The sequence below is a fragment of the Chlorocebus sabaeus genome, chromosome 14 (genome assembly GCF_047675955.1).
Source record: "Chlorocebus sabaeus isolate Y175 chromosome 14, mChlSab1.0.hap1, whole genome shotgun sequence".
In the NCBI taxonomy this organism is placed as follows: Eukaryota; Metazoa; Chordata; class Mammalia; order Primates; family Cercopithecidae; genus Chlorocebus; species Chlorocebus sabaeus.
The window spans coordinates 3,632,156-3,895,591 of NC_132917.1; the positions used below are offsets into that span (position 1 = coordinate 3,632,156).

At 44.4% G+C, this 263,436-nt stretch overlaps 2 protein-coding genes across 2 annotated transcripts; both read left to right on the forward strand.

Annotated features, from left to right (window-relative positions):
• Positions 1-2,133: 2,133 nt before the first annotated feature.
• Positions 2,134-46,373, forward strand: ALLC (allantoicase). Its single transcript, XM_007971597.3, has 12 exons — positions 2,134-2,228; positions 15,288-15,382; positions 17,937-17,987; positions 22,406-22,493; positions 23,808-23,933; positions 25,574-25,653; positions 26,580-26,712; positions 39,753-39,908; positions 40,307-40,380; positions 41,379-41,487; positions 45,219-45,343; positions 46,065-46,373. The coding sequence occupies exons 2-12, from the start codon at positions 15,293-15,295 to the stop codon at positions 46,263-46,265; spliced, it is 1,233 nt and encodes a 410-aa protein (XP_007969788.1). The 5' UTR covers positions 2,134-2,228; positions 15,288-15,292; the 3' UTR covers positions 46,266-46,373.
• A 680-nt stretch (positions 46,374-47,053) lies between these two features.
• On the forward strand, positions 47,054-135,078 carry DCDC2C (doublecortin domain containing 2C). Its single transcript, XM_007971589.3, has 10 exons — positions 47,054-47,811; positions 53,178-53,229; positions 73,380-73,456; positions 87,999-88,127; positions 101,230-101,367; positions 103,046-103,088; positions 116,146-116,272; positions 119,303-119,403; positions 128,379-128,447; positions 134,648-135,078. Exons 1-10 carry the CDS (start codon positions 47,525-47,527, stop codon positions 134,789-134,791), a joined length of 1,167 nt encoding a protein of 388 aa, XP_007969780.1. The 5' UTR covers positions 47,054-47,524; the 3' UTR covers positions 134,792-135,078.
• The last annotated feature ends 128,358 nt before the right edge of the window (positions 135,079-263,436 follow it).

Genomic DNA, 263,436 nt, shown 5'->3' on the forward strand with positions numbered 1-263,436 from the left:
TGTGTGGTTTTGTATGCCACGGGTCAGCCATCACTGCAGGCTGATCTCCTTGCCTCCTGGGAGCCCGGCGAGGCCGTGCATGGCGGCATCCCTCTGAGGGCGCTCCAGCCCTTTCCAGGAGAATCCTCATGTCTTGGCAGGACCAAGGCGGGAGTGTTGAAGCCCCTACAGAGCTCCAAGAACAGCCTCATGTCTGGCTCAGGCCCCTGCTCCGGGACCACCTCTGCCAGCTCTTGTTCTCCTCCCACCCCACAGATGGGCCCACAGGACGTCTGCTGTGCCACGATGGAAATTTCTGTAGCTGTGCAGCCCAGCCTGTCGCCAGTGCCACATGTGGCTTTTGGGTACTAGAAACTTAGCTCATGAGACAAAGTATCCAAATTTTAACTTCACTAAATTAAATTGATTTTAGTGTTAGAGTAGTATTGAATTTAGCATAGCTAGTGGCTGCCATGTCAGATGGGACAGCTAGCGGCAGAGCCCTGTGCCCAACCTCTGGCTAAGGCCCAGCAGCCCCAGCATCGCCCTGGAGCTTAGAGAAATCTCAAGCCTCAGGCCGTATCTCAGATCTTCAGCCTCAGAATCTGTGCTTTCACCAGCTCCTAGGTGATTTGGAAGCGCATTAGATTGTAGGAGCCAGCTCAGTGTGGAGGGCAGAGGTCAGGGTGTGGAGGGCAGGGGTCAGGGTGCCATGGCTTTATCTGTGCCACAGCCTAGGCTTAGTGAAACTACAAGGAAAAAAATTGGCCCTTCTGTTCTCCGCACCGTGAGCTTTGTCACTGATCCGAGGCAGCGAGCGGGGCGCTGTGCTGCTGTGGCAGGGAGGTCACGGGTGACAAGAACTGCCAGGGACGAGGCCACATGCGTTAATTCATTAAAATACAGTCAGCTACGGAAGGCAGCGTAGGATGTGGTTCTGTTCTTAACGAATTTCATCTGGATGGGGAGACAGATGTGTAAACATGGACTCGAAGGCCCGGGGAGCTGAGATCAGACAACAGGCGCCAGACGCATCCTAACTACAGCTGGGCAGCGGGTTGGGGTTGGGGGTGGGGTTCCCGGAGGTGGCCTTGAGCCAGCCTTTCAAATGGCTTTGCTTTCCTCTGGGAAAGCTGGAGCTTAGGAGGAGAAGGCCAGGTCAGGCCCTGGGGAAAGAAAAGCCAGGAAGGACAGAAGGAGCCTGTGGGTGATGGGTCTCCCTGGGACTCAGGTTGTCTTTCTGGAGCCCCTGTGCCTGCCACCTGCTGGGCTGGCATTCTGCTTCCAGCTCAGCCCCATCCTGCACAGGTGACCTCAGCCCCTCCCTGCACAGCTGACCTCAGCCCCTCCCTGCACAGCTGACCTCAGCCCCTCCCTGCACAGGTGACCTCAGCCCCTCCCTGCACAGCTGACCTCGGCCCCTCCCTGCACAGGTGACCTCGGCCCCTCCCTGCACAGCTGACCTCCGGTGGCTTTCCTGCCTCCAGGGCTCCAGCTGATTCATCTGCGGAGTGGAGAGCTTGCCCGCAGGGTGGCTGTGGCGAAGCAAGGCAACATCTGTTACTGCACCTCGAAGCCAGGCTCAGATGTTTCCTTCTGCGTGGGAAGTTCTTCCGTAGACAGTGGGACCTGGGCACGCGGGGGCGTGTGGTGTTTTGGATGCCACGGCCTGGCAAGGTGTCCTTTCTTAAGCATTTGTGGGCTTCTTTAAATCCCATGACAATTTTGTGTGTGTTTGCTGTTTTCTGGGGCGGAGGCGCCCTCGCCAAACTCTCCCAGGGGCCCCTGTCTTCTCTAGTAGGTCAGAACCCACTGCTGGGTGTGCTCGGTGTTTTCTGAATTAATAATGATGAGTGAATAGGTGACGTCTAGAGACAAAATTTTAACTCAGGTTACTGGCCGGACCAGGAAGGTGGGGGTTTCAGGCCCAGGCCAGTGGCCGGAGGCAGCTTTGTTAGGGGCAGGGAAGGGCCCTGGGACCAGCAGGGACCAAGCCTGGCTTCGGGCCATGTGCGAGTGTTTTGCAGAGGCCTGCTTAGCTTCTCCGGGTAGGGACTGCTCCCCCTCTTACTTCCATCTCCCTGCAACCCTTGTGACATCATACAGGCACAGCCAATCTCTGGAAAGTTCCGTCTCTACCTCAGGCCTCTATACATTCTCTCTGAGCTGGCACTCAAGCACTATGGGACCTTGGCTGGCTTCTGGGGAGCAAGAGATCCATTTCTGAATACTGGATTTCTGACTCCTGGGTGAGCTGGAGTGTGGTTTTAAATACCTTGCTATCTTTAAGGTTGGCTTTGCCAAAAGAATAGGGTGACAGAGATGAATTTCAGTAATGCAATGAACGTTCGACACTTGGAAGGTGACAGAGGGTAGACGGTGGCAGATACCACTTTGTGCTGTCGAACTGTGTTGGTATCGGGTGTGGCCCAAACACCCGCAGGGGCCCTAGAGGCAAGTCAGGCTTCTGGGCCCCAGTCTCTGCTCTGCTTGGTTTCAAATCATGTGACTTTGGTCTTTTTTAAAGAAAAATCTAAAGAGGCTGGGCACGGTGGCTCATGCTTGTAATCCCAGCACTTTGGGAGGCCGAGATGGGTGGATTGCTTGAGTTGAGGAGTTTGAGACCAGCCTGGGCAACAAAAATACAAAAAAATAGCCAGGCATGGTGGTGTGTGCCTGTGCTCCCAGCTACTTGGGAGGCTGACGTGGGAGAATGGCTTGAGCCCAGGATGGGGTTGGGGTGGAGGTTGCAATGAGCCAAGATCACGCCACTGTACTCCAGCCTGGACGACAGAGTGAGACCCTGTCTCAAAAAAAAAAAAAAAAAAAAGAAAAAATCTAAAGAACTAAGGCCATGGTGAAGTAAACCTATATTCAAAAGAAGAGTCACAACGTAGAACTAAATGTAAACATATACCAACAGTTGGTGGTGGCCAGGGGTCTTGTGCAGTTGACCTTGGGCTGCTCAGAGTCCCTGCTCAAGCTCACTCTAGTTTTGTCCCAAACTTGAACAAACCGCTTCTGTTATTTCACCATAAATCTCATACTTTTGGCCAAAGGCTTCTTCGGAACTATCGACAGTGATGACAAAGTCCCTGAAGGTTTCCTTCTTTACGAGGGAGTAAGTCTGCCATCAGCACAGCCTTCGCTGCTTGTCAGAGGAAGGGCTCTCTTTCCTGTGCTTCCTAGACTTGCCTGGTCATGCCTTTTCTTATTTTAAGGCTAATCCCAAAGGAAAAAATAGCGTGAGCACGACTTGACTGCATGAAATTTCATGATTCTGTTTTAGACAGTCATTGCCTCCTCGCCTTGCTGTAACTCATGATAATACTCCTCATTTGCGGTGATTAAGTTGAAATTTGCAGGCAAAGCTTTAGCATGTTCCTCAAACATCAGAGCTGACCCTGGGTCTGGTCTCAGCCACAGCAGAAAATGTATTTAAGGGCTCCCTTGAGCAGGCAATGGGAGGGGTTGTAGCAGTGGGCTCAGCAGCAGCTGCCACAGGCCATCTGAGCGCTGTGAGATGGTGAGCTGGTGGCCTCAGCTGAGGTTGCATGGCTCCCTCCTTTCTTGCCTAGACCTTGGCTATTTTATGAACAGAAAGGGCAGACATGTCATAGCCCTTTTCATAGCAGACACTGGTTGGGCCTGTGCTGTGGCCTGGAGGCCTCTATGGTTTGGATGTTTGTCCGCCCAGACCTCATGGTGAAATCTGACCGCCGCCCCCCCCCGCCGTGTTGGAGGTGGGGACCAGTGGGAGGAGTCTGGGTCATGGGGGCGGATCCCTCGTGAACGGCTTGGTGCCCTTCTGGAGGTGTTGAGAGGGTTCTTGCTCTGTTGGTCCGGTGAGAGCTGCTTGTTAGGAAGAGCCTGGCGCCCCGTCCCACGCTTCCTCTCCTGCCCTGTGGTGTCTGCAGGTGGGCTCCCCTCACCTCCCACCACGAGTGGAAGCAGCCTGAGGCCCTCGCTGGAAGCATATACTAGTGCCGTGCTGTCCGTGCAGCCTGCAGAACCGTAAGCCAAGTAACCTGTTTTCTTTGTGAATTGTCCAGCCTCAGGCATTCCTTCACAGCAACACAAATAGGCTAAGACATTGGGAGAACACAGATAAATTTTGCAATATTTGGGGAGATAAAGCTGCCTTTACTGTTGTTATAAATAAAGTTTCAGTGCCGCAAAAGAAACAGCACTTGAATATATATATATTTTTTCTTCTCAGCAAGACAATGTACTTCTATAGAAGGGTGCGCCCTCACAGATGGAGCAGTGGTGAGCGCACACCTGGACAAGGGAGGGGAAGGGGTTCTTACTCCTGATCACGTGGCCCCTGCTGCTGTGGGATTCCCCTGTTGGCTAGGGTTAGACAGCACAGGCTAAACTAATTCCTACTGGCTAATTTAAAGAGAGTGATGGGGTGAGTGGTTTGGTGGGATAAATGGTTATGGCAGAGCAGGAAATCGGAATGAGTCAGGGTGGAGAATAAGTCGGGGCCGAGCAGGTGATCAAAAAAGGTTGCTTTATGAGGAAGTTAAGTTTAAAAGTAGAAGGCAAAGAATTGAACATACTGACATATTGATTCTTTGAAGAGAAATTTAGAACTCATATCTAATACTGTTTTTTTTCCATAATACAGTGAGAGGGCCTGTGGTTTCAGACAGCACAGGCCTGGGGTCCAATTCATCTGCATTCACGGCCCGTCCCGCTCCCTGTTCATTAGCTGAATGCCATTGGGCGAGAGCCTCCGCCCCGTCTCTGAGCTTCTTAGCAATGGGTATAATCATGTGCGACTCCAAGGCTTGGAGTACGAGGGACACCAGAACAAATACGGAGCTGTAGAGTTGATGCTTAGAGACATCAGTTCTCTTCCTTCTGCTCCTGGCTCATAGTACACATGTTTTGAAAACCATGCCAGGGATCTGACCTTAACACACCCAAGCATTTAGCTGCAGGGTCGTTGGCAGAAAAGCCTCAAGTGGGGATTCAGAGAAGGCTTTAATTAAGCTTGGCTTGTGGGGGCTGCTACCTGGGCTGTATCTACTGTGAAACAAGAGCAGCTTGATGTTCTAGGAGAAATGCTTGGGGCCCAGGACCATCTGCTGGAGGGAAAAGAATGGGTGTTTCCAGAGAAACAGACCAGCACTGGGGCTCTTCCCTGGAATTCGGGTTACGTGTCCTGGGCTTGTGAACCGGGCACAAAAGATGTTGCAAGTCTTTGCTTTGGGAAGCTGTCAAGGGTCATTGCCCCCTGAGCCCAAACCTCTTAGCACCTCCCCGACCACGCCTTTCACTTTGGTAGTGTCGATAGCTCTTCTTGGTTGTTAAGAAGTTTGGATGAAAAGCTTCAGGTGTGTATGTATTACAGTTTCATGTTGCTGTTAGTACAGGTCCTTAGCGTCTTACAGAATGCAGCTTTCTGATCTCATGGTCTGTTTGGCAGACCTCCAGGTAGGCTCATTGGATCCCTCTGCTCTGGGTTTCATGAGGCTGAAATCAAAACACAGTGGGCTGAGTTCCCCCCAGAGGCTCTGGGGGCATCCTCATCAGCCTTGCTGGGGTTGTGGGCAGAATCCAGCTCCCTGAGGTTCCCTGTCCTTGCTGGCAGCGGGAGGACCCACCCCAGCCTCCCAAGGCCTCTCTTACGTCTCTGCCCATGAACCCTGAGCTTCAGAGCTCGGCCATGATGTGGCGTCTCTCTTTCGAAGCCTGATTGAGAGTCACACTTGGGCTCTTTCTGACTTCCCTTTCTGCTCCACGGTTCTCTGTTTCCAGACAGAGAAAGTCGCCTGCTTTTAAGGCGTTGTGTGATGACACTGGGCCCACCCAGATCACCCAGAATTACCCAGGCCCAGCTTAGCATCTGTGGCTTCACTGTGTCTGCAAATTCTGCTTTGCATATATGGCGAGAAATACACAGGTCTCAGGATTAGGGAGCGCGCATCCTGGAGAACATCCTGCCCACCACAGGCGGAAGTGTTCACTCTAAGGCCCTGCAGGCAGGTTATTTGCAATTAGCACATTCCTAGTCGCAAGTCGATGCTTTAGGAATTAATGGCTGATGAGATGTAGGGACTGATTTCAAGGCACCACCTGCAGCAGAACCTATGTTACAGCACGAAGAACCCCTGATATTCTTTATATATACATTTTTTTATTTTACAAATGTATTGGGCACATGTGAAAGTGTGTTATGTGTATATAATGGATGGTGATCAGCCCAGGGTATTTAGGGTGTGCCTTACCTGAGTACAATCCATTCTTGTAGCTTGCAGTCACCCTGCTCTCGAAAGAGAATAGTTCATGACACATAAAACTGATATGAAATCCAAATTTCAGTGTCCATAAATAAAGTTTCGCTGGAACACGGCCGCCCTTGTTCACTTATGTAACGTCTGAAGCTGCTTCGTGCTGCAGTGGTGAGGGGATGTAGACCTGCAAAGTGTTTATTACCAGGGGGCCTGGCAAGGCTGCAATGTCCAGTGTGGTGGAAGAGCACTAGCTTCGGAGTCAGAGGAAGACATGAGTTCACTTTCCATGGGGAGTATGGAAACATGGTGCCTGCACTGTAAGGTGGTTTTAGAGGCAGAAACACCATTGTACCCAGCAATTCCATTACTGTGTATATACCCAAAGGAATATAAATCATTCTATTATAAAGACACATGCAGGCACCTGTTCACTGCAGTACTATCCATGATAGCAAAGACATAGAAGCAACCTAAATGCTCATCAATGATAGACGGATAAAGAAAACATGGTACGTATACACCATGGAATACTATGCAGCCATCAAAAGAACGAGATCATGTCCTTTGTAGAAACATGAACGGAGCTGGAAGCCATTATCCTCGGCAAACTAACACAGGAACAGAAAACCAAACACCGCCTGTTCTCACTTATAAGTGGGAGCTGAACAAGAGCACATAGACGTGTTACGGGGAACACCACACACTGGGGCCTGTCGGAGGGTGGTTAGAGGGAGAGCATCAGGAAGAATAGCTCATGGGTGCTGGGCTTAATACCTAGGTGATGGGATGATTGTCATGTGTGTCCGTGTGAAGAGACCACCAAACAGGCTTTGGGTGAGTAATAAAGCTTTTTAATCACCTGGGTGCAGGCGGGCTGAGTCCGAAAAGAGAGTCAGCGAAGGGAGATAAGGGTGGGGCCATTTTATAGGATTTGGGTAGGTAAAGGAAAATTCCAGTCAAAGGGGGGTTGTTCTCTGGCGGGCAGGAGTGGGGGTCACAAGGTGCTCAGTGTGGGAGCTTTTTGAGCCAGGATGAGCCAGGCACAAGATAATGTCATCGCTTAAGGCAAGGACTGGCCATTTTCACTTCTTTTGTGGTGGAATGTCATTAGTTAAGGCGGGGCAGGACATTTGCACTTCTTTTGTGATTCTTCAGTTATTTCAGGCCATCTGGGCGTATATGTGCAAGTCACAGGGGCTGCGATGGCTTGACTGGGGCTCAGAGGCCTGACAATGACCTGTGCAGCAAACCACCATGGCAATGTTTACCTATGGAACAAACCTGCACACCCTGCACATGTACCCCTGAACTTAAAATAAAAGTTGGAAAAAAAGACTCTATGTCAGAAACAGTATCTGCCTGGCGCAGGTGGGTCGTCAATGGTAAGTAGCCCAATAGATGGTTTTGCAGTGTGATTGAGGGTTTCCTACATTGATGAATGGCTATTGAAAATTTCTAGGATCACTGCTAAAAATTGGTGTTACGTCTAAGGTCATTAATAAGAAAGGATATTGAAATAATGGATCCTTTTCTATAACATGCACAAGGATATGCTTTGTAAAACCACACACCTGCGCTGTCTGATAGAACTTGCTGTAATGATGGAAAATCTCTTCTGTGCCGTTCAGTACAGTGGCCATCAGCCACATGTAACTTCCTAGCACGTCAAATGTGGTGCACATGACTGAAAGAACTGGATTTTGAATGTCATTAGATTTCAATTTAAATACCACGTATGGCAAGTGGTTCCTGTGTCAGTGCGACCATGGAACACATAGACAACCACTGCTGGCACCAAACCACGTGAGGCTCGTGCCCAGCCCCGTGTGGTGGAGCATCTCTCTTAGTTAAAGGTCTGTCTTTTTTGCCTAAAGACAAAGTAGTAGAAAAGGATATGAGTGGCTGCAGAGCAAACGGTGGCTGAATTTTATACCCCTGCCACCACTTTGCCACCCTGCTGCTTCTATTAAATGGAAGCAGTTTATTCAACCGGAGGTGAATGTGCCTTTGAAACTTATCTCTATGGTGCCTCCTCAGCAGGATTTTACAAGGGTCTGTTTGTGTTGCTTTTATCTCAAGGTAACACATTTTAAGCACATTTGAGTAGCAGAGTCTCAACTGCAGATGGAGCTTGGCCAAGAGAATAATAAAAACAGTTTAAGGAAATACTTCTTGGAAGCTGCTGAAAAGGTCCCTTTGCAACTCCCGTTCTCTAGAGAAGCTTGCAGGCACAGGGGCCAGTGAGTGGACATCGACTCGTGGGAAGCCTAAGGACAAAGGCTGTGGAGAATTTTTCACCCCAATTTAAATTTATTTCTGCCAATTAAGGCAGATGTTTCTGGCCAGGTGTTGTGACTCATGCCTGTAACCCCAGCATTTTGGGGGGCTCAGGTGGGAGGATCACTTCAAAATAGGAGTTCAAGACCTGCCTGGGCAACATAGTGAGACCCTGTCACTACAAAAAATGTAAAACTGTGGTTTGGTGTGGTGGTGCCAGCTGTACTCCCAGCTACTCAGAGGCTGAGGTGGGAGGATCACTTGAGCCCAGGAGTTTGAGGCTGCAGTGAGCTATGATCGTGTCACTGCACTCCAACCTGGGCAACAAACGAACACTCTGTCTCCAAAAAAAAAAAAAAAACCAAAACCCCCCCAAACTAGATGTTTCCAAATGCTAGATTTCATTTGAAAAACCAAACTTAGTCTTGAAAACAGTTATGGCTTCTGAGGTACCACAAATGGCACTTCAAATATATATAAATATATACTTATATATGAAAATATTTGTAATGAGGTTGAGGAGTGTGTTCACCCCGTTTGAATAACAGGGTTCATGAGCCAGCCTGCCTGTTGACCCTGGTGACGCCTGTGGCAGCGGGACGGATCCTGGAAAGGTCCTGTCTGCTTGACGGCATCGGCTGTAGACGGCATCACTACACTGACTAATGTTTTCTGAAGATGAGCCGTTTATTTATTTATTTCCCAAAGAGAAACATTTCCAGAGGGAGCATTCTTTTCCCTTTTTTTTTTTTTTTTGAAGTACTGAGTTGAAGTGTTTTTTTAAAATTTTATTTTAAGTTCTGGGATACATGTGCCGATGTGCATGTTTGCTACATAGGTAAACCACGGTGGTTTGCTGTACAGATCAACCCATCACCTAGGTATTAATCCCCACATGCATTAGCTATTTGTTCTGACGCTCTTCCTCCCCGCAGCCTGCTGATAGGCCTGAGTGTGTGATGTTCCCCTCCCTGTGTCCGTGTGTTCTCACTGTTCAGCTCCCACTTATGAGTGAGAACATGTGGTGTGTGGTTTTCTGTTCCTGCATTTTGCTGAGGATAATGGCTTCCAGATGCACCCACGTTCCTGCAAAGGATATGATCTCACTCCTTTTTACGGCTGCATGGTATTCCATGGTGTATATGTACCACGTTTTCTTTATCCAGTCTATCATTGCTGGGCATTTGGGTTGATTCCGTGTCTTTGCTATTGTGAATAGTGCTGCAATGAACGTAACGCGTGCATTTATCTTTATAGTAGAACTATTTATATTCCTTTGGGTATATACCCAGTCATGGGATTCTGGGTGAAATTGAAGTGTTTTACTGTCTAAGTTGAGTGTGAGCTTCAGTGGGGTGGGGCTACACAGAATGAAGCGTGGAGGCTCCTGGTACCTTGAGAAAGGGTGTAAATGCTTTTCTCTTCTTTCGATCTCTTTCTCTGTTGAATTTACAGCCTCTGCTACATGCGTGTGAGATGGAATGCTCTGTGTAGGTTATTAGAGGCACACCAAAGGAAAAGATGAAAGACTGTACATACCAAAGGCCAGCCTGTACCTCCGGTGCCCTCTGCTTCCCAGGGAAGCTGGTCAATACAGACGGAGTGGGTCATGCCCCACATTACCAGGACCCCTGGCTTCACACATCACACGGGGGTGGCTGGGAGGGAACATTACATTATTGACTTAGGCAAAATGCTTGAGCGCTCTGTACCGGGGCATAGTGAGCTTGCTGGAGCTGATGGGGAAAAAGTTAAGCTGTTTCCAGAGAACCGTTGGTGTATCCAGTGTTCCGTAATGACTCAGCGTATCACGTCGTCGACAAGCCTCTGCTGTGTGCCCGTGACCCGCCTGGTGCTGCGTGATTTTGCATGGAACAGAGGACGATGATGAAGAGCTGTGTGCAGGGGGAGCCCGGGGCCTTGGTGAGATCCACAGGCCAAAGCCAGGCTGCTTAGTCTATAAGCTGCTCATGCTGCAGCTTCAGCGTGTACACCTTTCAACCCACAGCCTCCCCACCGTGCTCAGCCAGGCTAGTGCTGGGACACAGCAAACAGGGCACCGCACAGTAGCATCACCCAGCCGTGATGAGTGGGCCGCAATGTTGCTAAGAGCTCTGTGAAGAAGCGATTTTAATTCCAGCCAGTCTGTAGGTTGTGTGTCTGTGTGGCGGTTTAGCGCTGTTTTAAATTCTGCATTGCATGGTGTGGGCAACTGTGGTGAGTGGGCTCTGCACTGTAATCTTTTTGGAGGTTTTCCAGCACAGTCCAGTAAAATTCTCTTTGATGACAGGCCTGTTCCAGACCTGCGCTGCTCAGCAGGGAGACTGCAGGCCTAGGGAGCACATGAAATGTGGCCCGAGCAAAGGAGGAACTGCATTTGGAGTTGTATATAATTTCAAGTAACTGAAGTTTAAATTTGTTAAATACCCAGGTGCGGCCAGTGGCTTCCAGATTGGGCAACGTGGGTCCCAGCAAAGGCACCATCAGCCCCTGTGGTTCCCTAGGCCACCGGCCTCCATGGCCGCACCCATGGTCTCCCCTGCCGAGTTGTCTGTCCTTCCCTGTACCGCCCGGCCTGGCGTCCACTCCTAAAGGGAGGTTCCTGAGCCCGCAGAGCTCACTGAATGTGTGTCTTCAGTTCCCCGCTGCACCTCGAGGGCCCCTCTGTCACCGCATTCCCTGGGATGGTCACCCCTCGTCTGTCCCCTCCACTGCACCACGAGCCACTGAAGAGCATGTGCACGCTCAGCCCTGGGCATGGCGTCTGCGCATCCGGGAGCTCTGCACACGCTGCTGAATGAATGAGCACAGAAGCAGGTGGAGTTTGTTGAACCAACACTCCTGTGACACTCGTCGTGCTCCAGTGCCCTTCTAGGGGCTTTCCGCTGTCAGTCACATTTGGATATATCGCAGTTGGCCACATGATTCACTTTGCAGCTGCGGGCTTTGACAATTTACTTGATCTCTCAAAGATGCTTTCCTTTTCACTCGTAGGATGTGAATGATACCAAAATCGCAGGTTGTTCTGACGATTGAAATGAGATAAACTACGAACAGTGCACGACATTCCTGTGAACTCACGGTAAATGTTAGGGGGTTCACTAGGGACACACCAGTGAACAAAACAAAACTACTGCTGGTGTGGAGTGTGCATCTAATCCGGAAAGGCAGTATATATATGTGTGTGTGTGTGTGTGTGTGTATATATGTGTGTGTATATATAGTATATGTGTATATATGTATATGTGTGCGTATATGTATATGTGTATATATGTATGTATATATGTATATGTATGTGTGTGTGTATATGTGTGTGTGTGTGTGTGTGTATTTTTTTTTTGAGAGGGAGTTTCGCCCTTGTTGCCCAGGCTGGAGTGCGATGGCATGATCTTGGCTCACCGCAACCTCTGCCTTCCGGGTTCAAGCAATTCTCCTGCCTCAGCCTCCCAAGTAGCTGGGATTACAGGCATGCACCACCATGCCTAGCTAATCTTTGTATTTTTAGTAGAGACAGGGTTTCTCTATATCCGTCAGGCTGGTCTCAAACTCCCAACCTTGGGTGATCTGCCTGCCTAGGCCTCCCAAAGTGCTGGGATTGCAGGCGTGAGCCACCGCGTCTGGACGATAGTAAATACTGTGGAGAAGCAGTGGCATGTGTGCTCGTATTATGTGGGAACAAAGGCGGGCCGGGTAAGGCGTGTTGGGATGCCTGGGGGTGTGAGGGCTGACCTGTAAACAGGAGGTCAGGGCGTGTTGCTGAGGAGGTGATTGTCAGGCAAAAGCTTGGAGGGAGGCAAGGAGCAGACACACAGCTGTGTGGGGAAGAGCATTCCTGGCAGAGGGAACCACCTTTGCAAAGTCACAGAGGCAGGACAGAAGGGAAAGGGCCCTAGGTGAGGGAGGTGCTTGGGGCACAGGTGAGGAGAGCAGCTTTTATTCTGAGTGAATGGGGAATGACTTTTGTTTTTGAAAGCTTGTTCTGGGACTGGGCTAAGGACAGCTTGTAGACAGGCAGGGGCACATATGTTGGGGATATTTCTTTACCCAGGAGAGAGACGGTGCCAGTGTCTCTCCTCTCTCTCCCTCTCTGCCTCTGTGAATGTGTAATATGCATAATGTGCATGACTTTTTTTTTTTTTTTTTGAGATGGAGTCTTGCTTTGTCACCCATGCTGGAGTGCAGTGGTGCAATCTCAGCTCGCTGCAACCTCCGCCTCCTGGGTTCAAGTGATTCTCCTGCCTCAGCCTCGCAAGTAGCTGGGATTACAGGCACCCGCCACCACGCCTGGTTGATTTTTTAATTTTAGTAGAGACAGGGTTTTGCCATTTTGGCCAGGGTGGTCTTGAACTCTTGACCTCAGGTGATCTGCCCACCTTGGTCTCCCAAAGTGTTGGGATTATAGGCATGAGTCACCACTCCTGGCCATGTGTATGACTTTGATTGTGAAAGATTTCAAACATACCCGTGGTGGGTAAAAATACCAGATGGTCCCTGAATGTTCCCACTGTCCAGTGGTAGCAATGGTCACCAGCACACGGCCCATTTCGCTTCACCTTTGCCCTCATATACTTCCTTCCTTCTCAGACAGTTTAGAAGATAATTCCGGACAGGCACAGTGGCTTACACCTGTAATCCCAGCACTTTGGGAGGCCAAGGAGGGTGGATCACCTAAGGTCAGGAGTTTGAGACGAACTTGGCCACCTGGTGAAACCTCATCTTTACTAAAAATACAAAAATTATGGCCAGGCGCGGTGGCTCACACCTGTAATCCCAGCACTTTGGGAGGCCGAGGCGGGTGGATCACGAGGTCAGGAAATGGAGACCATCCTGGCTAACATGGTGAAACCTAGTCTCTACTAAAAATACAAAAAAATTAGCCAGGCATGGTGGTGAGCACCTGTAATCTCAGCTACTTGGGAGTCTGAGGCAGGAGAATTGCTTGAACCCAGAAGGCGGAGGTTGCAGTGAGCTGAGATCATGCTGCTGCTCTCCAGCCTGGATGACAGAGCAAGACACCATCTCAAAAAACCACCCTCAAAACAAAAATTAGCCAGGCATGGTGGTGGGCACCTGTAATCCCAGCTACGTGGGAGACTGAGGCAAGAGAATTGCTTGAACCCGAGAGGTGAAGGTTGCATTGAGCTGAGATTACACCACTGCACTCCAGCCTGGGCGACAGAGGGAGACTCCATCTCAAAAATAAAATAAATAAATAAATAAATAAATAAATAAATAAATAAATAAACAAATAAATAAAAAAGATAATTCCACGTTCTGGGTCCAACGGGCAGGTGGACAGGATGCTGCACAGACGGTGGGTGTGAGGAAGGGATCTGAAGGTGCCGCCAAGGCTTTTGCTGGAGCGACCAGGAGGTTGGAGCTGCTCCTCCCAGAGGTGGGAGAGTGCGATGGGGCAGGCTGAGGGAGAGCTAGAGCTGAGGCTTGAACCTGTTGGCTTTGAGATTTGATTCAACATCCAAGGGGAGATGTTTTTGCAATGGGAGAGGCTGAGGGAGAGCCAGAGCTGAGGCTTGAACCTGTCGGCTTTGAGATTTGATTCAACATCCAAGGGGAGATGTCTTGAGTTGGCAGATGAAAATTCATGTCGGGAAGGCGCTATGCGTTTGGGGGTAATTGAAGTGTGGATGATCTTAGGAGCTATGACTCTGGTTGACATCACCAGGGGATGAGGGCACAGGAGGAGGAGACTCCAGTGAGCCCAGGGGCTTCAGCACCAGGACTTGGGGAAGAACCAGCAAATCAGGATGTCAGGAGCACCTTCCCACCTGCAAGTGTGACCAAATCACCCTGGAGGGGCTGTTCCCATTCATGCTCCTCACCACGGACTATGGAAGTGCCTGTTTGCTTTAAAAAAGGTCCGTTTCATAGGCAAAATGGTATTTTAGAATTAATTATATTCCTGTAATTTCAAGGAAGAGCTGACTTCTCACGTCCGTGGACTGTTTGTATTCTTTCTTTTGTGAACGCATGTAATTCTTAGTGAGGTGTTTTTGTGTAGTTTTTGTCTTTCACCATGAGGGGTAGAAAAAAGGGCCAGGAACAAAGACCACCTCTTGGCTTAGGGGCGGGGAGGCCCTGGGGTCAGGCCAGACTCTCCCCGCCTCCCTCATGGTCTCTTTCCGTTTCTCCAAATCTCTGCTTTCTCAACCTCAACATGAGGGTGCTGGGGAGTTGGGCTAAGTCCCATGTTAGGATCGACCATGGCCACGTGGCCCTGAATCTCCCTTGCTGGACTCGTCTCTGTGGCTCAGTCTTTGCTGGCTCCAGAGCGTGGCCTGGCCTGCGCGTCGGTGGACGTCTGTTCCCACGTGGGGGTGCTCTTGTGGGCGGGTGGGCTTTGCTGTTTCCCACGTCTAGCCAGGGCCTGCCACCCAGGGTCTCAATACGTGTATTTTGAATGGCTTCAAAGACTATTAAAAGCAAGTTATTCTTTTCAAAATTAAATGATCTCTCCCTTTTAAACAATAAAAGAAAACTTTGCATTTTGTGGCGATAGGGTTTGTATAGTTAGTGATATTTTATGTTTAAATGCTTTAGAAGGAAGCCATGCTCTAATTCCTTCCCCGTTTCAGTGTATTTATGCAAAGTCCCTTTTTAGCTCAACCTCATCGAGCAGAGGGCACCTGTCAGGTCCAGTTGACAGTATGTCCAGTTCTGTCACTGCCTGACTTTTGAACGTCTCAAACCTTAGCGTCAGGAGCCTAGACAGGGCCTCACTCGCTCCCACAGCCCCCGAGGTTGACCGAGCTGCCCTCTCCTTTCCAGGAAGCATGGTTGATGCTCCGAAGGAGGGAAGACTGACCCGGTTTCTGGACTTCACTCAGCTGACGGACATGGCATCTGAGTCCGTAGGAGGAAAAGTAAGTGGGTCTCTCATGGCCAGAACAAGGATTTAGGGCATCTGTGCTAAGGGCACAACTGAACAGTGCAGAGAACCTCATGCAAGAATCAACAAGAATCAGTCTGAAGGGTTGGCCTGCCCAAGGAAACCCGTTAGCGAGAAAGACTTCCAAAGAATGTATCTTAAATTGGTGACAATTCTCAGCAAGGACAACACTGCCTTAGGTTTTGTGTGTTTCACTAGAGGACAGACTGTGGTCCTCTGCTCTGGATAGGCTGACAGTCCTCTAGCTCTAGTTAGATTGGAGGTCCTCTAGATTGAATTAGATCGGATGTCCTCTGGCTCGAGTTAGATTGGAGGTCCTCTGGCTCGAGTTAGATCGGAGGTCCTCTGGCTCGAGTTAGATCGGAGGTCCTCTGGTTCGAGTTAGATCGGAAGTCCTCTGGATTGAGTTAGATCGGAGGTCCTCTGGATTGAGTTAGATCGGTGGTCCTCTGGATTGAGTTAGATCGGTGGTCCTCTGGATTGAGTTAGATCGGAGGTCTTCTGGCTCGAGTTAGATCGGAGGTCCTCTGGCTCGAGTTAGATCGGAGGTCCTCTGGCTCGAGTTAGATCGGAGGTCCTCTGGATTGAGTTAGATCAGTGGTCCTCTGGATTGAGTTAGATTGGAGGTCCTCTGGCTTGAGTTAGATTGGAGGTCCTCTGGATTGAGTTAGATCGGTGGTCCTCTGGATTGAGTTAGATCGGAGGTCCTCTGGCTCGAGTTAGACTGGAGGTCCTCTGGATTGAGTTAGATCGGAGGTCCTCTGGATTGAGTTAGATCGGAGGTCCTCTGGATTGAGTTAGATCGTTGGTCCTCTGGCTCTAGTTAGATCGGTGGTCCTCTGGCTCTAGTTAGATCGGTGGTTCTCTGGCTCCAGTTAGATCGGTGGTCCTCTGGCTCCAGTTAGATCAGATGTCCCCTGGCTCTAGTTAGATTGGTGGTCCTCTAGCTCCAGTTAGATCGGTGATTCTCTGGCTCCAGTTAGATTGGTGGTCCTCTAGTTAGATTGATGGTCCTCTGGCTCCAGTTAGATCAGATGTCCCCTGGCTCTAGTTAGATCAGTGGTCCTCTGGCTCTAGTTAGATCGGTGGTCCTCTGGCTCCAGTTAGATCGGTGGTTCTCTGGCTCCAGTTAGATCAGTGGTCCTCTGGCTCTAGTTAGATTGATGGTCCTCTGGCTCCAGTTAGATCAGATGTCCCCTGGCTCTAGTTAGATCAGTGGTCCTCTGGCTCTAGTTAGATCAGAGGTGCTCTGGGTCTAGTTAAATTGGAGGTCCTCTAGCTCTAGTGTGTAATGAGGGTCACCTGGAGAACTCATTAAGCATAATGTGCAGAGGTGCTGGGGTGCAGGCTGCGCTCAGAAGCAGTGTGTCTGGTACAGAAAGGGAAGCCCCTGTGCCTTCCCCCAGGAAGCTTACACTCTAGCAGGGAGACAGATGTAAGTCCAGACCAGCCCTGTGACTGGCACAAGGCCAGGGTGCTGGGGGAGCATGTGGACTCCAGCCATGGGCAGCCTGGGGGGATTGGGGTGGGAGGGGTGGGGAAGGGCCACTTGAGTGCTACTGGAGGTGACTCGCTGGAGAGCAGCTGACGGGCAGGGATGAGGTGCAGGGTGGTTCGGGCAGAGGTGTCTGTGAGGAGAGCAAGGGAGCCCACGTGCTCCAGGTGGCTCAGTGTTTCAAGAACACGCCGGGCGTTTGTGAGGAGAGTTGGGAGCATGAGTCTGGAGAGGTAGGAGAGGCCCCATGTGCCCTGCGAAGGCTTCTGAGAGATCTGGAGCAGGGGGACCCTGATATGTCCACCTACCTGCCATTTGAACCCTGGCACAGGTCAACCCCAGCACATCAGGTCTCCCCTCCGCTCTGCCACCCAAACAGCCGGCAGCTCTGAAACAGCTCGTCCTTCCTGCCTTTTGAACTCCTGGGCTGGAGTCAGAGCCTGGGGCAGGGTGCCCTCCAGGCTGCAGCGGCCATGGAGTCCTGGGCTGGGTGGGTGACCGTCACAGCCTGTTTTGCTCAGGAAAATCTGGTTTACCTTGTTTTCTGGGTGTACAATTAGTATCACCAACCTCACTCTCAAAATGATCCTGCCTTGGTGGACAAATGACCAGGACAGCCCACCTGCAGGGTGACCTATGGTGGCCCTTGTGGGAGAACACAGAGGCACCAACTGCATATGTGACCCAGAGCTTTTTCGGTCATTGCTCTCTTTGTAAAAGTACCACAAAACCTCTGGTTCATGAAAAAAAAAAGTTAGTTTATTTGCTTCCTGAGTGTGAGAAGTTAGTGATCTTACCTCCAGGTGGTAAAGGAGAATCAGAAAAAAGGGTGGGAGGAGAAGATGAAGGAGGAGGCAGGCAATGAAATGGAAGCATTTAAAGGCATCGTGGCTTAACTGCAGATTCTGTCACTTCCCCTAGGTGATTTCATGTTTTCTTTTTACTTCATCTCATAATGTTTCACTAGGGAATGAAACAAAATGGTTTCAGATTTATGGTTACTTTATCTTTACTTCTTTCTTTCTTTGTCTAGATTTTATTTGCAACAGATGACTTTTTTGCTCCCGCAGAAAACCTCATAAAGGTATTGTAAATTGACATTCTGCAACGTAAAGGGTTGATGTAGAGAAATTCATGCAGCCGTGTTGATTAAAATCTATCTGTATATTTGGGATGGAGTCACGTGATGGGCACCGGCAAATTAGCATATTAGAACATTAGGAAGACATGCAAATCAGCATGAACTCACGCCAAAACATAGCAGAGACAGGGACTGCAAAGAATTCAGGACTGTATTGTTTCATGGGGAAAATTCTGAGGTCCTCAAATACTGCTCTTCTGGCTAAGGTGAATTTCATCATCTGTGTTGGGAAGAAAACAGATCTATGTCTTGAATTTTCTGGGAAATGTTTTACCTGCCTAATTATAAAAGTACAGGACAGCTTATTAAAAAAAAATAGAAAAAATGCTGACGAACATAGGGAAGAAATGGCAGCTGTGTTGTAGTCCTGCTCCTCTGTCATACCCAGTGTGGAGATGCGAGTTCTTCTGCGCGGAGAGACAAACACAGGTGCACATCGAGTTAGTGCCCACGTACAGCATGCATGACTGTGGCTGGGGCCTCCAGGCCTCCACCGTGGGCAGCAGCCATCTGGTTACCCTGGTGAAGTGGTTGCTCTCTGTCTGGGCAGGACCTGGCTGGGTCCAGAGCAAGCTGATGTATGGCCCTGAGAAGGCACCTTACAGTGTTAACTTACCTATTCCCCAGGAGAAAGTGAAAATAAAACAAGAAAGGAAAACGTGAATCAAACTTTTTCTAGATCACGCAGTTACTAAATGCCAAAGCTCTTACCATTTTACCAGAGGTCCGATCTTTGAAACACTGAAATGCATGCCTGCCTTGACCTAGTTGTTTCACAGATTTACATCGTTTGCACAAGTGGGCAAAAAATAGGTAGAAAACATTCATTCTGGTATTGTTTGGAGAGGAGATAACCAATCTAAATGTTCACTGATTGACAGGGAACTCAAGAAATTATAGCTTTTCCAGATATGGGCTATTATGTGGCTACTAGAATGAGTTCAGCCTGGCACCGTGGCTCATACCTGTAATCCCAGCACTTTGGGAGGCCAAGGCAGGAGGATCACTTGAGCCTAGGAGTTTAGGACCAGCCTGGGCAACAAAGCAAGACCCCATTTCTGAAAAAAAAAAAATTATCCAGGCATGGCTGTGTGTACCTGTAGTCCCCACTACTCAGAAGGCTGAGCTGGGAGGATTGCTTGAGCCCAAGAGGTCGAGGCTGCAGTGAGCTGTCATCATGCCACTGAACTCCAGCCTGGGTGACAGAGTAAGACCCTGTCTCAAAATAAATAAATAAATAAATAAATAAATAAAAAGCAGGCTCTCCATTCATTGGCAACAAGAGAGATCCATGTATATTTTATGAGCGTAAAACAGAGTTTGACGGTGCATACATCAAACAGTGAGATGTGATTATCTGTGAAAACAGAGGTGGGCTTGGAAATGGCGTGGGAGAGAGAGGGTGGGGCACTATTTCTTATATTTTATACTTGAGCATATGTATATGTGCACACATAGAAACACAACACATACATGTGTGTATATATAGTCACACCATAAAATCACATGAGAGAGATATATATATTTCTCCTTTTTGGAAAAAGTAACATTACAGATAAATGTGAAGTTCACCTTTCATATTCAACTTGAGTGCCAGTCCACCCCCTCCCTTTCCAGCATTAACACTGTTGTAGGATGGGAGAATGCGTTAGTCTGTCGGGGCTGCTAACACAAAATACCGCAGATGCTACCGTGGTAGCTTAAACACAGTGATTCCTTGAAGTTCTGGGGGCTGGAAGCCTGAGACCGAGCCTGAGACAGCGGCAGCTCCAGCATCTGGTGAGGGCCCTCTTGGGATGGCCACCTGCCGGTGATACCCTCGGGTGACAGAAAAGAGAGGGGAAGCAGGTCATCTCCCACCTCCTCCCGACGGGCAATCATCCCGTCATGGGGTCTGCACCCTTGTGACCTCATCACCTCCCAAAGTCCTCATCTCCGAATAGCATCTCTTTGGGGATTAGGCTTCAACATATGAATTTTGGTGGGGGACAAACATTCAGTCCGTTGCAGAGAATTCTTCTAATGTATTTTATACACTTAAATATACATATGTTCATAAATATATATTTTACATTTTAAAATTTATATACATACTTTCACAAAGCACTTAACATTCTGCACTTTGTTTGGGGGGGAGTGGGGCAGGATCTGGCTCTGATCAGGCTGTCAGGCTGGGGTGCAGTGGTGCAGTCATGGCTCACTGCAGCCTCGACTTCCTGGGCGCAAGTGGTCCTCCTGCCTCACTGGGACTTCAGGCATGTGCCACCATGCCCAGCTAAGTTTTAAATGTTATGTAGAGATGAGATCTCTAGCTCCCAGGCTCAAGCAATCCTCCTGCCTTGGCCTCCCAAATGACTGGGATTACAGGCGTGAGCCACCGTGCCCGGCCCTAAACTTGCTTTTCTCACTGAGTGTTTGTGAATTCCATCTGTGCTGATGCGTGTACACCTAGGCCACCCTCTTAGCTGCTGAACAATAACTGCCATGTCATCGTGGCCCAATTTATGGCCCCCTTTCCCTGTTGATACACATTTAAGTTGATGACATTTTGCAGGTATTGAAGACATCCTCATACAAGTGTGTGTGGACATGCGTGGGTTTATACCTGGGACTGGTGCTTGGTTTTTCTCTTTTGTTAATAACACATCTGTCATCACGTGGCATGAGCCACTTTTACAACAGTACGTTTTCCTGCCACTGGTTCAGTAGCCTGTGTCTCCAACTTCCCTCACACCTTCAGTGTCAGTCCAAACACAACAGCAGCAGTAGCAGCAACACACCCGAAACAATCAACCTACCACCAAAACTAAACACCAGCAAGTTTGGGGCCTTGGAGGTCTGGGGTTTAAGTGGGAGGTGTACCTTCTTTTCTCCTTCTGGGTTCAGAGCAGAATTTTGCACTTCTTGATGAGTAATGGAAAGGCTGCAGTGTGCACTATTTTATTTTATTTTTTTTCTGAGACTGAGTCTCACTCCCTTGCCCAGACTGGAGTGCCTTGATGCAGTCTCAGCTCACTGCAACCTCCGCCTCCCTGGGTTCAAGCAATTCTCCTGCCTCAGCCTCCCGAGTAGCTGAGATTACAGGCGTGTGCCACCACGCCCACCTAATTTTTTTTTTTTTCTTTTATTTAGTAGAGATGGAGTTTCACCATGTTGGCCGGGCTGATCTCGAACTCCCGACCTCGTGATCCACCTGCCTCGGCCTCCCAAAGTGCTGGGATTACAGGCATGAGTCACCGTGCCCGGCCAGTGTGTGCTATCTTTAAGATGTGATTTGATTGGCCGGGTGAAACATGATGAAACTCCATCTCTACTAAAATACAAATATTAGCCGGGCACTTGTTGTCCCGCTACTTGGGAGGCTGAGGCAGGGGAATTGCTTGAACCCAGGAAGTGGACGTACCATGTGCCAGGCACACTTAAGGCTGACAACAGCCGGAGGAGGTAGATAGCACGATGGCTATTTGCCTTTGACAGAGGAGGAGCACTGAGGCACAGGAGGGTGGGTACCGTTGGCCATGGGTCCCCTGCCTGGGAGGCTGGGCGAGTTGGCACACCAGGGAGTCTGGCAGGATCCCTGGTTAGTGTCTTATGCAGCAGCTCCCATCAGAGCATTCCTCCACCCTGGGCCCTGCTACCTCTACTCCCTTCCTCTGCTCCTGCCTGGGGAGCTTCCCTAAACAGTAACGTAAGATCCTCTTTGCACAACTTGACGGAAACAGGGAAAGTATCCCCACGCTGGGCCGCCCACCAAGCACAACAATTTCTGAGCATCCACACTATTCCAGGGTCTTTCATGTCGGCTGTGTCAACTTCAGGACACTCCTGCAAAGATGCGTTTGTTCTCCTCGTTCTGGAAGATGAAGAAGTGCGCTCAGCTGTCTAAGGAGACTTTGTGGGGCGTCAGAGACCATGCATTCCTCAGGGGTTGCAGAGTGTGCTGTGTGGGTTCAGCTGGACCCTGAGTGTCCAGCCTGCTCTTCCTATGACTTTGGATGGATTCCTTATTGAAGAGTCTACCTGGCCTGCGTGGAAATCTGACCAGCCTCTCTCACTTTAATACCCATGTCGGTTGCTGTTGGCCCACAGAGTGCCTGGCGATGTGGTGGTTCCTGCTGCTATCAGTGGTCAATTCTGTGTGCTGAGGCCCACAAAGAAGTAACATTTCTTTTTCTGAAGATGATAGAAGTGGAGGCATCCCTCAATCTGGAAGGGGCTAACTGGGCATGAAGGTGGTGGCAGAGGCCCCCCTAGACCTGTTTGCACCATTCCTCTGGCCCTGTGGGACAGAAGTGGACTTGTTGGAAGCCAGGAGATCACAGGAATGCTAATGATTACCTTGTTGTGTGTTTTTGCCCTAGAGTGACAGCCCGTGCTTTAAAGAGCGTGAATATACTGAGTTTGGGAAATGGATGGATGGCTGGGAGACCAGGAGGAAAAGGATTCCAGGTAAGAACAATGGCTAGCTCATCGCACTGCATCTGACACTGCAAAATTAAAAATGGGGGCTGTTGCAAAGCCAGGGTCCGCTTTGGGTCAGCTTTAACATGGGGCCCTGGAATGCTCTGTAATCTTGGATGTCCTTATCTGAACATCAGGCTCTAAGTCAGGAAGGGGCGGCCTGAGCCCGGATCACTGATGTCCCACCAGGCACAAAGGGTGAGAAGCACTTTGTTGGGAAAATGAAAACCCTGGTGAGGTCTGCGGATGGAAAAAAGAGTGGTTCTCACTGAGCACTGTGGCAGACGTCAGGTAGCGTGCATCTTCTGGGTCCTTACTACAGTCTTCTGGAGTAGGTCTCCTTATCTCCGTTTTACCGCCATGGAAACAGATTCCTGGACTCAGCCCAGGGCACACTGCTAGCAAGATAAGCTGCGGACCGGGCCAGGGTCTGTTCTCAACACTGTACCCGCTGTCTTTTACGATTTTATGCAATTTTTGTTCATTGTTACTACTCAGTCTCAATCAAAATATACCTCTTGAAGTTGAAGAAAAGCAAACAAATCCAGGCATTAGGTTGATAATTGGATTTTTACTTGCTACTCTCTCAAGTATTACAGAAATATTTGCTATTTCTAGTTTTCTGTCTTTCTACAGTACTTGAGGCAGTATTACTTTCTAACAAATCTGGACATTTTAAGGTGGGTTTATATCTGGCAGCAAATAACCAAGAACTCCCTAGTGGCAGACTTGACGTCAAGACTCTGAAGGCTTTGGTAGACGCAGGCAGGTGTCTGACCCGTGGGGGGATTGGAGGCTGAAGGGTGCTATGGCAATTCCTGAACTTGAGATGACAATGAACACAGTGTCTGCAGGAGAACCAGCTCTGCTTACCACCTGCTGAGCTTGGCGAGGTGCTTTCTACATCACACTACCCAGTCTAAGCTTTATGGAAGCTTATGGCATCCCTAATTTACAGTTGAGAAAATGAGATTCTCTACTGTAAGAGGTAAGTAATTTGCCAAGGACAGTCATAGGAAGTGATCCATTTGGAACCAGAGTCAGGTCTTCCTGGATCCCAGCCTATGGATGTTCTGGTCTGGCTAGAACTGAGGATTTCTGTTGGGAAATGGTGGACACATGCAGCCAGGTTATGAGAGATCCTGCAGTCATATTAGCCAAGAACCGCCCCAAACAGGTTTTCCTGTGATGGGCGGAAGTGGCCCCCACTGTGTGTCAGGTGCGTGTGGGCTGCGCTGCCTTGCATGCAGCATTTGCTGCGTCGGCTCTAACGAGCTTGCTCTTGTCCTCTGTGTTGCTCAGGTCACGACTGGTGTGTCCTCAGGTTGGGGATCCAAGGAGTCATCCGGGCCTTCGACGTGGACGTTTCTTATTTCACGGGAGATTATGCTCCTCGAATGTCAATTCAAGCAGCAAACTTGGAAGAAGGTGCCTTAGGAACCACTGTCCCCAAAATGAGAATTATGAGGTCACATGGCTCCTCTGGCCAGCCACACCCCCACAATTGCTCACTTTCCGTACGACCCAGACAGCTTCAGGAACTTGACTATGGCTACTTTACTGTAACGGAGCTGCAGGATTAGGACTCCTAATAGAGCGCTCTGTGGTTTTTGATTTGTGGCTTAACAGTGTTAACAGCCGGATATAGATTTTATCATTCCCACGATCCTTCAGCTTCACGCAGAGGCAGGCCATCATCCCTGGAACGTGGGTCAGCAGGTTGCCGGGTGGATGGGAGGGAGTGGGTTGTGCCTCAGATGACCCGGGGGATGTGGAGCCAGGCTGGGACAGCTGTGGGGTGAGCAGCACCAGCCGTGCTTTGGGCTGTCCCGGTGTGTGTGATGGGGCAGCTGCTATGGCATTTTTGGCAAGGGTTTCTATCTGCATCTGGGAACGCTGGGCCTATGAATCCCACAGGCTCTATAAATGAGACATATTCTGTGAAAGGGCCATGTACGTAGAGCAGACCCCAGGTGCCGAAGAAACCAAGAAACCAAAGAAAGAGGCCGACAAGTCCAATTTGTTGGTAACGAGTGTTTTATTGGGGGAACTTACAAACGGAAGCGTGGCCTCGGGCGGCAGCAAGATGGTAAATCTCTGCACTGTTACTCCCGAGACCCAGGGCTCACAGGCTGTAGGGAAAGGGCCTGTGTGCTCCAGTGGGACAACTGAAGGCAGCCTCCGGAACAGGGAAGAGGGCTGTGTGTGTCACAGCCTCTAATTTGTGCGATAACATCAAGGTTGACATGTTCTGGACTAAGGACAGTAAATCAAGTTGGAATCAGGACGTGTTCACAGGATTGAGGCTAATCAGACATCAACATGGCAGATTCGCATCCAAGATGGAGCCACTTTGTCTCCACAGACCTGTATTTTTATTCCTTTGATATCATCTGATGTTGACTTTAGCATTAATTTTTAAAAAATATGTACAATTATGTGTATGTTTATACATGTACTTAGGGAAGATAAGTCAGTGTGGGTTGGCAAGTTTACAGTGAACGTGCTATGTGCACAGTACTGCATGAGGCTCTGTGGACATGAACGGGCCCTGCACCCCGAAGATGGCTGGGGCACCTGAATAGGAAATGATGCTATGAGAGATGCTACTCTAAAAGCGGAAATGACTAATGACAAATGAGTAAAATTGTTTCGGCAAGCCCCTCAATTGCCTGTGAGTGCTTCTATTTCTGAATTGCCACATAATTAATCCTAAGGATGTCACTGGGAGAGGTGGTGTTCCTGGAATTGACCTTGTCACAGTCCAACTTTGAAAACTCTAATGATGTGATAAACTTGTTGAAGTTTGAGCTAACTTGGAGATGACACTTACTATTTGACAAGCAAATGCAGTATCAAACATCTTGTACTATTTTTTGAAATGACTGTTAATATATTAAGTATTGAGGAACTTCAACAAGCATGTCCATTACTTTGATCATTTGATAACTTGGAAATACCTTTAGTGTTATTTGCAAAGTGAGAATTACCATACAAACCACTGAGAGAGTAGATTCCCTTTGATTTTGAACCCTCATCTTAATCCCAAATGGTCATTCCGACTACAGAAAAACTACCGGAAATCCCAGAAAGAGGAATCAGGACAGGAGCCGCAGCCACTCCCGAGGAGTTTGAAGCCATTGCTGAGGTACATCTCCCCCAGATGAATTGGGTCTTGTCACCAATTATTAGGACAGTAGGGGAACTGCTCTGCACACCTGGCTGTGCAAGGCGATTCTTTGGGACACCCAACCCTGGTGCTCCCAACATCATTTGCTGACCCACTGTGGCCTTACAAACGTCTCAGTGGTTCATTCAGCCTGGGAGGAGTGAGTATCATGGCCCATGAGGGACATGGAGCCCTGCTTCTCAAAGGGTTCCACCAGCACCCACCTGCAAATGGCTGCTGGCCCCGATGAGCACACGTGTGGAAACTGATAGTAAGCCTTTAAACACTTTTTATACCAACTTGATGAAGTAACTTTTGTGTGTGGAGAATTTATTAAAAGAAACAGTTGGGGGAAAAAAAAACAGGGCTTGTGTTTTGGTACATTCTTGTTTTTTTTTACATTTATTTAGTAATTAGTTTGTATTGTTTTTTACAGAAATGTTGATCCATAACAGACAGGAAAGTAAATAGCAGCAACAGTAAATAGGGCCGTTAGTTTGAGAAGTGCTAACCTAGAGAAAATGGTTGCAAGGTTCAGGCCAACAGATTTCCCCAGATGTCATGGTGCACGGCAATAACCTTGGTTTTTATTTGAATGTTCACGTCACCACTCCTCTGCGTGAAGACATTTGGAGGGGTCTGAGATCTTGTCCTTCATTTGCAAGCCTCTGCCACCATCACCCACTGGCTATTTTGATCAGTGTGAAAACAAAACAGGCCTTTATTCTGTTTTTTATTAAACATGGGGCTTGATATGTACTGTTTATATTAAAGTGTTTCATTAGGTATCCATCATTAATTTTTATTCCAAAGTATCTCCACACCTTAAGTCCCACAGAGGCAATAGGATGACAGAATGTATTGTTTTCAAGAGCAATTGCTGACATTTCTATATTTATTGCTAGCTAAAATCTGATGACTGGAGTTACTTGGTTCCTATGACAGAGCTTAAGCCAGGAAACCCTGCTTCCGGCCACAACTATTTTCTTGTCAATTCCCAGCAGAGATGGACTCATATCAGACTCAACATTTTCCCAGGTAATCATGACATGAACTTATCTCCAGTTCCATGGCTTCTTTACTTTATGTTGATATGTTTATAAAATATGAAATTACTTGGTAATTGATCTCTCCAGCATTTCAGGATTATAATTTCCCCTTTTTAATGCTCCAGAAAATTCTTGTTTTAATCCACAAATCAATAGGTAGTTATTGAAAAATTATCAAGTAAATTAGGATGTGGTAGAACTAAGTTATATTAGATTAGATAGATCCTAACTAGATTTCACAAGTATGTTATATTAGCAGCTGAAGTGGTATGTACAAATGACTCATTTTATTTTTTAATAGCTTTACTGTGATATAATTAACATGCAATTCACCCATTTGAAGTGTACAATCAGTGCTGTATAGCATATGCACAGACACGTGCAATCATCACCATACCTTTAGAACATTTTTATCTCCTCAAAAAGAAACCCCATATCCTTTAGCTATCATCCCTCATCTTCCCTATCCCGAAGCAACCACTAATTTACTTTCTGTCTTGATAGTTTTGACTATTTTGGACATTTCATATAAATAGGAATTATATAATACTGGTCTTTTGTGTCTGACTTCTTCCACTTAGTATAATGTTTTCAAGATTCATCCATGTTGTAAAATGTATTAACACTTCATTTCTTTTTGTGTAAGCCTAATATTCCATTGTATGGATAGACAGGTTGAGCATCTCAAATCTGAAGGCCCAAAATTTGAAATGTTCCAAAATCCAAAACTTTTTGAGTGCTGGCATGATGCTCAAAGGAAATGCTCACTGGAGTATTTCAAATTTTGGATTTGGAACACTCTACCAGTAAGTATAATGCAAATATTTTAAAAAACTGAAATCCAAACACTTCTGGTCTCAAGCATTTCAGATAAGGGATATTCAACCACTACCGCATTTTGTTTACCCATTCATTAGTTGACAGACAGTTTTTTCCATCTCTTGGCTATTTTGAAAAATGTTGCTGTAAACATTTGTGTACAAGATTTTGTGTGGACATATGCTTTCTTTTGTTGAGTGTATGCCTAAGATTGGACTTTCTGGGTCATATGATAACTCTGTGTTTAACTGAAGAATTACTAGGCTTTTCCAAAAGTGCTGAATATTTTACATTCTTTTTTTTTTTTTTTTTGAGACGGAGTCTCGCTCTGTAGCCCAGGCTGGAGGGCAGTGGTGCCATCTCGGTTCACTGCAAGCTCCGCCTCCCAGGTTCATGCTTCCCGGGTTCACGCCATTCTCCTGCCTCAGCCTCCCGAGTAGGTGGGACTACAGGCGCCGCCACCGCACCCGGCTAATTTTTTGCATTTTTAGTAGAGATGGGGATTCACCGTGTTAGCCAGGATGGTCTCGATCTCCTGACCTCGTGATCGCCCACCTTGGCCTCCCAAAGTGCTGGGATTACAGGCGTGAGCCACCGCGCCCGGCCGTATTTTACATTCTTACCAGCCACGTAAAGGAGTGCTGATTTCTCCCTATCTTTCCCAACACTCTCTTACTTTTTGTTTTATAGTCGTCCTAGCGGATGTGAAGTGGTGTCTCACTGTGGTTTTGATTTGCATTTCCCTGATGACTAATGAGGATGAGCATCTTTTCATATGCTTCCTGGCCATTCATGTATTTTATTTGGAAACATTTCTCTTCAGATCTCTATTCACTTGTCTTAAACAAATTTCAACAGGTTTTTGGGGGAACAGTTGGTGTTTGGTTACATGGGTAAGTTCTTTAGTGGTGATTTCTGAGATTTTGGTGCACCCATCACCAGAGCAGTGTACACTGTAACCAATGTGTAGTATTTTATCCCTCACCCCCACCCTTCCCCACATTGTATCATGCTTATGTCTTTGCATCCTAATAGCTTAGCTCCCACTTGTAACTGAGAATATATGATGTTTGGTTTTCCGTTCCTGAACTATTTCATTTAGAATAATGGTCTCCAACTCCATCCAGGTTGCTGTGAATGCCATTATTTCATTCCTTTTTATGGCTGCGTAGTATTCCATGGTGTATGTATATATACCACATTTTCTTTTTAAAAATATTTTCAATTATGGGTACATAGTAGGTATATATATATTTATGGGGTACATAATACATAAAACATAAACGTTTTAATACAGGCATGCAATGCATAATATTCACATCATGGAGAATGGAGTATCCATCCCCAATCCATTGTGTATATATACCACTTTTAAAATCTATTCCTCCATTAATGGGCACTTAGTTTGATTTCATATTTTGGCTGTGACATTGTAAACAGTGTCACAGTAAACTTGGAAGTACAGATATCTCTTCAATATATTGGTTTACTTTCTTTTGGATATATACACAGTAGTGAGATTGCTGGATGAATCTATTGTTGTTCTATTTTTAGTTTTCTTCAGGAGTTTTCATAGTTTTCCATAGTGAGTGTACTAATTTACATTCTTGCCAATAATGTACATGGGCTTTACTTTCTCCACATCTTCACTAGCATCCACTATTCCCCCTGTCTTTTAAAATAAAAGCTGTATTATTCTGCTTTCACGTTGCTATAAAGACACTACCTGAGACTGGGTAACTTACAAACAAAAGAGGTTTAACTGACTCACAGTTCTATATGACTGGGGAGGCCTCAGGAAACTTACAATCATGGCAGAAAGAGAAGGGGAAGCAAGGCATGTCTTACATGGCAGCAGGATTGAGAGAGAGAGAGAGAGAGAGAGAAAGAGAGAGAGAAAGGGGAAGTGCCACTTTTAAACATCAGATCTCATGAGAACTCCCTATCACAAGAACAGCATGGGGAAAACACCCATCATCCAATCACCTCTCACCAGGTCCTTCCCTTGACATGTGGGGATTACAATTAGAGATGAGGTTTGAGTGGGGATACAGAGCCAGACCATATCAAAAGCCATTTCAACTGAGGTGGGATGACATTTCATTGTGGTTTTGAGTTGCATTTTTCTGATGATTAGAGATGTTGAACATTTAAAAAATATACCTGTTGTCCATTTGTATATCTTCTTTTGAGAAATATCTATTCAGATCTTTTGCCTATTTATAAATTATATATTTTTTTGCTACTGAGTTGTTAGCTATTGAGTTGTCCTTATACTTTCTATTAAACCCTTCTTATGTGGATGGTTTGCAAATATATATTTTTCCCATTCTATGGGTTGTCACTTCACTTTGTTATTTCCTTTGCTGTACAGCAGTCTTTTAGCTTGGCATAATCCCATTTGTCTGTTTTTCCTGTTGTTGCCTTTGAGGTCTTACATACAGATATTTGCCAAGACCAGTGTCCTAGAGCATTTTTCAAATGTTTTCTTCTAGAATTTCCTTTTACTTTCTTTCTTTTTTTTTTTTTTTTTTTGAGACAGAGTCTCACTCTGTCACCCAGGCTGGAGTGCAGTGGTGTGATCTCAGCTCACTAGCAAGCTCCACCTCCTGGGTTCACCCGCCATTCTCCTGCCTCAGCCTGCCGAGTAGCTGGAACTACAGGTGCCCACCATTATGCCTGGCTAATTTTTTATATTTTTAGTAGAGACGGGGTTTCACCATGTTAGCCAGGATGGTCTCGATCTCCTGACCTCGTGATCTGCCCGCCTCGTCCTCCCAAAGTGCTGGGATTACAGGTGTGAACCACTGCGCCCAGCCTCTTCTAGAATTTTCATAGTCTCAGGTCTTAGATTTAAGTTTTTAATTCATTTTGACTTTATTTTGCATATGGTGAGAGATAGGGGACTAGTTTCATTCTTCTGCATGCAGTTATCTAGTTTCCCCAGCACCATTTACTGAAGAGACTGTTTCCTACTGCATGTTCTTGGTGCCTTTGTTGAAAATGAGTTGGCTGTAAATGTGTGGATTTATATCTGGGTTCTCTATTGTATGTCTGTTTTTATGCCATTACTATGCTGATTTGGTTATATAGCTTCATAGTACATTTTGAAGTCAGTCAGTGTGATGCCTTCAGCTTTGTTCTTTTTGCTTTGGTTATTCAGGGTCTTTCATTTAAATTTTACTTTTTAAAAAAATATTTCTGAGAAGAATGTCATTGGTATTTTAATAGGGATTGAATTGAATCTGTAAATTTCTTTGGATAGTATTGTCATTTTAACAATATTAATTCTTTCAATCTAGGAGCATGGAACATCTTTCCATTTCTTCTGTGTCCTCTTCAATTTATTTCATCATTTTTTTATAGTTTTCCTTGTATAGCTCTTTCACTTCTTAGGATAAATTGATTCCTCTGTACTTTATAGTTTTTGTAGCTATTGTATATGCAATTGCCTTCTTGTTTTATTTTATAGATTGTTCACTGTTGGTGTGTATAAATGCTACTGATTTTTGTATGTTGAACTTGTATCCTGAAAATCTACTGAATTAGTTTATCAGCTGTAACAGTTTTTGGGTGGAGTCTTTAAGGTTTTTCTAAGATCATGTTTTCTGTGAAGAAGGCTAACTTGATTTATTTCTTTTCAATTTGGATGCCATTTATTTCTCTTGCATAATTGCTCCAGCCAGGACTTCCAATATTATGTTATTAAAAGTGGTGAAAGTGGGCCTCCTTGTCTTGTTCCAGATCTCAGAGGAAAGGCTTTTATTTTTTATCCATTCAGTATGATGTTACCTGTGGGTTTGTCATATGTGGCTTTTGTTATTTTGAGGTACTTTTTTTTCTATACCCAATTTATTGAGTTTTTAATTTTTTATCATGAAGTGATGTTGAATTTTATCAAATGCTTTCCAGCATTTATTGAAATGATCATGTGGTTTTTGTTTTTGGTTCAGTTAGTGATGTATCATGTTTATTGATTAATGTATGTTGAGCCATCCTTGCCTTCCTCGAATGAATTCCACTTGCTCATGGTGAATGATCTGTTTACTGTGTTGTTAAATTCAGTTTGCTGGTATTTTGTTGAGTACTTTTGCATCTATGTCCATCAGTTATATTAACCTGTAGTTTTCTTTTTTTGTTGTTGTCTTTGTCTGGCTTTGGTATCAGGGTAATACTGGTTCAATTTTCTTGAAGAGTTTGAGTAAAATTGGTATTAGTTATTCCTTTTATGTTTGGTAGAATTCAGCAGTGAAGCCATCAGGTCCTGGAATTTTCTTTGATGGGAGACTTTTAAAATTTCAGCTTTGATCTCATCATTCATTATTGGTTTATTAAGGTTTTCTATTTCTTCATGGTTCAATCTTGGTAGATTGTATGTGTCCAGAAATGTATTCATTTCTTCTAGGTTTTCCAATTTGTTGGTATATAGTTGTTCATAATAGTCTCTATTTAATCTTTGTAATTCTGTGGTCACATTTCCTTTTGGCTGAGTACAGTGGACTTTATTGATGGTACGTGACAGGGTGTGGTTCCCTAGGCCCCTCTCTCTTCAGGAGGTCTGGCATGGAAACTGTGTCAGGGGGAGATTCTTAGTATGGTAGGACAGTGAGTGTGGCAGGGACTCCCTAGCAGCTGAAAACCTCTCTAATCCTCTTGTGATCTTGCTGGGGCTGGTGGTCCAGGGGCTCTTACTCTTTGGAGGTCATGTGGACCATGTTGCCAAATTCATTGTCATACCAGGAAATAAGCCTGACAAAGTGGTCATTGAGGGCAATGCCAGCCCCAGCATCAAAGGTGGAAGAGTGAATGTTAAAGTCAGAGGAGACAGCCTGGCACTCACGATAGCCCAGGATGCCCTTGAGGGGGCACTCCAATGCCTGCTTCACCACCTTTTTGATGGTATCATATTTGTCAGGTTTCTCCAGATGGTAAGTCAGGTCCAAAACGACAGAGAGGTGGGGATATGGAACACCATGCTAGTGAGCTTTCCATTCAGCTTGGGGATGACCTTTCCAACAGCTTTGGCAGTGCCAGTAGATGCAGAGATGCTGTTCTATAGAGCCCTGTGGCCATCCTGCCAACGTTTCCAAGAAAGGGCACCCATGGTCTTCTGGGTGGTAGTGATGGCATAGGCTGTGGTCATGAGTCCCTCCATGGTGCCAAAGTTGTCATGGATGACCTTGGCCAGAAGAGCTGAGCAGTACGTGGCATATGAGGCACTACTAAGGATCTTGAGGTTGTTTTCATACTTCTCATGATTCACACCCCACATAAACATAAGGGACATCAGCAGAGGGTACAGAGATGATCGCTCTTTTGGCTTACCCCTCTAAGTGAGCCCCAGCCTTCTCCATGGTAATGGAGATTCTAGTGGACCCAACAACATAATCAGCACCGGTGTCATTTCACTTGATTTTGCGGGGGATCTTGCTCCTGGAAGTTAATGATGGGATTTCCATTGATGACAGGCTTCCATTCTGAGCCTTGATGATGTTATGGAACTTGCTATGGGTAGAAGCATACTGGAACATGTAGACCAGGTAGTTGAGGTCATCATTGATGATGACAATATCCACTTTGCCAGAGCTAAAAGCAGTCTTGGTGATCAGGTGCTCAGTATGGCCAAATTTGTTTATTCTGGCCTTCATTTTCATCTTGTTACCTCAGGGACACAGCTGGCACTGCATAAGAAAATGCAGGTGTCTGTCAAATGGAAAAGAGAAGAGAGTCAGTCTCATTTTTTATGTACCCTTTTCTATTTCTGATATTTTGGGGTCTTTTCTCTTTGTAATTAGTCTAGCTAAAGTTTCATCACTTTTGTTTCTTTTTAAAAAACCAGTTTTTTTGTTTTGTTGATCCTCTGTATTATTTTAATCACCATTTATTTATCCTCTGATCTTTATTTTTTTTTCTTCTACTAATTTTGGATTTGGTTTGTACTTGCTTTTCTAGTTTATTGAGATGCATTGTTAGATTAATTTGAAGTCTTTCTACTTCTTTGGTATAGGTATTTATTGCTATAAACTTCCTTCTACTGCTTTTTTTGTATCCCATATATTTTTGTATGTTGTATTTCCATTTTCATTTGTTTCAAGCATTTTAAAAATTTCCTTCTTAATTACTGACCCATTTGTTGTTCAGGAGCATGTTGTTTAATTTACATGTGTTTGTGTATTTTCCAATGTTTCTCTTACTATTGATTTCTAGTTTCATTCCATTGTGGTCAGAAAATATACTTGATATGTTTTTGTTTTTGTTTAGACTTTGTTTAGACTTGTTTTGTGGCCCAAGATATGACCTGTTCTAGAGAATGTTCCATGTGCTGATGAAAAGAATGTATATTCTGCAGCAGTTGGGTAAAATGTTCTGTAATGTCAGGTCCATTAGATCTGGTGTGTAGTTCAACTTCACTATTTCTTTGTTGATTTCCTGTCTGGACGATTTGTCCATTACTGAAAGTGAGGTGTTGAAGTCACCTACTATTATTGTATTGCAGTCTATTTATCCCTGTAGATCTATTAATGTTTGCTTTATATAAGACTTGAAAGCTCTGGTGTTGGACACATAGATATTAATAATTGACCCATTTATCATTATATGGTGTCTTGTCTTTTTTTTTTTTTTTTTTTTTTTAACAGTCTTTGATTTGTAGTCTATTTTATCTGATATAAGTGTAGCTACTCCTGCTCTTTTTTGGTCTCTGGTTGCATGAGACATCTTTTGCCATCCTTCCACTGTCAGCCTATTTGTGTCTTTATAGGTCAAGCGGGTTTCTTGTAGGCAGCATATAGTTGGGTCTTGTTTCTTAGTCCGTTAAGCAACAGTATGCCTTTGATTTGGAGCATTGAGTCCATTTAAACTCAGTATTGTCATCAGTAAGTATGAGCTTACTGTCATTTTGTTGCTTGTTTTCTGATCCCTTCCCCTCCCCTCCCCTTCCTTTCCTTTCTTTTCTTTCTGCCTTAGTGGTTAACTAATTTTCTCTGATAGTACATTTTAACTGACTCTTATTTTTAGCAAATCTATTATAGGTTTTTGCATTGTGGTTACCATGAGGCTTATAAAAATATCTATAGATATAACAAGTTATTTTAAAGAGATGCCAACTCATCTTAGATCACAAAGAAAAAAATAGAAATAAACAAAGAAAAACTAAAAATCTCTACATTTTTAACTTTATCCCTCCTCCCACATTTTGACTTTATGTTGTCTCAATTTGCATGTTTTTATATTGCCTATCTTTTAACATCTGTTAATGATATCAACAAAAATATTATTTTTGATAGATTTGTCTTTTGGACTTCATACTAGAGTTATGAGTGAATTACACACTATAATTACAGTGTTGGGGTATTCCGAGTTCATTAATGCACTTAATTTTACTAGTGGGTTTTATAAATTTAAATATTTTCTTTTTGCACATTAGTGTTTTTTTCCAAACTGAAGAACTTTAGCATTTCATTTAATACTGGTGGTGGTGAATTCTCTCAGCTCTTGTTTATCCAGGAAAGATTTTCTCTCTCTTTCATATTTGAAAGATAGCTTTTCTGGATACAATATTCTTGGATGGCAGTCTTTTCTTCTTTCAGCACTTTAAAATGTCATCCCACTTCTTCTTGGCCTGTATGGCTACCATTGAGAAGTCCTTTGACAGATGAATTGAAGCTTCTTTATGTTGTTTGCTTCTTTTCTCTTGCTGCTTTTAGGATTTTTTGTATCCTTGACCTTTTTTTTTTTTTCTTGAGACAGGGTCTCACTTTGTCACCCAGGCTGGAGTCTGATGGTATAATCGCAGGTCACTGCAGTTTCAACCTCTTTTGGCTCAGATGATCCTGCCACATCAGCATCCCAAGTAGCTGGGACCACTGGTGTACACCACCATGCCTGGCTAATTTTCGTATTTTTTTTTTTTTTTTGTAGAAACAGGATTTTACCATGTTGCCCAGGCTGGTCGCAAAATCCTGGGCTCGAGCAATCCACCCATCTTGATCTCCCAAAGTGCTTGTTATAGGCATGAGTCGTCATACCCAGCCTGTCCTTGACCTTTAGGATTTTTGAAATGCCTTGGAATAGTCTTATTTGGATACAATCTGTTTGGTATTCTCTGACCTTTCTGTACCAGGATATTTATGTCTTCATCAAGTTTTGAAAAGTTTTCTATTATTTCTTTGAATAAGCTTTCTACCCCTTTCTCTTGCTCAACTCCCTCCTGAACACCAATAATTCTTAGATTTGGTCTTTTGGGGTAATTTTTTATATATTGTAAGCAATCTTAATTCTTTTTCACTTTTTTCTCCTCTGTGTATTTTTAAATAGCCCATTTTTGAGCTCACTGATTCTTTCCTCTGCTTGCTTCATTGTACTCTTAAGAGCCTCTAATGAATTTTTCCGTTCAGCAAATGTATTTTTCCATTCAAAGGTTTCTGTTTGATTTTAAAAATTCTTTAAATCTCTTCGTTAAATTTCTCTGATAAACTTCTAAGCTGCTTTTATGTGTTATCTTTGAGGTCACTGAGTTTCCTTAAAACTGCTATTTTGAATTATTGATTACAGCATTCATATATCACTGTCTTATTATGATCAGTCACTGGTTCCTTGCTTTGTCCATTTGGGGATGTCACAGTTCTTTGCTGTTGTTTCTTATGGATGTACATCAATGCCTGTGCATTGAAGCATTAGTTATTTATTCCAGGCTTTTCTGTCTGGTTTGTTTCAGTTTTTGTTGAATATGTTTGCTTAAATATAGGGAGTATGCAATATGTTAGCTTCCCTGGGCCACATTGGAAGAAGAATTGTCTTGGGCCACACATAAAATATACTAACACTAATGATAGCTGATGAGCCAAAACAAACAAACAAACAAACAAAAAAATCTCATACTGTTTTTAAGAAAGTTTATGAATTTGTGTTGGGCCACATTCAAAGCCACCATGGGCCTCATAAGACCCACTGGCCATGTGTTGGACAAGCTTAGCTTAGAGAATCTTTATAAATTTCCTGTTAATTTTATTTCCTGCTAGGTAGCTGCCTACTTTTCAGCACTAGATGGCACCTTAAGCCCAGGATTGCCTCATTTGTAGTACATAATCAAATTACTGCCCATCAGAATAGGGGAAGTCCCAGGGAGCATATTCTAGTGGTGTGAGAAGGTTAGCTAGGTGTTTGTCCCCAGGGGACCCGTGGAACAAACCGCTTACAACATGGTGTTGCTGAACAGCAACTCTGATTTGGTGTTCCCTCTGAGTTACAGGGTTTGCAGGGCTGGGGATGTCTCACCCTCAGTGTGACGCCTCCACCTTATGGACCACGAGATGGGTCACTGTGGCCCCAATATCCCAGTGGCCACGCCGAAGGTAGGACCCTGTCCCATGAGTCAGGGCTGGGTCAAATAAAGGAGCCCCTGCCTCTCAACCACACTCACCCAGGACTTAGCCTCAGCAACAGGCATATAGGGGCAGAATGAGAAGCCCTGATGTCCTGCCTGTCCTGGGAAGACAGCCCTGCAACCATGGGCTGCAGTTGTTTGCAGTCTCCACTTTGCTGATCTGGGAGAGGGTGTGACGGTGAGGTTGGTTCAGATACTGCAGACTCTCACTGCTCTTACTGAATTTTAGCAGATATTCTTGAATAGATGTTGCTGAATTTTCCGTATGCCCTTAGGACCATTTCCAGAGACCTGAAGTATTTTCCCATCCCCGACTCCCCCTAAATTTCACCAACTCCACTGAGGAACAGGACAGCAAAGCTCCTCCTGCTGTCATGGCAGAAGTGGTTCTCTGGAACCTTATTTTAGGTGCAATGTTTCTCTGTTTATGATGCTTTAAAGTGAGACATGAAAATGGAAAGATCTAAACACATGTTTACTAATATTAATTACTCACTGAAATCATGTGTTCTAAAAACAGTGCAAGACAATGAATGAGCAAGCTTACAAGAGATTCAGGCCTTTTTCCTACTTGTTAATTTAACATACACTATGGAATAACTACTTTGAGCTACAGACTGAGCATTGGCCATATAATCATTTTCCTGACAATGTGTAGGTCAGAGCCAACAGAGTGTACGCTTCATGAAGAAAGGGCTGTGGGTCCAGATTGTCATTTTTGTACACCTGACACTTAGTACAGCATGAGGAACAGAGGAGAAGCTCAATAACTATTTGTTGCTAGATTTAATTGACAGAGTCCTTGTCCTTATGAAGTGAATAACCCAGCGGGAGACAGATAAGAAAAATAACTTTGGGAGGCCGAGGTGGGTGGATCACCTGAGGTCAGGAGTTCGAGACCAGCCTGGCCAACATGGCGAAACCCCGTCTCTACTAAAAGTACAAAAATTAGCCAGGCGTGGTGGCGCATGCCTGTAATCCCAGCTACTGGGGAGACTGAGGCAGCAGAATCACTTGAACCCGGGAGGCGGAGGTTGCAGTGAGCTGAGATCGTGCCACTGCACTCCAGCCTGGGTGACAAGAGTGAGACTCTGTCTCAAAAAGAAAAGAAAAGAAAACAAAACAAAAACTGCAAAATAGTGATACATATAACAAAAGTATTTTGGTAGAGCCATAAACATTTCTATTTGACTATTTCTGATCCACCAAAATAGCAACTTTATATGTCCAACCCAGTTTGTATAGGATTCATGAGTTGAAAGAGGGTCTAAAATAGCTTCTGACTGGGAGCCCTGCTTTTCCGGGTTGAATATGAAGGACCCCTAAGCACATAAAAGCTCTTTCCTAATTGATCAGCATTGACGACCTGAAGAGGAAAGATGGGCAATGCCTGCATTCAGATTTCATGTCCCAAACTCTTAGTGGCATCTTTAATTGCCCCATGACGATTCCACCTGGGATCCAGGTGTAAAGGGAAAGGAAGCTGCGGAAAACCAGGCTGATGTCACGGGGACACATTGGGTGGGAATGGGTTGGTTTAAATGAGATGTACTCAGAGGATGAAGAGTCATTTCTGGGATTCCTTGACAGTTGTGATTAAAAGCAACTTTGGATATTAACTCTGTAAAGAAGAATCTTATTTTTAAAAATGTGAAGTAGACTTTACTTTCAACAGATGAATATCTTCTATACCATTAAAACCAATTATAACATTTAATGAACTAGAATGGCAGTGATACTCCTCTCACAGCCTAGCTCCTGCTGAATGACTCCCTCTAGGATGTTTTCTAGGGTTTTATGGCAATGAAGTTTTTGGTTTTATTTGTTGTAAATAGCAAGACTTCCATTGTTTTATCAAAAAATTTTCAGATCACTCATTTTCACCAAATTTGTAAAATAAAAACATATAGGGCTTGTTTTAGTACAATATTTTGATTAAATTAATTTTCTATATTAAAAATGCTTGGTTGCCACCTTCTAGGAATTAATATTCGAAGACACAAAACATTCATTCTACTAGAATTAGATGCTGTGAGTTGATTTTGGTAGCTATTTGCTGCTCTGCAGACCTACTTCCAAGCTGCTGTGGTTCTCGGTAGCAATTTCATTTTGTCAATATTATCTTTTGTATTCTCAATAACATTGCTAAGCAGTGTGGTGTTGTAAAAATAAAAACACAAGGTTCTCTTGTCTGAGTCTGTGAGAGTCAGCAATGCTCATTTCTAGCACGAAATATTATTTGGATGGTGAATTTCCCAAATGCTGTTTGACCTTGGAGTTGTTTATTTAATTAAAAAAACTTCGATGCCTACTGTGTGCCCAGACCTCTTCTAGGTAGAGACGATACAAGAGCGGTACAGAAGTGAACAACACAGATAACTGGTCTGGCCTCCAAGGATTTCGCCTTCTGGGTTTGAGAGACTGATTTTAACAGGAACTTAGAAAGATAATTTCAGGCTGTAATTAGAGCTTTGGAGTAAATAAGCAAGGGGATATGATAAAATGTAACCTGGGGAGCAGGCAGTGGCTGGATGGAGCAGGGAGGAGATAACTTCAGAGGATGGAGGGAAAGCTTTTCTGAGACCATGCCTTTAAGGTGAGGAACAAAAGTAGTCGTTTGGAGAGCTGGGAAAGTTGTTCTGGTACAGGATAATATCAAATGCAAAGGCCCTGGGGCAGTGGGCTTGTTGTATCTGAGAAACAGCAGGTGGATGTGGCCAAAACCTACCAAGAGATGACACTGGAGAAGACAGGAGGGTCCTGTAGTTGATGATACACAAGCAGCCATTTTTACAAACAATAACTAAGGCACCTTTCCTTTTCAGATGGTGGAATTGCACGACTTAGAGTATTAGGTACTGGACAAAAAGACTGGACTGCAACTGACCCCAAAGAACATGCAGACCTAGTGGCCATCGCTTTTGGGGGTGTCTGTGTAGGATTTAGTAGTGCTAAGTTTGGGCACCCAAACAATATAATAGGTAAGATGATATTCTCGGAGCTGGCTTATTTAGGAAGTCTGGGTACCAGCATTAAATACCCCACTATGGTCAGAATGATTTAAAAGGAAAGGCACATCTCAAAGCATGGGAGTGGATGAGATTAATCTTCCATGTGTAGGATTTGATGCCTTTATGACATGAAATAAGTCAACATTACCAATTTCTCTACCTAATTTTGGCCTAAGTATCTGCTTTAAAAGGAAAAGTAAAATTTAACTAACGCTATGATTGTGAATTTACTGAAACATTAACTTTAATGAAAATAATTTATATAGCAATGCTCAGATGCATGAGATCTGTAATTTAATTACAGCATTGTATTTGTTCTCATAGTTAAAATCATGCAGTTTACCATTTAACAATGTTATTTTCTGTAGGAGTCGGTGGGGCAAAGTCTATGGCGGATGGTTGGGAAACGGCAAGAAGGCTGGACCGGCCACCGATATTAGAAGTAAGAAGTTAAAAATAACTATAGTGTAAAGTTTTTCTAAAAAGTATTTTTTGGAACTTTTTTCATTTAAATAAACTTTTGCATATTTTAGAAACCTCATACGCATTGTTCTAAATGCTAATTACTATGATTTACTTTTTCCAAATTTCCCACTGTTTTCATGATAATATCAGGGCAGAGACTCAGAAGGCCAAACATACCGGTCATTGCCAGCTACGCCAATGCATTTTTGGAACGTTCCTCTGTTTCTTCAATAAAGAAACAAAAGGAGCTGCGATTTAATAATACAAAAGTTATGAATAAATATGTTGGGAGATCTGGGGAAGAACCACTAGTTTAGTAATGCTAAATATCTGTGTATCTCAGGATTACACCACTTATGTGAACTTGTGATGGACAGGGCACCCTAGAGTCTATGCAGCTGTTTAATTTGGCCAGTAACTAATTTGAGATAGAGAAACCAAGATGAAGCGAAACAAAAAATACAATGCCTTTCAATTTGCAAATCCCACTGAAAACTTGGTCAGAAAAGTGCTCTCCCCTTCCTAAACTGGATTTCATGTCACCTGATGCTCTGAGATATCAGTGAACAAACTCTCCATTCTCAAAACTAAGGTTTGAACGTACATCATGTATCGGTATAGGTTTGACCAACAAAATATGTACCTTGAAAGGTCAAAACAAACTAATCAGAGAACCTATGGACTGGATTAAAGATTGCTGCACGTATAACATTTTGCAGGGATCTGTAATTGACATAGAAATTTAGAAAAACTTATCCGGGCCCCATGAACTCACAAATTGGCATGAGATATTTAAGAAATGATAGCAAAGAGGCAATTTAAGTGACAGTGATCTACACATCAGGCCCCAGGAAACACTTTTCTATAGTAAGAAATAAAAGAAGCACGTCAACCTTTTTCACCTGTTGGTTTTCGGGACTGGTTTCTTGAATGACTCTAAGTTCGTTTACCATTTTCTTCTCTTCTGAATTCCAGAATGATGATAATGGCATTCTCTTGGTTCCGGGTTGTGAATGGGCAGTTTTCCGATTGGCACATCCTGGAGTAATAACTCTAATCGAAATTGACACAAAATATTTTAAAGGTAAATGCAAAGCCAGAAAGAAGTACCTTATAATTGGTATGTTTATTCTAAAGATTGAGTTCTATGGAAGTCGGACTGAGGACACTGGGCTCTTGGTGTGGATTCCCCACTTAACCTGGGTAATTTTGAGCATGCTACTTTAACCCTTAGAACTCTATCTATCTATCTATTATTTATTAATTTGAGATGGCGTCTTGCTGTGTCGCCCAGACTGGAGTGCAGTGGTGCAATCTCGGCTCACTGCAACCTCCACCTCCAGGGTCTGAGCGATTCTCCTGCCTCAGTCTCCCGAGTAGCTGGGATTACAGGCACTCTACACAATACCCAGCTAATTTTTGTATTTTTAGTAGAGATGGGTTTTTGCCATGTTGGCTAGGCTGGTCTTGACCTCCTGACCTCAGGTGATTCACCCACTGTGGCCTCCCAAAGTGCTGGGATTACAGGCCTGAGCCACTGTGCCTGACCCTTATTTATTTTTGAGAAGGAGTCTTGCTTTGTCACCCAGGTTGGAGTGCAGTGGCACGATCTTGGCTCATTGCAACCTCTGCCTCCTGGGTTCAAGCAATTCTTCCTGCCTTAGCTTCCTGAGTAGCTGGGATTACAGGTGCCCGCCACCAGGCCTGGCTAATTTTTGTATTTTTAGTAGAGATGGGTTTCACTATGTTGACCAGGCTAGTCTTGAACTCCTGACCTCAGGTGATACGCCCATCTCAGCCTCCCAAAGTGGTGGGATTACAGGCGTGAGACACCATGCCCAGCCAACCCTTTGAACTTTAGTAATCCCTCTATAAAATTCACATTTGGGCTGGATGACCCCCAAAGTCATACAAGATTCCATGACACTGTCCAGCTCTTTACTATAGAGGCTCTGCATCCCTCTTGGAAAGAGCCTGTGAGAAGCACAGGGATAGGAGGCACCTTTTTACGGAGAAAGGTCCTCAGCAGATTGACTGGGGAAGAGGAGTGACCATTTCTTCCCCAGGCTTCACTTTTAAGACAGTGATTTACACATTTTTAAAACTCTGCACCTCTATTTGTTAAAAAAAATATTTGGACAAACAACGCTGATATTCTGTATTTACTTCCTTATGAAATACATATGTGTATTATTAAGAAAATTCAAAAGAAATTGATACAATTTTATAATTGTTATATGACATTTTATAAGTACTGGATTGAGCATTCCATGTTAGCCATTTTTGAATAAATAGTGGCAGTTTATATTCATGTTTTGGGTGAGTGGTTTTTAAATGTCTTGGGAATTATTGTGACTTTACTCAATTATTAACCTATATATCAAGTTCAAGGCCAGGCTCATCAACAGTAGTGCCTATAATTATTTCAGGAAGTCTTGGTAATTTTAACTTATTTTGGAAAGACGGCATTTTATCTATTTTTTCTTTTAACTGTTATTTTAGGTTGCAGGTTTGTTATGTAGGTAAACCTGTGTTATGGGGTTTTGGTGTACAGATTATTTTGTCACCTAGGTATCAAGTATAGTACCCAATAAGTGTTTTTTTCTGATCTCCCTCCTCCCACCCTCCACCTTCAATTAGGCCCCAGTGTCCACGTACCCATGTGTTCCCATTATTTAGCTGCCACTTATGAAAACATGTAGTATTTGGTTTTCTGTTCCTGTGTTAGTTTGCTAAGAATAATGGTCTCCAGCTGCACACATCCATGTTGCTGCAAAGGACATTATCTCATTCTTTTTTATGGCTGCATAATATTCCATGTTGTATATGTATCGTATTTTCTTTAGCCAGTCTACAATTGATGGACATTTAGGTTGATTCCATGTCTGCTATTGTGAACAGTGCTGCAGTGAACATACATGTACATGTCTTTATGGCAGAACAATTTATATTCCTTTGGTTATATGCCAATAATGGGATTGCTAAGTCAAATGGTAATTCTGTTTTTAGTTCTCTGAGGAATTGCCACAACACCTTCCATAATGGCTGAACTAATTTACACTCCCATCAGCTGTGTATACATGTTCCCTCTTCTCCACCACCTTCTCAGCAACTGTTATTTTTTTATTTTTTCATAACAGCCATTCTGACTGGTGTGAGATTGTATCTCCCAGTGGTTTTGATGTGCATTTCTCTAATGATTAGTGATGTCGGCCATTTTTTCATATGCTTGTTGGCTGCATGTATGTCTTCTTTTGAGAAGCATCTGTTTATGTCCTTGGCAGAAGCTCTTTAATCAAATCCCATTTGTCTTTTTTTTTTTTTTTTTTTTGCTTTTGTTACAATTGCTTTTGGCATCTTCATCGTGAAATCTTTGCCAGTTCCTATGTCCAGAATGGTATTTCCTAAGTTATCTTCCAGGGTGTTTATAGTTTTGGGTTTTACATTTAAGTCTTTAATCCATCTTGAGTTGATTTTTATATATGGGGTAAGGAAGGGGTCCTGTTTCAATCTTCTGCATATGGCTAGTCAGTTATCCCAGCAGCATTTATTGAATTTTGGAGTCATTTCCCCATTGCTTGTTTTTTTTAAGACTGCATTTTACATCCAGTTATGTGGCCATGGTTTTTACTTTTCAATGTGGCTGACTGAGGGTCAGGTGAAATGGCAGTTCTGGATTTTCTTGTTCATACTTACTTGCATTTTTTGTGGTATATTTAATCCACAGTTCTCTGCATGAATAGTTTAAAATAACTTACTTATTTTTGTGAGGGATGGTTTAGATAAAACTAGATAACAAACAGTATATCCACTTAAGCAGGCACCCAAAACTGCAACAGGTCATGAATCTACCACTGTCGATCACTCAGGATACCTCTGGTACATACAATGTGATGACTGTAATGGAAATGAGGGAGCATGGCGGTATCCACTTATAGCAATAATATAGTAAGTTATATCAAATACACAAAGCTTAATATACATTCACATATGTATGTATATCAAATAGAAATAGCAGCTCTAATGTTCTCTTCCTGTGTCCTTTGTGTCCGTATGTACCCCAGGGGCATGTTCGCCCACCCTGGAGACCACCGTTTTGAGAGATGGGCCACAAAGGGGGCATGTGAGCCACAGCCTCCTCTTTTCCAGGGTTCTTAATTAGCAGCTCCTACTCTGTCGATCCTAAAGAGCCCCAACAGAAGTTCTCTCTTCTCAAAGAGAGTGGGACCTTCCCCCCAAGGTCCTCTAACCCCACTGAGCACACGATTCCTATGATATTCCAAAGAGAGAAGAATCTCAGGACCATATACTCTCACCTGAAGATGACTCAGAAATTCCCAAATCCATGTGTGTGGCTGGTGCCCAGCGCTAGCTAACAGAAAATTCAGTATTTCCTTTTGATTGTCATGTTAAGAAATATGTCATAGGAAAATATTTTCCAGCTTCATAATAATTTCAGATGAGCCACATAGCAGTCTGCAAGTAATTAAATCTGCAATTGAGGAAGCTTATCAAATACATTCAGATTTCAAAGTGAGAACGCTATACATTCAAACTGAAATGCGCCAGCTCCTTCACATATGGTGGACTGCTTCTGAGTCTTCTGAAAAAGAAATGTCTATTTCATGAGGCAATCTGAGCATCACAAACCAGTTTGTTCCTTCTCTCACGTACTTCATACCTTTGCTTTTGCTCCGGAAGAGCAGGGACTTATTCTTTGCTGGGTTTTTGATCTTATTAAAAAAGCATGATGTCCTATATGCCAAACTGAGTGTAAATGAGGGCAGAAAATCACACTGTGTTTTGCTCCAACAGGCAATGCTCCTGACAGCTGTAAAGTGGATGGGTGCGTCCTGACCACTCAGGAAGAAGACGACATGATCAAGCAAAAGTGGATTCTCCCGGCCCACAAGTGGAAACCACTGCTTCCAGTAACCAAGGTTCGTGTGGCATGTTATTAGGAGCCAGCACTCAGACTATGCTATTTCCCTAAGATTCTCTTTTGAAGGATTAGGATACACTCCAAGGTTTCTGCTCAGTTTAATGGTAAAATGAATGAGGCTTAAAACCCCTATCTGAAAACTTAAATAAGAAGAAAGGCTCTATTTCTCTCCACTTTTGTATTTCCAAATTTTGTTAGAACAAAATTGTTATGTGCTCAGCATACATACATGGAAACATGTCTCTGTATTATGTTTAACTTTGTAGAAGGGGCTACTAGCACATTTAAAGCTATAATGGACCTGCAGGTGGACGCTCTGAGATATTCCACAAGTGTCTTCTTTGATTTAGAAAGAGGGTCAGGCTGGAGGTGAGAGCTGCTCCCATGTAAAGATAGGGAATCATCTCTGGGAGAGACCAAGATGATCTCTTCTTTCATTTTCTTATCAATTTGCTTATGTATAATCAACTATGAGAAACAATTGGTGGGCATTTAGGTTGCCCATCAATTGTTTATTGGGGCCTGATTATTCATGTATTATTTGGGCATCCTATCCCTACTAGCAGATTTTCATGGAAAGCCAAATTATCATCAATTAATAACTTATTTTAAAGCCCCTTTGCTTAAGTCCAAGCCAAAGGTTTGCCTGGGGCGTGGGCTCATCCGGCCACACATGCCCTGTTAACAGACTAGGACCTCTGCATCTGCTTGCTTTTCAGCTGTCTCCCAACCAAAGTCACCTGTTCGATAGCCTGACCCTGGAGCTCCAAGATGTCATCACTCACGCCAGGCTCACCATCGTCCCCGACGGGGGAGTGAGCCGCCTTCGGCTCCGGGGCTTCCCCAGCTCCATCTGCCTCCTGAGGCCCCGGGAGAAGCCCATGATGAAGTTCTCAGTGGGCTTCAAAGCAAACCCTTAACACACACAAAGTCCGGGTGTCAGACACACAGCAGGAATTTCCCAGTCATAGTCTTCTTTTCAAGTGTTTTGAACACCTGGTGATTTAATAAAGTGGTCATCTCACAAACGGATCTTCGTATTTAATGTTGCTATGAGGCATTTCGTAGCTTACATACTGGCTACGGCTGTGAATGGTGGTCTCTACGGAGCTACTTTTTTTTTTTTTTTAAACATTATAAGATATTGATATTGATAATATCAATATTCTGTACCTTCGGTGTGGACTTCCAGCCATAACATGTAGCCTGCTGTCTTTGAAACTTTGTCCAGCTCATCAAAACCTTTGGGAAAATATATTTCTAGAATCACTCAAGAGGACTGGCCTATCTTTACCCAGAGTAGGAACGATTCTTCCAAAGACCCCCTCTCCCTTTGAATCATTCTTAACCCCAATGAGGGTGCGTTCTGAATGGCACACGCCTGACACCGCACACCAGCGGCTATAGCGCTGCCCCTCACAGGCTCCGAGTGGCTCTGCCCAGCTCCTCCTCTGGTGGAAAAGCTCAAATTCTCCACTCTGGGCCAGGAGTCCTAGAAGATTTTGGATCTGAACCGGTCAAATTCAACCCAAGATCAAAGAAACAGAGGTTCAAAAATGTGAAGCAGCTCCCAGCACCCATCCAGTGTTGATTGTCAGTATGGTCCTGGTCCCTCCATAACGCCCCTCTCTACCGTTTCTACAGAGGAGGGCGGCGAGTGTAGGGGGAGGGGGCACGGTGGGCGTCCCAGGGAGCGCAGCACAATCATTCTGGCCTCCTCCTCCTCCTCCTCTTTTCCTGGGCTCTGCCTTCACGCCAGTCACCTCCCCGGGCTCCGCATTGCCCCCTCACCTGTCTCCGCCCTGTGCCGCGCCTCACCTGCTTGGTCTCCCCATTACCCAATCACCTGTCCCTGCCCGGTGCCGCCTTCATCTGCCCGGGCTCCCCGCTGCACCCCTCACCTGTCCCTGCCCGGTGCCGCCCTCACCTGCCTGGGTTCCCCGCTGCCCCCCTCCTGCCCCGGCCTTGCGCCCCTCGCCCTGGCGGCCAGGCGGTCACAATCGCCCAGGGGCGCGTCAACACGCAGCCTCCGCCCGCCTAGCAGCCCCGTCCAGTCCCCGTCCCGTCCCCGTCCCGCCCCCGCGGCTGGAGAGGACCTTCCCTCGGCGGTGCCTGGGCCTGGGCCTGGGCGCGGCTCTGCAGCCTCCCGGCCCCGGCGAGCGAGGAGCGGGGCGCGGCCATGGGCACCCGCGGGCCCTCCGCGCTGGTGGACACCACGCCCGCCAAGACCATCGTGGTGTACCGCAACGGGGACCCGTTCTACGTGGGCAAGAAGTTCGTACTCTCGCGGCGCCGCGCGGCCACCTTCGAGGCGCTGCTGGAGCAGCTCACGGAGCAGGTGGACGTCCCGTTCGGCGTGCGCCGCCTCTTCACGCCCACGCGTGGGCACCGGGTGCTGGAGCTGGACGCGCTGCAGGCGGGCGGCAAGTACGTGGCGGCGGGCCGCGAGCGCTTCAAGGAGCTCGAGTAAGTGCGCCCGCGCCCCCCGCGCCCCCCGCGCCCCTCCCCGCCGTCTTGGGTCTGAGCGTGGTCAGGGCTGTGCTCCCCAGGTGTCCTCCCCAGGCTTCACTCCCGGCTCAGGCGCCCGTCTTTGGAGTGGATCAAGCGCCGGAGTCCAGCCGCCCCAGGCCACGTGGTTTTCTGGGGGCGAAGCCGAGGCAGCCCCACCCCCAGGGCCCCTTCCTATGGGGCAGGGCGGGCCCTCGCCGGCAGCGAATCAGGACAGCTCCAGAGGCTGCCCGGAGGGTGTGGGGGAGGGGCACGGGGCAGAACGGAGGGGTGTGGAGGAGGGCGTGGGGGAGGGGCATGGGGCAGAACGGGGGGGTGTGGAGGAGGGCGTGGGGTAGGGGTGTGGAGGAGGGCGTGGGGGAGGGGTGTGGAGGAGGGCGTGGGGGAGGGGAATGGGGCAGAACGGAGGGGTGTGGAGGAGGGTGTGGGGGAGGGGTGTGGAGGAGGGCGTGGGGGAGGGGCATGGGGCAGAACGGGGGGGTGGAGGAGGGCGTGGGGTAGGGGCGTGGAGAGGGGCATAAGGGCGTGGGGAGGGACCTGGGGGACGTGGGGGCAGGGCCTGGGAATGCGGCGGGTTGGGCAGTTCCCTTTTGAAATCGCTCAGGGTGGCCCCTCTAACTCTGTGTTCATCACCTGGGCCTGCGTGCATTTTCAAGCTTGCCTTTAATTAATGAAACTATTGCCCTCCCACGGTTTGTGTCTGTAATCCCGTTCTTGCAGCCTGTGTCTGCTTTCTGTGATCTCAGCTGCTTTTCTCTCCTGGTCCTTTATTTCCTTGTAGGTGTCCTTATTTTTTGACTGTGAACTACTCCTTTTGTATAGCTTTGTGTGGGGACGTTCTTCGAGGGCTGAGATAAAAGTGAGATTCCCCAGAGAGGATTTCCATTTTCTTTCAAATGCTCCCAGTTCAAAAATGCTCTGAATTAAATCAGCATCTTGAGTTTTGTTTGTTGTTTTTTGAAAAAGTAGTAGGATTTAGTGTGAGGGCTGGTGTATGGTTCCAAATTCTTAGTGGTATTTGCAAAGATGTGAATTTACTATTCAGTTGTTTCTGAAGAAAAATTGTAAGTCACAGGCATCACAGTTGCTAAGAGGTAGAATCTGGATTAGCATATTTCAGAGTGAAATTTATTACTATGATAATCCTGTTATGTATGAGAATTCGTGGACAAAATTATATTCCTTTAGAGCCGTGTAATTTGTGAGTATTTTTTCTGGGCGAGGCAGATGATGTCAATGTCTAGAACAGACACCCCACCCAGGATCCAGTGTTGAGTGTTGTTTTACAATTAAAGAATATATTTCTGCAAAAACCGACTTTAAAGTCCTTTTTGATACACATGTAATGAAAAGTATTTAACTTTATCCTAAGACATTTCCTTGTAAAACTGGCCTATGTTTTGCATGCTAGCAAACGGGGAAGGAGACATATCAAGCCCCTGCCATGAAGCCTGGAGCATGCCTGGGAGATGTTTCTCTTTCCTCTTGCTGTGGGGCTAGGCGTTTTCCAGCAGACCCTGTTATACCTCCAGTTTTGTAGAGAGAGTCTCGAGTCTCCTGGTTTATTTAAAATGTTTTGGACTTGTAGCAAAAGTATTGAGAAAAAATTGAGATGTTTTTCTTCCCAGTGCTTTTACTGTTTATGATTACTTTTTGGGAGGAAAGACATGTCACCCACTGCAGAGGGAGGGGAGTTGGGGTCTGTGTGGCAGACAGCCTGGGTTATTTTGCATTGTCTATTATCCATGCATCTTCGTTGCTGTAAAATAGATGAGCCGTGTCTGCATGTGAAGGTCAACGCAGAGAGCACGTGGGGTCCCTTTTCTTTAGTTTTTTTCTAGGTCAATGAGTATGAAATTGGAATTCAGACTTTGGTGAGCAAAAGTGTGGCTGGATTTTCACTGGTATTAGTAAAGTAAACTAGCTCTTGGAAATTTATATTCTGTAATTGCTAAACCATTGAGCAGTACAATTAATTTTCACTGGAAAATAATATTCTAATTGTGTCACCAGCAAATGAACTTTGAAGTGAAGCCTGTTGATATGTTAGTGATCCGGGAGCTCCCCTCGTAATAGTGGTTTCGAGACGGTGCATTAAAAAGACAAACACCGACAAATCTATCCAATATCCAATCATTGCTCAGACATTTCCTGGAATAAAATAATTTGAGACGCAAAGAACATAATTTTTTTCTTTATAAAACAAAATATTATAAGATAATATTTACTTTTCAAAACAATTTAAAGTGTCTAGGCTTTATAGCCTAGAATTAATATTTCTTTTGTGGAGAAAGTCATATTTACAACAAAATCTAAATCAGGGTGTTGCGTATGTGTGCATGCGTGTGTGTGTGTGTGTATGTGTCTGTGTGTGTTTAGGGGCGGGACCCCAAAGAATTTGAATGCTTAGGAATATTACCCTGTTTACCTTAGAGCTGGTTGCTGAGACATGAATGTGAATGTGCTATTTGAATCAAACTATCCTCATTCTTCCTCAACCCAGCTTTTCCCTCTCATCTCCCTGGCCACCCATTTGTACCTGGGAACTAGCAGATGACAGGAGAAAGAGGAAAAGTGGGTGGAGAGGAAGTTGTGATAGATGACAGGAATGTTGGCCTCAGAGCCAGAGACTGGTGGAATTTAATCCTGGCTTTCTCTACCTGAGTAACGTTTAACAAGTTAAATAACCTCTCCAAGACTTGGTGTCCTCATCAATAAAGCAGGCTTAACATCCAGTCTGCGGTGCGTTTGGGAGAATGGAATGAATGCCGTACGGTAAAGTGCCTGGCACTGATTCTCATGGATGGTTTCTTCCCTTCCTTTGTTCTCTGGAAGTAGCCAGGAGGGAGCTTGCACCTGCTGGTCCCATCTCGGCTTCACAGACCCACTCCCTGCCCACCTCAAGGCAAGCCAAGCCCACCCAGCAGGCTTCTCTAAGTGCCTGGTCATGGGCTCTCTGAGGAACTATTTGTCCTCAGGTCATGGGCTCTCTGAGGAACTATTTGTCCTTTCTTTCTGTTTTTATATGTTCTTGGGAGCGCAACATTGAAATAATAAATAGTATTTTGTGTTTTTGTAGGATCTTTTTATGTGTTTTTCTGTGTTAAATTTTATTTTTTGGTTCCATGTAATGAAAGTCAGATGTCTCATTTGGGAGATTAGTGTTCATAAACAAATATGGAATTTGGGAATTTAGAACAAATTTAAAATATTTATTTGGAAAAGATGAAGACTAGACTAAGCTAGTGAAGAGTGGATACGAGGGCCTCCAGGCAAGTGGAGAGGCTCAGGCTGAACTCAGTCAGCAGCCATGTTTTGTTTGGTTGACACAATTTTCGAAGATTTGAGTTGGCTGTAGCATTTTATAATTGGGAGAATTCATGTAATAATATGAACTTTTGGTCTCCCTTGGAAAAAATAGAGGATTTGATTGTTCAGAGGACTTGGTTGTAGTTGCGCGCATCTCCACTATCTGGACCTGTGAGGCCCTGTCCACCCCAGAAGGGAAGGGACGCTCCCGCTGGCCACAGCCCCCACCAGTCCCTGAGACCCCCCTTGGTGAGTGTCATCATTTACTTGACCAGTTTCTGTGGGGATCTGCGTCTGTGACTCTTTATTGAACACTTAGTTATTTCTTCCCCTTCTATTTACCAGTCTAAGTTGACCCTTCTCTGAATATTGCTAAAACTATCAAAAACAATAACTGGGGAAAAGAGAGAGATCAGACTGTTACTGTGTCTATATAAAAAGAAGTAGACATAAGAGACTCCATTTTGTTCTGTATTTGAGATGATGTTAATCTATGACTCTACACCCAACCTTATCCTTGCAAGAAACATGTGCTGTGGTGACTCAAGGTTTAACGGATTTTGGGCTGTGCAGGGTGTGCTTTGTTACACAAGTGCCTGAAGGCAGTATGCTTGTGAAAAGTCATCACCATTCTTTTAATCTCAAGTACCCAGGGACACGTACACTGCCAAAGGTCGCAGGGGCCTCTGCTTAGGAAAGCTAGGTATTGTCCAAGGTTTCTCCCCATGCGATAGTCTGAAATATGGCCTCGTGGGAAGGAAAGACCTGATCGTCCCCCAGCCTGACACCCGTGAAGGGTCTGTGCTGAGGAGGACTAGTACAAGAGGAAAGAAGGCCTCTTGGCAGTTGAGATAGGGAAAAGCATCTGTCTCCTGCCCCTCCCTGGGCAATGGAACATCTTGATGTAAAACCCGATTGTATATTTTGTTTACTGAGAAAGGAGAAAACCGCCTTAGGGCGAAAGGTGGGACTTGCTAGCGCAATGCTGCTCTTTATGCACTATAAAGGTTTATGGAGATGTTTACATATGCATATCAAGGCACAGCACTTTTCCTTAAACTTATGTCACAGAGATCTTTATTCATATGTCTTACTGCTGACTTTCTCCCTAGGATGATCCTATTATCCTGCCACTTCCCTTTTTCTAAGATGGTAAAGATAATGATCAATAAATACTGAGGGAACTCAGAGACTGGTGCTGGCGTGGGTCCTCTGTATGCTGAGCGCCGGTCCCCTGGGCCCACTTTTTCTTTCTCTATACTTTGTCTCTGTGTCTCATTTCTTTTCTCAAGTCTCTCGTTCCACCTAACGAGAAACGCCCACAGGTGTGGAGGGGCGGCCACCCCTTCAAATAACAATCTCGAACATATTTTTTTAATCAGGAAGAAACCTTAGTATCACATATAAATTTGAAGGTATTATTTATTACCCATGAAAACATTTTATTTTTGAGGAACATGGAAGTCCCAAAAGTCCCCAACAGTAAAAAAACATTGCGTTAGTAGGGCTCAGACACATTTTATGCTGGTGACTCTTTTCCAGTTTGCAGTTTTGGCAAAAGGGGAGCAGTGTTGAATTTCTGTGAGCCAGGAGGGAGCGGTGGGGGTGCAGAGGAGCTGGAGGAGAGTCTGGGTTTCTGGTCCGACCTTAGCCTGTCATGGGAACATTGATGAGCTTGCAGTTCTGGGCCTTCAGCAACCTGGTTAAAAAATGCTGTTGAATTAGATGATTTCTCAGGTTTCTTTTTAATAAAATTACATGAGGGAAAGCAATGTCACTTAAGAGACACTTTCAAGGGGCAGTGCCAGTGGTACCCAGTGTGAAAACTGTTCTACAACAGCATTGCTATTGTATTCTGATGTGGATTCTAACACCGAGACAATTTTAGATTCTAGTTCCAAATTGCTGTGGGGTTGTATCTATTAAGCCAGAAAAGGACTCATTTCTAAAGAATCTGGAACTTTCTGTGTAAATATCTTCCTTCTAATGATGTTTTCTTCTTTCTTCTTTTGCAGTTATATTCATATAGTTCCCCGAAAACCTGCAAAGATAAGGAAGTTGAAGGAAGTAAGTGTTCGCTTCTAACAACTAATAATGGAATAAATTGGCCAACTTGGTAAAAATGTAAATGTCGGCATAGAATAATGGAAGTTTTACAGAAGCAGTGTTTAGAAGGGAGTGCCTGCAGAGATGTGTTGCTCTTGAAGTCAGAACACGCTGTGCAAGCTTGTCATACTTGTCAAAGCACTTAAGTAACCAAGTGGCGGAAGGCAGTGAAGAGAGGCTAAGATGTGCGGAGGGAGATAGTCATCTTTGAGGCACACTGTGCAGTTAATTGAAGTTTTCATTTTCCTTTTGTTTTGGGGGGGTTTGAAAAGACAGGTCTCAGGAAAAGTTATTTAGAGTTATGCAATGTTGAAGCTAATTATAATGCTAAATTTAAAGTTTTGTCCCAAGTTCTCAACATTTTTGTACTTGATAGACATTTATTAGGTCTACAGGACAGAACATTCCATCACATCGTTCTTATCGCTTGATTCTTAGTAAAAATAACCATTTAATTTGTTTAAAGAGACATTCCTTTTTTATAAGCAAAAAAAAAAAAAAAAAAAAACCAGTTTTAAGTCAGATAGTCTGTTGATATTTAGAATTTAACATTTTTACTTAAAATGGACTTATTTTGTGGATTATTACACAAGTGAGTTATTTTGAGGACATCTACTTCTCTGAGTTGCAATATTGCTGTTCTTAAATTTCCTCACCTGTAAAATGGAGATGATAATAGATACCTCAGAAGCTTGTTGTAAGGACTAAATGATAAAATACATACAATGTGCCAGCACTAGTTAAGTGCTTCTCCTCTACATCTGACAGAAGCTGCTCTTCTCTGTGTCTTTGGAGCGCCACCCAGAGCTCCATGCAGGACACGCCAGTAGCCCCAGCATTGTTCACAAGCACCAGCTTGCAGAAGCGTTCTGCTGCTTTCTTGGAGTCTGCCCTTGAGGGCAGTTAAAATAAGTCAAATGTATTACTTTACTCACCTTAAATTGTAACTTGCCAAAGACGAGAGGGCAAGTTTCCAACTAGAAAGCAATTCTGGCAGTCACCGAATTTCAGGGCTACCTTAATAAAGAGCGTGGAAATGATTTGTGATTATCCTGACACCTCTGTACCTGTTTCCCCTCTCCATGTGGGGCTGGGAGTTGGATTAAGCAATAATTCTGGAAATCACTCTTGAGAACACTTGTTAGAGTTTGAGTCTCAGTTCATCCTTTGCATATTACAGTGATTTAAATAAGATATGACTTAAAAGGCAATATTTTAGGACAGGGAGGAAATTTCAGACTATCTTGTCAAAACTTCTTTTTTTCTAGTAGAGGAAGCCTTGGTCTATAGACATGAAATGCTGAGCAGGCACACCAGGATTTCCACACCTACGCTGGCCTTGTCCACCTAGGGCAGGGATTAGGTTGCTGGACACTCACTCTATGAGGCTATAGTTATCAAAAATAGTTTAAAAATTTTTTATTTTTGAATTTCCACTTTGTTCATTTCAAAAATGTGATTATAAACATAGTTCTCATTGAGATACGTGTCAAAAATACTGTGCAGAAAATCAAAACTACGGTGAGATACCATCTCACACCAGTCAGAATGACTATTTAAGAATTATTTTATATTTTTTTCTTCAACTTTTATTTTAAGTTCAGGAGTACATGTGCAGGATGTACAGGTTTGTTCCATAGGTAAACATGTGCCATGGTGGTTTGCTGCACAGATCATCCCATCACCTAGGTATGAATCCCAGCTACTTAGAGTAGCTACTCTTCCTGATGCTCTCCCTCCCCTCATTCCTCCTCTCTGACAGGCGCCAGTGTGTTTGTTCCCCTCCCTGTGTCCACGTATTCTTATCATTCAGCTCCCACTTACAAGTGAGAACATGTGGTGACTGGTTTTCTGTTCCTGCATTAGTTTGCTGAGGATAATGGCTTCCAACTCCATCCATGTCCCTGCATGAGTACATTGCGTGATGCTGAGGCTTGGGGTATAATTTATTCTGTCACCCAGGCCGGGAGCATAGTATCCAATAGTTGGTTTTTCAACCCTTGCCCCATTCCCTCCCTCCCCCATCTATTAATATTAGTCCCCAGTGTCTACTGTCATCATCTTTAAACCCATGAGTACCTACTGTTTAGCTCCCACTTATAGGTGGGAACATGGAGTATTTGGTTCTCTGTTCCTGTGTTAATTCACTTAGGACAATGGCTCCAGCTGCATCCATGTTCTTTTTTTATGGCTGCGTAGTATTCCATGGTGTATATGTACCACATTTTCTTTATCCAGGCCACTGCTAATGGGCACAAGGTTGATTCAGTGACTTTGCTACAGTGAATAGTGCTGCAATGAATGTATGAGTGCATGTGTCTTTTTGGTAGAATGATTATTTTCTTTTTTGAATGGTAGTTCTGTTTTAAGTTCTTTTTTTTTTTTTTTTTTTTTTTTTTTGATACGGAGTCTCACTCTGTCGCCCAGGCTGGAGTGCAGTGGCCGGATTTCAGCTCACTGCAAGCTCCACCTCCCGGGTTTAGGCCATTCTCCTGCCTCAGCCTCCCGAGTAGCTGGGACTACAGGCGCCCGCCACCTCGCCCGGCTAGTTTTTTGTATTTTTTTAGTAGAGACGGGGTTTCACCATGTTAGCCAGGATGGTCTTGATCTCCTGACCTCGTGATCCGCCCGTCTTGGCCTCCCAAAGTGCTGGGATTACAGGCTTGAGCCACCGCGCCCGGCCTTAAGTTCTTTGAGAAACCTCCAACGGCCCTGCACAGTAGCTGAACTAATTACATTCCCAGCAACAGTGTTTAAGCATTCCCTTTTCTCCACAGTCTCACCAGCACCTTCTGTTTTTTAACTTTTTAAAAATAGCCATTCTGCTATTATTAAAAAGTCAAAAAACAACAGATGCTGGCAAGGTTGTGGAGAAAGAGAATGCTTTTATACTGTTGGTGGTGGGGAGTGTAAATTAGTTCAACCATTGTGGAAGACAGCATGGTGACTGCTCAAAGACCTAGAGGCAGCAATAGCATGTGGCCCAGCAATCCCATTACTGGGTATATACCCAAGGGAATATAAATCATCCTGTCATAAAGATACATGCACATGTATGTTCGCTGCAGCACTATTCACAATAGAAAAGACATGGAACCAACCTAAATGCCCATCAATGACAGACTGGATAAAGAATATGTGGTACATATACACCATGGAATACTATGCAGCCATAAAAAATAATAGGACCATTTTTTTTTTTTTTTATTATACTTTAAGTTCTAGGGTACATATGCACAACGTGCAGGTTTGTTACATATGTATACTTGTGCCATGTTGGTGTGCTGCACCCATCAACTCGTCAGCACCCATCAACTTGTCATTTACATCAGGTATAACTCCCAATGCAATCCTTCCCCCCTCCCCCCTCCCCATAATAGGCCCCGGTGTGTGATGTTCCCCTTCCCGAGTCCAAGTGATCTCATTGTTCAGTTCCCACCTATGAGTGAGAACATGAGGTGTTTGGTTTTCTATTCTTGCAATAGTTTGCTGAGAATGATGGTTTCCAGCTGCATCCACTTCCCTACAAAGGACATGAACTTATCCTTTTTTATGGCTGCATAGTATTCCATGGTGTATATGTGCCACATTACTACTACTTACTAAACCACAGTTTGCCTGCCTTGTAGCTTATGGGGATGCACCTATGATCCCAGAGACAGTATAATACTTAATGAACTAAAAGATTTGTTGGCCAGGTGCTGTGGCTCACACCTGTAATCCCAGCACTTTGGGAGGCCAAGGTGGGAGAATTACTTGAGCTCAGGAATTCTCGACCAGCAAGACCCTATCTCTACAAAAAGTAAAACAAACAAACAAACAAACAGTTATCCAGGCATGGTGGCATGTGGGAAGCTGAGGTGGGGGGATTGCTTGAGCCCAGGCGTTTGAGGATGCAGTGAGCTATGATTGCACAACTGCACTCCAGCCTGAGCAACAGAGTGAAATCCTGTCTCAAAAAAAGAGATTTGTCTTTGCTTGTTTTCCTTGTATATTACGTTCCAGAAATAGAAATGCTTTGGTCAGATGCCAAGTGCTAGGACTTCATGGATTTCTTTGTGAGTCCCCCATGCTGCTGATTTTGTATGTGGCCATATTCACGTAGCCAGGTCTGAGATGCCTGCACATCACACTGTGCATTGGAGTCATGTCAGTCCTTGAATGCTTTGTCATTGTGTTCAATGTCCAGAAGTTTCCTTTCTTTTAACATGGAATGTTGTGTGGCTTATGTTCTCAGCATGTTTTCACACCTATAGTCTCATCTGCAAAAATAGAAAAATAGCAACCGTGTGAGTGAGGCAGAGCAGGCCTTCATACCTGCCATTTAAAAGATGAATAAATAGTTCAAGAAAGGTTAAGCACCATCTGCAGTTGGGTGGCTCGTTTGCAGTAGAGCTTGGACTAAAACCAAGCATTCTAGGAATGACTCCAGGATTTCTCCCACTCTTTTCCCAGGAAAAGACTCATGACTGTTTTTTGTACAACTTGCTAGTATTAAATGAATTTCTTCTATTTAATTCAAAGAATTAAGGCATCGTAGGAATTTTTTTTCTGATAGATGTTCAAGCACTTACATCACAGAAAGAGAGCCCCGGTGTGCAGTGGCAGTGGAAGGCACCCCCCAGTGTCTTGAGTGAAGGTGCAAAGCAGCTCCCCCAGGGAAAATGCAGGACGGGGCACAGGGTTCTCCATGATCCATGCGAGGGGCTGGGGGAGCTTCCGTAGGAAGAGCAGCAGAATGAGGGCCTTCCCCCTCTGCTGCTCCACCTCTTTCTAGGGTGAGCTGAGAACGGCTGCATCCCAGGTGCCCAGGGTCAGGGGAGCTGCGTGCCACAGCCCTAAAAGCTCCTGGAGACCTTGTTGGAAGTTAAGGCCGTGTGCAGCCCCTTCCTGCACCAGTTCCAGCTTGATAGGCCTTGGTCTATTCACACGCTGGGGTTTAAGGATGTTTACAGAAGCATTTTGTTTTTAAATTACAAAATGCTAGGGACAACCTAAATGTCCACCAATAGAGAAATGGCTAAATGATTCGTGTTATGTCATCCTGGGATTAGATCTGTAGGGATTGATCTAAAATGGTATTTGTCACAATGTGGGCAGGATTCAGTGAGATGATCTTTGTAAATCACTTCGCCTGGTGCTTCTGACATACAGCAAGAGCTCAATAAGTAGTTGGTGCTATTATTATTCATAATGCCTTTAAATTGTAGTTCATCTTATCCAAATTTGAGATCCATGATTGCCTACAATTTGAATACCAGTGTAAACTGTTTTACAAATTAAATGTGGCATAAGCTTTTGCCAAGTCCAAAAATTCAATGTTTAAATGTTTTACTAAGTCATTTAGCCTTATTTTGTGATACAGTAATAATGAGCAGAAAGACCTAGCTTCTGTAAATTATTCTTTCCCAGAATTTCTGTTTTGGTCAAAATATATTAGTGGGAAAATTGAAGAAGCTTCCCAAGAGATTTTGATTTATGTAGAAATTTACTTAAAATTAATGAGAATACCATAATATACTTTTAATATTGTAATAAAAATGATTTTAAAAATACTTCAATATAATGAATTTGAAATTGCATTTCATTAAATGGAGGGATAAGGACAATTAGATTAGAAACAAATGCTCTTGGGGTCTTGGCTTTCAATGACTGTGCCATGTTGGTTTAATGAGAAAAGTATCCTTGGTCTTACTTCAATGGAAGAACTTTTATTATAGTACGACATTGAGATTTCTGGTTTGTAATCTCAAGTTGTAGAGATTTAGGCAGATTTACTAGGGACAGATGAATCCCAATTCAATGTTTTTTCCCCCATGAAGAATGTGTTCCAATTCTGCTCTTTCAGTGGGCCTATCCTGGACTAACAAGTGTACCATTCATTTAGACCACACTTTTGTCATGGAAGAGAAGGACATGATTTACTGAGATGAATGTTTTAGATCATTGCAGCTACCAATGAATCTAACTCAAAGGTTGTTTTAAAATTAATTTCTTAATATATATTTTAATAAAGTGTTTTACATGATTTCCTGCCTTACTGAAAAGCCTGGATAATAAAATTTAACTTTGTCCAGGTGACTCAAGCTTAGGCTGCAGTACTTTGGGCTGGCTGAACCAATAGTCACTTCCACCATATCTCTTAGTGATCTTGCCAATGGCAAGACCACTGTTTGCCATCTGCTGTTGACCTGTCAGGAACACACTCTTTGGAAGCTTCTGCTTCCATTTTAAAAAAAAGTACCCTATAATTCATGCTCACTGTAGAAAAATGAGAAAATATATGTAATTTAAAAGAAAAACATATTCATAATCCTATCATTCAGAGATTAACCACTGTTTTTCCATATGCTTTTGACATATACACATTATACCTATACATACATGTATATACTTCTAGCTTTATAAATATATTTATTTAAGCAAACTGGGAGCATAATCTACTTTATTTTTCAAATTTCCTTTCTATTTAACGATGTATCGTGAAATCTCTACATGTCAAGAAATATATTCCTATAATACTTTTTAGTGGATTTAGAATATTGCATTAAGAGATGTAGAACATATGTTTTTGAAACCAGCCTTCTTTTGCTTGACATTTAGAGAACCTTTTTATATGTCCTACTAAACTGTTCCCCTGAGAGATTACACCAAGTTAAATCTGTGCCCACTGTGAGACTGGGTGTTTCCCACACCTCCCAAATACTGTGTGTTATCCTTAATTTTCCCAACACATTGCCGTGCTGGTGCCATAGCTTTGTGGAAATATCATGGGCTCTGTCATTTGGACAAATTAACTTCTCAGATGCTCAGTTAATGGGTATGGCTGTATCTATGAAATAGGGGTTAAATGTAATTATCCATGTATTCTGGTCATCACAACATCCTAAAGCTTCAGTCCATCCATCCATCCATCCATCCATCCATCTATCCATCCATCCATCCATCCAATTTAATCCTAATGCTTGTGTATTTGGAAGTGTTTGCTTTCCTGTGGCTGATTATGCCAGAGCAGGAACACAAAACCAAATAATATGTGTATGTCTACTAAGCCCAATGGTTCTTTCACTAAATATTTAATGAGCACCGGTTATGTACCAGGTACTATTTGAAGCAGTTGTACAAAAAGGAAAAACATCCCTGCCCTCAAGGAGCTTGCATTTCAGGTGGTGAGACAGACAATAAACAAAATCTATACAATATAGAGTATGTGGGGGATATGAAATGTCATGCTGGGGGCTGTTCGATTTTAGATAGGATGACCAGGTAGTCTTCATTGAGAAGGTGACTTTTGAGTCCAGACTCAAAGAAGCGAGGGAGCTGCCTATTTAGATATCTTGGGCAAAAGCATCCTGAGAGGGAGAACTGATGGTGCAAAGGCCGCTGGCCTGTTGTTCAGGGAGTGACATGGACTTTGAGCGAGAGTGTTTGGGTGCCATGTTGATAGCCATGAGTTAGGAGGCTGCTGCAGTGATCCAGGCGAGGGACAGTGGGGATTTAGATCAATGTGGTGGGATTGGTGATTATGAATTCACGCTGGGAGTCAGTGTGGGCAGAACAAAGGGAGTTCCAAGGACAGGGTCCTGGAGTGCTTAGAGGGCAGGGAGGTGAGAAGGAGCAGAGAGGGCTGGAGAAAGTCCAGGTGAGTGCAGGATGCTGGGTGATGAGAGACAGGGTGGGCCATCTGTGTCAGATGCTGCTGACCAGGTAAGGGAGATGAAGACTGAGATGGGACCACTGGATTTAGTAATATGGAGGTCGTGGGCAGAAAAGAAGAGAAGAGAGATGGGAGCTACAAACTGCCCTTTAATCAAGTTTTGCTCTAAAGGAAGGAGAGAAATGTAGAGGTAACTGGAGGGGGAAACAGAGCCAAGAGAGTTTTTCTAAGAAGTGACATTATGTATGTGATGATGGGAGTAGCCATTGCAGAGGGAAAATTGGTGATGTGGGACAAAATAGGGAGAATTACTTGAGAAATGAGCTTGGGTGGGTGAGGAAGATATTATAAAGAATAATAGTTGCTGTCTCTATAGGACCTGCCTATTCTGGACATTTTATGTAAATAAACTCAGACAACGTATGGCCTTTTGGATGGGGTTTCTCTTAGCCTAATATTTTCAAGGTTCATCCACATTGTAGCGTGTATCAGGGCTTCGTTCCTTTCTAAGGCAGAATTCCATTCTGTTGTATGGATCTACAATATTTTGTTTACCCATCCATCAGGTGATGAACATTTGGACCTTGTTGGTCATAGCCCTGCTGATGGGGGTGAGGTGGTCCTCTTTCTCAGGAAAGAAGATGATTTATTTACTTCTCTTCTGAAGCTCTTCTCTCTTCCTATTTTCTATGACTGTTGTTTCTTTTACTTGTGGGACTATTGTCATTTCCTGTCTTTTGAACACTGCTGTTTTGTAGAGTGCTCTCCAATTCATTTTCTCTTCGAGTTCAGGTCACCCCCACTCCATTCTCTCCATTACTTCCATAATCATCCATGTGCCAAAGACCCCCTCTCAAAGTCAGGACCCACATCTCTAGGCCACTGTCACTTGGATGTCCCAAAGACATCTCAAACTCAGCATATCCAAGTTTGAACTCATTGACCTCTGACCCCAAACCCAGTTGTTATTTTGTGTTTCCTATTCCAGAAGATGGAACTGTCCACCCAACTCCTAAAACCAGAAACCTGGGCATTTTTCTCAACCTTTAGCTCTCCCAGCAACCCCCCAGTCCCTTCCCGCCCACCCATCCCACCTCCTGATCGTCTCTCAAGTCCGCTCAACTGCTGTCATCTTGGCTGCTCCTAGCCTTGTTGAGGCCGCCGAGTTTGGTCACCTGGAAGGAGTCCCGTGCCTTCCCCTGGTCTCCTTGCTTCCAACCTTGTCCCTTTGCCATGTGATCACGTTGCTCCCCTTGTTCACATACATTAAGGCACTCCTCTTGGCTCCAGAGGGGTGAAGTCTGCACTACTTACCGTGATGTTTAAGCCCCTTCTTGATCTGGCCCCTGTGTTCTTCTCCAGCCTCGCCTCTCACCGCTCCTCCCTCTGTGTCTGGGATCCAGTCCTTGATGGATTTTCAGTTTCCCAAAGGCCTCTCTCCATGCACCTATCCTCAAGCCAGAGTTTTGTGCAGGCTGTTCCTCCTGCCCTGTTTAACTCAACTAACTGGTTTCTGCTTATAATTCAGGTCTCAACCTAAAGGCCTCTTCCTCCAGGAAGCCTCCTTTCTCCCCAGGGAGGGTCAGATGTTTCTCCCCAGTGAGGGTCAGATGTTCCTCTCCTGTGCTTCTGTGGCACCCATGCTGGCCTCAGCAGAGCCCCTGGCACCTGGCGCTGTAATTGCTTGTGAACTTGTCTGTGTCCTCTCTGTGCTCCCAGCCCTCTGAGGCCAGGAGTAGTGTTGGTCTTTTCCACCACTGCATTCTAACTCTTAGCACAGTTCCTACCATCAGAGGTGGGTCCTCTGTGAATAGGTCTTGAATAAATGCATGAAACAGTGATTGAGTACTTACAGGAAGGCTGGTGACCAGCAGGATCTTAGGGGCAGGTATTCTCTCCTTGGTTGTTCTGTGGATTGGCCTAGATGAGGCCTTGCTTCTGAGTGGGGCTGACCAGGCCAACCGCAGGCTCCACAAACTGTCTGGCTGTCTGATTCTATGGGACGGCTTCTCTGGCTCTTAGAGTCAGCAATTTTGGAGGCCTGGAGAGCGTCAGTTCTCATTATATTTTTTAGCCGGGAGTGCCTCTGTGGGTGCATGATACATAAATAAGGTGTGTGGCTGTTTCTATCAATGAGATTCACATGGCCAGACCCCAGGTTGGTTCCAAGGAGTGAACCTCACCTGTGTTCAGCTCTGGGACTTGGCTGTTGCTCTCTGGGAAAGTCCAGGGCCTTGTGGACTAGGGGGCAGCATAGGAAAGACGTGGGTCAGTTTTCATCACCATGCAGTTAACACTGGGAACGAGCAGACCGTCATTGAGCACCCACTCTCAAACAAGCGCTGTGCTGGGTGGAGGCTTTTCCTATTGTGTCCAGAGTTGGTTCCCGCCAGTGGGTTCGTGGTCTCGCTGACTTCAAAAATGAAGTCGTGGACCTTTTGTGGTGAGTGTTACTTAAAGGTGGCATGGACTCAAAGAGTTTTACAATCCTCTTGCTAGCTACAGAGTGCTGATTGATGCATTTTACAATCCTCTTGCTAGCTACAGAGCACTGATTGGTGCATTTTTACAATCCTCTTGCTAGCTACAGAGCACTGATTGGTGCATTTTATAATCCTCTTGCTAGCCGCAGAGCACTGATTAGTGCATTTTACAATCCTCTTGTAAGACAGAAAAGTTCTCCAAGTCCCCACTCGACCCAGGAAGTCCAGCTGGCTTCACCTCTCACTATCTCAGTGCCTTACAAAATCCTGCAGGCTTGGTGCAGCAGTTTTCATTTTCCAGGGGCTCTTTCCCACTGCCTCCCAAGCCTCTGGCTGTCCACACTGGGTCTAATTCTGCCTCCTCATTCTGAGCTGGAGCTGCTGTATTTCTTTTTCGTGCATTTTCTGGTATGCTAAAGGGTCACAGTGAAGATTAGAGTTGACGTAGGTTGGAGGTCATGATAATGGGGATGGGGCAGCCGTGTCGGGCATCCCTCTGCCTCTAGAGCCCATCCCACAGGGGGTTGGACAGGGCTTTGACTGATGTCTTGGAATGTTGGTGGACACTCCCCGTGTTCTAAGGCATCAGGTGTAAAAACATGAGAGATGCTTCAGGTACCAAACCGGCCCCCACATCACCCTTAAACCTTATGTAAGGACTGTAAGTTAGTAAGTTTACTGAATGAAGAAACTATAGAGAGTAGTGAATGTTGTGGCATTTTCTCTCTCCTCCCTGTGGGTGCCTCATGCTCCTTCAAATCAGAGGTGAGGCTCCAGAGGATAGCTCAGAGTGCTGGGATGCTGTGGGAGGGACCAAGTCGGATGCTGCAGGGTAAGGCACCTCTTGAGAGGTTGAGGGTATGCTTGGGATGACCCAGCCCATGTGCCAGGGGTTTGGGTTTGCAGGTGAGTGTGGAGGTGGCAGCTGCTTTCATCATCCTCAAAGCACCTGAAGGATGGTGGGTTCTGTGCTGCCTCTGAAGACAGCATGGGGAGGTGGCAGCTGTGGAAACTGCACTTGTCTTCTCTGGGGAGCTGATGTGGCAAAGGTGTGTGCCTTTCCCTGGGAGGCAAGTGGATGCCTCAGAAGGTGGCCAGACTTGAGCTGTTTAAGAATCATTGCCAGCCATGGTAAAGGTCTGTGGGGATGTAGCAAAGGGTGTGGTTTGAAGCAAGAGTCAGCTGAGGAAGGTATCAGAAACATTCTACATCAGGAACAGTCCAGCATGGAGTCTCTGTGAGGTTTTCAGAGGAACTCGCTAAAGCCTGCATGCTCCCTGCCTCCCCAAAGAGCCACATTTGGACACCTGCCAAGGAAGAGGACATAGGAGGTCAGATGACAGTAGCTCCAGTTGTATTTGACACTCCCTTGTTCTGATGTCAAGATGAGGAGGAGGTTGAAGGCAGAGTAAAATACTATGAAACAATGAAATAACCATGCACACTTCCCACATGCAGCTGGGTCAGGCTTGAGCTAAGGGGAGAAACTCTCAATGGGATATAGGATTAGGATTTAAATTGGACTGGCCAGGACATTCTCTGTGTCTGTTGAGACAATCAGATGACTTCCCATTTTTAGTTTGTTAATATTATGAATTACATGAATTGATTTTCAAACATGGAGCCAACCTTGCATTCCTGGGGCAAACCCCACTTGATCATAGAGTATCCTTTTTATATTTGTTGAATTTTATTTGCTAAAATTTTGTTTAGAAATTTTGTATCTATGTTCACAGAGGGATGTTGGTTTGTAGTTTTTTTCTCCTTGTAATGTCTTTCTCTGGTTTTGGTATCATTTCTTCCTTAAATGTTTGATAGAATTTACTAGTGATGCCATCCTGACCTGCAGTTGTCTTGGTGGAAAGGTATTTGGAAGAGCTTGTCTAGAATTGGCATTGTTTCTTCCTTAAATGTTTGATAGAATTTACCAGTGGAGCTATCTGGGCCTAGAGTTGTCTTTGTGTGGAGTTTGAACTACAAATTCAACTCTGTAGTAAATATAGGGCTCTTCAGGTTATTTCTTCTTGAGTAAACTTTGCTAGATTTTGTCTTTTAATTTGTTCATTTCGTTTAAGTTGTTGAATCTATTGGCATGAAGTTGTTTATAACATTCTCTTATTCTATTAATATCTGTAGACTCTGAAGTGATGTTGCCTCTCTCATTCCTGATATTATTTGTATTTTCTCTCTATTTTCCCTATATGTCCATCTACAGATTTATTAATTTTATTGAACTTCTCAAAGAGTCAGCTTTTGGCTTGTTGTTTTTCTCTATTTTTCCCCCCATTTTCTATTTCATTGTGTCTGTTCTAGTTTTTATTCTTCCTATTGTGTAGGGAGGCATGCATCTCTTTGGGGAATCTCTTCTCTCCCCCGAAACACTCTGTCCCCTTTCTCTTTGGGATGTCCTTTTCCTCCAGATGCCCTTCCTTCCCAGGGCTCAGGCTTTCATGAATGAGCCCTGCTGCTGTGTTGACAGACAGCTAACTTCCTTTCTCTGCATTTTTGTCAAAGGCATTTTGGAGACAGCATCTCAGTCCAAAGAGCAACCAGTGTTGGAGATTTCATTTTCAGTGTCAGGCTTAGAGGGAAGAGACTTTCAGAGGCGGATTGGCTGCTTCTACTATGTCTCGCTTCCTCCCTTCTCACCTCCCTGCTAACTCCTCCATAGACCATCTTTCTCTTCCTAGGCTGGGCACAGAAGCTGTCATCAGTATCTGTTCCCCATCCATAGGTCAACATTTGTCAGCAGCTTTGATCTTCTGTTGTAAGTATATAATCCAACTACCGGCAGAAAGGAGCAATTAACTTTGGCAAAATTTGTACTGATCAAGTGTAACTTGCATGCCCCTGCACTTGCCATACCTCTTCTATTCTTGGTGTTGTCTGCTCATCACTCTGATAGTTTTAATCTTCCCTCTTTCTTCCTTTTCTGTTATTTTCTTTGTTGTGGCTATCATTAAAGCCTGTGCAGATAATGTAGGTGATTAACATCCAGCCAGAAGGAGTGGCTGTTCTCATTTGTTACTATTTTCTTTTTTACAAAAGGAGTAATCGAAGGCTGTCTTCTGAATGTTGCTCACTCAAGAATACTTGTTGGTTGGTTAGTTGCTTTGCATGTGCACTCCTCACTGTTTGAGAGGGGGGCTTAAGGTTGCTGGGGTGGTGATGATGGTGATGAGGAGAGAAACTTAGGGATGAGGAGCCGTTGGTAATTCAAAATACTTCAGAGAAGAGAAAGCATTTTTCAATTTGAAGAAATACATTCTGAAAAAAATAAGATTTGAAATATAAAATTTCAAATTGCATTCCATGTAGGAAGAGCAGTGAGGGGGCAAACACCCTTGATCAGGAGCAGAGCTCTTGGCTTCAGCTTCCTGGCTGCCGCTGTGCTGACTTCAGAGAAGTCACTGCTCTCTAAGCCCCAGTCTTCTCATCGGAGGTATGGGGATGCTGGCGTGGATGGTGCAGAGCTCCGCTAGCTCCAGCAACTTCCATTCAGGGTCCATCATCGTTCAAGTCAGGTACCATCCTAGAGGGACATCAAAGGAACTCAGACACGGACTTCCCCAGCCAGGGCATCCCAGTTAGGGGTGCAGGGCTTGGCGAGCTGGGACACCTGCTTCCTTTCCAACTTTCCAGAGGAGGCAAAATCCCAGCCTTTAAAATGATGATGGAACTTTACAAAGCACATGAAATCAGCGAAGTCAATCATAAAACCCATTTTTTTTTTTTAAAGTAAAAGAATTGCAACATTTTCTGAAAGATGGAAAACAACACCTCATTATCACCATGACCAAGAAGGCAGAGGTACCATTCCCCCCGACCATGTTTCAGCCACACTTGCCTGTTCTCCCACTTAGGAGCCCATGGTGCCATGTGAAACCAGAGACAGGGCTGCGGAAAGCATTGTTTGCCCAGGTTGACACATTTCTCCAGGAAGTGGTGAGGGACTGGTGGGAGGAGATTTCTGACGTCTGAGCACTCCTTACATCAGTGTTCCAGAATGGCTAGCCTAGTAAGGCTCCCTGACATTTTGGGGAGATAGTAAAGCTGATTGTTTCTTTGACTCACAGCATCACAGAATGGGACTTGGAAGTGACCTTGGGGTGATCCAGTGCAAACTTTTTTCTTGACAAATGAGGCAAGAAACATAAAGACCGCAGCACTTCCCTTGAGGTTTCCATGAATGGTGGCAGTTGTGTGTCTCTTTAAACTCTCGGGCTAAGCACCTACTGCAGGGTTGTTCAGCAGAGCCTTCTCTGTGAATTCATCCTGCACAGTGCTGAATACACGAGAGCTTGATCAGAACAATTTGCTTCAGATGAGATCCTCCTGTAGTGAAGTCCTTTCCTGATGCTAGATTCTCTCAGGTTTTTAGTTGGATATTTTACATGGAAGGGGCCATGGAGATGTTCTTGGAGGGTAGTCGGAGCAGCATTGGAGAAGTGGAGAGAGCAGGGACTTCGGAGCCCAAGATAAAACAACAACAAAGTCACAATAATTGCTGTTTGATATGGTTTTGCTATGTCCCCACCCAAATCTCATCTTGTAACTCCCACAGTTCCCATGTGCTGTGGGAGGAACTCCCACTATTGAATTGTAACTCCCACAATTCCCATGTGTCGTGAAAGGAACCCAGTCGGTGGGACTGAATTATGGGGGCAGGTCTTTCCTGTGCTGTTTTCGTGATAGTGAATGAGTCTCACGAGATCTGATGGTTTAAAAAAAATGGGAGTTGCCCTGCACAAGCTCTCTTTGCCTGTTACCATCTACGTAAGATGTGACTTGCTCCTCCTTGCCTTCTGCCATGATTGTGAGGTCTCCCCAGCCATGGGGAGCTATAAGTCAATTAAACCTCTTTCTTTTGCAAATTGCCGAGTCTCTGGTATGTCTTTATCAGCAGTGTGAAAACAAACTAAAACACTGTTATCAACTGAATCCTCATTACAGTCATTTGCTAAGCACTTGACAATGCGTTATCTCATTTCAACAACTTTATGAGGTGTGCACTACTGCTGTTAGCACTGCATGCAGGAGGCAGCTGAGGCTCAGGGAGGTTATAAATTTGATCAAGGCCACATCACTAGTAAGTGGCAGAGCCAGTACTGGGATCCTGGATGATCCAAAGCACAGGCTCCTGAGTACTAGGCTACACGGGTATGGATTCTAGTACTCATTTTGCTAAAAAGTAAAATAAAATGTTTTTTGATGGCTTATCATGGCCAGGACACTTAATAGCTGTGTGTTCTTGGGAAGATGATATAACCTCTCTGATTCTTTGTTACTGAGGTATTTTGCCTGGTGATGTTGAGGGTTAGGTATGAATGCAGATAAAGAGGGTCTACTGCAATGCTTGATTCATGGTGGGTATTCAATAACCTGTAGTTGCTTCTTGGGGGAGACACACCTGTGGTCATCTCGAGTCTTCCATCTTTGATTTAGATTTGGTTGAATTGCCTTGGTTGAAGAGGTCTAAAGCTCATGGCGTCCTTCAGGCTCTCAGGACAGATGAGTGGTGTGAGTCTTTGGCTCTGACAAGTGTGAATGAGGCTGTCATCATCATTGGACACATATGCTCGACATTGCTCAGGAGATTATTTTATGATGTACAGAGAAAAAAAGTCCAGAATCACATCATTTAATTGCTGGAGTTATTTAATTAGGCAGGTGATAGCAGGGTTAATGAATCGTTAACACCTCAAAAGAGCAATTAGCTCATTGTTTCCATAATTTTATGCAATGAAGCAGAAAGCTGGTTCTTAGGGTGGCTGTATTTTAACAGAATTTTGCAGAAGATAATTTCTGTTGTTTTGTTTTCAGACTAGGTCTGTAAATTCATGCTCGTTGTTGATACTCAGCATTAGTTTCGTTACCATGAGTATGCAGGTGTGTATAATTTTATGTATAGGATGATAATAGGGTAGAATGGTGCAGGTGGGCATTTCCACCTTCTTCCATGGCCTCTCTTTTCCTGGAATCCTTTTCAGAGCATCAGAGCTGTTTGTCCCTAGTCATGGTAGCATTCACTCATCCATTATTTATTTGGCTTCATGAAATAGTTATTGAATTCCTGTTAGGGGTCACTCATCGTTCAGGCACTGGAGGTACTGGGTTGAACATGACAACCAGGGTTCCTGCTCTCAGAGGCTTCCATTCTACAAAGGAAAATGGAAACACATAAACAAACAAGAAAGCAGAGGCAGGATGAAGGGCTCGCATGAAAGTAACTGCAGGTGTGTGACTGGGCAGGGAGGGCCTCTCAGAGGAGCTGACGCCGAAGTGACTTCTTAATGTAAGAGGGGCAAACCAAGCAAAGATCTGTGAGGATGTTCCAGGCTCAGGTCCTGTGTGGGAGTGGGCTGTTGTTTCAGGAACTGCAAGAACGCAAGCGTGGCCAGAGTGCAGGGAGGCCAGGAGGGGTGCAGCGACAGGGCAGAGAGGCAGGCAGTGCCAGCTTGCGTGGCCTGAGGGTCAGTGTGAGGGGTAGGTAGGATAAGGGCGAGCCTCACTGAGGGGCGTCCGACCGCCTTCTGATTTGTGTTTACAAAGGCTGCTTTGCTTGTCATGAGGGAAGGATTGTCTCGGGGCAGGGGAGAGATGGTGGAGGCGGCGAGGAGCCAAGAGTCTGCCGTGTGGCTTTGAAGTAGAGCTGACGGATGCACGGATGGCATAAAGGATGAGAAGACTCGAGAACGTCTCCCAGATTTTGTAGTTGAACAAATGGGGCCAGGGTGGCACCATTTTCTGAGGTGGGGAAGCCTGGGTTGATCCACTGGCTACGGATAAAATCAGCAATTCTATTTGAGCTGTAACAAGATAGAGGTGCCTGAACAGCCCCCTTCCTCCCTTCTGTGTCTCTCTCTGTGTTTCGGTGTGTTTGTGTGTGTGTGGGAATCTCATATTTATTGGATTGAATATTTATTACTGTGTTATAAGTATTGTGCCTTTTATAAAATGTTACCTCATTATTATTCTCATAAGAACTCTAACGCAGGATGATCCCCATTCTAAAAACTCATCAGCTGCTGCTCAGAGAAGTGCAGTTGCTTCTCCAGACCACATGGATAGTAAGATGTAATATCTTACTATCCTGTAAGATATTACTATCCTGTAAGATATTATCCTGTAATAATATCATGGATAGTAAGGGATTTGAATTCAGATTTGACCAGTTCCAAAGCCTGGGGTCTTCCCGTCCGCCAGGCGGCGTCTGAGATCCACTGTGTTCTCACTGCCTCTCCGGCAGCTCCCTCTGGGGTCTTCCCGTCCGCCAGGCGGCGTCTGAGATCCACTGTGTTCTCACTGCCTCTCCGGCCGCTCTCTGTTCTGATGAAAGGCACCGTAGGATCCCAGGGAGGTGCCAGAGTGGCCTCTCTGCAGCAGCTGCGGCTGTCTTGGTTCCTCTCACCCTTCTCCCAAAGCCCCCACGAGACACACCTCCCTGGTCTCCTTCAGGGACAGAAGACCCAGAGTAACTTTTGTCCCTTCTCCTCTTTTAAAACAAAGTTCTCACTGTTAATGAGGTGTGCAGCTCATTCTCTCTCTCACTGTGCATCTGGGGTGCATGGCTTGGGTGCTGTTCTTGGCCAAGGCACTTTTATAGATGACATTTACTCAACTTGGGGTGATGTAGTCGAGCTCCCGTAATATTAATAGGTTAAGTGGTTTGTCTCAGGGTCTTGTGCTTGAGTTGTGAAACCCAGCCGGGGTCTGGGCCTCAAGGAGAGAGTAGCAGGGCCCCAGGAGGACCCTCCCTGCTGGGCCAGGCAGGAAGAGTTATTACCACTGTGTCTGACTCAGGGAGCAGAGCCCCCCAGTTGTCGGCCTGGCATTGGAGTGGGCAAGTGGGTAGGCAGCAGGCCGCCAGCAGAGGTGAGGGTCAAGAGCTGGGTCCCCAGGCAGAGATGGGAAGTGAGGGAGGGACACATTTCTCCAACCTGAACTCCTCATCGGCAGGGGACTCAGATGCCGAGCTGCTGGAACCTCTTCTGTGCTAAGTTGGGTCTGGGTTGGGAAGGGAGAGGGGGCTGCGGCTTGGACAGGAGGGTGTGGATTAGCAGTGTTAGGTGTGGAAGGAGGCCCTGTTGACAGGTTCAGGCCACCCGGACTTCTGGGGGATGGGGTGCAGGTAGGGCCCGCACCATGGTGTCTGTGCTGGGAGTTTCCTGGGTGGGTGTGAAGTAGGTAGTAGGAAGGATGCTGAATGAATCCGGCTTAGTGCTGGGGGGATGATCGATTCTGATGTCAGCTTAGAGGTGGCTCCCCAGCGCTGGGCCTTGGAAGGGCAGTGAACATGGGCCCTGGAGGTGGAGAGGCTGTGGGGGCTGGAGCAGAGGCCCTCACTGTGCAGCAGAGGCTGCGGGAAGCACATGGACTGGCTGGGGGCCAGGGTGGCTGAAGGAGCATAACATGGAGGGTGTAGGGTGCAGAGAGTGACAAGGCTGCCCCGTGGATCGCGGAGGGAGATGAGCAGAGAGTGAGGAGGCTGCGGATGGATCCCAGAGGGAGCCCACCAGAGAGTGATGAGGCTGCCCGGTGGATCCCGGAGGGAGACGAGCAGCGAGTAATGAGGCGGCGGGTGGATCCCGGAGGGAGACAGCAGAGAGTGAGGAGGCGGCTGGTGGATCCCAGAGGGAGACGAGCAGAGAGTGAGGAGACTGCGGTGGATCCCGGAGAGAGACGAGCAGAGAGTGAGGAGGCGGCTGGTGGATCCCGGAGGGAGACGAGCAGAGTGATGAGGCTGCCGGGTGGGTCGCGGAGGGAGACGAGCAGAGAGTGAGGCGACTGCCCGGTGGGTCGCGGAGGGAGACGAGCAGAGTGATGAGGCTGCCCCGTGGATCGCGGAGGGAGATGAGCAGAGTGATGAGGCTGCCCCGTGGATCGCGGAGGGAGACTGCACCCAGCGGTGTTGTCACGAAGACGATGGTGTGCGTGGGAGGTGACAGAGGGGGACCCTGGCCAGGATCCCTTGCGTGGATGTTGCCATCGTCCAAGTGAGAGACGTCGGGGGTGGGGGTTGTGAGCCAGGCGGTGGGACTGCAGTGGAGGTGTGGGCAGAGGCAGACGGGGTCTCAATCCAGGGGAAACCAGGGGTGGGAGGTGTGAAGGGACCCCACGCTTCTTATCCTGGTGGGCTGGGGATGTAGAGACGGAACACGGACAGGGGAGCAGCTCTTCAGAGGAAGGCCAGGCCTGAGGTGCTGGGGTGTCCTCAGGTGAGCCTTAGCCTTGTGGGAGGGACCAGGACCCTGGCACTTGGCACGGGGTTGGGGGTTAACATCCCTTCCCAATCAGAGCTCCCCCCATTTGCTTTTCTGCACATTCTTAAACAGCAGGACTGTGAGGATGACTGGATTTGCTTATCTGGGACAGGTCTCAGTAGTTCTTTTCCCCCATTGCGTCTTATCCGTAGTGGACCTGAGACTGAAGCTGTCCCCAGGCCATAGTGGTTGGCCCGGCCTCTCAGGCTGCATTCACAGGAATCAGGAGAGAAGGCGGAGGGGCTCGCGCCTCCTGGCCAGGACATTCTGGTTGGAGTCTTGTAATGAAATCAGAAGTGACATGTCCATTCTTGGGGCCCCATAACCCGACCAGCAAAGCTCCTTGGCATAGTAGGCCATCAACGCATGCTTCTTGGGGACCATGGGGAGCCTCTCTCGCACGGATGCACGGCCTTTGGTGGCACCTTTGCCCGTCAGCCCGGCCCCCGCATCCTGCACTTCCCTCCATGTGCAGTGCAGAGCCGTCAGCCCCCGACCACCTCGCACTGCACTTGCTGGGATCTTCTCCTCCCCCAGCACCCGGTCTGCCTTTCTCTGCATGCCTCGTGGACCCGCCCCTGGGTGTTCTATTGACAAAGGGATTCCCCCCTTTTCTTATGTTTTGGGGCAATGCTGTGCACACTGTTGAATTTAACGAGTGTTGGCTAATTTGAACTGAATTCTCAGGCTTATTTTTTCCTTTTTCAGATCAAACCGGTGGTGCATTGTGATATAAATGTGCCTTCCAAGTGGCAAACATATCATCGTATATGTCGACATATAAAGTGAGTACAATATTATGGGTGAAAAAAATCAAACTGTGCCATAGCTCCCTAAAAACAATACTTTCTATCCTGACAAGTGCCCCTTAGCCCTCTTTCTGTCTCCCCTCCCCTCCCTCTCCGGCCCTGGCTGGCTCTCACTCCCTGACAGGTGATTTCTTTTTCGTAGACCGCCTTCTCTCTGATTCAGCTGTTCATGTGCTACTTTTTCCTTCTCCTCTTGAGCCCTGATTTTGGAAAAGAGAATCCAATCACCATGCCATTGTTTGTAGAACAGTTCACCTGGGGATGCGAAGATAAGAGCATCATACACACAGCTCAGTTTTAGGCTCTGAAGTTTTGTTTTGATATTTTTTTAAATGTAGCAGTTGCAGCTGCGGCATGTTGAAGGGAAATTTAAAAACCGTTTCCCCCACCCCTTGACCTCTTGCTACCAAAAGGCCCTTGTGGGCTACAGCACATCCAAGTCAGGTGTTGCTACAGGAACGGAGTGCGTTAGAGCCTCACTGGCCGCTGCCCTGGGATGCTGCTGGCAGTGCCAGGCGCCGAGGTGCTCAGTGGGAAGCATTGAGGATAGCTGTGATCACTCTGTGCACCCATCTGCATTATGTTTTGGGGGTTGGAAAAAGACAACACACTTGACTCAAACTAAACGTTGGTTTACATCCTGGCTTTTGGTCTTACCGGCTTGGGACCTGCACCTGCTGCTTCGCTCTGAGGTTGGGGCTGTCTCCCACTGTGGAAAACAGGGCTGAAAATATCTGTGCCGCACACTGTGGTGAGGGTTAGCTTCAGGAATGTTTGCAGCCAGCCCCACAGTGCTTGTCACAGCGTAGCAGGTCTCTGAATGGCAGCTCTTCCCCTTATCCTTTTATTGGGATGTTTTAGTATTTTAGTGATTAAAGGCCCTGGCATGAACATCTTTCCATTTTACCATGTTCTGGTCTAAATGGAAGGAATTTCAGCGAGTTTCCAGAGAATGCTGAGCTCTTCATGTGGGGGTGCCAGCCTTGTGTGAGCCAGAGTCACCTCTACCACCTCCCCTCTCAGTCCTGAGAGGCAAGGGCTTGGAGGCTTATAACACTGGAAACCCGCTGATTCACCCGACAGATCCCCAGGCTGGGAAGGAGGAAGATGAAGGAAGTGTGACCGTGAATTCGCCAAACTTGGCCTCTTGCACTTTTCCTTAAAATCTCAACGACTGTTTCTTTAAAAGACCTTACTTTAAGCTTCCGCATGGGGGCCACCTAAATACACAGATCTTTCCACACCACTTTTCTTGTATCTAAGAGCTGTTCTGAAATAATAAGACACAGTATTTCTGAATTTTGTTAGTGATGTCTTTCCTGCAGAACGTACAGCAACCTCAGGGAACGTCGTTGGTTTGTGGGTCCTTCTTGACAAAAACACCATTCCTAAAGCCACATTTCATGTGTGTGACCCAGGCCATTAATGATCCTCACTCATTTGACAGACATGATTATTTTTTCAATGAGAAACCATGCACTCTGGCACATTTGCCCATCCTTTGTCTTGGTGTGTTGGAAGTTCCACTAGATGGACCCAAATATCCATCTGAGTGCAGAGTCCTTCCTACCACAAAAAAAAAAACCTGATCGTGTACCTTGGAGTCCTTGTCACTATAAAAACACATAAACAATAGTTATGACGGCTTTCAGAGGCTTGGATGCTCAGGAGGGAAAGGCAGGGTGTGACCCTGGTCAAGAGGAGAGTTGGCGAGGGCGTGGCTTGTTGAGCTGTGCTCTGCAGCAGCTGGATGCTGGAGAGAGAACCCGGGGCTCCCCTGACGAGGTCACTGAGGAATTGAGCTGGTGGTGACTGCATGGGTTGGAAGTCACCGATTTGGAGGTTGAGGCTCAGATCGAAGCCCTGGTTCTGGCACTGACTCAGCCATGTGGCCTGAGTCACTTCTCTTGCCTGGTGTTCTCTCTGATGTCCCTTGTCAGGGAGGGATTCACTCACTCATTCCACTTACACTGGCGTGGAAAACGCCCTGAGTCGTGAATGAGCCTTGGGAGAAAAAGGGTATAAAAGATCTTTTGTCGTTTATTTGGAAGTGAGCTGGCAAAAGTTGTCTGGGCCCTGGAGTGGTTTTACGTGGGGACTCCCTGCCCTTCACAGGGAGCCTGAGACCCGAGGGAGCAGGGGAAGAGAAGAGCTCACCCCAGGCCTCCTCTGTGGGGAGGAGGCACATTCGTGCTAGACAGAACTGGAGAAGAAGGGGCCATTGGTCCTGGCCCTCATTGCGAGACTGATGTCAGAGATAGATACAGCTGGACGTTAGTGAAAGCAGTGAAAACAGATTTTATTTAGTAACTACTGATAGTTGGGGAAAGAGCTGAGTTCCACTCTGATCTGTGTGGAAGCGATTTGGGCATTTTAAAGGGGCAGTGAGAGATGGGAGCAAGTGGGGCCTCAGGAGAATCAGAGAAGTGGAAAAGTACAAAGAGTTGGTCAGTGAAGGTGGCCAGGCAGCTGGTCTGCAAGCTGGCAGTTCTGGAAGTTAGGATTCTGTCCTCCGCCAGAGACTGGGAGACAGGCCCTGCCCTGCCTGATGCTTGCAGTTCAAGGGAAGGATCTCAGGTGCGGGAAATGCGTCTGCATTGCCAGAGATGCAGATTCGTCAATGCTGTAAGAGGTCAGGGGCCTCTCTCAGATGTTGGCTGGGATGAACAGTGAATGTTCCTGGCAGCCCTGGGTTTTCGCAGGTGGGTGTTTAGTGGTGGGGCTGGGGTCATCCTGTGGCCGTGGCTTGATGCTGCTGGGCATGTGCTAGAGTTCGGTTGTATCTCAGCACAGGAATTGGGACAGAGTTGTCATAGGCCAGAGTTCTGCGAAACTCAGTCCCTCTTCTTGTTCATGAGGAAGAGCGGATCCATTCCTTGTAGAACCACCACCACCTGTCATAAGGAGGACTTGAGAAGGGTCCAGCCGTTGCTTCCAGCTGCTATGTGTTCAGGGGGAGCTGAGAGACAGCCGAGGAGCACACCCCTCCCACAAGGGTGATGTGCATCAGGAGATGAAGGCATGACCATCGGGATGGATACAAAGAAGCCAGAGGCCAGGCACAGCGGCTCAAGCCTGTAATCCCGGCACTTTGGGAGACTGAGGCAGAGGGATCACTGGAGCCCAGGAGTTTGAGACAATCCTGGGCAACATAGTGAGACCCCATCTCTTGAAAAACAAAACAAAACAAAAAAAGAAAGAAACGGAGTCCCTTAAGGAGCTCCCTAAACCATCCAGTAAGTGGAGGAAATTATTTAAAGGGAGATCCAAGTCAGTCCTTTTCTGGAGGGTGTAAGCTGTGTTAGCTATTGTGCCCAACTGCCACTGCTGCTACTTGAGACAGTCACTACAGCAGTTACTACTGTTACTGCCTGAGACCGTCATTATGACTGAATGAAGGGACAAACGTAGAAATAATAACAAAAAACAAAAGGAACTGTTTTAAGGAAAGGACCGGGGAAGAGGAAGAGAGCTCCCTACTTCTAGTGAGCAATGGCAGCCCCCTGACCTTCCACAGCCCTTCCTATTTATTGGGTAGAATGAGCAGGGAGAAGGCGATAATGATTGGTCAGCTGCTTAATTGATCACAGGTTTATATTATTACTAACAGGCTTCAATGATGCCTAATCATAAGAAACACTTGTGCCTGGGTCGTGACTGTCCTCAGTGGTCCTTCTGGGTGGCGCACAGTTTGTCAGTTTGCCAGCATTCTGCATTTATGAGAAACAGTTTGCTGCTTACTCACATAGTCTCCAGTGGTATTCTGAGTTGATCATGACCCTCTTTCAGCCTCCAGCAAGTTATGTCTTGGGTGTGAGTCTTTGCTGTGACTGTCTCTTGACAAGTTTCCTCTCGAGTGTCGACTCCAAACAGGTGGCACTGAGGACAGACTCGTGCACGAACACCTCCCTGGCTTCCGGTCAGTAGTCTGAGGCGAGTCCGTTTTGTGGAGTCATTTTGCAAAGTTCTGACACTTCTGGGGTTAATGACACAGCCATTTGTCCTAAGTAGGAGACAGAATCTTCCAGTTCTGCGGGGGCTAGCTTTGCTGACCCCCTTTGTAACCTTATGGTGTATCCGTCACCACAGGCAAGGGTGCAGTGGGAGGAACAGACCACCCTACCAGGCTGGCTCCAGGCAGCAGGTCCTTCCAGAACCCACTTAAGGCGGCTTCCCGTCCACAAGTCTCAGGACCAGCAGCTGGGGCAGCACTCACATTTCTGAGTCTCCTTTGCGAAGTTTCTCACATTTCGCCATTTGAAGGTCGGCGTTGGCCACGTGACAGGAGCCATCCACTGGCTGGAAGCACTTTCTATGTCTTATGACCATACCCACAACAATAAACCTTATGAGCATAGTTGGGTTGGTCATTGCCTGCACTGGTTGTGACAGAGGCTTGAAGGGCTCACCGGGAGTAGATCCCAAAGGGAGAAATGTAACATTAACCATCATCTTCTCACTGATTGGGCATTTTAGTCCCTGTTTAACCAGCAATTCCCTTTGCCTGAGTTCTTTGCCAAATAATTTCCTGTGATGTTGACATCACGGGGTGTTGAAGGAAGATGATGTCTAAAGGGAGTTTGGCCCTTACACTGAGCTCCTGTTTCATGAGAACAGAATGTGTCTTGCTACAGGGACATGGAGGATTCCCTGTGTCCCACAGACAGGCTATGTCTATTATACTGATTTCCCGTGAACTGTCGTGTTCTTGAGCTCACAAGGCCATGTCATAGTCCCAGTCTTGGGAGCCTTGAAGTTACAGTTTGGTGCCACTTCAGAAGGGGACTGCTGTGGTCATGTGTATGGGATGTTTCCTGTCAGGGCCATGTCTATGAGTATGATGAGGCCGTTATGAAGGAGGTCCCAGTTTCAGGACTGAGTAGGGTGGGGGCAGCGAGTGCAAACCCAGGAATTCACCCGTTAGTCTCATTGGCTGCTTGGTGATCCGAGAGTAGGAGGTAGTGATGACCGCACCAGGAAGGCACAAGCAGTGTGAGATGGAGGGAACCAGGGAGGGCCCAGTGGAAGGCTGGATGTGGTTCGGGGGACTGAGGAGTAGTTGATGCAATTGGGAGGAAGATACAGGAATCGTGGGAAAAGATGTAATCTGTTGGGGAGTATGAAGAGGCAGGAGAATCTGTGGGCTCTTGTTCCATGATCTTGGAGAAAAGCCAGCCATGTCGTGGCATCACCCGCTTGTTCCATGGTTGTTGGGACAGTCGTCTGCCTCTGGCTGTCATCTGTGGCCCGAGGCTGTCAATAGAACTGTGGTTTGAGATCTCCGGTTGGAATGCTTTCCAGTCAGCATCATCCTTATGTATATTTTTCAGCCATGAGACATGGACAGAGGTTAAACACCTTGTAATTTGGCAGCAATGAACAAAACAGCACGAGGCCTTTCTTGTGTGGGGTTCAAGGTTAGTTTCCTGATGGTGGCATTTCCAAAATACCAGATCTCATACTTTCAAACTGTGTAAAGGCTGATCAAGGAGTTTGAGGGGAAAGATGGCCTTGATTTGTTGATCGTAGGACTGTGTACTTAATTAACTCTTGACAGTGTCTGAGGATGTCAGACTGTGTTAAATTGGAATCTCCTGTTAGCCAGGAGGTGTAGGGCATTCTCGTGGTCTTCCTGTAGTGGTTTCAAAGGGGGACCGTTTCTGAGGAGGATGGGGTGAGGATCCGGGAGTCATAAGAAGGATGGGTAACACCCATGGTCATAGACAACCCAGTTCTTCAGACTGCTTAGCCAGCTTGGACTCTGGACATGTGGGCTCTTCCTAAGATGCCTGATGACTGAGGCTGTGATGGCAATGGAGTCTTCGACCAATGTGTTGTATTTATAATTGCTTATGTAATTTTGCTAGTGAAATTTGATCTTTCACTAGAAGTTATAGAGGGGATACCCCAAGTAGGATAGATTACTTCCAGGAAAAGGTTGGCAGCTGACTTTGTGGAGACATTTGGGCAGCAGAAAAGCCTCCAACCGTTTAGAAAACATGCAGATCAGTGTGGGGACACACTGGGGATGTATTGGCTGTTGGGCCTCTGGTAATTGGATAAAGTGTATTTGACAGTGAAGGAGGGGTCCAGGGTAAGCTGTTCACCTTCCTCAGCACATGTTTAGAATTTTCCCAGGGGTATGTTTCTGGCAGAGGAAGTGAGCGGCAGCTGCTCGGTCCAGATAAAAGCTAAAGGGCTGAAGCCATTGTTTGTCCAGCATGTCCTGCATTTGTACCTTTCTGGGATGAGTCAGGTGTAAACACAAACAATGACTCTGGTGATAGATTTGAGTGGGCCATGTGGATCTCCTGTGTTATTTCCTTGGGAGGCATCTTGAAGAAGTTGTTTCCCTCAAGGGAGGTGTCTGTTTGGGTGGCTATAACAAAATATGTGAGACTGGGTAATTTATAAACAACAGAAATTTTTTGCCCACAGTTCTTGAGGCTGGGAAGTCCAAGATTGAGGTGCCAGCAGGCTTGGCGTCTGGTGAGGGGTGCTCCCTGCTGCATAGATGTGCCTTCGTGCTGTGTCCTCACATGATGGACGGGGCAGACAAGCTCCCTGAGGTCTGTTTTATGAGGGCGCTAATCCCACTCATGAACCTAAGCTCCCTCATGATCAAATCACCTTTTAAAGGCCTCACCTCTTAATGCTCTTACATTGGGGATTTGGTTCAACATGAACTGGGGGGTGAGGGGACACAGAATTCAGACCGTAGCAGAGGGTGAATCATCCCACCAGGGGTCCGGGGCCTTGGAGTGCGAGCCAGGGCTGTGGTCCCAAGGCCTGGAAACCACGTGGGTTTCTCACGCGGTGGGGGAAGAGGCTCCTAGTTTGGCATATTTATTAGCCCACTTATTTTCCCAAGTCTCATCTGATTTCTTTATGCCGTATCCCTCAGTTTTAATCAGAGCAGTTTGTTGGGGTAATAACAGTGCCTCCAGAAGTTCTGCTGTTTGACTGGGGTACCGGCCGCTGTCGTAAATCCCCCATTTCCGTGGCACACCAACATCAGGTACTGCCCCAAAGGCATGGCGGCTGTCAGCATAGATGTTTCACCATCATTCCTTCTGTCTTCATGCAAGCCCGAGGGAGAGTGATTCATTTAGCCACCTGGGCTGATTTAACACATGGCAGGGCTGGATAGCCAAGAGGTTTGTGCTGATTAGTGATGGCATATCCAGCCTGGAAGGGCCCATCCTCCCTCCAGAGATAGGAGCCATCGACATAAAGAGTGAGACCTACTTGGGGCAGAGGGGTTTCTGATGAATCTAATCTAGGATGAGACAATCATCGCATGTTAGTGACACAGGTGTCACTAATATCCACTAACTAACCATAGGTAAAGGAAGCAAGTGGCAGGGTTAAGGCTTTGATGGTGTAGTATGGTTACGTGAGGGGGAAAGCAGTAGATTTCATAAGAGAGAAGTTTAGCCACAGAGAAATGCTGTGTTCTCATTAAGTAGTAGAGTCTGTAGGGTCTGAACGGGATGAGGAATGTGTGTGTCCGATAGGCGACCCTGTTGCAAGTGAGACAGGCAGCCTGGACAGGACTGGTGGTTGCAGCCCTGGGTCACAGGCAGGGGACATGCCTCAACCCGAGCTCGGTGAAGCTCTCACAACCCAGGTTTTTATGTTTTGGGGAGAAGACTCCAAGACATGATCCTCTCCTTCATGCACAAGGAAGGACAAAGGCAGGGAGTAATTGGGAAGTTTAAGGTGGGGGTGAAAGTAGAGAGCTCTTCAGGTTCTCACAAGTGTCTTTAGATAGGGAGTTTCTTACTGCTAGGTCGAGGGATGCTCCCTCATCGTGGCCTAAAGAGAGGAGGCAACTGGAGAGAAATTAGGCATCCACATCCTACCACATCCCACAGGACCCCCACTTCCCCACGCCCAGTTGTTCTTTTGCTTCCAGGAAAGGAAAATGTTGAAGACTAGAAACTTGGTCTGTAGAGATTGTTTTTTCCTGTGACCAAGATATCATAGCTCAGATACCAGACACACGGAGAGGATAACTGAACTTTGTGTCCGGCCACTCCACGGCCCTTTTTGCTAACGCCCTAAGGAGGCATTCAGCGTGCAGAAGGGAGCTGTTGCCACTTTCAGAGCACAGGAGGAGGTCATTCACAGGTAGATTACGGTCGAGTTTCCTGGGAATTTTGCCTCCTTCAGATTTGCACTTAGGGTGTGTGAGAAGTAGGTAGGGCCCTCAGTAAATCCTTGGGCCATAACGGTCCAGGAATATGGTTCATTTTCCCAGGTGAAGGTGACAAGCCTGGGGAATTCTCATGGTAGGGAATTCTAAAAAAGGCAGTGCACACATTGATGATGACTGTGAAATACTGTGTTAGAAGTGATCACGGCCAGGACAGTGTTAGCATTAGGCACCAAAGAAAGCCTGGGTTTGACAATTTTTTTATAGATCTCAGATCTCGGACCAGCTGATATATTTTTTTCAATTTGGCTTTTTAGTGGCCAGAATGTGAGTGTTGCATGGACTGGAAATATAGGGCAGTCCCTTTCAAGTCCCTCTGGTTTTAAATGATTGTTTGCAAATCTTGTGGAGGGGCACGGAAGGATCTATTTCTATCTTACAGGGTTCTGCATCTCAAATACATCTAATATCCATGGAGTTTCTTATCCAAAAAGGAGGAATCCTGCCTAACAGCTGATTGAAGTCCTTGGTTAAATGAGTGCCAGGTGGAGGGAAGCAGAGGCACTTAGGGAAGTCGGACAGAGTGTTGGGGAATATAGATGAGCGGGAAGGAGTCCCTGGGGACACAGTGAATTCTAATACCCCGATTCAGGAGAAGATCCCTTCCTAGCAGATTTACAGGGTGGTAGGACTGAGAAGGAAGTTGTGCTGCTTGAAGAGATCCCACAGAACTGTTTTGAGGCTGAGAAAGAGGCAAGTCACGAGGCACAGGATGAAAACCCACCCCTGGTGAAGGTGGGGGACTCGGAGGAATGGAGAAGGAGAAGAGGAGATCGTAAGGGTAGGATGCATTGCCCTGGACCGATGAGAAGTGTGGTAGAGTCCCTGTCAGGTGGCAGAGTGACTTCTCCTGTTGAGTTTAGTGGCAGTTAGGGGCATTGGACGTTTGTCTCCTGCAGGGCAGGCAGTGATTTTGTGACGGGCAGAGGACTCGGAATTCTTTCCTCCGCTGGAGGGCTGACCTGTTTCTCCCCACGAACCAGCAGATGTCCAGGCCCACAAGAGCCTATGGTTTCTGAGCTTGCCGTGGGTCAAATGTTTCAGGTTTTTTCCTGATGATTTTAATTGTAGTGCATTGTGCATTGTGTATTTTCCAAATGGACAGGGTTGTTACGTGCCAAGAATTCTGCAGTTCTCAATGAGAAAGTTTAGGATTAGAGTGAACTGTTACTTAAATCACTCCAGTGTTTTTCAGGTTGTCTCAAAATCTTAGTTTAGAAAAACACAATAATAACCATTATGACAACTTAGTTTTTAAAAATAATGCCTCTTTATTACCCTTTTCAAATCAAAATGCCCATAACCTCCTTTTCCCTTCATTATAAGCCTGTGCAGCAGATAAGGCAGGCAGTCCTATTCCAGTTTCGGAAATGGAAGATAGAGGCCAAAAGACAGTAAGGCCCTTCATCTGTTCATTTGATCCCTGATGCCTCCATCTCATCCATGTACCCCTCGCCACCGCCCATCCAGAATTGATTGAGTACCCCCAGGCGCCAGGCCCTGGGGAGACTGAGAGACTCAGACGCAGGCTTGTCCTCAGACAGCCCACAGTTCAGTCGGGGGAATGAGAGGTCCAGAGATAGAGCTATTTCATTCTAGAATCAGCCCTGGAGACCATGGCTTGTGATTTCAAATGTGCAGAACTTTTCAATTCAACTCAGCTTGGAACTTGACCTGGTTCTTGGGAGCAAGCATTAGGCGACCTTCACCCCAGGTTGAGGGGAGGGTGCAGGCGACCAGTCCAGGATGTCACAATGTGCTCATGGCCCGTTTACTACCCGACTGCAGCGGGTCATGGCTATTCGAAGATAGCGTGGCAACAGAAACAAAAACGGCCCTGGCTTTCTTCCCCCTACCATCATCGATGTATTTCAGAGTGAAATAGCACGTTTCTGATGCCTTCTACGTTGCTTTTCAACAGAGAAGACAGAAAACTGGGTGGAGGGAAGTGGATGCAGGGGAAAAAACACAGCGGGCATTAGGGTCGGGTGGAGCTGGGCTGGGTCGTCGGTTCTCCGTGTGGCCTCCATGTGGCCTGGGGAAGCCCCTTAACGTCTCTGAGGCCCAGGTTCTTCATCTGTGTCATGGGGGAGCAGGACTTGCTTTACTGATTTGCTGGAAAGGTTAGAGACGACTCTATAAAGTGTGCACGGCCAGTGCTGAGCAAACGGCAGCTGTCATTGCCAACCCACCTGACCAAAACCCGTTCCTGGACCCATATGCTACTTCCCGTTTTAAACAATCTGAAATATTTTCTATTTAAAATGTTTTATTCTCCCCCCATCTACTATTAAAAATTAATTAGCAACACAGGAACAGGTGCATTGACAAAGTAATTTTATGCCTTTTGAACTTCTCTTCAGAGTTTTTATTTAAATAAACCATCTTATTTAATAGAGTGACTTGTGCCCATGGTGAATATATAGTTTTAAGAGATATACATTTAAAGTAAGTCTCCCAAAATAAAAAATTTAAAAAATAAAATTAATTTCAGCCTGCCAGTACTGCTAATTTGTTAGAAAAATAAGTCGATAAGTAGTAAAATCTACATTTGAACTGATGCTATTTGTTAAGAAATAAATAATTTGGTGCACCATCGACAGTTCACATCAATGTGTTTCACATTAATGGCAGATTGGATAAATGCCTGATTTTTGAATATTCATTTTGAGCAATGAGATTGAAGTAAAAAGAATTAATGTTTGTTTTTACTCCCTTGTCAAAGGGTTTGATTTATATTACAGATAATTGTGTGTGCAACTTCTCTATCAGATTGCAAGTTTTTGTTGGCAGAGAGTTGAGGAAAATTCAAAGTGTGAAGAAAGAGGAGAGATAATGAAATTCAATTGAGATGAACTATATGATGAGATGTATTCAGCATCCCACTCCAAGGGCAATAAATTTTTTCCACTGGTCTATCTGAAAAAAAAAAAAAAAATCTCTTGGTTTATATCACTAGTTCTCTAGTGATTCCCCCAGAGGGAACCAGTGTCGCAGTTTCTGGTCTCTTCCTAGGATGCGCTGTGCATGGTCAGGCGTTTATAGGTATATGTGTACTGCATGCACTGTTGTGTACCTTCATTTTTTTGTAACCACCCAGTTTATCTTGGATATGTTTTTTTTTTTATCAGCATATATAAATTGTGCTTTCAAAAATGAGTACCAGGTATTCAAAAATTCACATGTACCAGTGTTTATTTACCAGTGATGGGATTTGATATGTGCCCATCTACAACCTACCACAGACTTTCAGGGAAACTGTTTTCTGGGTGTTTTAGATGGAGTTGTTCATTCAGCTACCTGGAAGATGGATCATCTCTGCCTGAACAACACAGGCCCCAAACCCAGCATGGTGATAGTGGTCTAGGTTCATTCTTCAGCCCAACCAGCAAACTTTTAGAGATGTGTGAAGTCCATTTCTCCCTCTGAACTTGCCATTTCGTAGTTTATAAATCAGAGGTTATTGTTTCTTCTCTTTATCTTAAAAATTCAAAAAATTTTACAGGTTTTTCTATTTACAGGCTTATTATAAAAATGCGGAAATCTAGAAAAGCATAAAGAATAAAATGGAAATCTAGAAAAGCATAAAGAATAAAATAAAAATCTGCAGTTATCCCATCCCTCAGAGACAACTGATACAGAAGTGCTGGGAAGGGAAGAGTGTGGCCACTTTAAACGATACAGAAGGGGGAAGGGAAGTGCTGGGGAGAGGAGGGCGTGGTCCCTGACTAGGACTCCACCCAGGGGACCTGCGTGAGGACAGGCATTTTTGTTTCCCTGCCCAAATGTTGCATTTCCCAAGACCACCCTGGCCTGCCATGCCCCCATCCTGTGCCTATAAAAACTCGAGACCCTAGCAAGGCAGAGACAGAAATGGCTGGACGTCGGGAGGAGCACATCGACGGAGGGACGCACCAACAGGCACCCGCACACCGGCAGGCCACCAAAGGCAGACCAGCACGGAGTTTGGCTGGGGCAGTTGGAGGAGCCTTGGGGTGCTGAGAGGCCTGATTCCAGGGAAAAACCATCTCCCTTTTGGCTCCCCCATCTGCTGAGAGCTACTTACACTCAATGAAACCTTGCACTCATTCTCCAAGTGCACATATGGTCCCATTCTTCTGGTACACCAAGGCCAGAACCCAGGATACAAAGCCCTTTGTCTTTGCGACAAGGCAGGGGTCTAATTGAGCTGATTAACATAAGCCACCTACGGCTAAACTCAAAGAGCAGCCTGTAACACACCCCCCCTGGGGCTTCAGGAGCTGGAAACGTTTACCCCTAGACACTGCTATGGGGTCGGAGCCCCACAGCCTGCCCGTCTGTATGCCCCTCTAGAGGTTTGAGCAGTGGGGCACTGTAGAAGCGAGCCACACCCCATCGCACGCTCTGCGAGTGGGACAAGGGAACTTTTCCTGTTTCACAACCACTATTAACCCTAAGGCACCTTCACTCCTGGTGCTCTTTCTGTAGCCCACTGTTGTGGTTTTTGTCTACGACATTAATTATATTTGACCCTTTTTCCCCTGTGGATATAAATTCTGCATAAACAAATTTTAATGGTATACTTTATGGTGTGGCTGTGGCACAATTTATTCAACCAGTCTTCCATACTTAGACATTTTATATTTTTGACTTCATACATAATTCTGTGAGAAAGACCTTCACCTCTAAATCTTTGTCCACTCTCCTGTGGGGTGGATTTCATGGTGTGGGATGAGTGGGTCAGTGGTTATTGATCCCTTATCCCTTATATTACATTGATCTATTTTGCCCAAGTGTTCTTCAAGAAGACTGTGCTGATTTTCAGCTGCATCAGCAGTGGGTTGGTGTGCCTGTTTCTCAATACTCAGGATAAGACTATAAATTAAATTTCTTAAAAATCGAGACAAAATATAGCAAGACCTTGTTTAAACATTTATTATTTTATTCCTCTTAGTAATCTATATTTAGAAAAACTTGCAGCCTAAACCAGTTAGGAAAACCAATAGTTGAAAACATTGTAGCAAATCTTTATTGTAATTGTAATAGCACATGGATAAACTCTGATATAACTTGCATAGAACATTTCTTTTTATGACTTCTTGTGGGCAGCATCTTAAATATGGAATAAGTTGGACTCTGGGTTGATTGGAAGCCTCTTTTGCCACAAAACCTTAGCAGAGAAAATAGATTCTCTTTATTGTGACAAACATATTAAATTAAGATTTATATTTACTCTAAAGAGAGATATTTCTCAAATTCTAAGTTATTTGCATTTAAGGAAAAAGAAAAAATGGCAGTAACAGTAAATTATAATGTAAAAAAATTAACCAGAATTGCAAAGTTGAGCTTCCTTATTGTTAAAGGATATCAAGGATATCATTTATTCTTTTTAGACTTAAACAATACATCTTGTATTTTACATTATTTTAATGGGAATTACAAGAGATTGAAACTGTTGCATGTGTCTTTGATTACGGCATAGTCTCATGAACACTACTAACTTTGTGTTGGGTTTTGAAAATCTTCTAAGCACTTCCTCTCCCTCAACGCATTGAAATAATAAACTAACACCCCTAAGATTATACTGAAGTTGCCTTAAAACTCAGGAGTGAAATAAGCGGTTTCTATTAACTTTTCAAAGGAATGCATGTTGTTTTCTTTGGGAGATGATCTCGGCTCCCGAGAAAGGGAAAGCAGCTACATTATTTAAGGTAAAATTGTCTGCCTGTTTTCCAAATGGACAAAATTTTCTTTCATTTTACCCATTATAGTAGTGGGAGACATGTTTTATAAAAAGTGGAGTTACGTTCTATTCATCTGGGCATTTTAGATTTTATAAAATGCCCACATTTTTATCAAGCTGCCCAGAATGTCACAACTGTGGAGTTGGAGCCCCACAGCCTGCCGGTCTGTATGCGCCCCCTAGAGGTTTGAGCAGTGGGGCACTGAAAAAGCGAGCCACACCCCCATCGCATGCTCTGCGAGGGGGACAAGGGAACTTCCCGGTTTCACAACCACTGTTAACCTTAAGGCACCTTCACTTTCTGTAGCCCACTGTTGTGGTTTTCATCTACAACAAAACCGTATATATACACACACACACACACACACACACACACACACACATATCTGTCACCAGGCTCTGTGACATTCTGTACAGCTTGATAAAGTCCTCAATAGGGCATGATATGTACTATTGGAGGCTGCTTAGTGCATCCCATTGTTTTTACAGTTCTTTAATTATATATATATTGAATTTTCAGTGTTTCCCCCTGAAACTTAACGTATTAATGGATGCTTTTCTTTTTATCCTTACAGTGTTTTTACAAATGGAAGATTATTTATTCCACCTGCAAAAATCATTATACCCAAATTTAGTCTGTCCGATTGGGACATTGTGCTGGCCACGATCGGAGAAAAAGTCTTCCCTCTAGGAGGCGTTCGGAAGTAAGGAGACTCTCGCCTATAGGACAGCCAGGGGGCGGCAACTTGTGTTTGTTCTTTTCTATGAGAGTTTTCTGCCTGGACCAGCAAGGTCTAAAATGATTCACCATAAACTCTTAATTTTCATTCTTCAAGCAGATAGTATTTTCTCAGTCTTGGTTTTATACTTACTTTTAACCAGCCTCATGGATTTATTCATTCAGCAAACCATTGGGCATCTATTGTGTGCTAGGGGTGGAGAATACAGCATTGCAAAAAGGAGTCTTGCTCCCTGAAACCCCTACTGAGTGGGCCAACCTTTCAAGTTGCTAGAATGCTGCAGTTGGTGTGTGTGTGTGTGTGTATGTGTGTGTGTGTGTGTGTGTGTGTGTATATAATGAGGCCTCCCAGTTGGTCTGGAGGAGCCAGGCCTGTGGGAGCTGGTGTTTGGATTGAGTCTTGGCAGAGATGGGGGAAATGAATTTCATGGGACAGAAGAGCACGTGGGAGGGAGGTAGTGTGTGTAATGGCTTCTAGCATGGGCTTGGGGGTCCGACACGGAGCAAATCTCCTCTCCGCTGTCGGTGTCTTTGTTACCTCGGGCACATTCCTAACTCCTCGATGCATGTTTTTTCATCTGGAAAACTGGAAATAATAATACCTACTTCCAAGGGTCCTAATATGTATAAAGTGCTTAGCATAACACTCGATGCATAGTAGGCATGAAATGGGTTTGTGATTATGGTTGTGACAGTCGATGAGGCACAAACAAGCAGAGTGTGTTGAGGAAACACCACAGTGTTGTCACAGGAATTCAGCACTATTGTGAGGGAAGCGGCCAGCCCCGAGGCCAGAACTTAGGTCCCATGAATACCTTACAGACCAGGCAAGGGGCTTGCTGTCTTGCAGCCAGTGAGTCCCATTTGCGTGAACGAAAGCTCACAGTGGTGGTCGTCCATCGTGATGATGGATTGAAGGTGGGAGGTGAGAGATGGGCTATGAGCCAGGTGGCTGTGAGGATATCTGGGTCGGCCTTCAGCTTTAACCACATGCACAGGCTGAAAGTGAAGGGATGGGAAAACTGTCCCATGCAAGTGGAAACCAGAAGAGAACAGGGGCAGCTGGACTTACCTCAGACAAAATTGACATCATGCGAAAAACTGCAGCAAGAGATAAAGAAGGTCACCACATTATGTTAAAAGGGTCGGTCCATCAAGAATATACAACAGTTATAAATAGATATGCAACCATCACTGGAGCACCTAAATATATAATATGCAAGTATTACTAGAACTGAAGGGAGAAGTAGACAGCAATACAATAATAGGAGGCAACTTCAGTACCCCACTTTCAACAATGAATACATCATCCAGACAGAAAGTCAATAAGGAAACCGTGGGCTTGAATAACAATATAAACCCAATGGACTTAACAGACTGCAGAATATTCTGTCCACCAGCAGCAGAATCCACATTCTTCTCACGTGGACACAGCATTCTCCAGGATAAATCATATTAGGCCACAAATCAAGTCTTAGCAAATGTAAGATTGAAATCATATCGAGTATTTTTTCTGACCATAATGATACAAAACTAGAAATCAGTAACAGGAGGAAAATTGGAAAATTCACAAATATGTGGAAATTTAACAGTGCATTCCTAAACAACCATTGGGTCAAGGAAGAAATCAAAAGGGAAATAAAAAAATATCTTGAGAGCAACAAAAATGGAAATAAATACTAGAACTTACGGGATTCAGCAAAACCAGTTCTAAGAGTGAATTTTATAAAGAAAATGCCTATATTGGTCAGGCGCGGTAGCTCACACCTGTAATTCCAGCACTTTGGGAGGCTGAGGCGGGTGGATCACCTGAGGTTAGGAGTTCAAGACCAGCCTGGCCAACATGGTGAAACCCCGTCTCTTCTAAAAATACAAAAAATTGCCAGGCGTGGTGGTGGGCATCTGTAATCCCAGCTATTTGGGAGGCTAAGGCAGGAGAATCACTTGAATCCGGGAGGTGGAGGTTGCAGTGAGCTGAGATTGCGCCATTGCAATCCAGTCTGGGCAACAAGAGCAAAACTCTGTCTCAAAAAAAAAAAAAAAAAAAAAAAAGAAAAATGCCTATATTAAGGAAAAAGAAAGATCTCAAACAATCTAACTTTACACCTCACTTTTATTAACAGAATGAAAGAGATCACTTGATCATCTCAATAGATACAGAAAAGGCACTGGACAAAATTCAACAACCTGTCACGATCAAAGCTCTCAGCCAATGAGTATACAAAGAATATATCTCAACATAATAAAAGCCAAACACGACAAGCCCACGGTTAACATCATACTCAACGGTAAAATGTTGAAAGCTTTTCTTCTAAGAAACAAGATAAAGGTGCCCCACTTGTACCACTTACATTCAGCATAAGGCTGGAAGCCCTAACAAGAGGAACCAGATGAGAAAAAGAAACAAAAGGCATCCACATTGGAAAGGAAGAAGTCAAATAATCTGTTTGCAGATGATATGATTTTATATATAGAAAACCCAAGACTTTACCAAAAAACTGTTAGGATAAAAGAATTCAGTAAAGTTGCAGGTTACAAAACCAACATACAGAAATCACTTGTGTTTCCACATAATCTCACAAGCTATCTGGAAAAGAAATTAAGAGAAAAATCCCATTTACCAAAGCACCAAAAAGAGTAAAATACTTAGGAATAAATTTAACCAAGCAAGTGAGAGCTCTCTACACTGAAAACTATAAAACATTGATGAAAGAACTTGAAAAAGATACAATAGATGGAAAGATATTGTGTTCATGGATTGGAAGAATTATTATTCCTCCAATATTGTACTGGAGCAACCGCACCAATGAGAGTTCTTTTCTGAGGTGGGGAGTCCTGCAGAGGAGCAGGTTTGGTTGTTGATAACAAGTTAAAGAATCAACTAAGACATGCCTGTGGGACCCCCAGGCCTGGGCTGCAGACGGAGATGGAAGCTGGAGTTTTCGAGTGGGGATGTTTGAACTCAGTAGTCGGTGGAGCTCTGTGTGGATGAGACCCCCGGAAGCTGGCCTGGAGAAGGTGGGCAGCTCAGGTGCCTGTGGGGTCTTCCATCAACTGCTTGTCACTTTGTGAGAATGTGGGGCTGTTGTGGTCAGAGTTTTCACAAGAAGGCAGAAACGTCAAACCATGTAAAACAAAGACAAGAATCCTCCTCTCATGGGTTCTTTTTATGCCCCTGTTCTGTCCACAGGCAAGGTTTTGGGTATCCTATAAGGGCAGCTCTGTTTTCCTTGGCATCTCTCTGGCCTCAAGTTCGTGCCCTCGTGGTCCTGATGCTGGAATGGGTTTCCACCTCTATGTGGCCCTGCCCATTGGTGCCTCATCTGACCACGTGGCACTTGATCCTGCCTTTGCCCCGGATGCGGTTTCTTGAATTCTTTTTGCCTTGTGTTCTGTGGCTATGGACTCCTGGCTCTCTGCCTGTTCCCAGTCCTGGATCCGCCAACTAGCTGGGGGTGGAGTTCTTGGGGGTAGTTTGGAGTGGGAGATAAAGGGAAGCCACAGAGGGGTGTGCAGAAGAGCTGCAGACTCCGGAGTGGAGGCAGCGGCCCGGGAAGGCACAGCCTGGACGCCTGGGCCAGATCAGCTTCCAGCGACCACCACAGCCGAGGCCAGGGAGACGAGATCTAGAATGTGCTCTCTGCCTGCACTTAGCAGGTGGCCACCGGCACTGTGAGATGGAAGCCAGGTCCTGTGGGCGGGCTGGAGTGGTGGGTGAGAAAGCAGAGGTGGGAGTGTAGGGGGTACATGTCTGTGGAACAGGGAGAGAGGGTGATGCGGGCTTGTGGCTTGAGGGGCTAAGAGCAAAGATGTGGTCACTGCTGAACACGAGGGGCCTGAGCACACCTCTCTCCCGAGGGAGAAGGTGCAGGAAGGAGGCGCATAGGAGCCAGACCCTGAGCAGGTGGAAGAGGTGAGACCTGGAGAATGGGTGGATGCGTAAGCCGTGCAAGGTGGGGGAGCCACCCTTCCTGCAAGGCAGGGGTGGAGATGAGGATTGGTGCAGGTACAGAAAGCTTTAAGGTAGGAGGGAAGGAAGGTGGCAAACTAATGCCTAATGGACTCTAAAAAGGGAGAAGGCTGTGTCTTGCGAATGGACAGAAGGAGAATGGGGGCAGCGGGAGGGACACGGAGTGGGAGGGTTGCCAAGCAGGGTTGAGGGCCCTGCTGGACTGTGCGCTGAAGATTTGTAGCGGAACCAGCCTGCAATTACATGTACTCTCGGGCACTCAGAAGCTGGGGACGAGAGAGGAGAAGGCAGATGGGCGGTTGGTCCACGAGGTGAGGGCAGGGAGGGACAGGCAGGGACGGGGGCTCATGGCGCAGCAGTCGAAGCCATTGCTGGTGTGGACGTGAAGCCAGAGCCAGTTGGGCGGCGTCAGGCCCAGGGTCCGGCTGTTGGTGCAGATTAGAGGAAGGTGAAGTGGGAGAGTGGGAGGCCGGGAGGCCAAGAGGCAGCAGAGGCAAGGTCGAGACATCCACCTGGGGACGCTTCTGGGCGATGATGAGGTGTGAAGGACTGCCCTGGGAGGGGCTGAGAAGGCGCAGGGGAGATGAAGATCTTCCAGGCTGAGAAGTGGGAAAACGCCATGCAGCAAGGAGAGTTAGGAGGAGCCCGCCGTGGGCAGCAATGGTCCCCTGATGGTAGCCGCTGTGGAGGAGGAGCAGAAACAGTTAATCCTGCCTTATGCTTTTGTCAATTTACTCTCCCATGGGGGTAGATTAAAAACATTCAAGAGTGATTTACAGTCAACAGTTGTGATACCATCAGTGAAAACTGATGTCCACTTTTGAGTAGGATGTAAACTGTTGAGCCGTTTAGAGCAGTGGAGCGATGAACAACCTCATGGCAGTGGCGACGAGCGGGTGGTAGTTAGATGCTTGTGCACAAATCTGTACCGGGAATACCTCCATACTCCCAGAATGCAGCTATAAATATTAGTGTATTATTCTCAAAGAAATAAGGCTCTATGCAGTAGATAGACCTGTGTATACTTCTGGGAGAAGCCAGAAATGATAGTGGAAGAAATCTATTTTTTATTATTTACTTATTTTTTTTTTTAGACTTGCTCTGTTGCCCAGGCTGGAATGCAATGGCACAATCTTGGCTCACTGCAACCTCAACCTCCCAGGTTCAAGTAATTCTCCTCCTTCAGCCTCCAGAGTACCTGGGATTACAGGCGCCTGCTACTATGCCTGGCTAATTTTTGTACTTTTAGTAGAGAGGAGTTTTCGCCATGTTGGCCAGGCTGCTCTTGAACTCCTGACCTCAGGTAATCTGCCCGCCTCGACCTCCCAAAGTGCTGGGATTACTGGCATGAGCCACTGCACCCAGCCTTGGAGTAAATCTTAAGTATCACATGCAGAATGATAGTAGTGAAAGTAGCAGAGAAAATTCTTGTATGGTAGAGGTAAGGAAGGGAATAGAATATTTAAAGAGTAAAAAAGACATTAGATCAATAAGCTCATTTTTTTTTTCCTGGACTTAAATTAGTTTTTTATGGTTGGGTTTAGAAAAAGTGCAGAGCTTAGAAATAAAAGAAATGCTTAGAAAGTACAAATGTTAAGCTTGAAGGAGTGAAGCAATATGCACATTAACAGAGTTAAAAAAATCAATGTGCGTGTTACTTTTGAATGGGAACTACAGCTACTGTTTCTCATGCATTTGAGAAATTATTTATATTTCTCTGTATTTATCATCCTTTAGATAATGCCAGTATGATTCAGCTGAGATTTCCGTCACACCTTTTCCTTGTGTGGGTTAGAAACTAAGCCGGTTCTTTTTTTAGGAGACTCTGTTGCCCAGGCTCAGTGCAGTGGCGCAGTCACAGCTCACTGCAGTCTTGACCTCCTGGGCTAAGAGGATCCTCCCACCTTAGCCTCCTGAGTAGTTGGGACTACAGGTATAAGCCACCACTCATGACTATTTTTTTTTTGTAGTGATGAGGTCTTGCCATGTTGCCCAGGCTAATTATTTGTAGTGTATTAAAATTCCTTGATTTATTGGATAGTTTGAATTTTTGGCATAATGCATCCAAACAGCCCAGAGAAATACTTAAGTGAAATTCTGTAAGTCTCTATGCGAGACGATTGCTGATCTCGGTTGGGAAAAGTTGCTCGTAGAGACTGTTGGCTGAACACCAGGGATGCAGCCGTGAGCAGAACAGGCTCAGTCCTCAGCCCCAGCACAGCCCAGCAGAGAGGAAACATGTCGTGTGAGCAGTCACAGCGAGGGCGGCATGTTCATGAGAGAATGATGGGCGCCGGGGGAGCCCAGACTGAGAGACCTCCCAGAAGAGATGCGTGCTGTAAGAACTGGAGGACCTGGAGGAGTGGGGGCAGGAGGGTACCTTCTCACATCAGCACCCTGTGGGCCTCTTGTGCCTCACCTAGGCCAGGTCCTGGCCAGGGAAAGTGGGAGTGGATGGGGACCAGCACGACCCACTCTACGAAAGGAATGATGTTTAGCATGGAGTGGGGGCCATGGAGGATGAAAGAGGGCAAGTTGCCTGAGGTCAACAGTTCTGAAAATTCTTTCCATGCCACCTGCTGGAAGGAAAAGGTGACGAGCTATTCTTGTGAATTTCTCTGAGACTGAAGTGGAATGATCTCCACTCTCCGTTTTCAGTTTCCCACTGTTCGTTGAGTGTATACTCTGCACCGCACACTATTCTAGGAGCTGGGAGGTGATAAAACATCTGCAAGAACATGCTCCTTGACACTCAGGGTCGCTCAGCCTTGCTGGGAGACGGATCCCCTAAGGGAAACAGTTGCACTGCAATCAGAGGCAGTGCTGGGGCCTGGCCAGTGAGACAGAGGAGGACCTTGAGCTCCGTGAGAGCTCTCAGAGCAGAAGGCCCACGCAGCTGGGAGTTGAAGGAGGGTCTGTCCTGGGTTCTGAAGAAATGGGTAATGGAAGTAAGGGAGGTGTTCTGGGGTGGGGGGACTGTGTGGACAATGGCCTGCCATAGGAGCGAGGAGGCGTGAGGGCCCTGAGGGAAACAGGGCCTGGCCGTAGTGAAACTTTTTGGAAAATGCTGGGAGACAGGTGTGGATACCCAGGGCTGCAGCACTTACAGATGGCCCTGGTGGCTACATGCAGAGTTTTACGATGTTTTAAGAGCTAATGATGAATGCCAGGGCGGGACATACATGTACACAGCACACGCATGTGTCTTCCCATGGCCCACACCTGTGAGCTGGCCCCTGGCCCCTCTGAGGCAGGGGCTTCCCGCCTCGGTTTCTGTGCAGGGCTCAGTCATGCTGCCCTGTATCATGGGCACAGCTGTCCCTTATCCACCAGCAGGTGTTTTGAACATCAGCATCCGTGATTTAGGTGACAGTCATTCTGGAGAGACCATGGTGACCCATGAACTTGAGTTTGCTCGTCTTGACTAGCCTGATTAGGAAAGAGAGAGGCCCCCACCCCAGAGGCAGTGAAAGGTCTGAGGGAGGCGAAGCGGACTATTGTCATGGAGCAGCCTGGCCACCACTGTTAGTGGCAGCTGCTTGCCCCAGTGGATGTCACTTCTGGCTCAGCACAGTGTGTCCTGTGCATCTTCCTGGCCCAGGCAGTAGCCCCATCCCAGCGTAGGTGCAAGGTGCAGGGCACACACTGGACACGCTGGGTGTGGCCTGACCTCGCCCATCTCAAAGTAGAAGTGAAGTCTTTGGCTGCACCACATACTGAACCTTTCTTTATTTGTTGATCGATTCAACAAATATTTATTGAGCGCTTGAGGGGTTTCCATCTAAGCCCTAAGGGGATGGGGTGAGTATGGTCCTCGCAGGGCAGACGTTGTCTAGTGGAGAGATGACAGATGCACGCTCAGGAGCAGATCCCCGATAAATGCCCCACGAAGGGCAGCACACAGGAATGAAGCAGGGCCGGGCTTGGGGTGAGTGACTGGGCTGGTCAGGGCAGGCTTCTCTGAGGAGGTGACATTTGAGAACACATCTGAATGGCACAGAGAAGTAAAACGCATCATGATCTGGATGACGATCATCCTGATCAGAGGGACCCTCAGGCGCACAGGCTCCGCGGTGGGAAGCCACCGGTGGCAGGGCAGTGCCTGGTGAGGGAGGGCGGGAGCTGCTGAGTCCGGGAGTGAAGACTGGCTTGTAGACCTCACTGAGAGGCTTGGGCAGTGAGTGTGGTGGGAATCCATTGGCGGGTTCTGAGCAGGGAGTGTCGTCACCTGACTACGGGGTGGGATGGGAGACTTGTTTAGAGGCTCCTGCAGGTGATCCCGGGGAGACCACAGTGGCCGGAGCCAAGGCAGGCAGGTTCTGGCTGCGTTACTGTAGGTGATGGGGCTTGCTGATCAACCTCATGTAGGAAGAGTGAGTGAGAGGTGGGGGTGGGGAGTGTGTGGTGGGGGAGGCGACGCGGGAGGGGAGAGGAGGGAGAAAGGAGGAAGACTCCCAGCCTTCTGATCAGAGCAGCTGGGTAACTGTCGGTACCATTCCTGAGAAGGGGAAGTGGGAGGAGGAACAGGTTTTGGGGGAGTTCAGAATGAAGTTTTGGATGTGTCCAGTTGGCGAGGCATATTGGACGTCAGAGTGGGGATGTGCCAGGCTGGATATGTGAGTGTGAAGTCAGGGAAGAGGTCAGGCTGGAGAAACGGACGCACGGTCTGAGTGTTGTGGATGGTATTGGCGGTTGAGGTGCTGGGTGGGATGGAGTTAGGGTTGGAGGAGAGACCTGAAGACTGAGTCCTGGGTTCAGCTTCCTGATAAATAGCCCATCAACCTTGGACTGTGGTTATTTGTGGACTTGTCATCTCCTCTCCACTATATTTTAAGCTCCTTAAAGTTTGGGAACCTGTGTGATAAATATTTTTTTTTTTAGTCCCTTAATAGTGAGGAAACTAGCTGAACTAACAGCTGAGACCCATGGACTGGGAGTCCGGGGTTCAGGGTGCCCAGTGAGACCCTGCTTCCAGAGATTTTGAAGCCTTAGCTGAAAATCAGGTCTATCTTTTAATCACTACATGGTCTTGAAAAGGAAGCTCATTAAACATAAATATTTTAAAATTCCTGTGAGATAGACTGTACCTTTATTTTGGGAAAACAGCCAGATTGGCTGTTTATTGGTAAAGGATTTAGAGATATTTACCTTTCCTACTATATCCCCAATCTTTAAGGTTCATTAAAAATCATTTAATAGACATTTTTGTAATGTTTTCCAATTTACAAAACAATTTTGCAAATGGCTGTTTCATTTAGTCCTCAGATTTTCTGATACAAGTAATGATCGAAATACCTAGTGTTTAGCATTTTATGATGCAAAACACTTTGATTTATGTGCATGATCTCATTTGATATCCACATTCTTGCTATTCATTTCTGTGAGACTCACACTGCAGTAAAAACTGCTGTTCTCTGTATGTGACGTCCCGGCTCACATTTGTATGTCTGTGTAGGTGTAATCTGAACATCACATACAGGCTCACATTTTCACATGGATGGATGTGTCATTTTCTATCTGGAACTTCCTTCCTGTCTTATCCCTCCGAGGAATTTCTATTTATCCTTCACCCTGTGAGTAGACTTTGTACCTCTCTTAGAAGAAAATGAGGCCGAGATGAGTTTAGGGAAGAGTCCGAGGGGAACATGCCTGAACCGTTTGTTCCTCCAGTGTGTGGGCGGCCAGGTGTCCTGCTGGCCCTGTAGGGTTTAAACCACAGTTTGGTGGCCATGGCTCTGTCTTACTCAGCGGGAACCTCCCAAGTCTTGCATTGAGCCACCCAGAGTTGTCTTCTTTGGTATCTATGGTTCCATCCCTGAATGAAAAGAACACAACTTCCTAGAAGCAAACAAATGAACGTAAAAACAACCAGCTTCGGCCGGGCGCGGTGGCTCACGCCTGTAATCCCAGCACTTTGGGAGGCCGAAGCGGGCGGATCACGAGGTCAGGAGATCGAGACCATCCTGGCTAACACGGTGAAACCCCGTCTCCACTAAAAATACAAAAAAAAATTAGCTGGGCGAGGTGGCGGGCGCCTGTAGTCCCAGCTACTCGGGAGGCTGAGGCAGGAGAATGGCGTGAACCCGGGAGGCGGAGCTTGCAGTGAGCCGAGATGGCGCCACTGCACTCCAGTCTGGGTGAGAGCGAGACTCTGTCTCAAAAACAAACAAACAAACAAACAAAAACAACCAGCTTCATTTCTGCAAGGCCCCTGCTGCTGGAAGGAAAACCTGAAATGCCTTTGGTTTATGCGGAGACATTCCAGTTGAGTTTTTTCAGGTGCATTTTTTACTGTTACCCAGTTGCTGACAGCTCATTTTCTTCTCTATCTGCCTCCACCCCAAGCCATCAGCCCCACTCCTTGCCTTCCTCTGCCTGTTCCCGGCTCCATCATTCTACTGGGCACCCAGAATCCCTGGACCCACACTGCACATTGCACACATCTTCTCCCTCATCTGCCAGTTGCCAAGCCTTGGAGATTCTGAGCTGATTGATTTCTGCGTCTTCCTCGTCCCTAGCCAAGAACATAAGCACAATTTTATGTCCCTTGGCTCCCCTCAGCAGCCCCTATCTCATGGCTGTGATTGAGAATTTGAAGTTTGGGTTATGATGAATATGTTTTCTTTGATCTTAGCTTTTTAAAAAAAGACAAAGCAAATTGGTCCTTGTATTTGGTCACCTTTACTTCACACCATTCTCATAGCAACTCCTGGATTCGCTATCCCTCTTGTTTAACCACGTCCTCTGAAAGTGTTCTTGGCATGGGTCTGTGTGGCAAATCTCCCGAGGCCTTGTAAGCCTGAGGACATTTTTATCTCGTCCCTTGTGTTTACCTGAGGGTCTGGCTGGCTGTAGTGTTCTTTCCTTCTAGATTTTGAAAATATCAGCGTCTTTCCTGTCTGTGTTGCTGCCAAAAGGCCTCAGTCAGTCCTGTCCTGCCGGGCGGCGCGGCCAGGTCTTCCTCCCCAGCGCCTTGAGGATGCCGTCTGTGACCTTGGGTATCACATCCAGGTGTCTGCCGGCGAGTTTTCCTGTAGTTTCTGTTCTTTGACATCTGTGGACTCTTTTTACCTGTGGCTTGTCCTCTTTCTTCAATTCCGGGAAATTAGTTTTCATGATTTCTATACATATTTTCTCCTTCCACTCTTACTGTAACTTCCTTTTGGGATTCTTATCGCTGGTGTTGGCGCGTCTGCTCACCCTCATTTCTTAGCTCTTCTTTTGCAGATTCTGTTTCTTTCTTCCTCCCTCCTTTCCTCTAAGGGCGTTCCTCAGTTTTACCTCCAAACAGCAGCTTGCACCTCCTCCATGTCCATTCTACGATTCACCCCATTGTGATCTTTCTTTCCACGACTTGAGTTTCACGTCAGTATTTCTACTTGCTTCTGTGTTATGGTTTCATATTCTTGTTTCATGCTGGGAATATCTGCCATCTCTTTGATGTCATTTTGCGTATTTGTGTGTGAATTCTTGGTTCGTCTGTTCCCACCCTTCAGAGCCTTGCTGTTTGGCCCCCGGGAGCAGTCGCTTTGGGGACACCCTCTCCTTAGGACCACCGTCAGTCCCCCACTTCCCTGGTGAGGCTTCTGCATGTTCCTGATTTACTCCTGGGGATTCTGGCACTGACTGTTCAAGTCCACCAGAGGGGACTCACTGTCCCCAGGTCCCGGCGGGAGGAAAACAGAATTCCAAGCATTGGGTTTATCATGGAAGCCTCTGTTCCAGGTGGGCCCCCAGGTGCAGCTCCGCCATGCCTCTCCCAGGTTCCCGTCTTGATACCTCTAGGGTCAGTCTCAGGCAGTGGCTCTCGGGATGGGGTCCAGGAGCATCAGCAGCGTGTCAGCCAGGAGCTTGTTAGAAATGCCACACACAGGCCTTATCCAGGCCTCCTGAGCTGGGAGCTCTGCGGTGGGGCCCAGCACTCTGAAGCTGGCTTTCTGGGCAGCTCTGACGCCCAGCTCTGCTGAGGGATGGGTTCTGTAGATTCCTCCTTTCCATGCCCCCTGCATTTCTTCTCTTGTTCTGCTCCTGCATTTCCTGCCCTAATTCATTCCTTCATCTCAGGCTCTTGCAGAAGCTCTGAGCCTCCTCCCACAGGGGCAATTCTTCCTCAGTCATGTCCTGGCCACAGCTGCCCGCTCACTAGTGCTAAAACGTAGCCCTTATCCCTTCTTCCTTGGAAATCTTCATTCCGATGCAATTAATGATAAATGCTCCTCCCCGGAATTCAAGGCCCTTTGGAAACTGCCCCTGTCCTACACATTCACGGCTGTGCCTGCACCTCACCCTCAGTGACTGTCAGCTCCCCTCCCTGCCCTGGGTTCTGACTTTGTGCACAGCACCCTCCTGCCGAGATGGCTTCATCCCGTCTGTAGTCTGTACGTGATGAAATCCCACTCCCCCTCCCGACCCCATTGCAAATTCCTCCAGCTCTGTGAAGCCTGCAACTGGGCTCAGCCTTTCTCCTCTTGGACCCCAACCGTTTGCACTTCTCTTGTCGTATTTAGCTTTGTGGGCTTTTGCGTGCTTCTGTTTTATGGTTTAGGCAGAGACTTTCTTATGCTAATTTTTATCAACGCTTTGCTTACCTCATCGTCTTATGCATATGGAGGCTCAGCATTGAATTAATGGAATCATTTCTAAATAAACTAGTGAAGGAGTACCTGCCAAAAAGGATTACTGAGTAAAAAGGAGACTAATATTAGTCTTTTGGTGCTTATAAAAATGTATATTATTTGCTAATAAATCCTGGTTTGTTTTCCAAGTATTGTTCTAACAATACGGGCCAATTTGTATTAATTTTAGCTGTTATTAGTTAAAATAAATTGAACACTAACCAAGAGTGTAACATGTTCTCAAGAGCCTCTGAGCACTTGTATATAATTAAAAATATACTTTAATTAAAAAATCTAAGAGTGGAAAGCAAGTCTAATCCTGGAAGAGCAGTTCCCGTCGGGTTTAATTGGCCTGTTTGGATAACACTTGCTTATGATGAGCACTGTTTGTCCAGCGGTCTGTGCACTAGTCGTAGTGTAGGCACAGATACTTGCTACTGGTCCTCAAGTCTCTATCCCATTTCTTCTTTCTGTTTTTACAGATTATTTACAATGAATGGGCATCTTTTGGGCGACTCAAAGGATTTGCAAGACAATCACTTTTATGTTGCTGCCGGACTGGAGACCTTCAAATATTTTCCTTACTGGAAGTCTCCAAGGGTGCCCAGTGAGGTCCAACAGTGAGCATGCTTTGTACCTTTCTTTGTTGAGTTTTGGGAAAAAATTAGCCTTTTCCCAAGTATCTCTCCCAAGTAGGTCCAGTTCAGCTATTGCTTACTTTTCAGTAGTGAAATGTAATATTCTTATATATGATACAATTTTAGATTTTAAAAAATGAGGCGTGGGGGAACTGCTCTCGTATGATGTATTCACAAGGACAGCAAGATCTACACGGAGTCCACTGGTTTTCTCTGGGATACCAGGAGTCTTAAAGAGATCAAGAATTGAAATGTGCGATACAGCTTCAGAGCTGATGCTAGGCACAGTTAGGCCTGCCCATGATGCACCCAGCATGATACTTTGTTTTCTTAATTTGGCTTGCTTTCCCATATCTAAAATACACAATTTGTGCTGGATGTCCATCTCTCCTGGTGAAAAAAGCCATGATTTTTGTAGTAATCCTGAGCATGGCTAAGCGGGTGCCTCACTGTGTGTGTGTTTACGGACACAAAGCAGTGACCAGGAGGGAGCTGAAGGGTGCTGAGACGGGTGGTTCCGAAGCCCATCTGTGGGAGTCTTCATCCTTAATTGTTTAGCCCTGACGGGTGTGTTTGAAATGCATTTTGTGTAGGACACGACTTGGGGCTTTCTAGGAACCTTCGTGGAGCTAGCTCTTCATCAAGTTTTCAATGATCATTATCTCGAGCAAAGAAAAAAAGCTGCCATTTTTCATCTAATTGTGAAGCTGGACAGATGGTTTGAACACCATGCAGGTGGCCAGCCTTCCTCTACCCTTTAGGTTTTGTGGTATGAGCGCCTTCTGCATTTGGAGAGCTTGAACCTCCACTGAGGGTGCAGCATCTGGGATGGCCTCCTCCCATTCTGGTTCACATGCTGCCAGGGTTTGTACCTCAAGGCAGAGAAAGGCTCCTTTTGTCCTGTCTACCAAGGATGACCCCACCGCAGTTTGATATCCAGGCAGATGGTGAGGTTAGAGTCCCACCTGCATGCCTGGCACACGTGGATGTTTCTTGATTTTATTGACTTAATTCGTGCTAACAGTCCTGATAGCACAGTGAGGAGGAACACCATGGGGCTGTGGAGCTGAGTCGTTCTTTCTACCTGCCCCCCACGTGTTTCCCATCTCTTAAAGTGTTTTGCTTTTTGCCACTGTCTGTTCATTGGGAACCCCTGACTGAGTCTGACTGGCTTAAATATCTTTCCCCCTCGCCAAAGTTGTTGAGCTTAGGGTCCACAGGAGGCCACATGCAATCGCTCAGAGACTGAAGTTCGTGTGACTTACACAGATTAGACCAAGGAGGTGCTCTGAATTTGCAGAGAATACTGGGGTACGAGCATTTCCAAATTTGAGTAGCAGCTATTGGAGAAAGCCTCACTAAAGAGGAATTAGAAATGGGATGCGTGCACTTGCAAAGGCAGCCGGTGGACAGGGACTCTTTGCTGTGGTAGAAGGAGGACGGGCCATCTGATCTCCAGGAAGGAAATTGAACAGATTCCTGGGGCATTTTCTGCTCCTGAGGCTGAGAAATCATTGTTGCCGTGAGCCATGTCCTCTGTGTACAGCTTGCTCCTCCTCGTGGTTACTTCCCTCCTAAGGACAAGGCTGCAGACTGCATTTTATAGAGACAACTTAGGGCCGGGCTTTACATTTCAAGTTCAACATCTTTTGTCTTGCAGAAGATATGCGAATGTTGAAAAAAACTCACAGAGAAAGAAAAAAGTAAGTAACTTTTTAAAACAAGTAAGTAACTTGTTTCTGATTCTGGCGTCTTCTGGCATTAAGAAGGGCACAGTGCAGGGTGAGGGCCCGAGCTGTAAACAGAGCTTTCTGGGCCAGCGTCAGTGACAGGCTTATAAAGAAAAATCAGGTGCACTTCTGAGAATGGTGTGAATAGGAGAGGAAGTTTATGTTTGGAACACAGAGTCCAGAGCTGAGAAGCACACACAGGTATTTTATAATGCAACCCAGCAGGTGTGAAGACAAAAGTATATTTGAACTTTTATGGGACAGGGAGGAGAGTAACTGATTCAAGCTTGGCATGAGTGGCAGTGGGCTCTGGCGTGGGGGTGGGAGGAGGACATTCCAGGCAGATGTGACAGTAAGGCAGCAGTGGGAGAAGCAGCTCACTGCATGCGCATGTGTGTGAATACATATGTGTGTGAATACACATGTGCGTGTGTGTATGGGTGCATGTGTGTGTATAAATACATGTGTGTGGATGCATGTGTGTGTATGGATGCATGTGTGTGTGAGTGCATATGAATGCCTATGTGTGAGTGGATGCATATGTATGTGTACATGGATGCATGTGTATGTGTGGATGCATGTGTGTGCATATGAATACATGTGTGTATAGGTGCACGTGCATGTATAGATGCATATGTGTATATGCATGTGTTATGGGTGCATGTGTATGTATGGATGCACATATGTATGTGTTTAAATACGTGTTTATGGAAGCATGCATATGTATGAATGCATGTGTGTGTATGGAGGCATATGTGCATGTGTGCATTGGAGTACATGTGTGTATGAATGCACATGGATGTGCATATGTATGTGTAGGGACGTATATGTGTGTGCACATGACGTGTGTGTACATATGGATGCATATGTGTGTATGCCTGTGTTAATGGATGCATATGTGTTGGTATATAAATATGTATGTTTAGAGGTGTATGTGTATGGATGCATATGTGTGCATGTGTGCATGACTACATATGTGTATGTATAGATGCATGTGTGTGTATGACTACATGCGTGTGTACATATGGATGCATATGTGTGTGGATGTGTGTATGGATGCATATATGTTGTATGGATATGTTGCATGCATATGTTGTATGGATGTGTGTATGGATGCATATGTGTTGTATAAATATATGTTTGGAGGTGTGTGTATGGATGCATATGTGTACATATGTGTATGCATGGATGCATGTGTATGGATGCATATGTGTGCACACGTGCATATGAATACATATGTGTGTATGTATGTATTCACATGCACATGTGTGTATGGATGCATATGCACATGTACAGAGGCATATGTTTCTATGGATGCATACATGGGTATTCATATGGTTACATCTGTGTATATGGATGCATGTGTGTGTGTAGATACATTTGTGTTTGTGGATGCTTGTGTACCTATGTGTATGGATGCGTGTGTGTGTGTGTGTGTGTGTGTGTGCTGATCACACAGTTTGAAGTTGCAGCATAAAGCATGAGGAAGGATGACAAGGAGGTATCAGGATCTAGGACTAGAAAGGTTTGCAGAAGCTGGGTCCTAGAGGGACTTACCAGTCCTTGTAACTGTTTACGTGATCCTCCTCTATCCCTGATCATCCTACGAAAACTGACTTTTAGTGGTTCTTCTGACATTAATATTTATTCGACAAAGCTGTTGAACATGTACTCTTTCCAGTGCCTGTCTGCCTGGCTTATTGGCTGAAGTCCCCTCCCTACTGTGACACGCTGGCTTTGAGGGTCCGTATTGTCCTTATCTGTTCTTTCCCAGAAACTAACAGGTAGCCCTGGGCTTTGCTTTTCTGCTGTTGCAGCTCAGATTTCATGATTGCCATTTTTAATCACTCTTCTGCAAATAGATTTGACTTTCTCACCCGTCAGCCACTGTGTGCACCTGGCAAGTGTCCAGCCCTGGGTGAGCCCAACCTGCACTTCCTCTGCACTTGCACTAATGCAGTGTGGTGTTGCTGGAAATAACGACACTGCTGACCCGAGTGTTCACGCCGAGTTCACGACCACGGTCCTTATCCAACTTCATTCACTGATTAAGCCTGATGTTTTAAAAAATGTTTTTCTGAATATGTTTTGCCAAATTTTATTGGAGATTTCTGCATGTCTGCTCATGAGTGAGCTTAGCCTGTCTGACTTCTTTCTCATGTTGTCCTTCTCTGGCTTTTATTGCCAAGGCTTTTCTTCTGAATTGACTCTTGTTATTTTTTGTAGCTTCTTGAGTTGAATGATAGCCTTATTTATTTTGGATTTTCTTTCTCTAAGAAACACATTTTAATATTAGCTGTTTGTTGGATGGATGAATGAAGGATGATCATTGAGATTACAAAAACGATATGCCTTACTCTATTCATTGTCCCTTATATAAAGGTCTACAGCTGTAAAGATGTGTTATCTTAAAACTCAGTATTAAATTTTTTGGCCTCATTTTGAAGACTGGGTGTGTTTCTAAGAATGAAAGGAATTCCACACACAGGACTTCTCTGAGGCTAGAATTTATGATGATTCACAGCAACTTAGCCATTTATGATAAATGTCTTTGTTTCTTTACTTGCTTGCCCCAGGTTTTCCATTTCTAACTTGTTAAACCTCTTTTATCTATTTTCTGTGTGAAGTGCCACAACATCTTTTTGGAAAAGAAGGTACAAAATTTAAAAAAATACAGGAGTGCTGTTTCATTAAGATATTGCCTTGTGGAAAAGGGGGGCTGTTGGGACCCTTGGTGGTGTGCACATTCTAATGACATCAGCCGATCCGAGTATCAGCTTTCTTTAAAATTGGATGCTGGATTTTCTTTTAAATTTGCAAGCTGAAAAACAAGTATCTAGAATACAAAGCAGAAAGTCTTTCTTGACTCTTCAATGAACATATCACAAATGTGACCTGGAACTTGTGACCCACAGGATATCAGGCCTGAAAGGGGTACTTGTTGGTTCATCTGGTCATCCATGAGGCCGTGGTGAGGTGTTGGCAGCCTGCTAAGCGCACTCCGCTAGCACTAGAGACACAAAGATGAGTGGAGTGTAAGTTTCCACGATTGGAGAAGGCAGAGTGTCGATAAGCATGAGAGTAACCCTAGCAGACCTCATCCAGCTCTCCTGCTCAGTAAATTAAATCCTGGTAATTAAATCACCCCAGATTCCACCAGCACCAACCTCCCCACCTCCACAGTTGCAACAGATCATTGATGCTTCTCCTGTAAGCTGTTTAACTTCCACATCTGCCTATGTCTCCCCATCAACACTGCCCAATGGAGTCAGGAAGAAACACTTGATACCTATGGGGGAAAGCATTGTGAGAGTGGGCAGGTAGGGGGTCAGGGGAGCTGGGCTCCCCAGGAAGACATTTTTATTTACAGGGATCCAGATTTCAGCAAGGGAGTAAAATGGACCATATCCACTTGATACTTAATACTACTGATGGAATAAATTGTATGTACTGGAAAGGGAGCAAGGTAGACAGGGAGGGGCGAGTCCTGAGCAACTGTGACATTCCCAGTGAGGTGACAGGTAGAGCAGAGCAGTGGGACTTGAGAGATGCTGTGTATCATTGATTCTATGGAGGGCACGTTGGCACATCCCGACATCCCTGGAACAGGTGGATCTGACGTCGACAGCGTCTCAGGACTCCTCTGGGCAGCCATGTTGCAGGTGCTGGTTGCTCATGGAGAAACTTGGCTGTAGCTGCTCATTTGTGTCTTCAATTGTGTGCAGGGTTGATTCTGTACATGTTGGGTGTAAAATATCCTCAAAATGATTTTTCTATGAGAATTGAAACAAAAAGTTATATACACAGAAAGGCCTAAATGTAGAACATCAAGATGTAAATTTGCTATCGACTGAGTATATTCTTCTTCAATTCCATCTATTCTTGCAGAGTGACAATCAGCTATTGTGTAGGACCTGAGACAGGGAGGTTGACACAAAAAGTTGCAGCTGCCAGTGTCAGTGAACTACGTGGTGTAACAAGCCACCCCCAAACCCAGGGACTTCAGGCAACAAGGGTTTGTGATTTCTTTTAGTCCTGTGGGTTGGCTGCACAAGTCTTGGGCTGGTTTCACCTTGGTTGCTTATGAGGCTGGGTTCAGCGGACGTTTCGCTAGATTGGGATGTCCAAGCTGGCCTCACCAACACATCTGGCAGCTAGTGCTGGTTGTTGAGCATTTTGGTTCTCTTCCATGTGGCCTCTCATCTTCCAGCAGGATGTCACAAACTAGCCTAGATTTCAGGGGGAGAAATAGGTTCTCCCTCAACAAAGGAGCACAGAGGAGCCCGTTCACTTTGCAAACCTGTGTGCAGCCTGAGAGGGAAGGGCTGTGTGGCCAGCCAGCAACCAGCCACACTCATGTGCATTGTGTTCCTGAGAGTGGTGCAAAAGGATTGCCTCCCACTCTGTAGGGCAGAAAGCACCAGCACCAGGATGTGCAGTTCAGGTACCAGCGGCCTGGGGGCAATTCAGAGATGAGGGCGGGGCCTCCTTCCCACGCTGTGTGCAGAAGCACTGGTGCCTTTGACTCGGAGTCAAAAAGTGGCTCAGAAGAGTCAGGCTCTGGATGTAAAATCTTGGAGGGTATTCAGGTGATTTGTTTCTGTTATTTTCTCATTTTTCTTTATGTATAAGCATGCTATGTCATAAAAATGGGTGTCTAAATGGTCCTAGAAGGGCTTTTTCAGAAAGTAGAAAATCGAACTTCTAGGAAATTAAAGCACGGGGACATGCTTTAAATAGTACTTCCTTTCTTTCTCAGTGGTACATAAAATAGCTACGTGTTTTCAGTATGATTCATGGAATCTTGATTCAAAGAAGTGAGATGGAGAATAACAGACAGTAATGTGGCACCTCGAGATGACTGTGGAGGACGTGGGAGAAGTCAAGGCCGACCTCAGGATTCCAGGGATGGTGGGAGGATGGTGCATTCAGGAGCCGGGATTAGGTCCGCAGGAGGAAGAAACAGGACTTTGGGTTGCACGTTTGTGTGAGAAGTTGCTTTGCTCTTGACGAGCATATTTGTTACATGAGAGTGAAAGGAGGCATGAGAGGTGATATCGATGCGTAAAAGTGTTTTTGATGTCAAGTGGAATTCCTTGCATGTCCAGCAGAGGACACATCTGCTTCCGTGTTTGTCTGGGATTATCACTGTGGATTCTCCGTGGAACAGAAGGATGGGCCTCCTTCACATCTAACTGATGTCTGATGAAGTAGGTGACACCTCGTCTACGCGTGATGACATTTTTCCTTAGTAAACTAACTGCTGCCATCAAGGCAAAGCTGTAGTGTTTTAAGAGCAGGCGTCTGGCCTCTGACCTCTGCACTTGGAATCTCAGCTGTACCTAACATTCGAGTGGCTTGACTGGACCTCGCCTCTGTGGGTCTCGGGGAAAGCTGACTCTCTCCTCTCTTCCCTCTTATTTTACTTTTCTTGCATCTCTGTCATCAGACTTCCTTCCAAGACCATGAAGTTCTAAATTAAGCTGTTGGAGGTGCACTGTCCAGAATGTTTGAAAGATGTGAGAGCACAGCTCTTCACCTCTTGGTTCTCAGTTTCCATTTTGAATAGAAGAAAAGATGTTTATCTTAATTTAGCAAAAGAACTTGCATTTGTACTGTTAAAAATGCCCATTTCCCTATCAGTTGACCCAGCAATCCCATTACTGGCTATATACCCAGAGGATTAAAAATCATTCTACTATAAAGACACATGCACATATATGTTTATTGCAGCACTATTTACAATAGCAAAGACTTGGAACCGACACAAATGCCCATCAATGATAGACTGAATAAAGAAAATGTGGACATGTTCACCATGGAATACTATGCAGTCATAAAAAAGAATGAGTTCATGTTCTTTGCAGGGACGTGGATGAAGCTGGAAACCCTCATTCTCAGGAAACTAACACAGGAACAGAAAACCAAACACCGCGTGTTCTCACTCGTAAGTGGGAGTTGAACAATGAGAACACATGGGCATAGGGAGGGGAACATCACACACTGGGGCCTGTTGGGGGGTTGGGGGAAAGGGGAGGGAGAGCATTAGGGCAAATACCTAATGCATGTGGGGCTTAAAATCTAGATGACGTGTTGATAGGTGCAGCAAACCACCACGATACATGTAACAAACTGCATGTTCAGCACATGTGTCCCAGAACTTCAAGTAAAATTTTAAAAAGCCCATTTCCCAAGAAAATGGCAAAAAAAATCATGAAAGCAGTTTTACTCATTAGCATATCTGAAATATACTTTGAAAATAGCCTTCATTATTCTATTGGTTCAGTTCACTTATTGCTTGATTCAAATATTTGAGCATTGGAAAATATGTCATTATGAGTCTGCCGGTGTCCTGTCTGGCACAATTAACTGGAGCTTTTAGTTCAATGAAAGTAATTGAATGAAGCTACTCTTATTATATAGCATTCAGTTTTACAGGAACTGCATTTCCTGTGATTTTAATAGCTATTGCCTTCCAAAGAAGAAATGCTAATTTAATAAATGTTTAAAATTGCATTCACATATTAAAATGAATATTTTATAGCGCAGGCTTCTGTGAAAAATCAGTAAATAGTTAATAAGCATTGTATTTATATCACATCTGCAATCGGAACATTAATATTAAATCCTCACTTGGGCATAGAGCACAAGCGTTGGTAGTGAACAGTAATGAAAAGGAGATGAAGCATATAAATTAAAGAGGTGCGTGTGTGTGTGTGTGAAAACAGTTGCAGAGGCATGCGCAGTACCAGACTGAGACCCACACTTTAATAACCTGGCCTGAACAGTAAAGTTCACTGTGAAATGAGTGCTTTGGAATTGACATTTGCTGGCTAATAATGTCAAGGCTGGAGCAATATCTCACAACAGTCAAGGCTGCAATTGTTGTCATCTTTTAACAGCCTAAGGATGCAACAGCCAGGTTCAATGTTAGCAAGTCTTCCACTTTAATAAATGTTCAAAGCAGGCCTGGTTCATTGGTAGAAGACCTTGACCCACTTGGGATGGAGCTGGGACATTTGCATGGGAACTCTTTGCTGTTAGCATCTGTCATCTCCCACCTGAGGACGGACTGACTCTGAAATAGGTTGTTACTGCCCTTCAATTAGACAAACTGTCTGACTCATCCCGAGTTACCCTGGGAGTCTGCCTTTTGTGTGCCTGAGCTAGACAATGTCTTACAATAGCATTAAAATATAGCTGGATTAATTGACATAGGCTCTGGAGAAAAATAATAGTCTTTAAAGCACTATGGAGAAATAAAACCAACATGCCTCAGGTTCGTTTTCTGAAAACATTTTCAATAGGGAGAAAGATGAATGAAGTTGAGAAGCGCTACTTGTCCACTTTGTAAGTAGAGCTCACATTGATTTTGGAGGGCTTGAGACTTACGACAGAGAGAAATGTGGGTGTAAGATGTGAGGTTCGTGCTTCCTTATGAAAGCCATGGATTCCTGCTTGATCCATGTTTTCTTGCTTGATCCTTTTTTTTTTTTTTTTTTAAACCAAGTGCTGCTGTAGATCCATGTTGTTCTGACAAAAGCCATCTGGAGTGCCGTGAACTTTGTCCCGCTCGGGAAGGAAGCTGTGTGTATTCATTCATTCTTACACTGCTATAAAGAAATATCTGAGATTGGGGAATTTATGAAGAAAAGAGATTTAATTGGCTGACGGTTCTGCAGGAAGCATGGGAATAGCATCTGCTTAGCTTCTGGGGAGGTCTCAGGGAGCTTCCAGTCATGTCAGAAGGTGAAGGGAAGTAGGCGTCTCACATGGCAAACGCAGGAGCAAGACAGAGTCGGGGGCGGGGGGAAGGTACCACATGCTTAACCTAATCTTGTGAGAACTTACTCACTGCTGTGAGGACAACATCAAGCTATAAGGGGTCCACCCCCATAGCCCAAATCCCTCCCACCAGGCCCCACCTCCAAGGATGGAGATCACAATTCAATATGAGATTTGAGCGGGGACAGACATCCAAATTGTATCAGTGTGGGAACAAGACGACCTTTGAGTTGGGTCTTGGAGGATGTGTAGGAGAGATCTCCAGGTGGCTGAGAGGAGGCAGCTGTTTTGGAGAGAGTAGGGCTTTGGGGGAACTGACAAGCTGGGGAACAGCAAGCGTGTGTGAGGCTGCCTGGGACGGGGATGGGGAGGCAGGCTGGGCCTGGGTGAAGGGCTGAGTGCTGGGGGAGGGTGGCAAGAGTTTAGACTTCATCTTGAGGGGACGTGGACCTTGAGTGCTCGGGTTACGTCTGCACACTACCCACTCATTCACCTGAGACAGCCCCTCCACACCCCTCCCTGGACCACCATTGATGCCCAACCACTGCCAGTGTGTCCGGAGTCAAGTCTCACCTGCTCCACTCACTCACAGAGGTTCATTCTGGCGTTTGGATGAGCACTGGCCAACTGCCAGCCTGGCTCTGCGATCCCTCGCTCTCTGAAGTGTTGTGGTCCCCAGCACAGCCCCGGGGGGCAGGCACGGTCTCTATTCTGTCGCACCTTGGAGGGACCTGAGACCACACAGCTGATGTGGCGGTCCCGCGACCCAGCGCTGGTGAGCGCGGCTCGGGATGTCACCCAGCTCAGGAGGGCCCGCTGCCGGCCAGGCTCCTGGAATGGTCACGGATTTTTCTAAAAGGGAAATTTAATTAGCACCGTAACGGAAGGCTCCTTGCCCTCAACCCTGGCTCATACCCAGGCTTTCGTTTCCACGTCCAGCTCTGTGTCGTCAATGCAAGAGCACCTGCGAAGGTGGCTGTAGTCCCACCACTGCTGTGCGGGGTCTCTAGTCTCACAGTGCTTTACTGTTATCTGTTTTCTTCTCTCCCTGGAATATATGTCCTGCTGTTGACTGTTCCCATTGTCTGACTGTAAGCACCATTTTCTCTGTAAAGCCATTTTTGGGCTCACTCCAGCATCCTTCACAGCCCACCCTTTAGAATGGACTCTGCTCTTTGGGCTGGACAGAAAACCAAGTGAGGCACTTGTGCTTGGTGCTACCTGTGTATTTCTCTCTACTGTGCTCTTCGGGGTAGAACTGTGCCTGTGCGTTTCTCTCTCCTGCGCTCTCTGGGGTAGAACCGTGCCTGTGCGTTTCTCTCTTCTGCGCTCTCTGGGGTAGAACCATGCTCTTTAGCCATGTATTTTCCAGCTGAATACCTTGTAGACACTCAGTAGGTGATTACTGGGGTAATGAATGAATTCACCCACCAGAGCTCAGTGACTGTTGAGGATGCTGCTGCTCAGATACGAGAAAACTGGAATAAAATTTGAATCCTGCTTTATTTCAACCTTTGCAGATGTTTAGTCTATTAGCGTGGTAGTTCACATGAGCAGACTAAATTAGAATTGTAATGTTACCAGAGGAGGCATCGACTTCATCAGTTCTCGTCACTTACCTCTATCATATGCAACTAGGAAGATGTAGTCTCTGCTGTCCTCAGACCCAAGTATTGTGAACTGCTTTGAGACTCAGCGTTGAAAAACCAGTCTAAACTGAGCAAAATTAAGAAAAGTAAGTGCAATACTAGGATTGAGTGTGATTCAGTGTGTAAGGTCCTCATGTAGTGTTTGGGGTTAGATTATGTTTTCCCTTTTCCATGGAATTAAAATTTTGTTGCTTTCTTTCAGTGAGTTTTCCAACTCATATTGTAATTTATGCTGTTTAAGAAGTCAAGATCTTCCACTTAAATGAGGTTCATCAACAAGCTTTATTCTGAAGGTTGACTAGGACAGCCTCAGGTTTGGACCAAAGTTTAGGGCAGGGAAGTTTGAGAGGGAAGGGCATATTTGTATGTCCTGCAGATGGCATTAGCTGGAAAGGACAGGGCACTGCTTTGTGGAGAAGGTGTGCCATGATTGTGAGGCCTCCCCTACCTGTGGAACTGTGAGTCCATTAAACCTCTTTTTCTTCATAAATTACCCAGTCTCAGGTATTTCTTCATAGCAGTATGAAAATGGACTAACACATGGCCAACTCTAGATCTTTCTATAAAACAATGCAAGACAGGCCTGTATTCTTCAAAGATGCCAAGGTCATGAAAGACAGTCTGAGGAGCTGTTCCAGGTGAAAGGAGACTCAGGAGGTCTGACATCTAAATGTGGTGTGAATCCTGAACCGATCTTTTCTTGAGTGAAAAATGCTATAAAGCACATTTTTGGGACAATTACAAAAGTGGAATATGGATGGTAGAATAGATGAAAATACTATATCAGATGAATATCCTGAATTTGGCAATTGTCTGTGATTATGTGAGAGATGATGTTTCTGTTGTGAGGAAATACACCCTGAAGTATTAAATAGATCACATGTCTTCAGTATTAAGGACTAAAGTACCAAGAGGCAAAGGTGCATGATGTAAGACACCTTCTCCCAAATAGTTCAGAAAAAATATGTACTTAATATAGATATTGGCCTGAAGAATCTGTGTCTGTCAATGCCCTGCCTTTTCTTGTCTCAAGAAATGTCAGATTTTCAACTCTTTCAACCTCTTCTTTCCCTACTTTCTTTCCATCCTCCTGCTCAGTTCATTAAATTAGCAGAGATTTACTGAGCAACTGTTGTATGCTTGCTGAATTGAACACATGCACATATTGAGAGCTGACTCTTGGTTTAGCGCTGTGGTTAGTTATGTCAGGGTGTCATAGGAACACATCAAAGAGACCGTTGAGGTAAGGCTTGAGCTGGGGTTTGGAGGATGAGCCGTCCTAAGAAGGTGAGGAAGGGAATTCCAGGTGGAAGGGAGCTGTGGGGGCACAGGTATGGTGCAGGGAGGGATGGCTTGGACTAGGAAGGCAGGTAGGTCTTGGAGCATGAATGCCACTGTGCTAGGTTAAGGAGTTTGGATGTCTTCCCAAGGCCGTGCCTACCTCCTTAAGGGTTTGAACGGTGGGGAGTGATCAGGTGTGCTAGGATTATTCACCTGTTCAGTTAACAAATACTTACTGAGCATCTGCTATGTGCCAGGCATGGTTCTAGGCTCTGGGAATTCATTAATGGAGAAACAAACTGACATCCTTGCCCTTGGGTGGCTTCTAACCTTCTGCTGATGAAACAAAAACACAACAAACATCATCAATAAATGGTCTAGGGATTACATATATTGCTGTGGTTAAAGTGTGAAGGGAGAGGGAAAGGACAGGGCACCCCTCTTGGGAGTGACAGGGCAGAGGGACAGTTTGAGCTAAGACTTGACAGGAGGCTGCACCTGTGCTGCTCCCAGTTTCACAGAAATAACGTATTTGCAAAAACTCACATTTCCTGAGTGTGCTTGGATAAGGTATGAGATGAGAAATAAATTGGTGTAATGACATGGTGCCCCCTGTGTGCCCAGTCATCCTGCTGCATCCAAAGTTACTTTCGTTTTGGGCGACTTTCCAGGTCCGGGTGGAGGCTCTGCGATGTGTCTCATTGCAGTGCCCCAGGGTGGTGGGAGCTGGGTCACACCGCGGGCGGTTCTTGTTTGCTGCGTGTTCTGTGTCACAGTTTCTTCTGTGCCCTCATTACGAGGGTGGGTCCTGTGTTCTTGTCGTTGTCCTTTGAGTGCTATTCCAGAGATAATAGGACACACACAGACACGTACACACACACACTGTCTTTATCTTAGAGGCCAAAGTTATGGAAAATGTGTCTCAACAACCAGAGTTCAGTGATGCTAAAAAGAATCAGCTAGATTTTCAGAATTCCAACCCCCAGACAAAATACAGGTACCATATACCGTTTTCTGTTTCCATGACCAGTTCTGCTAAGATCTCATTTCTTCTCCTTAAGAACATGATTTCAGCTCATAGGAAAACTCCTTAAAATAGGTAGAAACATTTTGTGTGGTTGCATGTATAAAGTTGGAGGGCTATTTTCATACCTTCATTTCCACAAAGATCAAAAACCTGGTAGTTTGCATCACATACAATATATTAATGGTACAAGGTAGGTGTTCTTAGTTTGACATTTCTGAAGTGACAGAGAGAGCTTGGGAGAAATACCTATTTATATACTTCAGCCTGCATTCACTTCCAAATACTTGAGAAAAGATCAAAAAAAGAAAACCTAAAAAAGACATTTTGTATTATAAAGATAGTTTATGGGATATTTGTATTATAAAGATAGAATTGGAATGGTGCTAAGGGAATTACAGGCAGTTCTGACTTAGTTCGACTTAGGATTTTTGACTGTATGATGGTGCACAAGCCTCAGGCGTTCAGTAGAAAGCCGGAGGATACTCGGAATGCTGGGCAGTGACGGCCCCAGCTCCCTGTCAGCCACGTGCCCTCTGCGGTGGACAGCGGTGCCAGATGACTTTTCCCGCCTCCAGGCCAGTGTAAGTGTCCGAGCACGTTTAGGGTAGGGCTGCGCCATGTTGTTCAGTGGGCTGGGTGTATTCAATGCATTTTCCACGTAGATACTTTCACCTTAGGACATGTTCATCAGGATGTGACCACGTCCTAATTTGAGGAGCAGATATCTGCATGTCATCTTGCTTTGTGTTCTAGTTGTGCTTTGTTGTTATTGTTTATAGATTAAAAAACATGTGAGTCCTCCTTCATTGCAACCCCAAAGTAAACCACCACAAGGCTAATTTTCATCATAGCTACTCTCATCCTGCTCAGAGGTTCCAGCAGGAATGGCTTCGTGATGCTTGTTGAATAGCAGTTTTCATTAGGCTTTAAAGAGTGTCTCCAAAAAAACCAGAGGCACCTCCTTTGACTTGCTTGTTCCTCTAAAGCAAGCCCTTATTTTGTCAGGTTTTAGGAAGGCCACCTACAGTTGGGAAGTGGATGAACCTTCTCTGCCTGCCAAGGCACTGGGAGGGAGGGAGAGAATTATTTTTGCTGCTTTTCGGAGAGGAGTGCAAGTCATAGAGTAGAAGAGGCTGCATTTGAAGTGAGGCTTCTTGGAGGTGCCTGAGTTTCCTCCTCCTGTTTCTCCGAGGAGCCCGTGTTTTCCTGACCACACTCAGAGAACCTGATCGGACTCCTTGTATCCCAGTGTTCCTAATGGATTTTCTCTTCTTCCTTTGTCCTGTAGGTGGATTCCAAAGGAAAAGAGCCTTATCACTATGATGGCATATCCCCCAAAACACAGGATTCTGTTTATTATGCCAAAGAAGAAAAGAAGAAAACATTGGCAGAACCTTTAGTCCAAAGGGGAGCAGGTGACGTGCAATTTCATTCTATTCTAAGCAGTTCGAAACTTTACCAGGCTAAGAACATGAGATTTTTTTTTTTTGGTCAGAAAAATTTTATACTCCAGAAATATTATTTGACTTGTGGGTATCTGCTTTATTAATAAAAGGTTCAGCTTGTAGGTAGGTCAGTAGTTGGCAGAGCAGAAAAACAAAATTTCACTGCTGAAGGCAATGGGATTCTCTAATTAGGGGGCCTCCAAGATAAATACAGTGTTAAAATCAGCTTACATCAGGACTGAGCATCTTCTTTCCTAAAGACTAATGACATAGAAAACAACAAATAAATCTATCTTTTGGGAGGAACATGAACATAAAAGCCACCTGGATTGCTTAGGTGTTTTTTTTTTGAAGAGACATTTAAATGATGGATCTTCAGAGCTGGTTTTAAAATGAGATAATTTGGATAATTTGCTCCTATATCTGTTTTTACCACTCTGCGACCATTACTAACGCTCACTGAGCTCCTACTGGGTGCCCAGCTCCGAATGAGGCACATTCAGGTCCCGTCTCATTGATGGGTGTGGTGGATACTTAGACTGTGAGTCGTGTGGCTGGTTATGGAGGAGAAAGCAAGGTGGTGGGAGAGGTTTTCCTGCACTTCTCTGCAGCAGCTGAACATTTTTGGAAGTCGTTTTTCCTAAACACCCTTCCTCCCCTCTTGGCTTCTTCTTTTTTTTTATTTTGAGATGATGCCTTGCTCTGTCGCCCAGGCTGGAGTGCAGTGGTGTGATCTCAGCTCACTGCAACCTCCGCCTCCTGGGTTCAAGTGATTTTTGTGCCTCAGCCTCCCAAGTAGCTGGGACTACAGGCACCTGCCACCACACCCGGCTAATTTTTGTATTTTTAGTAGAGACAGGGTTTCGCCATGCTGCCCAGGCTGGTCTTGAACTCTTGACCTCAAGTGATCCACCTGCCTCGGCCTCCCAAAGTGCTAGGATGATAGGCATGAGCCACCATGCCCAGCCCCTCCTTGGCTTCTGTTACCTTCTGACACCTCTCAGGTTTTGTCCTCTTTGCACTCTGATCTCTTGGCTCCCCCTGTTGCTCCTCTCTCTACTTCTCAGCTATAAATCTGGACATCCCCTAGAGCTTCCCCCGGGTCCTTTACCTTCCTGGCCCTTCCCACCCCACAATGAATGCATGGGCCATGGGGAGGCGAGGCAGGTGCCTGAGTACCTGGGCGGGAGTGTGGCCTACATGCTGATGCATGTAGGGTTAGGGTCACGGTTAGGGGTCTGGGGTTACGAGGCTTCGAGGCAGGTGTGTGAGCATGTAGGCAGGAGAGTGGACAGGCAGCTGTCAGACCAAAACCTGCTGAACCCACTCTACCCGACATACTACTATATATCAAGAGTAATAGAAAATTTGATCACTGTGTATAAAACCTCTTCCTTGGCAATGTACATCCCACACAAGCAGCTGGGGCTGCCCAGCACACAGGCCTTCCATGTGGGAGGCAGCCTGGTACTAGAACGTGGCTTTGGAGTTCAGATCCTAGCTGAGGCCCTCACTGAGCATGGAACTATGGGCCAATTCCTTACTGACCACAGGCCTAGTAAGTTGTAGGTAGGTCAGTAGTTGGCAGAGCAGTAAAACAAAATTTCACTGCTGAAGGCAATGGGATTCTCTGATTGTTTGGGGATTGCCACGAGCTTTAAATATCAAATGCCTGGGACACAGTGGGTTCCCAGTGAATGTTATTTCCCCACCCCCTTCTCTCACCTTCCAACCTGTCACCCACAAGGGTAGGGACCCCTCTGGCTCAGTTGAGGACTCTGGGGACGGTTTTCCTGGGGATAAGGGCTGGGAACGGGGAGAAGGCCCAGAATGGGCCAGGTGAGGGGTGAGGTGGGTCCAGGACTCTTGGCTGAGAAATGAATGGGGCTGCGATTAGAGTTTCTGGTTTTGGACGATGGAGCTTGCCAGTGGCCACAGTTCTGCCTTCTCAGATGCTGAAGGAACCAGCTGGCTGACTTCTGTTTTTGGATGTTGAAGGAACCGGCTGGCTGACTTCTTCTCTTTTTCTTCTGCTGTCACCTATTGCTTTGTTCAGGATGAGAATCAACTTTTCAAGAATCCTGGGCTTTTATAAGCATTTAATTCTTCCAATTGTGTTGCTAATTAAAACAATTTCTAGCAATCCATTAAGTTGACTACCTCACAGTGCACAATTTTAGCACCTGGTTGTTTGAACCCTGTTGTTAAATAAGAAGCAATGAAGCTGCATTTCCTTTCTTTTTTTAATTTTTTTTATTTTTTTTGTTTTTTGAGATGCAGTTTGGCTCTTGACACCCCGGCTGGAGTGCAATGACGCGATCTCCGCTCACTGCAACCTCTGCCTTCCGGATTCAAGCAATTCTCCTGCCTCAGCTTGCTGAGTAGCTGGGATTAGAGGCATCCACCACAAGTCTGGCTAGTTTTTGTAGTTTTAAATAGAGACGGGTTGGCCAGGTCAGTCTCGAACTCCTGACCTCAGGTGATCCACTCACCTCGGCCTCCCAAAGTGTTGGGATTACAGGCGTGAGCCACTGCACCTGACTGAAGCTGTGTTTTCTTAAAATTTATTCTATTACTTTGCTGTCCAGTGGGGTTACTTTGCATGTATTTATTTCTAATGGAATTAACTGGACACAGGCTTTCCCTGTGCTTCATCTCGTGGTGGGCACAGTAATCGCATGACTTTCTGTGACTACTGACTACTACTGTGGTGGGCACAGTAATTGCATGACTTTCAGGGTCTGGGACCTTCATGGAGACAGAGACAAAAGCAGATGGGGCTAAAATCGAGGCCACCACACTGAACACCTTGGCAGATGCAAACAGGAAGGGTGAGAGGGCAACGGGGTGAGGCGGACGGGGTCTGGGACCCTGGGCCAGGTGACCTGCCCGAAGCTCCAGGATGCCTGGCTTCATAACTTGGGTTTGGGTCAGGAAATATGCAGTGGACTCCAGCTTCTCTATGGGTTTCAAAGGTTTGTCCGTGTGATTTTCCCCCAGAAGGTGACGTGTATAAAGCGCTGACTCCTAGCAAGGAAACCCAAGGGGCGCTGGACGTCAAAGAGGACCACAATGTGCAGCTAGAGGTGCCTGTGGACCAGGTGGGTATCGGGGGTCTGATGTCCATGCCGCCTTCACTCCATCCCAGCAGCTCCTGCCTGTCTCAGCGTCATCCTTAACCCTCTCCCTGCAAATTCTCTCTGGACTCTAGAATGTTCTGTGTTCCTCCTAGTTAGAGACTGCTCATCTCAGATCCTTTGTCAAGCATTTTCCTGTCTTCCCACCGCCCCCACAGCTTCTGCTGGAGAGACGCCTTTTAACACTTCACTGTGTGTGACTGCAAATTTGGCTTCATCATTATTTGATGATTGTGTCTGTCCCCTCACTAAGCTACTAACTCCATAAGGAAAGCACTGGCTGCCTCACTCACCACTGGGCCCTGTACCTTGCAGAATTCCTGGCATGGAGGAGGCCTTCGTAGTTTTTTGTGGAGTGATGACTGAATAATGGAATAAACAGTGTGATCGGATGGCATGATTGTGAAACCTTGAGCCTCTATTTCCTTATCCACAGATGGGGATGCTGTCTCTGTGCAGGCCTGTGTGTGGCCTGGGTGTGCGACCAGCACTGGCGCATGGAGGACGCTGGTGTGGCCTGGGTGTGCGACCAGCACTGGCGCATGGAGGACACTGGGGCACTGTTCCCTCCTCCTGGCCTCAGGGAGGGGTGGGGAGCAGGGTTCTGAGAAGGGGGAGGGGTGGGGAGCAGGGTTCTGAGAAGGGGGAGGGTGGGGAGCAGGGTTCTGAGAAGGGGGAGGGGTGGGGAGCAGGGTTCTGAGAAGGGGAGGGGTGGGGAGCAGGGTTCTGAGAAGGGGGAGGGGTGGGGAGCAGGGTTCTGAGAAGGGGGAGGGGTGGGGAGCAGGGTTCTGAGGAGTGGGGTGCAGGGTTCTGAGAAGGGGGAGGAGTGGGAAGCAGGGTTCTGAGGAGTGGGGAGCAGGGTTCTGAGAAGGGGGAGGGGTGGGGAGCAGGGATCTGAGGAGTGGGGAGCAGGGTTCTGAGAAGGGGGAGGGGTGGGGAGCAGAGTTCTGAGGAGTGGGGAGCAGGGTTCTGAGAAGGGGGAGGGGTGGGGAGCAGGATTCTGAGAAGGGGGAGGGGTGGGGAGCAGGGTTCTGAGAAGGGGGAGGAGTGGGGAGCAGGGTTCTGAGGAGTGGGGAGCAGGGTTCTGAGAAGGGGGAGGAGTAGGGAGCAGGGTTCTGAGAATGGGTGGGGTCAGGCCAGGGTTCCAGCCCAGCTGTGCACCTGGTGAGTCTCCAGCACTCGGGCAAATGGCAGTTTGTGCTCAATGATCTCCTAAAATGCACGCGTTGTCTTCACTACCCACCTGAAGGCAAAACAAATACATTTCCAATTCTTGGTTTTTGAGCAAAAAATGTATATTCTCTAAAAGGTCAATATTAGCGTCAGGGTTCCGTTTTTATTCCTCTGAAATAGATGAGGTTCCATCCCTGCTCTTGTAACTGTGAAGCACCAAATTCTGGTATCCAGTGAACTTCTCCACTCCTTTCTCCGAGTGGATCACTCTTAACTTTGGCACTTTGTTTTTTTAACTTCTGCTGTATTTCTTATTTTCTGTGATACATTTGAAAAATGTTACAGACTGCATCTCAATATTCTAGCTTTCCACTTCCCTTTTTCGGCGTTTTGAGCACCTTTCCTATGAGTCCTGTCATATTTTCTAAATTTCTAGTAATATTATTTTCTCTTTTCCTGGACGTGACAAAGGTGACTGAAAGATTTCATTTTCTTTGAAAATCCAAACTAGCAGTTGAAATATTTCATATTGCCCATTTCGGAGTTTTCTAGTGATAAGGAAACTAGGACATTTTAGGCTGTGACTTGTTTGCCAAATGTACCCTTGTCACTAGGATGTTACTGTGGCTTTCTGGGTTGTAGACTGAGTGTGTCCAACACAAATTTTCAACAGAGGCAGAATCCTCAGATGACAAATACTGTTGTCGTAACTTTGCATATAATAAACATATTCGTAAGTTTTGGTTGCCGGTGATTCTGATTTCCGTCATCTTTGAGGCTGTGGAGTGAATTCGGGTACCCCACACTAATGTGAGGTGAGAGGAGGGAAGAGGGCCGGCAGGTCCCTGGGATGCTCCACCCACCAGCCATGGAGGAGGAGGGTCTTCCAGAAAGAGTTTTCTGTGCAGCAATTCTCCACGCCAGGTGGGGCGAAGTCTCAGTGAACGGAACTTTCTCGCTGTCAAGCGACAATATTAACACAGGTCCTGTGGCTTTGAGCAACACAGACACAGACTCTCAGCCATTGTCTGTGGACAGGAAGACCCCCTGAGGGTGAGCTAGGTCACCCGTCCTCCCTCTGCTTTCTCTGCACATGGCGAGAGCAGAAAGAGCGGCTGTCAGCTGGGATGCTGGGGACAGCTGAGTGCCGGGAGGACCCTTACTGCACAGCACACCCGGGGAGGACGTTGACGCACCTTGTCTCCCACTCGCCGGGTCCTGACACGCAGTGGGTGTTTCACAAAGGCTTATGAAATCTGCCAGAAGTGGATACAAGAAAATCCCATGTGCTCGATCAACAGAGGCACGGCATGAAGCTCAGGCCGTGTAGACAGAGCGGTGTTGCCCAAACTGCATTCTGCATCTTTGAAAAAGCACATGTGAGAAGCTCCCCCTCATATCTCTCCTTGGGGGAATCACAGTGCATATGAGTGCATTGTTTCAGAGAAGTCCTAGAGTTAAAATTATATATAAGCTTTTGGTTAATCCTAATTATCTCCCCAGGAACGTTTTGTTGGTGGGACTGTTCATGACACACAGTTGAGGCCTTGCCTGTGTGCAGTTGTCCAAGGACCTCGTTCTTTCCTGTGGAGCAGGAACATAGGATGTGGTTTGTGCAGACCCTCTGTTCCTGGGACAGTCATGGACTGGGTGGGGGGCTGTGTCCAAGTGAGCCAAGCCTGGAGAACTGTGTGTGAGGGTGGCTGGCTGCCCGGCCCCACTCTGGGCCTGTGCTGCCTGCTGGGCAGCCTCTTGGCTCTGCGTCAGGGTGACTGGCATCCCCATGGACACAGGGAAGGTGCATATATCCGTGCCATCAGAACTTTCCAGGCCATTAGTGAAGGACGGTTTGGCCCTAATATTATGCCTTCATGGTGCTGACTTCTTTAGTAATCTGGAATACTGTCTCCTGTTTTTGAGTAATGGATTTTAACTTTGTGGGTTCGCCTGAGCATCTTACATGCTGTTTCTCACTGTGTCTGCAGTATTATGCTTTCTCCCGTGTAGGGGCACCATAAAGATAAAATATTACAAAATATAACATCCCAACTAGTAAATGTGTGAATTTGGAGTCAAGCCTTCTAGGTTGACGAAGGGAACCCCAAGAATGCAGAGTCCTCCAAATCCCAGGCCATTGCTTTGTGGTCAGTGACACTAACAGCACAGCATCCGAGCATCCGTGGAGGATGTCCATTGTGGGAGGATGCTTCGATTTTTCTGTGGCACCTACAGTCTCTGTTACTCAACTCCCACTGTCAGGTTTGGATAAATGAGGGATATGACCTGTCCTTGGCCCCTGTGATCTCATATGATCTTTACGATTTGTGATGATAAATAAGACTTTGCCTCTGCAGCCCCCTTTCCTGTCATCTTTCCTTTATTCCAGTGTCTAGGAGCTTCTCCCAGTACTTGTAAGTCAGTTCTGGAACATCTTGTAGCTGTGTAGGGGAGGACAGAATGGAGCACAGCCTCACTGAGTGTGGGCAGGGAGGGTTGGAGGCTCAGCTGGGAAACCAGGTCGTTGGTGGTGCTGGGTGTTGGTCTTCCTGACAGTGCAAGATGACTGTTCATTGTGCATTTTGACTGGTACTTGGATTTCTAGAATGTTCTCATTTTTTCCTGTCCAGCCTTCAATTGTTTTCTTATTAATTTACTCACAAAACAACGCATACTTTTAATCATACAAGTCACTTTTCTGTCCTCCAGCTTCGGTCACCTGAGTCTCTGTCAACGGACACAGGGGTTTCTGCAGAGCCCCTGGCTTACCTGCGGGTGTTGGGAGGTTCACACTGGCGTCTCAAGGCTCCTGGCTGTTTTGAAAGTTCATTCTTATAGCACAAACTTGACATGGAGACCCTCACAGAGTTCTGTGGGTGCCCATCTGTGGTTCATGAGAGAATCAAGATTGGGGTTCTGCATTAGGGAAGCGGTACCTTGAGTTAATCCAGTGATCTCAGTTACCTGGGTCATAAAAGTGGGGAAGCTTCAGAGTCACTGAAACTCATTTGTCCTGAACTAAGTGGTTGTGAATAGGATGGAAGGCTTAGCTTGTGGGAATTGCAATGGGAGCAAGAGGGACAGCGTGTCGGGGTGGAAGCTGTGGGGCGTGGCCGGCTGTCAGAGAGAAGGCGATTCCCTGGTGGTTGTGGCATGAATTATCGCCAGGCTTTAATGACCGCTCCTGCTTTTCTTTTCCCTCCTAGGCTGCGTTCTCTCCTTTCTTGAGTTTTCATTTTTAAGAAATTATAATTTGTCTTCAAACTTTTTTTTATCTTTGGTTATAATAGCAGGTAATGTATCCCCCTGGCATCCACCCCTCCCCCACCATTTCCATCAGGAGAGGGAATTTGTAGATGGGCGGGGGTGCATGGCCTGTGTGCCTGCTGCCCGATAAGCTTTCATTCTTAGAGAGCAGTGAACTTTTATGTTAAAGTCTCGAGTCATTTTACCTCAATGTTAAGGAACAATTTTCTTACAATCTGTGCAAAAAAATGGCACCCAGATGTTAAAACATTAATGTTGAAATTCTGATTCAAGTACTACATTTTTACAAAAGCAAAGTCTTCTTCCAGTGATAAGATTATATTTATTTTCAAAACTACTTTAAGAAGGTGGGCAAATGTGTACAATTGGAAACCCTGCTGGGCCCGGGACACTCACCTGGAATTCCTTTCTCAGGGAAATAGTCTAGAATTTACTCTGAACATGGCCAATTCCATTTTAGTAGAGCAGGCTGCTTCATCCTTCCCCAGGTGGTAAGTAGGCTGTGCAAACCCCAGGTCTTCGGCTGATGCGCGAGAATCTTGGTTTGACTGAAATCACAAAGGATTGGGTCCATTTCTACTCTTCTGAAATTCAGTTATTTTTAGAGAGTCTCAAAGAGTCAGTGCAAAAAGAGAGTGTCTTTCCTTGGATTCTCAAATAGCAACTAGGGCAGTGCCCCCTGCACTGCGCCTCCCAGGGGTGTAATGCATTTCCCTCCGGAGAAAGAGATGAGAATAAGTCACCAACCAAAGAGAAACCAAAATAATTGGGACTCATTAGGAAAAGGTCAATCTAAACTTGGGTAATCTGTGAATTGTTTAATTAGAAAAGATCTAAGGAAGCTTTAGGCTTTGGCACTTTTAGCTGTGTAGAGTAACTCAGATGGAGGCCACTTGGGTCCTTGGGTTGTTTGCTTTAATGAATAAATTAGAAGTAGAATTACGCCACTCTATCTATAAGGATGTTTTGGCTCTAAAGAACGGGAAACTTGAAGAGAAGTGACTTCAACAATCAGGAATATTTCTCAGGCCATGTCACAGAAGGACTTGAGCCTTCTGTGTGGGAGAGGCTCTGGGGTTGGCCCCCTCGAGCCTCGGGATGTGGCTGGGCACCCCATTCTTCCACTGCCTCCCTCTGCACCTTCGCCTTTGGCGTTGGGCTTGTCTCCTCATGATCTCGAGGTGGCATGTCCGCTATGGCTGGCACCCTGAGACATGGAATGCTGGAGAGAGGAGAGAGACTGCACCGTTTAAACAGCGGGGAAAGGCTTTCCCGGGGACCCTTCTGAAAGCTGCCGCGTGTCTATGCCTATCTTGTCCCTAGCCAGGGAGAGACGATTGACCTCTGGTGGTTTAGAGGCATCAACCTTTACTACTTGTGTCTGGAAAGGGGTTCAGGCTCCCCTGAAATGTATGAATAGTATTTGAAAAAAGTTTGAATTTTTGAATTTTTTTTTTTTTTTTTTTTTTTGAGATGGAGTTTTGCTCTTGTTGCCCAGGGTGGAGTTCAGTGGCACAATCTCAGCTCACTGCAACCTCTGCCTCCCAGTTCAAGTGATTCTTCTGCCTCAGCCTCCCACGAAGCTGGAATTACAGGCATGCGCCACCATGCCCGGGTAATTTTTTGTGTTTAGTAGAGACGGGATTTCACCATGTTGGTCAGGCTGGTCTTGAACTCCTGACCTCAGGTGATCCACTTGCTTCAGCCTCCCAAAGTGCTGGGATTATAGGCATGAGCCACCACACCTGGCCAAATGTGTGTGTGTGTGTGTGTGTGTGTGTGTGTTTTGGCGAGAAACAAGGTAGCGAATGGCTGTGAGCTTGGCAGCTGTCAGGGTACAGGATAATATTTAATCTGTGCCATCTGCCCCTTCTTCATCATAGAAGGAGAGGTCCGTCCTCCCCTACCCATATCTCCCCTACTCCCAGATGCTGGACCCTGTCCCACTCAGAGCCTCTCAGGAACTCTGTCATCAACTGCTTAATAACTCTCCTTGGTGTCTTCAGCTTCTCCCATGCCCGAGTCCTTCTGGCTGGCATGTGAGCACGCTGAAAGCACTCGTGTTATGAGTAAAAACAACTCTTCCTTGGTCTCAGTCCTCTTTGAGCGTGTCTCTCTCCTTCACACGTGGAGCTGATCTGCAGGGAGTGGCGTCTCCTCACTTTCTCCATCTTCTCCCCTCTTCTTTATCTCTTCAGGCTTCTGCCCACAGTGGCACAAAACAGCTTTTCCGCCCCATGCCACCAGACCCAACACGTTCCCCAGTTCTCATCGCACAGGACCTTCACCACCCATTGGCGCTCCCGGCCACTCTCTTTTCCTTGCAATGCTCTCTTCTTTGGCAAGGGAATCTTGTCAAACGAGACTCCTGACTTCCCTTTTCCCTCTGGCCACTTGTTGTCCTTCTCTTAGGCTTCTGGTCATCTCACTGGCCATCAGATGCTGGCATTCAGCAAGGATGAGGGGTAGGGCATCTTCTCCTCTCACTCTGGACGTCCTCTCTATGTGATATAAAATTCCGTATCACCCCAGCGTCAGTGACTGTGACCTCCGGGAATATATGCACATCTGCTGAATTAACACCTCCCGTAGATGTTCCTAAGACACTGAAGCTCAGCAGAGTGAGAACGCAACTCACGGTCTCCGTCCCCTGTCCTCAAACCTTCTTCTCTTCCTGTATCCATGCATGAATGACACCCCCATCCATTCCGTAAGACCAAAGAGAAACTGAAGAGGTATTCCTGAGACTGACCCCTTCACCTCTCCCATATCCAGATCATCTTGGACTCTGTAGTCTTACCTCCTAAATGTGTCGGAATCTCTGCACCCCTCTCTGCCTGTGTTACCATCGCTCTGGTCCTACTTAGCATCCTCTTCTGGTTAGATTGCTGCTGTCACTCGTGCTTTTCAGGCACTGATCCCCAGCAACTCTGAAGCTCAGTGCTGCTTCCTGCAGCAGGGCTGTGCACATGCTGCTCCATGCACCAGGCATGTTTTCCCATCTGTTTTTATATATTAACTTTGTTTCATCTTTCAGATCTTACAGTAACAGTCAATTACCAGAGGATATTTTTGTTGCTCTCCCATGTATGTTAAATACGATTACATTCTCTTTCTGTTCCATGTACCTCTCCTTGTAGCACCTGTCATGGTTGTTTTGTTTGTGTGACTGTTTAATTAATATGTCTTCCCTATAAGGCTCTCGACTTCTTGAGGGCCTTGTTTGTGCTCACAGTCACTCGTGTCTTCTGGCATTGTGGTGTTCAGTATGGCAGGTGTCCTCTATATACTTGCTGAATAAATGAATGAGTCAACGATTGACATCACCTCGACTATTCTTTAAAATAACATGTTTTTGATTGACATTATGTCGATTATTCTTTAAAATAATAAGTTGTTACAAAGCTTACTTTTTATGTGGTTTGAGCACTCCCTATAGAGTTTTATTCATTGTGACTGCTTTTCTACATAAGCTGTAGGAAGATAATGCTCATGCAGGCTTGGTCTGAGTTTTCAGAGGGTCTGAGGTCTGGGCTGATGGGGTCGGCCATACTGAAGACATACGTACGTGTCTGCCTCGCCACGGAACCCTGTTCTTGCACATCCAAGGTCAGCTGGCAGGAGCCGTTGGGTCTTTTTGGCTCATTACTAATGGCAGTTCTTTTGCTCTGGTCACACAATGAGGATGCACTTCTCTACCCGCTTTGACTCAGGGTGGCCATGCCACCTGCCTTCCCTGGTGACATGTGAGTGGTTCCAGGCAGGTGCATGAAGAGCCAGTGTGTGATTTCCCACACTGCATCTTCTCTTCTCTTCCTTTGCAATCAGGAAGTAGGAGGCGCCAGGGCCTCCATCAGTGGGTTTTCTGAGTGGCTGTGGGGACGGGACGTCCCTGGCCAGCCACAGTGCAGCACGCATACTTGGTTGGCTTATTATTGCAGCCTCATCAGCCTGTCCTGGCAGCTACAGAAATATAAAGGAAGTTTGTCCCAGAGAGTCTTTTCTTTGGCCACAGAACCACATTATTCTCCCCAAGAGCAGAGAGAAGCTCCAGGACACAGATCCTTGTCTTTTGCCAGTGCGCCATGAAAACTAGGAAATAACGATGGAGAGTGAGAACCCATTGCTGTATGAGGAGTGAGGTCAGGCAGGCTGTGGAGGGCGTCTGCTGACCAGGGAGCAGAGGGCCCTGGGTGGGGTCCTTATGGTGCCCCAAGAATTACAAAAGCACCTGCTGACCAGAGGCCTCTGGAGCACCCACGCCACTCCTTATAAGAAAGAGGTTTCTCCAGCAGTTTTACCAAACAGGTTGACGTTTTGCTGGTGGAGCCAAACGCAAAAATGCGGAGTGGATGCCATTCTGTATTTGGAGAAACTGCAGTGACTTCCCCAGCTCTACCCGTAGAAGTGGTCTAGAAGGTGACACTATTTCAAGTGCTCTCTGATTTTTTAAAGGAGTTCAACATAAGCAGTTGATAAAATGTGGTGTATTTTCTCCCCAGAGACAAGCTGAGATAGTTAAAGAAGATGAAGAGATACATGAGAACACCCCTGATTTTGAGGGCAACAAGGTGAGTTCATTTTATTTTGTGTTTAATGGCCTGGATCTAAGGCACCTAACACGCTGAACAGAGCTTACGTTTGGTGGTGAAAGGATCCGAGATCACAGGTCAGTTCCAAAGCACAAGCCAGCGTGGAATTGGAAGCGAGCACATTTCCTAGGCAGCTGTGGACATGATCTTGTTTCCTGTGCCAGACAGTTACATGAGTCATTTTAATTGCATCTACACTTGTCCTAATTACTTTCCACTGTACTTCTAGTCACAAACCTAAAAACTTTTTCCCCAGGAAGTTTCAAGATGTGCTTTTAGCAGGGAACGTCCAGGGAGGTGAAGGAAGGCAGCAGGTGTGCAGGTGGCTGTGTGGAGTGGACACCTGGGGCACCAACTGGCGTGGTTCGCGGTGTGGTATAGTAGCCAGTCCCTCCGGGGAGAACGAGGGTGAGGGTGTGCAGTGCTCATGTGCAGATGGCAGTGGAAGCCAGCACGGGATGCTTGGCAGAGTGTGGATTCTCACTCGCTCTTCTTCCTCTTTGGATGTCCTGGAGACTTCCTCCATGCAGGGAGCGTGTGCCTGTGATCCTCTATGAGATTATGCAACTTATCGTCCGCATAAAATACGTGTATCAGGAAAACAGAATTTACTTTAAATGCTCCATTTTTAGCTAAGAAGTAGACTTTGAGGACTTTGTTTTCAGAATTCTGTCTCTGGATCTTTATTTTTGTTTCAAGGTAATCTCTTGTTTTTAAGTTTGGCCGCAGTCAGGAAGCTGTGTAAATTGATCATCACACAGGAAGCCGTGTAATGAGCTCCCGGATTCATTAAGTCTGAGAGATGCAATCTGAGTCTATCCTCCAGGGCTGTAAACAGGCAGGGACACTCGCCGCCCTGCCAGGAGTCACTTTTTTTTTTTTTTTTCTCTCTTAAACTTGCCCTGCAGCTTCCTGGCTGCCACCTCGAAGAAAGGGGAGGAGTGACCCCTAGGAAGCTTGTGCGCGGGTGCTGGAGCCACGCAGGCCACCCCCAGTGCTTGACACAACTTGGAACAGGTGTTTGTTGGAAGGGATATGGGTCCTCAGGAAGTTAGTTCAGGTTTTTTAGAAAACACCAAAGCAGCTTCTGATCTAAAACAGACAGTCAAAGAGGATACACTTGTAAAACAGCTCATTCTTCCTTCCTTATATTCCTGGATAGTTGTGGAAAGGTATCCTGTCTGTATCTGGATGAGTAGGGAGGACTGTTAGATGAAGAGCAAAGACAGTTTTTCATTTCTTTGGCATTCTCTGTCAAGGATAAGGGTATGTTCTGAGAGCAGGAATGAGAATGCAGACGCTTGTCTCAGCGCATTAGGCTAAGAGGGCAAACAAGCCACTGGCTTACCTAGCTTACCCTCGAGGAGAGGGTGCTATTATGCAAATAGCATATTTCAGTAGTGATATAACCTAGGCCCTCTGACTGCAGTGAGTTTATGCTCTCTCCTCAATGCCTTGTGCACACTGGTGGTTGAATTTGTCATCTGTGCTTAACTGACTTGTTATGGAAATCTACTCAGGCTGCTGAGGGGATCCATGCATATTAGTGACTTGCTAACAGCCAGTAGCAGATTTGATTTCTTAGAGTGAATCAAAATGTCTTTCTTAATGTAAGCACTATCACTGGAATTCAGTGGCAAACCCAAGCACCTATAGACCTTAGGTATCTGGGCCAAGGATCTAAGCTGCTGGGGAAAAAGGTGATAGGGACAGCCATACCTTGGCTCTTTTGCCCAAGCATTAATGACGGGAGACAGGACAGGGAGGACTGGGGAGCACACGAAGGCATCCCGAGCTTCACCGTGCACCAGCCACTGCACAGCTGTTCCCGTATACCTGGCTCCGTCTCTACCGCACAGTCGCTCTCTAAGGAAGGCAGAATAAACAAGATTAAAAACAATGAGATGGGCAGTTTAGGTAGCTTTTTGGTGTCACGCAGGAGGTGATGGGGCTTGGATTGGAACCCTGTTTTGAGCGATTTCAGAGGCTGTGTTTTCTTCTTCCAGTGAACCATGTTGATTATATGTAACTTCCCAGAAGAGGTATTTTCTGTATCAGGCTTCACACTGTGTCCCTCGTAGATACCGCTGCTTGGTTGGCATTACCTGCTGCTTCCAGGGGTGCAGGATAGCTCAGGTGTTTCAGTTCTAACAGCTCCGTCTTTGCTTCTAACATGACTGGAACAAAGCTTTGTTGATGTGAAGTAACCCATGGGGTTGAAGGTAATTGGCCCTAAAATTTGGCCCATGTTTTTGAGGGCTCAAGAAGAGCAAGCATTTTATATGCATTATAATAGCTGTAATAACAATTAAAAAGAAGCAGGGCTCAATTAGCCCTTCCTGGCCAATAGGCCACAGTGAGCTAACCTTGCTCTCAATGAACTGTAGTTCACCTGGCATTTCATTTATATGTTCATGTGACAAATTAATCATATGACATTTATTTGGTATTGATTATATTAAAATTTTTAGGCATAGGATTGCTGGCTTGACCTCCTCAAAGACCGAGGTTGTGCCCTGTCATCTTACGTGTCATTCAGTGTCTTATATACAGTAGGTGTATAATAAATATCTGTGGATTTGCTTTCAGTTGCCTATGATGAAGTTACTTAAATATGTAATCCTGGAGTAAAATGCTAATTACCTTGCAAAGTTGTAAGAAGACATATTATAAACTTTATTTATAAATATGTATTGTTCAGGCACAGCAGCTCACGCCTGTAATCCTAGCAATTTGGGCGGCTAAGGCAGGAGAATCGCTTGAGGCCAGAAGTTTGAGACCAGCCTGGGAAACATAGTGAGACCCTGTTTCTACAAAAAATTAGCAAAACAAAAAAAGGTAGCCAGATGCAGTGGTGTGCACCTGCAGTCCCAGCTCCTTGGGAGGCCAAGGGGAGAGGATCGCTTGAGCTCAGGAGGTTGAGGCTGCAGTGAGCTACAATTGTGCCACTCCACTCCAGCCTGGGTGACAGAGAGAGACCCTGTTTAGAAAGAAAAATAACTACTACTCCTATATATAAAAAATATTTCTGATGTTTGATCACAAAGATGTGTTATGTTTGTGGTAAAATACAAATGATTTTTGTGGTAACATATAAAAACACGATTTGCCATTTAACCATTTTCAATGTGCAGTTCAGTGGCATTAATCATGTTCTCCATGTTGCACAGTCACGGCCACTGTCTAGTTGGACACCTTTTCATCTCCTCACACCGACCCTCTGTGCCAGCTCCCCGTCCTGCGCTAACTCCCTGTTCCATGCTTTGCCTGGCCCCAACGGTGTTGTCATTTGGAGCACTTAAAACAATCCCAGCCTGAAGGAGCTATTCAGATGCAAGTGTTCTGATGGGATCCTCCTCACGCCACAGCCCAGGGTGCATGTATTTTACAATTATGTATGTCAGTAGCATAGAAGTGGGAGCAATCAAAATCAAAAGCAAAAATAGAACTGTGCTTTTGGATGACACTTCCTTATCCTCAGAATACTTTAAACGTGTTAATTATACATACGACAATTCTGACGATACTGGGCACTGTAATAACATTTTTTCATCCTTAAAAATGGAATGTTATTAACATTGGAACACTGGGATTTTCTCCAGTTCTTTCTTTTTTATTTTTTTTGAGATGGAGTCTTGCTCTGTTGCCCAGGCTGGAGTGCAGTGGCGTGATCTCGGCTCACTGCAAGCTCTGCCTCCTGGGTTCACGCCGTTCTCCTGCCTCAGCCTTTCGAGTAGCTGGGACTACAGGTGCCCACCACCACACCTGGCCAATTTTTTGTGTTTTTAGTAGAGATGGGGTTTTACTGTGTTAGCCAGGATGGTCTCGATCTCCTGACCTCATGATCCACCCGCCTTGGCCTCCCAAAGTGCTGGGATTACAGGAGTGAGCTACCGCGCCCGGCCTTCTCCAGTTCTTAGTGCTTGATTTGTTTGGACTCATTGGTTCTAAAACATCTTATGTGCAAGCAGCACTTTTTAATTTATGCTACCTGCGAAGTTTGTAAAGCAATGTGTAACGGTTTTGAAAAGGTTCGATCCCTTTCTGAAGCAAGTTGGAAAGTATGAATGGCAATGCCAAAAAAATATATCCATGGGCCACGTACACAGCGCTCTCTCCAAGGATGACACGAGCTTCCTATCCTTGAGAGTATCTCCGTGTGGTCTGTAGCCAGCTCTGAGGGGTGCTTTACAGAAGGGTTATGCATAGGAGTGGTCGGGCATCATGGCGCTCAGGTTTTTCTCTGATTCCTTGTTATCAACCTTTTTAATAGTATTTAGGTGTTTCCTACTTTTGAAAAAGCTGTCTAAAAATTTCATGGGTAATTTTGTGTGTTCAATAAAGAGAGAGAGAGACAGGAAGAGGGAGCAGGAGATTGACTCTGATTTTGGGGTGATGATTTTCTCTTCCTCCGAGAGCATCCTGTGCATGTTCAGGCCTCTCTGGTGCTGTGCCCGATGCCTGCTGCGCCTCTGCCTTTCCAGCTCTCACCCACTTCCAGGGCTTGCTGCAGAGCCAGCCTCGTCCTTACAGCTCCCTGGATCCTTCTTCTCCAGGGAGCGTCTCTTCCTCCACTAACCTCCACTGGTATTTTGTTTGTCCTTTCTACGCCATCCAAAGCACAATTTGGCTTTAGTTAGAGTTGTTTGTGTACGTCTACTGCCTCTTCTGAGCGATTCACATTTTCTGAAGGAAGAGTCTCGACTTAATTCATTTTGGTGTCATTTTAGTGCCTTTCATATCACTTTGCACACAGGAGTAACTGATCTTGAGTTTGATAGAGACTCTGGAAGATATTCGGTGACCAGTGTGCGGCAGTGGTCCAGCGTGGGGCATTGCAAGGCCACTGGCCTGAGGCTGGAGTGTGGCCAAGCAGGAGCTGAGCGTGGCCCCAGTAGAGGGGACTAAAGATGAAGGTGGATATTCAGTGAGTCTCAAAGGGCTATGTCAGAAGGAGTAATTATCTCCAAAGCCTTAGTGTTTATCTACATGAAAATCAAACTTTTCTCTTTGGAAAACTTCATAAAGTCAAAAGCTAAACAAAATAAGGAAGAAAGTATTTGCAATACAAATCAAATATTCTTGATTTACACAAGTCTCATAAATCATTAACACAAAGCCCAGTAAAAAGAAAGGCAAAGAAGACAAACAGGAAATTCACAAAGAGGAATACAGATTTCCAGAAGACATAAGGAAATATGTCCGTATCATTCCTACTTAAAGCAATGCAGATAATAAAAATGAGTTTTTTTTGTTGTTAAATCGGATTGACGATGTCCAGTGCTTAATAAATCCAGATTAGGGATTTGTTTTACAATATCCCTCCTGCAGGTAATTGAATACTATATTTTTATATCAATATAGATGCAGAAAAGCAGCAATGCTTCTTATTAGGGTCATGTATGAATCAATGCAGCCTTTGGAAAAGAGTTTTTTCTCTTTCTATTAAAATTAAACCTGTACTTTTCTTAAACCAGTATTATCATAGCTGGGAATATCTTCTGCACATTTTTTTAACCATTATTATGATAGGAATATCTTACAAATATATTAATTAACAACTATTAATATTTGTTATATTAACATTCAATAAAGAGAGAGAAGGACAGGGAGAGGGAGATGGACTCTGATTTTGGGGTGATGATTTTCTCTTCCTCCAAGAGCATCCTGTGCACGTTATATTAATATACAAATATTAATATATTACAGTATATTTATGACTATTAATAGAAACAAATGCAATGCTCATCCACAGGGTTGGTTGATTAACTAGTGTTTTACCAATAGAATGGGATACAATACAGCTGTGAAAATAATTAGATAGACTTATACAGCTGAAGGATGGGAGCTCCAAGATGTTATATTAAGTGAAAAAAAACCAAAGTGCAACAGAGAATACAGGTATGACATGCTGCCTTTTGCGTAAGAATGATCAAAAAGATGTACATAAAAACAAAAGAATTTAGAATAGGAAACAAAATGGAAGGAAGTAGGATGAACAGAGCCGTGAGTCGATAGTGAGGATGAGGCTTGAGGCTTTACGCCAAGCTCCTGAGTGATGTTTATGAGAAAGAATTTGACCTCCCCGAGAAGCTGAGTAGAGGCGGGGAAGATTAAGGATTTATTTTACAACATCCTTCTTGCAATAGTTGATTCCTGTATTTACTTTTTAATACTAGGATAAAGAAGATGCAAGGCTTTGTGAAGACATTGAAAGAAAGGTTTGTATCAACAACAAATACTGTAGTTTTGCGTTTTCTACTCTAAAGACAGACCTAACAAGAGAATCCACGGATCCCCAAATCTTGTCAGGTGCTTTTTAGGAATATAACTTTTTTTGCCTCTGTCATACACCGTAGCTCTGTTTTCCAGAGTTAGAAAACCAGCTTGGAGGAAAAGAAGCAAATCACGGCCTTTCACATAGGTGGATGGATCCTTGGGAAAGGCAAGTAAGAACCAGGAGTGAAAAGTGCTCTAGGGCAGTGAGTGGCTGGCGTCTGAAGGTGCAGCGTTTATGACTGCCTGGAAAACCTGGAAAACACGTGTGAATTATCTGCCAGCTACACCTGTAGTCACTCACTTAGGTTTTCCAGGCAGTCAAAAACGCTGCACCTTCAGACGCCAGCCATGAAGCTAAGGATGAATGTGCTTGCCTGGCGAGCACAAGGGAGTGGGGGACTCACAGCCCTGGGGAAAGCAGATGTGTAACTGGGCCCGGGACCCCACCTGACAGCAGACCCCACCTGACAGCGGAAGGTGCTTCCCTCTAGAAGCGCCGCTCTCCCTGCCATCAGTGATAGCTCTGTCCTCAGCAGGACTGAGTTCTCATCCTAAGTTGGTAGATGACTAAGTGATGATAGTGATTTTTGTCTGAGTGTGTCAAGTTTCATTTATTTAGTCTTTAGTTTTCCTAGACTCCTCAGCACTCCGCAAAGGACGTGAGCCCTGAGTGGTGACACTTGGGGAGGTTAACCTAACCGAAGCCAGCATCTGCACACCTCGGGGACTTGAATCGGCTCCGCTTGGCTTTGACTGCTCCAGTACCTGCCAGATGTGTGGCTTCGGGAACACTCCTTAAAACCTGATTGCCTCAGTTTCCTCCTCTATTCAAAGTTTATCTGTCCACTTGTTTATAACAAAATCAACCTCCAGGAGAGAATATGTGTAAAGTCTGCTTAGCGTTACTACTTTTATTCTTATTATTAGCAATAGCTGACTTGCAAAATATTCCTGACCATATTATGGGGGAGGGGAACACGTGTGAGTTGTGTCCTGCCCATGCACGGAGCCTCTGGTGTGGGTGTGTCCCCATCGTGCAGTGAGCCTCTCATGCCGATGTGTCCCCCAGTGCACGGAGCCTTTCGTGTGGGTGTGTCCTGCCCATACACGGAGCCCCTGGTGTGGGTGTGTCCTGCCCGTGCACTGAGCCTCTGGTGTGGGTGTGTTCCCGGTGCTTGGAGCCTCTCATGTGGGTGTGTCCTGCCCATGCACGGAGCCTCTGGTGTGGGTGTGTCCCCCGGTGCTTGGAGCCTCTGGTGTGGGTGTACCCCCCATTCACAGAGTCTCTCGTGTAGGTGGTCCCGCCTGAGCCCGGAGCCTCTGGTATGGGTGTGTCCTGCCCATGCAGGGAGCCTCTGGTGCGGGTGTGTTCCGCCCATGTATGGAGCCTCTGTGTGGATGTGCAGGCAGCCTTGTGGCTGGAAGAGCACTGAATTCCTGTTTTAGCTTTCCCGCTAACTTGCTAGGTGTCCTTTGTTAAGTAACTTGATTGATTCAATCAACAATCATTTTACATGTTTATAGGTTTGCTTACTTTTCAAGAATCAATGAGACAATGGTTTGGAAAGTTCCTGAAAAGTATAGCATATCTATGCTTAAAATGGTGTTTATATTATTTGTCTTTGAGCTAGATAATGAAAGTTTTTGTTCCTCAGCTTGAAATTAGACACTTGGTTTTCCCCACTCTTAACTCCCGTGTTAAAATCAGTGTAATCCATTTTATTATGTGGCATTCCATCCTCTGGAACTCTCTACAGCCAAACTAACCGCACATGATTGGGAAACAATAATGTGTGTTCGTAGTGATGTCCCTGTAAGCATAAATCATATCTGGTTTGAATGCCAAGTAATTCTTTGGAGCATTTATCAGTTGTTTGGCATACATGTTACTCTTTTAAAGGGAATATTTTACCAAACACAATGGAATGAAAAGAATGCAAATCTGGCCGCATGCAAACTGTGCACAGATAGTTTCATTTCTCCGACCCTTGGTTTCCTTATCTGTGAAACTGAGATAATTTCCAACTTGCGAAGTGAGTGTAAAGATTAGAAGTATTTAAAAGTGCCTTACTCAGTGGTCTGGGGATAAATGCTATCTGCTGTTGTTACTATTATTCTGTAATTTGATCATGACTCCAATGGAGGTCTAAAGTGTTTGAAAGAAGGAATGAGATTTTACTCATATTTGCACTTTTCTCAGCGTCAGGCATGCACAATGCCTTACAGTAGACATTTTATTTACATTTATTTACAGTAGACATTTTACAGTAGACATATATATATATATTTATTTATTTTTGAAACAGAATCTCTCTGTGTCACCCAGGCTGGAGTGCAGTGGTACTATCTTGGCTCACTGCAAGCTCCGCCTTCCGGGTTCAAGCGATTCTCCTGCCTCAGCCTCCCAAGTAGCTGGGACTGCAGGTGCCCACCACCACGCCAGCTAATTTTTTGTGTGTTTAGTAGAGACGGGGTTTCACCGTGTTAGCCAGGATGGTCTCGATCTCCTGACCTCATGATCTGCCCGCCTCGGCCTCCCAAAGTGCTGGGATTACAGGCGTGAGCCACTGTGCCCGGCCTATTAATTATATTTGTAAATGAAATTTTCTCCTCTGATACCTCACACTAGTTTAAAACTTAATACTTTGTTAAACTATAAACAATTTATGTAGGTTGTAGACTTATTAGAAAATGCAGATAAGAAAAAAAGGAGAAAGTGAAAACCCTGAATTCCTCTGCTCAGAGTCTGTTCTCACTTTTGTGCATGTTCTTCAGGACTGTTTTCCATTTTAAGTTTACTTTTTGTGTAGGGTATTAAGAGGGTCAGAACTTGTCAAATAATAGAAAATTCGATTTTAAGAAATACCATGAATCAGTATTGAGGATATTTTCAACATTTTAGGTTTTTTTCTCAGTCTACTTCAGAATGTTGATTTTATTTATTTGAAATCGATTTAAACGTTTTTGAGCAGAGCTGCCATTCACTTTAAAAACAGCAACAACAAAACAGCAGGCATCATGGACTTACGAGGAATTTTCCCAGAGCTGTGTTGCAAGTGCGGCTTCCTGGATGTCATCTGCTCTGAGTATTTGATCTCAAATCAGAATTTAAAAAGGAAGTTTCAGTTTTTCTTCAGCAACAAATGTTCAATTTGATTTCTCATTGGCTATTTTTTTTTTGACGATAGTGAGAAATAGATTTAAGAGAAGAAAAGTAAACAGATTGAATAATTTATCCACTAATAGATTTTAAAATGTAAACTACAATTTTAAATCATGAATCCAGGTGTTGAACTCTTCTACTTCCATCCTGTATTGTACACATAGTAACTTTCTGAAATATGACAGCAACAAAGAGCATTCAGAATACACCGGGTGTGCAGTTTGCTGTTTTCATTTTGTGTTTTTGCATCATAGATTATAATATGAACATATCGATCACTTCTGACGGCCAAGCAGCACGACAGGATGCTGTAGTGACAAGTTCCAGGTGCAGCGTGTATGAGAAGATAATTGTGACCTTTTTTCCCCAAAGGCTTCAAAAATCAAGTATAATTTTGATCAACAATAAATGTGCTATTAGTTTAAAAATAGTACCTAAGATTTTTGGTATTTATAGTCATTGATTTGTGAAATGGTCTATCTATCACCTTTTAAAGGAGTACTTTGTAAGTTTCATGGCAGTGTTATGTATGATCATATCAAAGTAAAGTCCTTTTAAATGCATGTTGGAGGCAACATTCAAAGCCTGTTAACATCCTTTGTTAAATGTTTTTCTTCCTTTCTTCTGTTTCCCTTCCTTCCTTCTTTTCCTTCTTTTCCTCTCTTCCTTCCCTCCCTTCCTCCCTTCCTCCCTTCCTGCCTTCCCTCCCTTCCTCCCCCCAACCCTCTCTCTCTCTCTTTCTTTTTCTGAGACAGGGTCTTCCTCTGTCACCTGCAAGCTCTGCCTCCCACGTTCAAAAGATCTCATGCTTCAGCTAACTGAGTAGCTGGGATTACAGGCATGGTATGCGTGGCACCACACACAGCTAACTTTTTTTTTTTTTTTGTAGTTTTAGTAGAGAGGGTTTCACCATGTTGGCCAGGTTGATCTCGAACACCTGACCTCAAGTGATCCACCCACCTCAGCCTCCCAAAGTGCTGGGATTACAGATGTGAGCCACTCTGCCTGGCCAAATGTTTTCAGTGTGATAGAAAAATAGTGGGTTTTGTCTGCCCTTGAAACATTTATATTTTAGCCTATTGGAGAAACAAGAGTGAAAAACTGCCAAGCACCACACAAAACTCCATGTGGAATCCAGAGACCCTTTTCCTGCCCTGATTTCCAGACTTCCTTTGAACTGAGGAGTGGCTCCTATACTTCTCTTGAAGAAATGGCTTACAGTAAATAGTACCAATTCTCATCGTTGCTCAACTTTATACTGTATTTATTTATATGTATGACTTGCTCCTTCACTCTTTTTCTAATGCCATGCCTCTAATTGTTCTGTGAGTCACCTCTTTCAAGAAGCAATTACCCATTCTGGTCATCTCTTAATGCTCTCAGCCTTCAGGAAGCATGCTATTATAATCATGTCATTTCCAAATACTTTGCCTTTTTCCAATTATCCCCCAAGTGATTTTGTGTTTGCATTCAAGTTTTCAACAACTCTCCATTGGATGGTTAATTTTTTTCCTATTAAATACTCATTTCTTTATGTACGGAGCACATCCTCTGCTTATATGTCTCCTCCTTCCCTGTCCAGGGGTACTCATTGCTCAGTATTTCTTAACTAACTAAGCCTGGGCCTTCTAGGATTAAAGAAAGAGAGATTTGATCCTCTTGTAGCTTTTAGGCTTTGATATTTCATGTTGTTGAAAACTAGGAAATTTTTGACTTTGGTTGGAGTCAGAATGACAAAAACATAAGAAAATAGAACACAGTGGGTAACTTCAGAACAGTAGTTATAGAACAGGAGTTATCTATGATCGATTAACGTTATGTGCTGCTGTGTGCTTATTTTCCTACAACAAAAAGGGAATCATGTCTATTTTGCTATTTTTTTTTTTTTTTTTTTGAGACGGAGTCTTGCTCTGTCGCCCAGGCTGGAGTGCAGTGGCGGGATCTCGGCTCACTGCAAGCTCCGCCTCCCGGGTTCACGCCATTCTCCTGCCTCAGCCTCCCGAGTAGCTGGGACTACAGGCGCCCGCTACCTCGCCCGGCTAGTTTTTTTTGTATTTTTTTAGTAGAGACGGGGTTTCACCGTGTTAGCCAGGATCGTCTCGATCTCCTGACCTTGTGATCTGCCCATCTCGGCCTCCCAAAGTGCTGGGATTACAGGCTTGAGCCACCGCGCCCGGCCTATTTTGCTTTTTAATCTTCTTGTCTTTATGACTGCACCCCAAATCATAGCATGCTTAGAAATTCATTGAGAATTGAAATCCACCAGACTGATGAAGGATCTTGAAGGAGATAGGTCTTCCCAAGGAGTCTCCTTGTGCTTCGGGTGCTCTGTGGAAGCTGAGAAACTGTGCACCTTCTGCCAGTGTTTACCCAGAATGCCGCAGATGAGATCAGGTGAAAAAAGTGAGTAGTTGATGTGCTACTAGCTATTAGACAAGTGATAAAACAGTGCAGCCTCTTTAAATGATCAAAGTGGTGGTTTATATCAATTGACATAAACAATATTTAAATGATTTAACATGCTTAAGACATGCTAAGCTCAGAACATCAGCCATTTTCCATCGCCTGCAGCTACTGATGAAAACACCGTTGCAGCGTCTTACTGAAGTGATGTACATCCACAAATCCATAACAGTCATCTCCTTTCCTTGTGTGCTTTCTCAGTCAATCAGTGGAGGGTTTGCATTTAATTAGCATTGCCAGAAATGCCAATAAAATCAGGATCCAGCCTTGTCTCTGACTCAGGATTTTTGTGACAAAATGAAAATGGCATTGATTCATTAATTGATTTTTAAAATTCATTGCCTGCCCAGTATCTTTACTGTTTTTTCTCTTTATTACGTTGATACCACTCCATCACCACAGCTAAGTCTTTTATTGCTTCTTTAAGAGACAAGGTCAATAGCGATCAACATTGGAGTCTCAAATATGAAGCGTAAGGTCATCAGTAATACTAAGTGGGGTTGTGGTGAAATTTTAAGCAATGAAACTTTTAGAAAATTATGTGGTTCTAGGTCGGGCGTGGTGGCTCACGCCCGTAATCCCAGCACTTTGGGAGGCCCAGGCGGGTGGATCACGAGGTCAGGAGATCGAGACCATCCTGGCTAACACTGTGAAACCCCGTCTCTACTAAAAATATAAAAAAAAAATTAGCCGGGCATGGTGGCGGGTGCCTGTAGTCCCAGCTACTCAGGAGACTGAGGCATGAGAATGGCATGAACCCGGGAGGCGGAGCTTGCAGTGAGCCAAGATCTCACCACTGCACTCCAGCCTGGGCGACAGAGCGAGACTCCATCTCCAAAAAAAAAAAAAAAAAATTATGTCGTTCTAGAAGTAGAAAACTTGGATCCCTCTATCCCTCTCTACATAGGAGATTCATTTGGACTCAAATAATAGAAGAAAGATTTTCACTTAAAAACAGAAAAGATGCTCTGGGCAATGCTCTTCATTAATAAAACGCAAGGTATTGCATTGGCGTTTTGTAAGGGACAGTCACGGATGAACCAGTCTGCCTTTTCATATGGTGGGCTCCATGGAAACACTTTTGTTGTATTCATGACAATTTTAGAAATCACAACTTGGGTCCTGAAGAAGGAAATGAAATGGTTCCAGTCTAGCCTGGAGAGGTAGCAAGTGAACAAAGATCAGAGGATGCAGGTCCGTTTTCGCCACCTTGCCTTCCATCTCGGAAGCTTCCCTACTTTCCTCCTGGTTGCTAGGCTGAGGACTCAAATTCTCATCCTTTTTCCCTCTCCCCAGTGGACTTGGATTTGCTTCCCAGCTCCCCTGGGGGCCTGATGACCCTCACGCCTCTCCAGCACTGTGGTGGTTGCAGTGGCCTGGGTGTCATGCCAAGGCTGGACCAGCGCCCTTCCTCCCCTCCCGCTGGCAGAATGTCTTCCCCTCCAAGCTGCCCTCTGGACAGACTGCAGGATCCAGGCAGTGCTCTCATGACACACCGCCTCAGGGCATTCTCTGTCCCTCTGATATGTTCTAACTTATTTTTGACCTTGACAGTGAAAAGGAAAGGAGATGAGATGAAGTGGGTGTTCAGGAAGCACCCAATTCCTCAGTAGCCTTCGTTTGGTCATTCATTTATTAATTCATTTTTTTTTTTAAATTCACCAGTTATCCACAATATTATCTGTTACAGAAAATTGTTTTTAAGCAGATAGACAAAATTCTTACTTTGGGACATCTGCTATGACCTAGACAAAGAACAGCGATGGGATTTTGCTGTGAGCAAACTCTTAATTAAAAGTGTCAGTGTAGGTATCTCCCATGGGGTGAGAGGACATTAAAGTAGTTCCTAGAACTTGATGCCTGCCTTGTAATGCCTAAGCAGCAGGAACAGGCCCCGGAGAAAACAGAAACAGTCCCTGCTAGTTCAGCTGGATGGTCTTCTCCGAGCTGTGCATCCAGCCCCTGACGTCTGGAGCTTCAGATTCCATTTCTGTTCTCCACGAGTGGCTCCTTCTCCCACTTCTCTTGGCCTCAGGTTGGTGAGTATTTATTAAAATATGACCACATAATGCATAAGCCATTGTAGTCACAAAAAGAAAGCATTTTATTGTATTTACTTGGTTTTCCCCATGAGTTATAGAGATGCTATCTGTAACTTTTAAAATATATGAATTATTTCAAATTATAATTATACATATAGTCAATTTATGATGTTTCTGCAAGGTATCAAACAAGCTGGAGTTTAGGTTTTGGTAACATAGACATGGTAGTAAATATAAATTTTGGACACAAAAAGTAACATTTCAAATTTTCATTTCTGGGAAGGCTTAATGAGAAATCCTTATTGGCTGCCTACACCACACTCTGCGAAGGTACTTTTAGGGGAATTTATTACTTGGTTACCCTAAATTGATAGCCATATTTTGGAGAAAAATGTGTCTTCTCTGATGAGTAATTTAAGGAAAGAAAATCAAACATGAAGAGGAAAGGGGCTTGAGAGTCCACAGGCACTTTGAATTGACAAATGAGATTGTTCAGGGGCCTTTTTTCTTCATCTCTTCGGGGAACCTGGCAGCTTTTCCCCAAGAGAAAGCCAGTGTGAGAAGCAGCTGGGATCTGTGATTCTGAACTGAGATTCACTGTTCAGATTGCATGGAGAGTCCATCCAGAAGGCCATATAATTTCCGTTTAAGGCAAGGCATTTGTTTCTTGTTTGTTCATCTTCAGGATTTGTCTTCATTGATCTTTGAAGGAGGGGCATCCATGGCGTTGCAAAAAAGAGTTCCATAAATACAAACTCACATTTTCTGCTTGTAGATAGAATAAGTAGAAAAAGACAGGCCTTAAAAAAAGTTGTAGAATACCCAAACGCAAATTTACACCTTGACTTACACTTAAGAATACATTTCACAAATTGGTAAATATTGTAGGCACAGATTGCATATGAACTTAACAAGCCGTCTGCTTAGTTGGGATGGGCAAAAATGCTCCTCAACGTCCTTCAGTGCCGCCTTCTGCACCTGAAGCCTGTGCAGCGTTCTTGCCACATGACTTTGTCACTGCTGTCCAAATATGTGTCACATACTCTGTGCACCTGCAGCTGACAGATGCGCCTGTGCCAGACGGGCTGGCGCCCTGTCCCGCCGTCCATCAGCAGAATGGACTGAGTCTGTGGGATCTTGCGATTCTGAGCCAGAAACACCACTGGAAATTATTCCTCTCCAGTGCTTTTGTATGAGTGGAGGGGAAATGGAAGCGTCTCTTTGCTAATATCAATATTATAATTTTAAAATGTTCAGTCATTTCTCTCTTACAATAGAAATGCTTTAAATGAATTCCAAATAGCAGGCATCCAGTGCCTATCAGGCATGCTGCACTCTGTGCCGGGTTCAGACACAGTGAGACGCAGCAAGGTGTAGACCAGGTCACTGCATCTAGACTGCTGCTCTCCTCAGAGACAAGAGGCTGTGCAGAAAGGTGGTGGATATGGGGGTAGAGGCCAGGTCATGGGCAAGGAGGCTTGAAGCATATTTTTAATGTAATGTTTCTATTTTTGCTTGTGATATATAAAAATCTCACATAAATATATACTTGAAAAAGAGAGGAATATTTTCATAGACTTTGTTGATAATTGTGGATATTATTTGGTACCACACCCAAACTTGACAAGTGATAGTTTCTTAAAGGTTAGTTACAATGTGGAATCAGAACCCATATCAGTGAACTTTTTATTCCCTGTTACATTAAAATCTATTATTATATTCTGCACTTTGAATGCATTTTTACCCATGCAGTATTTTGCAACATGATGCATTGGTCATTTGGAAAATATTGGTTCATTGAGTTATGCAAATGTTCAATGAGTTATGCAAATGTATGACACATTTAATTATACAATATTAAATCACATGCATTAATATTTTCATCAACATCTTTAGAAAAGACTTTTAGTATTGGGACACTGTCAAACACACATGCATGTTTTAAAAATTTGAAGTTTTTTGAATGCTCAAATTTTATTGCTCAACCCAAATACTCTCAGTTGCTTTTGTGAACATAATAGCCTCATTCTGAGAAAATGCCTGCCAACCACCCAAGAATTAGTAACTATAGTTTGTAGGTTACTTATTCTTTCAAGTGAAGTAGTTCCATGAAACAAGTGTCTAGTTCAGCTTGCAATGTGCACAATCACATAAGTGCTTTTTCTTGAGATAATTGTTGGCTTCAATGCATACCAGAAGCGCTTCATGAGTTCTTCTCATTTCCTTACACAGGATATTACACAGGTCATGTGCTCAAGGTCAGTGCTTAATAACATTCATAATTTTCATTCCTTCATGAAGGACATTTGAGGTGACATTGGCATTTCCTCAAACGCTGCAAGTGTGTTGAAGTGAGTGATTTGGTGGCAGTGAGTACGGCTGGGAGCAGGGGCTTTGATTAGTCCTCAGGCGCCCATAGCTTTACCTGCCATTGTTTTTGTAGCATCAATGCAAATGCCACACAGGGAAAGAGGCAAATGACTCTTAGTACTATCATGAGCATAGTTTCGACCTCACTGATCCCTGGAAGGTTCTACAGACCCCCAGGAATGCATGGCCACCTTTTGGGAAGTTGTGCATGAGATGAGGATAGTGGTGATAGCATTTATGTTCACAGAACAAAAACAGTTCACTTTCAGCAACGGTCTTGCATCCCAGCAGTACTCATTGAAGGAGGAGTTCCTCAAGCTCCTGCTGATATCCTAGAGTACCAGGTTGTGGACAGAGGTATTGCAGAGCAGGGCGAGAGCAGGTCTGTGCTGCTCCTTGGCTGTGTGACCTAAGTATGTAACCTGTCCCAGGCCATGGCTTTCTCATTCTTCTGCAAGGGTGACAGCACCCTGAAGGGCTACTGGGAGGGGTGTGTAAGATGAATCCATGGTGAGTGCTGGGCACAAAGGAAGAACTCAGTCATCATTAACTGTTGTCATTGTTTGAGAAATGACAAGAGAAAATATTAGAAGTCGAACACATTTCTTAATGTTTATGAATCAGAAATTAAGAAGAAAAACATCTCTAAAACTGTAACACAACAGTAGAAAAATGACAGCTGTATTTATATGTTTAGGACAAAATGGATCAAATCCCTGTGGAAAGCTGTGTCCACTTAGCATCAGAGTCTTGGCCTGGGTGCCTCCTGGCCCGGAGCCCAGCACACAGCCGGAGCTTGCGGGCTCCCTGTTAACTGCTCCTTGGCTTCTGCACTGGGAGCTCACGACTCCTCTGAGGCTGAGCTGCCTCCCTTTCCCCGCAGCGTGTGTGCTGACCCAGCTCTGCTCAGTGCGTCTCCTTTTCTGATCACGGTTCTCCAGATACCCCTGCCTCCCTCAGGACTCCCGGGCACCCAGCCCTGGGCTGACGGGACACTACTGGGTGTAGCGCACTTTGAGGTCCAGCTGTCCTTCTCGACCCTTCCTGGAAGGGGAGGCAGGAACTCTTGGGCTTCAGCTGAGCTTTTCCTACCTCAGTGTCCCCTCGACGTCATGTTCCTAAGTTCTTGATGGAAATGCTGTGTGAGATCAACTCAGAAGAACTCCCTAGGAAAGATGTGATTTGTTTTTCCTGTGTGGAGATGAAGTGAGTGTGGTTTGTCCTTCATGGAAAGTCATGTTTAGTCCTCAAGCCCTTGATGCTGTTCAAGACACTTCGGTTGCATAGTTTGAGTGCGATGATGTAGCCTGGATCTTAATCTGTGTGTTCTAGGATGGCCCTTTCCCACTCTCTCCAAATAAACTGCTGCCATGCCATCCCTTTCATCTCTCTTTAACCAATCCCAGTGTTGCTAGAAGTAAATAAAGGTTGTCCTTCAATGCCTTCTGGCAATTTTTCTGAACTCTGGGGTGAAAGTCAGATACTGCACCTTTAAATACAAATAGCCTAGGTTTGACTGTTTCAGTCTTGGAAAGACGTTGACATGGCCTCTTGCTGAGCGTTCCAGGTGTGGTTAACCTTTAAGTTAGACGGCTTCTTTCAGCCCCAGAGGTAAACAAGTTCCCCTTTGTTTCGCTCGTTTAGGTTGCCATAGCAGAATACCATAGAGTCGGAGGCTTATAAACCACAGAAATGTATTCCCTCCAGTCTGGGAGGCTGGGAAGTCCAGGGTCAGGGTGCTGGCAGGCTCGGTCTAGGGAGGGCTTGTTTCCTGGCTAATAGACGATGACTTCTTCCTGTGTCCTCATGTGGTGGAAGGGGCAGACCAGCTCTCTGGAGTCTCTTCTAGAAGGGACTGATCCCCCCCGCCATGACCTGATCACCTTCCAAAAGGTCCAGCTTCCTAATATCATCACTTGAGGGGTTAAGATTTCAACACATACATTTTGGGGGAGCACGGATTGTTAGACCCTTCTTTCCTAAATGACCCACCTCCATTTTCCTCTCAAATGTCTTCATTCCTCAACTCTCAAGGGTCCCTGGGCCTGTGTCTAAGCTGCCTTGTTAGTGCCATGAGTCTTCCCTTCTTTCTTGGGACTTTGGTTCTACTCACCAGTAAGCAGAGGTATCATCCACTTTGAAAAGCTGTTCCTGGCCTTTCCAGCGTATGTACCTACCACCTTGTACCCCCGCCTATATTCATGTATTGACCTAAAATAGTTACTGTCATTTGTTTTGTGACTAGTTCCGTGTGAAGATTTCTTTCAGTTGCTTTTCCATGCCAATACTTGATATATAATAACTTTACTTTCTTCCTATTTTCTCGTCAGCCCCTTGAGATGTGGCTCTACTCCTGATATTCTTGTGTTGCCTTTCTTTCTCATAACCTTTCACCTTTAATGGTTGAATTCAGTGATGATTTCATTACTTACTCTATCCTTGTAACCTCTGGATATTGTTTGTTTTTGTACACTGCTTGTCCATCTGTTGGACTCAAACTCCTCCATTCCTTAGTGTGACAGACCGTTGTTCACATCTCAGTGCTGGCTTCTCCATCTTGGCTCCAGTCCTAAGCACAGACTTCACGTCCTGTCTTTGTGGGTCCTCCTCACAGCTTCACTTTGTAGGTGGGTTTACCCTGAAGACTCTGAACATAATCTCAGTTGTCTTGTCTGTCCCACTTCTGTTTCCAAATCTATTTCAGTCCGTCTTCAGTGAAACCTCTGCTGCCTTTGATTTTTGCAGAGCTTCTGCAGCATGCAGTCTGACCTTAGGACTTTATGTGCCTCTACATTTCCATTCCAAGATGCTGCTTCATCTCAAGTCCAGTGTGCTAAGCCAGCAGACGCCTTTGTCCTCTTCTCCATAAATCACTTCCTTGTTTTCTCAGCTGCTCAAGCCCTGGAGGCCTGAACCTGATATTCAGTGCCTCCCTTCACTGCACATCTGTTTCCAGCCAGCCATTCCGCAGGTTCCTCCTTCCAGTGCACTACGTCCTCCCTCACCCTTCTCATGGCCTCAGCACTGGCTGGTGCAGGTCAGCCCCTGGCTTCACACTCTTCTGACTGCATGTACCCTTGCATGCAGGTGACTCTTCCATGTTTGCCTCTTTAATTGTGTCACTGCTCTGTTTGAAACCTTTATTGTCCCCACCTAAGTCTGATCTCTTCTGTGAAACTATCCCGACCACTCCAAACTTTGGTAGCTTCTGAAATCCTGAAAAACTTAGTCTGTATTAACATAATTGGAGGTATGTGTTTAAAATTTATTCATTATTCCCTCAGCATGGCTGCAAGTTCTCTGAGTGCAGAGACCACACCTTGTATTTCCCTGGTAGCCGGTGATGCTGACCTGCAGAGCCCTGGTCATAGGGTAGGTGCTCAAAAGGTAATTGGTGATTGGCTGATAGTTAACATTTGCAGGACATTTAAAACGAGGATCTGGATCTCTTTAGTTTTCAGCCTCTACAGTGGAAATTTTCCCCTATTTTTAGAAAAGAGGTCTATTTTCCTTTGTTCTTCCTTTGTGCCTAATGTGTTGAAGAACTATCTTCTATTCTGCCTCATGCCTTGCCCATTATTTCATTTCCTGCTTTTAATTTCCTGGTTTCTGATTCTGAATAGCTCCACTTTAAAGATGACAGTCAATTCATAAAGGAAGGACCTAGTAGTCCTCCTTCTCAAATGTTTTTTAGAAACATTTTCTTGTCATGCTTATGCTTGATTTTTCTAGTAATTACATTATCATCAATATTTACTGAAATCTTATCATCTTACCAATAAATAATTTTGATAATCAAAAGTGCTTACTTTGATTTAGAAAGATCTCATTTCCTTTATACTATAGAAAAGGAAATGAATTCTCTGTTGAATGCACGCATGATGTATAAGGAAGAGTGATTAGTTGTTATAACGGACACGGTCTTCACATAATTTCAGAGTCCTTCCACCTGTGCTGCACTCGTAACAAAGGAAGTCTTTACAGTGAACATTTTACTGTGACCAGCTCTTACCCCCATTCTGGTCTCCTAAACCGTGGTAATGCAGATTGAGAAAAAGTGCACCTTCTATTGAATTATTGGTGACATTTCCTTTCTAGAGCTATTTTTGTCAAGACTAGATTTTTTACTTATACCTTAGAAATATAAACTAAAGTAGGAGATGAATGTGAACATTGATGTATGTGGAATTACCTTCTGTTTTTCCTTTATTGATAACCTGGATAACTGGAAATCAAGAAAATTGCCAGATATCCTCACCTAAGTGAAATGTTGCCTTCCCTCAGCCACAAGAATCGTGTGCAGGGCCAATGACAACGGACACCTTTTACGCCCTCTGTCCAGTCTCTAGAAGGCAGTGTGGTCAAGAGAAAGTGGAAGTTGCAGACAGTTAATTCAGCAACAGCATGAACGGTCCAGGTAACGTAGGGCGAACCGTGGAGAGAGGTGCTATTCCAGCAGCTGCTCCCAGCTGGCACCCGGGAAAACCTGCCAGGTTGATGAGTCCGACCCCTTGTGGTGGAGAAAGGCTCAGAGTGTAATTGACAGTGGATAAGATTGACAGTCGATAGGAGGAAACACCCAGCAACTTCCTTCTCTCATCGCCATACTGAGTCGTGTGACTGAGGTGGATGTTTCTGGAGAATCTATTTCTTCAGTGGTAAATGAAGCAAAGTCAAAAGAAGGGCTTTATTAGTGCTACCTCGCATCCGCTGCAGTGACCCTTGAAAAAACAGCAACAAATAATGTGTCACCTTGTGCCTGTATTTCCAGTCTAGTGCTTCTGTGAAATGTTTTGGAGAGTATTTTGTGACATTTTAAAAGAAGTAATTAGGTTTTTGCAAATACGTTTTTAGTGTTTAATTTTAGAGGTGGTGATTAGGACTTACAAATTGTTTACCACATGCTTCGGATGATGCTGCATGCCAAATTGAATGGTTTTAGTGAGAACAGCGCGATAAAATGCAAATGCGGCAGTGCCTCCCTTGTCTCATTTTTAAGCAACGATGTTTTGCAAAAGTGAAATTTTCGTGTATCTGATGTCCCTGTGATTAATCTACAATTACTTCATTTTTAGTTTTTGAGACAGGGTCTTGCTCTGTCAACCAGGCTGGAGTGCGGGTTGTACTGCACCCTCAGACTCCCCGGTAGCTGGTACTACCAGCCTGTGACACCATGCCTAGCAAATTTGTTGTTGTTATTTTTATTTATTTATTTTTTTGTAAGAATTAAGTCTTGCTGCGTTGCCAGGCTGGTCTTGAACTCCTGGGCTCAAGTGATCCTCCTGCCTTGGCCTCCCCAAGTGCTGGGTTTACAAGTGTGAGCCACCATGCCTGGCCTTCAGTTCATTTGTAAAGCCCCGTTCCCTGATGAGTCGGTCATGATTTTGCATTTCGTGACTCCCTTTGCTGCATTGTTTGATGCTTTCAAGGATGGCTGGCATCTGGGGTTTTGTCGTGTTCTAAATGGCTCCAGCCTGTTGTGCTTTCTGCAGTGTTTCTGTCTCTCTTCTCCCTGGATTCCCCACGGTTGCTATTGGTGTGCTTCTAGCAGCTTCCCTCACCCCTTTCTGACACGTGACATCTGTTCTGCAGCAGGGAGGGAAACAGCGAAGCTCGCCTGTGTTGTGTGAGTGCCCGCATTGTATGAGTGCCTGCAACGTGTGAGTAGAGACCCATCTCTTGAAATCCTCATTGACAAAGTGCATGAGCTTCAACACATGGGCTTGTGATGTATCTTTGAGTTTCTTTTCTTTTCTTTTCTTTTTTTTTTGAGACGGAGTCTCTCACTGTCACCCCTGGGTAACAGTGAGTGCAGTGGCATGATCTCGGCTCACTGCAACCTCCACTTTCTGGGTTCAAGTGACTCTCCTGCCTCAGCGTCCTGAGTAGCTGGGATTACAGGCATGCACCACCATGCCTGGCTAGTTTTTGTTTTGTATTTTTAGTAGAGACAGGGTTTCACCATATTGGTCAGGCTGGTCTCGAACTCCTGACCTTGTGATCCGCCCACCTCGGCCTCCCAAAGTGCCGGGATTACAGATGTGAGCCACTGCGCCTGGCCCATCTTTGAGTTTCTTTGTTGCTTGTGGCTGCTTTCTGGGTAGGTGATGCTTCCAGGCAGTGTGGTTTTCAGTTGGGTGAGGTGTTGCTACAGAGTGCTTGGTGAATTCCTGTACTGCGTTCTGGAGATGACTGGGGTTGGGTTGGTCTTGCATAGGCTCTGCTTGCCCCAGCCAGCACCTCGGTTGTCCAGCTCCAGAGTATATTATCTTGGGACTTTTTTTCTTCAGAAAGCTATTTTTTTTTTTTTTTTTTTTTTTGTAACAGCATGAGGATATAATTTACATCTGCTTGAACTTGAGGGGTTTTGGCAAATGTATGCAAATGTGTAATTGTGGTTAAGGAGAGCCAGGATCTTCCCTATCAGATTGGGCATCTCAGCCTTTCTGCGCTTTCTCGTTTCCAAAATTTCCCCCTCACCGTTCTGGATGCTCAGCTGCTTACACAGTCATCTGCCGCCTTGAGCAGAAAGACTGTGGTTTCTGGCAGCTGCAGCAGGAGTGGGTGAGGTGTGCCCAGGCAGAGGGCTGGAGGTGCATAGCTCTCTGTAAAGTCTGTAAAATGTCGACTCCTCCTGTGTTGCTGTCTTCTGTTGGGAGTTTTCAGGGGCCTTCATAGGTGCTTTCAATACATGTAATAATTTTATTCCGTTTTATGATTCTCATATGCAGGAGAGTCATCCAGCCCACCACTTTATGCCACCCTTTCCTTCTGGGGCCATTTTATCTTCTTTTTAAAAATTGAGCTATAATTTATACACAGTAGAACTCATCCTTCTCGGTGTCCAGTTCCAGGAGTTTTGGGAACACACAGTCATGTAACTACCAGCATATAGTCAAGGTATGGAACAGCCACCACCCCCAAATTCTCTTGGGCCCCTCTGTGGTCACCTGTGTATTCCCACGCCACCCCCATGCCCTGGCAGCCATTGGTCTGTTTTCTGTCCCCTGGTTTTGCCCTTCCCACAATGTCATATGGCTGGAATTATGGAGCATACGCGCCTCTGTCACTTACTGTGGTTCACGGGGGGTTCACCCATCTGTGTGCACAACAGCTCATTCCTGTCAGCTGCCGAGTAGTGTTCCATATTACGGTTGTACCAGGACTAGTTTATTGATTCCCTGTTGAAGGACACTTGGGTCCAGTTTTTGAATATTTAAAAAGAGCTGCTCTTCACTGATGTAAAGACTGTGTAATACCTAAGAGCGGGATCTCTGAGTCATGCAGTGAATGTAGTTTTCACTGTGTAAGAAGCTGGCAAACTTTTGCTAGGCAGCTATATGTACAGTTTTGCACCTGTGCAGTGACTGGAAGTGAATAGAAGTTTCAGGTGATCTGCAGCCTCACCAGCAGTTTTCATTGGCAATTAAAATAACATTTTTATTTAGTAATTTTTCTTGGAGTTGCATTTCATTTGTGATTTTACTTTGTATTTCCTTAGTGACTAATAACATTGCTCATCTTTTCATATGCTTATTTGCCATTCATATATCATCTTTGGGGACCTGTTTGTTCAAATCTGTTGCCTCTGTTTTTATAATTGGATGGAACATGTCCATTTTATTGAGTTTTGAGAGTTCTGTTTGAAAATTCTTTTTTTTTTTTTTTTTTTTTTTTTGAGATTGGGTTTTGCTCTGTTACCAAGCTGGACTGCAGTGGTGTGATCTCAGCTCACTGCAACCTGTGCCTCCCAGGTTCAAGCAATTCTCCTCCCTCAGCCTCCCGAGTAGCTGGGATTATAGGGGCACACCACCACACCCAGTTAATTTTTGTATTTTTAGTAGAGATGGGGTTTCACCACGTTGGCCAGGATGGTCTCGATCTCCTGACCTTGTGATCCGCCTGCCTCAGCCTCTCAAAGGAAAATTATTTGTCAGATGTTTTGCAAATGTTTTTTTGCCAGTATGTGGCTTGTCTTCTCGTTCTCTTAACATTGTATTTGGAGAGCAGAAGCTTTTAATTTTGAAGTCCAATTTCTCGATCTTTTCTCTCATGGATTCTGCCTTTCGTGTCCTTTCTAAAATTTCTATGCCTAACCCACAGTCTCAAAGATTTTCTACTGTTTTATTTTGGAAGTTTGGTTTTATGTTTTACATTTATGTCCAGGACCCATTTTGAGTTAATTTTTATATGTAGTGCAGTGTAGGAATGAGGATTTAAAAAAAATTTTGCATATGAAATTTCTGATTGTCCTTGTACCTTTTGTTGAAAAGAACTACACTTTCTGCTTTAAAGTTACTTGCATTTTTTATAATCAGCTAACCATATATGTGTTGGTTTGTTTCTGGACTCTCTGTTTATCCCATTGATCTGTGTGTTTTTCCTTTCACCAATATGAAGCTTTCTTGATTACTGCAGTTTTGAAATCAGTTATGTGAAACCTCCAATTGTATTCTTCCTTTTCAACATTGTTTTGAGCTATTTCAGATCTTTTGCTTTTACAAATAAATCAATATTAGATGTGACTTGTCAATTTCTGTAGCAATCCTGCTAGTATTGATTGGGATTCCATTGATCTATAGATCAATTCAGGGAGAATCTACATGCTAATGATGTTGGGTATACAATACCATGAACATGGTCTATCTCTCCATTTATTCATGCCTATTTTTTAAATGAGTGTTTGGTAGCATTTAGTATCCTGACCTTTTTAAATCAGATTTGTGCATAAGTATATTGGTTTTGTAGCTATTGTACATGACACTTAAAATTTATATTTCCTATTGTTTATTGCAAACATATAGAAAAACTATTGATGTTTTAATATTGACCTGAATCCTGAAATCTTGATTAGATAAGCTTATTGATGAGTTCTGGTCACTTTTTAAAATAAATTTCTTCTAGAAAAAACAGGATACATGTGCAGAACGTGCAGGTTTGTTCCATAGGTATAAATGTGCCATGGTGGTCTGCTGCACCTATAGACTTGTCCTCTAAGTTCCCTCCCCTTACCTCCCACCCCCAACAGGCCCTGATGTGTGTTCTTCCCCTCTCTGTGTCCATGTGTTCTCGTTGTTCAGCTCCCACTTATGAGAACGTGCGGTGCTTGGTTTTCTGTTCCTGTGTTAGTTTGCTGAGGATGATGGCTTCCAGCTTCATCTATGTCCCTGCAAAGGACATGATCTCATTCCTTTTTATGGCTGCATAGTATTCCATGGTGTATATGTACCACATTTTCTTTATCCACCTTATCATCGATGGGCATTTGGGTTTATTCCAAATCTTTGCTATTGTAAATAGTGCTGCAATAAACATACATGTGCACGTGTCATTATAGTAGAATGGTTTATATTCCTTTGGGTATATACCCAATAATGGGATTGCTGCGTCAAATGATATTTCTGGTTCTAGATCCTTGAGGAATTGCCATACTGTCTTCCACAATGGTTGAGCTAATTTACATGCCCACCAACAGTGTAAAAGTGTTCCTATTTCTCCACAACCTCACCAGCATCCCTTGTTTGCTGACTTTTTAATAATTGCCATTTGGACTGGCGTGAGAGGATATCTCATTGTGGTTTTGATTTGCATTTCTGTGATCAGTGATGTTGAACTGTTTTTCATGTATTTATTAGCCACATAAATGTCTTTTTTTGAGAAGTGTCTGTTCATATCCTTTACCCACTTTTTGATGGGTTGGTTTTTTCTTGTAAATTTGTTTAAGTCCTTGTAAATTCTGGATATTAGACCTTTGTCAGACGAGAAGATTGCAAAAATTTTCTCCCATTCTGTAGGTTGCCTGTTCACTCTGATGAGTGTTTCTTTTGCTATGCAGAAACTCTTTTAATTAGATCTCGTTTGTCAATTTTGGCTTTTGTTTCAATTGCTTTTGGTGTTTTAGTCATGAAGTCTTTGCCCATACCTGTGTCCTGAATGGTATTACCTAGGTTTTCTTCTAGGGTTTTTATGGTTTTGAGTTTTACATTTAAGTCTTTGATCCATCTTGAGTTAATTTTTGTGTAAGGTGTAATTTTTGTGTAAGGTGTTAATTTTTGTGTAAGGTGTGGAAGGGGTCCAGTTTCAGTTTTCTGCATATGGCTAGCCAGTTTTCCTACCACCATTTGCTGAATAGGAGATCCTTTCCCCATTTCTTGTTTTTGTCAGGTTTGTCAAAGATCAGATGGTTGCAGACATGTGGTGTTATTTCTGAGGTCTCTGTTCTGCTCTATTGGTCTATATGTCTGTTTTAGTACCAGTACCATGCTGTTTTGGTTACTGTAGCCTTGTAGTATAGTTTGAAGTCAGGTAGCATATGCCACCAGCTTTGTTCTTTTTGCCTAGGATTATCTTGGCTATACGGGGTTTTCTTCAATTCCATATGAAACTTAAAATAGTTTTTTTCTAATTTTGTGAAGAATGTCAATGGTAGTTTGATGAGAAGAGCATTGAATCTATAAATTATTTAGGGCGGTATGGCCATTTTCATGATACTGATTCTTCCTGTCCATGAGAATGGAATTTTTTCCATTTGTTTGCATCTTCTCTTATTTCCTTGAGAAGTTGTTTATAGTTCTCCTTGAAGAGGTCCTTCACATCCCTTGTAAGTTGTATTCCTAGGTATTTTATTATTTTTGTAGCAATTGTGAATGGGAGTTCATTTATGATTTGGCTGTCTGCTTGTATATTTTTGGTGTAAAGGAATCCTTGTGATTTTTGCACACTTATTTTGTATCCTGGGACTTTACTGAAGTTGCTTATCAGTTTATGGAGTTTTGGGGCTGAGATGATGGGGTTTTCTAAATATACAGTCATGTCATCTGCAGACAGACGCAATTTGACTTCCTCTTTTCCTATTCGAACCTACTTTATTTCTTTCTCTTGCCTGATTGTCCTGGACAGAACTTCCAATACTATGTTGAATAGGAGTGGTGAGAGAGGGCATCCTTGTCTTGTACAGGTTTTCAAAGGAAATGCTTCCAGCTTTTGTCCATTCAATATGATATTGGCTGTGGGTTTGTCATAAGTAGCTCTTATTATTTTGAGATATGCTCCATCAATACCTAGTTTATTGAGAGTTTTTAACATGAAGTGATGTTGAATTTTATCAAAGGCCTTTTCTGCATCTATGGAGATAATCATATGGTTTTTATCTTTGGTTTTGTTTATGCAATGGATTATGTTTATTGATTTGTATGTGTTGAACCAGCCTTGTATCCCGGGGTTGAAGCTGACTTGATGGTGGTGGATAAACTTTTTAATATGTTGCTGGATTTGGCTTGGCAGTATTTTATTGAGGATTTTCACATCAATGTTCATCACGGGTATTGGCCTGAAGTTTTCTTTTTTTGTTGTGTCTCTTCCCGGTTTTGTTATCAGAATGATGCTGGCTTCATAAAATGAGTGATAGACTCCCTCATTTTCAATTGTTTGGAATAGTTTCAGAAGGAATGGTACCAGCTCCTCTTTGTATTTCTGGTTGGATTCAGCTGTAAATCCATATGGTCCTGGGCTTTTTTTTTTTGGTTGGTAGGCTGTCTCAATTTCAGAACTTGTTATTGTCTATTCAGGGATTCAGTTTCTTCCTTGTTTAGTCTTCGGATCATGTATGTGTCTAGGAATTTATCAGTTTCTTCTAGATTTTCTAGCTTATTTGCATAGAGGTGTTTATGGTATTCTCTAATGGTAGTTTGTATTTCTGTGGGGTCAGTGGTAATATCCCCTTTATCATTTTTTTAATTGTGTCTATTTAATTCTTCTCTCTTCTTTATTAGTATAGATAGTGTTCTATCTATTTGTTAAGTTTTTCAAAAAACCAGCTCCTGGATTCATTGATTTTTTGGAGAGTTTTTTTTTTTCTGTATCTCCTTCATTTCTTCTCTGGTCTTAATTATTTCTTGTCTTCTGCTAGCTTTTGGATTGGTTTGTTCTTGCGTCTCTAGCTCTTTTAACTGTGATGTTAGGGTATCGATTTGAGTTATTTCAAGCTTTCTGAAGTGAGCATTTAGTGCTATGAATTTCCCTCTTAACACTGCTGTAGCTGTGTCCCAGAGATTCTGGTACATTGTTTCTTTGTTCTCATTGGTTTCAAAGAACTTCTTGATTTCTGCCTCAATTTCATTATTTGTCCAGGAGTCATTCAGGAGCAGGTTGTTCAATTTCCATGTATTTGTGTGGTGTTGAGTGAGTTTCTTAATTCTGAGTTCTAATTTGATTGCACTGTAACCTAAGAGACTGTTTGTTATGATTTCAGTTCTTTTGCATTTGCTGAGGAGTGTTTTACATCCAATTATGTGGTTGATTTCAGAATAAGTACTATGTGACACTGAGAAGAATGTATGTGTGTGTGTGTGTGTGTGTGTATATATATATATATATTTTTTTTTTCTTTTTTTTTTTGAGATGGGGTCTTGCTCTGTCACCCAGGCTGGAGTGCAGTGGCACAATCTCAGCTCACTGCAACCTCCGCCTCTTGGGTTCAAGCGATTCCCCTCCCTCAGCCTCCCAGGTAGTTGGGATTATAGGCATGTGCCACCACACCTGGCTAATTTTTTGTATTTTAATAGAGATGGGGTTTCACCATGTTGGCCAAGATGGTCTCAATCTCCTGACCTTATGATCCACCCACCTCAGCCACCCAAAGTGCTGGGATTACAGGCGTAAGCCACCATGCCTGGCTGAAGAATGTATATTCTGCTGATTTGGGGTAGAGTGTTCTGTAGATGTCTGCTAGGTCCACTTGATCCAGAGTTGAGGTCAAGTCTTGAATATCCTTGTTAATTTTCTGTCTCGTTGATCTGTCTAATACTGACAATAGGGTGTTAAAATCTCCCATTATTATTTTGTGGGAGTCTAAGTCTCTTTGTAGGCCTCTAAGAAGTTGTTTCCTGAATCTGGGTGCTCCTCTATTGGGTGCATATATATTCAGAATAGTTAACTCTCCGTGTTGAAATTTTTTTTTTTTTTTTTTTTTTTTAACCGTTACATAATGCCTCTGGCTTTTGTGACCTTTGTTGGTTAGTCTGTTTTATCAGAGACTAGGATTGCAACTCCTACTTTTTTTTTTTTTTTTTTTTTTTTTTGCTTTCCATTTGCTTGGTGAATTTTCCTCCATCCCTTTATTTTGAGCCTATGTGTGTCTTTGCACATGAGATAGGTCTTCTGAATACAACATACTGATGAGTCTTGACTCTTTATCCAATTTATCCAATGCCAGTCTGTGTCTTTTAATTAGGGCATTAGGCCATTTATATTTAAGGTTATTATTTATGTGTGAATTCAATTCTCTCATCATGATGCTAGCTGGTTATTTTGCAGAGTTGTTTATGTGGTTGCTTCATAGTGTCACTGGTCTGTGTACTTGTGTGTTTTTGTAGTGGGTGGTAATGTTTTTTCCTTTCTACATTTAGTGCTTTCTTTAGGAAATTCTCCCGGGTAACATCCTGAAGTGTGTTTTCCAGCTTGTTTCCATTTTCCCCACCTCTTTCTGGTACTCCAGTCAATTGTAGGTTCAGTGTTTTGATGATGTCCCATATTTCCTGGAGGCTTTGTTCATCCCTTTTCATTCTTTTTTCTCTAGTCTTATCTGCATTCCTGATTTTAGCAAGGTGGTCTTCAAACCCTGATATCCTTTCTTCCACTTGGTCAATTTGTCTATTGATACTTGTTTATGCTGCACAAAGTTCTTGTGCTGTGTTTTTCAGCTCCATCCTGTTGTTTATATTCCTCTCTAAACTGGTTATTGTAGTTAGCAATTCCTCTAACCTTTTATCAAAGTTCTTAGCTTCTTTGTGTTGGGTTAGAACATGCTCCTTTAGCTCAGTGTAGTTTTTTATTACCCATCTTCTAAAGCCTACTTCTGTCAATTCGTCCATCTGATCATCCGTCTAGTTCTGTGCCCTTGATGGAGAGACGTTGTGATCATTTGGAGGAAAGAGGCACTCTGGCCTTTTGGGTTTTCAGCATTTTTATGTTGATTCTTTCTCAGAACTACCAGGAGGAAATGCTAAGTCTCCTGGTCTGCAGAGACTGTGGCTACCCCTCCCACTAGGGGATCCGGGTTCTGTCCCTGAGCCTCTGGCTGGAGTTATTGGAGTTCCTACAGGGAAGCCCTGCCCAATGAGGAAGGATGGGTAAGGGTCAGGCCTAAAGAGGCACCCTGGCCACAGACTGCCACAGCCAGTGTGTTGGGCAGTGGGGGACGAGTCTTGGGACCAAGCATCCAGCTCCCCTGGCTCCATCTGGGAAAAGCACAGCCTGGGGCTATAGAGATGGATGCCCTTCTCCCATCCAGGGAGCTTAGTGTGTTAGGCAGTGCTGGCTGCTGCCCCTCCCCGAAGGAGCTCAAATGGCTTAGACAGCAGGCAGCTGCAGCTGGAGCTGGTTGCCCCTCCTCCTGGGAGTTCAGTAGGCTTAAGCCGATTCCAGCTGAGAGGCTAAGAGTATGTGCATTTGCACACTCTGGGGTTGGGATGCTAGGTCGCAGTGGCGTGGGTTGGTGAGTGGAATCTTCCGATCCCAGGGTTGCACAGTTCCATGGAAAAAGCACGGGTTCCCCGGCTGGGTAGCAAGCTCACTCGCTGCCTCCCTTTGCTGCGGGGAGGGGACTCCCCCCCGCCGTGTGAGTCTCAGGTGGGCTGCTGCACTACATTGTTCTTCCTTCTCTTCTCCCTTTTTCCCTCCAGCTCTTAGTTGGTTCTGATGAGAGAACCTGGATACCTTGGCTGCTGATGAAGGATTCACATGCTTATTATGGTTTTCTTCAATAGGAGCCTTCGAATGCTGCCGTTTCTAGTCGGCCATCTTGAGCCCACCCCTTCTGGTCGCTTTTTGCAAATTCTTTGGGATTTTCTACTTAGACAATTGTGTTGTTGTCATGCGTGTCCGTGTGAAGAGACCACCAAACAGGCTTTGTGTGAGCAACAAGGCTGTTTATTTCACCTGGGTGCAGGCGGGCTGAATCCGAAAAGAGAGTCAGTGAAGGAAGATAGGGATGGGGCCGTTTTATAGGATTTGGGTAGGTAGTGGAAAATTACAGTCAAAGGGGGTTGTTCTCTGGTGGGCTGGGGCAGGGGTTGCAAGGTGCTCAGTGAAGGAGCTTCTGAGCCAGGAGAAGGAATTTCACAAGGTAATGTCATCAGTTAAGGCAGGAACTGCCCATTTTCACTTCTTTTGTGATTCTCCAGTTACTTCAGGCCGTTACTTCAGGCCGTCTGGATGTGTACATGCAGGTCACAGGGGATATGTTGGCTTAGCTTGGGCTTAGAGACCTGGGAGTTGTCTGTAAATCAAGACCATATTTTGTCTTTTTTTCCTCCTATGTCAGTGCCTTACTGAACTGGCTAGGATCTCCTATGAGATGCTGAATAGGAGTGGTGAGGTCAGACATGTTTGACTTCCTCCTGATCATAAGGGGAAAACATTGAGACATTGTATGTATAGATTAATGTACGTTTTTTGTAGATGCCATTTATTAGCTTGAGAAAGTTACTCTGTATCCTGGTTTGCTGAGAGTTTTACCACGAATGGATGTTGAATTTTGTAAAATGGCTTTCCTGCATCTATTAAGATAACATGTGGCTTTATTTTCCAGTGTGTTGCTTGAGATACTAGATTATTACATTGATTGATTTTTCAAATGTTGAGTCAGAGTTGCATTCCTGGGGTAAACCCCACTTGTTCATGAATCAGCTGTTTATCCAAGGAGCCCTGGTTCCTTTAATTGAAGAAAGGTATTTAGAAATCAAATCTCCTTTATATATATATACACACACACACACACACACACATATATAACTCTATAATTCACATGCCATCAAAATGACCCTTTATAGAAGTATAATTAAATGCTTTATATTATGTTCACAGAGTTGGATGGTCATTACTACTATCTAATTTCAGAATATTTTTATCACCCTAAAGGGAAACTGCGTACCCATTATCAGTTACTCTTTATTCCGTACCCCTAGACTACTAATCGACCTTCAGTATCTGTGGATTTGCCTGTTATCAGTATTCCATATAAATTGAATCAAATAATGTGTCCCTTTATGTCTGTCTTCTCTTACTCAGCATAATGTTTTCAAGGTTATTCCATGTTGTAGCATGTATCAGTACTTTATTCTTTTAATGGCTAAATAGTATTCCATTATGTGTTAATTCTTTTTTCAATGTTGGTAGAATTCACAAGTGAAGCCACTTGTGCTTAGCTTTTTCTCTTTTCATGGGAAGTTTTTTGATTACTAATTCAGTCTCTTGTTATAGTTTTATTTATATTTTATATTTCTTCTTGAGTTACTTTCAGTAGTTTGTGTCTTTCTAAGAATTTATAAATTTTATGTAGGTTATTTAACTCACCGGCAAACAATTGTTTATAATAGTCTCTTATCATCCACTTTGTTTCTGTGAAGTCAGTAGTGTTATATGCTATACATTCCTGATTTTATCAATTTTAGTATTCTCTTTCTTTCTTGATCAGTCTGGGTAAAAGTCTGTCAATTTTGCTGATTTTTTCCCAAAAAACTAGCTTTTGTTTTCACTGAATTTTCTCTAGTTTTTAAATTTTCTATTTCACTTTTTCCACTCTAATATTTATTAATTGTTTCCTTCTGCTTACCTTGAGTTTTGTTTGCTCTTTTATTTTTGTATAGCTTCTTAAGGTGGAAGGTTCAGTAACTGATTTGAGCTCTTTCTTCCTTTTTAATATGGCATTTAAAGCTATATATTTCTGATATGGTTTGGCTGTGTCCCCACCCAAATCTCATCTTGAATTCTCATGTGTTGTAGGAGGGACCTGGTGGGAGGTAATTGAATCATGGGGGTGAGTGGGTCTTTCCCATGCTGGTCTTATGATAGTAAGTCTCATGAGATCTGATGGTTTTATAAGTGGGAGTTTCCCTGCACACACTCTCTTGCCTGCTGCCATCCATGTAAGGTGTAGCTTGCTCCTCCTTGCCTTCCACTATGATTGTGAGGCTTCCCCAGGCACATGGAACTGTAAGTCTATTAAACCTCTTTCTTTTGTAGATTGCCCAGTCTCAGATATGTCTTTATCAGCAGCATGAAAACAGACTAATAACAGCTTCCTTCTAAGCACTGCTCTAGTTGTATCCTGTAAATTTTATTGTGTTTTAGTTTTCATTCATCTTAAAGTATTTTCTAATTTTTCTGTGGTTTCCTCTCTGATTTTTTTTCATTTAAGAGCATGTTTTTAGATTTTCACGTATTTGTAAGTTTTCCAATTTCCTTCTATTATTGATTTCTGATGTCATTCCGTTGTGTTCAGAGAATATGTGATTTCAAGCCTTTTACATTTATTGAGACTTGTTTTATGGCCTAATGTTTGGTTTATCCTGAGTAACGTTCTATATGCACTTGAGAAGAATACACCCTCTGCTGTTGTTGGGTGGAGCAGAGTATCTTATGTCTTGTTCATGTTTTTCATTTATTTATTGATCTTACCTAGTTGTTGAAAGTAAAGTATTGAATTCTCCAACTGTTAATGTTGAATTATCTATTTCTTTTCTCAGTTCAGTTTTTGCTCCATGTATTTTGGGACTCTGATGTTAGGCTTCTTCATTTATAAAGGATATTTTCATGGGTATAGAATTCTGTGTTGATAGTTTTTTTCTTTCATATCTTTATCAATGTCATTTGCATTGACTTCTGATTTCCATTGTTTCAAGTGAGAACTCAGCTGTAATTTTCATCTTTGTTTCTCTTTATATTATGTGTCTGCAGTTAATGCATGATGTTCACCTTTCCCACTAGAGCAGGATTTGGCAAACCTTTCCAGGAAGGGAGGTGGTAAGTATTTTAGGCTGTGTGGCATGTAGTCTTTGTTATAACTCATCAGCTGTGCTGCTGTAGTGAGGAAACAGCCATAGACAATAAGTAAACACATGGGTGTAGCATGTTCCACTAAAATGTTTACAGAATCAGACGGAAGCCTGGATTCGGTCCATGGACTGTAGCTTGCTCACTCCTGCTCTAAAGTTGCAAATGTATTTATTAGAGTTATTTAGAATTCCCTATTTGATAGTTCCAGGATGTGGATCATATCTGTATCTGGTCCCATTGATTGTTGTATGATTTGGTGGTGAGTTATTTTTTCTCTTTTTCTCATGTGTTTGAAACCTTTTGGTTAAAAGCTTGACATCATATATAGCAGGGATTGGCAAACTTCTCTGCAAAGTGCCAGAGAGGCAGTATTTTAGATTTCACAGGCTATACCAACTCTATTGCAACTACTCAATTCTGTTTTATTGCAGACATAGACAAATCTTGAATGAAAAGCCTTGACTGTGTCCCAGTAAACCTGTATGTATGCAAACAGATGGTGGGCTGGATTTGATACACAGGCTGCAGAGACTGAGGTAAACAGTCTATATGCCATGAAATGTGCATATCTCCTTTTCTGCTAGGCCTTTTTATGGGGGCTTGAATCAGCCTAGAGAGGAGTTTAGTTGAGGTTTGCTGTTCCGACTACCTTCAGTGCACCACTGGCTTCAAATTCGTTGCCTTCTGCTTAGGGTTGGGGCTAGTTTCCTTCAACAGGTTTTCTCACTGCTCCTGTCCCACCTTCAGCTCTAGGTTTCTCTTGCCCCCCATCCCCGAGCAGTCTTGCTCCATGCTCTTGCCCCTTCCCTAGCTGTAGAGTTCTGATACTTGTCACTGGATGCCTGGTGCCTGCTGGGGTTTCTCTTCTGTTTCAGCCTCATGTTTAGGCAGGATTTCTGTACCTGGGTCTTGGAAGTGGGGATTTCTCAGTGGTCCTGCCTCTTCTCTGGCAGTAGAGGGTCTGTCAAAATCTGGACCCAGAATGGTTTCTTGCCCCTTTCCCAGAAGTGGAGGGTTTTATTCTCTTCCCTCTCCAGCCACAGTGGGTCTTCATCAGTTCCCTGGCAGCGACTGGTTTTGCTGTCTTCCTCTCAGAAGCTAAAGCTTTGTTCCCTAGTGGGAGGGTTTAGGGAGGGCCCTGAGGTTTCCTGCAGTGGTGATCTCCTTTCCAGCCTTGCATCATGGGGGACACTTTCCACCCGCTTTCCAGCTGGTCCCCTTTGCAGCCGTGCATCATGGGGGACACTCCCTTACCTTCTGCCCTAGCCCCTCATCTCTTTTGTGAGCAGTCGGTGAAGTCTGCAGAAAATACCCTGGGAGTGAGTGCGAGCTCTCCTGTACCTGCAGCTTCTGCAGTCACCTACATGCACCAAAACTCTTAGCGGAAATCTTCTTATGCCTTTCTTTGGCAGTCTTGTCTTTCTCTTAGGCCCTGCCCTAGGGAAGCCAGGCTCAAATCCTGTGTCTTCTAGGAGGAGTTTATCTTTCTTTAGATTTCAGGCTAATTGGTTGCCTTGTGACCTGAACTCTGATGGGTTCAAGAGAGTTACGATTTTGTAGATTATCTGGCTTTTTCTTATTGGTAAGGCGGGAGTTTGTCATTACAGTTGTTTTCTTTCCAAGTTAAAGCTGGGTCATTTTTGATATGGAAAATGTTTATGGAGACAGGATGGCAGTGGAAAGCTTGCAGTGACCCGTGGGGATTAGTATGAAACGGGTCTGTGGCTCCTGGTCTCCAGTGTGGTCATGGCACTGCCCTGATTTGAGTTCAGCAACCTGGGCTGGAGGCTGAAGGTTGACTAGCAGAGCTTATCTAGACAGTGGGGATCCTGGGGGCTTCATATATCTTGGTCTGGACTTCCAGGGCAGAATGAAGCTGGTCACTGCTGTAGCCAGGAGAGGTATGTGGCCTTCTAGCACCGGCTCTCATGTCTTGGCAAATCATCATTGAGTGCATTCACATCTTCAGTGGACTAACCTTTGCTATAAATCTTGCGCCTCAGGATCCAGCAGTAGCTGAGGCTTCGTGTCCTGAGGACTCTTGCTTATTGTTCAGAGAAAAGAGTATCATTTGCTAACACTGATGGTTTCTGTTTCAGAAAAACAATTCACGAGTGTCTTTTAACAAAAAGTTTCCCTTAAGACACACCACAAAGAAAAAAGGTATGTCAAAGAAATAGAAATTTATATATTCTGTAATAACCCAGCCATGGATGAAAATACTTGCAAGATCCTCTTATAAACAGCTGGCATAATGTAGGCTAAATTTGTTTCTTGAAATATAGTTTAAAATATGCAGAGAACACTCAGGAGGGAAAAGATCTTCCTTTCCGTCCACCACCTCCTCCTTGCACCCCATAAAAACCCCATAATAATATCACGAAATTACAAATTTTTAAAGTTTTTCATGGCTGTTTATTTGTTACCATAATTCTTTTTCCAATTGTAGTTTTAAAAGCAGTTTACAAAGAGTTTTCATGTATATGACTTTCTGGCGTAACATATTAGCCATAGAGAGAAGAAAAATGGTATATCACAGTATTGATCGATATAATGCTTGGAAAAGTGCTTTGCAAATTGTAAAAATCTTTTGTAGGTATTAGCTATATGTTTTTTAATTACGTGCATCAGATATTTTATAAACGAGGAAACTGAGGCATGGAGAAGGAGGCACCCTGCCCCACAAGGTCACAGGTCATTTCCCACGGTGCTGACCTTGACGCGCGCCGGCTGGCACCGGCTCACAGGCTGCGCCTTCTGAGGTTTGAAGGTCCTCTCTCTGTGGGTGGGAATGGAAAGCCCAGCGGCTCATTCCACGGCTTTGCGTTGTGTGTAAGATCTTTATCAATAACCTTTGTGCTCCTTGGATGTGATTTAGTCCCCCAAATAAAGCACCTGCAGCCCGCATTAAAAAAGTATGGTAATTAAGATCCTATGAGATAATACGTTCTATGAGATTACCTAATAGTAATGACTACCTAATGCCATGTGCATTGCATCTCTGTGGCCTTCCTCCCTCCCTCCCTCTGTCCCTTCACCCTCCCTCCCTGCTTCCCTCCCCTCCCTCCCCTGCCTCCCTCCCTCCCTCCTTTCTTTCTCCCTTCAATTAAATGGACCTGTGTGTGAGGACCTGAACGTTGTTCCTCTTGAAGACAGATATAGAAGGAGTCTTGGCCAAAGGAGAGGTTGAGAGAAGCTCTGCTAGCTCGCAGGGAGGCAGACAAGTCACACCCCAGCCTATCGCCCATCACCCATCACAGTGGCTGACTTCTCTTAGAATTCAGACTTGGTTAAAATCAGATTAAATTAACCCTGAGGGGAGCCTGAAAAAGGAAGAGAGCATCTCAGAGCTGCCTGAAGGCTACATATGGAGTCGCGGACATCTGGGCCTCGTTGGGCACCAAGAGGCAAAGCGACGTGGAAGGGGAGGCAGCAGGGGCAGGGGTGGAGGTGGGGGTCCACTGGTGTGTTGGAAGCAGCAGCCTGGGACTGGCAAGAAAGGAACACAAGAGGGTCACATGGTTCTGAGGTTCCAAGCTGGAGTGAGAGCTCTCTGGGCAGTGATCTTCATGCTGTTCTCTTCTGTGGACTGGAAGAAAAAGGTGAAGCAACACCGGCTTACTTGGGACCCATCATACATTATGCTATTTGGAGTTTCAGCTTCAGAATTTCATTATAACTGTTGATATTCCTTCAGTCAACATCTTTCAATAATTTGTATTGAATGTTGGGGAAATATACTTTCCATTGAATCCTGGGGAATGTTTACCTTCTGATTTTCTCCTTTTGCTGGTAACTTAAAAGAAAAGACATCATTCAGTGTGATAAATGCCAACGAGATTATCAGAGAAGCTTTCTCTGCTTTCAAGAAAAGTGGTTTATAAAGGGGTTCCCCCAGTTATTAAAATACAAAGGTGCTATTTTCACCACATTGGAGCAGAAGCGCATTTGGGCCCCAGATCGCCACCTAGAGACCAGAAAGAACCCACTGGGCATAACCGGTACGTCTGACGGAATGTCCATCCAGTTTTAGAATGTGGGTCTCTTTTCTTTTTGTTATTTGATTTTTAACTGAAGGATGCCCTTCAAGTGACAGTTTGCCCCAGAAAAAAATATCAGTAGGCAAAATGTTGCCTCTTTTCCCCTTTCAGCCCTTCCTCTGCCCTTTCAAGTCAAAGTTCGGAGTACTTTCAAAATTCACATGAAAGTCTGCAGACTTTTATTGAGCCTTAAGTTTATAAAACATACATGGAACCATCTGCTGTAATAATTTAAAAATATGTGTAGATTATAAACTGCCTTTGTAGACATTTCCTTTTGATTTTTATTTTCACGGTAACAACCGTGCCAGATGGTTATTCTCAACAGAGTGATTACCTGTCTTGTGCTTGGTGACAAAGGTGACAATAGAAACAGCAGAAATTGAAGCAGATTGCCTCCTCTTCCCACCTATACTCCATGGCCAGGAAAGTGGTGCGCTGGGTGCGGGGCGGGTGCCACTCACCCGGGGCTGCCCTCTCTCTGTGGGCTTGCCTGTGGGTTCCTCATCATGTCAGCGCTGGGCAGCCTGGGAAGGTGACTGTGAGTTATTTTATAAGCTCACTAGTTTGTTTCCAAGTGCCCAGCGACCCTTTGGGCTCTACCCAACAGCATCATAGTTCAATTATAGCCATCAAGGTCTCCGAGCCGTTTCTCACTATGCTGCACTGCACAGGGCTGTTGAGGTTAGTCAGCCAGTCTGAGGCCACCAGAAATTGTGGCCCAGCAGGCAGATTTATTTGGGAGGAGGGAATGAGCCCATTTCACACTTCACTTAAAAAATGTTACCTTTCCTGCTGAATGCTTGTGGCTGTTAGTGGCCATCAATCCTACCAAATTCTGTAGAATCAGCTGCTTCAAAGTCCTGGAGTTCTTGCCACTTGCAACACCTTGTTTCCGAAACATTGCAGCACCTTCTGATATTTTGTGAGTTTGCAAGTTTCATTTTTCTGGGAGAATAAGGCAATGTTAAGTCCCTGAAGTTTTAATTCAAGGCAGTAGTAAGTTTTTCTTTAGCTCACTGGGAATCATTTTTGGCTGTTTTATTGAAGTTATTTTTGTTTGTTTTTGAGAATTAGGAAGCAGACGGGTATTCAAAAAGAGGGGACAAAAGAAACCAAAAAATACCAGTTATTTTCCCTATCACTTTTCAGTCTGCTTTACTTTGCTTTGAAGTGTTCACAGTTCCAGTGGCCCCAGCACAGGAACACATGGTCACGCTGCACAGGGCCTGTGATGCTGGCTTCTCTTCTTTTGCAGTGTATGTGCAATGCAACCGCTTCTTACTTCTCAGTTTCTTTGTGTGCTGTGAGCCTGAGAATCTGGATGCATAGCATTTTCAGGCTGGATTCTCATTCCATAAGGCTTCATTAGATGTCTTTTTTTTTTTTTTTTTTGCATTGATTTTAGTCAATCTGGCAACCAAGGAATGGTTAAAAATGAATTTTTAACTTTTTTATGATCATAAATTAGCTTGGCTCTGTGATGAACTGTTATTGATTGTTGTTCAAAACGCTGCTGGCAGTTGGTGACAGAGTTGAGCAGGCAGGGCGGGCCCTCGTGGAGAGCGGAGCACACAGTTGCATGCCCGACCTGCCTTTTTGATCACATGTTCCCAGTTCAAAAGCACATCCTGGCCGTGCTGTGCGGTTCCTATAATCTTTTCCTGTCTATTTTGACAGCCTCTTTTGACTTGTGGTAAAAGCCTGCTCCAAGCAAAATTAATCATAATGGTTTATTTTTTAATTCTCTTTTTATATCTTTGGGTAAAGCTACAGAGATTTACTCCCCTGAACCCGGCTTCTGTTCATTTTCCCTGCTGTTTTTATGATTTTTGTTAAAACCACTCTAAGCAGAGTCGAAAATCTCTGGGTTTCAGGGCATTCGGTCTCTCTTACTCCTTACAGAATCCTTTCGTCCCTCCTTTTCCTCTTCCTATTAGGTGGCCGGTGGATAAAACCTCTGCTTTTGATGGTTGTTATCAGTTATTGACACATAGTGTGAAATTAAGTCAGTGTCAGCTTCTGAAGCTTGCTGCTCTAAGTCTTAGCTTCTGTTGTGGAATGGAAGTGGCCGCCCTCTGTGAAGAAGCCGTCAGAGCATCTGAATGTTAGTGCCATATAGGCTGTGAGGGCAGCCCTGGGCTGTAGATAAGGATGTTGGCCATGCAGAAAATTATTTCACTGAATATACATCTTATTTTACCCAGGGAAAAGGAGAACTGACAGAAAACCAGACGGTTAATGTTTGCTTGGTGGTTCAGGCCCTGATGTTTGGGCTGAGAGTGCTTACATACCCATCAGCTTACCTAAATGCATCTCTGCAGTTTCTCAAATACTTGGTAGGTGAGAACTTAGCCACTTGGTATTTCTTGTGATCCTGGAAATAATGAGTGCTTTTATTGGAGGTTTTTGTTGTTGTTGTTCATCCATTAGTGATGTTCTGTGATCTTTTGCTCAGGTGTAAACTGATGCCTAGGACTGCAGTGTGGTGCAGAGGAGAGCAAGACCTGGGCCTGCATCCACAAGACCTGGCAGTAGCCCTGGACCTGCTGTCGAGGGGCTGTTTCCACTGAGGCCCCCGTTGCAGAGGCCCCATGTCCTCATTGGTAAGATGAGGCCAAGGAATTAGATGATCCTTCTTGGTTCCAACTCTTGGGAAATTTGTGAACTCCACACAGGTTCAGCCCTTCCTCTTTTCTTCTTCAGCCTGTTGGGCATGAGCAGAAAGCTGCACCCCGTAGCCCCGACCCCACCCTATGTGCCTGGGCAGGTTAAAGGGGAACCATGGGGCCAGAGGCTTGGTGGTCCATTTGGGCTGTGTGGTGGGACTGACCTTGACTCACTGGGGGTGGTTGTTTGAGCTCTGAATCCAAACTGTTTGCCTTTAGACAGAACAAGATCCAAACAATTCTAGAAGAATGTTCACTACATTTTTCTTTGCCTCAGATACTTTGCTTACTACTAAATGTAACTCTTTTCTGAGAATCTCGAATTTCTGTTTCTTTCTTTGTTGGCAGAACGCACTCCTGTATGGCATTTGATTTAAACACAGCCTTTCTTCAGTCTCTTGGGCTAGATAACTTTAGCCTGATAAAATGATCTTTTGAGTTTTGTAAAATTGTTTCTGAGCAATTCCAAGTAGGGTTTACTTGGCGACTTTCCTCAGTCGTGATCAAGGGTCATGTGCTTTGGACACAGAGAAGGAAGATTGCCTTTGCCGTCCTGGTAGCCATAAAAATATGGGGTAGTTTTCTCCTGTTTGTAGACAGCCCTCTTCCAAATGATCTTGAAGAAGCTGTCATTGGATGCATTAACATTGCCAAGAGGATTTTAACATGTACTTATAGTTGTCCTTTGCTCAATGATGGGATGTGTTCTGAGAAATGCATTTTTAGATGATTCTGTCCTTGTGCAAACGTCAGAGAGTGACTTGCACAAACCTTGATGGCCTAGCCTACTGCACAACTAGGCTATGTGATATAGCCCACTGCCTAGATTGCAAACCTGTACAGTAAGTGACCATACTGAATACCATAAGCAACTGTAACACAATGGTGAGTATTTGTGTGTCTAAACATATTTAATCATAGAAAAGGTACAATCAAATATGGTATTATAATTTTAAGGAACTACCATTGTACATGGGGCCTGTTGTTGATGGAAACATGCTGCACATGATTGTGTTTAAAAACTCATTTAAAAATGCTTGAAAATGGAAAGAGGAGAAGCAAAATGTTAATCAGAGGAACCCAGCACCCAAACAAAGTTTCCTAATTGAATTCAGCCATGTGTGTCTGGTGGAACATGTAGAAGTCAGAGTCCTGGGATCAAACACCACCCCTTCCTGCTTGACATTGGTGATGTCTAAGGCAAAGCACTCCACTTCTCTGAATGTTATTTCCTCATCTACAATAGGCACTGTTGTGATGTTGAATGAGAAAAGGGATCTAACGGCTGAAAATGAAAACCATGTGCAAATGGAAGGTAGCCCTGCATTCTTTACTTTCCTCTTCTGGACTTTCCCCGAGTTCCCTATGTTGGTTCTACTGTGTTGTGTGCAGGAACCAGTGTCTCCTGGCGTGGCAAGGGACTCTTTCTACTTGCATATCTTCATCTGGGTCCTAATGTAATTTCCAGTCCCCTCTGCATACCTGATTTTGATTGTGCCTCTCTTTGACGTTGGATGGTTACTGTATGCCAAACAATATCGGAATCGAAACATCTGCCAACATTAAATGGCTTAAGAAAGTATTCTTGTCTGTTTTCATTTTTTATGTTGAATTTCCCAGCAAATTTCATAGGAAAAATCACCTATAGCACAAGTTTTCATTCCATTCAAAGGTAGACTCCAATATGTTTTTGTCAGTGTGAATAAAGGAAGAATAAATAGCTTATCACCTGATCGAAATTCAGACTAAGAAAGAACCATCAAGATCCTGTAACCAGTCTACCCATCTCCTTTGCACTTTCTCTTCGGATGGCACGGTCCAGCTGCTTCATTCTTCCTCGAAGCAACTTTTGTGTTTGCAGGCGAGTGTTGGGTGCTGTGAGATTCTTGATAACATAGAACTAAAGCTGCTCGAGGCCATACACAGTGAAGCTGGCTGCTCTGCCACCCTTCCTATCAAAGCTTCGTTTCCATGAGGGCAGACCTATCTTGTATTTGAAGAGAGCTTTTATGTTCCGCTTGAGTCTTCTCTTCTCCAAACCAAGTTGAACACCCAAGTCCCTCCAATATTAGGCATATGACCTGATTTGTAGTCATTTTCTTCACATTTATTTAAATGCCTCTGATGGTGTGGCCCCAGCACTGAGCGCAGGGCTCAAGGTGAGAGTGAGCCGTGCAGTTTCTCGCCCCCAGTGTCTACTGTATACCTCCCTACACTGCACTTCTCCAGAGGACGCTGGAGATGGCAGGAGTGCCTTTATTAATTTCCAATGGCTACTGTGGCAAATTACCATGGATTTAGTGGCTTAAAACTGCACAAGGTTATGATTTACAGTTCTGTAGGTAAGAAATTCAACACGGGTCTCATTGGGCTAAGACCAAGCTGCTGGCTGGGTTGCGTTCCTTTCTGGAGGCTCTGGGGAGAATCTGTTTCTTTGCCTTTTCCAGCCCCTGAAGGCCCTCCGCATCCTTTGGCTTGCAGGCCCTTCCTCTGTCTCCAAAGGCAGCAACCCTGCATCCCACTGAGCATTCTTCTGCCGTCATGTTGCCCTCTGGCTCTTCTCTTCTGTCTTCCTCATCCACTTTTAAGGACCCTTGTGATTATGTTGGGCACTCTGGATGATCCAGTATACTCTCCCTCTTTATTAGCAACCTTAATTTCACTGCACCCTGATTGCCCTTTGCCATGCACCCTATCATAGTCACAGGTTCTGGGCTTAGGATGTCGTGATCTTTGGGGGCCATTATTCTGCCTACCAGACCCACTGAGTCTTACATGTGCTAAGCATAGCTTCTGTGGCTTGTAATCACATACATTCAGGTTCTGGACACGAGTAGAAGGTCTTTCATTTACTTCCAACACGTTTTGTCCTTCGTGTTTTGTGTGCTGTGTGCCGCATACCATCTCCATTGCCATTGTGTCAGCCTTTCGGGACTCAGAGCTTGTCTTTCAAAATACTGGCTCACCTTTAAGCCTCATTTTATAAGCACATCTACCATAATGTCCTTTGGAAGTGTACCCCAAATTGAGACTATATACTGACTCTCAGCTCAATTGAGAAATGTTACTGCAGCCAAAAGATGAACATAAAGCTTGTCCAGCCATGTAGGAGGTCTAGCTTACTTAAATACTTCTTCATCATCAGGACTAATGAAAATAAATGAAAGGTATATTGAAGTTTTTAATAAAAAGAAACATCGTAAGTTGCAGAAGAGAGCTGGGGTTAGCTGTTCAGAAGCCGTTTCCTATCATAAGGCATCATTGCTTAGCTGTAGTCCGTTAGCTTTAAGGAGTGGAGATAAGTAGCAGTCTTCTCTATCTTTTCAGGGTTTGCCCCTATGTGACAACACTGATTTTGAGTACAGAATGTTTGAAAGAGTCTGATCTCTCCTTATTTTCTATTTGTTTTTAAAATAGCCTTTATGTTTCAGAGCAGTTTTAGTTTTATAGCAAAATTGAGTAAAAAGTACAGAGATTTCCTGTTTAGCCCCCCCCGGCCCCCCCACCCCCCAATCCCTGGCCCCCCCACCCCCCATCCCTGGCCCAAGCCTCCTCTGCTGTCAGCATCTCCTACCAGAGTGGTACACTTGTTACAACTGATGAACCAACACTGACCCCTCACATCATCATCACCCAAGTCCGCAGTTCACATTAGGGCTCCCTCTTGGTGTTCCGCATTCGACAAGTTTGGACAAATGTAAAATGACATGCATTCCCCATTGTAGTGTTGTGCAGAGTAGCTTCACTCTCCTAAAAATCCTGTGTCCCCCAATCCATTCCCCTGTCCCCTCCAAACCTGTTGTAATCACTTCACAATGGTTCTCTTTACTATCTCCATGGTTTTTCCGGTTCCACAACGTCATAGAGTTGGAATCATACGGTATTACCTTTTCAGACTGTAAATGCTTAGCGGGGACTTCCTCCAGACATCTTTCTGCTCCACATAGCTTCAGTGTCTTTGCCTGCCCAGGGTCTGTGGGAGGAAATGCAGAGGTCACCTGGGAGGTCACCTGCATTGCACATGAAGGAACTGAGGTTGGCATCATTGTGAGCTCACTCAGTTTTCCATGAAGATCTGTAACTAAACCTAGTGTTTAAGATTCCCATTCCAGTGCTCTGTCAACATGTCAAAGGCTATTAAGCAAGTGACTAGTTGGCAGAGATGGGGGAGGGAGCAATCTATAAATTGGTGAATAACTTGGGCAGAATGAAAAGAGTCTGGCCCTGGGGATCATCAAATATCCATCAAGTGGGATGGAGTGAGGATGACTGAGGAAGGGAGGGAGCATCACACATGATGTGCTGGGAACGGTGCTGAGCATCATATTTATATTCTTTCTTTTTATCCTCATGTGAGGATTGCTGTTGAAATGGTAGGTATTAGTTTTCTAAATTTGAACTAAGACACAGAGAGGTAAATTACTTTCCCATGGCCACATAACTAGACAGTAGGTTTTAAATCCAGATTTGTCTTGCTCCAAAGCTTCCATTATTCCCATAAATTCATGAGTTTGCCTTCCCAGAGGCAATGGAAGTGCCTCTCCACTTGCCATGTAATCGATCTGTGACACCAGCCACTCTAAGGCTCACACAGGCATGATTTGGGTTGAATTTATAAAATCTTTCTAAGAGATGCGGAGCATTCCTTTACTTTTAAGGATTGTGAAGAGGGCAGCCAAGCCCACTCGGGGTGTTCTTGGGTCTCTTTCTCTTTTTTTGAATTATTAAAGCAACTTTTATTTATTGCCAAGGAGATTTGAGGTGGTTTGCAATAAAAATAGAGATAAAAGAACATGGAAATCCTTTAAAAGAAGAATACAAATATAAACACCAAGCAATAAATTAGAAAGTCAGAGAGAGGGAAAATCAGGGCATTTGTGTGAAATAAATGACATCAGGCGACGTCCTGGAGGAAGCATTCAGGCGGGAGCATGGCTCTCACTTCCCATGGAAATCTCTAGTTCCCTGTGTCATTTATGTTCCTTATCTGTCCCTACATTTAATCATTTTTGAATATTTGGGTTTCTAGTTGGTGAAAAGAAGTAATAGTGAACTAGATGTCTGAAGCCATCAGAGGTTTTCGTCCCACTAATATTAATACACAGTGAAACTGTGCAGGTCATTGATTTGAGGCCTTATTTGAGTCTCTTTTTTATATTAAAAGAAAAGGTAAGGACAAGATCTTTTTTTTTCTTTTTGAGACAGCACCTTCCTCTGTCACCCAGGCTGGAGTGCAGTGGCGCCATCATTGCTCATTGCAGCCTCAGACTCCTGGGCTCAAGTGATCCTCCTACCTTAGCTTCCTAAGTAGCTGGGACTACAGGTGCACACCACCATGCCTGGCTAAATTTTTTATTTTTGTAGAGACGGGGTCTTGCTATGTTGCCCAGGCTGATCTCGACCTCTTGGCCTCACATGATCCTTTTACCTTGACCTCCCAAAATGGGGTTACAGGAATAAGCCACTGTGCCTGGCCAAAATAATTGATTTTTAGTATTTGAAAGAAAGCATCAGAAAACATGACAGTGGAGAAATCTGGCCGGCACCACCCACCTGCGGTCAAGGTTAACCTCACCAGTGATGAATTAATGGAGATGTAATGTAACTCTTGGTATGATGCAGGACACTTTATCTCTGTGGAACTGTCCCCCTCCAGCCATCATTCCAATCTGTTTAGGACACGATATCAGCTCTACCCAAATTGAAGGACATTCTACAAAACACCCAACTGGTACTCCTTAAAAATATCAAGGCCATGAAAAATAAGGGAAGACTGAGAAGCTGTCACAGTTTGAAGGTAACTAGGAGACATGGTAACCAAATGCAGCATGCTGTCCTGGACTGGATCATAGTTTGGGGGAAATCCAAATAAAGTCTGTTAAATAGTATTAACAGTTAAATAGTATTGCACAAATGTTAATTTTGGTTTTGATAAAGTACCATGATTTTGTAAAGTGTTAGCATCAGGGGAAGCTGTGTAAAGAGTACACTAGTTTTCTCTGTACTATCTTTGCAACTATCTTATAATGCTGTACTATCATAAATCTAAAATTATTTCAAAATAAAACGTTAAAAGAAGCACCAGAACTCCTCTTCCCCCAAGTGGAATATAATTAAGGACGTGCAATCTACAGAGCAGAGAAAAAAGGAATTGTTTGGTTGGAATCCTTCAGCCCTCCTTTGCGTCTCTTTGGAGTCCTCCTGCTGGACCCCTGAGACACCTCTGAGGACATGAGGGCACCGTGGAGCACAGTAGGAACACAAGTACACTGGCCAATCTCTTAAGGGCCTTTTCAGCTGAAAACGGTATTCTGAGTTTTGCCGAATCTGCCAAGGAGTGGCATTAGAGCAATCAGAGAAGTCAATCAATCGAGTTGAAGTTTGCTGATCAAGCAAGGTGAAAGCTGAGAACTGGCTTGTATTAGGCAAAATGGAAGTTGTTCATAGCCTAACAACAGATGGTTCCTGTAGAAAGATGAGCATGAGCCTGATAGGAACTGGTCCAAAGAATGGAAGTAGTGAGGATGGAGACACCAGGCACAGGGGACACTTGGCGGGAACTTGGCCATAGGGGAGCACACACTGGGGCAGGGGCTATAGGGGAACATGGTGAAGGCCGGGTTCTTTTAGGAGGGGGCCCATGATGAAGGCCGGGTTCTTTCTGGCGGGGGCGCCCATGGTGAAGGCTGAGTTCTTTCTGGCGGGGGAGGGGGCGCCCATGGTGAAGGCTGGGTTCTTTTTTGGGGGGACATGGTCAAGGCTGGGTTCTTTTTGAGGAGTCATAACTATTACAGCATGTCTGTTCTCATCTGAAGGGCAAGAAACTGAGGATGCAGTATCAAGAGAGGTGATCACTGCCGGGTGGACCTTCCTCAGTCGGCCACGGTGTGGAGTCTACACGCCATGGGAGGGTTGGTCTTATGCAGGAACAGGACAGCCCCTCCAGAGTAGTACAGGAGAGGGCAGAGGATGCGGACACAGATCCCGGGAGGCGAGGAAGTGTGGGGTAGGGCCTGTGGATGTTTTTTCTGAGTGCTCTTATTTTCATACACAGAGGCAGGGCTGTGAACTGTGAATGTGGAGGGGGGAAGTGGAGCTTTGAAGAAAAAGGAAGCAAGAAATACTTACTTGGAAGATTGAGCTACTGAAAGAACTGGAGAAATGACCTGGGGTTATGTCGTGGCACTAAGGAGCCCTTGAAGGTGGTGATCGCGAGTGGAAGGCGTGAGTCCAGGGGCAGGCAGTGGCTCCAGAGTTGGTAAAGGAGGATGTGGACAAGTTAGGGGTGGGAGGGTGAAATGGCGGCAGGGCTGGTGGCACAGAGGTGCTGATGAGGTAGGAGAATTGGAGTGGGGCATTAGAGGGAGAGGGCTGTAAAGATGGGAGGGTGGAATGAGGTGGGTCAGAACTCCTGGTAATCACAGGGTCTAGGGTGTTGTCTGTGGTAAGGAGCAGGATCATCAGATGTGATGAGGCCAAGGCACTGAGAGACCACAACTGGAAGGTTTGTATTGAGTAACTGTTGTGGTCCCCAAGGATCATGATAGAGAGAGAGAGACACACACACCAAACACCAAAGACTGATGAAGGGTAAGAGTAAGAGGTGTGGCCTGGAGCTCAGTAGACAACTACTCAGAAGAAAAGGGGATGGATGGTAGAGTCTGATGGCAGGAACTTCAAAGAGGCTGAAGGGTTTTAGGGAGGAGGATGGGGTAAAGATCTGGAGACAGTGGTGGGTGCAAGAAGGGCCCCTACCCACTTCTGTGGCCGGTGGTTCAAGTGTGTGGAAGAGAAAGGCATCATTTGAGGGGCGCTGTGGGGCTGTATCCTCAGGAGAGTCAGACTCTGAAGTATGTCTTAGAAATCTGAAAAACACGTACGCCTTTTGAACCAGCTATCCACGTCTAGAAGTTTGTTCCAAGGCTACAGAATTAGAGCTAAGTTCTTATTTCCTATTGCTAGACTAATTTAGGTTACAACTTACATCAAGTGGTGAGTTTATGATTTATATTTATTTCTATTTTTTGGCTTTGCTCTGTTTTTCAGATTTTCTATGATGAGCATGTTTGAATACAGAAAATAAAAATATTTTTATATTTTAAGAATAAAAGAACTATAGTGGTTGTGGGAGAGATTATTAGGTTAACCTGTTAATCTAGGGCCACAGAGGGACGGAAAAGCCTTCAAGCCACCATCAGAGATTTTGTGAATTCAAACTACTTTTTGGTGTAACTTGCAATCCCCTGTAAGGACTTGGTAATGTCTTTGCTGGTTTATTTAAAAACGTTCTAGCCCACAGAGAAATCAGTTGCCTAGGTAATAGTTACCAAATACAGAAAATAAATGCTATCTAACTCCGGGTTTCTAACTTTTCACAAACTAATTATACCTTCAACCAAAACATTGGATTTATTTTCACAAATTTGAGCCTGACATCTTAATTCATAACTAGCAGCTGCTGGGGCTTCTGGCGGCCACAAAAGTAAGTGAAAATAAAACTAGGTTTTAAACCGAGTATTGAATACGGTACTTACATAATGTTCAAATCACATAATCCTTTAAAACGTACAATTGAGGAAATTCTTTGTGGAGAAAGGCAGTGGTTTTGCTGACCTCATCCAGCTGTTATCGTAAGTCTGATCCTTGGTAGCCTCTGACCTCACACGATCGTAATCAAAACCAGCTCTTGAAACTCTTCGTTCCTCTTCGTTTTTCCCTCTGCTCCAATTTTCAGATTTCCCCAGCTGCTGCTGTTGGCAGTTTAATCTCTCCAACCAGTCCTTCTGATGGCTTCTCGAATTCCTCCTTCCCCGGCTGTCAGCTCCCGCATCTGCTCCCACATGTCTTTTTCATCTCACTCGTCAAAATGTCAGGGCTGCAGAACAGCCTCAGTCTCATTATTTGGCTACTCAGTTCAGTTGAACTGAAGTGCTTATTAGCAAAAGATTTCTGTGTTAATTATGCCGATAGAAACTTTGACACACAGATACACTTAGGGGCATATACCTAGACTAGAACAATTTTTTCCTGCTAAGTTGCTGAATTGGCAGAGAAGCCTATGGACTTCACAGTACCTGAAATCAAAGCAGAACTGTCGGAGAAGACGTTCGATGGGGCAGATCTGTGGAAAAGTTTTATTGCATTTATTTATATGATACTTGTGTGCATTTGTGCGTTTTGTCTTGTGAGTGTTGATGTAAGTGTACTTTTGTAGTTTGGGTATTTTTCATTTTAGAGTGAGTATTCTACCTTTATTGCTGTTTACTATTGAGATTTTACAAAGCTACAAAGAGCTGCTGTGTAAGCTGCGCCGGTTTACATTTGCTGGTTGTTTGCAGAGAACACCCAGCACCTGCGTTTTACTGGTCACCCGGAAAGATGCTGTCACCTCCTAAATCTCACACAGCGCAGAGGAAACGCCACCACATGCGGCTGGCTGCGCGCTGTGACATCCTATGAGGAAGAAGGGAAAGAAAACCTAATTCAAGTAAAATATGCTTTTTGGCGGGGGTTGGGGGAAGAAAAATAAGATCAAAATTCTGCCAGTGCCCTGTAATTTCAGAAGGTACAATTTGCATAATGTTGGCATGGCTTTCTGCATAATAAAAGCATAGTTATATTTTTGACTGAAATCGGCCCCAAATGCTGTCTAAACTAGTCAAATTGGTTACTTTCCAGTAATTCTTGTATCCATAGATCTTACATTAAAATACCATGGTTTTACACTTTTTGGTCAGCTTACTAATGTCTGGAGTTTTGTTTGTTTATTTGTTTCCAGTATCTCTCAAGAACCTTGACGTGAGTAAAAAAGTGGTTCTGTTTCCTGGTAAGAGAACCTATGACCCGCGCTCACTCACAGACACTTCTGTGTGATGTAGGGCACGGTGCAGGTGGCTGCTCTGCGAGTTTCGAGGGGAAAGTGTCCTTAGCGAGGCCCCGTGATTCACTGCCTCGTGGGGGTGTCGCCAAGCTTCCCACTGACAGGCAGCCTTCCCCATGTGCTCATGTGGGCTTTGAGTAAACCACGGTCTCATGACTATGCATGGAGCCCTCAAACCGTCTTGCATATGGCAGGTTCCAGGTCAGCTGACAAACGAAGATTTTGGTGTACTGGATGGTGGCACAATCTGTCAGTCAACAATGTGGTTTTGGCAGATTTTCCATCGTTCAATTATTTAAATCTTTCACTGCATTTATTCTGATAATATTTTGTAACGAAAAGCTCCGGAAACTTGTGATAAGAAGTACGAGTTTCAGACGGGAGGCTTTAGACACACATGAGTATCCTTAGCGGAGACATTTTCAGCCACACTCAGGTGCCTGTTGGGTAGCAGGCTGAGTTCTGAAAGAAAACCGACAGAGCGCACAGATGCACTGCCAGGAACGTCTCGTAGATGATTGCATTTAAAAGGCAAGGTGAACGCAGAAGTTTTTGAAAATGTATTTTACTCTGTAGTAACACAGCACAAATATTATTTTATATTAATATTTTATATCATTTTATATTACACAATATTAATATTCATATACATACATTTTAATACCTTAAATCTATTTTTAATTTTGCACATTTTAATTTTATGTGTTTTTGGGAATGCTTTATGTGTGGGACTAGCAGACTGCTGGTTCATTCACTATTTATTTTTTATTCTTTTATTTGTCAAACGTTTTCTGAGTTTCTTTCATGTGCCAGGCTGAGCTGGGCACTTCAGAAACAAAGATGAGTAAACGCCATCCCTGCCCTCTAGTCAGGGAGACAGACTTGACATGGAGAATCATGCCCAGGTGTGGGAGGGCGCTGTGCTGGCGCCAGGCGTGAGCGGCCGGGCAGGTCTTCCTGTGGGATTAGCAGAGGGTCACTTTGCCCTCAGAGCCCTCAGCCCCTGCCTTTTGCTTGGCACATAGTCATACATCACCGTGTGACAGTCTTTGTATTTTCTTCTATAACCCCCCTTTTTTTCTGTTTAAGCTTTTATGTGATGATGACTATCATATCATGGATGTATCCATTTTTTCCATTCACAGTGTGCTTTCATTGTCATATCATCTTAATCCTACAGTTCCTAAAGATCCATATTTTTATCCCTATTTTCTAAGAGAGAATTAACTGAAACACAGAAGGGAAGGTGCCTTGTTCAAGATGCATCTGAAAGTGGATGGAGGCAGCGGGACTCACGTGCCATTAATCATTTTTTAAAAATAGACAATATGGAACTGCTGACCTTGGGCCAAGTGCTATCCGGAATGTGGAGGAAATCCACTGGAATGAGACTCAGTTTTGTTTTTCTCAAGAAGCTCATGTGTATTGGGGTTGGGGCACAGATCTATAGACAAGAAAATCTAGTAAGAGAGATAAGTGTTAAAATAGAGGTGTGTACTGGGTACCCTGGAAATGTACCACAGAGAGAACGATTGACTGTCTGGGCCTGGGAGGGAGGCTGCAGGGATTTATAGAATGTGTTATAAAGGAGAGGATTGCGAAAATGAATTGGGAAGGGCTTGTAGGAATTTGCCAACTTGACAGGGTGAGGAAGCGGGTGGTGGGCAGAGGGGTCAGCTTAGAAGAGTGCATGGAAGAGTGAGGGTGCATTGGGGGAGTGCAACTAGTTTGGGGCAGTTGGAGCAAAAAGTGAATGTGCCTGAGGAAGGAATAGTATGTGAGGAAGATGGAGATACAGACAAGGTTCAGCTTTTAAGGTCCATCAGTGAGAAAAGGCAAGGCTAATTTGTAGTAGAAAAAAAAAAACAATTCCAAATCTCAGTGGCTTTAGACAATACATCCTTATTTCTTGATCACAGCAGCCTACTGTGGATTGGAGGCTTTCCTGGGTGGCTCTCCTCCACACAGTGACTCAGGGATCCTTGATTTTGTCATGCTGGTATCTTCAACACACGGTGTGAGTCTGCTACAGGAAGGGAAGGAAAGATGTAGGAAGCCACATTAGATACCCAGCCGTCTCAGTCCGGAAGGGACACATCCCGTTTCCCATCCCTTTGGTCTGAACTAGTCACCTGGGCCTGTTTAGCTGTGCACTGTCTGGTAACACAGTCTCGGGCAGCTCTACATCTCTGGTGGTCACCTGGTCATGGTTGCCATGCCCTCGTCTGTCAATGTAAGGATTATGGTCTTTATCTTGTAGGTAATGCTAAAGCAGGGAGATGATATGATCAAATTTATGTTTCTAAGAAGGGGCTGTGATAGCAGGGGAAGAAGGGAGAGGGATGAGAGTATTATGTGTGTGCATCGTATTCTCTCTTTTGGGTGTGAAGGCCTGGACCCAGGCAGGGGTGGGACCCAGGGACCCAGACAAGAAGTGACAGATTCCTGGGAGTAGACAAAATTGACCGCACTGGGCCACAAAGTGGATATGGGGGGCACGAATGAAATTGGAGTAGAGATTTCTCGTTTGAGTCTGCGCATTGCTTCTGAAAACAAGGGGATGAGCAGGTTTTGGGGAAGGAAGTGTGTGAACGTGCCAAGATCTCCATGTCAGCTGAGCGACTTGATCCCTCTCAGGTTCTGCAAGGTTTCTCACTGAAGACATCTTTTCAAGTGTTATTTCAAAGGCTGTTGTTTTTAGTTTTCAGGAGCATTTTTTAAATATCTTCTGCCAAATGGCATTCATCCCCGTAGGAAAGGTAGTGTTAGCATTGGGAAATGTAGTTTGGCCGGTGAAAGGTTGAATGTGGTGGGGTGTTCTTCCTGAGCTTCGAAGGTTGGTTCTCATGTGTTGGGGTCTACTCCGAAGGACATGGCCTCTAGATTGTCCTGCACTCTGATTCCTTTCTTTTTCATTTTACTAAAAATGCCTTTTCTGTTTCACTTACTCAGAAAAAGCAAGAATCTTCCCTGTCTTTTCAATTTTTAAATGACTAGTGGCTTGTGTCTGTGTAATCAGCATTTGGTAACACATCTTTGATTATAGCTTCTCTGATGGTATCCCATCATATTTTATGCCTGTTTGAGATAATGCATGCAAAAACACATTGCCCATGTAATACCCTATGTGAAAAGTATTTTTGTTAGTATTATCACTGTCACTACTAAGTCAATGATATAGCAGCGATGTTTGTCTTTTTATGATTTATTTCAGTTGGTTTAGATGGCTACTATGTTTATTGGTGATTTTGTTTTGTTTACTGAAAACAAGGAAAAGAACTATTTGACCTTCTAGAGGAAAAAAATACACCTGTACTCCTAGAAACCCCAGTAGAAGTAGAAGCCCACAGTGAACCACCGATGAGACAATCACAAGAAAAATCATCACCAAGACAAGAAGAACAAACACCTGAGGAACAAGAGTCCTCCGAGCAGCCATGCCGGGACAGCCACACCGAGAGCAGACGCCTGAGACGCCAGAGTCCCCCACACAGCTATTCTCAGGACAGCCACACCGAGAGCAGACGCGTGAGACGCCAGAGTCCCCCACACAGCTATTCTCAGGACAGTCATCCCAAGAGCAGCCACCTGAGATGCCGGCATTACCCACACAACCACTCTCAGGTCCGTCATCCTGAGAGCAGACATCTGAGACGCCAGAGTTGCCCACGTAGCCATCCTCAGGACAGTGATGCCAAGAGCAGCCACCTGAGATGCTGGAGTTGCCCACGTAGCCATGCCTGGCACGACCATCTCTGAAACACATGATTCAGGGGTAACAAATAAAGCAACAAATACCGTGAGAACAAAATGCCACCCATGTTGTGAAGAAAACAGTCAAAAACTAGAAAGGATCACAAGACAGATGAAAATAAAAATGGACATTTTTTCACATTATGCTAAAGAGGTATGCTGGTGGAATATTAAAATCGTGAATTTCCTGTTTTGGTGGCAAGACTTTAAGTTCTTAAACACATGTTGTAAGCCGAAATTCATGTGGAATTCCTTCCTCTATTCCCTAACTGTGCAAGTCTGGGAGGGAAGAGGGTTGTTAGCAAGACTGGGTGAATCATTGCCCATTGGGGCCGACCGTCCCGTCTTACACTGTCAACCCATACCTGGCATTCCAGAGTGACTTAGCCACCTTGCGAACGGCACATGTTTACATAGTTACCTCTAATGTGTTCTCCTTTTCAAAAGTGAATTAAGGCATATTATAATAATTATACATATCTATTTTTATCTACACACAACATATACATCTATGTACATGTATTTGCCGATACACGTGTGTATGTATATATATATATATGCCATATACGTCCTAAATGGACAGTAGCATCCTATGTACATTTTTGGTGGCTGAGAGAATGGACTCTTAAGTCGGTATACAGATTTGGCTTCTCTCATCATTAAGGGTGTGCACAAGGTCTGTGTCTCAGTTTAGAGCTAATAATAATAACTAACTCATAGGCTGTTGGGAAAATTACTTACCATAAGCAGAATGGTACTGGACACACAAAAGGCACTAAGAAATGTCGGTGACTCCAGTTACTCCATTCGGTGGTTGTCTTTTTGTTTCTGTTACCAAGTGAGAGAAGACAGGCCAAGTTCCTACTGAGATGAGGCCTGCACTTGATTCCAGGTTGGCTGAGCTTCTTGCCGGCTAGCACAAAGATGGCAGCGGGGATTCTGGGATGGTCCGAGTCCTCTTAAAGGTCAGACCACTTTCACACCATCTGCCAATTAGTGGTATATACAGTGTTGCACATGGAAGGAGAAAGAAAAGTTGTTATTCACCATATTTGGGCTTCTTGATTTGTTCTTAGACTTGACTAGAGCATTTGTAACACTTTAAGGGGGAAATTTGTAATCCAATAGGAACCATCACCATCTCATCCCGAGCATTTTTTAGTTAATAAGTTTCTGCTAGACAGCACATCTACTTTGATTTGGTTTCGTTCTAAGTATATGTTTTAATGCTGGAAAAAGAACTTTGAAACTACATTTCTAATTGCTTTTGTTGGTGACTTCTTTTCCAGCTGCTCTAGTGTTTGTGGTTTAGACCAGCAAGCTGCTGTGGAAAGAATGGATTAGGGCTAAGAGAGCCTGGCCCTGGCTCCACCATTTGTTGACCACAGGGTCTTGAACAATTTACTCTTCCTCGGTGAACATTAGCTGTCTTCTGTAAAATGAGAATGATAGCAGATTCATAGTTTGTTAGAGCTGGAAACAAATTTAGAGATCACAGAATTCCCAACAGACATTGTACTGTGAAGTACCCATAGGGGTTGGGTGGCTGGCCTGAAGTCACATGAAACTTGTAGCTTGGAGGGATCAGGGACGGGACTGGAACTCATGTTTTTCTTTCCCTCCTTCCTTCCTCCTTCCCTCCCTCCTCCTCCTCTTCTTCATCATCCTCCTCCTCCTTCCTTCTTCTTTCTTCCCCACCCTGTCCTCCTGTTCTTCCCTCTTCTCTCATCTCTGTCCTCCCTCCCCTCCTCCCTTCTCCTCCTCCTCTTCTTCCTCCTTCTTTTCCTTGTGACGGGGTCTCGCTCTGTCGCTCAGGCTAGAGTGCAGTGGCACAATGACAGACTCAAGCATCCTCCCACCTCAGCCTCCCATGTAACTAAGACTACAGGCATGAGCCACCACGTCTGGCTACTTTTTTTTTGGAGAGATGGAGTCTTACTATGTTACCCAGGCTTCTCTTTTATTAAAATTTGATTTCAGGTCTATTATAGTACTCTATCTTCCTTAGTATAGAATTTTTGTATGAATCAAATGGAATTAAACACTCTGAACATTTTACTAGAGGTAAAAGAGATTCATTTTACTTAATGGATACATAATTTAAGAAATTTAGAATGTTGCCTCTAGATGATGTTCACCTTTTGGGGCTTAGTTTTAGAGTGGTCCTGGTACTAGGAGGATGACTTAAATAGCTCTTCAGGAGAGTTATTCAGCACTGTGATTGAACGAAACGATCCAGATTCAAACACTGCTGTAGACTCAACACTCAATGCTGGTTGGTCAGGATGGGGGCTGTGGAGTGAGAAGCGGGAGAAGATGAAGGAAGGGGCAGAGGAATGGTAAGGGGTGTTTTAGATGAACTGAAACGGAGTGGGCACCAGCACTGCACAAAAGCTAATTTCAAAATCAGTGTTCCACGTTTCCTGTGGCGGTTCTGCACGGCGGCATGTTGCCGTTGGGTGTGCTGTGAGGAGCTGTGCGTGCTGCAGGTCCCAGGTCCCATCCCATCCGTCCCAGGAACAACACCCAGAATCCAGAATCCAACAGAAATGCCAGCTCCTGGGAGAACCAGAAGCAAACTGTGGCCAGGTCACATCTTAGCGATGTTTTCTGTTAACCTGCTTTTCTGTGTCTTTCAGATGGCCCAGGAGTGGAAACCTGTAGATTAACAAAACCACCTTTATTATCTATCTGAAGTCCACTTTTCTTCAACCATGGGGCTTCCGTGTCACATATGGACATTTTAACAGCAAGAAAATCACATGTGGGGTGAAACTAAAGCCACACACAGTGGTGTCTTCTCGAAAGCCAAAGATCAGGTTTCCCAGTTGAGATCCATATTCTTCTTATTCCCTTTCTCGGTGATACTTCTTTTTAGTAAACATTTTAAAGAATGAAACATGGTTCTTTATTGTTAAGCCCCCAAAAGATCATTCAGAAAATGAGAAGAAGTTGAGAAAACCTGTGTATATTTTCCCTTCATGGTATTTTTTTCCTGGAATGTGTATGGGAAGGTATCTCATTTATGTGTAACTTGGAGGTTGTCACAAAAACAGGTACTGATAACCTTTGCTATGTGAAGTTTAAAGTATAAAAATGTTTTACCTTCTGAATAACTAGTTCAAAGTGAAAAGGAAAAACATCCAGGGTTCGCTGGTGACATGGTTTGGCTGTATGTCCTCACCCAAATCTCACGTTGAATTGTAATCCCCGTGTGTTGGAGGAGGGGCCAGTGGGAGGTGATTGAATCAAGGGGGTGGACTTCCCCCTTGCTGTTCTCGTGATAGTGAGTGCTCCCGAGACCCAGTTGTTTGAAAGTGTGTAGCGCTTCCCCCTTCACTCTCTCTCTCCTGCTCCGCCATGTGAAGAAGGTTCTTGCTTCCCCTTCACCCTTCTGCTATGATTGTAAGTTTCTTGAGGCCTCCCCAGCCATGCCTCCTATATAGCCTGCAGAACTGTGAGCCAATTAAACCTCTTTTCTTAATAAATTACCCAGTCTCGGGTAGTTCATTATAGCAGTTGAGAACAGACTTATACAGCTGGGAAAAGGATTTTATTAACTTATTTACTTATTTTTATGAAGGCAAAAAATAGTACCCATGTGGCTTCATTAGACCATGTGTGTGCATGTGTGTGTGTATGTGTATGTACACATAGCCTAATATATATATTTATCCCTCCCAGGGATGCACACACACATATAATCTACCAGTCTGGGGAGATTTAACAGTCTTTCTTTAGCAAACATTTTAATTTCAGCAAATTATGTGTGCCTTCAATTTGCTCTGTTTGTCTTAGGAATTTGAAGATTGTTTTGCTGAGACACACTTAGAGCTTTTAGCTCTCTATTTTGTTTGTATTCTAGTCATATATAAAGATGGTGTAGATTGTTTACCTTTATGTTTTGGTAAAAATTTATGTGCTATCAACAAGGTTAAATGTTCACAATAGAAACTTAAATGTCTTCATCTCCAAGGCACTGAACATTGTCATATGAAAAGCTTAAATGTATTTACTGTTATATTTATTGTTACGATAGTTTTAACTATTGGCAGCAGGATCAGTAGTTTCAACTTATATTTTTGCTGATGCTTAAAAGTGTTTTAGAAGTTGGTCTGCCTTACAATTTATTTTTATTTAACTCCAAGTGTTAACTGTCTAGATTGCTCTGAAACTTATATGGACTTTTGAAAATAGCCAGATTTTATGTATTGTGTGGACTCATTTCCAAAATCTTTAAAGACTTTCAATAGCTTACAACCCATGTTCATATATTCTAAATTCAACTAGTCTATACGGGAGCTTTTTTCTCCTGTAATTTTATTTGTTGGAATTGTTCAGGATTGTTGTATTAATTCCCAGAACCTCAATCAGTAATGCCGTAGCCCCAACACGAGTTGAAATTTCTTTTTTAAGTGCACCCAAGTGACTTAAGATCTCAAGCACTTGAGAACGTTGGAAGGCTTCTAGGAATGTTTCTGTAACTTTAAAAGATATAAAGCCCCTTTGGTTTCTCTTTTAATAGGATGGTTAAAATTGGTGCATGTTTGTGTGAAAGAGATTGTTAAAATGGGAAAGTCTTTGTCTTCTCAAAGCCACAGCCTGTGGAGCAGGTTTGAATGCTGTTGCACGTATTCCTGCTCTGGTCAGCCTACCACGTGCTCACTAACAAAAACTTGCAGAGAATTAACTTTCTTTTGAGTTGCAAAAACACTGAGAACCATAGACACAAGATTTCTCCCTAACGCAGCTCATTTGCTGTTTTCTTCAGTTTAACGAACGTCTCTACATAATGCCTGTATCTGAAAGCATTGCTGTGTCACTTTACCGATTTCATCGAAATTATACAGATTCCACTCTGCATCGAGGAGTTGGTGGGTAAGAAACCAACTTGCAACTTTGGGTTTATACTTGAGCATGCATTTGCAATAGTGCATTTTTTGAGTCATTTGTCTCTTTCATCAACCTTTTATTTTTCATGGAAGGGCAGTTTAAAATATGGGAAATCTTATTACCATGTTAGCTTCTTACAAGATGACCATCAGAAAGATTTCCCACAGAGAGTGAGGCTGCAGAGTGCCTGGTTTTCCAACACGATTATGTCTGGAATCTGTTACCCTCCTCCTTTCAGTTGCCTGGTATGTTTGCTAGGTGCTTTCAATTCAATTATTATCAGATAATTATTTCATTCAGATATTATTTCAATCCAATTATCTGTTAATTGAATGAATAGAAATGGAATAAGATGTAAAGCTATGTTGGTATAAACTTTTAACTAATTATTTCATAAATTATTTCAATATTTTAGTGCCCACAAGCAGGCCGTATATGAAAAATGCAATTGTATTTTCAGGAATTAACTTGATGGCTAAATTAGAGAAGGTTGGTGAAAGTCACATATAAACTGTTTTTGTTCTTGTAATTTTATATTCAGAACAATGAATGGTTTATTTTTACTGGTTGTTCACTTTTTGAAACTATAATTTGAATCAATGATCTGATTGATGTGTGCCTCTGCAGTGCCCCATGGAGTATTTTGTTTGTCCCTCAAAAGAAGAAAATGATGAGCAAGACATATAAGAGCTCTATGTTCACAGAATTCATATTCTAGAAGGAGATAGAAAAGGTAGCTGGGTCTTAGGAACAGTGCAGTCCAGTTCCCTCTTGGCTTAGTTCTCAATGGGATTAAATAATCAGTCTCACTCTAGTTTATCAGAAAATGGAGACTCCTCCCTGAAGGAAGATATCATTGTCTTAAATACAACGTCTTGCATTCAATGAAAGATTATTAGGTATGATGAGACACAGGAATACATAACTGAAAATCACGAGACTAAACAGACGAGAGAAACACAAGTGAGGCAGCAATCACACAGGCGTACAGATGTTAACAAAAAGAATTTTAAAATGACAATAATGTATTCAGGAAGATAGAGGGAAAATATAGAGACTTTCACTGAAGAAGGAGGATCTGCACAAAAGGATCAAGAAGAAATTTTAGAACAGACACATATGATATCTGAAGATAACTGTAAATGGAGGTGATGACATATCAAACACAGAAGCAAACAGGATTAGTAAACTGGTAAACAGATCAATAGAAAATATCCAAACCGAACACAGAAAGAGAAACTAAACAGAAAATACCCAAGTGAATATAAGGTACATGTGAACATCGTGAAAAGGCTTAATACAGATGAAATTGGAGCCCCAGAAGGAGAGAAGAGAGAAAATGTGGCAGAAGAACAAATAAAACTTTGGGAGAAATTATCCTATGAATGTAGCAGGGAGATGGGGCAGTAGCTGGACCAAGATATGGGATCTCAAGATAGGGTTTTCCATTTCCCTTAGCTTCCTCTTTCTTCTTCTTTCTGTCTTCTCTCAATGATTGGTACTAGAACATGTTGTAGGCAATTATTAGAATGATATGCCACAGAAAGAGTGAGATTTTCTATTCTTAAGAAAGCCACAGGGACAGGATAAAAGAACATGTGGAGGGAGGGCTGTATGGACACTTGGTACTACTGCTGTTTGAACAGGACAGAATGAGATATTGATACTGTTGCAGGCACAGCCATAGGTTAGATGGTGGTAATCTCTCTGGTTGCTTTCACATTTTCAAATGAAGCATACAGTCATGTCAGCAATTGAGAGTAAAGAGAGGATGTAACAGATTTTAAAAGAGAACAAATGGTATGCAATAAAAGGTTAAGTAAACTTTTAAGAAAAATGGACAATGATGAGTGCCAATTTAAAAGTTATAGCTTGAGATTTTGTTACTGGAAAGCGACCTTGATCCAGACCCCAAGAGAGGGTTTTTGGATCTTGCACAAGAAAGAATTCAGGACCAGTCCACAGTGCAAAGTGAAAGTAAGTTTACTAAGAAAGTAAAGGAATAAAAAGAATGGCTATTCCATAGGCAGAGCAGCCCCAAAGGCTGCTGATTGCCTATTTTTATGGTTATTTCTTGATTATGCGCTATTAACAAAGGGTGAATTATTCATGCCTCACCTTTTTAGACCATATAGGGTAACTTCTTGATGTTGCCATGGCATTTGTAAACTATCATGGTGCTGGTGGGAGCGTAGCAATGAGGACGATCAGAGGTCACTCTTGTTGCCATCTTGGTTTTGATGGGTTTTGGCCAGCTTCTTTACTGTAAGCTGTTTTATCAGCAGGGTCTTTATGACTTGTATCTTGTGCCAACCTCTGATCTCATCCTGTGACTTAGAATGCCTAACCATCTGGGAATGCAGCCCAGTAGGTCTTAGCCTCATTTTACTCAGTCCCTATTCAGGATGGAGTTGCTCTTGTTTGAACGCCTCTGACAATTTGAAAAGAGAAAGTGGAAGGGAAAATAAGGATGATAAGTTCATCAAGTTGGAAAATGAGAGAGCGTTCTTTGAGACAAAGTTGGCAATCTTAGAGGACAGCTTAGGGAGGCATGAAAGAGAATATATGATATTTTCAGGTTTCAGGAAATATTTTAATAATGAAGGCTAGGGTTGATAGTTATAAAATTGCTTTTAAAATATAAGACTAGGAAAAAGATTATAAGTTGCTATTGTATCAGGAAAAATGATGGGGCCTAATGAAATACAACATATGAAGAGAAAGTTTAAGGGGATAAGATAGATTACTTCTTTAAAGGGGTTCTTGAGTGAAGAGCCTCTTGGAGGACACTCCTTGAAGCCGCTGGCATGGAGTCAGTAGTAAGTCCTGTTGGACATCATCTTTTAAAGACTTAGGATTATATCAAGTTAGATTTGAGAGGACCGAGACACTAAGAATAGAGTACTTCAAGTATTATTCCACGAATTGAAGATGATACAGTATTTTAGGAAGGGCATCAGATTTAGCGTTTGCCCTTGGAAAATATGCATGGATAGTTTATAGACTTAGGTCTCTAAGGAAAGGTACAGACAGCAAGAGAGCTACTGAAAGAGAGGCAGGCAGGATAATGATAGGTTAAGTCTCACCTGGGGTAAAGGGAGGATTGGTGAGCAAATATTTCCTGAGTGGAATTATACAACATCAGAGTTGAGAAGGCACAAAGTTTGTTTGAATAATAGATGCTTTGGCAGAATCAGAACTCAACAATTTTTCATGTCTCACTATGGGAGATCCCATAAGGCAAAAACTATAGAAGAATGTCAAAAAACAAATACCTGTGTCAGAAATAAAAGGGAACCAAAGAAGGCACCCTGATCTGACAGTGTCAGAACCTACTTGGAGCACACAAGAGAAAGTGAGAAAGTGAGTAAAGAGGGGAATTTGAAATGTCTGCTGAGCCTTCCAAGCTGAGCAGCAGAAACCAGAAAGAAAAGAAACAATGGAAACCTATTTCTCTTTTACAGAAAAAAGTAGGGGCAAAGAAACTGTTTTTGCTACCATAGAAGTGGCAGAGGCTATTGAAGGCTGGGAAAAATCAAAAGCCTTCTTCCGAAGTTCTGGAAGGAGTGTATGTTGTCCAAGGATTGCTGTTCGGAAGTTCTTTTTCCTTTTTTTCAGATATTTCTTATTTTCATGCTCATGGTGACTGTTTTTGTCATTGCCGTCCCAGTGGTGATTCTCTTTGAGCTTCTGCTTTTACTATAGTGTTTAGTAACATGGGTGTGAATCTTAGTGAAATTCCCTTGTTTGTGAGGAGTTACTTCCTTCTTGCTGTTTTTGAGATTCTCACTTTGTGTTTTGATAGTTTGATAATGATGTGTCTGAGTATAGATCCCTTTGAGTGTTTACTCTACTTAGAGTTTGTTGAGCTTAGTGTTAAGCTAATGATTGAACAGAGATTTCCTGAAATGTTTTGATTCAATGTCTCTAGTCTTTTCTGAGGGGGTTCTGTATGTGTGTTGGGGCACACCTTCAATATTCCAGCAGTGAGTTTACAACTCTGCCTTAGCCTTCAATTCCTGCTTGTGCAGAGCCTCAAGCTCAGCTAGAGGTGAGGGTTTAGGGCCTTCTCAGGTCTTTCCTGGGCATGCACACAGCTATGCACATGTACATGGCCATCTCGATTCTCAAATATATGTCAGAACTTTGCAAAGCCCGCTGTAAACACCTTACTTCCTTGTTTTTCCTTAGTACTAAAAAGTATTGTTGGTCAGACTCTTATTAGCCGCAGCTGGTATTATCATGTCAGATAGCTGTGATGTTAAACAATTGCCGCTAATTGTTTTTGACAAATGCCCCAAGGATAGGGCCAGAGAGAACTCTGAGGTCAAATAAAAACAAGCCCTGAGAGTGGAGTCTTCATAACACTGCCAGACAGGTCAAATAGTGACAGTTTTCTGAGTATGAGTGCGTGGGGAGCTCTAAACCCACTCTTCTTTCCCCAAGGGGTATTGAGCTTCAGTTTTCACAGCTACTGTATTATAAGGCTACCAGTTTTCAAGGCTACCCTTGAGCTGGAGAGAGAGAGGTTGGAACAGGCAAGTTAAAATGTCACAGAACTTGCTGTTATTACTGATACTCAGTTATTTTTCTTAAATAAATTCTCCTTGGATAGCTGTAACCTTTTGATTAATTTCTAGAGTTCCAGAAAAGGTGATTTGGGCCCCTTCAGCTGGTATTCTCCTTACTTTTATGGAGGAGTGGGCTTTGGGTGGTCATTACTCTGCTGTTTCAGAAGTGCTTCCCCATGAAGTTACATGGCAAATGGTGGGAATGCAGGTTTCCTTTGTGATCTACCTGCCACATATTTTTAATTCTGTTCTATCTTGGTTCATAGAAGTACAAGAAATAGACTGGCAGGTCGGCTGCCCAGACAGCAGTTTCACTGGGGGTGACACATCAGGTCCTCTCTCCCACAGGCCCACAGTCTCTGTGACTGATACACACGACAGCCTCCTTCCCCTGACATTGGGTGGGCATTTTTCCCCCTTGCTTATGGGAAAGAGGGAAGGGAAAGTTGAAGCACTGTCCACTGAGCCAGTCATTAGGATGATCATATAACTTATCACTGGAGCCAGGATGCTTTTGACGGTGAGAAGAGGGTACTGAAAATAATTTATGTATGTGTGTGAAAAGCAAGACAGAGAAAAGGAGAGAGGGAAGGGAGTTTAGGGAAAGAGATTTCTTGACCACCAAATCAATTTTATAACATTGGTGCCTCTGAAGATAGTTTTATTTAAAACTTTTCAAAACAAGTTTTTATTTATTTATTGACTGAGTCTCATTCTGTTACAAAGGCTGAAATGCAGTGGCAGGATCTTGGCTCTCTGTAACCGCCACCTCCCGAGTTCAAGCGATTCTCCTGCCTCAGCCTCCTAAGTAGCTGGGATTACAGGTGTGCACCACCATGCCTGGCTAATTTTTGTATTTTTAGTAGGGACAGGGTTTCACCATGTTGGCCAGGCTGGTCTCAAACTCCTGACCTCAGGTGATCCACCTGCCTTGGCCTCCCAAAGTGCTGGGATTATAGGAGGGAGCAACCGTGCCTGGCCAAAACAAGTTTTTATATAAAGTAAATACAAAATATCTATGTTCATTAAGGCAAAACAAATATATGTTTTAAATATGGGTTATCTAAATATTAAAAAAGCAAAATAACTATTCTTTATACATATGTGTTTATTATATTCTTAAAATTTATTTAACACTGTGTCTCTGGTATTTTTCCCAAAGACATATGCTTTAATGTAGTCTAATTATTTTTAATTTTTAAAGAGGAATTTTAAAATTTTAAATTTAAATTAAAGAAATTTTAATATTTCCTGAAATCTTCTTCAAAGTAGAATTTTGTGATGAGTAAATTTGAAATGTTTCACGTCTCCCATGGACTCTCCTCTCTATGCTCTACTGTTAGATTTTTTATTTGAGGAAGTACTGTCTCTAGAAGTGCTGAGGGGCCTGGTAAGCTCAGAGTAAATTTTGCTAAATGTATGAAACTCTCAATACTATTTTTAAAATATTGAAACTGTAAATATTTTAGGCAAGTATTTTTGTAGATACTGTCTTCGTGTATCCATTTCAGATGTCATTTATTGACAGATGTTTTCACAAGACAAAATTAATCAAAGAAGTTGTTTCTAGTGATATCTGTTAATTTTCTATTAAATGTATATGCTGCAAAATCATAGAGCCTCTTAGTTTTATCCCATTGTGGTGCAAAACATGAACTCATCCAATTAAAAATACGTGCTTCATCACAAAATTTTAGAAGTTGAAATATTTCCAGGCAAGATTATAGAAGTTCAGAGTCCACTTGCATTCTCCTCATTCTATGGATATGTTGAATGCCTCACTTGCTTTTGAAAGAGTAAATTTCATTGAACTCCTATTTTCAAACTTTCCTATAATTACAAATTACCAAAACTTCAACGGTTGGAGGTTTTGTTTAATTGTTGAATAATTTGATCAAAACCTAACTGATTTTGAACAAAATGCAACCAAAATTTAGAAAACTTTAAAAAAATGTAATCCCTTGTAAAACCCTTATTTTGATTTACATAGTGTTTCTTCAAAGCGCAAACATTTTTACAATGGGACGGACAACAGGAAGCCAAGAGAGAAAAGAGCCTATTGTCATGCTGAAGTTGTTTTTTGTTTAAAACTTACTAAAACATTTTGTAGTTCGTAGGCTCTTTGCTATATAAAAAATATCAGTTTTGACAATGACAGTTTCTATTCTGGCTGTTAGAAATATACATGCATATCACAACCAATTCCAAGTATGTTTCTTTTCCGTAGGTTTTTTAATTTGGTAAGATTATTATTAAACCACAGCACAGGGCTCCACTTAAATGTGACTTCATAAGATCCCTACAAAAACATAATTTTGTCTTAACTGAATTCACTGTATCATTCACAGTCATATCAGGTGCTTACATTTTCAACAGAACCAAATTCTAAAAACATTCATTTTATTCCATGAGTTGAATGAAAAATCAAACCACTGTTGGAATTAAGTTGATTTTCTGTTTGAAGTGCCTGGTGACATTGATCTGAAACTGGCACAGCTCAGCTCTTTCCATATACTTCTTCTGGAGCTGGGGCACCAGCAGCTGTGGCTTCACATTCTGAACTTGTGCAAGAAAGCTCAGAAGGAGAAAGGTTAACTTAGCAAAACCATCGTTTGATGGTTGAGACACAAAAGGAGAAGATGTGATAATGTGGCCAGTTTCCATGGGGTATCAAGCGCCCCTGCAGGGCGGAGCTTTGGGGCTGGGCCACCTCATGGCTCCCTGGTCAGCCTACACAGGCTACTGTCTTCGGGCTACTGTCTCACCTTTGCTCCGTGGGCTGGGTCTGGAGCAGGGGCTTCTAAGCATAGCATCCGGCCAACGAAGCCAGCATCACAGGCAGGCACTTGACTGGGCCTTCCAGACCATGGGGGCAGTAACGATGCCCCGTGTGTGTGTGACGCAGTTTTCCCACTTTGGCAGGAACACGAGCTATTCCAAGCCTCGTGTGTGCTTTGAGAACCCACCTGCCCGCTTCTTCATAGTGGCTGACCCTTCCCGGGCATGGTTATTTCTCGAGGATGTGCAGATCCACAGACAGCTCTGCAGAGCCTGCTTCTAGGGCAGCTGCCTCCTCCTTGCTATTCTTCCCTGAAAATTTCTGCTCCCATCACCTCCTTGATCTTCTGTCTTCTGCCTTTGCTGCTCACCAAGACGTCCGGAGTCTGTTTGGGTGTTCGCTGCCTGCCCTTTGGCCTGGAACCTCCTCCAGGCAGCCGATGGGCAATTCTAGGTTCTCTTTTTGTTGCCCTTCGCTTAGGGTGTGTGGTCCTGCAATGCCAACTGTCTGAACACCTTATATTTTCGTCTGGTTTTCTAGTTATTTAAGCGAAGGAGTAAATCCAGTCCCTGTGACTCCATCTTTGCCTGAAACAGATGTCTTAGGTTTTGCCTTTTGATAGGTAGTTTCAAAGAGCTTGATTTCTTGGCAAGATATCTCTGTCCAAAAGATAGAACATTTTCTTATCTTTTTGCCCTTTTAATAAGGGGATTTGGAGGATAATAGATAAGTAGGGTAAGAAATACTCAAGAAGTAGGTGGAGAGATTTTGCCAAGTAAAGATAAACAGTTATAGAATACATGATTTTTTTTTTTTCCTGGGGTGATTTGAGTCAGTTTTTTTTTTTTCTTCCCTGAGAAACTGAGATGAAGGTATGAGAGGGGAGGATGCCTCTCCTCACTGAACCCACCCTTGCTGGAACCTGTCCGGCCGCTTTGCGGAGGCACAGCACGAGTGGCCAGGAATGCAGTCGAATTCAGGGCAGGGTTGGTTTTTAATCACTCTGCAGCAAACATGTGGGACACAGAATCCCGGGTAGAGATTTATGTCTTCACTGAGCTCCAGTCACCCCAGAGTGCACACACCTGCACACACACCTGTATGCACACCTGTACACAATGTAAACCCTTGGCATGTAAGTTTTTATAAAAAGGCATCATGCATCCTCATTAAACATAATTGCCTTGACTCAGGATGAATACTAAAAAGACAAATTAATGTTTTATGGCCTGTTTCAGGTCTCTGGTCTGCTGTTTTTCAGCTGGTCTTTTTCTGGCTCTGCCCTGCCAGCCAGCTCTTCTCACCACCTGCATAGTGCTTGTCTAGATTGTCCCTCTTCCTGGCTGTAATTAGCTACTTTCAAGTCAATATAGAATAGAGACAAGATAACAAAATTTGTTACATGGACCTGCAAATCAAGAGTGCTGAAGACCAGGGTAAATGCAGGGTCGGCGTGGTGGAAGTTGGGGAGGTTCTCATTTGTCTAAAACATAGATTTTGTGTCCACTGTTGCAGCTGCTGCAGGGCGTGCCTGGTGCATCTTGGATGAGTCGTGGTAGAGCAGGAAGTTGTATGTCTTCTGTATGTGTGAAATAGGCAGCTCGCTTTATTTGGTTTCCCGGCCATTTCCTGCTGCCTTTCTGGGGCCGTCCGTAGGTGTGTCTTGTCTTTTCATGACATACCAGTAATGGCTGAATAGATTCAGAAACAGTTGGGCACAAGTTGTGTTTGGAGATGTCAAATACCAGTTGTATTTGGAGATGGTAAATTTATCACTAAGATGATGGTTAATTTTAAGTGGTCTCCGTGCTTATTATTCGAAAGGTATATCTAGAAATATTAACAGCTGGTGACTCTGCTCAACAATTGACAAGAAAGTGCGGAGAAAGCCCAGCTGTAAGTGCACATCATGGATTTATCTGATGCCTTGTTTGCCCCATAATGAGCATTTCCCATTTTAAATCCTTGCATAAAATACTTAACAAGAAATATGAAGCTGGAATAGGAACTTGGGGGTTGAGAATTGTCTGCCCTGGTAACTTTTAAAAGCAATTTTAGATATGGTGTGACTTTGGCATCATTTACCAGTAATATTGTGTCTGGAATTTATTCTTTCTGGTGGGTTCTTGGTCTCGCTGACTTTAAGAATGAAGCTGCAGACCCTCAAGGTGAGTGTAACAGTTCTTCAAGATGGTGTGTCTGGAGTTTGTTCCTTCAGCTGTTCAGATGTGTCCAGAGTTTCTTCCTTCTGGTGGGTTCGTGGTCTTGCTGACTTCAGGAGTGAAGCTGCAGACCTTCGCAATGAGTGTTACACCTCTTACCCGGAGTTGTTTGTTCCTCCCGGTGGGTTCATGGTCTCGCTGACTTCAGGAATGAAGCCGCAGACCCTCACAGTGAGTGTTACAGCTCATAAAGGTAGTGTAGACCCAAAGAGTGAGCAGCAGCAAGATTTATCATGAAGAGCGAAAGAACAAAGCTTCCACAGCGTGCAGTGAGACCCAAGAGGCTTGTGGCTGCTGGCTCGGGTGGCCAGCTTTTATTCCCTTTTTAGGTCCCACCCACATCTTGCTGATTGGTCCATTTTACAGAGCTCTGATTGGTCCATTTTACAGAGTGCCGATTGGTGCATTTACAATCCTTTAGCTAGACACAGAGTGCTGATTGGTGCATTTACAATCCTTTAGCTAGATACAGCACTGATTGGTGCATTTACAATCCTCTAGCTAGACAGAAAAGTTCTCCAAGTCCCCACCTGACCCAGAAGCCCAGCTGGCTTCACCTCTCAATATCAACATTACCTTAAAAGTTTGTGTTTCATCAGGCGGATCACGAGGTCAGGAGATCAAGACCATCCTGGCTAACATGGTGAAACCCCGTCTCTACTAAAAAAATACAAAAAAACTAGCTGGGCGAGGTGGCGGGCACCTGTAGTCCCAGCTACTCGGAAGGCTGAGGCAGGAGAATGGCGTAAACCTGGGAGGGGGAGCTTGCAGTGAGCTGAGATCCGGCCACTGCACTCCAGCCTGGGCGACAGAGCGAGACTCTGTCTCAAAAAAAAAAAAAAAGTTTCTGTCTCGTATTTTTAGGTGGGAAAACAAGTTTACATACTGGCTAAGCTGATCCCTGCCCTGAAAATTGAGAAAAAAAGGACATATAGGAAATACTCAACATTTTAAAAAACTGACAATCTTTTTTTTCTTATTTCTCATGGTGACATATTTTGACCTATTTCTGATGTTCTGCACATAGTAGGCAAATTCCCGATGGCTGTGTATATTAGTCTGTTCTTATGCTGCCAATAAAGACATACCCGAGACTGGTTAATTTATAAAGAAAAAGAGGTTTAATGCACTCACAGTTCCACATGGCTTGGGAGGCCTCACAATCATGGCAGAAGACAAAGGAGGAAAGAGGCACCTTTTACATGACGGCAAGCAAGAGAGGGCTTGTGCAGGGGAATTCTCATTTATACAACCATCATATCTCGTGAGACTTACTACCACAAGAACAGTATAGGAAAGACCTTCCCCCATGATTCAGTTACCTTGCACCGGTTCCCTCCCATAACACATGGGAGTTATGGAAGCTACAGTTCAAGGTGAGATTTGGGTGGGGACACAGCCAAACGTTTCACTGTGGTAGAAATGTCAGGGAACTCCAACTCTGCCCCAGATCTGCAGAGGAGCTCCCAGCAAGGCACAGCTCCTGGATGTCATGACATCTCCCTTAAACACTTTTTAAAATTAAACCAATGAAAACATAGAATTTCTCACAAAATGCTTATTTTTGGCATGTTTTCACTTTTTCATATTCTTTAAACCTCAAAAAATAGTTTACACTTTTAATGGTAATATTAAAGTTTCAATACAGAGGGTGGGGTTGGTGGCAGACATGAGTCAATGAAAGCATGGAAAACTGACTTTGTATTTATCCTATCGACAACCTAATTTGTTAACCAAAAGTCACTGAGGCTACTCATTGTCCTTTCACAAACTTCCCTATGATAATTCCTTTTATATTGTTTTTTTAATGAGTTCTAAAGTTATTTCAAAATAGTTATATCGTTGTTTCACTCCTTTCCATATGTTTCTACCCACCAAGAATATTTTGGCAAAAAACAAAAAGTAAGTGTTTAACAACCAGCTTTCGGGGGTGGGGTGGGAAGCCCTATTATAACATTTGTCTGCCTCTGTAGTATAAACATCTCACCCACGTGGACACTCAGTTACCAACGTGACATCACTGACCACGCTGTTGGGAAGAGCTGTGCGCAGTCAGTTCTATGATCCACGGAGCAGGCTCCAGCTCACCACTGCATAGATGAAAAATACAGCTTCCTGTATTTATTTCCCCAAAGGTCCATGTATTTCAAGATACAGTTTTTAAATATCTTGAATGTGGGGCAGACTCAACATTTTGGATTAAAGGCTATGTATCTTGAAATAGTTTATCTCAAACTATCTTTTTACTGTGAGTACTCATATTTCTATGATAAAGAGAGATCTTATACAGAATAATGAAGAATCCTACAGATTGTAGACAGTCAAGACTTTAGAGTTCTCATTCATATTTTACCACAATTAGCTTAGCAGTCAATGAGAAATAGTAACCAGATGTCTAGACTGTTTCTGGTTTCGTCTGTATATATTGAAATTTTAAAAAATGGCATAAAATCTACATATCATAATTAATCTTTTACTATGGTTTCGATTCTAATGAGTTTATAGGAGAATTGTTAATTTGAGAAATAATTTTCTAAGACTTGCTATATTTTGGATGCAGAAAAAAATAAGTATTTTGTATGCATCATATATAAGTGGGTAAGGTTGTCTAGGAGTTTGTTTTTAAAGAATGAAATATGCACATATAAGCTGTAATTTTTACATGATTACCTAGAAGCTTAGCTATGATTTCTTTTTCTTTGACGTCTACAACAATACTGCATTTTTATTGAGTGGCCACTCTGCTCTCAGCATCCGATGAGGTGCTGTGGAATATGTTGGTTTGTGTAAGACATAGATTTGATGAGCAGGAATTTGTGGAACATAAGAGAGTGGGAAAAAATTTGGTTCTTGTAGCATTGTGGTGGATATCAGTTGTTGTATTAGGATTTTTCAGAGAAATAAAACATATATATATAAAAATGTATACACATACACATATACATACATGTATATATGAATATAAATGTATATATAAAAACATACATGTATATATATAGGTTGCATATATAAACCTATATATATGCAACCTATATAGATTTATAGAGGAATATGTATAGATACAGTACTTGGCATGTGTCTGTCTCTCTCTGAGAGAGAGAGATAGGTTTATATATATAGGTGTGTATATCTATAGATATCCATAGATATAGATATCTATATATGAGCTTTATTAGGGGGATTGGCTCACATGATTATGGAGGCTGAGAAGTCCCACGACAGGCCTTCTGCCAGCTGGAGAACCAGGGAAGCTGGTAGTGTCGCTGAGTCCAAGTCTGAAGGCCTTGGAACCAGGAGAATCTATGGTGTAATCTCAGTCCAAGGCTGAAGGCCTGAGGATGCCACTGGTGTCAGTTCCTGAGTCCCAGTGCTGAAGAGCCTGGAGTTCTGATATCCAAGAGCAGGAGAAGAAGAGTGTCTCAGCTCCAAAAGTGAGAGAAGTGAGCACATTCTCTTTCCTCTGCCTTTGTGTTCTATCTGGGCCTCAGCTGACTGCATGGTGCCCTCCCATACTGGGTGAAGGTGATCTTCCCCACCTAGTCCATTTGGTCTCACACACTAATATCCACTGGACACACCTTCACAGACACATCAAGAAATAATGTTTTGCCGCAGAGTCCTCATCCCTCCGGCCACAGAGTGGTACTGGTCCCTGGTCAGGTAGGAACTGGGAACTGGTCCATGGCTAGTTAGGCACAGCAGCAGGTGAGCAGCAGGTGCGTGGGCATTCCCCTCTGAGCTCTGTGGCCTGTCACATCAGCAGCAGCATTCGATTCTCACAGGAGCACAAATCCTGTTGTGAACTGCACATGTGAGGGGTCTGGGTTGCAAGCTCCTCATGAGAATGTAATGAATGCCTGACCATCTGAGTGGTAACAGTTTAGGCCCAAAACTATCCCCCCAATTTGTCCATGGAAAAATTGTCTTCCACACACTGGTCCCTGGTGCCAGAAAAGTTGGGGACCACTGCTTTACCAGCTATCTGGGTATCCCTTAATCCAGTCAAGCTGACACCTAAACTTAACCATGACAGTTGTCAATTCAGTTCAGTGAATTTGCTTTCATAGTGAATGTAAGTTCCTTACAGTACTTGGCATGTGTCAGTGCCTCAAAAAAATGTCAGGTTATAATCTAAGAAAATAATCTGCTTGGGCAAGTAAGACATTATTCATGCGTAACATAACTGCAGAGCAACCTACCTCTGGGGGTACAGAGAACACATGCCACAGGATTGAGAGAAGTCTCCCATATGCATGGGCAGTTGGGAAGGTGTCATCAAGGAGGTGGCCTTGGGCTGAGAGTTGAAATGGGTGGAGCGGGTGGGAATAGCCATTGCAGATGGGTGTGGCTGTGCAATGCCTGGGCAGGAGGCCCTGGGGGAAGTCCAGTCTACTGGAGTAGAAAATTTGGGTAGAGAATGTCAAGAAGTAAGGAAGGAAAAGTAGGTTCTGGAGAAAACTGGACATTGTTGCTTGTCAGTCTGAGGAATTTGAACTAGAGACAATGGGGATATATAGAAACCTGAATCTGGGATTTCTATGATCAAAAACCATCTTTAAGGAAGAACAATCTGATGAGAGAGTGCATATTTCATCTGTGTTCATACAGAAAACAGCCTCTGCTGCAGTTTATTACAGGCCTGCCATCAACATTGCAGGACCTGGGATAGGGGTACAGATGGAGACTCACACACTATATATATTTTTTAACATTTAAAAGTTATAAACCAACCTATTAATGACTATAACAAAAATTCTTAACATTTGTCCATAATCAGTATTTGTTCATAAAAACCAAATAAAAATATATGTAAAAGTATATGTTTTATGACTGAAGTTGGAAATGTGAAATCATACAAATTGTGGATTTGATTAAAATAATTTTCTTGCTCACATTTACTGTTTTGATCAATAGCTAAATTTTCACAAAATAAACTTGTAATGCCCTGTTCTCAAATTTTGTGTGGGTCATGCTTGACAAAAGTCTATTCATCTTTACTATTTTCAGTTTTAAAGAATCTAAACAGGCTGCTCTCTGCGTATTTTCTGTTACTATTTCCATTTTTTCTTTAAGCCGCATTTTTATAATTTCTATTTCTAGCAAAATACCAACTTTCATCCATTCTTCAGATGTGAAGCAGGCCCTTTGCAGGGAAAGCTTGCCAACCAAACCCTAATCTAAAGCATTAGAAAGGAAAATGTAGTTACATTTGTAATAGGAAATTTGAACATTTTACCAATAAAATATAAATTTAGATAAATTAAGGTTAAAAAATTAAGGTTATTTTTCATATTTTTCAGTAGCACTATTTTTCTTTTAAAATAATTAAAATTAAAAGGCAAAATTTAGTGAGTATTCAAAAATCAAAATTATTCCAATAAACTAAAATTTAAAATTTAATTTTTACAAAATTTAATACCTTTATAAAAATGAAAGCATTTCCTAATGCTGCTGTTTAATGTGTATCTAGTTTTGGTTATAAACAATCATTATCATACTTTACAAATGCTACACCTAGAATCCGTGTTATAATTCCCTCATAGTGAATTTAGACATACGAGAGAGAGATTGAAGCGTCAAATGAATTGCTTATATTACAGAGTATGACAGAGTCGCCCTCCGCCCCTATGCACAGCCGTTGCTAATGCAATGCTAATTAATAACCTGAACAAGCCCCAGCAGGAGCTTGGCTTCAGGCTCTACAAGGGGGTGTGTGGCAGGTGAGCGGCCTGAACCCCGTGCAGCTCGGGGCCTGGCTCCAGTCTCCCATGTGGCAGACGCAGAGCTCGCATCTTTAGGGCACTCAGGTGCTCTGCCTTTGGAGGATAAAGCGCAGAGGTGTGGGCCCTGCTTCCCTGGGCCTACGCAGCAGAGCAGCTGCCAATGCTCGCAGACCCCTGGGACTCAGGCTCTCTGTGCGCTGGGATACAGCTATTTTCCTGGTGCTTGTTCTCTGCGGGGCCCGCCCGGACCCCCGTCTCTCGCAAGAATGTGAGTTAACTCTAATTTTAAATGACCTTTTCCTCTCCATCCGGCTTAGCACCACAGATTGCTATTCGGAGTTTTAATCTGCCATTTGACCACGGCTGGCATGGATTGTCAATATACAATAAATTGAAGGGAGGAGGAGGCGCTGCCCTCTGGTTGGCTGGCTAACATCTCTTGAGAAACTTCTCAGAAAGGGCTTGCTGTATAGATCTTCACCAGTGCTGAATAACAAGAGCTAGTCAGTCCTTCTGTTCCAGTTCAGCCTTTTTCACCTTAGTGAGGTAATTGCAGGCAGCTCTAGAGAGGGCAAGAATATTTGGTTTCCAGAGAAAATAACAGCTCCCAGTGATTCCCTAAATGGAATTTGGAATTATGACTCTGCCTGGCTCATTGAAGCATTGCTAGCTGTGATTCCGGGCTGCTCTGGCAAGCTGCATGTAATATTTCCATGACTGCTACATTACATTGCAGTGAGCAAAAAGCCAGAAAGGTTTCCTTTGCAAGGGTAAACCAGCCTTTTGTCTTCATTGCTTATAGTCTAGAAACTCGCCACAAAATAAAAATAGTTAATCATTCTGGATGTTTAGAAATGTTAGATCAGAAAGACCAAGCTAGAAGTCTAATTTAATGTAAGCCTAGGCTGAGCTGCTCTCTGTACATGTCCACTTGTATGAATGGAAAAGATTTTGAAACAATTCACGTTCTGACAAAATGCCAATAGTGGTATGAAGCATGCCATTTGTGTCTGTTTGCCTCTTTCTCTCTTTTACCCTTTTACCCTTCAATTGTTTCCTGCATTTCTAATGTTCAGTGAGGCACTGTACTGAACTGCTCGTGTCTTATGAAGTGAACTGAGTTTTTGTGCTGACAGGTTACATTAGTCCAGCTAGAGACAAAATCGAATATGCAGAGGTTTTGCTTGTGTTTATGATTTGCATGAGGTCACAGTGCCATGGGCACCTGAAACTAACATATTATCCAACAACATCAGTTCTCACCTTTGGACACCCACCAGCCCCTTGTCCCCCAATTCAAGTAGGACAGAGGCCTTGGGTTGGTCTTCCTGAAGTCCCTGAGTGTCATTGCTCATGGCTATACCTGTTGGGAGAAGATGAGTTTGGGGCTGTAGCAAGGGGAAGACTGTGGACACTCCATTCTTGATCTGTAGTGCAGCAGGGCGGGAAGGAGTGACCTGGAGTCAGAGGACATGGTTTCAGGTCTGGCTCTGTGCCTGGCTACATGACCTTCATCAACCAGCTTGGAGTCTCTGAGCCTCAGTTTACTCATCTGAAAAAGAGGCTGTCTTTTTCCTAAGATTCTTCAACAGATTAGTAAATCTACCTTAGCCAAAGACCTTGTTGTACTAAACAACCCTCGCTATATATGCCAGACATGAAACCGCCTTTGCAAAATTATGACAGCAAGAGAAAGCTGACATGGTTGACTCCATCTTGCTTCTGACCTCTAAGCTATCCTTGGTCATTCCTGGGTGTAGGCCAGATTAACTTTGGGAGGAATTTAGTTTCTAGTTTAACCTTAAAGCAAGGATAATAATAGCCCTTCCCAAAAATAAATCGCCTTTGTAAAACCAATAAAAGGCCACAAAGTAAGGATTATGAGAGGGGCCTGGACTCTGCTAAGATGTAGGCATAATTTCTATAATCCCTCACTGCTCAGGGGTCATGTGGCCAGAGTTCACAAGATTTGTGACTTTCTCAGTTGCTCCTATAGATGACATCACTATCATAGAACCTAAGGTTGGTGTTTGGAGCTTTCAGACTGATTCCACCTAAACTTGTGATTCATGACTCAGCTGATCCTGTAGCCCCATCCAGAGGTGTAATGAGTGCATGGGGATGTGGACCGTTTTTCACTCCCTGATGATTGCATCCCCAATCAATCAGCAGCACCCATTCCTTAGCCCCGCTGCCCACAAAGTTGTCCATACAAATTCCAAGCTCTGAGCCTTCAGGGAGACTGATCTGAGTGTTAACTCAGTTCTCCCATGTGGCCCAGCCTCCTGTCAATTCAATTATTCCTCTACTGCAATGATGCAGTCCCAGTGAATTGCTTTTGTCTATGTAGTGGGCAGGAAGAACGCATTGGGAGATCAGAGACCAAGGTGGGATCTAGGGAGCCTTCCCATTTCCTTAGAAGAAGACATTGCACAGGGATGAGCAATGCATCCTCAGTGCAAGAGGCAGCGCCCAGGCCTCTTCTGGTGTCATGGGGGCTCTGGCTCCGTTGGCTTCATCTGTTTCCAGAAGGCTCAGGAGGGTCTCCAGATGTCAGTGAGACCCTAGCCCCAGCCAGTGTCTACATTCTTGACACTGTCAGGAGAAAGAATTCAGGGACGAGTCAGAATGAGGCCAAAGGCAAGAAGCTTTTATTGCAAAGTGAAACACACACTTGAGAGTGAAATGCTGGCCAGCTGGGGAGAGTGAGTCGTGCACTAGGGAGATTGGGTTTCGAGTTTTATGGGATCTTTTAATTAGGGAGTGGAATAATCACGAGGTCTTCTAGGAAAAAGGCAAAGATTTCTTAGAATTCAGGTGTCACTCATTTCCAAACTAAATATGGCCATGCTCCAATCTCTCTGGGTGCTGGAGGGTGTGTGATTTAGGATGGTAATGAGCATATAATTAGGTGTGGGGTAGGACATGGGTCAAACCCAATGCCATGTTGGACTCAGCCCATTTCAGTGGCTTAACGCCTTCCTGTTTGTTAGGGTCCCATCAGCCCAGGCTCACCCTTGTCCTGGAAGGTGATTTAACAGCTCTCATTTCTTGCTGTTGTGAGAAATCGCTGCTTGATATTTTCCTGTGTCTCCTATGAGCACCCAACATTCCTGTTTCACACCTGTTCTCTCAAAGGATAGCTGGGCAAGGGACCAGTGGACCAGTAGTTTCGGGCACACAGCGTTCATCCTGGGGCAGGGACCTGACCTGGATCCCGTTGAGGTCCAGCTGGAAAGCCCAGGCCTGGCCCCATCCCTGTTCGCTGCCGTGCAGCTGTGCCAGGTGGCCGTTTAGGGCCAGCAACAGAATTGCAGAAACTCTGTGAGTGTTGAGGAAATAAGAGGGATTCCTACAGCATGATTTGAAAAAATCCTTTTGAATTCTAGCATGGTGTTAAAAGGAAAACCCAGACAAGAATGATGTGAATCTGGCAGCCACCCAAACCAGGATAGGTTCAGAGGGGCTCCGGCCTGCCTCGTGGTGGAAGATCTATGGACAGAAAAAAGATAGTGAGGTAAAAATGGAAGTGAGGTCAGAAACAGCTGGATTGGTTCCAGCTCAGGGTTTGCCTTATTAGAACATGGTTTGACTAGTCAGCTGCCTAGGATTTGCCAAAACTCGGTGATGGGCACAAGAGTAGGTCACAGTCTGCTTACACATCCAGCTAGGTGACAGTTCACCAAGCATGGAAAGTCCCTTAGGCTGAGTTTAAAATATGTAAAGTGGTAGCTTTAGGCTCAACCTAACAGTGGCTACATGTAGAACATGAAAGTCATGGCTCCAAACACGTGACAGCCTGCTTTCCCCTGCAGTGTGTGCTGTTGGATTGGGAGTCCCCGGATACCAGGGCTCACCACGCCTGCCCCAGTCAGGGGATGTGGCTTCACTTTGGCCCTTCCTGTGCACAAACCCCCACCCTGTGTCCAGGTTTACCAGGACCCCCGAATTCTGAAAGGTGGATCCTACTTAGGAGAGGACAGCTTGGCAACAAGTGCTTTGGACTCTGGGACAAAAATTTCTTTCAGATCTGATGCTTGGCCCCTTCCCACCTGCCTCTGTCCTCCAGGTAGCCTTTTCCAGAGGCCTCCTACTAGCATGGCAGAGCCGGGCATGTGGGGCAGGCGCTCTGCTGCATGACCTGATCAGCCATTTCGTGGAGCCTGTTCTGTGTTGGTGCCAGGGAGGGAGCAGCAGGAATGCAAACCTGCTCAGATGTATTTGTCCTTTGAGATCACATCTGCTGTATTTGCTGTGAGCAAAGTTGATAAAAGGAAAGTGATGAAAAAGGGCTACGGAATAAACATTCTTTTTTCTATAGGGTATTTCAGAAAAGAAGGCCATTAACATTTCAAAGTGGCTCAATTTACACGTTTTTAGTATATAAAACACCTGGTGACTAAAGTGAGCTATACTTATTTAAAAGTGTAAGTACTTTGAAAACATTTTACATATTAAGATAACAAGACTAGGCCAGGTGCCTTGGCTCACACTGTAATCCCAGCACTTTGGGAGGCCAAGGCAGGTGGATCCCCTGAGGTTGGGAGTTCAAGAACAGCCTGACTAACATGGAGAAACCTTGTCTCTACTGAAAAATACAAAATTAACCGGGCATGGTGGCACCTGCCTGTAATCCCAGCTACTTGGGAGGCTGAGGCAGGAGAATTGCTTGAACCTGGGAGGCAGAGGTTGCAATGAGCTGAGATTGCACTATTGCACTTCAGCCTGGGCAACAAGAGTGGATGGGGGGGGGAAAAAAAGGCAAGACTAAAACATAAACTTTAAAAATCTGAATTTTATAAAATCAGTAATTTGGCTTCACAATCTCAACTATTGAAGTTCTTCTATGTTTAATATTGTGGCTACTTAGCTGAGTAACTGAATATTGAGGAATGGCCCATTATCTCAAACTTGTGAGTTAAAAAAATGCCGGAATATCAGACAATTATAACTATTATCGAGAGCTGGATTTGAAGGAGGAGATACTGTTCCAGGTTTGAAAGTAGTTGTAAGAATGGGAACGTGAATTCAGCACCCGGTGGGGATGGTGGGTCTGGAGGGTGTTTGGTGAGGCTGTCCTGGAGAACGATGATGCCGTCGTCTGAATGTGGGTGTAATAACACAAGGGTCACTTGCATGTCGCTTGGCTTTCAAGAGAGAAACTAGCACCTTTGCCTTTTGGCATAATTATAAGCTGTGCTGCAGGGACTGTGTATCCCTTCTACGCCATTGAACACTTCAAATGTTAATAGACTTGTCTTCTGAAATGCCCTGTAGAAAAAAGAATGTTTATCCCATATCTGTTTTTTAAATCACCTTTCCTTTTATGAACTTTGCTCACAGGACCTCGGCATGCCTGTTGCCCCACATGACATCTGGGCTCTTGCTTTGTGTATGACGTCAGCCTGAGTGCTTTCCTGACCCCCCCCCAGCCACTGTGACTCACCTGCCTGTGAGTCTGAGCTCCTGTTCTTCATTCTTCAGCTCTTCACACATAACCCCCCTCAACTCCTCAAGCACGTACCCTTTCTTCTCTCAGCTCTGACAACTGAAAACACTTTTTCAGTTTTACATTTTTGCTCTCCTGACCTTGATTTAAACTCTTAATTTGGGTATCCGGTTGACCCTTGAACCACACAGGTTTGAACTGTGTGGATCCACATATATGTGCATTTTTTTCCTATAAATGTAATGGAACGTTTTTTGGAGATTGTGACAATTTGGAAGAACTTATAGACAAACTGCATAGACTAGAAATATTGAAAAAATTAAGAAAAAGTTAGAGATGTCATGAATGCATAAAATATATGTAGATACTGGTCTATTTTATCATTTACTACCGTAAAATATGTACAAATCTATTATAAAAAGTTAAAATATCTCAAAACTTACGCATAGAAACACAGACCATACAGCATGCCATTCACAGTTGGGAAAAATGTCACAAACATAAAGATGTAAAATTAAATCAAAACTGCATAAAATTAATTGTAGTGCATGCCACAGTAATTTTGTAGCTACCTCCTATTGCCGTTGCACTGATGGGAGTATTCGCCGCAAACACCATGTGACACGCACCATCTCTGTGTGAGAAGTCTCTCTCTCCAGTAAGTTTCTCACTGCAGTAAGAAGTGATCCTGGCAGATCTTGCATATTTTTCTTCGTGCTTCCTGCAATATTGAACACGTTGTGTAACACTATGGGACCCATAGGAAGTACCTCTAGTGATGCTGGAATTGGTCCCAAGAAGCAGAAACGTCATGACATTATTAGAAAACATTGAATTGCTTGAGGTCTGTAGCTCCAGTTGTCTAGCATTTCATAAAGACAATTCATCTTCTAAGCAGGAGACATAAACTTACAGGATCAATAACGACAGGACAGAACTCTAAATGTGCTTTCTTTTCCTTATCATTTTCTTAATAACATTTTCTTTTCTCTAGCTGACTTTATTGTAAGAATACAGTATATAATACATATCTAAAAACGTGTTAATCAGCTGTTTATGTTTTCTGTAAGGGTTCTAGTCAACAGTGGGCTGTAAGTAGTTAAGTTTTTGGGGAGTCAATAATTTACTTGGATTTTTGAGTGTGTAGGAGGTCAGTTCCTCTAACCTCCAAGTTGTTCAGGGTCGACTGTATTTCTATGGGCTCGCATAGGTAAAGCGTCCCCACTCTTTACACAGAACAGCTGGCCCTCCCCAACCTTTTTGGCACCAGGGAGTGGTTTTGTGGAAGAAAATTTTTCCATGGATGGTGGGGGATGGGAATGGTTTCAGGGAGATTCAGGCACATTCCATTTATTGTGTACTTTATTATTATTACATTGCAATATACAATGAATTAATTTTATAACTCACCATAATGCAGAATCAGTGGGAGCCCTGAGCTTATTCTCCTGCAACTACAAGGTCCCATCTGAAGGTGTGGGAGACGGTGACAGATCATCAGGCATTAGATTCTCATAAGGAGTGCGCAACCTAGATCCCTCACATGTGCAGTTCACAATAGGGTTTGTGCTGTGAGACTGTAATGCCTGGGCTGATCTGACAGGAGGCAGAGCTCAGGGGGTAATGGGAGGGATGGGGAGTAGCTGTAAATACAGATGAAGCTTCACTCACTTGCCCTAACAGGCGAGGGACTGGTCCCAGTCTCTGGCCTGGGCTTGAGGACCCCTGTAGTAGAAGGCAGTGGTAGTGAGGGAACAGAGTACAGACTCTGACAGAAGATCTGAACTTGCTCTTTTCTTCTAGTCCAACCATTCCTGGCCGTTTTGGCAAGCTGACTAACCTCTCTAGGTTTGAGCGGGGATAATAAAACCTGTGTAACCCTGTTATTAAATGATAAACTGCAAAGTGCCTAGCAGAGTTTATAGTTGCTGCTCAGTAAATAGTGGCTATTTGATTGACTTTAATAAGCTTTTTGGGAACGGTCTTTGTCTTAGTGCCAAGCATTCAGAAAGTGCTCAATGCATAGTCTTGAATTTGGAATCTATCTCTAATATGATCCGGACCCCGGGCCTAAGAGACGGATCCTTGTTCTCAGACACAGCCTCCTTCCGTCACCTCCCAGAGGGCAGGGATGTTGGTCTGTTTTGTTCCCTGTTGTATCTTCAGCATCCGGAACTATGTCTAGCTCATAATTAGCACTCAATAAATATTTGTTGAAGGAGTCTCTGCTGACGACATCTCAGTTCTGTGGCAAAAGCTAGCTGTATTCTGTTTTGTAGTCTGTTTGTATTTCCTGAGTACACATTAATTCAGGGTAAAGAAGAGATACGAGAATCTTCCTGCCGGAGCTCATGATCAGGAAGAAATTTGGAATTAATCTGTGGTTTTCATAATCCTCAAAAATGGGGTGATTTATAGGTGGACTGATCCAGGTGTTCCTAATTAACCAGCACCATGGAGGCAATGTGAAGTCTTGGAAACTGCACTCATTTGTAATTTAAAACATGGAAACTGGGTTCACTCCCTATTATGTGTGTGCAATGGTCTTCCACAAGACAAGCAGAGCAGGCTGATCGGTCTGCTTATGACGGCCACTCGACAGACCAAGCTTCCTTCTAAATGCACTTTAATCAGGGCCCCAGCCTGTTTTCCTACTCTACTTACAAGAATAGCCTCCGTTGTCTGAGTTTTCAGAAAGGAAGGTTAGTTTCCCTCGATAGGGTAAGGACACATATTTCTTCCCAATTATATTTCATTCCAACCAGTTTCTGACATGATCACAGTTCCCTTGTATTTTCCCGGTACGGTGAGCTAACGAGGAAAGGAGGAGCCCCCATTTCGCAGTTGTTAACTGTAATCAAGACTCAGCTTAGCTTCTTCCCTTCCGAACACAGAAACAATGAGCTGTTCTGTCACCATTTCGTTTGTCATCTTGTTTTTTATTTCAAAAGATATTAGCGGCATCCTGCAATGACACAGTGACAATCAGGATAGCCCTGTGGATGGTATTACCCTGGAGAATTCCTTATGGCCAGGCTATCAACATGATGAAGGGTAATTGCGCTTCTGAAGTTGAGCCACACAGTTTTCCCAGGATAAAGATAAAACCATCAGATCAGCTTTGTTTCGCCCAAGAATTTCCTTTTGTTTAGATGCTGAAGGAACTGCAGCTAGCAGTGAGAACTTTTTAAGATGATAGGTGGGCAGCTATAGCTATACTCAGAAGTCCTGTGAAATAAACGTCAGCAGCGACACAATTCTGGGCAGAGTTTTGCTTATTTGAGTAAAACTGTGAGTCACAAAGTAAAGGAGGGTAACCTATGTGTTAATGACAGGCTCTCTTTATTAGAACCAAAGCTGGTTAGGTTGGTTTTGTGTAGTTAGGTAAGCAAACCTACTAGGCCCTGGCAAGCCATGCCCTGTGTTCTAGGGGCTGGGGTGGTTTGAAAGTTTCAATGGTATTGGTTTCGTGGTCATTGAAAAATTAATGCATTTTAAATATCCAGTATGATATTACTAACAAATAATTTTACTTAAAAGAATTCTACCTTATGCGAATTCTCTTAAAAACCTGACCATAGTAATATAATGCTGACGTGCACATTTTACTTTAGTATTGGGCTTGTGTAACAATAGAGTAGTTGAAATTCCATAAACATTGAAATGCATGTATAATTTTGACAATTTATGGAGCAAACAGTCATTCTATCAGTTACCAAGTAATATCTAAGTCCCACCTTCTCCCAATTTCTAATTGGTTAAGCAATTGCAAGGTTAAATTTTATAGTATAGAAGAAAAGACAGAAGCATGTAAATAATTTCATTGTAGATCATTACGTTTGTCAAATGTATCCTTTTACATGCAGATGTTTTCTGTGTTTACAAAAAAAATTTTAAGGTATTTCTAACTGGGCTCATTGAAATTCCTGGATTATGATAATGTGCAGTGAGATTTTATCAATGCTTATCTGACCTTCTACAGCTTTTTTTTTTTTTTTTCTCCTTCTTTTTATTCCTGAAAGGTACCACAGCTCTTCTAGGAGCATTGGCAACAACAAAGGCTCATCATGTCAACTGTAAGTCCTGTAGATGGGGTCACTGTTTAGCTGACAGGGTGCAGGAAACTTCTTGAGATCTTATACTAGTGGCAAACAGTGTCCTTGTTGCAAAGCTAGGAATTGGATGTGTGTGTCTCACTTTGAAAAACTCCCTTGGATAACCAAAATTTCATCAAAATCTGATTTTACTTAAAATTTTTTTGCATCATTTACTTAGTCTGTTGATAAGCCGAGAACATTTACAATTAACCTCTGATTTTTAGGAGTTTTTAAAGATGAAGTATTGGTATTTTGTCATTTTTCATAATGTGACTTAAATCTGATCCATCTAGGCACGAGCTTTAAAGATGAATACACTTGGTGATTTATTTGCTTATTTCCACTTGTTACTTCAAATGGATTAAAAAATCAATTGTGAAAAAAGGTTCAGAAAGTGTAAATGAAATGTTAAGTGACCTACCAGAATTATACAATACATGGTGTGAAATATTTAAACAGTGGAAAAAGTACTTATGAATATATTAAAAATGTTATTGTAAAAAATTATAACCTGAATGCGATTTTAAAAGTATGTTCTTTGTTAACAATTTTTCACTTTCTTTCATATTATCTTCAGCATAAAAATCTTCCCTTAAATTGAAAATAATTTAAAGCTATGCCATGAGCACTGCAACTCAAGGTATAATGGTGTTCACGGCTCAGTATAGACACCGCTCTAGATGCTAAACATATGGAAGTTATACACCTTATCAGTGCCTATGTTAATGCCAAATCATGATACTGAGTATTCTGTTGGTTTAGCATTTATTTAAAATTTATAGTATAATATCGAAGTTTATTGTAATACCATGTTTAGGTTTTTATCAACTTATCTGACAATGAACTATATTTATTTGAAAGTGTAATTTGAAGAATTTTGAAAAATGTATATACTCATGAACCTTCCAGAAGTGTCAAAATGCAGGACATTTTCCTCAGCCCCAGATGTTCCTCCTGTTGACTTGTCATTAGTTCCTTGCTCTATGCTTGGCCCCAGGGAACCCCGGTCAGCTTTCTGTCCCTCAATTACATATTCATAAGTGGAACTCTACAGAATGTCCTCTTTATGTTTTGTTTTTGGCATTTTGCAATTGCTGATACAATATGTATTTTTTTTAGAAACACTGTTACTTGGGTGTGAATCTGCAAAATGAATTCTTTCCATTGTCTGGGAGAGCACGCTGGACTCTACATGGAGTTCTGTCCCCGGTTCTGATGTATTAACATCTCAGGGCTGCTGAATGAAGCACCCCAGGCTGAGTGCCTTCAAATAGTAGCAATTTATTTTTTCATAGATCTGAAGGCCAGAACACCCAAACTGAGGTGTCAGCAGGGCCATGCTCCCTCTGGGACTCTGGGCAGAAGGCGTCCCTGCCTCTTCCAGCTGCTGGTGCTAGTTGTCCATTCACTGCCTTCCTTGGCCAGTCTCTCCAGTTTCTCCAAGCTCCCCTCTTGCTGTCTCTGTCTCTGTGTGGTGTTTCCTCTCCTTCTAAGGACAGCAGTTTGTTGGATTTAGGGTCTCCCGTAATCAATCTGACCTCATCTTAACTAACTACATCTGCAAAGACCCTTTGTTCCAATTAAGGTCTCATGCACCAATAACAGAAGTGAGAACTTAAAAACATCTTTTTGGGACACCCAATTCAACTCATAACACTCAGTTCTGTCATGGTTCTAAGATTCTAAATATCTCTGGGATGCTTGTTTTAAATGATACCCTCCACAGAAAGCCCAAAAATTGCCAACAAAAGTTTCAAGGACAAAAGGCAAGAAAGGATGTGGCTGGATAAGTTCTTACTTCTGGGCAACATTCCAATAACTGGAAGACTGAGGCCAAGGGTTTGACTGCCTGGTACAACCGCACACCTTGTCCCAGAGGGCCTGCTGTCTTACAGCGAGCACCACTGAAAGAAAATGCAGCATGACAGAGAGGTTGGGTATCCAGAAGGGTGCGAGTGTGGGCACAGACACAATTTCAAATCTAGTAGCCACATTAAAAGAAATGGAATAAAATAGGTACAATCGGCTTTAATGATACATTTTCTTTAACCCGATTTATCAAAATATTGTCATTTCCATGTGTAATCAATATAAAAATACGAATGAGATATTTGACATTCTTCCTTTTGTAGTAAGCCTTCAAATCTAGTGTGTATTTCCCATTTACAGCATATCTCAGTTTGGCGCTCAGTAGGTTCACGTGGCCAACGGCTGCTGTATTGGGCGCACCGCGCTGGGGCAGCACGGGGAGGCGGGCCTTTTGAGATGAGTGATTTGTGCTGTCTTTGAACATCAGTGACAAAATCCCCAATGACTGGAGCCCATTGGCTGAGCCGGTCTCTATGAAATGATGCACAGTTTGCAGAATGTTTCGTACAAACCGTCTCTGTCTTTGCAGTGCACCTGTCGGAAAGGGGTATCATCATGAGGAGGAGGAGAGTGAGGGTGAGGAGGATGGTTTGGCAAATGGGAAAACAGACCAGGAGCATTTGTATTACTCACCCAAAGTCGTGCATTTAGGAGGTGATAGAGTTAGGACGCAGGCTCATGTCCTCACTGCAAAATGGGTCCTCACCCACCTCATCTGCCCTCTGGCCACCAGGAAGATGAGCAGTGGGACCGGATGACCTCTCACACCCCTTCTGCTGCTAGCACTGCACAGGGTTCTCTGTTTGCACCATCTTTGGCCCAAACGGTGCACATGCAAGCATGGTATTTGGCAGCCAGTCTTCAACACTTACAACAGCTGTGAGTTTGGGCTCTCTGCATTTCCATAGCTTCAGTGTTTGGCTGGAGGAATGATTAATGATAAAAGAAGAAAAAAAAATGGTCTGAAATCCAGATACTTCAGCCAAGTTATCATATGGCTAAGTCCCAGTTGTTATAAATAATAAAATAATGACGTCACTCTCCTCTGTGATCCAATATGGGGTGAGAGGAAAATAAATTACTTATCATTTGCGAGTTCTAGCTCTATTTTATATTGTTTTACTTCTTTTCAACGTGTTTTTCTCAGTTGTTTCAACACGATGAGCTGTATTCCTGTCAGTTTTATCTCAGCATCCAGCATATAAAACATTCCTCAACTCACTTACAGATACATTTTATTTGCTTTTCCAATGGCTGAAAAAGCTCAGGACACAGTTGGAACTTAATTCCCCTGATCCCAAAGTTCTGGTGACATAAGTGGGTGGGTACCTTTGAGGAATTAGGTGCCATTGCACATCTTAAGGGACACATCCCTGAGCCCTAAAAATGGAAATCTTTGGAATGCAAACATGGAACTTAAATGACTTAAGCAGAGTATGCAGTCTAATGAACCATATTTCACCATTTACTTTAATCTGGTTAAAAAATTTAATCATACACATAAGCAGTTTATTTTGAAAAGGCACTAAATTAGTGCCTTTTCAATGTCCTTCTCAATTGGAGATATGTGTATATACATAGCTCCAAAACCACAAACTGGGGGGCTTAGGCAGAACACATTTCAATGTTGAGTAACAAAAGCAACATTCATTCATTCATTCATTCTCATTCATTCATTCAACCACATTCATTATGCATGCTGATTGTGTAAATTATTTGCAAAAGCATAACATTTTTCTTTTCTTTCTTTTTTTTTTTTTTTGAGAAGGAGTCTTGCTCTGTCGCCCAGGTTGGAGTGCAGTGGCGCAATCTTGGCTCACTGCAAGCTCCACCTCCTGGGTTCATGCCATTCTCCTGCCTCAGCCTCCCGTATGCTGGGACTACAGGCGCCCACCACCACACCCGGCTAATTTTTTGTATTTTTTTTTTTTTTTTTAGTAGAGACGGGGTTTCACTGTCTTAGCCAGGATAGTCTCGATCTCCTGACCTCGTGATCCGCCCGTCTCGGCCTCCCGAAAGCATAACATTTTAAATGTAAAATAATCCCTCTAATCCCAGCACCCGGAGCTAATGGTACTATTGTTTAGATGTCATCCCCTTGAGTAAAGAGTCTGTCTGGAGGCTCCACTTGTAAAGGTAATCAAAAAGACAAGAGTTTGCTGAGGCTAATCATCGGCATGGTCCTGGAGGAAGTCTGATGTTTTACAGCCACAATATGTGTGCAGGGCTGTCTGTTCCATCATCCCCATAAACGGGAAGGTGGCATGTCTGGATGGCAGAGGAAGGAAACAAGCCCTGCTTCCCTCAGCAGGTGTTTCATCCTGAGACCTCAGCAGGACACGCTGCCCATCCCAGGGTGAGGAGCCAAGGAGTGGGCCAGCCTGCTGACCTTTGACTCCTAGCTGGGCAGGAACTGGACATATTAGCCAGGGTTCTCTAGAGGGACAGAATCAATAGGAGATATGTGTATATACGTTAGAGGGGATTATTAGAGGGAATTGGCTCACATGATCAGAAAGGTGAAGTCTCACTTGTGATGGCTAATATTGTCAACTTGATTGGATTGAAGGATGCAAAGTATTGATCTTGGGTGTGTCTGTGAGGGTGTTGCCAAAGGAGATTAACATTTGAGTCCGTGGGTTGGGAAAGGCAGACCCACCCTTAATCTTGGTGGGCACAATCTAATCAGCTGCCATCATGGCTAGGATAAATGCAGGCAAAAGAATGTAAAAACACTAGACTGGCTTAGCCTCCTAGCCTACATCTTTCTCCTGTGCTGGATGCTTCCTGCCCTGGAACATTGGATTTCAAGTTCTTCAGTTTAGAATTCAGACTGGCTTCCTCGCTCCTCAGCTTGCAGGTGGCCTACTGTGGGACCTTGTAATCGTGTGAGTTTAATACTCCTTAATAAACTCACCATTATATATCTCTCTATCCTATTAGTTCTCTCCCTTTAGAGAACCCTGACTAATACACCCACCACAGACCACCGATATGCTGTGTCCCTGGCTCCCTAGTGCAGCTCCTGGGGAGGGAGGGAGGCTGGTGGTGTAGCTCAGTCCAAGTCCAAAAGCCTCTGAACTAGGGATGCCTGCCAGTGCAGCCCCTAGTCTGAGGTCAAACCCTGAGAGCCCCCAGGAAGCTGCTGGTGCAAATCCCAGAGTCCAAAGCCGAGGAACTTGGAGTCTGATGTCCAAGGGCAGGAGGAGAAAAGATGTCCTGCTTGGGAAGGGAGCTGGCTGAGCACTCCCACTTTCCTCCTGCTTTCTCCAACCTTGGCCCTCAGTCCACAGGACGGTGCTGCCCACATTGAAGACAGGTCTTCCTCCTGCAGTCTGCAGGCACATGCGTAGCCCTTGCTGGAAACACCCTCACAGACACACCCAGAAGCAGAGCTTCACCAGCCGTCTGGGCATCCCTCAGTGTCAGACTGACACCTGTTACCAACCATCGCCTAGAGTGAGCAGAGTCCTCTGTGGCTCGGTGATTGAAGACTCGGGGCACTGCCTGGCCTATCTTAAGCGTTCACTGCATGTTGACTGTTGTTATTAGCTTACCGGTTGATTCTTTCCTGCGCTCACAGTTTGTCTCCCTGAGATGTTGTGGGAGGCACGTGGAGGAGTGTGAATGGGCACAGGTCCTGTCTCTGCCTGACCCACCAGCTGGTGCACCCTTCCCACGGTGTGTGTGCAGCTCGAGGCCAGGCAGTAAGTGCACTTTACAGCTGCACATTGCTGTGAGTAAAAGGCGTTTAAGAAAAATCCTTTTTTGGCCAGGCATGGTGGCTCACACCTGTAATTCCAGCACTTTGGGAGGCTGAGGCAGGAGGATTGCCTGAGACCGGGAGTTTGGGATTAGCCTGGGCAACATATCGAGATCCTGTCTCTACAAAAAAAAAATTTTTTTTTAAATTAGCTTGGCATGGTGGCACACACCTATTGTTCCAGGTTATATCAGTCCATTTTCATGCTGCTGATAAAGACATACCTGAGACTGAGAAATGTAAAGAAGAAAGAAATTTAATTGTACTTACAGTTCCATGTGGTTGGGGAACCCTCATAATCATGGCGGAAGGCAAGGAGGAGCAAGTTACATCTTACATAAATGGCAGCGGGCGAAAAATGAGAGGGTTTGTGCAGGGGGATGCCTCTTTTTAAAACCATCAAAACTCATGAGACTTATTCTCTATCATGAGAATAGCATGGGAAAAACTTGCCCCGATGATTCAGTTACCTCCCACCAGGTCTCTCCCTCAACATGTGGCAATTCAAGATGAGATTTGGGTGGGGACACGGTCAAACCATATGACAGGTACTTTGGAGGCGACAGTGAGCTCTGGTCTTGCCACTGTGCTCCAGCTTGGGTTACAGGGCAAGACTCTTTTTTTAGAGAAAAAAAAATTCTGTCTTAGGCTGATATATCATGACCGCTTTTCAAGACTTTGAGAGGACATTTTAGGGCTCTAGAGGAGGGTAGCTTTCTGGGCTATAAAAATAACTCTATTATTTTTCTTTAATTCTCAGTTTTCTCATCTTAAAGTTGGGGCAACTAAGTGGCCCACCCCAGGGCTTCCTTTGGATCCCATGAGGTAATACACGCACACAGAAAGCGCAGGTCCCTGACTTTTCGGAAGGTGCTTATGGCATCTCCATCATCCTCATTAGATCTGGCGCTTACCAGAGCTTTTGTCCTCTGAGAATTGGACTCACTTTGTAGGCACAGGAAGAGCCAGGAGAAATTCTTGTGTCGAGGCAACTATCCTACCATTTGTTAGGGGGAGGTCATTTAGTTCCATAAAAGATGCAGAAAATCAGGGAAAAATGTCTGTCTGTTTTGTGGATGGAGGTAAAGAATAATCATTCTTTATGTATTATTTCAAAATGAAAACTCTGCCCAGTGTTTAGAACACACACTTTTACCCGCCCTTCTAGCTGAATGAGTGTTACCAGATGGCCTCAGGCAAAGGTACTTTATGGCAGCATTGATTGTGGTAGGACTCACCTGCAGAATTTAGATATTCTCCTAAAGCAGAAATCTGGTTTTTTTTTTTTTTTTTTTGGCCTCCTGCTAATTCTGCTAATTGATAAGCTAAAGACGTTTCTGGGTAGGAGGCACCATTCCGTGTTTTCTAAGCAGCTCTGGGCACTTCAATTCTCTGTTGTTTTTGAAGGATTTATGTATATCCATACATATACACAGAAATAGATGCATGTATATGTGTATTCTACCGTAAACAGCGTGGAAATTATTAGTGCACATTGTTTAAAGTCTTCAGAGTTAAACCCCTTTTGCAGCTCTGTACAAATACTGATGTTCAGCTCGGCAGTGGTTTTCTGAACGAGGCCTCCTAGCAAACCATTTTCACCTTTCCTCCTTTCACTTCTTCATAACAATATCTATTCAGATAATTTCGGGAACTGTAAGAAATCTCTTTATCTATTGGACTCCTATAATTAGATAATCATGTGTTTTACCCATGTGCCTTATATCTGGTTTTTAACTCACAAATACTTGTCATGTTCATATTTCAATTGGACTTTTCTTACTTTATTTTTCTCATAAAATTTGTCAAAGATGAGTTCTTGGCTGAACTGGATCACAACCCTTCTAGTAAATAAAAAGTAATTTCCGTTTTCCTGCTTACAGATCCTAGACTAGAGCAGTCATTCCTCATATTATTTTAGAGTCATTGTGTTGAGTCGATGACTGTAAATTAATGTAGAGGGTGAGACATATTACAAGCTAATGATGTTGAAAGTGTATGTTAAATCGTGGAGAAAGTATAGCAATTTTGGACTAATAACCATTCTAGCTGGAGTGAAAAACATTCTTCCTAACCATGCAAGTTCTGTCATTTTTACCTAATGAGATGAGAATAAGGAAGCTGGACGCTGAGCTTCTTATAATTAATGGGATCAGGACCGGAGTGACGCGGGTCCGCTCTCATGTGCGCGTGTGCTATGGGACTCCCTTCTCAAAGATGTGGGATTAATAGCTGCCGTCTGGCTGTTCCCTGCATGTGCTGTGTGTTTTCATATCCCCTACCTTTGCTTGTGCTGTTCTCTCTATTAGGAAGCTCTTTTCCCTGCTCCTTTGACTAATCAAAACCTACTTGCCCTTTGAGGTTGCCTCAGACCCTATCTCCTTTGTGCCAGTTGTGTGCTTCTGGACAATGGGACAATGTTGTTTGTATTTCAACTGGGTTTTCACCAGACAGAGCCTGGCTCACTAGGAATGTGCCCGTCTCCTGCTCCTGAACTCTTTATTTATTATTTTTAATTTCTACCCCGGCTCATTAGAGACAGGATCAGAGTTATAGCCAGGCTGTGAGTCCCGTGCATGCGGGGGGCCTTCCTCCTCCCTGCGTGACCCAACGTCAGGGCCTGGCACCCTCAGTGCTTGTTAGGGCTCTGACGTGCATACACATCGTCCCTTTCTGGAGTCTAATTTTCTGGCAAAACTGTTAAGACAGAACAGGTTGACCATCCATTTAAAACCCTATGCATAAACAACGGTAGCTGATTCTATTTTTAAAGCCCTTCAAGTATCTTTTGTTTCTAGACTAAAGGAAGAATGGTTATGGATTAAATACGGGAATGGCAAGACATCAAGGAAAATTCCCTTTAAGCCAACCAGATTGTCATAGATTATTTGTTGTCGTTTGGTGTAAAGTCAACTCTATAGCAATTGGGTGTGTCCACTTGGAGTAAAATTCACTGGTCTAAATTTTATGTTTAGAGAACAGACATGCCGCTCCTGTTTGTTTTAGCAAAGGTTACCATCATATATCTCATGGCAGGACTTTGCCCATGGGATCTTATTATTTTTGAAGTATTTTAGTGTTAATTTTTTTTTTTTTTTACTCCACTAGAGATAATATCCTGAAAGGAAAGAATATTTTCTCATTAAATGGCCCCAAAATCAGTAAGGATCACATGGAAGGAGGGCTATTACCTAAAAAATATTCCAAGGTTATTTTGGTTATTTGGGAAAAAATGTGAAAAGTAAAGGTATAGAAACATAATAGGTATAATAACCAGGTAATAATACAAAATAAAAACACTTTGGATTTTATCTTGTTTTGAAGCTTTATCAACTATTTCCCTGGTATGTACAGCATACAATAGCAATTAAAAAATATCTTAGTATGATTTCTTTTATAAGATACAAATTTATATCATATTCAGAAAAATGAAGAGTTTGAGATGACAATCTGTGATTTTCTATTTTTTTCTTCAACTTTTATTTTAAGTTCAGGGGTACGTGTGCAGGATGTTCAGGTGTGTTCCATAGGTAAACTTTTGCCACAGTGGTTTGTGGCACAGATCATCCCATCTCCTAGGTATTAAGCCCAGCACCCATTAGCTACTCTTTTTGATGCTCTCCCTTCCCTCACAGCCCCCCTCCAACAGGCCCCAATATGTATTGTTTCCCCCCATGTGTCCATGTGTTCTCGTCATTCAGCTCTGACTTATAAGTGAGAATATATGGTGTTTGGTATTCTGGTCATGTGTTATTTTGCTGAGGATAATGGCTTCTAACTCTATCCATGTCCCTGCAAAGGACATGATTGCTTTCCTTTTTATAGCTGCATAGTATTCCATGGTGTGTATGTACCACATTTTCTTTATCCAGTCTACCATTGATGGACATTTAAGTTGATTCCATGTCTTCGCTATTGTGAATAGTGCTGCAATAAACATATGTGTGCATGTATCTTTATGATCTATATTCCTTTGGGCATATACCCAGTAATGGGATTGCTGGGTCAAATGTGTTCCTGTCTCTAGGTCTTTGAGAAATCACCACAGTCATCCATAATGGCTGAACTAATTTATACTCTCACCAACGGTGTAAAAGTATTCCTTTTTTCTTGCAACCTCACCAGCATCTGTTGCTTTTTGACTTTTTAATAATAGCCATTCTGATGGCATAAGATGGTATCTCATTGTGGTTTTGATTTGCGTTTCTCTAATGATCAGTGTTGAGTTTTTTTTCATATGTTTGTTGACTACATGTATATCTTCTTTTGAGAAGTGTCTGCTCATGTCCTTTGTCTACTTTGGTGTTTTTTTTTTTTCTTGTAAATTTGTTTAAGTTTTTTGTCAACTCTGGATATTAGATTTTTGTCAGATGCATAGATTGCAAAAATTTTCTCCCATTCTGTAGGTTGTCTGTTCACTCTGATGATAGTTTCTTTCTCTGTGCAGAAGCTCTTAGGTTTAATTAGATCCCATTTGTCAATTTTGGCTTTTGCTGCAACCGCTTTTGACATTTTCATCATGAAGTCTTTGCCCATGCCTATGTCCTGAATGTTATTGCCTAGATTTTCTTCTAGGGTTTTTATGATTTTGGGTTTTACATTTAAGTCTTTAATCCATCTTGAGTTAATTTTTGTGTAAGGTGTAAGGAAGGGGTCCAGTTTCTGTTTTTTGCATATGGCTAGCCAGTTTTCCCAGTACCATTTACTGAATAGGAGATCCTTTCCCCATTGCTTGTTTTTGTCAGGTTTGTTGAAGATCAGATGTTTGTAGGTGTGTCTTTGTAGGTCTTATTTCTGAGTTCTCTATTCTGTTCCATTGGTCTGTATGTCTGTTCTTGTACCATAACCGTGCTGTTTTGGTTACTGTAGCCCTGTAGCATAGCTTGAAGTCAGGTAGCGTGATACCTCCAGCTTTGTTCTTTTTGCTTAAGATTGTCTTGGCTATTCAGGCACTTTTTTGGTTTCATATGAGTTTTAAAGTAGTTTTTTCTAATTCAGAGAAGAATGTCAATGGTAGTTTAATGGCAATAGCATTGAATCTGTAAATTACTTTGGGCAGTATGGCCATTTTCACAATATTGATTCTTTCTCTCCATGAGCATGGAATATTTTTCCATTTGTTTGTGTCCTCTCTTATTTCCTTGAGCAGTGATTTGTAGTTCTCCTTGAAGAGGTCTTTTACATCCCTTGTTAGGTGTATTCCTAGATATTTTATTCTTTTTGTGGCAATTGTGAATGGGAGTTCATTCATGATTTGGCTCTTGGCTTGCCTGTTGTTGGTGTGTAGGAATGCTAGTGATTTTTGCACATTGACTTTGTATCCTGAGACTTTGCCGAAGTGCTTATCAGCTTAAGAAGCTTTTGGTTGAGATGATGGGGTTTTCTGCAATAGATATAGTGTCATGTTATATGCAGATAAAGATAGTTTGACTTCCTCTTTTCCTATTTGAATATGCTTTATGTCCTTCTGTTGCCTGATTGCCCTGGCTAGAACTTCTAATACTATGTGGAATAGGAGTGGTGAGAGAGGGCACACTTGTCTTGTCACTGTTTTCAAGGTGAATGCTTCTAGCTTTTGCCCATTCAATATGATATTGGCTATGGGTTTGTCATATATGGCTCTTATTATTTTGAGATGTGTTCTTTCAATACCTAGTTTATTGAGGGTTTTTAACATGAAGGGGTGTTGAATTTTACCAAAGACCTTTTCTGCATCTATTGAGAGAATCATGTGGTTTTTGTGTTAGTTCTCTTTATGTGATTAATCACATTTATTGATTTGCATATGTTGAACCAACCTTGCATCCCAGGGATGAAGTCAACTTGATTGAGCTGGATAAGCTTTTTTTTTTCTTTCCCCAATACTTTTTGGGGAACAGTTGACATTTGGTTACATTAAGAAGTTCTTTCACAGTGATTTCTGAGATTTTGGTGCACCCATCATCTGAGCAGTGTACACTGTACCCCATGTGTAGTCTTTTATCACTCATGCACCTCCCATGCTTCCCCCTGAGTCCCCAAAGTCTACTGTATCATTCTTATGCTTTTGCATTCCCATAGCTTAGCCCCCTCTTATGAGTGAGAACATATGATGTTTGGTTTTTGATTCCTGAGTTACTTCACTTAGAATAATGGTCTTCAATTCCATCCAGATTCTTCAGTGGTCTTCAATTCTATCCAGATTGCTGCGAATGCTATGATTTCATTCCTTTTTATGGCTGAGTAGTATTCCATGGTATATGTCTATGTGTGTATATATTATTATGGGGTACATGAAATGTTTTAATACAGGCATGCAATGCATAATAATCACATCATGGAGAATGGGGTATCCATCCCCTCAAGCATTTATGCTTTGTGTAATTAACAATACAATTATACTTTTTAAGTTTTAAAAATTTACAGTTATTATTGACTGCATTCACCCTGTTGTGCTATCAAATAGTAGGTCTTATTCATTCCTTCTAGCTTTTTTTGGTACCCGTTAACAATCCCCACTTCTCCTCCACCCTCTAATACCCTTCCTAGCTTCTGACAATTATTCTTCTATTCTCTATGTCCATGAGTTCAATTGTTTTGATTTTTAGATCCCACAAATAAGTGAGAATGTGTGATTTTTGTCTTTCTATGCCTGGTTTATTTCATTTAACATAATGACCTCCGGTTCCATCTGTGTTGTTGAAAATGACAGGATCTCATTCTTTTTTATGGCTGAACAGTACTCCTTTGTGAATACATACCACCTTTTCTTTACCCATTCATCTGTTGATGGACACTTAGGTTGCTTCCAAATCTTGGCTATTGTGAACTGTGCTGCAACAAACATGGGAGTAAAGATATCTCTTTGATATACTGATTTCCTTTCTTTTGAGTGTATTCTCAGTAGGGAGATTGCTGGATCTTATGGTAGCTCTATTTTTAGTTTTTTGAGGAACCTCTAAACTATTCTTCCTTGTAGCTGTGCTAATTTACATTCCCACCAACAGTTTATGAGGGTTCCCTTTTCTCCACATCCTTGCCAGCATTTGTTATTGCTCGTCTTTTGTATATAAACCATTTCAACTGGGGTGAGATTATATCTCATTGTAGTTTTGACTTGCGTTTCTCTGATGATCTTATGTTTGGCATTGTAGTTTTGACTTGCGTTTCTCTGATGATCAGTAATGTTTAGCACCTTTTAATATGCCTGTTTGCCATTTGTATATCTTCTTTTAAAAATGTCTATTCAGATCTTTTGCTCATTTAAAAAATTGGATTATTAGACTTTTTATAGAGTTGTTTGAGCTTCTTCTGTCATCTAGTTATTAATACCTCATCAGATGAGTTGTTTGCAAATATTGTCTACCATTCTGTGGGTTGTCTCTTCCCTTGGTTGACTGTATCCTTTGCTGTGCAGAAGTTTTTTACTTGATGTGACCCCATTTGTCCATTTTTGCCTTCATTGCCTATGCTTGTTGGGTATTACTCAGGAAATTTTTGCCCAGGCCAATGTCCTGGATGGAGAGTTATTCCAATGTTTTCTTGTAGCAGTGTCACAGTCTGAGGTCTTAGATTTAAGTCTTTAATCTATTTTTTCATTTCAATAGGCTTTTGGGAAACAAGTGGTGTTTGGTTACATGAATAAGTTTTTTAGTAGTGATTTCTGAGATTTTGGTGCACCTGTCACTCAAGCAGTATACACTGTACCCAGTATGTGGTCTTTTATCCCTCACACCCCTCTCATGCCTCTCCCAGAGTCCCCAGTCCATTGTATTATTCTTAGGCTTTTATTTCCTCATAGCTTAGCTCCCACTTATGAGTGAGAACATATGATGTTTGGTTTTCCATTCCTGAGTTACTTCACTTAGAATAATGATTTCCAATTCTACCCAGGTTGCTGCAAATGCCATTATTTTATTCTTTTTTTAATGGCTGAGTAGTATTCCATGGTGTGTGTGTGTGTGTGTGTGTGTGTGTGTGTATATACACCATATTTTCTTTATCCACTCATTGATTGATGGGCATTTGGCCTGGCTCCATATTTTTGCAATTGCAAGTTGAGCTGCTATAAACATGCATGTGCAAGTATCTTTTTCACATAATGACTTCTTTTCCTCTGAGTAGATACCCAGTAGTGGGATTGCTGGATCAGATGGTAGTTCTACTTTTAGTTCTTTAACAAATCTCCACACTGTTTTTCATAGTGATTGCACTAATTTACATTCCCACCAGCAGTGTAGGAGTGTCCCCTTTTTACCACATCCATGCCAACATCTATTATTTGTTGATTTTTTTATTATGGCCATTCTTGCAGGAGTAAGGTGGTATTGTATTGTGGTTTTGATTTGCATTTCCCTGATAATTAGTGACGTTGAGCATTTTTTCATATATTTGTTGGCCATTTGTATATCTTCTTTTGAGAATTGTCTGTTCATGTCCTTAGCCCACTTCTTGATGGGATTATTTATTTTTTTTTCTTGCCGATTTGTTTGAGTTTTTTGTAGATTCTGGATATTAGTCCTTTGTTAAGTGTATAGATTGCAAAGATTTTCTCCCACACTGTGGGTTGTCTCTTTATTCTGCTGATTATTTCTTTTGCTGTGTAGAAACTTTTTAGTTTAATTAAGTCACATCTATTTATCTTTGCTTTTGTTGCATTTGCTTTTGTGTTCTTGGTCAAGAAGTTTTTGCCTAAGCCAATGTTTACAAGGGTTTTTCCAATGTTATTTTCTAGATTTTTTATGGTTTCAGGTCTTAGATTTAAGTATTTGATCTACCTTGAGTTGATTTCTTTTATGAGGTGAGAGATAAGCATCCAGCTTAATTCTTCTACATGTGGCTTGACAATTGTCCCAGCACCATTTGTTGAATAAGGTGTCCTTTCCCCACTTTATGTTTTGGTTTGCTTTGTCAAAGATCAGTTGGCTGTAAGTATTTGGCTTTATTTATGAGTTCTCTATTCTGTTGCATTAGTCTATCTGCCTGCTTTTTTTTTTTTTTTACTTATAATATTTTCTTTTTATTATTATTATTATTATTATTATTATTATACTTTAAGTTCTAGGGTACATGTGCATATCTGCCTGTTTTTATACCAGAAGCCCTGAATGGTCTTTTGTATTTCTGTGGTATTGGTTGTAATAGCTCCCATTTCATTTCTAGTTGAGCTTATTTGGATCTTCTCTCTCCTTTTTTTGATTAATCATACTACTGGTCTATCCATTTTATTTATCTTTTCAAAGAACCAGCTTTTCATTTTATTTATCTTTTGTATTTTTTTGTGTGTTAATTTCATTTAGTTCTGCTCTCATCTTGGTTATTTCTTTTCTTCTGCTGAGTTTGAGTTTGGTTTGTTCTTGTTTGTCTAGCTCCTTGAGGTGTGGCCTTAGATTTTCCATCTGTGGTCTTTTAGACTTTTTGTTGAAGTCAATGCTCTAAACGTTCCTCTTAGCAACACGTCTGCTGTATCCCAGAGATTTTGATAGGTTGTGTTACTATCATCATTCAGTTCAAAAAATGTTCAAATTTCCATCTTGATTTCTTTTTTTATTATTATTACCAAGTTTATTTTCGTCATCTCAAGATCTGTTGAACTCTGAATCTAGGCTGTGTCAATAGGGTAGTGTGGTGCTTCCTGTACCTGTCTCTGCTGCCTAGAGTCCTTTTTATTTATTATGTTTTCTTGTTGGACTAATCCCTTTATCCTTATATAATGTCCATCTTTGTCTTTTTTAGCTGCTATGGCTTTAAAGTTTGTTTTGTCTTATATAAGAATAGCTACTCCTACTTGCTTTTGGTGTCCATTTGCATAGACATTTGGAGGAGGAGAATTACTCTGGCTTTTTGAGTTCTTAGCAATTTTGCATTGATTTTTTTCTCATCTTTGTGAGCTTATCTATCTTCGATCTTTGAGGTTGCTGACCTTTGAATGGGTTTTGTGTGTGTGTGGGGGCTTTTTTTGTTGATGATGTTGTTGTTCCTTTCTGATTGTTTGTTTTTCTTTTAACAGTTAGGCTACTCTTCCATAGGGCCGCTGGTTTGCTGGGAATTTTCTCCAGACCCTAGTTGCTCCTGTTTTTCCTGTACCTGGAGGTATCACCAGTGACGACTGAAAAACAGCAAAGATGGCAGCCTGCTCCTTCCTCTGGAAGCCCTGTCCCAGATGTGTACTGACTGGTTGCTGGCCCAAACCTGCCTGTAGGAGGTGGCTTGAGACCCCTGTTGGGAGTTCTCACCCAGTCAGGAGACATGAGATTTGGGACCCACTTAAAGAATCAGTCTGGCTGCTTTATGGTAGAGCAGGTGGGCTTCCTCTTCCAGACCATCTGTATTCGCCAAAGCTGGCAGGTGGGAGTGGCGGAGTCTCCTGAACCACAGAGAGGGTGGCCCCATCTCTGGGATCTCTGTCCAAGGGAAAGATCAAAGCTCTGCCTCTAGAACCCTTGCTGGAGAGGCTGAAGCCTCCACAGGTAGGTCCTGCCCAGTGAGGAGGAATGGATCGGGGGTTTTGCTTTAAGATACAATCTGGCCACAATCTACTAAGGCAGCTATGCTGCTTGTGGGGGATCCTTCCTCGTGTGGACCGTGTGTATTCTCCAAAGCCAGCAGTCTGGAATTGCTGAGTCTACCAAACTGCAGAGATGGTGGCCGCCCCACGCCCTGGGAACTTGGTCCTTTCTCAGGAAGACTCCAGCCTGTTGGCATTGACTGGCTGGAATTCCAAACCAGTGTGTCTTAACTTGTGAGTTGCTATGGAAGCGGGGCCTGTAGAACGATGCTGCTTGGCTCCCTTGATTTAGCCCCCTTCCTAGGAATTTGCACAGACAAATTTCCCACCTTGCTGGGGTTCCTGGGGCCAGAGTATATAAAACTTCTGGGTCTCTGTGTGTGCCTGATTAGCTGCTCTGCAGACTCCACACAGCTCTGTGTATCGGGCACAGCCCTGGTGGTGTCGGCTCACAAGGGGATTTCCTGCTCCATGGGTTGCAAGGATCTGTGGGATAAGTGTGGTTTCCTGGGCAGGGTCACCCAATCACTTACTACTTCCTTCAGCTGGGGTAGGGGTTCCTCTGGCTCTGTGCCACTCCCGGGTGGGCTGTTGCCCGACCCCACTTTTCTTCATTCTCTGTGGGTTGAGTTGTTTGCCTAGTCAGTCCCAATGCGAGAACCTGGATATTTTAGTTGAAGGTGCTGAATTCACTCACTTCTTTCATTCCCCTCCACGAGTGCTGTGAACCACAGCTGCTTCTAATCAGCTGTCTTGGCCCCTCTGCTTTTCTAGTATTTCCCATGGTCTTGTGGAATTGAAATCACATATACATGAAGCAGTCAATAGTAAGTATTTCTCCCTTTTCTGTTTGAACTGTGTATGAAGGAGGTAAGTGGGTTTGAATCTGTTTTGAGCCCAGGGAAAAGTTTAGCATTGTCTAAAGACAGGCAACACAAAATTCCTGATATTGCATCGAAAGCTACTATGTAAATCCACACAGAATTTGATGGGAATTGAGGATGGAATCAGAGAGAAATTGGCAATGTTTTATATAAATTAGCACATTTCTGTAACCAGTTGGACCACTAGGGGACAACCTTTAAAATCTTGGAAGAGAAAACATGCTTTCAGAAGACAGTTTCATGTTGGCGCAAAGAGACTCTGAGGTTAGCCCCGCCTGAAATCACTACACTGAAATCTCCAGGGCCTGAGCCAGGGTGGGCACCACACATTGTATATTTATAGGCAAACCTACTTCAGAAACTGTGCCAGCCAGAGAGGAGTCATTGCTTCTTTCATTCTGTGGCCCCAGGAGATTCCTTGAGAGGTCACCACCACCCACGTGGCCCTGGGCATGTCTAAGGATGCATTTTGCACATCGACCTGGGAGTGTCCCTGGTGTAGGCACGTCCATGCTGGCCCAGTTTTCACAGGGACCAACCACTCCTGTTAAAGTGGTGGAGATCTGTCTTAGCACAGTTCTGTGGGTCCCAGGAAAGGCTGATGTTTGTGGTTAAACAGAGAAGTGGGGGCCACAGAGCATTGAGTTATTGTTGGTATTGTCCGATTGTCCTCATGGTCAAGGAGAGAATGGCCCAGGTAGGGCTTCTGGAACATGAATCCATTCCTGCCTGTGGCTTCCAGCTAAGCAGGGTAGAGGACCCACTGGTGTGCCAGTGGTCCGAGTTCTGTGTATCCCCTTTCAGACCTTGCTGTGGGCACTATGCTCGCAGCCCAGCTGTTTGTCAAGGATGATGCAGCACTGTGGTGCCAACTCACTCAGGACCCCACTCAAACAAGCCTTGATGAGCTGGGGCTGGAGCACCCACCAGCCTGGCAGTGCTTCCACATGGGGCTGGCATCAAGCACGGCAGTCCCTGGTTACAGCAGGCGCCAGTGACAGAAATTGAGGCTACTCAGATAATGTCAAGAGGAAGCCCAACTCCAACCAAATAGTTCTCTCCCTGCAATGTTTCTACGTCAATATGAATGAAACAGCTAATTTCCAGGGTAGAGAGAAGCTGTAAGAATGGTACAAATGGGGTCTGGTTTTGCCTGTACCCACCTGAGCTGAGCTCTGTCATGCTGTCTCCTCAGGCTTCAACTGTGTCCCCTCTCAACAAGGACCGCCTGCACAGTCAAATCGGAACATTTACAGAGACTTAGCACATGCATGTAAAGAGTTACATACATGTAATAAGAGAACGTGTTACATGTTCTAGGCCTATCTCTATATGTACATGTTGAAAACCAGTCGTCCACGCCACACCTCTAATTCCCTTCAACACCACAGGGCCATTCCTATTTTCCCGTGTTTGTGTGGGTAAGTCCCTTCCTGGGTGGTGAGGAGCCTGGCTCCTGTTTTCCTCTAGTACCACCTTTACTTGAAAATACTTGGGGCATCCTTCCATCCCAGAACTGCGTTCCTCAGTTCCTCTGTATGAAACCCATCTCCGCTGCCCACTGAGCTACTGCTGACCCACTTAGAATATGGATTCTTTTTTTTCTTTTTTTTTTTTTTTTTGAGGCGGAGTCTCGCTCTGTCGCCCAGGCTGGAGTGCAGTGGCCGGATCTCAGCTCACTGCAAGCTCTGCCTCCCGGGTTCCCGCCATTCTCCTGCCTCAGCCTCCCGAGTAGCTGGGACCACAGGCGCCCGCCACCTCGCCCGGCTAGTTTTTTGTATTTTTTTTTAGTAGAGACGGGGTTTCACCGTGTTAGCCAGGATGGTCTCGATCTCCTGACCTCGTGATCCGCCCGCCTCGGCCTCCCAAAGTGCTGGGATTACAGGCTTGAGCCACCGCGCCCGGCCAGAATATGGATTCTTTGTCGACAATTTTTTAGAACTTTTATTTTTTCTCCAAGGAGAATTGGCACCATATAACCTACTGTTACTACACCGCTTTATCCCGTTTTCTACCCATCATCAGGCTCGACTTCTGGCTGAGGCTCTAAGGGGTCAACTCCCTGAGGCATTTGCAAATCTGTGGCTGAGACAGCAGAAGCCACTGGGGTTTGGGAATCATCCCACACAAGGCGCCCCTTCTGGGTAATGAACTCCTGCTGGTGCTTTAGGCATTCATTTAAGGGAATTTCTCATCTTCAACATTTCTGTTTATTTATTCAGTAAAGATTTATTGAGGATGTATTAATATGAACCAGTCACATAGATTAGATAATAGGAAAAAATGTCTTTTTGCCAAACTCGAAGTTCTTAAGGATAGACAGGGCCTGTGAATTGTTAGTTACTGTATTCCCAGCATCCATCTGGGAATAGAACAGCAACCACGATCTCATCAGTAGCTTCAGAAAGCTGATAATCTACTGGCAGATGTGGAAGGACCAACACTCCCAGTGTGATGTGAAAGAGGCGCTGCTGGCCTCCTCCCCACATCCAGCGTCAGCTGCGCTTTGAGCTGTTGCTTGGAACATTTGACAAAATACGTGATGGGCTGATGAAGTCTTCTAATACCAGAATCTTTGCTGAAGGTCCAGTCCAGTTCTGGGAAAGCAGCGAGAGCCACATGTGACATTGCACTTCCGGACTCGTAGCTGTAGACCTGGTGGTGAGCACTGCACACAGCGCTTCAGTGTGGCACAGAAGTCACCACGAGAGGAAGGGTCAGCCTTCAATGCCGGAAGGCCAGTGGCTTAGCTTCCTGCGGCCACTGTTAACAAATGTTCACAAGCCCTCAAGCCCTTAACCCTGGGGTGTTAGGAGTTCAAACTGAGTTTTGGGGGACATCAACATTCGGCCTATCACACTTCTGAACAGTAGCGATTAGAAAAGCACCGTTACAGAATTAGTTTTGGATATTTCTGACTTCCTGGGAAGAAACATTATCAGCTTGAGGGTCAATTTGTGAATATTTCTGCTTTGGAGATAACACTTTTTTTTTTTTTTTTGAGACAGAGTCTTGCTCTGCCACTGTTTTTGAAACATAATGCAGGTTTGATGCTCATGCTGGCCTGACACCGTTAAATGAGTTATCTAACACATTCACGCTGAGGGTTCAGGAAAAGGGGCTGCAGGTGGCGACCCCTGGCCTCTCATCTGTACCCTCTATGCTGCGACATTCTGGGCTATTCTAGGTTTGTGACCTGCCCTCCACTCAATTCTGTACTTCATGCCTACTGTTTGAGGCCCTTGCTTGGGGTCACTTCCCCAGCATCGACAATGACACCCTTCCCAGATGTGATTCCTGGAGTTGCCCTCCTGTGGGCTCAGACAGAATGAGCTCCTCTGCTTCCGTGTCCCATCCCCAAAGTTCTCCCAATGCCTTTGTCCAGGAACACTCAGGAGTTAAAAGACGATGTTCGAGAGACTTAGTTGTTCAAATGAGCACAAGTAGAGATAATTTTGGGGCCCAAACACCGGCAAAAATGCCGGAACTATATTCTTGGGGGTGCCTGGCATTCATATTCCTTTTAATTAAAGCCCCCACCGAGAAATCGGGAGGAGAATATTACATAGCTCAGGGGCCCTCAACAGCAAATGGTCTATAATACATCAGGAGGATGTTTTATTGGAATAAAGGGGCAAATCTTCAAACATTACATGTTTAATTTATAGGTTGGTTGAATCACCCAAGTTCAATAATGTCCCATAATTTCTCATCACCCCCAGAGGCTGTTCTCTCGGATGAAGACGATTTTCTTACTGGGAGTGCACACTCAGCTCCCCCTCTCCTCCTCGTGGTCTGTTCTCTGCTTTCTGCTAATGTGCAGGTTTCCACCCTTTCTCTCGTTGTGCACATTGCTGACTGTTTCTTCACACTGGCGTTCTCACTCTGATGTTTAAGTTGCTCGCCGCTCTAGGGAAGGCTGTCCTCATTTTCCACCAAGAAGAGCAGGAGGAACAGTTGGCTAATGGGGCACTCAGCAGACAGGGTAGAGGCAGGTGCCCTGTAAGCAGCAGCAAGCAACGCACCGGGGAGGGAGGGCGGGCGGGTCTGCAGCATGAAGCGGCAAGATTGGGCTCTTGATTGCAATTACTTCTTGTCACAGACATTTTAGGAGGTCGTTTCCTAGGTGACTTACTACATGGTATTCTACAAAGTGACCACTTCGAAAACAGCCTGCTTGGTTTGGAGGGTGGAGGTCATATTGAAGTGCTTACGGGGGGGCTGTGAATCACGCTGTTTATTATGAAGCACGTACTTAAAATGGGTGCCCCTGTCCCCGACAACTGGGATGGCACCTTCACTGTTGGAAAAGATGTTGGGTTAAATAGCAGTTTTAAACAAACAGACCCAGAGATAATGGTACCCCCAAGTACACAGGCTTTAATTGGCAATCTTTTGTTGCTGAGTTGGGCTAACCTAACCCTAGAAAGCAAGCAAACAACAACAGCAAACCCATATAGTCTGTGATGTAACACGCGCCCGAAGACCTGCCCTCCACCTTACCCATTTGGTGTATGTCATAATGCAGTGAGAACAGAATAATAGAACAGAAAAACAAGAGTGGATTAAAGTAAAAGATTTGTTTCTGTGGTAATCAAGAGGCTTCTAAAACATGTCCAGTGCCCGGTAGTGGGTGCATTCCAGTGGAAATCCATCCTGGATGGTGTGGGAGGCATCTTGGGCCTCAGGCCTATAGAGATTTGTTGAATGAATATTACGTGAAAAGAGATACACTGAACTGTAGGCCTGATTTTTCTGAGAAATGTTGAAAATGTATTCCCAAAGAACTGCCATATAAAAGCAGGGGGCTTATAGCATTACAACAGAAGAAACAAAATATACATAAAATGGGTCTGTCGTCACTCATGACCTTCACGACTGGCTTCTGGCTTCTCAAGGTTGATTTTCCTGCTGAGAGAAGCTACTATACAGTGAATGGGCTAAGACACAGTTTCAGACGTGCATTCTGACTCAATTCTCATTACCTAGTGAGAGAAATCTGTTGTGTAAGTGGCATGGTGCTGCTTACTCTTGACCTAGAAGGGAGGTAAATGTAAATGTTTAGCTTATTACATAGAAGAGCTGGGAACACCACAAAATGAGTTCTTTCGGATATCGTATTTCTTAAATATAAGACTGTGCTTAAATATAACTGAAAATAACAACTTCTGTAGTATCACTTTCAGAGTACCAAAGTAAAGGCTACTCTTCTTTCTCTTTCTCTTTCTCAGTTAGAATCATTTAATTAAAAAAGAAAGCATTGGCTGGGCGTGATGGCTCACGCCTGTAATCTCAGCACTTTGGGAGGCTGAGTCAGGTGGATCACGAGGTCAAGAGATCGAGACCATCCTGGCTAACAGGGTGAAATCCCGTCTCTACTAAAAATACAAAAAATTGGCCAGGTGTGGTGGTGGGCACCTGTAGTCCCATCTACTCGGGAGGCTGAGGCAGGAGAATGGCATGAACCCAGGAAGTGGAGCTTACAGTGAGCTGAGATCGCACCACTGCATTCCAGCCTGGGTGACAGAGCAAGACTCCATCTCAAAAAAAAAAAAAAAAAAAAAAAAAAAAAAAAAAAACCACCAAGCCTCTTCGGTGGACCAGGCTTACAGCCTGAAGGGAAGCCAGCCGCAGCGTGCCCGGCTGATCAGAGCAGTAACTCGGTACCTTGTTGTCACATTTCATCTTCGCCATCCACTCTCAAAGCCAAGTGCGCAGAGCCTCTGCCGCCTGTGCCAAGGTTAAGACTTCTTCCCTAATTCCTCATGGCTGGGCATCCCAGAGACATCCGTCCTCCATCAGAACTTCTCCGTGGGCTGCCTGCACCATGCTCAGAGTCAAAAAGGTGGGGCCAGGCGTGGTAGCTCACGCCTGTAATCCCAGCACTTTGGGAAGCTGAGGTGGATGATCTGAGGTCAGGAGTTCAAGACCAGCCTGGCCAACATGGCAAAACCCAGTCTCTATTAAAAATACAAAAAACTAGCCAGGTGTGGTGGTGCACACCTGTAATCCCAGCTACTTGGGAGGCTGAGGCAGGAGAATGGCTTGAAACAGGGAGGTGGAGGTTCCAGTGAGCCGAGATCACACCACTGCACTCCAGCCTGAGCAATGAGAGTAAAACTCCATCTCAAAAACAAAACAAACAAATAAACAAACAAACAAACAAAAAAACAGGTGGAAGTTTGGTTAATCTTAATAGAGTTTTGAGTTCTTTGATCATATCCATTACTGTTGAAGTTCAGGATACAGTGCCATTATTTCAGTGAAGTTTTCAGCACAGTAGCTTCAAACCGTTCACATTAGGCAGAGATAAACCTGTGTGGAACTCACTCACTGTTTTAGGGAAGTAGAAAGGTAAGTGAAATTCTGAAGCACCAGAAGGCAGGGCGATTCTGTCCTGCTAACAAGGCCAGCCTGAAAAGGGCATGAGCAGAGCCCCTGTACCAACCTCCAGAACCACCCGGGAGATGAGCAGAGCCCCTGTACCAACCTCCAGAACCACCCGGGAGATGAGCAGAGCCCCTGTACCAACCTCCAGAACCACCCGGGAGATGAGCAGAGCCCCTGCACCAACCTCCAGAACCACCCGGGAGATGAGCAGAGCCCCTGTACCAACCTCCAGAACCACCCGGGAGATGAGCAGAGCCCCTGTACCAACCTCCAGAACCACCCGGGAGATGAGCAGAGCCCCTGTACCAACCTCCAGAACCACCCGGGAGATGAGCAGAGCCCCTGTACCAACCTCCAGAACCACCCGGGAGATGAGCAGAGCCCCTGTACCAACCTCCAGAACCACCCGGGAGATGAGCAGAGCCCCTGTACCAACCTCCAGAACCACCCGGGAGATGAGCAGAGCCCCTGTACCAACCTCCAGAACCACCCGGGAGATGAGCAGAGCCCCTGTACCAACCTCCAGAACCACCCGGGAGATGAGCAGAGCCCCTGTACCAACCTCCAGAACCACCCGGGAGATGAGCAGAGCCCCTGTACCAACCTCCAGAACCACCCGGGAGATGAGCAGAGCCCCTGTACCAACCTCCAGAACCACCCGGGAGATGAGCAGAGCCCCTGTACCAACCTCCAGAACCACCCGGGAGATGAGCAGAGCCCCTGTACCAACCTCCAGAACCACCCGGGAGATGAGCAGAGCCCCTGTACCAACCTCCAGAACCACCCGGGAGATGAGCAGAGCCCCTGTACCAACCTCCAGAACCACCCGGGAGATGAGCAGAGCCCCTGTACCAACCTCCAGAACCACCCGGGAGATGAGCAGAGCCCCTGTACCAACCTCCAGAACCACCCGGGAGATGAGCAGAGCCCCTGTACCAACCTCCAGAACCACCCGGGAGATGAGCAGAGCCCCTGTACCAACCTCCAGAACCACCCGGGAGATGAGCAGAGCCCCTGTACCAACCTCCAGAACCACCCGGGAGATGAGCAGAGCCCCTGTACCAACCTCCAGAACCACCCGGGAGATGAGCAGAGCCCCTGTACCAACCTCCAGAACCACCCGGGAGATGAGCAGAGCCCCTGTACCAACCTCCAGAACCACCCGGGAGATGCCTGGGACAGGCAGACTCACCCCTTGCTGGTACTAAAGAGAGAGCAGTCTCGGGATTAAATTAGCAAAGAACAAAAATAAATAAACCAACCCAAGTTACCTAGAGATATTGTGCAAAAGCAGAGGGAGGGACACGGAAGTGCACTTTTTGTTTTGCATTGCCGCTTGCTACTTCATAGAGGGTACAGTGAAGGCCTCCAGGGTGGGAGATGATCCTTGCCTTGAGGGCGAGTCCACTGGGTGGGGCCTGCACAGAGCCCTGGCCCAGTGGTGCGCTCAATGACGTGAGCTTTAGCACGGTGCAAATGCAGGCCATTCTCCGAGTGATGACCCTGTGAACATGTGATTAAGGAGAGAGGTCTCATTTCACTTTCCTAGTAAGGGGTCTCTAAATCCGGTCAAAGTAAAACCAGTGTTGTAGATTCAGGTGAAAAGATTTTGTTCAAGGAAAAGAATCTGGCCCTGTTTAGAGAGAGACACTGCGTGGAATTTATTTCCTATGCCATAATTCCACAGGAGAGCACGTCCATGACTTAGTGGGAAAAAAGAAGGCAAGCTAGCTTATTAATGATGTTTTACATTGATTGTATGTTTAAGTGATCATATTTTTGTGTATATAGGGTTAAATACAAACTATATAATTAAAATTAATTTTGACTCTTTTTACTTTCTAAGATGTGGCTATTAGAAAATTAAAAACTGTGTGGCTTACATAATATTTCTACTGGACAGCCATGCTTTAGAGGCATTTGCTCATTGGAATCTCATTCAGAGGTTGAGGGTGGAGCTATCTGGGAGGGTTTTCCTCCTTCCTTCCCTCTCTCTGCCCGCCCTTCCTTCCTTCCCTCCTTCCCTCCTTCCCTCCTTCCCTCCTTCCCTCCTTCCCTCCTTTCCTCCTTTCCTCCTTCGCTCCCTCCCTTCCTTCCTTCTTTCCCTCCTTTCTGCTTCCCTTCCTCCCTTACTCTTTCTTCTCCTCTTTCTCCCCTTCTCTCTTCTTTCCTGGCCTGGTATACTGGGATAACTTGTTCATACCCACCCTAGTGCTTGCTTTCCAATTTACAGCTGAATTGGAGAATTATTGGTGCAGGAGTCACTCAAAGATTAACTTGCAATTTTTTGCAAACTATTGAAGCTTAGCAGAGAGGCTTGGCTCTGGGTACTCGGAAGACAAAATCCATTCCATAGTGAAGGGAATCCCCACTCTTCCCTCTTACCAGTTTTTTTACACAGTCCCATGTCTTTTGTATTAGTCCCTTTTCACGCTGCTGATAGACATAACCAAGACTGGGAAGAAAAGAAGGTTTAATTGGACCTACAGTTCCACATGGCTGGGGAGGCCTCAGAATCATGTCAGGAAGTGAAAGGCACTTCTTACATGGTAGCAGCAAGAGAAAATGAGGAAGAATCAAAAGCAGAAATCCCTGATAAATCCATCAGATCTCATGAAACTTATTCACTATCACAAGAATAGCATGGGAAAGACCAGCCCCCATGATTCAATTACCTCTCCCTGGGTCCCTGCCACAACATGTGGGAATTCTGGGAGATATAATTCAAATTGAGATGTGGGTGGGGACACAGCCAAACCATATCATTCTGCCCCTGGCCCCTCCAAATCTCATGTCCTCACATTTCAAAACCAATTATGCCTTCCCAACAGTCCCCCAAAGTCTTAACTCATTTCAGCATTAACCCAAAAGTCCAAGTCCAAAGTCTCATTTGAGACGAGGAAAGTCCCTTCCACCTATGAGCCTGTAAAATTAAAAGCAAGCTAGTTACTTCCTAGATGAAATGGGGATTCAGGTATTAGGTGAATACAGCCATTCTAAATGGGAGAAATTGGCCAAAATAAAGGGGTTACAGGGTCCATGCAAGTCCAAAATTCAGCAGGGCGATCAAATTTTAAAGCTCCAAAACTATCTCCTTTGACTCCAGGTCTCACATCCAGGTCATGCTGATGCAAGAGGTGGTTGCCCATGGTCTTGGGCAGCTCCACCCCTGTGGCTTTGCAGGATACAGCCTCCCTCCTGGCTGCTTTCATGGGCTGGCGCTGAGTGTCTGTGGCTTTTCCAGGTACATGGTGCAAGCTGTCTGTGGATCTACTATTCTGGGTTCTGCAGGATGGCAGCCCTCTTCTCACAAGTCCACTAGGCAGTGCCCCAGTAGGAACTCTGTGTTGGGACTCCAACCCCACATTTCCCTTCTGCACTGCCCTAGCAGAGGTTCTCCATGAGAGCCCCGCCCTTACAGCAAACTTTTGCCTACACATCAAGGCATTTCTATACATCTTCTGAAATCTAGGTGGAGGTTCTCAAACTTCAATTCTTAACTTCTGTGGACCTACCGGCTCAACACATGTGGAAGCTGCCAAGGCTTGGGGCTTTTACCCTCTGAAGCCACAGCCTGAGCTGTATGTTGGCTCCCTTTCAGCCATGGCTGGAGTGGCTGGGACACAGGGCAGCAAGTCCCTAGGCTGCATACAGCATGGGGTCCCTGGGCCTAGCCCACAAAACCATTTTTCCTCCTGGGCCTCTGGGCCTGTGATTGGAGGGGATGCTGTGAAGGTCTCTAACATGGCCTGGAGACATTTTCCCATTGTCTTGGGAGTTAACATTAGGATCCTTGCTACTTATGTAAATTTCTGCAGCTGGCTTGAATTTCTCCCCAGAAAATGGGTTTTTCTTTTCTATTTCATAGTCAGGTTGCAAATTTTCCAAACTTTTATGCTCTGCTTCCCTTATAAAACTGAATACCTTTAACAGTATCAAAGTCACCTCTTGAATGCTTTGCTGCTTAGAAATTTCTTCTGCCGGATACCCTAAATCATCTTTCTCAAGTTCAGAGTTTCACAAATCTCTAGGGCAGGGGCAAAATGCCGCCAGCTTCTTTGATAAAACATAGCAAGAGTCGCCTTTACTCCAGTTCCCAACAAGTTCTTCATCTCCATCTGAGACCACCTCAGCCTGGACCTTATTGTCCATATTGCTATCAGCATTTTGGGCAAAACCATTCAACAAGTCTCTAGGAAGTTCCAAACTTTCCCACATGTTTCCTGTCTTCTTCTGAACCCTCCAAACTGTTTCAACCTCTGTCTGTACCCAGTTCCAACGTTGCTTCCACATTTTTGGGTATCTTTTCAGTAGCGCATCACTCTACTGGTACCAATTTACTGTGTTAGTCCGTTTTCACATTGCTGATATGGACATACCCGAGACTGGGCTATTTACAAAAAAAAAGAAGTTTAATTGGACTTACAGTCCCACATGGCTGCGGTGGCCTCAGAATCATGGCAGGAGGTGAAAGGCACTTCTTGCATGGCAGCGGCAAGAGAAAAATAAAGAAGAAGCAAAAGTGGAAACCCCTGATAAACCTAATGGATCTTGTGAAACTTACTCACTATCACTAGAATAGTACAGGAAAGACTGGCCCCCATGATTCAATTACCTCCTGCTGGGTCCCTCCCACAATACTTGGGAATTCTGGGAGATGCAATTCAAGTTGAGATTTGGGTGGGGACACAGCCAAACTATATCATCTTTCATAAAGCCAGAAAAGACTTCTTTCCTCTAAACTCTGAACAGAATTTGCAAAGGCTATGACTTGTTCATTCATCGAGTATAAACTATTAAGTACTGCTCTGTGCCCCTGTGATGGGGCAGGTTGGGAAGGTGACAGTGGTGACAGCTCCACCTTAGAGAACTCACTGTCTAGAAAGGACAGCCAGCTTGCTCCTGAGCACACTGTGAGGTGAAAGTTCCCAGTGGCTCCAGGACTTCCACGGCAGGAGTTCTGCCTCAGAGGCCGAGAAACGCTTCTTGGAGGAGGTGACACATGGGAACGTCATGATCATTCTCGAGTATCTTCCTTATTACAACTGGAGTATAAAGAGGAGGGCAGCTCTCAGAGCAGGGCTCTGTCCTGCCCTCCATGCATCTTTACTGAGCAGGTTCCCTTCCATCCAACTTTCCTCTCCAGGCACAGAAGCAGCCACAGGAGCTGATTTTCTCAGTAAGTCATAATAGGTAGGAAAAATTGGGAAGCAAAAGCAAGGTGCACGGTGGAACGAGCACACAGAGCTGATTTGCATCAGAGGTGGAGTTCCAGGGACTAGCCAGGCGTGGCGGGGCCTGGAAGGTGAAGACTAGACTGGGAGAGATGGAGAAGACCCTCCCTCCCACCAGGTATGAGCATATGGCTGCCTCTGTGGCAGGGGAAGGGGACATTAATGGCCAGGGGACAAAGCCACAAGCAGGGGCAGAGGGGACAGGATGGGCCAGAGGGAAGAATCAGAAACTGGGAAGGGTGGGGCTAAGTGGACAGACTTTAGTCTCTGCCATCATTTATACATTTCAAAATGTCCCAACAGGGAAGTCCCTGAGAGGGGCTGAGGAAAGACTCACAAGGGTTTGGTGGCAGGGATGTGAGCTGGTGGGAGAGGCTGTCACCAGCCGTGTGAGCTGGACCCTTCCTCATGCCCACCTGGACCTGTTGCTTCCAGGGATTGTCTGCTCTCTGCCCAAGCACCCGTCAAAGTCACCTGACCCACATGGGACTTCCTTGCCTCATAAACATTAGAGGATTTAGAAATCTCAAGGTAAAACTAAGAGTCTTAGTTATGTGTTTGAGTTTCCTGGACCAAATGTTAAGAATTTGGCTTGGAATTTAAGGTCAAAGAAAATAAAATGCTAGTGGAAAGAATTGTGTTTGCAAACGGGAAAGTGAGTGCCCATCATCTATCAGATGGCTTTCATTATGGTGTGTAACAGTCTCTGAAATTACTAACTTTTCAATTAGGGTCTTGATGTTCTGCAATCCCAAACTCTCTATTAGAATAGAATTGTGGCTCTAGGATGTGCAATTGCTACAGACAATAGTAAACTCCATATAGGCAAAGAGAATGTATGTTTCATCCTGATATTTGCAGCCCACTTATCAACATGCCTGGTATATATTAAGTACTAAGTAAATGTTAGTTGAAATGAAACAGTAGTTAAAATTTGAGCATCTCTTTATATTAAAACGCATAAACATGCACACTTCTTTTTTTCCTTTTTCTTTTTTTTTTTTTTTTTTTTGAGACAGAGTCTTGCTCTGTCACCCAGGCTGGAGTGCAATGGTGCAATCTCGGCTCACTGCAGCCTCCACCTCCCAGGCTCAAGTGATTCTCCTGCCTCAGCCTCCTAAGTAGCTGGGACTACAGGCACGTGACACCATGACCCGCTAATTTTTGTAATTTTAGTAGAGACAGGGTTTCGTCATGTTGGCCAGGTTGGTCTTGAACTTCTGACGTCAGGTGATCTGCCCGCCTCAGCCTCTCAAAGTACTGGGATTATAGGCATGAGCCACCATTCGTGGCCACACATTTCTTTTGGTCTAAACTTTTCAGAGAGCGACAGGGGAGTTATCCTGCAGCTATGGGACACCACTTAAATGGCCGTGCAGAATGGAAACCAGCAGCTTTTGATGTGACATTTGATGCAATGGTCATAGTGACTTTTCTCGCTGGGTTCACCTGACCATGATGTCCTGAGCTGAGGGACAGCTGTAAATAAGTCCCTGCCTCATCATATTGCAAACCACAGGCCTGAAATCTCGAGTAGACACCAGTAAGCAAGATTGATCAGGGGGAAATGAACCAGGAGATGAGAATGGAAAACTGGAGCCTTCTTTTCACAGCAGAGTTGCTCTTGAATGTCGAAACCTAGATCATAAAGCGAGAGTCAAGCCTCAGGAACAGACACGACCTCTGAGCACACCTCGTCTGGATTCTGGAGAGGCCGGGGCAGTGCTTAGGGGTTCCCATTTCGCAGCTCTCTGAGAGTGAAGCCTCACAGGCCCTCCCCTGTCCTTGGTGTGGGGCTCTGCACAAGAAACGCCCGCCCGTGTGCACAGCGTCCGGCCCTTGGTGGCTTCAGCCGTCGGCCTCTTCTTGGCTTCCTGTGGCCTTCTCCTTACAGTACACAGGCGCAGTTATATTTTCCAAACCGTAAACGACTTTCCATTCTTTTCATTCAATGCCTTGGGTGTTTATAAATGGAGCTAGTGCTTCCGAAGGCTGAGACCTCTGTGGCAGACCATGTGACCTTTGCCTTTCCCCTCTCATTCCAGTGTGAGGAGCGCTGTGGGAACGCCGTGCCCACTGGAGCATGATCATTCTGTAATCCTTAAAGAAAGCTTCGTTTCCTTCTCTTTTTTTCTTTCTGTTTTCGCTTTCCCTTCCCTTTGAGGCAGGATCATCTTATGGGAAGGTATGCTGTGCTTTCTAAGTAGCATTCTTCTTCTTCTTTTTTTCTACCATAAGCTGACTTTTCTTCTCTAATTCTTTAAGATTGATGTTCCATCTGCCAAAGACATTTCTTAAAAGCATTAAGGTGCATGTGGGTAGTGTTAATTTTTTAAAATGCTTTGCCTTTTAGAATGCCCTTTTCTCCTGGATCGATAGGTCAACCTTGGCTAGAAGGCTTGGAATATTTATTTCTTTGGGGTCTTTGTGGAGAATACATCATGCTACACAAGCACTTTGCAATTCAGTGTCCTAATTTAATCTCAAAACATAAAGGCCATCCCAAGCTTTAGGATGCATCAGGCAGTGGAGGCCAGCACATGATTTTATCAGCGTTTCTCAATTGTAGTGGAAAGAGAAACTTCATCCTAATAGAAGTATTTTAACAACGTTTTATCCACTACATTGACATTGTGAGCGGGCCTGGACATTCATTGCGTGGTAAGTGTTGAACTACTCTTTTCTTTGGTCTGGTTTTCCCAATACCTATTACATTTACAATTCCTAGTTTGTGAACTAGGGGAATTTTTTTTTGTTTCATCCTTTCTTGAAGAGCAGTTTTCCAGCCTGGTCAAGTGAATTAATAAGGGTCAGACCTCCATCAAGACTGAATTTATGTGCACTCAAATGTAAAGACAGTTGGACACAGCAGCAAATCCTCATGCCCAGGCATGCCAGAAAAATCAAGAGCCTCGATTTATTCCTTCTAAGAAAGATAAATTGGGACTGTGGAAGTTAATCACATATAAATGCAGCATGACATTAAATGCAGCCCTTGTTTTGCTTCCAAGGAAGTGGCACTCACGAGCTTCTAAAGCTGAGCCTCACAACAGCTTTTACGTTTGATTTTGTTCAGATCTCTGCTTCCATCGAGTTACAATGAGGCACCTTCAGTGCCCGTTTTTAGCCTTTTTTGGGATGAGATCACGCATTGTTATCAGGGTCTTAGCTGGAAGCCGAAAGGGCAGGAACTTCCTGTGAAGTGTGCTGCAGAGGACAGGGAAGTGACTTAACATTGAAATCAGTTCGTGGTTCCGTCATTCCAGCGATTGGAAAGTCAAAAAAAAAAAAAAAAAAAAAAAAAATGTGTCTGTGAAATGAGCCACTTCTAAACATTCAAACACTTATAATTTTTTTTTTTGTACACCAGTTTGAAAAATTAGTCTAAAAACTTGTTATAGACTTTAATCCCCTATGTTTGTAATGGTGTGAAAACTTAATAGGTCTGTGGTCAAACAGGCTGGAAGAGGCTCTGCAGAAATGTGGTTCACTGTACCTGATTCTGTCCCCGCAGTCTCAAACTTCCATCGTAATTTAAAACTGTTATTCCACATTAGTGCCTTATAGTGTTATAAGCATAATTACCAAGGCAATTAGTGAAATGGTAAGGAAATGGAAACATCCCCTGGTAGCAATTCTGTTCTATAATTAGCTTATGTAGGTATAACGTGTATATATAATGTGTATATATAATTTTATATTTATATATTTCTGGGGAGGTTTCCCTCTTGCCTTTGTACTCTAATGATATAATTCTGAGAAGAAAATAGGCTGTTTTTCCCCCATTCCTTAATTCTCATCTTTCTAGGCACTTAGGTGCGTGGATTTTGCATAGAAATGGCCACAGGCCTCTGAATGTGGGTAATACCTGCAATTACAAACCTGGTGGAAACAGTCACTGCACATCGTCAGTGCTGGCGACGCTTGTCCACTGGTGTCATCTAGCAGTTTCTTTTTCGTTCCTATTGTTTTTGAGTGAAACTAAGTATGATTGTTTCCCGGGGCTTTATAGTAATTATTGTGGATGGGAAGTTCTGGCAGCTTCCTGGAGTTCACAGCAAGGATCTGTTTGAAGCTATCTGCTTTTTCTTTACTCTCCACATACCTGGGGCCATTCGCTGTGTGCCAGGCACAGTGTGCAGGAAGATGACAAGGCCCAGCTGTGCACTCAAGAGACGCAGCCCTGTCCCCGGGGCTGCTCAGCGCTCAGCCAGAAGAAATCTGCTGGCCTGCTTGTTCATGGGCTCTTGATTTCCTTTCTCCCTTTCTCCTGAATGATCGCTAAGAAAAGCCCTCACCATGTCTGACCTATTAGGAGTCTCTAAATTGCCCAGGCCCCACATTCTTTGCTTCTCAGATTATGATCCTTTTATGTTTACATAATTTCAAAATTTGGAAATAATTTTGAAATTAATGAGGACCTACTGGTGATTGCTTTGGAGTCAAACTTAAAATGAGCACCAAGTAATAGTGAACACTTTGGAGATCGCGTTATAGCACCGCGCTAAAATCGCTGTAGACACATATTCTCATTTAATTTTCACCACTCATTATTTGGCAATGACCCTCCTGAAATGTTCCACCACAGACCAAGTGGAGCAGGTATCACACGCAGCACACAGAAGGTACTCTGAGTTCCCGTATCCATAGAGGGGGAGGAACTGGGGAGAGTGGATCTGTCATGGCTGCTGTGAGAATCAACTGAGATTGTGTAAGTGCTCAGGACAGTGTGCCATAATGTCAGTGTGCCATTTGATGTCTGTAACATCAAATTTGATAATGTTTGGTGGAATAATCATTTTAACCCTCCTCACCCCTAATATTTTATTCCTATTTTCCCTCTGGTTTGCAGCATGATAGGGTGTCTGGTGGAGGTCACACTCAGCAAGGCGTTCTTCCTGCCAAGCTCATCTGTTCGCAGTTCCTGGGCATTTGCCATAACTAAAGTACATTTCTCCTGTTAATGCCACTGAAGAGTCAGCCTCCATTTACAGAGCTCAAGGTTGCTGGGTGACTTGGGGTGGAGGTGGCAGGAGTCCCTAAATCTTACGGTGTTGCTATTCGGGGGCCCTTCATCTCTAGGATCCTTCCCATCCACTTCCCCACAGGCATTACTGTGGCTCTGTCCTGAGTACAGGGTTATTCTTGGACTGGGAGTCCAAGCACCGTGGCCCAGGGATTCAGCTCCAGCTTCGCCCCAGCAATGAGTCTGTAACAAGCTTTGGAAAGCAGGCCTGTGAGCCCAATAGCTCCACCACCAGCCACTGTGGGATCTCAGCTTCCCCAGCATTTCTTGGCTTGATTTCTTGACCTATAAAATGAGGAAAGAATTAGCAATGATTTGGAAGCTCCATAATTTAAAACCACATGGGAGAGCTAACATAAGCAAGAACTTTTCAAGGATGTGGGCTGTTTACCAGAAACTCGCTATAGCTTATTGTGCTGGGCTCCCCGTGGGTTATAACTTAGAGGGCTGGGCTCCCCTGTGGGCTATAGATTAGAGGACTGGGCTCCCCTGTGGGCTGTAGCTTAGAGGACCGGGCTCCCCTGTGGGCTATAGATTAGAGGACTGGGCTTCCCTGTGGGCTGTAGCTTAGAGGGCTGGACTCCCTGGCCTTTATCAGAGGCAGGTGATTATGACGAGGACAACAGGGGAGCCAGCTGATTGTAAATCGAACAGGACATTTTTTTGATCCTCAAAAGCACGTTTTCCTCATTGGTGCTGTTCCACGTTGATGTCTGCTTTTGTCATCTGACCAGGCGGGGTGTCTAGGTCATTAGTGTTTCCTCCACTTTAGTGACCTCCCCTAAGCAGGTGCACGCCTGGCCCTTTGCTGTTCTTGACACATCCTGTCTCGCTCCGTACTGAGAATTACCTTGTCAGATAGACCCGAAGCAGCTCCATTTTACAGATGAGACTGAATTTCAGAGAGGTTGAGTCAACTCCCCGAAGCCAGGCAGGAAGGAAATGGCAAGAATCTAGAATGTAACCCCTATGTCCTGGTCCGTGATTCTTCCTTCCATGGGCACCCCCTAAACCGGGAGCCCCGTCCACAGTGCTCGTTATGGAAGGAAAAATACCCACTCTTCTGACGCAGCTGGGCTTCTAACCCATGGCTTCTCATGCCGAACTGGATGCGGATGAGGAATGAACTCTGAAGCAGTAATACATGAATACCTCATAAATACTACATAGGTCTAACTTGGTTTTGGGATGAAAGGTTTCTCTATTCCTGTAACACTAATAATGCCCTGTTTAGCATTTGCTAGGTCAATAGCAACTGTTCCACTGGGACCCATTTTATAAATAGAAAAACTGAGGCTTGGAAAGTGACTTTCATGACTTCACGTGGTAGAAGAGCTGCAGTTCTGCCTCCACTGTCCTGTCCTCACTGTGGCTTGCTCCCCGGCCGTCCTCTTTGTGACTTACCCAGGGATAGGCTGCAGGGCTGCTGCCACACTTCAGTGCTTCAGTGGTCTCTGGGTGCTGTCCATTCGGGTGCCGCCTCACCTGGACCTGCAGTGCTGGGAGTTTCCTGGTGCAAGAAACCTCTCCCTCCTCTGACTTCCGAACCTCCTCTGCTCCCCCATGAGGTCTGCAGCCATGCAGCATGGTTGGCACACGTGCACACGCCTGGCCACCCCGCCAGACCCGAAGCTCTTTACAGGTGAAAACCTCATTTACTTCATCTCCATTTACCCTTCAGTACCTCCCATATGACCCCCAAATGCTTGCTGAATCCATGAAAAAAATCATCATTGGCCAAGTCAAATATTACCAGAGTGGTTAACGCTTCTGACAGGCACGTTTGCAATGTACTAGAAAGAATACAGAAACTCAGTCCTTAAACAATCCTTGATTCATAGCAAAGGCTGAATAAATACATGGTGAACAGGAAATGTTTTGGTGGTGGTCCTAACTCTGCCTCTAACTAGCTGTGCGATTTTAGACAGCTTGCTTGACTTCTTGAGAGGACAGAGTCCCTATCTGCAAAGTAAGGTGCGTGCTTCTCTAAGATTAGTCTGTCTTTAATATTTTACAGTGTAGAAGATTCAGACATTCAATCTTTTGATTTATTTTGGTCAAATACTAAATATACTTAAGATATGCACTTTTTATTTAAAAAATTAGATGATCAACTTGAAAGTACAAATCCTGCTACCTGTGTCCGATGAACTAAAAATGATACTCAAAATACACATGTCCATCTATATTCAGCTAAAAGTCTTTATCGGCTTCATTTCAGACACAAATTCATTATTCTATTGCTACCCTAAGACGAAAATGAAATGTTTTAAATAGCTGTGCAGCAACTCATTCGACTAAAAAATGTGCATGTGGGAACATTGCAGGCCAGCTGAGAGGACAAACGCAGGTTGGTGCGGCTAGATGAGGGGTCTTCTCTTGGAGGCACACACAGGATGTAAACTATTTTTCACACTCTTAATTTTCACATGTGTAGTGTGGTTTGACTATGTATCTGTGAACAGCATTTTGTCTATTTGGCATTCGGAAGTACTGTGTCTATTCCAGGCATCTGCTGAGCGTTGGAACTGACCGTCAGCTTCCAGTGAGGAGGTAGCGTGGTGGCCGGTTTAGCTTGAGGTCTCGGAGCCGGCCTGCCTGGGTTTACATCTCAGTTTCAACTCTGTTAGCTGTGCAGTCCCCCAGCTGTAAATGGAAATAATGACAGTTCTTTCCTCGCGGGGTTCTTCTCAAGATTAAATGTAGACTATTGTTGAGAAAACAGTGTCTGGCATATGTGAAGACTTCAAAAATGTTCCATGCATTGCTCTGTCACCTCTGTAAAAAATAAGAAAAAAAAATATTTGACGCAACTCGAGCGTGCCTGGGACAGAGCCGCTGCTCAGTGATGCTGAGCATCTTTTTTTCTGCACCATGAGGGCCATGTGGCTTCGTGGTCTCTCCAGTATTTTAGTGTGGTGCCAGGCACATTGTGGGGGCGCAGATATGTGTGTTGAAGGAGCCCACGGCACCAATGAGAGCTGGTTCCTGCTCTGTTGAGATCAGTGTCCAGGTGCCCAGTGGAGACATTCAGGTGCAGTCCTTACAATGACCCGTAAAAATGATGATTATTCTGATTATTCCTGTCTTTGTTGTTGTTGTTGTTGTTTTTTTTTTTTTTGAGACAGAGTCTCACTCTGTTGCCCAGGCTGAAGTGCAGTGGCGCAATCTTGGCTCACTGCAAACTTTGCCTCCCGGGTTCAAGTGATTCTCCTGCCTCAGCCTCCCGAGTAGCTGGGACTACAGGTGCATGCCACCATACCTGGCTAATTTTTGCATTTTTAGTAGAAACGGGGTTTCACCATGTTGGCCAGGATTGTCTCAATCACTTGACCTCATGATCCACTTGCCTCGGCCTCCCAAAGTGCTGGGATTATAGGCATGAGCCACCGTGCCCAGCCTGTTCCTGTCTTTTAGGTGAGAAAATGCTAGGTCTGCCCACTTTGGAGTTTCAGCTGCACAAAGAAAAGGAACAGGTCTGTGTTTTGTTTCTTAAACTCATGTATCTCAAGTACTTGGAAGAGGGCCCAGCACATCATAGATGCTCAGTGGAGATGAACAGGTGCCCTGGTAATCACTGACATGGCCAGAACCCTTGCCAGGATCTCTTGAATTTCAATCCACTTCCTCCGCCACTCTGCCTCTGATCCAACAGTTCTGACTTGTCCTCTCCTGCCCCTCGGCATGCCCATTTCCCCTCCTGCATGGGCCGCCTTCCACGAGAAGTGCAAGACGTGATTGTCAGGCTCATACATAAATCTTCCTCCTCTTCCCTCCTTTTCTCCCTCCCCAAAATACATATGAAACTCCTACTCTGTGTCAGTCACTGTGCTAAGTGAAAACACACAACATCCGCCCTTGTGGAGTTTGTGTTCTAGAGAGACGTGCATCAAGTAACTAAACAAATATGTGTGAGAATCCAAATACCATGGCCAGAGCTTTGTGGGGCTCTAGGAACGTCTCCTGGGGCAGGGGTCTGGGAAGCCTTCCTGTGGAGCTTAGGATGGTGGGAAGGATGAGTGGGGGTCAGTCAGTGAAGAGCATCTGGACAGAACTGATGGCAAAAAGGGCCAGGGTCATCATGATGGGATGGGGGCTGAAGGAAGGCACTGCAGCAGATGAGGCCGAGGCACCCAGGGGCGTTCCAGTTCTGCATTGTTAGGTGTGAGCATGGTCTTGTACTAGGGGCAGCGGAGAAGCACTCAGGGATGACAAGGTCACATTTGTGTTTTGACTGCAGTGTGAAGACGAGAATAAGAATAAATGGAGAAAGGCTGCCTTGGAAACATTGCATGGCACAGCTGGGAACTGGTGCTGTAGGTGAGAGCTATGCTGTAGGTGAGAGCTGGTTCTGCAGGTGAGAGCTGTGCTGTAGGTGAGAGCTGGTTCTGCAGGTGAGAGCTGTGCTGTAGGTGAGAGCTGGTGCTGTAGGTGAGAGCTGTGCTGTAGGTGAGAGCTGGTTCTGCAGGTGAGAGCTGTGCTGTAGGTGAGAGCTGTGTTGTAGGTGAGAGCTGGTTCTGTAGGTGAGAGCTGTGCTGCAGGTGAGAGCTGTGCTGTAGGTGAGAGCTGTGCTGTAGGTGAGAGCTGGTGCTGTAGGTGAGAGCTGGTGCTGTAGGTGAGAGCTGTGCTGTAGGTGAGAGCTGTGCTGTAGGTGAGAGCTGGTTCTGCAGGTGAGAGCTGGTGCTGCAGGTGAGAGCTGGTGCTGTAGGTGAGAGCTGGTGCTGCAGGTGAGAGCTGTGCTGCAGGTGAGAGCTGGTGTTGTAGGTGAGAGCTGTGCTGTAGGTGAGAGCTGTGCTGTAGGTGAGAGCTGGTGCTGTAGGTGAGAGCTGTGCTGTAGGTGAGAGCTGGTGCTGTAGGTGAGAGCTGGTTCTGCAGGTGAGAGCTGGTTCTGCAGGTGAGAGCTGGTGCTGCAGGTGAGAGCTGGTGCTGCAGGTGAGAGCTGGTGCTGCAGGTGAGAGCTGTGCTGCAGGTGAGAGCTGGTGTTGTAGGTGAGAGCTGTGCTGTAGGTGAGAGCTGGTTCTGTAGGTGAGAGCTGGTGCTGTAGGTGAGAGCTGGTTCTGTAGGTGAGAGCTGTGCTGTAGGTGAGAGCTGGTGTTGTAGGGGAGAGCTGTGCTGTAGGTGAGAGCTGGTGCTGTAGATGAGAGGTGGTGTTGTAGGTGAGAGCTGTGCTGCAGGTGAGCGCTGGTTCTGTAGGTGAGAGCTGTGCTGTGGGTGAGAGCTGGTTCTACAGGTGAGAGCTGGTACTGTAGGTGAGAGCTGTGCTGCAGGTGAGAGCTAATGCTGCTCTGCCCAGCTCACTCCTGGGACTACAAGGCCTATGAGAAGGCAGATTCATGAGGTGAAAGGACACCAGCTTCTCACAACAGGGAGAAAAGCTGTCCATCAGCAAGAACGACCATACTGCACACTCAGCGAGAAGCAGGGGTGAGGGGACTCGGGGTGGGCACGCTGGGGTGACTGTAACAGGCGAGGACACACCAGCCACCAAGGCCACTGGGCATGTGTGGGTGAGAAGGCATCAGGTTCATGGAAGCCAATCCAGTGGTGGCTCTTTTGCAGGTCATGGCTGACAACAGGAGATTGTCACAGTTAAAACACAGTGCACCCAGTTAAAAGTGAATTTCTGATAAGCAACGAATGATTTTGGGGATCAGCGTGTTCCACACGAGTGTGCTGTGTCTGGCAATGCTGGGCACAGAGCCTGTGCGGGGACGCCCACAGCAGGCACCTCTCCTCTGTCCTTCCTTCTCTTCACCTCTGTACTGAAGACCTCCTTACGGCAAATCAGACCCCCATGAAAAATTGTTTTTCACACCCTGGGATTCTATAGCTTAACACTGAGAAAATTCAGACAGATTCACAAGGGGCAGGACGAAAATTTCTGAAGGCTGAAATTGGAAGGGGCATTTAGCAACCACTGTGGCCAACACCCTGGTTTCCTAGGAAAACGGAGCACTGGAGAGGAGTTTTCAGAAGTCAGCTTGCTAGCTGTACTCAGTTTTGATGCCAGCATCTGGCACTGTCTGAAACGACAGAATGTTGTCTATGACCATAGCATCCTGAGTGCGCTGGTCTCATCTGAAATGAGAGAATACTTAGAAAACATCGTTAAATAAGTGAGATTTAAGAGTTGGTTATGAAGTCATGCAAATTTTAGCTTTGAATTACCACTGTGATTACTTCAGCAACTAGAAAAATTACTAATAGCTTTTACTTAATGTGTACATTGTTGTAATTCTTTACAAACTTGACAGATTTAAAATGGTTTTTAGTTAGAAAAATAATTATGAAATGGGATTATAAAACTTATTAGCAATAGGTTTTTGTTAAATGAAAATATTAATTGTCATTAATTGAGAAGATGAAATGCCTTGCAAATGTAAAGATAGTAACTGGCTATTTTTGGCAAATACCAATTCCAAGGGCCTCAGTAGAAATATTGAACATGAACTAAAAGAGGATGTTTTTGAGCAGATGTTGTGAAAAGGACAACTGTGTCCCTGGTCCTTTATTGCAATGAAGTTAGAATGGAGACATGATTGTTAATCAATATGTTTAAATTTCCTTGCCTTAAGGGAAAATTTGGCAGTTTTATTGAAAAACAGTCCTGCATTTTTAAATCTTTGGGATAAAAGTGTCTATAATAAGGTTGGATTTTTAAACAAAATTTCTTCTCGTTTATCTTTCCTGCATTTCTTTTATTCCCATTCTTTCTTCTGTGTTAAAATACACATAGCAAGGTTGACTTTTGACGATTAAATCTTGGATCAGAAACCAAGAGAGCTGGAAGAGCGATCCAAATAAGCAGGCTGCCTCGGTGTCTTGCTCTGCTCAGCGGGTTTGCAGAGGACACCATTGATGTCCAGCATGTCCACGGCCGCCCAGATGCCTCTCCTCTCAGAGAGAATTTCCAGCCCGGTCCCTAATGCCCCACCTTCAGCATTTTCTCCAACTTCCTGCCACTCTTGGGCTCTTGGGTGGGATTTTCACACTTCATTGTCACCTGAACTTGATCCCTGGGTGGTCTTGTGATTCTTGCATTGGCTGAAGCTGGTGCAACGGTCTAGACCCTGATTACGTAGAATATGCTCCTTGTCAGCCCCTGGCCAGAGTGGACTATAATCTGTGGAAATGCACCAGGGGAAACGTGGCTTGTCTCCATGGAAATGGGGCATGGGGAGCCCGGGACTCTTCTATTCCACCTTCCGCTGGGTTTTCTACACTGTATCCCAACTCTCCTGTTGAATTTTTGAATTTTCCACTCTCATATAATTAATTTCCCAGAGCTATTTTTCTCAAAATGTATTTGTTCTCCATATATTCCTTTTTTCAGAAAAGATTCTTGTGTAGTCTGCTTTAAGGATGTACTCTCTCTTGTTTTCTGGTATTACTAATAAAATCTTGGGGGATGCTTTCAATGTTTTGCATGACTTTGGACTGTATTTTTTTTTTTTTTTTTTTTTTGGAAACAGATCTCACTCTGTCACCTCAGCTGGAGTGCAGTGGAGCTATCTTGGCTCACTGAAGCCTCTGTCTCCCGGTCTCAAGCGATTCTCCTGCCTCAGCTTCCTAAGTAGCTGGGACTACAGGCACACGCCATCATGCCTGGCTAATTTTTGTATTTTTAGTAGAGACAGGGTTTCACCATGTTGGCCGGGCTGGTCTTGAACTCCTGATATCAAGTGATCCGCCCGTCTCAGCCTCCCAAAGTGCTGGGATTACAGGCATGAGCCACGTGCTCAGCTGGACAGTCTTTCATATTAAAATATTTCTCAAGTATCATTTGTATTTGAGAGGGAGCCCTAAAACAAGGCTTGAAAGTGATGTACTCATGGGGGGTTCTTCGTTGTAGGGTGATCTTGCTGCCAATTTGCAGGGAACTTCCAAGTGGTAGAATTGTTAGGACTTCTCTCTCAGCTAGTCAGACTCTCCAGAGGAGGTTTCTCCTGCACAGAGGGTCCGAGCCTGTCTAGGGGCTTGGTGGGGAAGAGCCCCTAGACAGGCTCGGACTCTGTGCAGGAGAAATTTACTGCATAGGCATTAAGTCAGCTTTCACATGGTCCATTTCCTGTATGATGTTTCCAGCCTCAACGCGACCTGGTGCTCCCAGCCAGAGACCTTCCATCCCTCTCCAGAGAATAAAACCTCTGATTTCTGCTGGGGAGGTGCTGGTGGGGGGCGGTATTGGGGGGGTCTGGGAGTTTTCTAGTCACGTTTTGCTCCCTCTCCTCGACACTCCCTCTGCCATTTCCCTCCTTTCCTTCCCTCCTTTCTTCCCTCGTTTCCCTCCCCTCCCCTTCTCTTCCTTTCCTCTGCTCTTTCCTCCCTTCCCTCCTTCCTGATTAAAGGGTCTGAAATGATTGAGTAGGTTGTCTAGGACAAGAGTCCCCAACGTTTTTGGCACCAGGGAAACCTTCTATGGACTGGGGTGGGGGTTGGTTTGGGGGTGACTCAAACGCATTACATTTTTTGCAAACTTTATTTCTGTTATTATTACATTGTAATATATAATGAAATAATTAAACAACTCACGATAACATAGAATCAGTGGGAGCCCTGAGCTGGTTTTCCTGCAACTAGACTGTCCCATCTGAGGGTGATGGGAGACAGTGACAGATCATTAGATCATCAGATTATCATAACAAGTGTGCAACCTAGATTCCTCGCACGTGCAGTTCACAATAGGGTTCCTGCTCCTATGAGAATGTAATGCTGCTGCTGATCTGACAGAAGGTGAAGCTCAGGTGGTAACGTGAGTGATGGGGAGCAGCTGTAAATGCAGATGAAGCTTTGCTCACTTGCCTGGTGCTCACCTCTTGCTGTGCAGCCCAGTTCCTAACATGCCACAGACCAGTACAGTCTATGTCCCAGGGACTGGAGATCCCGGTCTAGAATCCTCAAGTATACCATAGATGTCAATTGTTTCTTTCTTTGCTAGTTGATTAAAATCCGTTTTTTTTCCCCCCACATAATTCTGACATGATCTCACAATCTTACTCCTTTCCCCCGCCAAACTTTTATTCTGAAATATATTAGGCCATCCCCCAGGAAAGTTACTGGTATAATAAACACCCACATTACTTTCACCAGGTTTGTCAGTCACTATCATTTCATTATATTTGTGTCCCACTCCTTCTCTTCCTTGCTGAGCTATTTGAGTTAGTTGCAGAGGGCACGGGATCTTAGTTCTAAACAGGACCATATGTATTCCTGAAGGCAGGAGCACTCTCCTACATAGTCACAAAGTGATGGAGCTTCTTAGCTTGCTGTTGCTGTTTTAACAAATCGCCACAAACTTTATGGCTTAAAATACAAATTTATTATCTCACAGTTCTGGGGGTCAGAAGTCTGAAATGGATCTCACTGGGCTGTGCTGCCTCCTGGAGGCTCTTGAGGGGATACTCCCATTTCTTGGCTTCTGGGGGACGCCTGCATTCCTTGACTTCTGGCCCCTTCCATATTCAAGTCCAGCAGTGGCTGAAGGACTTCTCCCACCATCTCACCCTGACTGGGACCCTTCCATCTCTCTTTCATCTTCATAGGCTGCTGCTGATTATATTGGGCCCACCTGGGTAACGCAGGCACGAAGCCCAGCTTAAGGAAGCTCAGCTGATTAGCTCTGCAATCTTAACTCCTTGCCAGGCAGCCTCACATATCCACAGGTTCAGGGGATTGGGATTTGAACATCTTTGGGAGAGAGCATTGTTGTGTCTATTGCACTAAGGAAATGTAATGTTGTTCTAATACAGTTCTTTAATATATTTCCCCAGTTGATCCAATAATGTTCTTTAAGGCTGGTTTTTAGAAATTCAGATGAACGGGGGACTAGGTGTTGTGGCTCACACCTGTAATCTCAGTACTTTGGGAAGCCGAGGCAGGCAGATCACTTAAGGAGTTCAAGACTAACCTGGGCAATGTGGTGAAACCCTGTCTCCACAAAACATATAAAAATTAGCTGGACGTGGTGGTACCTTTGTATAGTCCCATCTACTCAAGAGGCTGAGGTGAGAGGGTTGCTTGAATGCAGGAGGTAGAGGCTGCAGTGAGTTGAGATTGCACCACTGCACTCCAGCCTGGGCAACGGAGCAAGACCCTGTCTGAAAACCAAAAAATCTGATGAACCATCATGCAGTGCACTCCACTCTCGTGTCTCTTTTGGTGTAGGACATTTCCTCAGCTTCTGTTGTCTTCCGTGACTGACGTTTTGAGGGATGTAGGTCAACTGTTTTACGGAGTCCCCAACTTAATATTTTGATTTTTCTTTTTTTGTAATTGATTCAATTGTCCAGACATAAACCTGCTGTTGTTTCTTTAGGTTTCAAGAAACTGTATGCCTTTTCTTATAGGAGCACAACCTGGAAGCACTCCCCATATGCTCACCATCCCCTGGCCAAGAAACGTGAGCAGAGTGCAAATTGCGGCAGCGAGCAGGGGTGACTGGAGAGTTAGTCACAGTCAGGGTGTTTTACTCTATGTGGCTGAAATGTCCCTTTCGTCCCCTGAAGTAGTATGTTGTCAAATAGGACACAAGCAACATTGTTTGGGTTGGTTCCCCTGCTGTTACACATTTTCACCAACATACTAGTAATTTCTTCAGATTCACAAGAAAAGCCAAAGAACTCTTATGTTGACAGTTTGCCTGATGCCACCATATTCCCTTATCTCGTCTTCTCCATCCCCTCATTTTGTTGACTGCTTTTCCTGTTTTCAAGACTATTGGAGAGGAACATTCCTTCTCTCAATTTCCCATTTCTTTCTTTTTTTTTGAGTCTTGCTCTATTGCCCAGGTTGGAGTGCAGTGGTATGATCTCAGCTCACTGCAACCTCCGCCTCCTGTGCCTCCTCGGTACAAGTGATTCTCCTGCCTCAGCCTCCCAAGTGACTGAGACTACAGGTACATGCCACTGTGCCCGGCCAATTTTTGTATTTTTAGTGGAGTTGAGGTTTTGCCATGTTGGCCAGGCAGGTCTTGAACTCCTGACCTCAAGTGATCCTCCCACCTCGGTTTCCCAAAGTGCTGGGATTACAGGCGTGAGCCACCTTGCCTGGCCTTCTCATTTCTTTATATGGTTAAAAATATCGTCCATGATTGGTTTTATCTGATTCCTTTAACTGGCTAAATCTGTGTGTGTGTGTGTATAAATGATATATGCATTTATATAGATATATATATTTGTCTTTATACTTGTCACATATATATATTTGTCTTTTTTGGTATGGGAAAACTATTTGTCCTCCATGATTTGCTTTACTAAAATATTTAATTTGCATTTGTTTGATAAAGAAAGTGAAAGTTTTCCATGTTTTCCTCTCAAGGCTTAATGACAGTTAACACTGAAGTGACACGTGGGGCGGGCTATTCAGGGTGACACTGGCTAGCAAGTTGAAACAATAGCTCACCTTTGCTGCAAACCTGTTCTGAGCCAAACACTGAGCTGTGAACCTGGCATGTTGTTTCCAGCCCTCATGCTAACCCTGCCAGGTAAATGTGAGCAGCTCAACCTTGCTCCCAGGTAGATGTAAGAGGCTCCTGAGCTCCTACCAGGGGTTCCTCTAGTGAGTGGTGGAGCCCGGGCTGCCCCCTCCTCACAGGACTGCTAGCACCTGGCTGCCCCTTGCACGAGGGGTTTGTGTCACAGGTCTTAGGCACACACTTTTCTTTTTCAATTGGGTTAAAACTGTTTCTTGATAACATAACCATTTTTTTCAGATATTACATAGAGTTTATCACACTCAAAAATATTCCACTAGATGAATTCTAACTTTCAAAAGCATGCATCTGTTTTCGTTTTTGTTTTTGGTGAGTTGGGGTTGCTTCTGTGATCTAAATCTTGACCAGCAGTATGATTAGGTAGAACCCAGCCAGCACCTGCAAGTCAGGTCGTTCCACGGCCTTTGTTTTTTAATGGGAAAATGGCAAATTAGGAGAAAAGAACTCATGTTAGGAGCTTAAATCGCTGTTTTGAGTTAGTCCTGTTCTGAAGACAATTTCAACCCCATCTTCCCAGCTCCCTCGCTGTGCACCTAGAGCCTGGCTGGTCTTTTTTTTTTTTTTTTTTTTTTTTTTGAGACGGAGTCTGGCTCTGTCACCCAGGCTGGAGTGCAGTGGCCGGATCTCTGCTCACCGCAAGCTCCGCCTCCTGGGTTCACGCCATTCTCCTGCCTCAGCCTCCGGAGTAGCTGGGACTACAGGCGCCCGCCACCTCGCCCGGCTAGTTTTTTGTACTTTTTAGTAGAGACGGGGTTTCACCGTGTTAGCCAGGATGGTCTCGATCTCCTGACCTCGTGATCCGCCCGTCTCGGCCTCCCAAAGTGCTGGGATTACAGGCTTGAGCCACCGCGCCCGGCCGCCTGGCTGGTCTTATGTATGGCTGAGGGAGGCTTTCCCGAGGCATTGAATAGGAGCTTCTAGCCTGGGTTCTGCCCAGAGCTGGTTAGAGACGCATGTCATGTTTCACATGCTCATATGCTGCCATGGTATTTCTAAGTAGAGGATGGACAGCTCTCAAAGACCAGAAGGCATGGGACCCCGAAAAGGTGAATGGTGACTGCATTTGAAGACACTGCTCTTCGGCAGTCCATGAAACTCACGATATGCTGTGTGTGAAGTAGAACAGTGCAGTTACACACTCCGGGGATGAAACAAACTCACTTTACTGTGGTAACGCTTTCATCCAAATATAACTTTTCCTATCCACTCAGTCAACAAACATTTATCGAAAATTGTCTTGTGGTTTTCTTAGGCCGCAGGCACTGAGCAGTGAGGATACAGTGGGCTTGGTTCTAATGGACCCATGGCCAAGTCGGGGAGGAAGACAGGATCACATGGGGGCACAGACAGATGTCTCATCGCAACCTGAAATTAACGCAGTGGGCTGAGGCAAAGATGGCCCAATCTATAAGAAGAAAGGCCGTGGAGGAAGTGACTTTGGGGTTAAGACTGATGAGGGTGGGGGTGAGTTAACAAGATGGGCAAGGTGGGCAGAAAGGACTTTTGACAGAGGAAGGAGATCAGTGCATAGGAGGAACCCTCCTACACTGACTCAGACTTGCTTTAACAAGTAGAAGTTGTCTGAAGCCACGCTGTGCAGGTTCCCAGCTGAGGCCTCATGGAGTCTGGGCAGCTTCTGCCTTGGAGCTCTCAGAAGCCCCAAGTCTCCGACTAAGAAATCCAGCTGCACCACTGGGACCGTGTGGAAAGTCCTCATAGAAAGAGCTGGACCAGGGATTCCATGGGAAAGGGACCCATTCCAGTGTCCAGCCGGCCCTGCCAGGGGTCAAGGCACAGGACCCCACCATTGTAGACACTGCAGGTCACGTGAGCCCCAGGTACCTGCAACCACTGCTGACCTCACATGGAACAAAAGTGCTGCCCAGCAGAGCCCAGCCTACCCAGAATTGCGAAAGATGACGAAATAGGCCAGGCACAGTGGCTCATGCCTGTAATCCCAGCACTTTGGGAGGCTGAGTTGGGCAGATCCCTTGAGGTCAGGAGTTTAAGAGACCAGCCTGGCCAACAGACACAGCCTCACTCTATTGCCCAGGCTGGAGTACAGTGGCAAGATCTCACTGCAACCTCCACCTCCTGGGTTCAAGCAATTCTCCTGCCTCAACTTCCCAAGTAACTGGAATTACAGGCACCTGCCACCATGCTGAGCTTTTTTTTTTTTTTTTTTGTATTTTTAGTAGAGACAGGGTTTCACTATGTTGGCTAGGCTGGTTTCGAGCTCCTGACCTCAAATGATCCACCCATCTCAGCCTCCCAAAGTTAGCTATATTTCTAAGTATTTTATTTTTTTGGAGCTATAGTAAAAGGGGTTGAGTTCTTATTTTTTTCCTCATTTCTTCTAAAAAAAAAAAAAAAGCGATACATGTGCAGAATGTGCAGGTTTGTTACATAGATAATGTGTGCTGTGGTAGTTTGCTGCACCTATTGGCCCCTCCTCTAAGTTCCCTCCCCTCACCCCCCAACAGGTCCTGCTATGTGTTGTTCCCCTCTCTGTGTCCATATGTTCTCAATGTTCAGCTTTCACTTATGAGTGAGAACATGTGGTGTTTGGTTTTCTGTCCCTGTGTTAGTTTGCTGAGAATGATGGCTTCTAACTTCAACCATGTCCCGGCAAAGGACATGCTCTCATTCCTTTTTTTGGCTGGATGGTATTCCACAGTGTATATGTGCCACATTTTCTTTATCCAGTCTATCATTGATGGGCATTTGAGTTGGTTCCATGCCTTTGCTATTGTAAATAGTACTGCAGTAAACATATGTGTGCAGGTGTCTTTATAGTAGAATGATTTCTTTTCCTTTGGGTATATACCCAGTAATGGGATTGCTGGGTCAAATGGTATTTCTAGTTCTAGATTTTTGAGGAAACACCATACTGTCTTCCACAAAGATTGAACTAATTTACATTCCCACCAGCATTATAAAAGCGTTCCTATTTCTCCACAGCCTCACCAGCATCTACTGTTTCCTGACTTTTTAATAATTACCATGCTACCTGACGTGAGATGGTATCTCATTGTGGTTTTGATTTGCATTTCTCTGATGATCAGTGATATTGAGCTTTTTTTCATATGTTTTTTTGGCCACGTAAATGTCTTCTTTTGTGAATTATCTGTTTATATCCTTTGCCCACTGTTTTATTTTTTTTTCTTGTAAATATATTTAAGTTCCTTATAAATTCTGGATATTAGACCTTCGTCAGATGGGGAGATTGCAAAACTTTTCTCCCATTCTGTAGGTTGCCTGTTCACTCTGATGATAGTTTCTTTTGCAGTGCAGAAGCTCTTTAGTTTAAGTAGATCCCGTTGGTCAATTTTGGCTTTTGTTGCAAATGCTTTTGGCATTTTTGTCATGAAGCCTTTGCCCATGCCTATGTCCTGAACGGTATTGCCAAGGTTTTCTTCTAGAGTTTTTATGGTTTTGGGTTTTACATTTAAGTCTTTAATCCATCTTGAGTTAATTTTTGTATAAGGTGCAAGGAAGGGGCCCAGTTTCAGTTTTCTGCATATGATTAGCCAGTTTCCCCAGCACCATTTACTGAATAGGAGATCCTTTCCCCATTGCTTGTTTTGGTCAGGTTTGTCAAAGATCAGATGGTTGTAGGTGTGTGGTGTTATTTCTGAGGTCTCTGTTCTGCTCCATTGTTCTATATGTCTGTTTTTGTACCGTACCATGCTGTTTTGGTTACTGTAGCCTTGTAGTATAGTTTGAAATCAGGTAGCGTGATACCTCCAGGTTTGTTCTTTTTGACTAGGATTGTCTTGGCTATACAGGGTCTTCTTTGATTCCATATGAAATTTAAAATAGTTTTTTCTAATTCTGTGAGGAGTGTCAATGGTAATTTGATGGGAATAGCTTTGAATCTAGAAATTACTTTGGGCAGTATGGCCATTTTCATGATGTTGATTCTTTCTATCCATGAGCATGGAATGTTTTTCCATTAGTTTGCATTTGCTCTTATTTCCTTGAGCAGTGGTTTGTAGTTCTGCTTGAAGAGGTTCTTCACATCCCTTGTTAGCTGTATTTCTAGGTATTTTATTTTCTTTGTAGCGATTATTAATGGGAGTTCATTCATGATTTGACTCTCTGCTTGCCTATTGTGGATGTAAAGGAATCATTGTGATTTTTGCACATTGATTTTGTATCCTTAGACTTTGATGAAGTTGATTATCAGTTCAATAAATTTTGGGGCTGAGATGATGGGCTTTTCTAAATATACAATCATGTCATCTGCAATCAGAGACAACTTGACTTCCTGTCTTCCTATTTGAATACACTTTATTTCTTTTTCTTGCCTGATTGCCCTGGCCAGAATTTCTAATACTATGTTGAATAGGAGTGGTGAGAGAGGGCATCCTTGTCTTGTACTGGTTTTTAAAGGGAATGCTTCCAGCTTTTGGTCATTCAATATGATATTGGCTGTGGATTTGTCATAAATAGCTCTTATTATTTTGAGATATGTTCCATCAATACCTAGTTTATTGAGACTTTTTTAACATGAAGGAATGTTGAATTTTATCAAAGTACTTTTCTGCATCTATTGAGATAGTCATGTGTTTTTTGTCTTTGGTTTTGTTTATGTGATGGATTATGTTTGTTGATTTGTGTATGTTTTACCAGACTTGCATCCCAGGGATGAAGCAGACTTGATCATGGTGGGTAAGTTTTTTGATGTGCTGCTGGATTTGGCTTGCCAATATATTACTGAGGATTTTTACATTGATGTGCATCAGGATATTGACCTGAAGTTTTTGTTGTTGTTGTTGTTGTGTCTCTTCCCTGTTTTGGTGTCAGGATGATGCTAGCTTCATAAAATGAGTTATGGAGGAGTCCCTCTTTTTCATTTGTTTGGAATAGTTTTGGAAGGAATGGTACCAACAACTTCTCTTTGTATTTCTGGTAGAATTCTGCTGTGAATCCATATGATCCTAGCCTTTTTTTTTTTTTTTTTTTTTTTTTTTGGTTGGCAGGCTATTAGTTACTGCTTCAATTTCAGAGCCTATTATTGGTCTATTCAGGGATTCAACTTCTTCCTGGTTTAGTCTTAATAGGGTGTATGCATCCAGGAATGTATCAGTTTCTTCTAGATTTTCTAGTTTGTGTAGAGAGTTTATTAAAAACCCTCCAAAAAAATCAATGAATCCAGGAGCTAGTTTTTTGAAAAACATATATATATTTTATATATAAAAATATATAATATATATAAATTATATATAATATGTATAATATTATATATATATATTTTTCAAAAAACTAGCTCCTGGATTCATTGATTTTTTTGGAGGGTTTTTCGTGTATCTATCTCCTTCAGTTCTTCTCTGATCTTAGTTGTTTCTTGCCTTCTGCTAGCTTTTGGATTATTTTGCTTTTGCCTCTCTAGTTCTTTTAATTATGATGTTAGGATGTCGATTTGAGATCTTTCTAGCTTTTTGATGAGAGCATTTAGTACTATAAATTTCCCTCTTAACACTGCATTAGCTGTGTCACAGAGATTCTGGTATGTTGTCTCTTTGCTCTCATTGGTTTCAAAGAACTTCTTGATTTCTGCCTTAATTTCATTGTTTACCCACGAGCCATTCAGG

What these genes read in the sequence shown, in the direction of transcription:
- ALLC (XM_007971597.3), top strand. Translation starts at nt 15,293, where the DNA reads ATGGTTGATGCTCCGAAGGAGGGAAGACTGACCCGGTTTCTGGACTTC. An exon ending in CAGACTCAACATTTTCCCAG is followed by an intron (nt 26,713 to 39,752) that starts GTAATCATGACA and finishes TTTCCTTTTCAG; the next exon opens with ATGGTGGAATTGCACGACTT. An exon ending in TGACACAAAATATTTTAAAG is followed by an intron (nt 41,488 to 45,218) that starts GTAAATGCAAAG and finishes TTGCTCCAACAG; the next exon opens with GCAATGCTCCTGACAGCTGT.
- DCDC2C (XM_007971589.3), top strand. Translation starts at nt 47,525, where the DNA reads ATGGGCACCCGCGGGCCCTCCGCGCTGGTGGACACCACGCCCGCCAAG. An exon ending in AGATAAGGAAGTTGAAGGAA is followed by an intron (nt 53,230 to 73,379) that starts GTAAGTGTTCGC and finishes TTCCTTTTTCAG; the next exon opens with ATCAAACCGGTGGTGCATTG. An exon ending in TAGAGGTGCCTGTGGACCAG is followed by an intron (nt 119,404 to 128,378) that starts GTGGGTATCGGG and finishes TTTTCTCCCCAG; the next exon opens with AGACAAGCTGAGATAGTTAA.